We start from the raw sequence: 288,358 nt of genomic DNA, 5'->3' as shown, positions 1-288,358 counted from the left end.
TGTGTGTGTGTGTGTGTGTGTGTGTCCCAGTACTGGGCCTTGAACTCAAGGCCTTGAACTCTTACTTGGCTTGTCTGCTCAAGGCTGGTGTTCTACCACTTGAGCCACACCCACACCTCTAGCTTTTTGCTGGCTAGTTGGAGAGAAGAGTGTCAAGAATTTATGCTTTCCATTGACTTCAAACTTGAAACGTCAGATCTCAGTTTTCTGAGTAGCTAGTTTTACAAGCTCACCAGCTCCCAGCATCTTTAAAGTTTTGTATCCAGAAATGTTACTACCTGTATCTCTAGGTGTCAAGTTAAGAAGGAGAACGAATAAAAATGCCACCAGCCATTCTGCAAAGGAAATATCTGACACTGGATGGAAATTATCAAAAAACTTCTCACATTTACTACCAAAGAACAAAGTAAGTGTAAAATCTACGTTTACATGGGCTAACTTTATCCCAGATACTCTGCCAGAACTTAGCTTTAGGTCATCTTTAGAGATGCAAGGAAGTGGACTCTAGAACCTACGTCTTAGCAGATGTGTGGATTTGGCAGATTCCTTAAGTTCTCTGGGCCTTAGTCCTCCCTCCTCCACATCCTTAAATGAGCAGCACAGTGTTGTCTGCCTCCTAAGCTGGACATATGGGTGTTAAAAGATTTGAACAGTACTTATCCCAGAATAAACCCTAAATAAATATTAGCCATGATTAATTTTGCAGTACTGGAAAACATCCCCGAGTTAACTGGCCGTTTTTATTTTCTGTTGGCCCAAATAAGGAGGTTCACATTCATTTCTGTCCTGTTTACTTCCATGGTAGTGTGGGTTCCAGAATGATGATAAAGGGAGTTGTTGTCTTATTTCTGGCCATGACTTTGGCATTTCTCTGAGCCTTTACACGTTCTTTAACTCATTTAGTTCTTGTAACAACCTTATGAGGTAGGGAATATTATTTTTTTCCTTTTTTATAGATGAAAAACTTAAGTAGAAACAGATCGACTCATCCAAATTAAGTAGGGAGCCAAGATTCAGAGAGCAAGCAATCTTAGAGCTCTTCCAGATAGCCCTTACCCAAACCCTTTCCTAGTAACAGTCCCGTCCTGACACTTTCTTAGGAAATGGTATTGCTCATAGTCATTTGGATTAATAAATGAACTACTGATGTCCGTGTTGGAATTGCTCATAGTCATTTGGATTAATAAATGAACTACTGATGTCAGTGTTGGAAAGGAGAAGCATTTAAAACTGTTTTCCAAAAGACCTCCAGGACTTAAGGGGAAAAGTCCTTTTTCTTACTTTAATGTAGAAATTAGGTGGCTGGGGGTAAACAAAAAATTCTGAATAAAGTTTTGTTTTATTTTGGCTCCCTACTTCATTTGGGTGAGTCACTTAATCTGTTTATGCTTAAGTTTGTCATCATCTGTAAAAAATAAAATAGGAAGGAAGAAAGGGAGGAAGGAAGGAAGGAAGACAGGAAGGAAGGAAGAAGGAAAGGAAGGAAGGAAGGAAGGAAGGAAGGCAGGAAGGAAGGAAGGAAGGGAAGGAAAAGTTAATATTCCCTACCTGACAGCATTGTTACAAGAACTAAGAGTTAAAGTATGTGTAAATACTCAGAGAAGTGCCAAGGACATAGCCAATAATAAGAATACTACTCCCTTTATCACCACTCTGGAAACCACACTACCATGGAAGGAAACAGGACAGGGAGTAGGCAAGGACAGTATAGATTCAAACTAATACATGCAAAATAATATGCTACAAACATAATCTATAACTTCTAAAGAGCTGAAAAAGAATTTACTTTGGGTAGGGTTACTCAAAAGGAATAGATAGAACTTGTGTGTGTGTGTGTGTGTGTGTGTGTGTGTGTGTGTGTCTGTCTGTCTGTCTGCCTGTCTGTCTGTGGCAGGGCTTGAACACAGGGCCTGGGTGCTATTCTAGAGCTTTATTGCCCCAAGACTAGTACTCTACCACAGCTCCACTTCTGGATTTTTTGGTGGTTAATTGAAGACTTTCTTGCCCAGACTGGTTTTGAGATGTGATCCTCAAATCTCAGTCTTCTGAGTAGCTTGGATAATAAACATAAGGCACTGGAATCAGGCAAACTTAGCTGTTTGTTTTTCTTTTAATTTGAAAATGATGTCAAGCTTAAGAAAAGTTACATAAGTGGAAAGAGGAAACCACATAGGTCTCTTGCCCAGCTCCATTAATCTTTTATTCTATATGTCACCATTCCTTTTCTCTCTTCCTGTACAGATATGATCAGTACATGATCTTTTCTGAGTCATTAGTGATACACATTCTGTCATAAACATACACATGCCCATAAGAACATATTTTCTAAGAACAAAATCATTCTCTTAAATAACCACATTACATTATCAACTTCAAAAAATCTTATTACATTGTTTGTTTGCCAGTACAAGGGCCTGAACTCAGGGCTTAAATGCTGTCCCTTAGCTTTTTTTCCCATATATTTTTTATTGTAATTAATAGAAGGGTTACATTACATTCGCCAGATGGAAGGTGCATTACTTCACATACATTGATACCCTTTCTCATGTCTTGGTCCCCATGTCCCTTAGCTTTTTCACTTAAGGCTGTCACCTCCCACTTGAGCCACAGCTCTAATTCTGGATTTTTGGTGGTGATTTGAAAATAAGGGTCTCACAGACTTTCCTATCCAGGCTGGTTTCAAAGCGTAATCCTCAGATTTCAGCCTCCTGAGTACCTAGGAATAAAGTCATGAGCCAATGGCTTCAAGTACATTGGAACTTTATTCTGATCCACCACCAATGTAGCAGTTGGATCAATTGTCAATTGGTAATAATAATAATATCACCTGTCAGCATTTTCCATTCTATACAAGATCTAGAGAGAGATCATATATTCCATTCAGTTGAGAAATACAGCTCAATTTCCCAATATATCAAAATAGTTTGATGGAAATTTTTTATCTACATTTATGTGAGTTAGTATCTGATGTTTGCCTCTAACTTCCTATATATTGAAAACTAGTATTTATTTGATGTGCATATTATATTGCTGTGCTGTGCTGTGAAATTATCCTTTCATTTTGCAGGCCACTTAACTTGGATTTGAATCATGGTCCACCTTAACAGAGCCTCTGGGAGGAAATAAAAAAGAGCATCTTAAAACTGCAGCCCTTGGCAGCATGCTTTACTCTACAGTTAGCTTTTGATGCAACTTATATTGGATGTTGTTTTTCATGTTGAGCTTTCTTCTCTTAGAAGCATATGACATAAATATATTTTGTCAAAGAGGAAAAAAATGTATCTTGTGCTGTTTTATTGTGACTGGAAAACTTAGAGAACTCAGAGAGCATCTAATATGTCAGAGCAGGCATCCAGCTTTATATACGTTATACAAGTGTTTAGCATTGAATATTGAGCAGTGGTGGGAGAGGAGGCAGTGTTCCAGAGTTTTCATCCAAAATTAGAATAATCTATTATCAATTTTCTTGATTATTTTCTTAAATGGAAACCATGTAAAATTATTTCAATAAAGCATTAAAAGAAAAATGGGTGCAAGCTTTCTCTCAGTAGAACATAATGGCTAGTAGGAAAAGAAAATGTCCTATTGTTTTGATACCTGTCCCAAATGCTAATTAGGCATGTTAATGTTTGTAGTAACAGTGATCAAATGGACTTTAGTTCAGTATCTTTCTTCAAGTTTGGGCATGCCAAACTGTTTTCCCTTCTGCAGAGCAGTTACTGTGGCTGGGGAGACCACAAAGGCCATTTCCACACTGGGCATGATCTCAGTGGCTCCTGAGATTTGCCAAGAGACTTGGAGCATCAGGACAGAGGTAGAGACCTGTACTCTGCCACGACTCTAGCCTATGACTACACCAGCTCTGCTAGTTAGAAGGGGATAGTTTTTCTTGGTGCCTTTTGCTATCCCTCTTCTTCCCATCCACACACTTGTTGTAAGTATTGCCAGAGCATTTCACCAACAGTATTGTGAATATATTGCTAGCTATAGTCAGATATTTTTTAGAATCCCTCCATGAGACTGAAACACAAGGATGTTTGATTTCATCTTCCCACATATGTGAAGCATGGAAAGATAAAAGACAAGATGAATGAATCTTGGATCATTTTCCACCAGTGCATTGCTGAGAGGGCTCCAGATCTATAGGGGACTGCAATGGAAAAAGCTTTTCAAGTAGTCACTGGACTTGGTGAAATAGTAGTACCTTATTTTTGTAACACTGGTTATAAAAACAAAAGGCAATTCTAGACGAAAGAAAGCCATGCGAGGAAAGTGAAAGGATTCTGGGCATTATCCTATTTTGTAAGTGCCTCCAACTCTTGGATGATCTATCTATCTATCTCTCTGTTTGTTGATTTATTTATGGTATTACTTAAGGCCTTGCACTTGCTGGACTGGCATGGCTGGAGCTATGCCTCCAGCTCAAATGTTTATTTTTTCAAATGAAAAGTGTTAAATAAACACTTGGAAATATATCTATTTCCAAAAAAAGTGCATTTACCATGATCTCAAGTTCATATATGTAAAAAATAATTTTAAATTTTAATTTTACTACTTTATCATATGCAGTTTTAATCTATCTTTGTAATAGAAAACCAAGGAAATAGAAAAAAGCAAAAAGTAACGAATGCACATTAATGAATGCACATAAATTAATCCAGTAATACCCACCATTGACATTTTAGTGCACATAGTTCTCATTTTTCTATCCTGAACATGAACAGTTTTTTTTAAAAATAGAACCCTATTGTATTGATAAAGAAATGCAAGTGCCATTCGATCTGAAGATACCTTCTGGAACTCATGACCCTCCTGCGCTCCTGCAGATGGAATCACCAAGCTCCATCTCAGCAGTTTCTATAGGCAAACATTGCAAAATGCTGGCCATGTAATAGTAGTTCTAGAGAGCTGCATAGGACGAGAAGGGCGCCCTTTGTCTCCAAGGTCATAATGCCTCTGCTGACATTAATACCTTTCACTGGAGCGAGTGAGGACAAGTCGAAAATGCCAGGCAGAATGAGAGCCCCCAGCCCCATGATCCCAAGTGAAAAAAAGAGAGAACACAGAAATCCCCTTACGCATGACCCCCACGTCCCTTTTGTGTGGTTCTTGCCAGCACAGCAGCCATCCTGCTATATATACCAGCTGCCACTCCTGTCCCCATCACACTGGACGCTGACCACTCGCAGTCCACAGCTATGGGAAAGGTGAGCCAACCCAGGTGCCATTCGTGTTTGTTGAGTGTTTGGTCCATGGTGGGGTTCTGTGCCTTTGAGCTGACCGTCTACTGTCACCTCGTTCTGTACTGCAGATCACCTTCTACGAGGACCGGGGCTTCCAGGGCCGCTGCTACGAGTGCACCAGCGACCACTCCAATCTGCAGCCCTACTTGAGCCGCTGCAACTCCATCCGCGTGGACAGCGGCTGCTGGATGCTCTATGAGCGCCCCGACTACCAGGGCCGCCAGTACTTCCTGCGGCGGGGCGACTACCCCGACTACCAGCAGTGGATGGGCCTCAGCGACTCCATCCGCTCCTGCCGCTCAATCCCTTACGTGAGTCTTGCTTCCCCTTCACTAAAGTACCCGGGGCCATCAGACACAGTGGGTTCCTATTGTGGTGAGGTGTGGGGCAGCTGGACAGAGATGGTGGTCAAATCCTTTACAATAGCTCGAGAACTATGTTGTAGATGTTGACTAATATATGTGACGAACGATCACATATATTATTTTTAAATGCTGACCGCCCTCACCATAACATGATAACTCTATGAGGTAATAACATGTTGACCATTCTATAATGTACATGATACCTACTCAGAGACACTGTGCGGCGCACAATCAAGATACAGAGGTTCGAAAAAGAAAGTAAACAAGGTAGCATCTAGGAAATCACTAATTGCTACCCAAAATTCACCCTCCTTGACAAAAAGAAGTAAAAATTAATAATAAAAATTGAGTTAAATAACTTTTTAAAAATAATAACCACAATGTGGAAGAACAATAAGGCATTCTGCCCATGTTGGTGATTTTCTTCCCTAGACTTTCCTGTCTTTTAACACAGAACGGCATGCTATATCTCTTGTACGGTTGTGTTTTTCCAAGGAGTGATTACTAGCTAGTTTTTTATAAGCAGTAGAGAAAGAGAAATAGGATTTCATGGACATGGCCTGCACAAAGAGCTTTTCAGTCCTCTGAAGCATGTGTTTATGCAGTCTGGTGACACCAAGCCATGTGCTTTGTCAAGGAGATTCACGAACTGAAATCAGATGTAGACAAGGAAAATTTGCAGATGCACAGAGATATAAATAAAAATAGAACATTTATTGGGTGCAAGAGACGAAAATGGTTCAAATGGCTTGGCAAAATGTTATTTGAAAGGCAGGATAGACTCAGAGCTAATATGAACCATTGTAGATCAAAACCCAGCAGATACATGGTGTCATAATGGAGAAGGACTTAAAATTTCTGCAGACTTATTACTCGGGGTTATAACAGCCAGTTACTTTCAAAGGAAATGCCTTTATTCCCTGCATTTCAACGTTCATTTCTTCTGCAAGGTCTCTAGTTCACTGGTCAGGTCAGCTTTATTTTAATTCTTTTTCTAATCTGTTCAAACAACAAGGTAAGCAGTGAGATTAGGGAAGACACATGCTTTACAGGAGGGACTGAAGACTGTGTTTCATGAAGACACAGGATGATCATGTCATTTTTGCTGACATTAATCTCCTATACCATCACTTTTCTTCTTCTTGCCCCAACAGACCAGCTCTCACAGGATAAGGCTATATGAGAGAGATGACTACCGAGGCCTTGTGTCTGAGCTCACAGAGGACTGCTCCTGCATTCATGATCACTTCTGTCTCAATGAGATCTACTCCCTCCACGTGCTGGAGGGCTGCTGGATCCTTTATGAGATGCCCAACTACCGAGGCCGCCAGTACCTGCTCAGACCTGGAGACTACAGACGCTACTATGACTGGGGCGCCATGGATGCCAAAGTCGGCTCTCTGAGACGAGTGGTCGACGTGTACTAGGCTGTGATTCTCGTGTTGCGATCCAAATCCAGATGCAATAAACATACAACCTGTGTGCCTGGCACCAAGTGGCTCTGGTTTATGTTTAAGTACTGACTGATTTCCCAGCAACTTATCTGATCCTGAAATTATTATTACTGTTCATCACGAAACAGTATTTACAAAGGCCTATCGCCTAAAAGAGAGAAGAAAAATGAACTAAACGAACCACTACTGGACTTCAAGGGAAAAATATAAAAATACCAAAGACAGAGGAATGCAAAGGATGACATGAGAGCAGCTGATGTATCAAATAGATTGATTTGAGAAATGATACAAGAAGAGCAGAATTTTCCAAAATAGAAATGACCTGTTTAATTTAGACCACCCTCACTTGGAAAAGAGCTAAGAGTTAAATAGCCTAATCTTTTAGCCCATTTTTCCTGGGACTCTCCCATTTTAATAGCCAAAATAAATAATAATAATAACTATAATTTGCATCTCTGAAAGCCCTCAGCAGCAGAGAAGATAGGAATATTGGTTATCCAACTTTCTAGCCAAGCTCTGAGCAAATCAGTTCATTTTTTTTCCTTTGTACTGGTCCTAGGGTTTAAACTCAGGGCCTAGGTGCTATCCCTGGAGCTTTGTTGCTCAAGGCTAGCACTCTACCATTTGAATCACAGCTCTACTTCCAGCTTTTTAATGGAAATAAAAGTTTCACCAACTTTCATGTTCAGACTGGCTTTGCAAAGCTATCGCAGATCTCAGCCTCCAGAGTAGACAGGATTCTTGGCATGAATGACTGATGCCAGCACAAATCAGTTTAAATCAGCACAAATCCGTTTAAATTACATTACTGAAAATGATGAATGATAATAAATTCCTGCTTTTCTAAATTCCAGGGAAATAATGATGGAAGAGATGGGAAGAGATCACATTCTGTTGCCTTTAAATCAGTATATGAATGTAAATATAAAAAATTAATATACCTCAGTGTTCCTTTTTTTTTTTGCCTGTTCCTGTGCTTGAACTCAGGGCCTGGGCACTGAGACTGGGCACTGGACACTGGTCCCAGCTTTTTCAAAGCTACTGCTCTACCACTAGTGCCATACCACCATTTCCTGCTTTTTCTATGTACATGGTACTGAAAAATTAAACCCAGGACTTCATGCATGCTATGCAAGCACTCTACCAGTAGGCCATACTTCCAGCCCCTGTTGCCTGAAATTTGTCATCATAATATATGAACATTTTAATTTTCATCTCCAGTGTGATTTTAATCAATAGTCATCAGAGGCTCAATTCCATGGAATAAGTTATTCATATTTGCTATAATATATATCTCTAGAATTTCTTTCCACTCTAGTACAGTTGACCTTCCAGAAAGCTAGTATTTTCTCTACAAAAATATGCCTATCCCCAAATGACTTTTTTTTCAGTACTAGGGATTGAATTCGAAGTCATGCCTTGCTAGGTAAGTACTCTACCGTTTAAGTATGCCCACATTTCTTTTTGCTTTAGTAAATTTTTTTGAGTAGGATCTTGATAGGTTGGTTCTAAGCAAGCCTCAGACGGAAATCTTTTTACTTGCATTTCCCACACAGCTGAGATGACAAACATCTGCCACCACAGAGAGCTTTTGATTCAGAAGGGGTCATTTGAAGACTAGCCTTGAATAATGATCCTCTTGATCTCTAACCCTTGAATACCTAATTAGGATTACAGGATAGCCGGGAAGGTAGCTCACACCTGTAATCCTATCTATTCAGGAGGCTGAGATCTGAGGATCATGGTTCAAAGTCAGCCCAGACACTAAAGACTTTGAAACTCTCATCTCCAATTAATCACTAGAAAAGGGGAAGTAGGGTTGTGGCTCCAGGGGTAGTGTGGTAGCCTTGAGCTGAAGAGCTCAAGGACAGCATCCAGGCCCAGAGTTCAAGCCCCATGACCCCCCCCCCCCCCGGCCAAAAAAAAAAAAAGATTACAAGCATAGGCCACTATGCCTGGCCCAACTGAGTGTTAGTTAGTTTGTTTGTTTTTAATAGAAAATGATAAGCTGATTCTAAATTCCATATAGGGATAAGCAAGAAATTCAGAGTAGATAGAATAATATTGATAAAGGACAAAAATATTCACGTTTATTACAGAGCAATGGTAATCAAAACAGTGAGGTGTAACATACAGAATATAGACCAGTGGACTGTAATTGAGAAGCCAGAAGTAAATGCATATATTCATGTCCATCTGAGTTTTGACAAAGGTGTGGAGAAAGAATAGTCTTTTCAACAAATAGCAATGGAATGCCTAGATGCAAAAAGCAAGGAAGCAAGAAAGGAAGGAAGGAAAGAAAAAGAGAAAGAAAATAAAAATGAAAAGAAAAACTGGACCTCTTCTTCACATCATATATAAAATATTAACTCAATATAAGGCTAGAACTAAACTTAAGAGCTCAAAAAAAATTTTTTTTGCCAGTCTTGGAGCTTGAACTCTGGGCCTGAGCACTGTCCTTGGGCTTTCCCAAGGCTAGAGCTCTATCACTTCTGCCTTTTTCTACAGAGGCATCAAACCCAGGTCTTCATGCATGCTAGGCAAGCAGTCTACCACTAGGCCAAACTTCTGTCCCCAAAAGCTCAAATTATTTTAAAACATACATATATATTTATAGCCTTTAATTGAGCAAGGATTTCTTAAACATCTTTTGCTCAAGGCTAGTGCTATACCACTTGAGCCACTCTCTGCTTTTTGTGCAATTTACTGGAGATAAATGACTCATGGACTTTGTTGTCTCTGATGACTTAGAACCACAGTCCTTATATCTCAGCCTCCTGAGTAGCTAAGATGATAGGCATGAGCCACCAGTGACCAGCCAGAGCCCAGCATATCCACCTAATTAATTAATAAATAATTACAGAGGGTACAAAAGTATGACATAGCCTTTATCTTTAAGCTTATGACTTTCTTAGAGAGAGGAGAAACCCTATGAGAAAGATAGTGCTGAGTATGAGAGCTTGAAGTGATAGAGCTCAGAGAGAAGGGAGAGCCTTTACTGGACTGGTTCTGTGAGGAGATAGCCAGGGTCTCAGTGGGAGATGGTATTCTTCAGGGGAAAGGGGCAGATGGGGTGTTCCAGTCTTAGAGAATGGCTCACTTCCATAGATGGAGATCACCACAACCATCCTGAAGTAAGGGAAGGAAAAAAAATCTCCTTATTTAGCCCCTCTGTGCTACCAAAATATAAAACATACATACTCACTTTTCAGAATGAATTTGCTCTACTTGTACTGTTTCCCCATTTAACCATATGAGTGCAGCAAAACAGTAAGAAAGAAGACATTTCTCTTGATTTGTCCTTAATATATTGATTTTCATTCACCATGCTATTTCAGTCTGAACAATTTATTAGGAAGAATACCTAGCTCTATTGTAGTGAAAAATAAGTACACACACACACACACACACACACACACACACACACACACACACACAAGCATACACCTTTCTAAGTTACACCTTTATTGTATTACAGCAAAACTTGCTTTTGCACCTCCACTTGGCCACCTGCAATGAGATGGCTGCTGAGGAAGGGCTTTTCATGAACTCTTATTGACATGTCTAGGGCAAGATCTTGCTGGATACCACATGCTCCCTTGAAATTAGCCCCTGTGAATGTAGCAAAGACCACTTCAATCTGCAGCCCTACTCAGCTACAGAAACTTGACATTGGCTTCCTTCTCAAGCCAGGGGTACAGATCCTGAGCGCACCATTCACTTGACTATCCTTCTCCTGATAGAGGCTCTGGGCTGAGGCAGGTATACCAACCACCAGCAACTCCATCCACTCCAGCTGCACAGGTCTCTCTTTGGAACCTTGTTGAAGGTCATACACATATACATAGTCATCATTTGACGGTGCTGTTGAAATGATCAAACAGAAATGATCAATTATTGTTAAAGTGTTCTAAGCCAGGCTCCAGTCACTCATACCTATAAATGTAGCTGCTCAAGAGACTGAAATCTGAGGAACATGGTCTGAAGTCAGCCCAAGAAAGGAAAGTCCTTGAGACTTTTATCTCCAATTATCTCCAATTAACAACCCAAAAAAAGCCAGAGGTGGAAGTGGGTGGGGCTTAAGTGGTAGAGCTCTAGCCTTGAGCATAAAGGCTCCAGAATGGTGAGCAGACCCTGAGGTCAAGCCCCAAGTCTGGCATAAAAAGAAATCATTAAGGGGCAGGGAGTGTGGCCTAGTGGTAGAGTGCTTGCATAACACACACAAAGTCCTGAGTTCAATTCCTTGGTACCACACACACAGTAAAAGCTAGAAATGGCCTTGTGGCTCAAGTGTCAGAGCACTAGCCTTGAGCAAAAGATGTCCAAGGACACTGCCCAGGACCTGAGTTCAAGTCCCCAGAGTGGCAAAAGAAAAAAAAAGAATTAAAATGTACCAATAGTGTATATGATACTATCCATTGACCACATTTTGTTTCCAAACCACAAGAAAATGTGGAGACATCTAGACAGTAAGGCTCAGAAACATAAACCTATTACCAACTGGTGCCATTTTAAAGTTTATTAAAATATTGACAAAGACTCTCTTTGATCAAAGCTTGAGTCAGCCACCCCTAAGTTCCCTGCCTGGTGATGTCTAGCCTTAGGCTTCCCTTTCTGTCTTGTAGAATCCAGTTTCAGCAAGAACTCTCATAAGGCAGTGTAGGGTTTGACTATGCTGATGACCCTAGCCTGAGATTAGCAAGACTTCCAGCAAACCAGGTTAGCCAGAAACCCCATACCCCTCCTGCTTCCTCTTAGTGATTTTCTATCCACTGACTCTCTGGTCCATGCTCTTCAGCTCAAGATCTCCACTTGTACATATGACTGTATTTTCCAAAACATTAACAGTGAATGGAAAGAATAGAATTGCTTTAAAAATAATTGTACCCATGGGGCCACTGGGAAAATGCCACTTCATATTTGTGAAAGAATAAGAGTAAAAAAAGGCAAACAACCTCCCAGTACCATTTTTAAAAATTGTCCTCTTAGTTAAAAGTCTTTAGAATTGACTCCAAAACGCCAGGGACTCCTGTGTCATACTCTGAGACCCACACTGCCACCTGGAGCATGAAAAAAAGTGGGTAGTGTGTACTGGAAGATTCTACACCATTCCTTAACAACCCTCAGATCAATCCCCCTCATCCAGAGAGCAAGCATTTTGATGCTGAAGGGGAAGGGAAGGAGAGGGGAGATAGATCCTAGGTCATTTGAAGGCAGGCAGGCAGGCAGGCAGGCAGGCAGGCAGGCAGGCAGGATTGTATGACCAGCCACCAGCAGAAGAATGAATTTAGCCAGCCCCTCACCCAAAATAAGAAAATAGAGACAGCCCATACTTGTGCTTTTTTTTCAGGTGCCCAATGAAGTAATGATTCGATTCAAATACCCCACATAACAATGCTAATTGTGGAATCTTGAATTTGATCTAAACGCCATGTTTTTAAAAGCACTTCCACACATTACTTCTTTTGCTACATTTTCCCTGTGATTCTTTAATACGCAAATTCAGATTTGAAAAACATTCCTTTAAAAAACACACACAAAGAAGAGGAATACATGGCAAAATTTGATTACTTTGGGAAAAATCCATTAAGCAGAGTAAGCTATAAAATAAATGCATAGGGATTGAGTTTCGCTCATCCTTTTGCTCCACTAAAAGAGTGGAGACCTTCCCCCCTCAATTCCACCCCCACACACTTTGGTGGCAACAACAGCTTTAGTGAATCAGAGCTACACGAACCTACCAGAAAGAATGAGAGGAAACCAACCATTCAGCCAACCGCAGTGACCAGAGGGAGGGAGAGGAGAGGGCGGGCGGTGCAGTTCCCCTCACTCTCTGGAATGGGCCCTTTTGTGTGATTTCCTGTGGAGGCAGCAGTCGGGGCTGCTATATATATACAGCGATGCCCCCCTGTGTCACACAGCTCAGAGAACACCTCCTGCTTCCTCTCTCCAAAATGGGAAAGGTAAATCCGGGGTACCAGATGCCCCCCTTCTGCTCTGTCGGCGCATCCTCAGCAGGGAAATCTCTCTCATGCTTTCTGTCTTCCCATTGCAGATCACCTTCTACGAGGACCGGGGCTTCCAGGGCCGCTGCTACGAGTGCACCAGCGACCACTCCAACCTGCAGCCCTACTTGAGCCGCTGCAACTCCATCCGCGTGGACAGCGGCTGCTGGATGCTCTATGAGCGCCCCGACTACCAGGGCCGCCAGTACTTCCTGCGGCGGGGCGACTACCCCGACTACCAGCAGTGGATGGGCCTCAGCGACTCCATCCGCTCCTGCCGCCTCATTCCGCAAGTCAGTGTGACTCTGAGTTTATGTGATCTGTCTCTGCCAATTAACTTGGTCTAAAAAGTTATCTGAACCCAAAGAAAGAAGAGGCGAGACCTGGCTCAAGCAGTTTAGAAGGAGGATGCCTGCGGGGATGGAAGTCATTCCTCACCATCTCTAATGTTGTGTTCACATTTTAAATAGAGTAGGGATGAAAAGATCAGGGACAGGCTAAGAAGAGGTAGAATATAAAAGATTTGAGTATACTTTTTTAAAGATGTAATTTCTGTTCCTTGCAAGTTATATCAAGTGAAAAAGCAAATGTATCACATTTGGGTAAATAGCGTCTAGGCCTGCTTATTGACTGCAGACACTGGAGCTTTCTTACCCTTCCTCCTCTACTTGATTATTCTGCCCTGTATTCTGGTTTCTATTCCAATGTAAGCGTCAGGACAGATTAGTTCAGCTTAGAGGTATCAAGTACAAGGCCAGATCCCAAACTGAAGTTTGGGATTCAGTATTTGGGGGAGGGGAGGGGAGGGAATCTGTAATTTCCAGGAGAGTGGGTTGGAGGAGAGGGGCATGGAATAGAGTGCCATCAAAACTGAGTCTATTGAAGGTGATTTTTGCTATAGAGGGAGATGTAGCAGTTGAGAGCAAGAGACACAGAAGAAGCTGAGAGTCAGAAGGGTTCCACTTTGAACTAAAATGGAGGTTTTCAAAACTGATAAGGAAACCATACCATCCTATTTGTTGCAAGAGTTTACTAATCTCAAATTTCATAGCATACATGAAAGCAAATATAGCTCCTTACAGAAAATAGCTTAATGTGGATAACTTTTTAATCAGAGTAATATATCACAATGATTCTCCCCTATACAAAGACTCTATCACTTTTCTACTTTGAGTGATAGGCTCTCAAGCCATGAGCACTTGAAATGATGTGATAATCTTCCTTTTAGGTAAATTTTAATTCCCAGGGAATTCCCAGAAGCTAATGGATAGAGGCTGAAGAGTTACTGGGTTCTGCTCCTAGCTTTGCCTATAATTATTATAGTTGGGCTAGTAAGAAAGACTCATGAGCCTGCACAAATTTGGACTCAAGAGATTTCCCAGTAAGTGTGGCCATGGAGGTACAGGGGCTAGAATTGTAGTTTCTCTCCATTTATGTTCATGTGTTTTTCCTCATTTGTCTGCCACCCTAGCACTCAGGCACTTACAGAATGAGGATCTACGAGAGAGATGAGTTCAGAGGACAAATGTTGGAGATCACAGAAGACTGTATCTCTCTCCAGGACCGCTTCAGCTTCAATGAAATCCACTCCCTCAATGTGCTGGAGGGCAGCTGGATTCTGTACGAGATGCCTAGCTACAGGGGAAGGCAATACCTACTGAGGCCCGGGGAGTATAGGAGATACCTTGACTGGGGGGCTACGAATGCCAAAGTGGGTTCTTTTAGAAGAGCCATGGATTTTTACTAAAATACTTACATTCCCTTTTCTTCCTTAGAGTCCAATAAAATCCATAGCTTGTGTTTCTGGCACTATGAGAGTCTTGCTTTTCTTTCAATCTGTTAAGCATTTATAAGCAATGATGACATTAAGCCAAACATAATAACATGTTTTCAAGGTGGAAAATAACTTATTAGAAGATGAATAAGGTAGAAAATATTATTTCCAGCACTGTGTGTGCATGTGTGAGTGAATGTGAATGCATCAGTTTAATAGCAATATACTATAATATACTATAATACTAAATGAAAAATAAGGATTCTAAATTTTCTGGAGAAACATATGGGATTATATATTTTGCTTCTTTTATTATTCAAAAGATATTAAGGTTATTAATGAAATATATGGTACAGTAAATTAAAAATAATTGTATGAAATAGATTATATAGCCAAAAAAATTAAATTCAGTATGTGGAAGAAATATCCCCACTACCATGTTTAATGCAGTTTTTACAACAGCCATAAGATCGAATCAATTTAAGTGCTCCTCAGTGGATGACTAAATTCTCTCCCACCCCTCCACCCCTGCTCCCTAGATGACTACATTTTAAAAGTGGTATTTAATATGCAATGGATTACTATTCAGCTATACCAAAGAGAGGTCTTGTCATTTAAAGCACTATGGTGAACATGCAGACTTTTACACTAAGTGATAGGTGAGACACAGAAAGTCAATTGCTGTATGTCACCCATGTGGGATCTGAAAAACAATATGAGCTCAGAAAAGTAGAAAGTAAAATAGTGATTAGCAGCTGCTGTCTTTATTGAAAGACTCAGGTACTGTTGGACAAAGGCTGCACAAGTTTACCTCGATAAGCCTAAAAACATTAAGCACTGTACAAGATGACAAGTGTATCTTGTATATCTGAATAATGCAAATAGGATGATTATAAAGTGTTCTAAGCACAAAAATAATTATGTGGAAAAATTTATGCCTTAATTAGTCATTCCACCATGCGTATATACTTTAAAACATCATGATGTACATGGTAAGCACGTACTACTTAACTTGTCAATGGAATCAACTAAGAACAGTAAGAAAAGAAAATAGGACAGCAAAAGAGAAAAGTGGACAAGGAAGTTGAGTCACAAGAAAAACCAAAAGCAGGACAGATAAAATGGAACCAAGAAGAAAGTTCAAACCCAAGCTGAATGCCAGAAGCTGATACATAGCTGTAAATAGACCTGGCTGTGATCCAGCAACCAAGTCAGAGAAGGAAACAAGACCAGTCCAAGGGTTTAGAAGACAACAATGAAACTGATGGCTTCAAGTCAGAATTCATTGGAAGCATCCCATCCTTTGAGAGTCAAGTAAATCTCCCATCTCACACAGATAGGAGTTTTGTGTATCCAATTCTTCCAACCTAATGAATGTCCTATGTTTTTCCTATAACTCTCTACATTGTCCTCTTCCCTCCTTACCCTCCTCACCCTCCTCACCCTTCTTACTCATCCCTCCATAGTGCTAACCCCAGACACCACACTGGCTCTGACAGTGACAGAATCCTTTTCCTGTAAACTTCTCGCCCTCTCTCCTGTACAGCATTGATGCACAGAGGCTCTGGGAACACAAGTGTGAGTTTATATCCCAACAGTACATTGCTATCTAATTGGATGTGAGCTGGCCTCTGGGGCTGGAGGTATAGCTTTGCTGTATGTAGAGCCCTTAGCTAAGATGCAGAAAGCCTGAGTTCAGTGTCCAGTGCTACAAAATAACAACACAAAAATCTATCTTAGATAGTCCTACTTTAGATGGTCTATAGGTACCATTCTCATGCTGGATGACCTGTCTTCTCTCTTTGATTTTCTCCCCTTTTCTTGGTGCCTCCCTCCTCTCTCTTTAAAGCAAATGTTACAATTTTGGGAGTAGAATGGAAGAGAGATGCCTACAGGAGCCAACTATTTCCCATTTGGAGGGACCAACAGTTTGATATTGTCCCAGGGGCAGCTCTCCAACTCTAAATATCCTAAACACTGCTGTTTCCTGCCATCAAGGTTTGTAAAACTAAGCCCTGATTTTTTTCCTCTTCTTCCCTTTAAATCTATAAAAATCCCAAAGACCCTGGAATGAAAGCTATAAGTACCAAGAACTGTCATTATTATACCCCCCAAAGAGTTTTCATTGTGAACTCTTTCTCCATTTTTCTTACCCTGCCCATCATAGAGTTAGGTTCTGATTAAGTGCATTATCTTGTACTCTCCCATCCACACCATTGGAGTTCAACTTTTCTCCTTTGTGAGTTAATCAAAGCACAAATGACAGTCATAACCACTTGCTATGTGTGTGTGTGTATACATATATATATGTATATATATATATATACCATTAGATCATTACTATCAGAGGAATACTATCAGCAGCTATGCCCTTGGCCAATCTCTTTCTTCAGGTCATTTTGGCCTACATGGTCACTACTCAAATAGACACTTTTCACTTAACCCAGCACAGATATAATACAAATACTACATTAATTGCTAAGAAGCAGAAATTCAGATGATAAAATCAATTTATAAAGCCTCAGATACTAACAATGAGATTGGCCACTGCTGTTGGAAAACTAATTTGTTCTTTCAGAACTCATAAAAATTAGATAATTAAAACTGCTAAGATGGGGGAGTTTGGCCTAGTGGTAGAGTGCTTGCCTAGCATGCACGAAGACCCGGGTTCGATTCCTTGGTACCACATACTTAGAAAAAGGCAGAAGTGGTGCTGAGGCTCAAGTGGTAGAGCTCTAGCCTTGAGAAAAATCCACGGCCAGTGCTCAGGCCCTGAGCTTAAGCCCAGGACTGGCAAAAAAACAAACAAACAAAAAACTGCTAAGATGTTAAGACTGAAAACAATATAACATTACTGCTTTCTCCCCTTTCCTTTACTTCTCCCCACCATTATAAAAGCCCATGAATTCAAGCAAGGACAGGGTAATATCATCTTATATACTGAAAGTCAAAAATGTGAGCTTTGATGTAAATGTTTTTGCCCATGTAAGCTAAGCACAGGAAACAGCCCCACAGATCACTATCACAGTGTCCTTCAGACTAGAGAATGGCATTCACTCATTCCCCAAGCATCTATTGAGTCATCTTTATATGTCAATCTATTTGTTCCATTACCGGAAACACAAAAATAAAGATGGAATAGCTCCTACCCTCATGGTGCTCCCCATCTCTATTTTTTAAGAATTTATTAACATTGATTTGTACATCATATTTTAGATGACAAGTTTAACATACAAATGTTCAAGGCGGGAATCTCTATTTACAATCACTGGGACTTAGTATTTAGAACTTAATCACAATTAGGCTAAGGGTTTGTATGTCATAGGAACATATTAATTTATGAAATAAAACATTATGTCTATAGAGTCATAGGTTTTATGTCTATATAGTTATGTTTATATTTCCATTACCATGTCCATAGCATTGGGTATGCAAATATTGAGTACTCTTGTACTCTTTGGATCTAATAGCCACATATTAAGGATACCATGCTTTCCATCTCTATTTTAAGGACTGATCATTGGATGAGTGACAGCTGCCATTATCAAAAATGAGAGAATGGACTAGACACCAGTGATGCAAACATGTAATCTCAACATTTGGGAAACTAAGATGGAAAAAAATCACTAGTTGTAGGGATTAGTCTGAGTTACATAGATTCTGCATCAGAGACAGACAGGCAGGCAGACAGGCAGACCAACTGGCAGAAAGATGACCCACAGAAATGTATTTTCAAAGTTTATTTCAAAAACTATTTAGTGCTGGTTATAAATACAGATGCCAAGAGTCTCTTCTCTACCTAAAGACATAGATGGTGAGAGGCACAGTAATTTTTATGCATACTAGAGTTTGAGTCACCACTAAGTGAGTTCTAATGTCTGTGCATGCCTAAGTTGCTTTTTAAAGCACAAAATGGCAACATAAAGGATAGACTATTCAGGATCTTTGAGAAGACCAAATAAGCTCTCAATTGGTAGAGCAGTAGCCAAGGGGTAAAGTGGCTGCAGGTGCTGAATTCCAGTCCCAACCTCAGACCTAGGATAAAAAAAAAAAGATCAAATGCTTTTGAGAGAAATGAGCAAGCTAAAAGTCATCCTCGATAATTTCACTACATTGCTAGTATCTGTCACCAGTACCACCAGAGCATGTGAACTAGGTATGTGCTGACCACATTACATATATAATCCTAGTAACTCATGCTAGTGTTTTTTAGTTTGAGACATCCAGGAACATGCCTCCCTTTAAACTAGCTAAGTTCATGACTTACTGCAACTAGAAAGAACTCCCCAGCATGAAGAACATGGTGTTTTACTGTTAGATGGTGTTAAAAACAACTTAGTGGTGGGTTGCCTAAAAAGCACCAAAGCCTGAGTTCAAATTCCAGTTCTTATGAAAATAAAGAGCCCATTGCAGAATTTTCACTTTGATTCTGTGGTTTGGGGAAGAATCTTAAAAAGTAGAGGTTTCAAAGCCAGGCACAGTGGCTCAAGCCTGTAATCCTAGCTAGTCAGGAAGCTGAGGTCTGAGGATGGAAGTTCAAAGCCAGTCCATACACTAAAGTCTGTGAGACTCTTTTTCTCCAATTAATCACTAGAAAATGGGGAGTGGATCTGTGGCTCAAAGGGGAGGGAAGTAGCCTTGAGCTGAAGAGCTCAGGGACAACACCCAGGCCCACGGGTATCTCTTCCTTCCTCTCTCTCCCCTTCCTCCCTCTCTCCCTTCTTGCTTCTCTTCTTTCCTCCTTTGCATCCTTTTCTCCTTCTTTCTCTCCTCCCTTCTTCTCTTTCTCCTTTCCTTGCTTGCTATTTTTCTTCCTCCCCCCCTTCCTTGAATTACTCCACATGGTAACTCAGGTTGACTGTAATGCTAGCTAGTTCTCCAGAAGCTGAGATCTGAGGACTGTGGTCCAAAGTCAGACCAGTCAGACAAATCTGTGAGGCTCTGATTTCTAATTAGCAAACAAAAAAAAGAGAGAAAAATGGAGGTGTGGCTCAAGTGGTAAGCACCGGCCTTGAGCAAAAAAGCTAAGACACAGCGCTTATATATTATATAACACATTAGGATATAAAGAAAGATTTGTGATTTCCCAGCTTATGCAGCCATTCCATGGGCCTGAGTTTAGGCAGTTTAAGCATAATCTTCTTGTCTAGGAAGCTTTAAGGCCTCCTCTGCTCTTGGAAAGAGGAAAACAATCCAGAAAACAGTGCACTTGACAGATGTGTTTCTGACTGAGAAGAAGCTGATTTGTGTGAGGCTGATTTACATACAGTTCACCTACCAAAGAGGGAGTGACTGGTGAGTCACTCTTTTCAACATGGTGGGGGACAGAGTCAAAAGTAGCCAAAATCAGAATATAGATGTGTGTCCTCTGGGGGACTGTCCAAACCTGCAAAGAAAAGAAAGATGAACAGTTAGGAGTAGATTGAGTCTCTGTCATCCAGGGTGCAGTTAGTCAGTGCTTGTGGAGTAACTCTGTCTGACCTAACCTTCTAGAATTCCAGAGGCACTTCATCAAAGGCATCCATGCCAGCTATCCCCTCTCCCCAACCCCCCCCCCCACACCCCAGACAGAATTCACACAGTGTAATGGAATCCTAACGTAGAGACATGGATTCCAGGTCAAAAGTTCAGACTGATGTGCTGATAAATTTAGAAAACACCGAGAATCCCAATAGAACAACAGAGAGAGGCCCGTAGAGGAAGGGGCAGGGTTGGAATAGACCAGAGACCGACTGTGCGAATCGACAATCGCTGCCACTGAATGCGGCGTGGAAAAGCGATCCATAAAACAAATCCCCTCACTCGCCCCCGCGGGCCCCTTTTGTGTGGTTCTTGCCGATGCAGCAGCCGTCCTGGTATATAGGCCCCGGGGGGTCGCCTGCCCGCTCCACCGCTGGGATCCGCTCCGTTTGAGTCCCTCAGCCATGGGGAAGGTGAGCAGACAGCAAGCCAGGCGGGGAAGAAGGCTTTCTGCAAGCCCTCCTGGGAGCAGATGCTTTCCTGGGCAATTGTGCTTCCTTTGCAGATCACCTTTTACGAGGACCGGGGCTTCCAGGGCCGCTGCTACGAGTGCACCAGCGACCACTCCAACCTGCAGCCCTACTTGAGCCGCTGCAACTCCATCCGCGTGGACAGCGGCTGCTGGATGCTCTATGAGCGCCCCGACTACCAGGGCCGCCAGTACTTCCTGCGGCGGGGCGACTACCCCGACTACCAGCAGTGGATGGGCCTCAGCGACTCCATCCGCTCCTGCCGCCTCCTGCCCCACGTGAGTTCTGAGTTCTGCTTGCCCCCGGCTGGTGCATCCTCCCTGCGCTCTGGGTTAGGGATGAGGGCTGCACGGGAAGATTCCCCCTTGAAAAGCCCCTCCCAGTTGAAAGGACTGCCTGAGCCCAGCTAAAGACATACCCGAAAACAATAGACATGATCAGGACAAACCAAAAAAAAACCTGGGGTCAGGAGTGTGGCCTAGAGGGAGAGTGCATGCGTGCTCGCCTAGCATGCACCAAGTTCTGGGTTGGATTCTTGGGGTATCACAGACACAGAAAAAGCTGGAAGTGATGCTGTGGCTCAAGTGGTAGAGCACTAGTCTTGAGAAAACACAAGGACAGTGCCCAGGCCCTGAGTTCAAGCCCCAGGACTGGCAACAAACAAGCAAACAACAACAAAAGAAAAACTTGTGCCAGTGGCTCATGCCTGTAATCCTAGTAACTCAAGAGGCTGAGATGGAGGTTAGTGGTTCAAAGCCAGCCGAAGGGAGGAAGGAGACTGAGAATTCTGTTGTCCAATGAGCCACCAAAAAGTCAGAGCTGTGCTTCAAGTGGTAGAGCACCAGACTTGAGTGAAAAAGCAACAGGACAAAATCCAGGCTCTGAGTTCAAGAGTACTGACAAACAAACAGAAACAATATATATGTATATATAAACATACATATGGAAGAATCCACTTATAAGTGTCAGTTTTACTTTTTATTTTTGTCACCATTAGGCCAATCAAAAGTTGATGATACCCAATATAATGTAAATTTATACTGTAACATAAAACAAAGCCTGAAAATGAGAAACTGGTCAGTATTTCCAACAAATTAGTTTTCATCTAAAGAAATTACTAATGAATGAGTTAGGTTTCTCTGTGGGCAAGGAGACACCAAAACAATTGTTATAAATTATTATTATTATTTTTTTTTGCCGGTCCTGGGCTTGGGCTCAGGGCCTGAGCACTATCCTTGGACTTTCTCAAGGCTAGCACTCTACCATTTGAGCCCCAGCACCACTTCTGGCTTTTTTCTATGTATGCGGTACAGAGGAATCGAACCTGGGTATTTCTGCATGCTAGGCAAACACTCTACCACTAGGCCAAACTCCCGGCCCCATGTTATAAATTAAAGGTATTATTTAACCTTGGAAAACATAATTCTCCTAAATTTAGAAAATCAGATGAATTCTCATCACAGATGGTTATGGAAATCAACTTTACATTACATGATTTTGTTTTAAATCCAACTTTTCCAAAGCCAGGTTACTCACACCTGTAATTTCAACCACTCCAGAGGTTGAGGTAGGAGGGTAAGGAATTTGAAGGCAGCCTGGTCTACATGATCAGATCCTTCAGAATAAAGTAAACCCCTTGTTTTTTAAAATATATTTTATTGTAATTAATAGAAGGTTTATATTATATTTGCCAGGTAGAAGGTGCATTACTTAACAAACATTGATACCCCTTCTCATGTTTTTGTCCTCATTTCCCTTCTCCCACCCCAAAATAAAGTAAACTCCTTCTAGTGATCAATTTATATATATGTACAAATTTACATCCATCTAGAGACATAAAATAAAAATGAATAGAAAGACATTATACACAATATAATATATAATAAGATAGGTTATATACTATGGGTATATTATTCTACAATAAAATAGTCTAATATTATTAACATAAATATGCAATATATGTTATTATTGATCATGTGTATTTTATTTCTACTAAATAATTTTCTTATTAAAAAAAAAACCACAAGACTACCAGTAAAAAAATAATAATTTTTACCATCACCTCCCCAACAAAAAAGAATGTAAGTTTAAATGAGCGCAGGAAATTAAGAATCCAGACATCTGAGTTTTTGAGGGACTGAAACGCTAGTCTGAATCTCCTGGATAAGAAATGGAAAGTGCGCGTGCCTGTGCGTGTTAAGTGCTAGAAGAGTGATCCACGCGCGCCGCACTCAGCAATCTCAGGGACTCTGGGACTTTGGCATCAATGACCTTCTGCTCCAGCCTGTCCTCGTGGTTTGATTGGGTGAGTTGTGACAGGGGCTCATGCGCTTTGTCCCTTCTTTCTTTCTGGGGCCTGAGCAGACGGGGTCCCACAGGATACGCCTGTACGAGAGAGAAGACCACAAGGGCCTCATGATGGAGCTGAACGAGGACTGCTCCTGCATCCCGGACCGCTTCCACCTCAGTGAGGTGCGCTCGCTCCACGTGCTGGAGGGCCACTGGGTCCTCTACGAGATGCCCAACTACCGGGGCCGCCAGTACCTGCTGAGGCCGGGGGAGTATCGGCGCTGCCACGACTGGGGCGCCATGGACGCCAAGGCAGGCTCCTTGAGGAGGGTGATGGATTTATACTAAAATAGGTTAACACTACCTTTTTTTCATTTTGGAACCTAATAAAGTATTTAGTCTGTATTGTTGGCAAACCCTGACTTCTGTTTATCTTTCATGGTGGGCAAATCAATCGGTTTATAAATATACCCCCTTAGGAAGGGGGAAAAACAAGATGATTGGGAGGGGTTAGAGGAAGGGAAATGGGAACAAAAACATGAGAAGGGGTATCAAAGTGTAAGAAGTAATGCACCTGCCACCTGGCGAATATAACTATAAGCCCTTATACAATACAATTAAAAAATAAAGAAAAAAACTTTATTTAAAAAATAAAATAAAGGCCGGGAGTTTGGCCTAGTGGTTAAAGTACTTGCCTAGCATGCATGAAGACCCGGGTTCGATTCCTCGCTACCACATACATAGAAAAAAGCCAGAAGTGGTGCTGAGGCTCAATGGTAGAGCTCTAGCCTTGAGAAAGTCCAAAGTCCAAGGACAGTGCTCAGGCCCAGGACTGGCAAAAAAAAAAAAAAAAAAAAAAAAAAGACTTTCAAAATCTGATGTTTCATTCAATTAAATAGCACTCAAGTTTTCACAGTTAGTTAGAGGCAAGTAGAAGACCTCAGCCCAAGCCTTTCTAACATCCAGATTGTCATTCCTAATAAAGGGACATCATTCTTTAAATCAGGTGGTTCTCAACATATAATATTTCCTAGACCAATTTTCTTAAAATCTGATCTAGGGGCCGGGAGTTTGGCCTAGTGGTTAAAGTGCTTGCCTAGCATGCATGAAGACCCGGGTTCGATTCCTCAGTACCACATATAGAAAAAAAGCCGGAAGTGGTGCTGAGGCTCAAGTGGTAGAGCTCTAGCCTTGAGAAAGTCCAAGGACAGTGCTCAGGCCCTGAGCTCAAGCCCCAGACTGGCAAAAAAAAAAAATCTGATCTAGCTTAATATTTTGTCCATTTTTGTTTAACCAAGAAAATACATTTAGAACAAAAACTTGCTGAGGGCTTGTAGTTCATTCTTGTAAATCCTAGTTAGTCGGGGGTTGATACCTAAATATCACAGTTTAAAGCTAGCCAGGGCAAGAAAGTTTATGAAACTCTTCTCCCATTAATCACCAGAAAGCTATAAGTAGACCTGCGGCTCAAGTGGTAGAGCATGCACACACACACACACACACACACACACACACACACACACACACACACTCAACACAATCTATTCTTATATCATTTTATGGAAGAAAAGAATATTTTCACACACACATGCCCCCCAAAATCCCAGGGAGTTCTTTTTTTTTTTTTTTTTTGCCAGTCGTGGGGCTTGAACTCAGGGCCTGAGCACTGTCCTTGGACTTTTCTCAAGGTTAGAGCTCTACCCTTGAGCCACAGCACCACTTTCAGTTTTTTTTCTAGGTATGTGGTGCCTAGGAATCAAAACTGGGTCTTTGTGAATGCTAGGCAAGCACTCTACCACTAGATCAACTCCTGGCTCCCCAGAGTTCTTAATGAAGCATGCTTCAGCTAAGAAAGAATCCTGGGGCCAGGCATGGTGGCTCATGCCTATAATTCTAGCTACTCAGGAGGCTGCTTCTGGGGATCAATGTAAAACAAAACAAAACAACAAAACAACCTTTCTCCAAATAACTAGAAAAGAACTTGAGCTGTGGTTCAAGTGATGAGTGGAGTCTTGAGTGTAGAAGCTAAGAGACTGTGCCTTGGCTCTAAGTTCAAGGCCCAGTACTGCAAAAAAAGAGAAGAAGAAAAAAAAGGAAGAAGGGGGGAGGAAGGAGAGAGAAAAGGGAAGAGAAAGGGAGAGACAGAGAGAGTGGGAGAGAGAGAAAGAGAGAGAGAGAGAGAGTTCTGCATGCCACCATAACAACTTCAGGGCCTCGTTCATGTTTGCCAAGCCCACTACACATGCCTCGGGCCTTGAATGTTACACACATTGTCTCTTCTGGAGCTTTCTGTACAGCATGCACATCAAGCCACATTTGACCCAAGCTATTATCAGTGGGGCTCTATAAGAAATCTAGGGTGTTTTCCTTGCTTTTTCAGACCCAGGCTGAAATAACACCTTTTCTCCTTGTAGTCAATGTGGGGGAAAAAGATCCCAACAAATCCCTATGTTCGTGTCTCCAGATAGGGCCTTCATTTCAGATACAAGCTTATATCAACAGAGGTAGTGGTCTGAACAGATGCCCCACTATCTTCTCAATGTTTTGTTTATTTGTTTGAGACAAGGTTTAAACTGACCTCAAACTATGTAGCCAAGTTAGTTTCAAACTTGCCTTTCTCCTGTCTCAGCTTCCCAAGTACTGGTTTAAAGGCATGAATCGCTACATACCTCTTTCTTTCCTAGGCCCTACCGTACATGTTCTCTAAATTCCAGTTCTTTCTCACATTTTACTATTTTCATCCACCCATCCACTCATTCCACAAAATGCTAGTCCTAGAGACAACTCTGAGAAAAATAACTTTTTAATCTTATTTTATTTATTTATTTACAGCCATTCTGGTGAAGTCAGAGGAGTGCTCTCACCAGGAAGTCTACTATATGAGCCCCCCCCAGGCTATCAAATTTATTTTTTATCTGAAATTCTTAATTAAAATGATGATGATGGGCTGGCTGTGGCTCACCCCTGTAATCCTAGCTACTCAGGAGGCTGAGATCTGAGGATCAAGGTTCAAAGCCAGCCTGGGCACAAAAGGACCTGAGACTCTTATCTCCAATTAACCTCTAGAAAAGGGAAGTGGGGCTTGGCTCAAGGGTAGGGCAGTAGCCTTGAGAAGAGCTCAGGGACAGCTTCCAGGCCCAGAGTTCAAGCCCCATGACCCACAAAAAAAAAAAAAAGATGATGATGGAATATATATGTGTGTATATACACACACAAAACTAGAGTACATATTATACACTTTATACGTTTATATATTTATTATGTCATATTATTATATGTTATATATCATATATTATATTTCTATATATTATATGTAATACTTTTGTGGGTTTTAGCCTACTTACATGGCTGAAACCTGTAATCTCTAGCTACTAGGAGGTGGTGATCTGGGGATTATGATTCCTGCTCAGCTCAGGCATATAAATTCACAATGGTCCATCTCAACCAATGGCCAGATGCCATGGAAGCCTGGCATCTCCAGGGATAAGGCAAAGTGCAGTAGGAGATTCCTAGCCCAGGCCATATGTGGTATAAAGAAAGATCATACCTTAAAAATAATCAACACAGGGGTGGGAGTTTGGCCTAGTGGTAGAGTGCTTGCTTAACATGCAGAAAGACCCGGGTTCGATTCCTCAGTACCATATACATAGAAAAAAGCCAGAAGTGGTGCTCAGGCTCAAGTAGTAGAGCTCTAGCCTTGAGAAAGTCCAAAGACAGTGCTCAGGTCCTGAGCTCAAGCCCAGGACTGGCAAAAAATAAAAATAAAAATAAAAAATAACCAACACAAAAAGAGGTTGGGAAGAAAAAGGGAGGAGGGTTGGAGGTATGGCTCACTTGGTAAAGCACTGCCTAGCAAGCCCATAGACTTAAGTTCAAGTCCCTATGCTCCAAAAAGAAAAAGAAAGAAATGTTTATTTTGGCAATACTCAGGTTTGGGTTTATCACTTCAGTGATGATTTTTATGTCTTATAATCTGGCTGCTTATTTTCCATTACTTAAACAGAAGTAGCTTTGCCATCCATGTCTATACACAGTCAGAAAATCAGAAGCCAGAAAATAAGAAGTAAAATAATCACCATGTACCTAGTTGGTGTTTCACTTAGAAAGATTTCTGTCAGAACAAAGTCTTTCTATGGGGCCACATAACATTGTGAGGAATTCTTTGAATGTGACAGGATGGACACTGGGTCCTCTTCCGCTCCAGTGCTCTTTCCAGTCCATGGAACTGCTGTCCAGGCCAATAAAAACATTCTAAAGTCTTCCTAGACTCAGAGCCTATAGACATTTATTCCTTCCACCATCTACCCCATTCCTGCCATAGCTCTCCTTTGTATTCTACAATTCATTTCCTCTGAGTGAAAGGACTTGTTTATTCTTGATGACCAGAGAACAAAGGCCCTGCCAGAAGTGTTTCTTAGGAATTTGTGTTTATGCTACAATAAACAAAGCACGAATGTAATGTTGAAGTTTTAAATAGTTTCATTTCCTTATTTGCTCATTTCAAGTTCAGACATTTCCCTTTAACTCTTCTAAGATTAAGCATCTTGACATGATTTTTGAATCCCAGAAGTACAACTAGCTAAGAGAGGTTGTTTCCTTCTCCACTTTCAGGGAAGACTAGAATGAAATCAGAACCGATACTGAAGACCTTCACCGACTATGTGTCTTCCTAATATGAAAAGTTAGACGTTCTGCAAGTTCGCTTGGCAGTAGGGGGTGGGACATATCCTACTTTCTTATATTCTGTAATCCTGACCTCCCCCAAAGGACTCACCTGAAGTTTCCAACATTCAGTTAAGCCCATTCCCTTCCTGTAACAATCCGTGTTAAGATTGTGACTCACGGGAATGACAGTAAGGTCTTACACACACACACACACACACACACACACACACACACACGCCACCATTTAGAACTATTTTGTTTTCCCCAACAATACAAATGGAAAGAATGGAGTGTTCCATGAAATGGCTGAAGCTCTACTTCTATTATTAAATAGACAATGTCCCAAACTACTTTTTTTTCTCCTCCCCAAACAATCTCAAAAGCAGCAGCCAGTGATAGCAACACGACCCTTCCAGAAAGAATGGGACCAAAACCCACAATGAGTCTAGTGGACTAGGACAGCAAAGGGGGGCAGCTGGGGGTGGGGGAGGACACGATCGCGCCCGGCTCCCCGCGGGCCCCTTTTGTGCTGTTCCTGCCAACGCAGCAGCCCTCCTGTATATAGACAGCGGCCGGCCGCGCCGCCCCAACCTTCCCACCGCTTCCACCAGCCATGGGCAAGGTGAGTCCAGGGGCGCCCCGCCAGGGAGGGGACCCTGCCGCCCCACCCCGACCCCGGGCCCCGGGCGGTCCCCGCCCCAGGCCTCTGAGCCCAGGCTTCACCTGGCCCTGCCTTGCAGATCACCTTCTACGAGGACCGGGGCTTCCAGGGCCGCTGCTACGAGTGCACCAGCGACCACTCCAACCTGCAGCCCTACTTGAGCCGCTGCAACTCCATCCGCGTGGACAGCGGCTGCTGGATGCTCTATGAGCGCCCCGACTACCAGGGCCGCCAGTACTTCCTGCGGCGGGGCGACTACCCCGACTACCAGCAGTGGATGGGCCTCAGCGACTCCATCCGCTCCTGCCGCCTCCTGCCCCACGTGAGTCTAGATCTCGGGTCACCACCCATCGAGGCCCACAGGGCCCTGTTAGCAGAGGTGTCAATAAGGTTAAATAGTTAGTTCATTTAGGGATGACCTTCGGAATTTCTGAACAGAACAATAATAATAATTAATAATAATAATAATCCAGGAGAGCTGGAATGGATTCCTTCTATTCGTTTTGTGCATTTTGTTCCCTCTACCTAAAGGAGAGCATTACCCAGATTCCAATTTCTCAACAAATATTCATGGCTAGGAAAGTGTGGACAACCTTGAGGTCTTGATAAGACTCAAATTCTGTCTTGGAATCACTTGGAATGGGATTACAGAACACCCACGAATGCCTGGGGGAAGACCCCTGAGGCTCCCCTTGACGTGACAACCAGGGAGCATTCAAGATCTCATGTGTGCAATCCCCTGGCCCAGGTTTGCATATTTTGGGTTTCCTCCAGTCATATAAGAATACAAGTACTTTCCCTTAAGTAGAGCCTCATAGATATGTGACATGTGTCCTGTGTATTTCATATGCATCTTTGAACGCTAGAGTTTAGTTTATGCCAAAAAAATAAATTAGTCCTTAGATCTGGTGACTTCTTTTTTACTTTTCTTCATTATAAGTTATTGACTGAGCATTCATCATCTGAGACTTGAGGTTTCATATCTTATATCCAAATGTGTAAAACATTTTATTGTGTTTTGAGGTATTTATTTTGAGAGAAAAGCATTTTCTCAAAATGGCAAAAATAATTCATCGTGAGCTGTAGAAATTCTCTCAGCGGTACAAAGTACTGAGCTTAGGAAGTTCTCCGTCATGGACAATGCCTGAATATATCAATATATTTTATATAATGTATATCAAGATGTGACATTTTCTTCCCTGATCATTTTCTCATACTCTATGCTTGGAAAGGTGCTGAAAATCAAGAATGAGGAGTTTGTATGTACCCAACTCTAAGTAATTTCTTCACGGTTTATTTGAAAATGAACTGAACAAGCCCCTCCCACAGCAGAGGCATGCTCTGTTGGGATCGTTTCATTTCATGGTTACTTTTCACCCCTTTCTGTTTCTGTTCATGGACATACCAGGCTGGATCTCACAGAATCAGGATCTACGAGAGGGAGGACTACAGAGGCCAGATGATGGAGTTCACTGAGGACTGCCCTTCTCTCCAAGACCGCTTCCACTGCAGTGACATCCACTCCCTCAATGTACTGGAGGGCTGCTGGGTCCTCTATGAGATGCCCAACTACCGAGGCCGCCAGTACCTGCTGAGGCCTGGGGAATACAGACACTACCACGACTGGGGCGCCATGAATGCCAGAGCCGGCTCTTTGAGGAGAGTCATAGATTTCTATTAAACTATGTTGTCCTGCATCGTTTCTCAGTCTGGAAGCTAATAAAATACTTTCTGTGTGTTCCTGGCACTGATTTACTTATGTGTATTTTTTCCTTTGTTTCACCTGTTGTTATTTCATTAGATAGACAGCCCAGGCTGGCCTTGAGTTCTCGATCTTCCTGCCTTACCCTCCCAAGTGCCAACATCACAGGTGCCCATCACCAAGAAAATTTTCCCAAGAAGTACCCTTTGTGTTCAGTGAACTTGACCACTTACAAGGCACTTCCCTAATATATCATCTTATTTGGCTTTCAAGCTATTAATTGTTTCAAACTAGAGTGATACAAATCTTTCTCTGAACAAAGACCTGAAAGCTGAAGTTTAAATAGTGTGATCCAATTTTGAAATCAGAGATTCTAAACCAGAAAGATCTTCCCCGTTTTCCCCCCCACCCCCTCCCATATTTTTTTTTCTTTAACTGGATTATCCTTCCTCACTCTCTACCTGTGTTAGCTATTTCTCTTCTATTCCTCCAAAGACAGGTCAGAATTTACCCTAATCCCACACCCAAAACTCAATCTGAGGTGATTATGCTGCTTTAGACTAAAAGTAGCAAGCAAGTCCATGTTACATGGACAGGCAATACAGAAACCAATGACTTCCAGTGATGGGAAGCCTGGGGCTAGCACAGGATCAAAGCATGGTCAATTCAGCAGGTTGACCACATCATGAAGGCCCCAGGTCTTCTCTGTCTCCACTCCCCCACACTTAGCATTTGTATCATCCTGAAGTCAGTAACCCTGGCAACCATAAAATAGCTATGGGCTACATCTGAGGCTACTTCCAAAAAAATGCTGAGTGATAGAAAACACAAAGAACTATCTTTGCCTAGAATAAGTCGTGCCCAGATTACAAATTCCCAGCACTAAGCACCTTAAATATTAGTCCTTAAGTATAAGCTTTGTCAACAAAAGGAAACCAGAGTGAAGTAAATAAAAGGAGATAAAGGGTAGATATCAATGGAAAGAAAGGTATCATCAGGAAAAATATTTCAAAATGCTAATTATATTAATTAATATAAAGTAAAACAACCATTAGAAATTTTATTCTTGGCATGTTTTAATTCTCTTAACATTTTCTGGCGTTCATCTTTTTTTTGGGGGGCGATGGTTCCAATTGTTGGCTAACTTATATACTTCACTAGTACTGTCTGATAATAAGAACAACAGAAGAGGAAATCTGATCACATGTTTCATCTACTACCAGGAATGTAGAAATAAATTCTAGGTCGGGAGTTTGGTCTAGTGGTAGAGTGCTTGCCTAGCATGCACGAAGACCCGGGTTTGATTCCTTGGTACCAAGTGGTAGAGTTCTAGTCTTGAGAAAAATCCAAGGACAGTCCTCAAGCCCTGAGCTTAAGCCCAGGACTGGCAAAAAAAAAAAAAAAAGAAAGAAAGAAAGAAAGAAAGAAAGAAAGAAAGAAAGAAAGAAAGAAATTCTATGGGGCCGGGAGTTTGTCCTAGTGGTTAAAGTGCTTGCCTCGCATGCATGAAGACCTGGGTTCAATTCCTCGGTACCACATACATAGAAAAGAGCCAGAAGTGGTGCTGAGGCTCAAGTGGTAGAGCTCTAACCTTGAAAAAGTCCAAGGACAGTGCTCACGCCCTGAGCTCAAGCCCAGGACTGGCAAAAAAAAAAAAAAGAAATTCTAAACATGGAAGTATATTTTTAAACTCTTGGAGAGCATGGATTGGGGTAACTGCATAGAATCTCATCAAACAAATATTTTATATTTACTTAATTATGTTTTATTTTGGATATTTTATTGTATCTAATATCATAAAAAAACATTCTGCAAGGCCCCTGAGGCTCATACCTATAAACCTACTAATCAAGAAGCAGAGATCAGAGGATCAAAGTCACAGAGACTTTATTTCCAATTAACCAGCAAATTAAAAAAAATGTAAACAAGATGATTGGGAGGGGGTATCAATGTGTGAGAAGTAATGTACCTATCTGGTGGTTATAACTGTAAACCCTCTATACATTACAATAAAAATAGGTATAAAAAAGAATAAATATGATACATAAAAAAATGTTCTTAAGTAGTTGCTCACTGGTGATGAGAAACAAAGGCTGAGTGAGTGCACTGAGGCCTTGAGTTCAAGTCCTGGTACTGCCACACACACACACACACACACACACCAATTCTAATATACTACTATGCATAATCTTTATATGTACCTTTATTTATTGATATTTTTTTGCCAGTCCTGGGCACTGTCCCTGAGCTTCTTTTGCTCAAGGCTAGCAATCCACCACTTTAGCCACGGTACCACTTCCAGCCTAGTGTGTGTGTGTGTGTGTGTGTGTGTGTGTGTGTAATATTTGGCAGTTCAGCAGAGTGCTTGCCTGGTAAGTGCTCTACCACTTGAACCAACTCTCCAGCCCTATAGTTAGTTTAGTAGGCAGAGGCTCAGGCTTTTGCCTGGGCCAGCCTTGGACTTTAGTCCTCCTACATAAGTGAGATTATGGGCACACATCAACAGACTCAGCAAAAGTTATAATTCAAGGACAATGTGCATTCGAACTTATTAAACTTCTGTGGCTCCAACAGAATTTGTTCAGGAAAAGATGATTTTTTTTTAAGGATAAAACATAGGAAGGTGAGCGCCGTACTAAAGAATGTGATAGGGTGCTCAAGTTTGTATCCTTATATCCAGAAGAAGAGGAACTAGGTCTCAAAGTCAAGAGGAAGGAAGTTTTGTTCCTTTTCATTATTTCTGGACATCCTTTCAGTTGCCACCAGGAGAAAGGTACTGTAGCTCTCTCCTCTGGAGGGTAGGGTACAGGATTGCGTGCTGAGAATATTTCCCCCTCAACTGTCAGCATGGTTCCCAGGTGGAGAAACCTGGAGCTGCTGGAAGTCTGGGGACAGGAAGAGAGACTGCAGTTTCTAAAGCAGAAGCTAGGGTTTTTGTCCCAGGTATAATAGGCAGAATAGGCAGAACTTCTGTAAAATGAAAACCTTTGAAATGTGTTAATATTTACGAGTTATTTTACATTGGTCAGCAGGTAGAATCAACTAAGCCAAGGCCATTCTTAGCAAAATGATTAATGGAATAGAAAACATTACTGATATAATTATGGCTATAGGTCCTCCAGTGAATCCTGGAAGGTGTTTCTTTGCCAGTGGGGCCGAGGCCCAGTGTCGAGATCCAGAAAAGCCCTAGCGCCTGGATGGAGGACACGTGTGTGATCTGGGCTTCCTGGGGTGTCTGTCACTCACCTTCCTCAGTTATTCCATCCTCTGTTTATGGACATACACAGAGCACGGAGAAGTTTTCTTAGGAAAAAAAAAATTCTCATCCCCATAGAGAAGACAAACTCGGGTCCTATTTCCTTTGCAGAAAATATCCCCTGAACTAACCAGCTCCAGCTGCAGTCGGCCCCGCCCGCACAGTCCAGGCCTCCGGCAGCCCCAGGCCCAGGACGGGGAGAGCCGGCGACGCCGCCGTCCAGCCCAGCCCGCAGACGCGGTCGCCGGGAGAGGCCTCCCTGCAGACCTTCGGGAGGAAGGGGAGAGGCGCTGCGGCCCGCAGAGGGGAATCGCGGGGACGGGCGGAGGTTCGCGGGGACGCGCGGGCTGGCTGGGGCTGGAGGGAGGCTTCGCCCGCTGCCCGCTGCCCGCGCCCTGCAGCCCCGCGTCCGTTTCCTCCTGGGGCGCGGGGGGCGGAGCAGAGCCGCAGCCCTCGAGGCGCTCTCCCCGCCGCCCGGGACGCCCCTCGGGGCCTCCGTGGGGAAGGCAGGGCGTCCTCCTGACCCCCGGGGCGCCACTGCTCCCGAGACGCCCGCCCGCGCCAGGAATCCGCCTGGTGAGCGCGACGTCCGGGCAGAGCTTCAGCGTCCCGGCCGAGCCTCGGACGCCCGAGAGGCCCTGAAAGACGAGCGAGGGGAGCGCCCGGACACGGTCTCCACATCCGCCGGGCGCGGGCAGCGGCGGCGCGCACGGCTGCGTGGACGGCGCCGGGCGCCCTGCCTTCCCCGGGGCGCAGCCCGGCTGAGGTCCGGGCACGGCCGCGCTCCGTGGCCCGGCTGTCCGCGGCCGCCGCCCCAGGCCAGGACCCGCAGGACGAGCGGGAGGCCTGCCGAGGCCGGACGGCGGAGACCACCGAGGACTGCTGCGCGCTCCACGGCCGCTTCCACCGCGGGGACTTCCACTCCTTCCACGGGCTCTACGAGATGCCCACTGACCCTGAGCGTTTGTGCTCAAGGTTAGAGCTCTGTCCCTTGAGCCACGTCTCCACGTCCAGCTTTTTGGGTATTGCAGTGGAGTTAAGAGTCTCAGAATTTCCTGCCCAGCCTGGCTTTGTGCCGCAATCCTCAGATCTTAGCCTATGGAGTAGCTACGATTACAAGCATGAGCCGCAGTACCCAACATATATCACGAATCCCTCTGTCTCTGTACTCTACTTCTCACATCTTTATTGATTATGGCGCCTCCATTTTTTCCCTTTCTTTCTTTCTTTCTTTCTTTCTTCCTTCCTTCATTCTTCTTCCTTCCTTCCTTCCTTTCTTTCTTCCTTTCTTTTCTTTTCTTTTTTTTTTGTGGATCATGGGACTTGAACTCTGGGCCTGGGCTCTGTCCCTGAGCTCTTCAACTCAAGGCTACCGCCCCACCTTTTGAGCCACAGCCCCACTTCCTGGGCTGGCTTTGAACCGTGATCCTCAGATCTCAGCCTCCTGAGTATCTACGATTACAGGCATGAGCCACCACACCTGGCATTTTTTTTTCTTAAAAAAAAAAAATAAAATAGTGCTCAGGACCTGAGTGCAAGCCCTAGGACCGGCAAAGCAAAACAACAACAACAACACCTAAATTTCAGCTCCTTAAAGGACCTTTTTTTTTTTTTTCGTTTTTCTAGTAAGATGGAACTTGGAATTTATCTATAAAAGAGTGCCACCTGGTGGTTGCCAGAGAAAGGCAATGTAATTCAAAAGCCTTTCCCCAAATCACAAATGGAAGAGATTATTTAGCACCTTTTAGATATTCATTGTTCAGGAGGCAAATTTATCATTTAGCTAGGGTGCTTATTAAGTAAATGCAAGTCTTATTTAAAAATACATGTTTAAGGGCTTTGTGACATCTCATTAGCATTTCATGAGAGACATGATGCTTGTGGGGTTCGCCAGAATAGGTGGGACTATTTCAAATGGGAAACCCATCATTTGTTCCAGCCACCAATATCCAGTAGGTCCATATAGTCCTTATGAAAATGAATTCATGAGTGACATAGATCCCACATCCTGCTCCAAGCATTTCCTCTCTCCTTCAAGCACAACTCTTATTTACTTAAGAGTTTTATACCTTTTGCTTTTTTCTTATCATTGCATGTGAATACTTAATGTAGAACTCTTGATTCATTTTCTTAAAGACAAAAAGGCACTTGTTCCAACTTTGTTGACTGACATCCTGTTTCTCTCTCCCTCCCTCCTTCTCTCTCTCTCTCTACATATATATATATATATATATATGCATACACATACATACTGGCATCCTCCTTCCACTTGTCTTAAAACACTTCAGATCAGACTAAGTGCATCCAGAGAAAATGGCACCTTCAGTGTTCTCTTACTGTCCTCCTGAAAGTCACAACCTTGACACTTTAAGACTCCTACGTTGCCTATCTTTGGGCTGCTTTGAGTAGCTTCTCTTTCTGCTTGAACCAGCCCCTTTCTACAGGTACTGGTCTGAACATGGGAATGAAGAATTGTTGATAGAAACTCAAGAGATCCACTGGTCTAAGGCCATCGGAGGGCATTTTGTAACTGTGTTATTTTCTGCCAGTGCTGAGAGTGTGAGTGTGAGAGAGAACTAGAAACAGAATAGCCATGCTTTCCTTCCTGCAAGTGTTGAGGAAAACTTAATGAGCATCCTGACATTTGCCTGATCACCAACATGTGGGACACTCCACAATAATTTATTCTACAAGTAATTTAATTAACATGGTGGAAAGCAAAGTAGGCTATCAACACCCAGGACACTAAGAAACTGACTGGAGACAGCTCGCAATGAGATAGTAGATTATGATATTTCAAAAGAGATAGAGAATCAACCACCTGGTGAGGGCTCAATAAAGCCTTCATTAAATCAAGGTTACCTGATAGGTGCGATGAATAGAAATGGGAAGGAAAGATGGAAATTTTTATTATTGAGGAAAACTGTAGAAGTAGAAAGTAGAAAATGGTTATATGTAATCTGTTCATTTAAGCCCTGTTTTCAGAATAGTAGCAATGCTCTGCCAGCCATCTAAGTCAGAAATTGAATTTTAAGGTATTAACTTTTAGACATCAAAAGAGTATTTCTTTTAAGTGTTAATACAGAAACATGTTCCATAATGTGAATCAGCAATTCAAAAAGAATAACATTTTCATTTAAAAATTTTTAAAAAGAATTGTTGATAGAACTCACAAGTCTAACTCATGTTCTCCTACCTTTTGGGCTTTGTTTCACATTCCAGAAAATCCATTATACCGGTACAAATGTTAAGAGACCCTGAAAGTAGCCCCAGGTCCCAAAATCCTTCATGGATCCACAAATCAAGCAGACTACTGCTTTTGGACTTACCCTCTTCTTGCTCATTCTCTCTGGCCACTAGGCCAGTCTTGGGTTTTCAGCCTTCCAAACAGTGAACTAAATAAGCCTCTTTTCTTTGTATTGGCCAAGTCTTAGACACTTTCTAAGTGACAGAAAATGGACTAAGGGGGGGGGGGCCAGGATTTGTCCTAGCAGTAGAATGCTTGCCTAGCATGCATGAAGAGCTGGGTTCGATTCGTCAGTACCACATACATAGAAAAAATTAAGTGGTGGGGACCGGGAGTTTGGCCTAGTGGTAGAGTGCTTGTCTAGCATGCACAAAGGCCTGGGTTCCATTCCTTGGTACCTCATACATAGAAAAAAGCCAAAAGTGGTGCTGAGGCTCAAGTGGTAGAGCTCTAGCCTTGAGAAAGTCCAAGGACAGTGCTCAGGCCCTGAGCTCAAGCCCAAGACTGGCAAAACAAAACAAAACAAAACAAAACAAAAAAAACCTAAGTGGTGATGTGGCTCAAGTGGTAGAGCCTTAGCTTTGAGAAAGCCCAAGGACAAGGCTCAGGACCGGAATTCAAGCACCAGAACAGATGCACCTCCCTGCCCCCCTGCCACCCCTCACAAATAGACTGACACCTACTCTATATTTTTGACAATGAACTATTATTATTATTATTATTATTATTATTATTTTTGCTCATTCCGGGTCTTGAACTCTGGGCCTGGGTACTGTTCTTGGGCTCCTTTTTCCTCAAGGCTAGCACTCTACCACTTGAGCCACAGTGCCACTTCTGACTTTTTCTGTGATTAACTGGCAGTAAGAATCTCACAGTTTCTTGCTCTGTCTGACTTATATCTGCCATCCTCAGATTACAGCATCCTAAGTAAGCAGGATTACAGATGTGATCCACTGGCATCTGGTGAATTATTATTAATTGTATTATAAAAATTAGGCAGGCAGTTTGGCCTAGTGGTAGAGTGCTTGCCTAGCATGCATGAAGACCTGGGTTCAATTCCTTGGTACCACACATAGAAAAAGCCAAAGTGGTGTTCTGGCTCAAGTGGTAGAGCTCCAGCCTTGAGGAAAGCCCAAGGACAGTGCTCAGGCCCTGAGTTCAAGCCCCAGGACTTGCAAATATTAAAAAATAAATAAATAAAACAAATATAGTAAAACTTTATAGCTTTGTCATCAAACCGAATTGCTTAACACTAAATGGCTGGAGAGCAAGATCATCATGATAGTTAAGTCTTCCTACACACCAAGTTTTGTTCAAAATTCTTAGAAAATGGATATCACGGGGCTGGGAGTTTGGCCTAATGGTAGAGTGCTTGCCTAGCATGCACAAAGACCCGGGTTCAATTCCTCAGTACCACGTACATAGAAAAAAAGCCGGAAGTGGTGCTGAGGCTCAAGTGGTAGAGTGCTACCCTTGAGAAAGTCCAAGGACAGTGCTCAGGCCCTGAGCCCATGCCCAGGACTGGCAAAAAAAAAATGGATATCATGTAGATATAGCCATCACCAGCTAAGAGAGACAGGCACTCCCAAAATTAGTATATAACCAAAACAAGAAAAAACAAATGTGCCATGAGAGTTTAAAAGTGGAAGCAATGGAAGAGAGACAAGATTGCAATTTAAGAACCAAAAATTAAAGGCATAACCTAACCAGCCACATGCCATCTTGAGGTCCTGAGACTGAACTGAGACCTCAAGTGGGTGACATAAGTGCACATCAAGATTCAGGCAAAGACCATTCGCCAATCAGCATAGAACATGTGGATATTTTCTCACAACCAGTTCAGCAAACAGGTAGTGCTCAAGCTATGCCTTGAAAATGTCCTATAAGGACGGGGATGAGAGAATATTTCAGGCAGAGGAAGTGCTGAGCTAAGGGCAATGCAGAGAAGAAATGTCCTGTCTAGTTTCCCCTCCTGCCTTATATAAAGACATGAAGAACATAGTCCTTGTTAACTGTTTTGGCCAGGCGTATCTAAAGAAGCACCATCACTGTCTCTCCCCAGTCTATTGCCTGCTCTAGCAGGTGATCCCTACAGGGTGCATGCTTTGGAAAAAAAAATACCCAGACAGCATTTATGCCACATTTCCTCTTCTAGCTTTTTGCTGCTTAGTTGGAGACAAGCGTCTCATGGAATTTTCTGCCTGAGCTGGCTTTAAATTGTGATCCTCAGAGCTCAGCTTCCTGAGTAGCTAGGATGACAAGGTGTGAGCCACTGGCACCTGGCTGAGGATATACTTTTGTTCTCACAGAGTGAAGGCAGTGGTTGGCACTGATCAGAACCAAAGAAGAGGACATTCAGGGCTACAATGACAGGGTAAAGGTTTGGCTAACATCCACTGAACCTGTATTTTCCACTTACTGTCTGACCTTGAGCATGTGTGATAAGTTATATTTCCATTTCCTGTCTGTTGAATAGAGATACTGTTTTTATCATAGAACTGCCATGACTAATAGAATTAACACCTATAAGGTGCCTAACTGTGGCTAGCACTGGGCGATATGACAGCTATTTTTATATTACCTCTGCTCTTGCCATTCTTGAGAATATCCAGTGATTGCCTTCTAAGGAAATACTTTGTACCATGATCATTTCTATCATGGCCTTTATAATCAAGTCCTAAGTTATTTTCTGAGTGTGATAAATGAGATACATCCATATTTGCAACTTTTTCTCATATTGCTGCAGCAGTTAAACATTCAAGAAGAGAGGGATGCGTTTGTTGAGGCTATTTCAGTAGAGAGCCTAGTTACACTGATGTGGCAGTGTAAAAAAGATGATACAGAAGCCTGGAGCTAAAAAAGAAAATTCTGTTGCTCCTGAAGGGTAAGGGGAAAGCAGTTGTTGGAATCAAGAAAGCTTAGACATCTTGGCACATGTTGATAAGACCTGTAGTCTTCAGAAAGATATAGTCAGCTGGTGGTACTCATCATGAGAGAGATAGGTGCATGAATAAATACCTGGGGCTCATTCTCTCACCCTCAGATCTAATAATGGCCTTCCCCTTTGGCTCCATTCAACCAATGGGGTCACTGTGCAGCAGAGGCCCTAAAGCATCAGGCTGTGTATTGTTCTGCCAGAGCTAGGAAGGAATGATATCCCCACTCCATTCTCTGCTTGCTGCTCCAGCCCCTCTCTGCCTGCCACACAAGGATTCTTCAGCCACCCATCAGCTTGGTGTTTCATAGATGAGCATTTCCATTGGACATCTTTACACACAGGAAGTGAACATACTCTCTTCCCTATTTTAGAAACAAGTAAGTAGCTAGCAGCTAGTGATGCTATGCAAGCTTAAAAATAAGCATTGAGTTCTTGAATTTCTCCATTGAAATCGGCTCTGAAGTCTTTTGGAGTAAATAAAGTACTTGATCTATAAATCAACAAATACTTATTTAAAATCTATGGCTTATACTGTACACATGTTAAGAATTAAGGACACAAGGGCTGGGAGTTTGGCCCAGTGGTAGAGTGCTTGCCTAGCATGCACAAAGACCCAGGTTCAATTCCTCAGTACCATATACATGGTGCTGTGGCTCAAGTGGTAGAATGCTAGCCTTGAGGAAAAAGCCCAAGGACAGTGCTCAGGCCCTGAGTTTAAGGCCCAGGACTGGCAAAAAAAAAAAAAGAATTAACGACACAGAAGTGTAAGACGTTATCAAATTACCTATTTATTCACTCAATAAATGTTTCTTGAGGGTCTTCTAGATGCCCAGCACTGTGCAATGATCACATTCTAGCAAGTAAGAAAATATAACATTTTGCAGAATAATTGCAATACATATTAATTGTATTTTAATAGCATCATAAATATACAGGATTACAGAAGCAAAAGAACATGCTCAGACAAAAAAGGTGTCTCGTGTCAGCACAGTGGCTCACGCCTGTAATCCTAGCTACTCAGGAGGCTGAGATCTGAGGATCAAGGTTCAAAGCCAGCCTGGACACAAAAGGACTTGAGATTCTTATCTCCAATTACCCTCTAGAAAACGGGAAGTGGGGCTTGGCTCAAGCCTTGAGCTGAAGAGCTCAGGGACTAGGCCCAGGCTCAGGGGTAGGGCAGTAGCCTTGAGCTGAAGAGCTCAGGGACGGCACCCAGGCCAAGTTCAAACCCCATGTCCCCCCCAAACACACACAAAAGGTGTCTAGTGTGTGTAATTCCAGCATTCAGGAGGTAGAGGCAGGAGATTTGTGAGTTGGAGAGCAGCTTGGGCTACATAGTGAGACCCTGTCTTAAAGGCAAAGCCAAGTGCACTGCCAGTGACTTACAGCTATAATCCTAGCTATTCAGGAGGCTAAGATCTGAGAACTACCCAGGGAAGAAAAGTCTGAGACTCGTATACTCATTTAGACACCAAAAAGCCAGAAATGAAGCTATGGCTCAAGTGGTAGAGTGATAGCCTTGAACACTAAAGCTGAGGGATAGTGCCCAGGCTGAGTTCAAGCCCCAGGACTGGAAAAGAAAAAAAAGAAAGAAAGAAAGAGAGAGAGAGAGAGAGAGAGAGAGAGAGAGAGAGAGAGAGAGAGAGAGAGAGAGAGAGAGAGAGAGAGAGGAGGGAAGGAAGGAAAGTGAGGCAAAGCAAATAAAACAAGTTAGCAAAGAAAGTAATTGAGAGAATGACAGATTTTTGAACAAATGTCATACAGAGGTGGTATTTCTGAAGACCAAAGCCTTTGTACATAATCTTTCAGAAAACATGAAAAAACCAAGTCCTTTCAGAACAACTTCAGTACCAATGCTTGGCATTAGTCCTCAAAAACTTTTGCCAGGCTCTGGTGACTTATGCCTGACATCAGCTACTTGGCTACTATGAGACTTTATCTGCAGTTAATCAGCAGAAGGCTGGCAGTGGACATGTGGCCCAAGTGATAGATCACCAAACATGAGTGAAAAAAGCTAAGGGAGAGCATCCTGGTCCTGAATTCAAGCAACAGCACTAGCACACACACACACACACACACACACACACACACACACACACACCTCAAATATACTTGCATAGTAGTGTAGTGATTCAATATTAATCATTAATCTAGTAAATATTTACTAAGCATTTACTATAAGCTAATAACTAAATAGAACTGAAGTTTGCCACGAGGCTGATTGGGATACTGTTGTGGTTTTTTTTTTCCTGTCATTAAGAACAGGTGCCTAGTATCCTTATCTTCAAAAAGGAAAGATCATGGAGAAGACTGAACAAACAGGCTAAAGGCCTCCCCCCCCACCATTGATTGCCATTAGATCATGCCCCTTCTTTTTGCCATTTTTACTTCACAGTTAGTCAAGTCTAGCTTTATTTCAAAAGGTAAAACATTAACAGATGAAGCACACACATGTGTTCAATTCCATTTTTATAAAATGTAAACACAGACAAAAGGAATCTCTGCTATTCAAGTTAAAACGTAGGCTACACTTGAGTAGGATAACAATCAGAAAGAGTAATGGTCGTGGTTCTGAATTTCTGGAATGTTCTATTCTTGATCTGTGTACTGGTTACATGGATTTGTTGTTGCTGTTATCATTTTGCTAGTCCTGAGGCTTGAACTTAGGACTCAGGGCCTGGGCACTTTTTGCTCAAGGCTAGTGCTCTGCCACTTGAGCCACAGCACCACTTTTGGCTTTTTCTGTGTATGTGGTACCAATGAATCATGCTAGAGAAGCACTCTACCACTAGGTCACATTCCAAGTCCCACACAGAGGTTTTACAGATTTTAAAAATCATTGCACTGTAGACATGTTGCAATGTATTTTTCTGTACATATGCTGTACTTCAGTAAAAGGACTTTAAAATTAAGTAGCATAAATTGCATTAAGAAAATCAGATGCCTTTGGTTTGTGGTTTCCCTTTCTTGATGTCATTAGCTCAAATGAACAAATACCCAAAACTTTGATATCCAGCTCTTCACTCAATGACTAGTATGTATTGAAGAATCATTTCAGGCAAACTGAAGGCAAAGGAGTCCCTGTCTCCCACAGAGTATTACATCGTGTGTGGGGGGGGGGGGGATTTCAATCAAATAGCCACAAAAATATGTGAAATGCAGGAAGCCCAAAGACTGGATGGAAGAGGATTCCTAAAAAAATCAGAACTTTAAAAAACTAGTCCACCAGGGGGCGATCAGAGACAGATATTTGTGGTGATTCTTAATCTGGTCAAGAGACTGCACGCGAAGTTTGTTTAGCCAAGCTTCCTTTCTAGTGTTGGAGAATATGTTCCTTGTGTGTCTGACATACCATAGCATCTGTTTCTCATTCAGGCAGTTATGATAAATGTAATTTTACACATTGTCCATAGACAAACAGAAGTGAGAACAGTCATTTGTCACATCTTATTTGTTGCATCCTTAGCTTATCCCTACTGCCCCCTCCTTCCTCACAGGTTTCTGGCTCATGTACTCAATTTCCATGAACTCAACAAACAGTAGTTGCTATTTTCCTTGCCCTGAAGCATTCTGCTTGTCAGTCAAGTTCTCTGGAGAAAGACTTTCTAGACCACTTGTTCTTGTCTGCCCTTCCAAGGTGTAAAACAGCCTGATCTTTATCTGAGCACAAGGCAGGCTAGTGTCCAGTCTCCTTCCAGCCTCTACAGCAGCTGGATGTGGCTATAGTTCTGGCCAAAGGGATGGATATAAGTGGAAACAGTCAGACTTCTTCAAAACTTCCTCCAATGGACACAGACAGTTCCTGTTTCTATTACTGTATCCTAATATCTGCAAGGCAGAGGTGACAACAAAAATGTCTAGAAGAACTCAGAGGCAAAGATGGCAGTGAAGACAAGAAGGATGGATCCGACACTGGAAGGCACACTGGGTGGCAGCAGAATGGGTGTGGAGTATTAGCCTCTATATATCACTGATTCAGGAAAGACCGACTTCTTTTTTATTCAGCCACTGTTAGTCATGGCCACCAAACCCCAATATTAAATAAATATGTAATACCTAAGCTCAGACACGTCATCCTATTTTTTTTCAATGACATTTCATTCCCTGGAATACCTCAATCCGTTGTAGTCATGCTCCCACAAAAGCAGGGTTCTCATCTGTCTGATTCATGTACTTGTTACAGTGCAGCATTCTGTGGCAGGAATGCCTTCTCAAAATTTCCCCACAAATACATTTTTCTGAATCCTTAGGGGACAAAAATCAATTCGCTTCCAAGGGAAAGTACAATTCTTTCTGTAGGAAATAAAGTATAACAATCTTCCTGAATATGGCTTTGCAAATTTCCAGCAGGAATGTGACATTGCCAGACTATGTAGCAAAAGCATTTTACTCAAACACACAAGGTGAAACATCAAACCAACAACAACAACAAAACCTAACAGCAGAAGTAAATTCAATGCCGATTCTGGCTCTCAGAGGTTTGAAAGCAACTCTTCTAATTCAGGTAGTAGAGCTGAATTTTTGTATGAGCTGTTTTTCTGGCAATTATTAGAATAAGAAAAATATAAGAAACTGGTTAATTTGCTCTCCAATGAGAAATTTTCCTTGGCAAAGAAAGAAATAAAGCCTCATATTATTATTTATAACTGTAAAGTACTCTGAAATGTACACACAAAAGATGCCTCCACCATCAATGTAACGTTCTCAACTATACTAAAAATCACTTAATGGGGCCAGAAGTTTGGCCTAGTGGTAGAGTGCCTGCCTAGCGTGAACAAAGACCCGGGTTTGATTCCTCGGTACCACAAACATAGAAAAAAGCCAGAAGTGGGTCTGTGGCTCAAGTGGTAGAGCTCTAGCCTTGAGAAAGCCCAAGGACAGTGCTCAGGGCCTGAGTTCAAGCCAGGACTGGCAAAAAAAAAAAATCACTTAATGAATCAAGGACACTAATGGGATGAGAAATATGATGAAATTGTAAGAAAGATGTCAGATGACTAAAGCCTATTTCATAAACTGTTGAAGCACTAGTTATGATGCAAATTTTGAAATCACCAGCTTTTAGAAGCAGGCTTTTAAAAGAAATTACAATCAAACCACTCAATGCAGAACAATGGACTATCACTAAATATTTCTGCTATGTTTGTTGATATGAGGTAGACAATTCTTTTACTTTTTTTCATTCTCCAAGAATGTGTAATAATCAATACTCCAAGGAAGACTAATGCTTAGAGAATGAGTTACAGAGTAAAGACCTCGAGGTGTCTTTTAGACATCGCAGGCAAAATACTTGATCACTTTCCAGAAATTGTTTCATGTCTCACTATAAGATGTGTTTTGTTTCTATTCGTTTCTCATTTCCACCTAGCACTGTTACCAGAAAAATCTTTAAGCTAGATGTATAAGCTATTATAGTAATCAATCACTTCTCAAATAATAGCCTTCTATTAAAAAAAAGATTCCATCAATATTACTGTTGAGATGAAAAGCTGTTAGGATCTAATTGATTTCCATCAAATAGGGGGGAAATGTTGGAAGTTACACTAAGTTATTTACTGTGCTTCGCGTGTAAGAGTAGAAATGAACTTAAGCTGTGGGCCAGTGGGTCAGGAGTGCAGCGCTCTGGTGATGGGCACATGCCACAAATATGAGCAGGTGTTGCCTCTGAATAGGAATCTTGACAATACCCTGTGCCAGGAGTTCACATCATATCTCATGCTGTGGCTTTCTCAGACCCACTTTATCCCAGAGGTCCTCATCATTTCTTAGATGCCAGTGATCATTTGTTTATAGAAACTGTGAAAAGTCTTTACAACTAAACATGTACCTTAATGAGACTTTCGATGAGTTAAGAGCTATGAAGTGCTTTGAGGTATTCAGGTAAGAAGTGCTCAGAAGCAATCGATTCTTTCCTGGCAAAATGACAATCTCCGACACTTCCTGAATGATGCGGGATCTCAGCCATCCCAACCCCCATGGCCAGTGAGAGCAGAGAGAGCAGGGCAACATACGCCTAGCGCCGAGCTATTTTTGAACCAGGAACTACTTTGCATTTTTAGTGGGAAAAGAACATTAAGATCAAGCTAAGCATGACTAAATTACACTTTAGATATCAAATGGATAGATTGCAATAAAGAAGACTTCTTCTATAAAAATGAATATAATTATTATACAGACAATGTAAAAATACAGAAAATAAAATTTTAAAGTATATTAAAAGAAAATACCATGATACTCTGGGACTATAGTTGTTAATATTTATATGTGTGTATACATAGCTAGGCATATATTCTGTATATAGATAGAAATATTGTTTAGAAATATTGACATTTCTTGAAAGTAGCACTGTGGCTCAAGTGGTAGAGTGCCAGCCTTAGGCTAAAGAGCTCAGGGACAATGCCCATGACAGACTTAAAAAATAAAACAGAAATATTGACATTTCTAAGTATATTCTTTAAAAGAACATGATCTTTTTTATTAAAGAATTCATTAACATTTATTTTTACATCATATTTCAAATGACATGTTTAACAAACAGGTGTTCAAGAAAGGAATCTCTATATACAATCAGTGGCACTTAGTTTTTAGAACTTAATCAAAATTAGGCTAAGGGTTTGTATATCATAGATACATATTAATTTATGAAATAAAACATAATGTCTATAGAGTCATAAGTTTTTATGTCTACATAGTTATGTTTATATTTCCATTACCATGTCCATAGCTTTGGGTATGCAAATATTGAGTCCTCGCTCTTGTACTTTTTGGATCTAATAGCCACATATTAAGGATACCATGCATGCGCCTTTTGTTCCTTTGGTCTTGACTTGTCTCAGTCAACATGATTTGCTCATGATTCATCCACTTCCCTGCGAATGCCATTATTTTATCTTGTCTGTTGGCTATGTAGAATTCCATTGTGTATATATATATATATATATATATATATATATATATATATATATATACCACATTTTCTGTATTCATTCATCTGGATTGTTTCCATCGCCTGGCTATTGTGAATAGTGCAGAGATAAACACAGCTGAGCAGGTATCCTTATCATATCCTAGGTCATGATGTTCAGGGTAGATGCCCAGAAGTGGTATGGCTGGATCGTAGGGAAGATCAATTTTCAGTTCTTTAAGAAACCTCCACACTGCTTTCCAGAGAAGCTGAACTAGTTTACAATCCCACCAGCAGTGTAATAGGAAAAGAACATGATCTTTTGAGATTGAAAGACAAGGACAGGCACGGTGGCTTACGCCTATAATCCTAGCTACTCAGGAGGCTGAGATCTGAGGATCAAGGTTCAAAGTCAGCCCAGGCACTAAAGTCCATGAGACTCTTATCTCCAATTAATCACCAAAAAACCAGAAGTGGCACTGTGGCTAAAGAGGTAGAGCCGTATCCTTGAGCTGAAGAGCTCAGAGACAACGCCCAGGCCCAGAGTTCAAGTCCCACAATGGAAAAACAAAAAGACAAGATATGCAAACACTTTAAAGTTTTGATAAAATGTTGCCTACATCAACATAATAATCACCTAATGTTTTATAACATACCTTGTGGGTTATTACTTTAATTATGAATAATAGCTATTGCTACTAATATAATAACTATTATTGAAATGTTAATCATACAGGAAAGAATACCTTGCTGGGAGGGCATACATCCCAACACCTAGTTACAATGAAATATGACACAATAAACTACTCTGAGCCTCAGTTTCCTCTGTTTTACAATAAATATCTTGAAACCAGATGAAGTCTTGAGATTTCTTGCAATTTTAAAATCCTTATTTCAGCATAAGGGAGGCTGATTGTCATGTGTCTGCTGAGATGCAAATTTTTTCTTACTTTCAAATATTTTATGCCCCATACACCAATTTTCAAGTGAAGAGGGGGAGGAAAAACCCAGATAACATTTGGAAGAAAACTCAAAGGCTTTGAAGATGGGGGCCTATTTACAGAAAGCAATTTGCTCCTCTGCATTATCTTAGCATGCGACTCTTCTCCACTCCTGAAGCCTCCTCATCGCCAGGCTGGGCAAAGTGGGGGTGGAGGCAGCTTATTACCATGGAGATAGATGGGAGCAAATGGTCACATCATCAAAAGCAAACTAGAAATGTACAAAGCTTTTGTGATGCTGATCCTTTTTCTTTTTCTTTTTCTTTTTTTAAGTAAGAAGAAGAAGAAGGAAAAAAGGCACAAATAAAAGGACAGATCTCTCTCATTAAATCCAACACTAATTTAGTAATCAGCGAAATAAAGGTACCCTTGAAAGCCTGCTGCCTGAAAATACCGTGCAACAAAGGCCCACAGAAGGTTGCTGGATGCCAGGCGCAATTTCCAGGTGCTCTGAGTGCACTTGGACTCCCGGTACTCTGAGCTTTTCTTTACAGATTGGCCGTCTTCGTGGCAGATTCAAACTATCCAAATATTTAGAAGGAGAAAAATGGCAGGAAAACAACCCTTGATTGTACGATTCAGCCAAGGGAACTTCAAAATTAAGAGCTAGGAAAAGGCTAAGTATGCATGTTAATCTATTTCTATCATGTTCGATAATGTGGAAATAGTTTTGACAGGTAGATAAGAATAAATCATAGGAAGAGTTCAAATTTATACACAAAAGCTTCTATCAAAGTAAAGTTGGCAGCAACTGGATTGTTTGCATACATTTATGTCTCCCACCTACCTGTATATTTAGACTTTCTGTTTTGCCCACCCATGACTAAATCTACTAGCTGAAAGTACTGAAAACAGAAAGGAAGGAGAGATTTGCACCCAGTCCTTCATCCATATATAACCAAACAGAATTCATTTAAGAATGATTATATAAAAGTTAGAGAAGTTGGCAAGGACTCTTTCTTAAACTTGCATTTACCACTTAGAAATAGAATAGAATGGAATAGAATAGAAATAGAATTGGCATGCTTTCTGAATGTAATAGAGACTGAAATAATGTTTTAACAGGGTTTATGCTATTTAGAGGATAAATGTAATTTAAATTGTGTGTGTGTATATGTGTATCTCCATTTCTTGGGCTTGAACTCAGGGCCTGAGAAATGTCCCTGAGATTTCGCAAGGCTACCACTCTATCACTTGAGCCATAGCACCACTTCTGGCTTTTTCTACATATGTGATACTGAGAAATGATACCAGCAATGACATTCTTTCTTTCTTTCATGATTTCTTTCTTTAGCCAGTCCTGGGCTTGAGCTCAGGGCCCGAGCACTGCCCTTGGACTTTCTCAAGGCCAGAGCTCTACCACTTGAGCCTCAGCACCGGCTTTTTTCTATGTATGTGGTACTGAGGAATCGAACCTGGGTCTTCGTGCATGCTAGGCAAGCACTCTACCGCTAGGCCAAATTACCAGGCCTGCATTCTTCCTTCTTAATAGAAATAACTGAATATTGTTTAGCCATAAAAAAAGGGAGGAGGAAGGGGTAAATTAGGTATTTTGGTAGTTTGACATTACATAGTCATAGATGTAGAGATACAGTTATGATACAGTTATGTAAATATAGAAGGACATATTTAGATATAGTTATAAACATACATATAGCTATATGTATGACAATATATGTCAATATAGATATACGTACAGGGAGATAGATGTAAATATAATTATAGGTACAGATATAGAAAGTTAAAACTATTAGTTGGGTGCAGTGGCGCCTGTAATCCTAGCTACTCAGGAGGCTGAGGTTTGAGGATTACACAGTTCAGAGCCAGCGCCGGCACTAAAGAACCTGAGACTCTTATCTCCGATTATTCACTAGAAAAGAGGAAATGGGGCTGTGGCTCAAGGGGTAAAGCAGTAGCCTTGAGCTGAAGAGCTCAGGGACAGCACCGAGGCCCCCAGTTCAAACCCCATGATCCATTAAAAAAAAAAAAAAAAAAAAAAGAAAGTTAAAGCTATTTCCAGGCCGGGAGTTTGGCCTAGTGGTAGAGTGCTTGCCTAGCATGCAGGAAGACCCAGGTCTGATTCCTCCTTACCATATACATAGCAAAAAACCAGAAACCAGAAGTGGTGCTATGGCTCTAGCCTAGAGAAAGCCCAAGGACAGTGCTCAGGCTCTGAGTTCAAGCACCGGGACTGGGGGGGAAAAAAAAAACTATTTCCAATTAAATAATTCAAGAGGGGCCAGGAGTTTGGCAAAAATCCATCTCCACAAGCATGCTAGACAGCGTAGGAACATTAATCCTCTTTTGTATAGACAGTATTCTGCCCCATTCTCTTTCCTGCTGGGTCTTGAGAAGACAGAAGGTATAATTAAAACCTCCTACTAGCTGGTAGCTCATGCCTGTAATCCCAGCTACTCCAGGAGAAAAAGATCTGGGAGTCAGCGTTCAAAACTAGCAGAGGCAGTAAAGTCCATGAGACTCTTATCTCCAATTAACCACTAGACAACTGGGAGTGGTGCTGTGGCTCAAAATAGTAGATCACTAGCCTTGAGCAAAAGAACTCAGAGATAGCACCCTGGCAGTGTCAAAAACCCTTCTACTATGTGCTTATGTACTGTGCAAATGTCCACCTATGGATGGAATAAGAATGTGCTTCCAATTGTCTACTCAAAACGACAACAACATTCCTTAATTCCACATGGAAGGAGCCCTGTTCTTCTTCATTAATATGGGGTAAGTGGGATAAAAGTTGTCCTTAGGACTGGGAGTTTGGTATAGTGGCAGAGTGCTTGCCTAGCATGCATGAAGACCGGGTTCGATTCCTCGGTACCACATATATAGAAAAAAGCCAGAAGTGGTGCTGAGGCTCAAGTGGTAGAGTTCTATCCTTGAGAAAGCCCAAGAACAGTGCTCAGTGCCCTGAGCTCAAGCCCTAGGACTGGCAAAAAAAAGTAATTATTGTTTTTTGAGCTTATGGTTTTTATAATGCTTACAGTCTTGTAGAAAGCATACAGAAGCATCATATAGAAGCATCTTGAGAAGGTAAACATTTAATTACTATAAAGTGCTGCAAATAAATGTATAAACTAGAAGTTATTAACCCTAGAGAAGGCAGTCAGAGAAGACTCTCCTGAAGGTCTCACTACTGGACTGAGAGTTACTACCAGGGTGCAGAACATTCTACACAGAAAGATTTGCAAGGGTCTTGTGGCAGAAAGGATTATAATAAGTTTATGGTTCTAAAAAAAGAAGGCTCCAGTAATTACATCAAACAGTCAAGGGGAGCATGTACAAGATGCTGCAAGAGAGGAAGAAAGGAGCATATGATTTGTGAGTCTTATGGCTGGTATTGGGAAATCACAGCCATGTGAGGTGGCTCACGTCTGTAATCCTAGCTACTCAAGAGACTGAAATCGAAGGATCAAGGTTCAAAGCCAGCTCAGGCATTAAAGTCCATGAGACTCTTATGTCCAATTAGTCACAAGAAAACAAGAAATGGGACTGTGGCTTAGAGGTATGGTGGTAGCCTTCAGCTGAAGAGCTCAGGAACAGCGCCCAGGCCCAGAGTTCAAGCCCCATGACCCACAAAAAAAAATAAATTAAAAAAAGAAAGAAAAGAAATCAAGGAAACAGGAAGCCTCTGGAACGCTTACTTGGTTTCTATTTTGAAAGACTTGTAGGAGAATGGATGGGGAGGACTGATTATGTCTCTAGGAGATGGTTAGAGGACTAGTGTGGAGAAGAGGAGATGGAAACTTGTTCCCTTGTTTTCCAAGGGAAATGAAGAGATGTCGAAGTTTGAATGGAGTAGGTCATGTCAAATTTGAAGTGTAAGTGCTTGGTTAACTTTCCGGATTGCTTGGTTTTGTCTTTGTGGTGCTAGCATAGAATGCAGGGCTTTAAACCTTGCTTGACAAGTGCTATATCTCTACCATCAGATCTGTCCCAATCTGATCATAAAAAAATAATAATTTCAAGGTGAACTCCAGGAAATGAAGACAAGCGATTTTGTTTCTTTTGTTGCTGTTTGTGTTTTCTTTTTGTCTTTTTTGTTCATTTATCTGTCTTTGGGAGGGTAAAGGGTGGGGCACAGAAATGGAGGGACAAAGGGCTGACAAATACAATAGTGATATTCACTAGACTCTATGTTGAAAGTGATCTATAAGCCAGGCATGGTGGCTCACACCTGTAATCCTAGCTACTCAGGAGGCTGAGATCTGAGTATTGCAGTTCAAAGCCAGCCTGGGCACTAGAGAATGGGAGACTCTTTTAGCCAATTAAGCACTAGAAAAATGGGAAGTGAAGCTGTGGCTCAAGAGGTAGGGCAGTAGCCTTGAGCTGAAGAGCTCAGGGACAACACCCAGGCCCAGAGTTCAAGCCCCATAACCAACAAAAAGAAAGGGAAGGAAGGAAGGAAGGAAATGACCTATATAACTTGTGGGTCAGGATGGGAGGGAAAACTGGGAGAGAGTGAGGGAAGAGGAGACATTGTTTAAAAGGAAATGTACTCATTACCTGACTTATATAACTGCAATCCCTCTGTATGTCACCTTTATTATAACCATAAAAAGTTTTAAAAATATACATTCTAGCTTTAAGGTAGTCCTTCTTCCTTCCTTCTTCCTTCCTTCCTTCCTTCCTTCCTTCCTTCCTTCCTTCCTTCCTTCCTTCGTTCCTATCTTTCTTTCTCCTTCCTTTTTTTGAAGCAGTATATCCTATGCAGCTCAAACTAATTTTCTGCTTTTGCTGTGGTAACAGGTGTACCCCTCCAGACAACTTTGCATGTTTTTTTTTTCGTTTCTTCAAATCTTTTGCATTTCATTTTTTAAACTTTTTTATTTTAAATTTTGTTATCCAGGCAATGTACAGAGAGGATACAGTTACATGAGTCAGGTATTGAATATCTTTCCTGTTGAACAGTGTCAACTCTTCCCTCGTTCTCTCTCCATTTTTCCCCTCCTGATCCTCCTTTCCCCAAGTTATATAGTTCATTTCCAATGTAATGTCTTGTGGGTTTCAAACTTTGCATTTTAAAAGGAATAGCTAGTGTAGGGCTCTAGTGGCTTGCACTTGTACTCCTGGCTACTTGGGAGACTGAGATCTGAGGATTCTGGTTCAAAGTCAGTCCTGGTAAAAAAAAAAAAGTCACAAGTCACTAACCTACAGTGACCAGCAAAAAGCTAATAGGAAAGCTGTGGCTCAAGTAGTAAAACCTAGCCCTGAGCAAAAAGAAAAAAAAAGTTTAGGAAAAGCTCTCAGGCCCTAAATTCAAATCCTAGGCATGGGGGAGGGGAGAGAATAACTGGACTGGTCATTTTTTTATAGAGAAGTGTAGGCATGTAGTAGTAGAATGAGCAAGTTGAAGAAAGTCTCCAAGAATGCCATTCTCTCTGTCACCACTGAGTGCTGCTGTCTCCAATGACAAATTCCTAAGAAACCAAAGGGCTTGGACCTGAAGAGGAACTTGGGGGCTGCAGCCCTGGGATAAAAGAAAGTGAGTGAGACAAAGATGTTTCCTAATTTTGAAAAAAAAAAAAAAAGAGTCCCTAAGCAGCAGGGGTCCTTACTAAGTTTTCATAAAGGTCATTTCACAGTATGGTAACTTCTGGCTTTCCCCTGCAGTGTCTGTAGAGACAGTGCTTCAACAAAGGGGATGAGAAGGGGCTGTTTTAGAGCCATTAGCGTTCTCCCTCCTCCATAGTCCCAAGTCCCATTAGCGGACCTTATTAAACCAACTCAGACAAAAAGCAAAGATGCCCTAGTTAATGGAGAGTCTCCCATAATTACTCTGCTCTGCTGCTTCTTTTAGGGTCTGAATGGTCTTTAAATAATGTTTCTCTTGCTGTGGTCATAGACAATGACCTAGCAGTCTGCTTTAAGCGGTGCCAATCCCATTAGCTGAAGAATAGCAAAGCTCTGTGTGGGTCTTGGTGTGCCAAGGAGGGAGGGTGGGCAGAAAGGAGGGAGAGAGCAATGGACAGACAGACACAGACACACAGAGAGAAGCTGAGTTTATGCGGGTGACAAAACCCAATCTCCTTTGCACACCCATACATCATGGGAATTCAACACACCGCTGTATCTGTCAGACTATCCAGTGATAACCTGTCCTCACCTTCAAATTCACTACACATTTCTCTATAGAATGTAGTGGTGGTGTGGTGTGATGTGTGTATGTGTGTACTAGAACTCGAACTCAGAGTCTAAGTGCTGTCCCTTTGTTTTTTCACTCAAGGTTGGTGCTCTCCCACTTGATTCCTAGGTCTATTTCTGGCCTTTTGCTGGTTAATTGGAAATAAGAGCCTCATCGACTTTCCTGTCCAGGCAGACTGCAAACTGCAACATCAGCTCTCAGTTAGTGAGTCAGCTAAGATTACAGGCATGAATCACCAGCAATTGGTGAGGTTAGGTTTTTATACACACATTATTAACACCCTATCTATTGGGGAAAACGATCTTTTATTGGGAAGGGGGGGTTATGGTGCTTGAACTTGGCCTGAGCGCTGTTCCTGAGCTCTTCAGCTCAAGGCTCCCACCCTACCCCTGGGCCTGGACGTTGTCCCTGAGCTCTTCAGCTCAAGGCTACTGCCCTACCCTTGAGCCAATTTCCATTTCTCATTTTCCAGAAATTAGTTGGAGATATAAGCCTCAGGTCTTTTTGTGCCTGGCTGGCTTTGAACCTTGATCCTCAGATCTCAGCCTTCTGAGTAGCTAGGATTACAGGCATGAGCCACCATGCCCAGCTGGGAAAACCATCTTTATTCTCATAATAATTCAATAAAATGCTTGTAATAAAAAAAATCATGCAAGAGGAAATGAGCTGAGTGTTTGGGCATTAGATCATTTAGTGTCCATGATTCCAAGCCTGGTGAAACGAATAATATAAAAGCTTACATGGACCTGCTGGTGGTAGTGGGAGAAGACTTTTAGATTACCTAACAAGGGAAACAGAGATTAGGCTGTTTAAGCTAGGACTGGACCTTGGATTACATTTTGAAAAAATAAAACAGAAAAAAAACCTTTAAAAAAAAAACCTTGAACATGATATTGGAAATATAAACACAACTACATAGACATAAAAATTTATGACTCTAGTCATAATGTTTTATTGCATAGATTAATATGTATGTATCTGTGATATGCAAACCCTCAGCCTAATTTTAATTATGTTCTAAAATCTAAGTGCCAGTGATTGTATATAGAGATTCCCTTCTTGTTTGTTAAATGTCATTTGAAATATGATATAAAAATCAAGGTTAGAGGCCCGGAGTTTGGCCTAGTGGTTAAAGTGCTTGCCTAGCATGCGTGAAGACCCAGGTTCAATTCCTCGGTACCACATGTAGAAAAAAGCCGGAAGTGGTGCTGAGGCTCAAGTGGTAGAGCTCTAGCCTTGAGAAAGTCCAAGGACAGTGCTCAAGCCCTGAGCTCAAGCCCAGGACTGGCAAAAAAAAAAAAAATCAAGGTTAATAAATTCTTTAATTAAAAAAACCTTGAAAATCACATAAAATCAAATGCTGGAATAGAAGCCTTCAACAATACAAATATAAAATTCTTATTAGATCTTTCTTATCATGGGTCATCTTCATGCTTAGCAGGATAACTAACAAGAAGTATAATCAGCAAGGCATTGTTGACTCACACCTGTAGTCCTAGCTACTCATGAAGCAAGATTTGGGAATCACAGTTTGAAGACAATCAGGTAGATGAATCTCATCTCAAATTAACCAGGAAAAACATGAAATGGAAAGCATGACTTAAGTAGTAAAATATCAGTCGTGAGCACAAATTTCAAAAGAGAGCTCAAAGCTCTAAGTTCAAGCCTCACACTGGCTGAAAAAAAAGTATAATCATTATGATTTCTAATTCTACACATTTGTCAGTTAGGATAATAATTCACATTCCTGATTCCTAATCCAGTGCTTTTTTTTTTTTTCTAAAACAGCACAGCCTCTTTTCTAACATATGTACCTTACCACAGTTTTATGTATAGTAAAGACAGGAGTATTTCATTAAAATAGTTGATCCTAGCTGGGTTCTGGTGGCTCATGCCTGTAATCCTAGCTATTCAGGTAGCTAGGCAGGAAAATCTGTGACACTCTTATCTCCACTTAACTACCCAAAAACTGAAAGCAGTGCTGTGGCCCAAGTGGTAAAGTGCTAATCTTGAGCAAATAAACTGAGGGATAGCACCCACACCCTGAGTTCAAGCCCCATGACTGACATCCCCTCCCCCCCAAAAAGACAAAACAAAACAAAAAGGAGTTGATCCTCTATACAACCTCTGCGTACTCTCCTTAGACCCAAGCATCTGAGCTGTGTTTAATGCTTCAGGTATGAAGCATTCTGGCTTCACCTCCTGAAATTTCTTCCTTCTAGGCTAATTATCCAGGGACTCAGGATTATCCTCTCCATCCGATCTGAGGGCTACACAGGCCTTCAGGGATTGTCCTCCTGGGGACCAAACAGCTGTCATCTTTTCCTGCTGTGGTCTGAATACTTCCCCTCAAAACCCAGATGTTGGAAACTTAATACCAGCATTCATTTGTTATGCTGTTTAAAAGTGGAGCCTATAGGAGGTAATTTGGATGAGGTGAAGTTACATAAGGAGCTCTATGAGGAGAGTCATTAATGACTTTGTAAGAGGAGGAAGAGAGACCCAAGTTAGTATGGTGGCCCTATCTTACATGTGAAACATTCCACACAGCTTGAAGGCCCCTCACACTTCCTAGTGTTGTCCTATGGACTCCTAGACTGCAGAACTAAATACCCTCAATACCTTCTGTTCTTTATAAATTACTTCATCTTAGGTATTTTGTTATAACAGTGTAAGATGGATTAAGGCAGCCCTCTTAGGCCTGAGCAGAGACGATACAGCTGGAAAGCAGTAGATGACTTTAGGACCTGGTAACTAAGATATTCATACTATATGTTGTTCCCTAGACTACAGAGCAGGGCTTAGACTGGTAACCTGAAGGCACCTCTCTGTTTCCCTACTTTGAGGTGCCTGGCATTGAGGATCCATTCTGATGAAACAAATCTTTACTCTTTGAAACTTTTCTGGCAATTTAATTCTAAGCACATGTCAAAGTTTTATTCTAATTAGTATCACCAGCACTGGCCAATTCAAAGGTTTATTCTTGGTAAGATATTTTGTAGGGAGAGAGAAGAGTTCTTAATTTCTAGGTAAAAGTCACTATTTTGTTATTATTTATTTTTTTGCACTCTTCTGTAGTGTATTGCCTTTTCATATTTTTTGGATTCAATAATACACCATTTCCCCCACTACTCAGGAGGCTGAGAACTGAATGTCACAGCTAGCCTGGGCAGAAAAATCCATGTGACTCTTATTTCCAGATAATTATCGAGAAACCAGAAGTTGAGGTGGTTCAAATGGTAAAGTGCCAGTCTTGAATGAGAAATCCAGGCATAAGAGCGGGGTTCTGAGTTCAAGCCCAAGTACTGGCAAAGGAAAAGGTCATTCCTGGGGCCAGGAGTTTGGCCTAGTGGTAGAGTGCTTGCCTCGCACCCAGGTTCGATTCCTCGGTAGCACATACATAGGAAAAAAAAGCTGGACGTGGTACTGAGGCTCAAGTGGTAGAGCTCTAGCCTTGAGAAAGTCCAAGGACAGTGCTCAGGCCCTGAGGTCAAGCCCAGGACTGGCAAAAAAAAAAAAAAGGAAAAGGTCATTCCTTAGTGGATGAATATTACCAAGCACTATTGTAAATTCTAAATGCAAATTAACACATTTTACAACATTTGCCACAGAAAACTATTTCTATTATGATATTGCTATCATCATCATCCCCATTTACTCCAAGTGAGACTAAGAGAAGTAATGTAGTTTCTGTGAGTCTCAATGTAATGCTATACTATTCAATCTCTGAGTTTATACCTCAGTTCTATTCATCCTTCAAATCAGGCTCAAATCCTTACTCTTTTAGAGGCTTATCAGGACAGCTAAGTCTATTTTTCTGAGTTAGTTGAGTCTCCTCACCATCATAGATATTTACTGATTCTGCTTGATAGAAATGTCTCCATAGGATCATTTCAAAGTGGCAGATAACTAGACTCTGCTTTGACAGCTGAGCTGCTTTGACAGGTGACTCCTTTCATACGGTGGACTCCGTGATACGTTTTTAGGAGCCTTCCCCAGTAAGGAGAAGTTCTGACAGTTTCTGGGAATCCTGGCAGTAGATTTCACCCAGGGTCATTCTCCTCAGAGATGAGTCAACTGCAGAAAGTTGCCTACCCAGGGCCAGGTCACCCCTCTGAGAGGCCCATATTCAATGCTGTGGTGTGGGACTGCAGAGTCTTGGCTACCTCAGGATGCTTCTACTGATTCTTAAGGTCTTGCTATGCATATCTCCAACTCTATGTTCTACGATGTCACATCTAGACTTTGAAATTAAGCGTGGTAAGGCTATTTATACCTTAGAAACAGGTGAGCACTAATCAAAAGCTCTACTTTTTTTTCCCAGAGTTAATTTATCAGTGCAACACTATTTCAGACCTGATTCAGAATTACCTCAAAGCCTCTGAGGCATCCTCTATCTCTGAGGTCACTGATGGGATTAGCTGAGGCCACTGTTGGTATTAAGGCTATAGTTTTTTTTTTTTCTCTGCCAGATTCAACTTCCCTCCTTCCTTTGCCCACATGGTGATTACAAGGACTTTCACTGTACACTAACTTCTCTTTCAAAGTCTGTTTTCCTGGAGCATGCTAACAACTCTTAATACTCTTAAAGTTTACCTAAACTTTGCAGATTACTTAGATTTATTAAAGTTTCCCCAGAAGGAAGTTGAAAAGACATCATACTAACAGGTTCTGTTCTATATCAAGATAGTTTTAACTTCCTAGGCAATTCTCTCAACCAGTAATCTCTAAATAGAGTTTCCGGTTAAAGTAACCATTATATAAGCAACTGTTGACCCATAAACCATACTTAGAAGATAATTCATTTCTCTAGAGTATGTTTATTAACTGACCATATTCAAATTTCCTAGTTGGAAATGTTTGATATGTTTGTTTTGGTAAACTCTTACTACACATTCTTGGCCTTTTGGGTTTAAGGAGTTTTGGTAGGCAGTCGTGGTCATGTCATAGCTGTTGGTGGTGGTGATAGTAGATGTTGTTGTTGGTAGTGATGGTTATTGGTGGTGGTAGATGTGGTGATGATGGTTCTTGTTGGTGAATGTGAATGCGGTGGTGAATATGAATGAGCTGGTGATCAAAGTGGTGGTAGATGCAGTGGTGGTGATAGTGGTAGCTGCTGGTGGATGTGAATGTGGTGGTGGCAGATGTGGTAGTGGTAGATGTGATGGTAGTTGTTACTGGTGGTTGTTGTGGTGGTGATAATGATAGTGAATCTGAGGGTGGCCAATTATGGTAGTGATAGTTGTTGGTGGTGATGGTTGTGTTGGGAGATGTGAATGAGTTGATAATCACGGTGGTGGCTGTGGTGAATCATTGAATACCTTTCATGGCTGAAAATTTGTAGAAGTCATACTTTCAGAACACTGAAAGCTAGCATCTGTGGCTCACAGCTGTGATCCTCGTTGTTTGGGAGGATAAGAACAGAAGAGTCAAGGATCCAGCACAGTACAGGGAGAAAAGTCCACCAAACTCTCCAAGGAGGGAAGTTGGGATGCTATGGCATACACCTGTGATTCCAGCAAAGAACAAAAGCTGAGAGTAGGTGGATTGCAGCTGCTCTGGTGCTCAATGAGCAAGGGGTGGTAATACAGACCCCATTTTTAAAATAACCAGTGAAAACAAGGCTAAAGGCATGCGTCAGAGGTATTATACCAGCTTAGCCTGTGTGAAATGTCCTGAGTTCAAAACCCAGTACTGAAAAAAAAGACTTAAAAATGCAGAGTTGGCAGTCATTCCATAACACACACATACACACACACGCACCCCTCCGCCCCCCCAAGTTCATTTTACTGGGAACCTGCAGCCTGACTGAAAACCTTCCCTTAAAACCATGCCCTTTCAACCGGTAACAAGGGACTTGCATCACACCTTCAGGCGGTACATGAGAAGCCATCTCCAGATTCTCATCTCACAGTCATACTTTTGGGGGAAAAAAAAAAAAAAGCTCTTTCTTTCCCCCTTTTTGTGCCGGTGCTGGGACTTGAACTCGGAGTCTGAGTGTAGTGTCTGAGCTTTTTTTGGTGTTGGTTAATTGGAGAGAAGAGTCTCAAAGGCGTTCCTGCACCCCTGGCTGAGAACTGGGGTCCTCGGATGGATCCCAGCCTTCTGAGTGGCTGGGATGACAGGCGTGCGCCACCGCTGCCAGCAAGAACTGGCCGGATAATGAGACTTTCTTCCAAATGCACACTTGGCACTTGGGCGGCTCCGTGGCCCGGCGGGCCCTGCAGGAGATTGCCGCCTTCTCAGCCCGGAACCTTGGGCGTCGGGGTCTGGCCGCCGGGGTGCCGAGGAGGAAGCATTTCAGCGCGGGACCCGGCGCAGCCGCTTGTAAACAGAGCCGGTGAGGAGTGAGGTCGGACGGCCGCGCTGTCACCGGGCGCTGTGCGGCGGGCGGCTGCTGAGGCGGCGCCCACCACCCGGCGCTGCGGGCCGGGCCGGGGAAGGACCAGCCTCCGGGTGAGCATCGGCGGGCCTCGGGGGCGGCGGGCGGCGGGGAGGAGGCCGGCTGCGCGGCTCCGGGGGCGGCGGTGATGCTGCGGTTTCCTCCGGGAGCTGTCGGCGGTTCTGGTTTTGTGGGTTCGTTTGGTGCCGGAGGCCGCCCCGCCCCGCCGTGGACCGCGGGGAGCCGGCTCGGTGCGTTGTCTGCTTGTGTCTGCGAAATACCGGGAGAGAAGGGAGCTGACCTAGGCGATGCCCCGCCCGGCACCGGGGGTCGCAGAAGGAAGGCCAATCCCAGCTCGCAGCCCGCCGGGGGCTCCCGGAGAAGACGGCCTGGCCCGCTCTTTCCGCCCGCTCGCTCTGGTCATTCTAAACGCGCAGTGAAGAACACCCCAAGACGGATGAGAAGTATGGATTGGTAAGGCTATGAAAGGATAACGACACCTAAAAACAAACAAACAAACAAACAGGATAAAGGAGATCACTCCCAACAGCTTGCATTAAAAAAAAAAAAAAACCCGAGGTATATGGTTGCATGGCCCATCAGGAATGGTCCATAGGAATAGTTGACAAAGCTGGACAGATTTTAACTTAAACCAGGTTAAAAGGAGGTTGAGTTATGCAGTTGTTAAACTTCTTTCGTTTTTTATTTTCTCTCCCTCCTTTTTTTTTTTTTTTTTTCCTTCTTGAAAGAAGTTAGAGAAAACACCTGAAGTTTTGGGTTTTTCTTTTTTTATTGTTGTTATTTGTTTGCTTTAGTTTATGTAATCGCTGGGCACCAGTGGCAGACTTCTGTAATTCTAGTTACTCAGGAAGTGAGAACTGAGGATCACAGTTCAAAGCTAGCCCTAGCAGGAAAGTCCATGAGACTTACATCTCCAGTTAAGCAGCTGAAAGGCGAGGTGTTCGAGTGGTGGAGTGCCAGCTTTGAGGGGAAAAAGCTAAGGGAGAAGAATGCCTTGGCCCTGAGTTCAAGCTCCAGTACTGGCACACAAAAATAATAATTTAGTAATTACAGTGATTTGTAATGTGTATTTATAAAGTGTTTTATTGTAATTTGCCACATATAAATTATAACTGGTGTAGTTAAAACATTAAGTTCTGTTTTATTAACTTTAAGAAAATGACTTAACAAAAAGGAGACTGTAATCTGTAGCCTTTAAACAGATCAGTAGAGGCTGGTTGCTGGTGGCTTACATTTGAATTTCTAGCTTCTCTAGGAGGTTGAGATCTGAGGTTCAGGATTCAAAACCTGGACCAGCAGGAAAGTCCATGAGACTCTTATCTCCATTTAACCACCCAAAAGCCAGGAGTGGAGCTGTAGCACAAGTTGTAGAGTTTTAGCCTTGTGAAAAAAACTGGAAAACTTAGGGACAGTACCCAACCCCAACATTGAAGCCTCAGGTCTGACTAAAAATCAAAAGTTTAGGGACTGTGCTTAGGCCCTGAATTCAAGTCTCAGGATTGATGTAAAAAGTGAGTCACTTTGGTCAGGTATCCTTTTAGTTAGACAAATATTTAGGATATGTCACACAGATAGAAGTTTAAAAAATATGTGCCAAGAAATAATATTAATACTTGATGAGTTTGTCTTTACAGTGAATATTTTTGCAATGTCATGTTTCAAGTGAGAACTTTGGTTTAAGTTCCTTCTTGGTCATTTCCTAGTTGTGTAATCTTGGACAGTTTTCTTAGTTTTGTTGTTTCTAATCTGTACAATGGGAATGATAGCTGTATTGACCTCTTAAGGGGTTTGTGAGAATTCAGTGAGGATTGAATGACTATGACTAGGGTATAGAAATTACTCTACATATTTGTTAATAAAAAACATAAAATAAAAACATACCATTGTTGAAAAGTCAAATGATCACCAAAATGTAGGGGGAGGGAATGTAGAGTTATTATTTAATCCTATAGAGATTTCAGATTTATGAGATGAGATTGGTCCTTAAGAATGTAAGTATAGGGCTGGGAGTTTGGCCTAGTGGTAGAGTGCTTGCCTAGCATGCACGAAGACCTAGATTGAATTCCTTGGTACCACATACACAGAAAAAGCTGAAAGTGGTGCTGTGGCTCCCGTGGTAGAGCACTGGCCTTGACGAAAGCCCAACGACAGTGTTCAGGCCCTGAGTTCAAGCCCCAGGACTGGCAAAAAAAAAAAAAAGCAAGAAAAAAGAAACTTAAGTGTAAAGCCAGGTATGGTGGCTCACGCCTGTAATCCTAGCTACTTAGGAGGCTGAGGTCTGAGGATCGTGGGTCAAAGCCAGCCCAGGCACTAAAGTCCATGAGACTCTTGTCTCCAATTAACCACCAGAAAACCGGAAGTAGATCTGTGGTTCAAGGGGTACGGCAATAGCTTTGAGCTGAAGTGCTCAGGGATAGCTCCCAGGCCCAGAGTTCAAGCCCACACAGCTAACTAAAAAAAAAAGAAGAAGAATGTAAGTATGCTTAACTAAAGAGAGTACACTTAGAAATGGTGAAGATGATAAATTTTGCATGCATTTTCTCCACAATTAAAATAAAAAGTTACATGTTCAGAATCCTCACTAACATGCGGTAATTCCATTCACAGTTGCCTTGTCGTTGCACCAGTAATCAGGATGTTAGATTTTCAGTAGATTTCATGCAGTTGAGATTTTTTTTTTCCTGAGGCAGGGTCTCATTGGTTGACCATCAACTTCTGTAGCCTAGGCCCTTGAATTCACATTCCTCCGCCTTCAGCTGCTGTGTGTTTGGATGACTGGAATGTACTGCCACACCTGACCTTGTAATTAAAATACAAATAAATGATAAGAAATGATTTGGGGAGTTCTGGGGCCCACAATTCTAGAAATGCTTTTCCTCTACGATTGGAAGATGTTTGGAACTGATAAATAAGGTATCACTTTCTTGATTTGGTTATATCTAATGTGGAAGACTTGAATTTAAAATGATGAGATTATGTGGGTGGATCTAATCTAATCTTGGGTCCCCATAAAAAGAGATCTTTCTCTGGCTGGGAAAAGAGATTTGAAGGATAAGAAGAGTCATATATTGTTGTTAAGTTAAACATGGAAGATACAGTTTGAAAGGAATTTAGACAGCCTTAAGGAATTCAGGAGGCCTAAAATTATAGAAGATGGCCATTGGCTTATCACTAGCCTAGAAATAGGGTATGGGTTCTGACCTTATGCTCACCATCCAAGAGACCTTGAAACAGGACTCTGTACCAGAGTTTTTAGACCAGAGTCCAGCCCAGCTTGGCCAACACCTGGATGGCAGCCTTACAAAAGACATCTGAGGTGAAAACCAAGCTGCCCATCCAGACTTTTGACCTTCATAACTGTGAGATAATAAATAGATGCTGTTTGAAATTACTCAGTTTGTCTCTTAAGATGGAGTTTTTGGGTAATGTTAAACATTTAAGGGGCGGATCATAGTGCAAGTGTTTTGTTTGTTTGTTTTTTGTTGTTTTTTTTTGTAATTGGGAAAATGCCGTCGAAGGGGGGACTGTGAATTCTTCCTTGTTCCTTTTTTTTTTCCTCCCCAGCTCATGGTGGAAGTGATTTTGTTCTCTGTGTACTGTAACCATTATATACTGTCTTGTCAGCATCTTAAATATAGTGGGACCAATCATTCATAGATTTAGACTTTCAGAACTATGAGCCAAAAGCAGTTTTTTATCTTAATAAGTTGGTTATCTGAGGTATTTTATTACAATGAAAGTAAACTATCCATAGAAAAATTGAATGGCTAATCAGTATATAAAAGTGCATTGTTTTCATAAGTCAGAGGAATGAAAATAGAAATAATAGCATGGTATTAATTTTATAGCTCCAAAATTAACATAGATTTCAAAAATTTCTAATTCTCTATGTCAGCTGATATGCAGTGGAATTGATATTCTCATATTAGGAGGGGTGTACAATTGTTAAAACTTTTCTGAAAGATGTCAGTAATGTTTTTGTTTACTCAGAAATTCTTCTAAGATAGGTTCTAAAGAATCTATCCAAATGAGAAATTTGTTAAAAGTTAATGTTTAAAGATGTTTAGTATAGCTATGTTTATAAAAGTACCAACACTAAATACCCAATAATAGGGGAACAGTTAAATTATGGTACCATTAAAAGATCCCAATATTACACAAACATTAAAAAGGATATTTGTGTGGAATGGTGTTGTTATTTTTTTGCCATGTGTAGGGGAAATGCAATGGAGTGCTATACAGATTGTATCTCATCTATGCTGTGAAAGTCCATGGAGAGAAAGAGCTGAAATGGCCAAAGTGGGGCACTGCTTTTCCTGCCATTGGAATATGATTAATTATTATTTACTTGGCCTTTTAGTCTTTCTTATTTATTTATTTGCCAGTACTTGAACTCAGAGCCTGAGTACTGTCCTTGGGCTTATTCAAGTCTAGAGCTGTACCACCTGAGCCACAGTACCACTTGCAGCTTTTTCTATATATTTGGTACTGAGGAATCGAACCTGGGTCTTCGTGCATACTAGGCAAGCATTCTACCACTAGACCAAACTCCCAGCCCTTTTAAGCCTCTTTTATGGTTCACAGATGTCATAAACATTTCAAAAGCTTTGTGGAGAACACTGGAAAACATTGTGGGGATTACTTTGAATCTAAAACATTGCAGTGAGATGATACAATTCATAAATGAATAGCAGAGAAAATAATTGAAATGGGAAACAAGTATTATTGGAAAGTTTGAAAATAAAGGTGGCTATTTTTTTTAGTAGTGTAATCCGTGCTCCCCTCTTTTTCTCCCTCTGGATGTGGGGCTTGAACTCAGGGCCTGGGTGCTATCCATGAACTCTTTTGCTCAAAGCTAGCACTATACCACTTTGAGCCACAGCACCACTTCTTGTTTTCTGTTAATTGGAGGTAAGGGTCTCAGGGACATTTCTGCTCTGGCTGGCATTGAACTGTGGATCTTTGGATTTCAACCACCTGAGTAGGTAGGATTTCAAGTGTGAGCCACCAGTGCTTGGTATTTCAGTGAGTCTTTCTAGATGAAAGGTCATTGAATGTCATTGAGAGGTGACGGAAGGCATGCGATAGAATTTTCATTAAGTCCTTGTTGTCTTTTTTTTCCTTCCTGTTCATTCCTGTCTGTCTGTCTGTCTGTCTGATTCTTTCTCACTCGCTCTCATTCATGTCATAGTCTGTCTGACTCATCTGTCTGTGTGACTGTCTGTCTGTCTCACTCTCACATGGTCTTTCCAGCCTGACCTAGAACTCATGATCCTCCTGCTTTAGCCTCTCCAGTTGCTGGAATTATAAATCATCTTGGCTGAAAAGTCCTTGTTTTCTGTTAGATTAATGGCTTTAGGCTTAAGGTTATAGACTTAGCTTATTTGTACAAATGGAAAACAAAAACCTAAAGAATATGTAGCCATTTTCCCCCAAAGGAAAAACAGAAGAGTTTTATAGATTAAGACAAGGGAAACCAAACTGGCCCTAGGCCAGTAAAATCTATATTAAAAACATTCAATGTTTAGGGCTGGGAGTGAGGCCTAGTGGTCAAGTGCTTGCCTAGCAGGCACAAAGCTGTGGATTTGATTCCTTAGTACCACATACACAGAAAAAGCTGAAAGTGGTTCTGTGGTGCAAGCAGTAGAATGCTAGCTTTGAGCAAACCCAAGGACAGTGCTCAGGCTCTGAGTTCAAGCCTCAGGATTGGCAAAAAGAAAAATTTTAAAAAGAAAAAAACCCTCTATCTGGCAAATATAATGTAACCCTTCTATTAATTATAATAAAAATATATGAAAAAGCAAAACAACAAAAAAAAGCAAAAACCCCACAAAATTCACATTTATTGGCTGGGAATGTGGCTTAGTGGTAGAGTGCCATGCATGAAGCCCTGGGTTCGATTCCTCAGTACCACATAAACAGAAAAACTGGAAATGATGCTGTGGCTCAAGTGATAGAGTGCTAGCCTGGAGCAAAGGAAGCTAGCTCAGAGATAATACCTAGGCCCTGAGTTCAAGCCCCAGGACTGGCTAAAAAAAGTTCACATTTATTGAACATTTATCAAAGACTTGACAAATTAATTCCAGTTTAACTTTTGTGTAGTCTTTTCAAAAGACTTGAACTCAAGTTATTCATTTTATGTATTTAAGAAGCAGGCAGATAGATGGATAGTACTTTACTGTTTCAGAATAGGAACCTGGATTAGTTTAAATAATTGGGGAAAGTTTTTATGATTCTCTATCTCCAGATAGTTTCTAAGAGCACTAGCTAACAGCTGCTGCTTCTTGTATTTTCTCTTTGGTTCCCCTTTCTGTTTTCATTTTGCCCTATGCTAGCATACCCTCAGAGAAGCACCTTGTCTGCTGTCTGATAATTTGTCTGACACACTCTCTCTTTCTCTCCCTATCCCCTCTCCCCTCTCTCTCCCCCTCCCTCTTCCTCCTCCATCTCTCTCTCCCCCTCTCTTCCTCTTCCCCTCTCCCTTCCTTTCTCATTAAAAGTCCTTGTCTTTTTTTTCCTTCCCTGTTCATCCCTGTCTATCGGATTGTTAACCAAATGCTGGTTTGCTCCTCAGCACTTTTATCCCCTTCAAAGTAAAGATCTGGAGGAGTATCTAGCAAGGGATTGCCTTTCTCTTTCCCTTTGCTTTTTAAGTAGATTGGATATTTGATTCATAAGGAATTCAACCATTTTCTAGGTTGTGGGTCAGACCAAAGACCTCAATAGTGAGTAGAGTGAACAAAAATGAGCACCAACAATAAAGTTAACAAATGCTCTTATTTCTGCTGCTGTGGGCCATAATAAACACTAGATCCACCTTCCTCATGACTGTAGGCAAAATGATCATTTGGTCCATGAGTATAATTAATCCCGATGATCATATGGGTTATGAGCAAAATCCTCAGATCTTAGCCTCTGGAGTAGCTAGGATTACAGGCAGAAGAAAAGTAGCACCCATCTAGAATTAGCCACTTTTGAAGCTTAGGGAAGAGATTATGAAGGCGATAAAGATGATAGTGGTAGAAGGACATGTTCCAGGCAGAGGATATAGGATAGTTAAGGAAATATGTGGAGAATTCTCATTTTTGTAAATTCGTTCTGTCTGGAAACAGAGTAGGGTAGTGTGGTTAGGCCAGAGAGGGAGATTTAAGAGGTAATCCCAGGAAGTTAGGTGACCATGAGCTCTTCCTAGGTAGTAGTGAGGAATGTATGGTTTATCAGGAATGCAGCAGGGTTTTAGTTTTAGAACAAATATCCATGTGGGCTGCAGTTTGATAAATGGATCAGAGGAGGATCAGACTGATGAAAATGGTGATGACCTTTCCATGTGAAGTTTGGGCTAGGGTATGATCAGACTTCTTCTAGGAGGAGAATGAATGAATGATGGCAAGTAGATTCTGAAGATACAAAGGAGGAGTTTCCACAGAAACTTAGAAGGGAAGGGAGGAAAAATATATGTATCTTAGCTGTAGCAGAGCTTGGGAGGCAAAAATAGATTTTATATATGTTTTCTTCTTTGAAAAGAGCTATTCTTTTTAAGTCATGCAAGGCTTGCACTGATTTCACTGTTCCAAAACTACGACCTCCGGATGGTCCTTGAACAATGTAGAAAGGAAACTTTGAGTAAATTAAAACCTTATCTCAGAGCTTCCTAAACTGACTGTTGCCCTCACTTTTTCTACCAGTTTGTTGGTTTAACATAAGAGATCAAAGAGCATGTGTTAGGTACTAAACAAGATATCCATTGGTATCCTACACCCCACTGTAGAATAATAGAGCACCTCATTATGTTATTTGACTTGCACTCCAAAAATACCTTTGAAAGTGAGGCAGGTTGCTATTTTGCCTTAGTGCAGATAGAGTAGCTGAAATTTAGGTTCAAGTGACTTACCTACATTCACACTTCTTTCACACTTCTGGTAAAGGTACATAGATCATTAAGACACAGATCTTCTAATTCCAGATCTTGTGGTCTGATAGTAATGGTCTTTCCCTGAAAAGTTATGTGTGCTATCTGTATTTTCATTGTAGTGTGGTAGTGTGAATGCTGGTCATATCTTAGGTTAACTTTGGTTATTTTGTTTGAATTTCTTATATTAATATGTATTCCCTTCTCCAATAAGGCAGGGTAGAAGGAGGTTTGTTTGATATGCCTTGATGGTTAAAATACCTTTGAATTATCTATTTGTTTGATTTGCCTTGATAGTGAAAGTATGTTTGAATTAGCTATGGTAACGTTCAACTTGAAAATATTTCTTGTAATTCTTTCAACAGAAGCATTTACACGTTCCTTTAAGCAAACCTTTTTTTTTTTTTTACAGTGTTTCTGTTTACTTGCTAAATGAAAAATGATGCATTAGGGAAGCATTAGTAAAATGCCTGTGCAATCAGAATAATGTAAACATTTGCACAAGCATTTGTTGGGCCTAAATGAAGTTCCAGTTATTGTACTTTCGCAAGCATGCCAAGTAATGTGTCCAGGGTCACAGAGAAAATTGAGGTCAGCTATTTAGTTCAAGCAAAACGTTTTACTTTATTTGTCCAGGTACTTTTTAATTCCTGTTCCCTTAGAGAACTTGCAGTGACAGAGAATGATTATAGAGGGTTAGAGGTGTGTGTGTGTGTGTGTGTGTGTGTGTGTGTGTGTGTGACTATTTCCATGTGTGTAAATACAGTGTTTATCAATTGATTCTCTAGATCTGTTGTATGACAAATTTGGAGCACCATATGTAGAAAGTGTTAGAATATGATCTAAGGATAATCAATTTGTTTTGAATTGACATATGGGATTGTATGTGCCTTAAGGTCTCCCCTCATTGGTCATGTTGCATTAGACAAGTTACTTACTTCTTACATTTCTTTACAACTTTTTTGGTCCATACAGTGATATTGTTAATAATAAAGGACTCTGTAATAGAGTTGTTGGTGGGGGAATTTAAAAGAATTTAATATGATGTCTGCCTTTTAGCAACTACTAAATAAATATTACCGACTCTTTATTCTTGTTTTGGCTTAGGAGTTATAAGATCAATCATAATTTTGTTTTTAACTGTATTACATACTTCATTCTACCTTTCTCCTGAGTCCATTAATATTTTATTTATTTATTTTTTGCCAGTGTTGGAGGAACTCAGGGCCTGAGCACTGTCCTTGGACACTTTTTGCTCAAGGCTAGCACTCTGCCACTTGCATCACAGCGCAATTTCTGGGCTTTTTCTGTGTATGTGGTTCCAGGGAATTGAACTCAGGGTTTTGTGCGTGTTAGGCCAGCACACTACCACTAGGCCATGCTCTCAGCCATTAATACTGAAGGAGGACTCTATGCTTAGTATCATGCTAATGTCAGAGCAAATCAAAGAACTGCAAATCAAACAGAACCCTAGATTTCTTTTTTTTTTTTTTTGTCAGTTGTGGGACTTGAACTCTGGGCCTGAGTGTTGTCCCTGAGTTCTTCAGTTCAAGGCTCCACCCTACCTCTTGAGCCACAATGCCACTTCCAGAATCCCAGATTTCAAGTCAAAATGCTCACATATTGCAGAATTGATTTGTACAAATTTATTTCACTTTAATGATAATGGTTTGTAATAAAGGAAATTTGAGCCCAGATTTGGGGGCTGAAAATGTATGGCCTGCTGTTCTTAAAAAGTTTTTAACCTTTTTGCTGGTATGTATGATGGGCAGAGTCCGTTGCGGGTCCCCCCCCCCACCTTCTTATAGTTAAATTACAAACACTGGTTCTTATCCGCTTTATCTTCCATTTATCTTTGAGGTCAGAGACAATGTTTTGTCTGTTTTTGCCTGTCTTTCTGGCTTCCTGACTAAATCAGCTAGAGGCTGATAAATAACCAAAGTCATTGCCACAGATTAAGTCAGAAAGGGAGAGGAGTTATGACTGCAGCTATTGCAAGTGATAGGTCTGTTGTGATTTTAATAAAAGTTTGGCTTTGCAAATTCTTTAAGCCAGAGGTGAGTCACCATATGGTACCCTGATTGGTGGTCCAGTACTTTTGATTTATGAATAAAAGAAAGAAAGAAAAACAACCCAAAAACTTGTAGGTGCCCATTGGAACTGGAACTCTTCTATAATCTGATGGTTGTTTTTAGTATTTGAAATTCTAAGTAGTCTCCCTTCTGCTAATCAGTTGCAATGATATTGGGAGTAACAATGACTAGGAAGTGTATTATTCATTTCTTGTGACACCCTGGCCACCCAGCAAAGACCTATAATAATGGAGTTTGTGTGCATCAGGTCTTGAGCACCTTGTAAAGGTTTTTGCCTCCTTGCTTTACATGCATTGATTCATACAGAGCTCACCATTGTTGGAACTTTATAGCTGTGGTAGGTTGATAGCTTCAGTCCAAACTCAGCATCGGTGTGATTGTTTTATGTTTATAATGTTTGTTTTCTTTGTGCATATATATCATTGTCATTTAATTGTGTTACTTAGTACCCTTGATTGTCTTTTTTTTTTTTTTTTTGTGGGTCATGGGGGCTTCAACTCTGGGCCTGAGTGCTGTCCCTACCCCTGGAGCTACAGCCCTACTTCCTCTTTTCTAGTGATTAATTGGAGAAAAGAGTCTCTCATACTTTAGAGCTCCAGCTGGCTTTGAACCACGATTCTCAGATCTCAGCCTTCTGAGTAGCTAGGATTATTGGTGTGGTAGCTTGATTGTCTCTTGATTAGTAATAAATCCAATAAATCCTTATTTGTGGTCCCACACCACTTTTTATATGCCTATCATAAGGCATTTCTTTTTGTGTTTATTTGTTTTGTTTTTAATACCTGTTTTTGTGTCTGTTTCCCATCAGTTATTAAGCTCTTTAAAGCAGGACCTATGTTTTGTGACCCTACCATTTAAAGCAGTGTTTGCATATTGTAAATACTTTGTAAATATTTGTTGAGTACAAATCATTGTGTGTAGTTAGGAATCACAGCTGTCTTCTAATAGGAATAGTAATTGTGTTGATTTTTGCAAAGAACTTATCTACATTTGTGCTTCTGCACTCTTTTGAGCAGATGGGAACACAGATTGGCAGGATTGCTATTTTACAGAGAAGGAAGGCCTAGAGGTTCTCAGTTAGCCTGGCTTTCTGAATGTCATTCATCTGAGAAGCAGTGCTGGGAATGAACCCTTTCCTGATGGGCCAGATTTGCATTCTTCCCGTTGCCACTTCCTGTTGTCTTAACTATACAACTCCACTCAATCTGAGTGGCTCATGGCTTGGATTCATGACTTGCTTAGTTTTTGTTTATTGTCTTTCTAATGTCAGGGTGCCTATGAGATTTAAGGTGATTTAAACGGTAATTGAACTTGGGTGGCCCATAGGAATCAGTAACTAGGCAGGGATTTCAGGAACTTCTTTTACTTCCCCATGGGACCTTCAGCTGACAGTGGCTGAGTCATTTTGGTCTCTCTTTCATCATATTTAAAATATTTCAGTTTATTTACTCACATCTTTCTTTTGAGATTACTATATTTATTAAATATTCCATCAAACACTTTGCAAATCATACTGTAAACCATGCATGTGAAAAATGAATGTTATCAGTAAAGCCAAGTGATTTTTTTCTTTTTTTTTTTCTTTGCCAGTCCTGGGGCTTGGCCTCAGGGCCTGGGAACTGTCCTTGTACACTTTTTGCTCAAGGCTAGTGCTCTGTCACTTGAGCCACCGTGCCACTTCTGGCTTGTTCTGTGTATGTGGTACCAAGGAATTGAACCCAGGGCTTCATGCATGCTAGGTGAGTAGTCTACTACTAGGCCACGCTCCCGGCCCCAAGCCAAGTGATTTTCTTACTGGTGAACTCAGTTTGAGAAGTTACATGAGAAAAGTGAAGGAAACAACACCTGCATTGGTTTTGGAAATATAGCACCCTTTTTTTTTTCTGGTTCAGATTGTTAAATGAATTAATGATGTCTTTCAGTCTGAAGCCACTTTCCTGACTCCTTTGAGGTACCTTACATGTCCGCATATTAGTGGTGGTCCTGTTGTTATGTTTCTTGTTGCCATCTTTCACTAGTCAGCCCACGCCAGCTAATGTGCCTGTGGATCGGCTATACATATACCTAGCTGGCGATTCCCTGTTTGTTTGTTTGTTTGTTTTTTTGCCAGTCCTGGGCTTAAGCTCAGGGCCTGGGCACTGTCCTTGGACTTTCTCAAGACTAGAGCTCTACCACTTGAGCCTCTGCACCACTTCTGGCCTTTTTTCTATGTATGTGGTACCGAGGAATCAAATCCAGGTCTTTGTGCATGCTAGGCAAGCACTCTATCACTAGGCCAAACTCCTGACCCCTGTTTGTGTGTGTGTGTGTGTGTGTGTGTGTGTGTGTGTGTGTGTGTGTGTGTCCGTGTCCGTGTGTCTTCGTGTCTTCATGCTGGGCCTTGAACTCAGTGCCTGGCTGTTTTCCCTGAGCTTCTCTACCACTTGAGCCATAGCTCCATTTCTGGCTTCTTAGTGGTTAATTGGATGTAAGAGTCTCACAGACTTCCCTGGCTGATCTGGCTTTGAAGCATGACCCTCAGATCTCAGCCTCCTAAGTAGTGAGGATTACAGGTTTGAGACACCACTGCCCTGTCTTTTGTTATTTTAGTCAGCATTTTCTGTTATGGAGGCAGAGAGAGATGGGAAATGATCAAGTTCGCATTTTTAAAGACTTGTAATAATTTAAATTTGTGTCCTTTGGTCTTGTTTCTAAGGAAAGGACATTATTGGAACTCTGGTGGTTTTATGAAAATGGGCTTTCCATCCAGAAGCATTGATTTGCCAATTCAATGTTTTGTGTTTGATATAGGTGGTAGGTAATAACATTGTGACCTTCTATAGCCATCGGAGATTTGACATGCCATACTTATATTTAGCTTCATTTCTGGGAAAACATCTGAGAACATCAAATGTCTCAAGGATATTTCAGGTGGAAAATAATAAATACAGAGCTATGTTGAAAAATGCTTTAGACTGAGGTATTTCGAAGGGAACATCTTATTACTTGGTTTAGAAAGAGTCATAAATCCAAGAGTTAGGGACCAGCCAAGTTGCTGATACTGCATAGGGGCACGAAATAATTTCTAAGTCCTGTGTAAGTGTGTGTGTGTGTGTGTGTGTGTGTGTGTGTGTGTGTGTGTGTGTGTGTGTGTGTGTGTGTGTTGCCAGTCCTGGGCTTGAGCTCAGGGCCTGAGCACTGTCCTTGGACTTTCTCAAGGCTAGAGCTCTGCCACTTGAGCCTCAGCACCACTTCTGGCTTTTTTCTATGTATGTGGTACCGAGGAATCGAACCCGGGTCTTCATGCATGCGAGGCAAGCACTTTAACCACTAGGCCAAACTCCCGGCCCCATGTGTGTGTGTTTTTTAACTGTTTTTGTTTTTATAAAAGGTCTGAGTGTGCCCAAACTAAGCATGTATAGAGTTTTTAATCTGCCTCAATAAAATTCTTTGATTTCACTTCTATATTTCATTCTAAAAGCTATATAAATGTGAAAGTACAGAAAAATAAGAATTCTATGACCTTTAAAATATTGTATTATCATTAACTACTTGTACAAAGAGGTTTTATTTTATGAGTACAATGACATTACCAAAATAGAAGTCTATTTATATCTTTTGCCTTTATTTGCCTAATATATAATTTATATTATATTTAAAGACATACTGTGTATCTTAAGTACACAATGTATAGTAAATAAACTATCTGAGTTAGAAAAAAAAAAAGGTCTGACACTAAATGTATGGACCTCCAGGATAAAGAAACAAAAGCCATATAATGAGTGATTGTTGTCCTTGATGTACTATGTTATCTCTCATCTCTTTTACTGTCCCTTCATTATCTCATATTGTTACAATATTTCACCTGTTACCTGATATATTTTATATGTGCTTAATTGGTTGTTTGAAATAAGAGAGGGAAGGGGGGAAATCAAGTTGTGTGGGGGGAGGGGGAGGGAAATGGGGAACAGGACATGAGAAAGGGTATCAATATTTGTGAAGTAATGTACCATCTGTCTGATGAATATAATATAACCCTTCTATTAATTACAATAAAAATATATGAAAAAAAGGTCTGAGTGTGATGTATGCTTCTTGACATTTGCCATGTTTCAATACATGTTTTCTTTACTAAGAAAAACTTAGAAGCTTGAATCAACATGTTTTAGTAAGTATGGCACATTTTACTGAACTAAGGTTATTATAGAATTCAAGAAGTGACATAAATCAATATTCATTGTATTTATATATTTACTTTGTTGAATGATAACTCTTATACAAATACAAATAAAAAATAAAATTAAAAGAATTCACATATAGGGCTGGGAGTTTAGCCTAATGATAGAGTGTTTGCCGACCATGCATGAAGACCTAGGTTCAATTCCTCAGTACCACATGCATAGAAAAAAGACAGTAAGTCTAAGGACAGTGCTCAGGCTCTGAGCTGAAGCCCAGGACTGGCTAACTAACTAAATAAATAAATAAAATAAAAATATAACACTAGGAAACTAGAATGATATATATACATGAAGATGCCTATGCTTTGAAAATATGTTCTTTATTCAGTTCTTTACAGGTATTTACTGAGTACCATTGTGTTTTAATCACAGTTTCAGGCCCATTGAGACTTATGAAAATAGACTAGGGCAAAATGAATACTTTAAAGTAGCTGAAAGTCCAGGGTAGGTATGCGACCTCAAGTTCCTTGATACTGCTAAGTGTCAGTTCCCTCGTTGGTAACATGAAAATAGTGCACCCATCCCATACCTGAAGCCCCTTGAGCTCTTGCCACTGGTTCACTGGGGCTACTTTCATGATCTAGCACTTGTGGCATGCTATTCACATTGACTACGTTCACATACTTTACTCTGCCCTCCTGACAAAGCATGGCAAGCACATAGCTTCACTGAAGTCATAGTGATGAGGACCAGATTCTTTGCTGATTAAAAAACTTTAAATTTTAAAGCAGATAGATCAGGTTTATTTGAAAGTGAAATACGCAGAGAAAGAAACTGGGAAATGGCGTCCTTGTAAAATGAGGGGGTGGGTGCTATCTATGGGTCCCTTACCTCCTCCCTCTTAGGGTGTGCTCCTGGTCTGTTTGGCTGAGGAGTAGACATGCATGTGTGGGTCCCGTGATTGGTTCTCCAGCCTTAGAGTGTGAGCATGGAAGTTTCCTTGTGATTGGATCCCCTGTCTTCAAGAATGAATTTGGAAGGGTCTTTGTGTTAGCAGGGGAAACACCCACTTTGCCCTGGCCATGAAGGGACCCAGATTCCACAGGGCAGATGAGTACTTGCTGCATGATCATCCTCTGGCCTCCCTTCTCCCTTCTCCTCCCCTCAACTCCTTTCTCTGCCTCCCATGTTACAGCTCATCCCTGCCTCCATCTTCAATCTCCAACTACCTTTTTTCCCCCCTAGTCCTCGACTTGGGCTCAGGGCCTGAGTACTGTCCTTGGATTTTCTCAAAGATAGAGCCACAGCACCACTTCTTTCTATGTATGTGGTACCGAGGAATTGAACCTGGGTCTTTGTGCATGGTAGGCAAGCACTCTACCACTAGGCCAAACTACCTTTTTTTTTTTTTTGTCAGTCATGGGACTTGAACTCTGGTCCTGGGTGCTATCCCTGTGCTCTTCAGCTCAAGGTTATCATCCTACCCCTTGAGCCACAGTGCCACTTCCAGTTTTCTGCTGGTTAATTGGAGATAAGAGTCTCATGGACTTTAGTGCCCGGACTGGCTTTGAACTGGGATCCTTAGATCTCAGCCTCTTGAGTAGCTAGGGTTACAGGCATGAGCCACCATGCCGGCTTCCTCTCCAACTGCCTTGATGGGAGGCCTAACTTCTACTCGTGGTCACATGCCCTTCCTGTGGATTCAGTGAGGTAACTCAGAAAATTGTCAGCCAGCCACAGCCTTAATCAGAGTAAAGACATGTGGGAACCAGAAGTCCTGACAACCCTTGGTTCCCATTTTTGAAAATAGATTGACAGACACAAGTTATCTTAGTTGTCTTTGGCATTGCATTTTTCTTTCCTTTCTGGCTGATTCTAGAATTATGTGGTCCCACCTTCTTCCAGCACTCATTAAATTCTGGCTACAAGTAAGTCAGCACTTTTGTCATCCTGCTTAGTACAGGCATCTATCTCTGTGGGCCAGCCTAGTATGATTACTCATATCTGTGTGGGAGGGCTGCTGTAGGCAGCCTGCTAATTAGCCTTGCATAATGGGCACAGAAACAGCTGATTTCCATGTTAGAAAATAGCACTACACCGATTCTTCATCCTGTTATATCTTAATACAGGCATGGGATTCTTTGGATTATCACTATTATTACTACATTGACAAATGGGTCTCTCAATTTCTTTCCTTTTGTCTTTCTTTCTTTTTTCTTGTGGGTCTTGAGTCTTGAACTCTGGGCCTGGGCACTTTCCCCGAGCTCTTCAGCTCAAGGCTACTGCCTTACCCCTTGAGCCACAGCCCCACTTCCCATTTTCTAGTGATTAATTGGGAGATAAGAGTCTCATGGTCTTTAGTTCCTGGGCTGGCTTTTAACCTTGATCCTCAGATCTCAGCCTCTTGAGTAGCTAGGATTACAGGTGTGAGCCACTGCTCCTGGCTAGGATCTCAATTTCTTTACCTATACTGAAGAGACATACCTCGTCTTACGGAAAGGATAGCTATATAAATATAAGATATAGTATCTGTAGGTCACTGAGTGTGGTTGAGAAGTAGTGTATTATAAGTTCTTGGTTGCTGACTTTGCCTTTGTTGGGTGTCCAGTCTTTCTAGGGAGGGATCAGGAACACATGGCTGAGTGGGTGAGGTCCAGTGGAGTGCTCCATAATTACATAGCAATTTACATTTTTCAAGGCATGTCGGTACAGCTACCTCGAATGATCCACATACAAAGCAATTTGGTATTAGCAAATTGTTGCCTACAGGTAGCTGAGTAAGGCATCCAGAAGTTAAATGATTTGCTAGAGGCCACCCAACAAGTATGTGGTGGAGCCAGCTTTAGAATGCACATCTAATTAGCTCCTGATTTCCAGCTTTATGCTGAGGTACCGCACTGCACCCACACACTGAGGTTTGCTTTGTTAGAGGAAAGAACATTTTGTATCTTGACCTGTGAGCATTTGTTATTATTTCTTATTATAGTATATTGTTAGTTAATTCAAAGCCAAGTAAGGCCAGATAGTACAAGGTACTCAGTTACTGAGACTAAACTATCCGAGGGCAGTAGGGCCCAGGGAAAAGATGAATTCCAAAAAGAGTAAGTTTGGAAGATGGAACCCAGAAGCATGAAAGCAGATTTTTATAGGTGGTCAAGTAAGGCATAGTGACTGTTGTCAGGTAGTTTAGAGCCTAGAATGTGATCTCAAGATGGGCTGATTGTTTTTATACAGTGTGTTAAATATTGCCTGAGCAATTAAGAAAGGTCCTACAGCTTGGACAAGCTTGGAGGAGCAGAAAAATGTCCTAGTAGTGGAGAGAGGTGGGAAGGTCACAAAGGACAATGAATGTCACACGAGGAAGAACAAAACCTTTGTTCAACTTGAGTATGTTTATTGCCTCTGGTGTGTATTATCGGATACCTTAGTGAGCGCAAATTCCTGGACTCATAGAGCTTCTACTTTAGCATGAAGAGAAAAACAATACAGATTTGAAGAGGAAATTAAGTGGTATGTTCAAAGGTAGTAAAATGCTTAAGTAACCTCAAGCCATTCGATCCCTGTTTAACATGTAAGTAATATGTGCTGATAGTATTCACCAGGATATAACAATGAGAATGGAATTTCTCTCAAATAGTCTTAATTCCCAAAGCATAGCTTGCATTAGGGCCATCTATAAAATATCTGACCTGTGTTCCTTATAGTCATCAAACTGTCACAGACAAGAAGAGGCTAGACAGACATGACAACTAAATGTGGTATCCTGGATAGAATCCTGGAGCAGAAGGAAGGACATTAGGAAATTGTGAGAAAATCTCAGTAAAGGATGTCTTTAGTTAATAATATATCAGTATTGGTTCATTTATTATTTCTAATGCCATGTTAATAACGTAGGGAGTTATATAAAGGTAAATGGGTATGGGATTTATCCTGAAGATTTAAAACTGTCCTAGAATGAAAAGTTTATTTGAAAAGAGAAGCAGAGTAAGAGATCAAGAGTTCAAGGCAAAGATATATGCTGTAATTTTACATAATGTATCCAGGCTAAGCTTTACTAGAAGGTGACAGGAATGATCATTATTTTAAGAGAGAGTTGGAGTCTAGTGAACAGATCAGAGATTTGCTAGGGCAGTCTTTTCACAACTACTCTCAAAGGCTTCTCTTTGTGAGTAAGAGCTGTTGCCCTTATTTCCTCTTATCAAGTGTGCCATCCTGCTCCATGGAAGTTCTGATACAAAGGGGGAATGATGTATATCCTTGACAATAGGACTTCTACAGAGATGTTACTGTCTCTCAGTGCATGGTAGCAATGGAAGGGCTGTAAATTATGAGCAGACTTGTGTACAATAGGATACAATGAGCATGTATCAATGTTGTCCTGTTTATATTCTTTCAGGAAATCAAGGATTGGTATGGCGTTGCTGTGACAAGCTCTACCTGTTGTCTTCATGGGGATCTCCCCATGTCTCTGTTAGCTAGCAGATGTTTTCAGTGACCAGGAAAACAGCCATCACTCTTGGCCTATTCTGTGCAGTGGAGTGAAGTCTAGGAGTTTCCATAGCTCTATCGTGGAAACAGCAATTTTTGTTGGGTGAAAGTTCATGAAGCCCTTTTCTGGCCCATCTAAGGCTTGCACCTCTTGGAACCTGTGACATGGAAGCTCTGGAAGTCGATGATATCAGCCCAGCCTTGGAGGTTACTGAGGATTTCTTTAGTACTTTTGATAGTAAGTTAGAAAAGGTTGTGCAGCAAGCGGAGATTTGTGGAATTCAGGAAGTCCCTGAACTGGTGGGACACGAGGTATTCAACAACCTAACAGATAATGGTGCTGTGAGAAATGCTGCCTCCCTGGGCAAGCCGAACATGATTTGGGACCACTGCAAAAGCAATCTCTTAGAAACCAAAGCTCAGAATGTCTTCCCTGCCAAAGAACCGTTTATGGTCCAGAGAGGGACAGTCCCAGATAATCTTACCTGGATGGAACAAAAGGAGGCATCAACTTTTAACTTTTTCAATATCTGTCAGCGCCGGAGGGATAGACCTCGTTCTGTGAATGACTTATTGGATGAGACCTCTACTTTCAAGCCGGGACATGCTCGGTCCAGGTCAGATATTACCCAGGTGAACTGGCGCTTGGTTCTCAGCACCATGCCTCTACAGCAGCAGCAGCAGCAACAGCAGCAACAGCAGCAGCAGCAGCAGCAGCAGCAGCAGCAACAGCAGCAGCAGCCATCTCTTCAAGGTTCTCATTTTACCAGGCCATCTTTTCTGTTGCCCTCACCAAGTAAGGTAGAAGATGCTCAAGGAAATACAGGTATGCTTTTGTACGTTATGACTACCAGATAATTGTTGTCTGACACCTACCTTAGGATGATGTTACTTTCCAGTATCCCCATCTGGATAGAACGGTATGATATTTATAAATACTGTATTTTGAAGTATTTCATAATATTTTACTTTGGCAATTTACCTTGCCTCAAGTCATCCATTTTAGTATCCTCTTAAAAGATTTTTAATGAAAAGACAACTGGTTAATTCTTCCTTTCCAATCATGTATCTTAGGAAGTTCTCGTATTTACTGTAGTATTTTTCCTCTGAAAATATTTATTGCTTATCCATATCAGTAGATGTTTAGTGGATCACAGTAAAGGTTGGCTGAGGGATATAAAGACACACTCATTCCCCCATATCTTCTCATTTAGTATGGGGATCACACACTAATGAAGATTCAGTAACGTGAGAGGGTAGGTGGTTAATTGAAATGTTTTACTATGCATACTATGTGGTGGTGATTATGAGAGGAAAGAGAAGATACTGGGCAGGACTGGTTAGGAAGAGCTTTTAAGAGCTAGCCCTAAAGAATATTAACATTTAGAAGAGCTCAGGGAAGAAGACAGTCAGAATTATGGTATAAACAAAGGAGAGGAGAAGAGGCTGAGAGTGTAGCTCAGAGCTAGAGAGCTTGCCTATTATGTACAGGGTCCTGAGTTCAGTCTCTAGCACTACAAAAAAAAAATGCTAGTGGAAGGGCAGTGAGTAGATGGGAATGCAGAGGAGAATAAGCATTACTTGTGAGTAGCAAAGAATCTCATGTCAAAAGATCAGAGGAGATCATTAGTGACCTCAATGTAGGACCTGAATGTCATCTTTCTTTGCATTTTTTACATATATAATGCACATGGGTGTTTAACACTAATGTCACATATGGATTTCTCTTTTGTGACATGTGACATCATCTCTCATTTGCCTAGAGTTTGTATTATTGATTAATTTTCATCATCCTATTCAATGCTAAATTAAGATGTCTTCTTCTCAGTTAACTCGTATTTTTTATTTTTGTACTTTCATGCTCCGTTTAGACCTACTTACATCTCTACAATTGCTTGGTTGCCCATGAATATATTTAACTTTTTTTTTGTCATTCGTGGGGCTTGAACTCATGGCCTAGGTGCTGTCCTTAAGCTTTTTTGCTCAAGACTGGTGCTCTCCCATTTTGAGCCACAGCTCCACTCCCAATTTTCTGGTGGTTAGAGATAAGAGTCTCTCAGCTTAGCTTTGAACTGTGATCCTTAGATCTCAGCCTCTTGAGTAACTAGGATTACAGGTGTGAGCCACTAGTGCCTGGCATGTATTAACATTTTAATAAACTAGTTTATAAGCATAAGATGAGGCAAGAATATAGTTTATTATGTATATTAAGGAAATGCAACGTTTCTACCAATGAGGTGCCATAGTTTATACACAGTGTAAATTTTATCCATTTAGAATTCTTTTTGACAATTTCTTGTTTTTTTTCTCTAGATGCTCAGTAGTCTTCCAAGAATAGGCCTTGAACATATAGTCAAAGATGATGAATATACTAAAGCAAGGATGTGGTGACCGAATAGATATTATGGGGTAGATGAAATGCTGTGAACCCTTTACCTGGATTAGTGGTATCTTTATTCTTAAAATTCACATAGAATTTTGTCACCAACCCACCTTAACTATTTTAATTCCTTGGCACAGCCCAACTGAAGAGGATGTCATACTTCCAATTTTACGTTTTCTACCTTGTTGAGATTATAATTTCAAGAACTGGGCCTTCTCAGTATTCTAAGTCCTGAACTTCTGTCTTCAGTGTTTAACAAACTATGATTATGATTTTTTTTGCCAGTTATGGAGCTTGAACTCAGGGCCTGGATACTGTTCTTGACCTTTCTCTAGGCTAGTGTTCTATTACTTGAGCCACAGCACCACTTCTAGCATTTTCTGTGTGTGGTACTGAGGAATCAAATCCAGGGCTTCGTGCATGCTAGGCAAGCACTCTATCACTAAGCCACATTCCTGGCCCTGATTATTCATCTTTAACTTTGTTTTAAAAAAGGTTGAATGTTTATGTTGAAATGTTAGCAATAAATGGAATTTTTGAAAATTAACCCATAACAATGGCATCTGCAAGTTGGATATAATATATCCTTGCTACTCTTTGATCATCCATAAGTTATACTTTCTAGCAGGAATTAGTGAAAGAAAGATTATTTTTTTTAATTATTATTATTTTTTTGCCAGTCTTAGGCTTGGGCTCAGGGCCTGAGCACTGTCCTTGGACTTTCTCAAGGCTAGAGCTCTACCACGTGCGCCTCAGCACCACTTCCAGCTTTTTTCTGTGTATGTGGTACCGAGGAATCGAACCCGGGTCTTCATGCATGCTAGGCAAGCACTCTACCACTAGGCCAAACTCCCAGCCCCAGAAAGATTAATTTTCTAACACCCTTTTTTTCTGGAAAACACTAGTGAGAAAACACACACGCATTTTCAATATTAGTCATCCAAACTAAAGAAAGTCTCATTGTTTCTTCAGAGAAATACCAGAAGCAGGAGAGGGTAGTTTAGTATCTTGGCCAGAAGTAAGAATGAGGATCTGGCAGATTAGCAGCCCATCCAGAGCTTCAGATTCACATATTCAACTGCTTAATGAATGTCTCTGTTGGAATGTTCCTCTGATATCTCAAATTCACTGTCCCCAAATGATCTCTAATCTTCTCATCTTTCCTGCTCACTGTTCTAAGGATTAACAAGACCCAACATGCCTTTAACAAGACAACTTACTTTATTTCTTCAGAAAAAATAAAATTTAGTTGAAAGTTTCTTTTGAGGAGGTCAACTTGGATTTGTGTCTAACCCTGTCATTCTTTTACTTATGGGCTTTATTTCTATGTATAATCATATGTTGTCCAGTTGATATTGATTGTCATTTTTTGTCCTAGCTCCTTTTCGCTGCCCACTGTGAATGAAGACATACTGGAGGCTCCTGCCTTTGCCTGACACTTCTTCTGTCCTGCATCACCTCCTCCCATAGCAACAATTCTCCCATAGCAACCACTCCAAAGGTCCTCTTCATTAGATAGTATATCTGCATCTATTGCTTCAACTGGCATGGCAGAACCAGCTCTTTTTTCTTTTCTCATAAAATGTGGGCTAATAGTAGTACCTTAAGTTCTCTTGTGAGCAGTGTATGTGTGTATTTCCCCACCCACCTATAAATGTGGTAGACAGGAAGGTAAGGCTATATGAATAGAATATTCAACTAAGGCTAAAATGTCTTATCCTAGCTCTATTCCTACTTTCTAGATTTGCAAAAAACACCTATTGTCTGTTACCTTTAATTTATAAACCAGCTGAGGTTCACTAAATGTGTTTGCCATCTCCAAAACGTTGCCACCTCAAAAGCCATCATTTAGTATGTGTGTGAACTGCCCTTGACTCATGGTTGGTTGGGAGCTAATTAGTGTAGTCAGATTGATAATGAAAGGTCATAACCAAAACATTGTATAGTTGAAATTATTTCACATTGAAAGATTTCTGTCTTCCTTGTAACTCTACTTCTGGATGTACTACAGTAGTAATTTTTAAGTAAAAAAAAATTAAAGCAAATCTTTTCTGTTTGCTATAGAAACTCAACAAATGACCTGAGTGTCACTTTTTCTTCCCCAACTGTGTAGAACTGCTTGACAAGGACAATGGTCAGCTGGGCTTTTGTTTCCTTGAGTTTTGCTCTGGTGACCTGATACCATTCCTATGTGTGCATTTTCTTGTTCTAACTACTTTAGGAGAAGGTCTCAAGCAGAGATTTTCTTTAAGGCTAGAAAAAAAAATGGCAATATAGTTTCTTTATCCTAGGATTTATTACTCTGTTTTGGTTCCTCCCCCGCATCTTTCACAACAACCATATCAGGAACTTACAAAGACTGCTTTTTCAATTATGATGTTTCTCAAAAGCCCTGGAGCCAGTAGAGGTGAGGGTATTTCTATAAACTTAGAATAAGTGAGATCACCAGGACACAATCTCTTCTTGAATTTATGATTCAGCCTTCAGCAAGATTAGTCACTACAAAGATATTGCTAAAATAGGTCACAACAAGTTGATTTTATATGCTCATATAGGTTCCGTTGTTCGCATTATTAAATGTGGACCTATGGCAGCTATTTGGAAATCTAATGTGCTTCATTGCCTACCTGCCTTCTGTTCCCCTTAAGGAAACCAGAATGTCTGGTTTTGTCTGTGTGTGTGTGTATGGTTGTTCTCTTAATGTATTTTATCTTGGTTTAGGCTAGTAAAACTATGGCTGTGAATTTTGAAAACTGCTGGATTTATCTTCTGAAAACACAAACCTTTTTGTATTACTTTGCTCTTATAAATGAACCATGATTACAGTAGATTTTTAAGTTTATAAAGCCTTCAGGTAGCTTTCCAGCCTTAGTGCCCATACTTTCTTCTATCCCTATCTTTTTGCCAATTTTGATTATGCCATGAGATCTAAAGGTTCTGGCCTTTGCTCATGCCTCTTCTGCTTTCAGTTTCTGTAAATGCCCTTCAATCTTTTTTTTTTTTTTTTGCCAGTCCTGGGCTTGAGCTCAGGGCCTGAGCACTGTCCTTGGACTTTCTCAAGGCTAGAGCTCTACCACTTGAGCCTCAGCACCACTTCCGGCTTTTTTCTATATATGTGGTACTGAGGAATCGAACCCGGGTCTTCATGCATGCTAGGCAAGCACTTTAACCACTAGGCCAAACTCCCGGCCCCATGCCCTTCAATCTTTAAAAAACCAATTCAAATGTCACATCTCTCAGCGACCATACCAGTTTGTTTCCTCAATATTTTACTTTATGTATCTCAAACATATTTTTTAAAATTTAATTTTATTGGCAGGGTGATGTCCAAGGGGTTGCAGTTACATTAGTTTCTTCCTTCTTTCCCCCTTTCTTTTTTTATTAAAGAATTTATTAACATTGATTTTTACATCATATTTCAAATGACATATTTAACAAACTCAAGAAGGGAATCACTGGCACTTAGACTTTAGAACATAATTAAAATTAGGCTGAGGGTTTGTATGTCATAGATACATATTAATCTATGTAATAAAACATTATGTCTATAGAGTCATAGATTTTTATGTCTATGTAGTTGTGTTTATATTTCCAGTACCATGTCCATAGCATTGGGTACCCAAATATCGAGTCCTCACTCTTGTACTGTTTGGATCTAATAGCCACATATTAAGGATACCATGTACCTTTTGTTCCTTTGGTCTTGACTTGTTTCATTTAACATGATTCACTCTAGATTCATCCACTCCAAACACATTTATTTTTAATGCCAGTCCTAGGGATTAAACTCAGGGCCTGATCACTGTCCCTGAGCTTTTTTTCTTCTTTCTCAGTGCTAGCACTTTTTTCCTCACTGCTAGCTAATTCCAGGTAGTCAATAGCTGTAGATAAAAGTTTACCTCTTTCTGAGGGCTGGGAGTTTGGCCTAGTGGTAGAGTGCTTGTCTAGCATGCACGAAGACCTGGGTTCAATTCCTCGGTACCACATACCTTAAAAAAAAGCCAGAAATGGTGCTGAGGCTCAAATGGTAGAGCTCTAGCCTTGAGAAAGTCCAAGGACAGTGCTTAGGTCCCGAGCTCAAGCCCAAAAATGGCGCAAAAAAAAAAAAGTTTACCTCTTTCTGCTTCAGACAATGCAAGTGATTATGACTCTAGGCCAGAGTATTGAGCTAAAAGTGGGGTTAAGTGTAAGCAATGAAGACTAAGAGTTCCCTAGAATTGTAGTGGTTAGTGTCTAAAATTCTAGAGATTGTAACTTAATCTAGTCTTCAGACGAGTTGGTTGCCAGGGAGCTGGACTTAAGGAGCTTTTTGTCACTGAGGAAGTCTTAACTACATTTTCCCATGTTCTAGGCTCTAGTGTAGTATTGGCAACATTTGGGCCACAGCCAGGAGGTAAGGCTGAACCAAATAGTTCGGGAAACTAGAGTTGGACTCTAGAAGTCAGGAGATGTAGCAGTTGAGTATAGGTAATTGGTATTGGCTTTAAGTGAAGAAAAGCCAATTTAAAGGGTGGTCTTGGTTCTGCCAAAAAAACATTATGGTTTCCCATTTAATTTTGAACGAATCCGTTTATCTCTATGTAAAAACCTCTTACTGGAGTCCTCACCACAACTAAATCATAATAAGCACCCCAGGGTTTCCATTACCTTTGTGTCTTAAAGCGATGTAGACCTTACTGTGTAGCTTTCTGGAGCTTGTGAAGAGTTTTGGCCTGAAGAGGAGAGACCCAGAGGGCTATGGCAGACCCAGAAAGTTCAGCCTGGTAACAGTGTATAAAATGGTCAAGAGGGAGGAGGACTAGACTTCGATGAAGGATGTGGTCCTGAGAATGGATAGAGGCAATAATGACTAAAGAGGACCTTTGGTGGGCAGCAGTACAGAAATGAGTCAGGTACCTGATGGAAAATTCCCTTTTCCCTCTTCGTCAGTAGCAATTATTGGCCTCATACTGCACTGGGAATGTAAGGATGACATAGACAGGGAATATAGGGCAACCTGAGTGAATGAGTGACATCTTCATGCTAGCCAGATTGGAAAACAGTGGGTAAATGGAGACCTTGAGGTCTATTTTTTAAATGAGGAACTTCTGTCTCCTAGTTTTATGGTGAATTTCATAGGAATGATGATTTATTTTGGCCATGTTTTCCCTCTTCCCCTTTTTTGGCTGGGCAAATGGTAAGACCTTACTAGTGTTCCTATATGAATTACTTACATTAGTTAGCATTGAGATGATATTCTCTCCCCCCCCCTTTTCTTTTTTTTTTTTTTTTTTTTGGTCAGTCATGGGGCTTGAACTCTGGGCCTGGGTGCTGTCCCTAAGCTCTTCAGCTCAAGGCTAGCAATCTACCACTTAAGCCACAGCACTAGCTTTCTGGTTAACTGGAGATAAGAGTCTCACAGATTTTTAGGGCTGGCTTTGAACTAAGATTCTAGATCTCAGCCTCCTGAGTAGCTGGGATTACACACATGAGCCACTAGTGCCCAGCTATTGTCACTTTTTTATTTTCTTTTTTTGGGCAGCAGCTGCAATGCAACAAAGATGATATTATTCATTTGTGAAGCTGAGCACATTGAAAGAATGTCCATGGTCTAATTGCGATGGCCTGGGGAAACAACACTTTTTGAATTGTGGAAATTTAATAAAAGTTAAGATTTAAAGAGCTTCTGAAGATTCGTTAGTAGCAAAAATAAACTTCAAATGAATAGAAAGTCACAGTTGCTAGACTAGAGAGAGAAAATAGTTTTTCAACCCCCTGTAACCAACAGTAGTCTTTCTCATACAAGATACTAAGAAGTTATGATCTAAACTACTTCCCTGCTAGGAGGAATAGGTACCCTATGAATGATTTTCTGATCATCTTTGCTGTCTTCTTGGCTCTTACTTTCAAAGTAATCCCCGGGGCTTGGAGTTTGGCCTAGTAGTAGAGCGCTTGCCTTGAATGCACAAAGACCTGGGTTCGATTCTTCAGTATCACATACATAAGAAAAGCCCGGAGTGGTGCTGTGGTTCAAGTGGTAGATCCCTAGTCTTGAGAAAAGTCCAAGGACAGTGCTCAGGCCCTGAGTTCAAGCCCCAGGACTGGCAAAAAAAAAAAAAAATCCACTACAGCCTCTATGATGAACATGTCTTGGTTTCTGTCTCAGTTGAATATACATTGTTCCAGATGGGGGAAGAGAGATAAGAAATAAGAAATGCTGCGTATCCAGTTGAGAGCCATGTCGGAGCACAGTGTCTTCTTGACTGTTGCTTTGGAGAGTCCCTAGCAGAATTCTCTTGCTCTCCACTCTGGCTTATATAGTTAGAAAGAAGGAAGTTTTTGGTCAGCTTTGCTGCTGATTTGCGGATGGATTAACATTGAACTTCTAATTCATGGTACCAGCTGTAACAAGCTCTTAGGGAAGTAAAAAGGAAATAACAAAAACAAGAGAGGTGGTTTTAATTTTGCTCAGATTTGTAGCTGAGCAGCTGGCTCACAGAGAGGGGACAGGAACAGAGGGACCCATGGTGGTGAGTCTCATTGTGAAGAAGGCTGAACTCTCATCAGTGCCTGGTGAAAATGAGAGGGGTGAAGCAGGAACAGTGTCTCTAACAGCACTGCCTTCCTTTCTGCATTGTCAGAAGAGACACACATAACCTGAGAATGGGGGTCCATTATCTCCTTCTACAAAGGGATTAGTGTGTGTTGCAAGAAATTAATGGCTTTTGAGTTGCCACAGAAATACTTATGAATTCAGGGCCAGCGATGTATATAAGCAGGTGAAATAGGCCTTTCTCTGCCTCATTTCTCTCCTTTTGTCTTTTGGTTTGCTGTTTTCAAATGGAGAATATTACTCATACCCTCTACTAGCGTGATCTGTGTTCTTAAGGGAATGATTCAATTAGTTTATGACCAACTGCAATGTGTGTCAGCAAAGAGATTGAGAAACATCCCAGATACTAAAATCTCTACCAGCCAGGGTTCTTATTTGTGCTGGCATGAGATGTTATTTTCATGTCCAGTAGAAGTCTCAGGAAGTTGCACATGGTGATGCACTTGCCTGAAATCCAAGCACTCAGGAGGCACAGACAGGAGGACTAAAAGTTTCAGCCAGGGTTAGGTTATTTAGTGAGAGACTGACTCTCTGTCTGTCTGTTTGTCTATCTATTTCTCCCCCCTCCCCCTCCCCCCTCCCTCCCTCCCTCCTCTCTCTCTGCCTCTCTCCCCATCTCCCCCTCTCCCCTTCTCCCCTCTGACATGAGGCTACATAAACTTGTGAAACCAAGAGGAAGAAAAAGAATTTTACCTGCTCTGTTCAGGGTGATCTGCTAAAAACTTTATTTCTAATTTAACAAATACTTACTAAATACCTACTCTGTTACTAGGCATTGTACTTACATGTGATGTAAACATGATAAGAGCTTACCTATGCAGTAGAGAAGAGAGAACTTTAAAAAGCAGCTTTGAATTTCATTTTACTTATTTGGACATTTAAATGAAGCATGATCATGTAGCCTGTGATAGAGGTACAATGTCCTGAGGATACATGATCCCGACCCAGGTGACATGTACAGTAAGATGGGGAGGAGCAGGGGAGTCTTGATTCTCTTTCTGCAGGGAGCTTGGCTGAGGCAGTAGGAAGGAGCATTGTAAGTTAAGGGAAGGATGTGAGCACATTCAGGCTTTGAGAGAAAGCTGCCATCTGAGATCTCCCAAGTGAGCTAGTGAGGGCGAGCCTAGAGATGGTTACTAGACAGAAGGCCTATGAACTGGCAATCCTGACGTTCAGGAGCACATTTCATGCTTTATCCCCCCCTGCCCTTTCTGGCTTTACCAACCTGAGGAATGGTACAAAAATCATTCAGAGAGTTATACAATTATGTCATGTGACAGCGGGAGCATTCTCTTTCATGTTTTGATACTGTGCAGAATTTCCCTGGAAAGCAAGAAGTCCTAGCAGTGTGACAGGACCCTAGATCCACAGGGCAAAAGTAGTCACAGTTATTCTAGCATTTTGGTTTCTATTCAGAGCTCTGTGTGTCATATAGTCATTGCACACTCTGTGCTTACTCTCACACTCGTTCACTACTGCAGTTTACTTTTTTTTGGATGAGAACTTTTCTTCCAGTTATATCTTGCCAATTAGGCATCATCCTGGGATTTTACTTGTTTGTTTAGTTTACCAGAAAGATGTCAGTCACTGATCTCTTTGGTTTCATGCATCTATCCTCTCCTAACAAATTAATATCTTGCCTCTTTTTTTTTTCTTTCTAGAACATAAGCAGACATTCCCAAACATTCTGAAGAAGGGTTATCTGGAGATCAGGAAGGACCATGACAGTTTCTGGCAAAGCTGTTATGCAGAACTCTCGCCATACCACTTACACTTTTACAACCTCCACAGTAGCGGAAATCGAAACCTGTATGCTACATTCCAGCTCTCACACTTCCAGAACATATCTCTGTTGGGCAATCTGGAGGCCACAGTGGTGGATACTGTTCTGTATGACAACACGCAGCTACAGATAAAGGCAGCATCACCGTGGGAGGCTTTGGACTGGGGGCAGAAGCTTTGGGAAATTGTGCATGCCACTGTGCCTGGTTATATGGGACGACAGGATGAACTGGCAAATTCACCAGCCCTTGGTCATCATGTTGATTGTACACAGAACCATTGTTTACTGAAGAAATCCAGTGAGTTGTTCCCCTCCTCCCCTGTCTTGGACAGCCCCAAACAGTACCAAAATATCCTCAGATCAGGGACACTCTATAGATTAACTCTCCAGAACAACTGGAAAGCATTTACATTTGTACTGAGTAAGGCCTATCTCATGGCTTTTCATCCTGGCAAATTAGATGAAGACCCACTGTTAAGCTACAATGTGGATGTGTGCCTGGCTGTCCAGATAGACAACCTGGATGGCTGTGACTCTTGCTTTCAAGTCATTTTCCCCCAAGATGTCCTCCGCCTTCGAGCTGAGACCCGGCAGAGGGCTCAAGAATGGATGGAAGCTCTGAAGACAGCTGCTAACGCAGCTAGGAGTTCAGAGCAAAACCTGCAAGTCACACTGAGGAACAAACCCAAGGATCCAATGGGTGGGCACGAGCTCAGGAAGAACAAGCGTCAGTCTGTGACCACCAGCTTCCTAAGCATCCTAACGACTTTGTCTTTGGAACGTGGACTTACTGCGCAGAGTTTCAAATGTGCAGGTATGGAGCATATGTTCAGCCTGAAGAGCAATCCTGAATCTCCTCATGGTAGCTCAGTATTAAAACACTCTCAGTGAGGAAGTCATAGACTAACACTCTTGTTAGCTAGCCCTCTGTCTCAGGCCCTTAGCCCCTTCCACTTCATGTCCTGGAGCACTTGAACTCCACCCTGCCTCTCCTGAGGCTCCCACCAGTTCTCTCTCTGCCCAGACCTAGCTCCGCACACAGAGTACCTCCTGCCTCTTTCCTTGATGCTATAGGGATGCCCCTGAATAGAGCAAGTGCCATTTTGCTCCCTCTCCTGTGAGGGAGATGGCCTTGTCAGCCCCTTTGATAAACCTCCTTCTCCTGTACATGACTGTATCCTCATGGTCTTCTGGGATGGGTTCATTCATCTCTTTTTAAAAAGCATATTGTTCATAAAAAACATTTTTCTTCAAAGAAGTTTGCTATATTAAAAAAGAAATCTCAAGACAGGCTCTGGTGGCTCATGCATGTAATCCTAGCTACTCAGGAGGCTGAAATATGAGGACCGTGGTTCAAAACCAGCCCAGGCAGGGAACTACTATGAGATTCTTAACTCCAGTTAACCACCAGGAAATTCCAAGTGGAGCTGTGGCTCAAAATGGTAAAGTGCTAGCCTTGAGCAAAAAAAGCTCAGGGACAGTGCTAGGCCTTGAGTTCAAGCCTCATGGGCAACAGAAAAAAAAAATCTTGTTGATCCTCATACCATGTTGGCAAAGAAGCATTTCTTCTGCCTTTAAAAGTCACTGTGAGTATAGATGTCACAGCTTAGGAGTTAGCACAAAGCTAACTCACCTTAGGCAAAGCAAATGTCCATAGTCAGAACTGTCATTGATCATGACCTTGTCAGATCCTGTTAAGGCAGACTCCAGAAAGTCTGTCTTGACAGAAGATGTGGAGTTAGCTAAAAGTGGAGCAAATGACTATTCAGCAGAGACTCCTGAGTCACAAGATTCTGTGCATGCCTCATCCAGGAGAAGCCCAGGGCTTCTGGTACTGCTGCATAAATGTGAAACATAAGGTGGAGCTCAAGGTTAATACTGTCACAGGAGACCTCATTACAGCTTCTCTCCTATACCTCCATTCTTCCTATCTAGAAAGGAAAAAACTAATCAAAATTGCTTTCACTAAATGCCACAATTTGTAGCAATAAATACATTATCACAATCTGAAGTCTGATTGACAAGATTTTAATTCATGTAGATTATATTTATGTATGTTAATTAAATCTGAACCCAAAAAACCCACCAATTAGTTTATTTTGGTACCTGGGACTTAAACTGAGGGACTTGATTCTTGCTTAGCTGTTTTGTTCATGTTGTTGCTATACCAGTCATACTTCCTCTTTTGGCTTTTGCTGGTTAATTGGAAGTAAGAGTCTGTCAGATATGTTTGTCTTGGCTAGCGTGAAACTGCATTTCTCATATATCAGCGTCTTAAGAGGCTAGGATTATAGGCATGAGCCACCAGTTCTTGGCTTCAAGTTTTAAATTTTGTTCTGCCTTCTGCATTGAAAAACAACAACAAAAAAAACCAGATGTGAAGCCAAAATGAAAACGCATGGTGTAAGTCTAAGTTTGTTGTGACTGTAAGTCCTTTCTGTTGAAAACTACGTACTGAGAGGTGAGAGTGATTAAGTGGGTCATCTTTGGTTTGTCCAGCGGGCCCCAGAGACTATGGGGTAGAAATTTGAAGGAGAGATTGGGGAGATGAGAAACAGTGAGCCACTTTTAAAAAGCCAATACTGGGTTATGATTGTGTCTGATAAACCAAAATTCAACAGTAACTTACTAAGTACTTACTGTTGTGGGCAATCTGTACTTACGATATACTTGTGGCAGAAGATTGCTGATTGGCTCAACAGATGGATTGTGTCATTGGAAAAAGGCAGAATAGCTCATCTTAGTCCTCAAGCCCTGAGTTATTTTAATTAAGAAACATCACAGAAAATGAGTGAAAAGATCTTGGCACTACACAGCATTGTCACCTAATTCGCCTTAGTCTCAGAAGTTTGTTGAAGAATGTGTGTGCTGCACTGCATTGAAGTGATATATCTTAGCACTTGAAGGGAAGAGAAATGTTAGGTGTATTAGAGCAAGCCCCTAGCATCCAGCAGTTGATGAAATGAACATAGGAAAAAGTCAGAGCCAAGAAGAGACAGAGGAAAACTAAGTAAAAAAGAAGAGGAAAAGATTAGATAATGGGCAGGAATAATGTTCTGGCAGCTGCTTTTGGTTTCACTACTGAGGCTCAGGGAAGTTTCTAATTTCAGTGGAGAGAATGTAATTAGTATAGTGTGACATATTCCAAACAGAACCAAATCAATATCATGTGAATATTCTCTCTTCCATTCACAGAGTTCTGTATTCACTTGCTACATGTCACTCACTGGCTTGCTTTTCATAAATGACATTCTGGTTTTGTCTCAGGTAGAAATACTTTTTCTCCTGTAGGGGGCAGAGTCTCAAAAGAAAAAGGCAAAGAACTTGTTAAAGCAAACCTTTGAATGTTTTTTAAATTACTCGAGAGGCTGTTCATTATATCAGAAATTATTATAGCAGATGGAAGTTAAAAATTGACCTAGGCTTCTCACAAACACTGTTAATTTAAGCCAGCTTCCTGCCTTTTGTACCTATATTGTCTTAACTTGGTATCCCTATAAAACACATATTCAGTGAGGAAACTGGTTGCAAAGCCTGTTTACCTCCCAAAATGTCAAAACCAAAAACCAAAAGCCCTAGGACATTGCTTCTAGTAAAGTTTGGATTTAGATATTATTTTAAGGGAAGAAATTCATAGTATTTCATGGATGTAATATGTCTCTTTAGACTAAAGCTTTTATGTCTGCTTAGTCTCTCCCCCTTAAACTATTTTAGATGAATAAATGTTAAAAGTAGAAGAGTAGTTCTTTATTATGATGTCACTCAGTTGCTATTCAGAGGAGCCACAATGTTGGCTTTTAAATCTATGAAATAGTACAGTTGGCTTTCTTTCACTAAATTCTTTGTGTAAGTGAGGAGTTGTCTATATCTTTTAAAATTTTAAGAACTCCTACAGGGAAAATGGCCCATGTCTGTTTAAAAGTGGCTGAGATTATGGTTTTGAAAATATATGCCGATACATACCTGCATATAATTTGATATGTGCTTGGGCCTTTTTTGGTAGTTACGTTTGGATATGTGTGATTGCTCTATAGCTTTCTCTCTGAGGCTGCTGTGCTTAGGTAGCCCCTGCTACCATGGTCTTTGCTTCCGCAACTTAACTGTGGTTCTACCTGCCTTCCTGGAGCTTTTAAATTTTCTTAGTCCTACATCCTGAAGTTTGAAAATCAAGTTCTGTTTTTCGTTCAGAAATTTGGATATTTCTAGAGTCATGAGTTAGCATTTTGGGACATTAGATGTGGCCTCTATCTCCATGACACTTGGAGCTGTAGGAAGACAAGTTGCTTATCAAGTAATCACATTAGTGACTGTCAGATGGCAGCTGTGACAGAGCTGCAAAGGTGAGGCTCATATCTCAGATTAGAGAACTGTGAGAGATGCTGCCAGGTAGAGCTGTATGAAATTGTGACCTTCAATTATTTTGAAAACAAGGCCAACCCACTGTGGTGGTGGTGCATGCCCAAGAGATTAGAGACAGGAGGATCATGAGCCAAGTCCAGCCTTGGCTAATGAGACTGTCTCAGAACAAAACAACATAAGCATGGGTGCGGTGGCTCATGCCTGTGATCCTAGCTACTCAGGAGGCTGTGATCTGAGGATCAAGGTTCAAAGCCAGCCTGGGCACAAAAGGACCTGAGACTTTTATCTCCAATTAACCTTTACAAAACGGGAAGTGGGGCTTGGCTCAAGGGTAGGTTGGTAGCCTTGAGCTGAAGAGCTCAGGGACAATGCTCAGGCCCAGGGATAGGGCAGTAGCCTTGAGCTGTTGAGCTGGGACAGCTCCCAGGCCGAGTGCAAGCCCCATGACCCACACAGAAAAAAGAACAAAACAACACAGAACACACACACAAAACTACCTAAAACTAAAACTGAAACTTAAATAAAAAAAAAAAAACCCGAAGCAGCTGATAAAGTGGAACTTAATATTTGATCTGAAGTCACAAAAGGTGAGGAGCACCTGCTGGAAATGGCATTGAAAACCTACTAACTGGGGTGCTGTGAACAGTACAGGTTTTGAGGGACACTTCTGCAGTACTTTAGTGAAAGGACTGGTTAGAATTCAGAATTACATTTGGGAATAGAGAATCCGTGATGTTAAAATATTAATGCTTAAAACAAATGATTATGCAGATTACTAAAATATTTATGAATTTAGTATGTACCTTAAGTAGTTCTGAATTAGGTTATTCGAAATGCTGCAAAATTAGCTTTTCAGGCAGCAACCCTGTTTTCTTTAGGAATTTGACATGTGTACCTACCTGTATTTAACAGATACATGGTTTTCTTGGCACTAGAACACACACACACACACACACACACACACACACACACACACAGTTTTTCTTGTAATTTCTCAGCAATCAAGAAACCTGGCTTTTGAGTACATTATAATAAAAAGGCCTGGGCTTTGTCTAGGTGTGAGGAGATGCAAAGCCACCTTTGAAAGCATCCCTTGTGTGCTTGTGTTATAATCAGGACATGAATTTGAAAACATCCCTTGTGTGCTTGTGTTATAATCAGGACATGAAATTGTCTGGCCTACTGTGGTGCCATGTGCTTGAGTATAAACTGAGATAAGTGGAAGGGAAGAAACCAAGAGCCTCAGAGATCCCTTATATGATCTTCACATGGTCAGTTCCGATGGTTTTACTCTTTGGCTGCTGTTTAACCTCTTGGGACTGCTGTTGGTAATTACTTTTTTCTAGCACTAAGAACTTTGGCTTTCTTTTTGCTTCCCCTTCAGCATTGGGGGAGGGGTAAGTCCAAGGGGAGGTGTGTGTGTCGGGGGAGTTTTGCTGTGAATTCTTCAGCCATTTAGTGCAAATTCCTGTAATTACCAGCATTGTGTCTTTTCTGAATGGCACATAATACAGCAGAAGCCATTCCTAATTGAGACCTTACAGGAGGTACAAATCCCCTCTTTGTTCAGCCTGACAAATTAGTGCCAGAAAGTGGCAGGGTCTGAGTGGGAATCAAAGGCAAGAAACACAAAGATGGAACTTAAGGCTACAGTAATAACCCTCTCTTGTCCTGAAGGGAAAAAGTAATGACCAATGAAAAATAAAGTTTTTTTTTTGTTATAAATTCCCTTGACATGACAGCACCTCAGGGCTGTTCTATTTATTTAGCAAAAGTGATTAAATAGTAATACAACAGGGCGGCCCATTGTTTTCCTGAGGGCCCCACCTCACAGACCCCTGCTGCCTGGGCTAATTGATTGACAATGAACCTCTGATAAAGGATGGAGAATGCAGGGGGGGGGGGGGAAGGCCTGGGATGGAGAATGGGGGGGTGTACCTCCTGTGTTTGTGTGTGTTGTATGTGCAAGTGTGTGTGCAAGTGTGTGTGTAATTTTTCTTTGCCCCATCCTACCCTGTCTTTCTCCCTTTTTTCTCCCCTGCCTTATTTTCTTTGGCTTCTCCGCATCCCTTGACACTCACAAACAGGTAGGGGGGTAGGCTTTGATAATTTATCCTTAGAACCCACTTCCTAAACCTTCCCCTTTCTCAATGCAAGGTAGAACAACAGTGTGAAAAAGAAGAAAGGGGGAAAGGGCTGATTACTAGCATTTTAAGGACAGAGAAGTAGCTTTTAGTTTTCATGTGTGGGAATGGTTGTCTAAAGCTAGTTTTTGCACAAGATTTTCTCTTAGCTTCCTTGCTGCACTTAAAAAAAATATCCAAACACCAACAGCAGTTGTATGTTGGAAGAGGGGCAGCTGTGGAGCAACAGACTAACCCTGAAAGTGTTTACTTTCCTCTTTGTTCCTGAGAAGCAAGAATTGATTATTTGAGGATCAAATCTGGCAGCAAGTGGTATAACTTGGTACCCCATGGATGCTGTAAGTTGTGGGAAGATGACCAGAGGCCTCTAGGCAGATAATTAATAGCCCTTGGTTATATATGCTCATCTCGTTAAGCTGAAGATAAATCCCTAATTTAACTCTGTTACAGCTGCAAAAACAAATCATTTCAAGCCCCTAGGAAAGCAAAATATATTAAACAAATAGTATCGACCTTGTTAATAACACTTGGCATTTCATGTGATAAATGAGGGCATATTTCTGGCAAAGGTCGTTTTACGACATAGGGGATATCGTTACCCTAGCAATACAAGCATCCCTGATAGAAAGTATGGGGTGGTTAATTATTCATTAAATAGCTGCCAGTCTGGAGGTAAGCAATATTTTTTTTTCAGGAATTTATTTATTTTTATTGTAATTAACAGTTATTCTTGCCAGATAGAAGGTGTATTACTTCTCACATTGTTACCCCTTCTCATGTTTTTGTCCCTATTTCCCTCTCCCCACCCCTCCCCTCATCTTGTTTTCCCCCTTTTCCCTTTCCCATTTCAAATAAACATATACAATATGGTAAGCAATATTTTTATGTTGGGTCAACTAGTTACTTATTGACCTTCATGCAGTGTAGCAATTGTGGAAAAACAGAAATTGAATTTGGGAGCTGTTTAAGTGTGTGATGCTACTTAAAGGAAGATCTGTTGTTTACTTAATGCCAAGATGGGCAGCTGTGTTATTAGGCTTCTAGAAAAATATAAAAAGTTCTAGGGTAGCCAAGGTTTGTTTTCATTCCTATGTGAAAAAAAGTAGAAGGCTCTTTTGTATAATGAGTGTCAGGTCTTCCAAGGAAGTTAAGGGAGAAACAAACTTGTGCAAGAGCTAAAAAATCCTAAATTTTAGTTCCCCAACCTTGATTGTGACCACTTGAACAAGTTCCCGATAGTAAAAATCTCTTGAGTTGTTATAAGCATTGCCATTTCAACAGCCTCACCCCTACTCTGGGTATGGCACACGAGCTCTGCCAGGAACCTTGGACTATGCAATAGGGATGAGGTACAGACTTGTAGAGTCACTTCCAAAAGTAGTGGGTAGGAGAATGGAACTGGGTAACCAGCTTATGTTAAGGAATTCCTGTTATAGAGAATTTGTAAGTTAAATAACCCATTTACAATATTGTCCTTATATTTCTTACAGAAGTATACTCAGAAAAAAACTTCTTTGGCTTTTATTACTATTGATCAGAAACAAAACTTAAATTCTTGTTATGTGCTCATTATATGGTAGATGCTATGGAAGACATAAGAGAGTAGTAACTGTGGTTTGGACCCTAGAACTTTAGAGTCTTGTGTTTGTGTAAAGGTAAATGAGAGCTATTGTGTTGGGTCTATGTTATGTAGCACAGAAGAGTTTAAAAGAACATTTGGCCAAATCCCCAGGGAACAGTTTATAGTTTGGGTTATAGTTTGGGTTTATAGTTATGTTGTTCAGTAAATGATTGGCAGTTTTATCCAAGGATTATTGGTTAATAGTTCTCTTTTAGCCTGAGAGATTATCAATAATAATGCAAAGCAACATAGTTTCAATATAGTTTAGTAATTGAGTCCTTTCCAGATCTTCTGCTTACTAGCTGTGTGACTCTGGACCATTTTGGATGTGACAAAATAATCACACCTGCCTTACTAGTTTATAGTGCAAAAAAAAAAATGGAGTTTAATAGCTTAGAACAGTTCCTGACACATAGTATTTGCTATGTAATAGGATTAGCCACCATTAATATTTGCCCATCTACAGCAATTAAGGGGAGTGTCAAAATTACTCAAAACTACATTGAAAAAATATATAGATTGATAGGGTTGAAATACTGTAATATAAGCCAGAGGAGTGGATCAAAACAAGATGAGATTTAGAATGATAAACAGTCCTGTATTCATATTCAGAAAATTAACTTCAAAGATGGAAGCCTAAGGAAACTTGGCTTGGTAGTGATGCCTGTGGGCACACAGATGAACTAACTGGAAAACCAATGTTTGTGCTGCGGTGACCCCATCAAAAGCATTCAGAAAACAGATCCAAAAAGAAGAGATAATATCCTACTGTGCTCTGCCTGGCCAGACCACATCTAGAAATTCAGTTATGGTTGCCCCCTTTCAAGAATAAACATCCACATCTGTTGATGTGTGATAAGGTAGTGAAGGACTAAAAGCCATAGCATGCAAATGTAACTTAGGCCAGGAAGGGTGTAAGTGTTGTTTCGAGAGAGAAGAAAAAAAAAAAGGTGTACTCTAAATAATTCCTTTGGACCAAGGTAGACATATTCATAGTGGATTGGCTTTCCCATGGTCACAGATGAAAAGGACTGATAAGGGCAAGAGGTGTGGCTATTGAAACTGGAAAACCTGGAATTTTCCCCCAGACAGTGTTTAACTTGTCTGATACAATTTCTTGTCTGCATGATAGGGAGATGTATTTAACCCTTCTGCCCAGGCTCATTGAAGTCCTACTAAGTGCTGCTCACTGTGCTTGATTGAGAACAGATAATCCTATTACAAGTCTTCACAGAACACAAAGAGCTAGAAGCTAGACATTAACAAGACTATAACACACAATTGAATTTGAAGGTCCTTGGCTGGATTTCCAGCCCTTCCGATTTTGTCTGGCATTTTTAGAGGGAATAGCCTTGCTCTTAAGGTCTCTGTTATCTCTCCTTCCCTGACTCTTTGGCCATCTATAGAAGATTAGAGAAAAATGAGATAATTGTCCTTGGCTTAAATTTCATCTAATAAGAAACACCATTTTTCTTTGGGAAAGAGAACTTAAAACTAGTATAAATATCAATTGAGTAAGAAGATAGGAGTTGAGAATTCTTTTCCTGACTCTGATGTCTGTCACTGTATGAATTACTTTACTTTTTATCCTGTTTTCAGTCAAAAGTTTCTAGGTCCTGGAAATAATTTTAAATAAAAATAAATGTAGGAAAGGAAAATGACTATATACTGCAATAGTAAGTCTGTGGAAGAAGAAGAATGTTATATAATTTGTATTTAAACTATTTCACATCCTAAAATTCAAAGAGATTTGATCACTTTATATAAGTAGGCCATTTGATTTTATAGGATATAAATTTGCCTTTTTGATTTATTCCTGGATTCTCATCATAGAAGTCACATGTTCCTCTTTGATATGTTTCAGAAGAATAAAATCATTTTGAATTTCAGAAGATATGGGTCTTTGATAGACCTTCCTCTACTTCATAGGCCATAGCTGTGCTCTCTCTCTCTCTCTCTCTCTCTTTTTTTTAAGTCGTTCATTTCTCTGGGTCTTTGTTGCTATACTTTGGTCTGGAAAGTTCTCCTTTTGTAGCTTCTTTTTTGGTTAACATTGTTCTCATCACATGTTCATTTCTGGCTCAACTTCTAAAGAAAATATTAATGTACTGTTGGACTCCACATGGAGTTAAAAGTTTCTATTTACTGACCTTTCATTGGAAGAAAAATTAGTCCGGGTGTGGTTTTAGGATGGGGGTGTGAGGTGGGTCAAGGTCCTCCGTAACTTCTAGCTAAGTTCCTTGAAAACTAAGCTTTTCATGGACCCTACGAAAAAGAACGATGTTAGAGGCTTTCTAGACTCCATTGTTCTTAAACCTGAGGCTGAATATATTTAAGTGAAAACTTTACTATTTGAAAATACATCCCAAGATAAGGAAATTAGCAGTTTAGAAGTTAATTCCTTTCATGAATATTTTCAGTTAGTTATTCATTCAGTAAATAAGGCCACATGCAGTCCTAGAAATTGAGGCAGGATGGTAACTTAAAAGTTAATTTTATAGTAGGAAATGACTGCATGCTTATACGTTTTTATATTTTGAAATATGTTAATACTAAAATGTTTTAACTAAATCACACTAATAAAAAGAAACACAAAACTCTTTTTTTTTCTCCAAATTAAAAATGGAACAGCCCTGCAAAGCAATGATCCTTGAACTCAGAGATAGCAATCAATGTGTGAATACGCTCGTTAGGCTCTAGATACAGTCTGTATTGTATTTGTTGAACAGACTTCTGGGTATGAGAAATCCTTTACACCTTTAGAGACATTTGTCTAATATTTTCTTGACTACCTCCACTCGAATACTCTAGGTAGAATGGAACATTTTCCATGACCCCACCCTCTTCTATCCTGTTGACCTATGCTTTTGTATATCACTATTTGCCGTACCAGTGTGCCAGTGTGCCTACCCTCAGATATTGGCGGATGGTTTAGGTACTGCTTATATCACACTCATGAGTGTGCTATGAAAAGTGATGGTTGGACTCTTCCCATAACTCATTGAAGCCAGAATCTGGGATTCTCGTAACCAGGTTTACAATTAATTTGAGTGTATACCATGTTTGAAGATATACTGGCATAACCTACAGATTCTTCTTAATAGATGAATCAAGTCATACTTTACGTCCTTTTAACCATTTCTTCAAACATTTCACCATTCCCTTTAAACATTTAGCCAATGTTTAATATATGTGTTAAACATTTTAACCATTGAGGTTAAAATGTTTTCACATGTTCTTTACATTTTAGAAATTTCCGTGATATTCTGTCAGGGTTCTACCTACTGAAATAAGAAAGCAAGGGGGCAGTTGGTGTCTTTTATGTACATTCTTGCTTGTTTAAAACATCCTAAAGTTGTGCTGTAGTTTTAGCTTATATCTGATAAACATACTTGGAGTTTGAGGCAGGCTTTCCCCCTCATCTTTTGCAACCAGTTAAAGTCATCTTTCCTCTAGATAATCACATAGCCTACTAACCCACCTTCCTTCTTTTCATTCTAACCTTTCCCAAGATCACACTATAGTGAGTGGGATCTTGTTATAATCCAGATTGACCCCAGTAAATTCTCTTTTTACAAGCTTCCATGGCATCTCACTTCTGGGGCCAGCACCTTTACAAAACCCTGTTTATCTGTTAGGTTTCAACTCTTGTCCTTTTGCTACTTCCCTCCCGCTATCCCCATACACACTAAGTTCCAGTCACACTGGTTTCTTCAGTCTGTGCCTAAAGTGCATCTCCTGCTTACCTCCCCCACCTCAGAGTATCCTGTATGTCTGTCCTTGGAGTACTGATGTTTCCATCCCTACCCCAACCTCCTTCAGGTCACTACTTAGATTCTTTCTCAAGATTAGCTTCTTCAACTCCTTAAGTCAGGACCTATTAAATTCCTTCTCCATCCCTTCCTCCAGTGCTGGTTGTAAGTGCAATTGTGTGTCATTTGTGTAATTATTTACTAAACATAGGCGTCTTCTGTCTGACTGCCACTGCTACATGATATGGTCTGTATTTTTGTCTTCTTAGCGCAACACCTTGAACTTAGGAGGTATGTAGTGAACAATTCTGATTTTCTTTCATCTTGAATGCTCCCTCTCCATTCCCTTATTGTTTTTTGTTTTCAACCTTTTTTTTTGTTGGAAACAGCTGGAGATAAAAGTAATATAACCTCTACTTAATTGTCGAGATTATTTAAAATTAGTTGTTGTTGGGTCCCCAAACTGTTAATTTTATGATCTTTCAGGTTCCTAGGAATTTTTTAATGATTTTATCAACATTGATTTTTACATCATATTTCAAATGTCATGTTTAACAAACAAGTATTCAAGAAGGGAATCTCTACCAGGGATATTTTTGTTTGTTTGTTTTACTTTTGACTACATAACTTTTAGAGCTTTAATGATGCTAATGTGAGGACTAAGTATGCAACATTTCCAGATTTACTTGGCCATAATACCACTTCTCTCAAGGGACTTCAGAGTGCTTGCTCTAGGAACTGCATTGCCAAAGTTTGACATAATGGTATATATTCTATCTCAACCCCACTGATTGTCTGCAGCAAAGTTCTGCCCTATGTTAGCAGAGCCCTGATAGTGAAAGGTTCAGCCTTTCACAAGACTGCTCCCACTTCAGATTCTAGCTGCAGATTTACAGTTATTAGTCCACCTACACTCTGGCTACAAATTCAAGACTTCCAACAACCCCCTTGTGTTTGATAATTTGCTATAACAATTCACAGAACTCAGGAAAGCATTGTGCTTATCAAGTCCTATTGTAAAGAATCCAAATCAGGACAACCAAATAAGGGACCTGAATGACAAGACATAAGAGGGCCCCAAATGCAGTTTCTGTTTGTTCTCCTAGAGTCAGAGTACATCACCTTCTCATCACATGGACGAGTTCATCACAAGAAAGCTCCTCTGAGTTTCAGTGTCCAGAATTTTTATTGGAATTCTATTAGATAGCATAATCTATTGACTCACTGGCCGTGTAATCAAGCTTCCCTTTTCCTCCTAAACATCAGGTTGGTTCAGAAATCTCAGCTCTCTGATCCATTATGTTCTATCTGGTCAACACTTCATCCTGGAGCAGTTTGAGTGGCCCACTGAAGGTCATCATTAGCATAAATGCTGGTATGATCTAAAGGCTTATGAATAACAAGGACACTTGTGCCCTCTGAGGAAACCCATGTGGTTTAGAAGTTGCTTACCTTGGAAGCAATGCTTAGCCCAATTATTATACACAGGACAACAAATGGATCATTTCTTTGTGTGTGTGGCGGGGGAGGGGGGGAATCATGGGGCTTGAACTCAGCCTGGGCACTGTCCCTGAGTTCTTCAGCTCAAGGCTACCAACCTACCCTTGAGCCAAGCCCCACTTCCCGTTTTCTAGAGGTTAATTGGAGATAAGAGTCTCAGGTCCTTTTATGCCTGGGCCGGCTTTGAACCTTGATCCTCAGATCTCAGCCTCCTGAGTAGCTAGGGTTACAGGTGTGAGCCACCACACCCAGATCAAATGGATCATTTCTATAGCAAAAATGGCACCTGGCTAAAAGGTAGATGGATGTGGCTACCTTTTAAAAACTGAGGAGGGTTCAACTCATTCTCCTGTTCTCTCATTTTAGTCAGTTTCCTGGTTGCAGATCCTAACAATGACTAACCTGGGAAGGGAGATTTGTGGGGTCTTCCTGGGTGCTCTGGGACCAAGCAGTTTTAGAAGCAGAGGAGAAACAGGCCAGCTCCATGCTGCCCATCCTACTGAGACTTTCCTATGGCCTCAGCCCAGAGAAGAGGATACTGTCCAGTGACTTTGTAATGCCTACTCTAATCCAGATCCTACCCTCAAATCTTGCTTTAAAATAGAGGATGTTTTCTTGCTATTGAATATAACAATATCTAGTGCACCTAATTATTTCTTACTTTCACTAAAACAAAATCATCTAATCATCACTTTTAGAAGGAACAAGCATTTCAAAACCTAAGATGTGGGCTTGATGTGGACCTTTTTTTTCTCAAGAAGACTGAATGTCATGTTTTAGATAGGTATATATCAAAAGGTTGTATCTTTTTTTTTTTTTTGCCAGTCCTGGGCTTGAGCTCAGGGCCTGAGCACTGTCCTTGGACTTTCTCAAGGCTAGAGCTCTACCACTTGAGCCTCAGCACCACTTCCAGCTTTTTTCTATGTATGTGGTACCGAGGAATCGAACCCGGGTCTTCATGCATGCTAGACAAGCACTTTAACCACTAGGCCAAACTCCCGGCCCCAGTTGTATCTTTTTTTAATATAAGGTAAATAAATCACCTAATCAGAGCTACTCAGGAAGCAGTGATCAAGTGGATTGTAATTTGAGCTAGCCCAGGCAATAAAAGTTGATAAGACAAGTAACAGGTAACATGCACTTGTCATCCCAGCTATGAGGGAAGCCATAAGTAAGAAGGCTGTAGTTTGAGGCTCTTCCCTGGCAAAAAAATCTAAGATCATACCTGAAAAATAACCAGCACCAAAAAGGGTTGGGGCATGGCTCTAGTAATACCTGCCTATCAAGCATAAGATCCTAAATATTAGTGCTGTTAAAAAAAAAAAGAAATAAAAAGTAGATAAGTTATGAAGCTAAACCAAAAGGCCTTGCTGAAAATTACTACCCTTTCAAATTATGAGGGTTAGGCCTTCTATTTGAAGGAACGGTTTAAGAGTCTTTGTCCCTTTCTGTATCTTCACCAATAAATATGTTCTTCCTAAAACACACATGATGGGGTAGCCAGGAGACATCCAGACTGCATGGGATAAGTCATAAATTAGAAGCTTTAGAGCTGCTCTTGTGTTTGAAGCCCTGCTACTGATTTATTATACAGCCTCAAGCCAGCCTCTCTAGTCTTATGGGTCATCATCTTCATCACTGTATCTTGAAGGAAGATGACACTGTCTTGGCAATGTACAATTCAAATGTTATAAAACATTGACTGAACCCAAGGTATTTTTTTTTTTTTGTCAGTCCTGGGGCTTCAAATCAGAGCCTAAGCACTGTCCTTGGGCATTCTTCAAGGCTAGCACTCTACCACTTGAGGCATAGCACCACTTCTAGCTTTTTCTGTGTATGTGGTGCTGAGGAATCTAACCCCAGTCTTTGTGCATGCTAAGCAAGCACTCTACCACTAGGCTATGCTCTTGGCCCCAGGCAGATGTATCTTATATCTTAATTCAGCAATGTTGTACATCATTGCTCTCTTTACCCAGAAAGTTTGGGGAGGGTTCCCCAAGTGATCATTTAGATAAAAGATGGTCTTTTGTGGCCTGACACCTTTGGGAAAATCATGTGTCTAATCCACTGTTAGGATGAGACGTTTTAACTTAATGCCTGAAGATATAACTTGAACCTGACTGTCCCACTTGATCAGTTCTTAATAATCTTTACCAGCTACCAGGCATGTTTGAACACCTTTCTCTGTCTTCTTCACTGCCATTATTGATGGCTGGCTGATTGAGTCATGGTCCTTAAGTAGTATTACAGGGGTTAAAAAATTATTGATTCTTTTTTCTCTGAGGGAAGTGGAAGGCAGAGATCAAAAGACCATATATTGTGCCTAAAGATCACATTTTTTATTATATAATTGACCTCTCAATTAATCACCTAACAATAGCTAGATTGTCAAAAGTAATTTCTTGTCAGTACAGCAGACTATTCTTCCTGAGGCCAAGCTGAGCATGCCTGGAGTCCTTCTAAAATCAGCAGTCACATACCTCATTTCTCTAGCTATGAGGAAGGTTAGTGATGGGGAGAGATCTGGGGATTATTACTCTAGGAAAATGCCTTCAAACAGCAATGTGAAGACTATGGAGAATAGTAGTTCCTCCTCATGTACTTTTTGTGTGTGTCTGACCTACGATGTGAAAATAATATGATGTAAGCAGCCTGTGTTCAAATACCAAATATTTAGTTAAAAGATTAGCCTCAAATATGGTCACAACATGTGAAAGGATATCAATGTATGTGAATTAATGCACCTTCTATCTGGCAAAAATCATGTAACCCTTTTACTAATTACAATAAAAAATAATAAAAAAAATATGGTCACAAGCAGATATTTTTAGAGATTGGGGGAAAAAACCCAACTTAGAAGGCATAAAACAAAAGGGTAAAGGAAGACAGTAATCCAGGGTAGTCTCCAGATCTTATAGGACATAAAGTATTTGGTCTGGGATAAAAATGAAGAAATTCAAGTGTAGATGTACAGGAAGCTGATGAAAGTAATCTTTTTCACTTTGAGACTGTTCCTAGTACTGCTTGGACTCACTCTCACGACTTTAATTTTATCAAATTGTTGTCATTACTAAAATAGCTCAAGTAGACATTACTCTAAGAGATGCTGCCAGGATTTTTTCAAAGGTTTTAGCAAAGAAGAGGAAAGATTGTGTTTTAAAGATACTGTACAGTTCAAAGAGATGAGATACTGGTAAAATACAAGGAAAGAGGAGAGGTGTTAGGAATGGGGAGTGCTAGGAAAGAGAAGTCAGAGGGGACCCTGGTGAGACACTGTGGTGATCTAGAGACTGGCTGGAATGTAAGAAAAGACTTCTACATCCAACCTGGAAGAAAACTCAAATCCCAGAAACAGTGATGAGGGACGGGTTGTCTTCCAGGTAAACCAAAAAGAGGATCACAATTTCTAAGCCAATGGGAGATTGTTGGCTTTTCCAGGCAATCATAATAGAGATGTAACTGAGGCATCGTAGAGGGGAGTCAAGTGATGGTTTTCTGTAATGTTACATACCTGAGCAAATCAGGGTAGGAAGGATGTAATTGTAGCATCCACTGGATTGTCTATAAGATAGCAGTATGTGGACTAAGGCTGGGGTCTAGGATAAGATAAGCGAGGCACTTCCTTCAGATACAAAAGAGGGAGAGGGAGAGGGAGAGAGAGAGAGGGAGAGAGAGAGACAGACAGAGAGACAGAGAGACAGAGAGACTCAAATCCTGTTCCTTAGGCTTGAACTGAGGGCCTGGGCATTATTCCTGAGCTTTGATGCTCAAATATTCTTAAAAATCAAGTTTAAGGAAGTGGAGCTATGGTGCAGTGGTTAGAGTGCTAGGCTGAGTTCAATACCCCAGTTCTGGCACCAAAAGAAAAAAAAGAAAAAGAAAAAGGTTAAAAAGAAAAATCCCTTAAGGGCTGGGAGTTTGGCCTAGTGGTAGAGTGCTTGCCTAGCATGCATGAAGACCCAGGTTCAATTTCCTAGCACCACATACATTGCAAAAGCAAGTGGTAGAGTTCCAGCCTTGAGAAAGTTCAAGGACAGTGCTCAGGCCCTGAGCTGTAGCCCAGGACTGCCCCCCCCCAAAAAAAAAAATCCCTTAAATTTAATGTCAAACCAATTGTGCTGATCAAAATGTAAAAGTTTTAATTGAAGCAGCATTAGTGTTACTGATTTTTCCTTTTGTCTTAGCTTCCAACATCGCTCAGTACTAATTTCAGAGGAACATTCTCAAAAGACAGTTTCCTTAGTAAGAACCCCAATAAGATCCCCAAAGCTTTCAGTTGCAAGTTGCCAGTAGCACATCTTAGTATTTACCTTTTTGCAAGGAGCGTGAGGTTGGCCTCTGCTCTCTGTCTGGGATGTAGGGAAACATAGAAGGAGACCTGGTATCCCCATACTTAAGATAGAACAGATAGAAGGAGCATTATTCCCATTGCTAGCAGCTTTTATGTCGGAAGCAATCAGCAAAGCCGAGCTCTTTTGTTTCTGCACTTGTTTTTCATGGAAGAGTTCTTGGTGGGCAAGTGATTTCACCAAAAGGATTAATTTGTGAAGAAAAGAGCTCTAAGCTTGGAGCCGGTGCTGCCAGCAGGTTGTCTGGAAGATAGCAAGCAGTGCAGTGTGGACGGGGCCTGTCTTTCATGGCACTTCTTTAAACTAACGGAGCAGCATGAATCATTTTATTCTGCTAAGAAAGTAGAGCTGGTGAAAAGGTTTTTCTTCCCCCTCATCATGCGACAGCCATACGGCAGAGGAGAGTGATTAATAGGGTCAGTATGTGGATCTGGTTTTACCTGTCACAGGGGCTTTCAGCAATGGTTTTTGACATTTGGAACCAGATAACTTGGTTGTGGATGTTTAGCAGTTTCCCTGGCCTCTCTGTCCACTAGATGCTAATAGCGTCCTTTATCCTCCCTCAGCATTTCCATTATACCCTGGTTAAATATCAGTGGGATATCAAAAACAAAACTACTTACTTCTACTTCTTTCTTCACTCAGCTTTACCTCACTTCTTTGTAAAATACTAAATACATGGTAATGATTTCATAATGTGTGATCTTTTAGATGTAAGACTGCAGTATATTCATGCTAGATTGAAGTAAAAATAGTTCGTAATAGAAACAGGACCTGAACCAGCCATCATCCCGTATCAGATATATCAGAGGCTTTTAGTTACAACAGCTATATCTGAGTTAATAAATGGTAATTAATAGTCTCAATCAGCTGAGATTTAAGGTATTAGTTGACTTGGTAGTTCACATTTTTTCTACTTTTTCCTCCCCTTAAATCATAAGCAAACAGCATTTATCCCTGTTTGCTTTTCCCTTGGGTTCAAGGAGCTCACGTGATGCATTCATCACCATGGGCACACAGTGCCATGGCACCTTTGACTTTACCTTTCCTATGCTCTCACATTAGGCACTTGCAAGTAGTTTACATGTGGACCCAGCGCTGTCCCCCTTACTGTCCCACAGCCTGCTGCGTAATCAACTCAGATTGGTGCAATAACTTACCAACTGGCTCTCTCCCCGCCCAGTTTTTTTTCTTACAATTACCAAGCTGAGATTGCCACTGTTTTTCTGCCTTACTCTAACCATTAGTGATTTGGGGTTTTAGTTTTGCTTTATTACTGCAAGGTTTCTTCTCACCACTCCTCTGCTTACAGTAGGCCTCAGACAATTATAATGTTTTTGATTTTTTTTTCTCTAAACATACTCTCATTTTTCTGCTTTAAGCCTTTCTTGACCTTTGTTTTTTCTTTTTTTTTCTTTTTTTTTGGTCTGTTGTGGGGCTGGGCACTGTCCCTGAGTTCTTCAGCTCAGGGCTGGTGCTCTACCACTTTAGCTGCACTGCCACTTCTGGTTTTTTGGTGGGTAACTGGACATGAGTCTCACAGACTTTCCTGCTGCAGTCCTCAGATCTCAACTTCCTGAGTAGCTAGGTTTACAGATGTGAGCCACAAGCACCTGGCTGTTAACTTTTGGTTTTTCTAAAATTTTGTTTTCTTTAAGGTCCAACTCAATCGTTCCTATGTCTGCACAGCCTCCCTCTAGCTCCATGATTGGTGTGCTTGCTTCCTTCTTTGCCCATCTTCTATTGTCTTCTGCTTGCTTTCAACCACACGTATTTGTACTCTTGCCTCTCTCACTAAGTATATTCAGAGGGAATGCCAGACTTAGTAGATTCTAGCCTAAGTTTACCAATTAACTGAATTATGTTGTTTGTGTAAATTATTTAAAATTTTAGTCCTTTTCATCTTCCCATCCATAAAGAGATGATTTAAAAAATACAATGCTAGGCATGTAGCAATATTTACCTATTAACTGTTGGTAATTTCAGTTTTGAAGTGGTTTACTACTATCTTGAAAGTCTTTGGGAAAAGAACTAGTCACGGCTGTTAAAAAAACAAAGATGGCAAATATACTACATTTAGATTTATTTAAATATACTATATTTAGATTGATTTAAATATATTAGAAGCTGTATTTAAAACATTTCATTATTGAGTGCATAAACTGTTATTGTAGTATCTTATTAAGAAAACTTAAAAGTGGGACTGGAAGTTTGGCCTAGTGGTAGAGTGCTTGCTTAGCATGCACGAAGACCCGGGTTCAATTCCTCGACACCAACATACATAGAAAAGCCAGAAGTGATGCTGTGGATCAAATGGTAGAGTGCTAGGCTTGAGGGAAGCCTAAAGACAGTGAGTGCTCAGGCACTTGAGGAAAGCCCCAGAATTACCAAAAAAAAAAAAAAAAGGAAAAGAAAACTTAAAAGCAACTGAACAACTCAAATCATATCTTTGTCCATGAAAACCTGTCACAGATCATTGCATTTACAAGTTGGGTACAAATTTAATAGATGGGAAAGCAGAATCTCAAGAGTGGTGCACATATTTACTTACTCGCCTTAGCAAAAATCAAGATTTATTGCCTTTCAAGATAAATTTTGGCTAAATATTGACTTTAGGTTCTCAATCATGGTTTACCTGCAAGACCAATAAATCTTGACACTTCTCAACACGAGTTGGAATCTACTTGGTATTTATTAATTTATCTCACACAATTTATAATCCTAATGGTAACATTCCACAAGATTAGACAAACATTGTAGAATTTAGCAAGTGTGTATTTTTGATCAGCAGTAATTTCCTAACATGTGATATTCACTTCAGCTCTTCCTTAACTATTGTGCCTTTAACACTATTCAAATAATCTAGACTCCACATGTCAAAACTAATTTAGCTGGTTAGCTAGTCACTGAAGAACGAAATCCCTACCTAGGGCCCAGAGTTTGGCCTAGTGGTAGAGTGCTTGCCTAGCATACACGAAGACCTGGGTTCAATTCCTCAGTACCACATACTTAGAAAAAGCCGGAAGTGGTGCTGAGGCTCAAGTGGTAGAGCTCTAGCCTTGAGAAAAATCCAAGGACAGTGCCCAGGCCTTGAGCTTAAGCCCAGGACTGGCAAAAAACCAAACCAAACAACAACAACAACAAAAAAAACCCTACCTAACAGCATGCATGATTAAGCCAATTAGTATTCAGACTGAATTTTTCCAACCAGAATCTGCCTGGGTTGCTTTAATCCTGCTAGTAACATCAAGCAACACATGAGTTTGCTCCAGAGATGGCATATGTCTCTCCAGTTAAAATGGGTATTGAACTCTCACTGCATCTGGGCACTGAGCTAATCCTTCACAAGCATAAATTTTGCCACATTGCTGTGCTTAAAAGATATGTCCATTTTGTCCCAGAGAAATTATTTACTTCTGTGGCATTCTTAAGGGCCTAGTTGTGCTAGCAGCAGTTGTAGTCCATTCTACAAGTGCCAGCTCAAGTTAATCCAAATGTGTGTCTGCACAGTAGGAACAGTTTTCCTCTGTGTATGATTTATGCCTTTGATTGTATGTCAGCCCTCAGACTGTGTAGCCAAGCTTTATGAGTTAAAGTTTCAGCCAGCAGGGAGTGACAACTTCCCATATGTAATCTCTCACTGCTATAAAAATTTGTAGGTGAACATAAAATGAGGCCTATCCAACACAGATTCTTTTCTGATGAACGCAAGTGAATTTCCGTATAGCTTTGAAAGTAGCCAGGGAGTACATCTCAAGATTGGATTTGAGCATGCATGTTCTCTCCCATCCAGGATGTTTTCATCTCCTGGGCAGAGAACTAGCTAACAAGTGACATCATATCTTAAGGAGAAAATAAGTTTTAATTGTTGAAATACAAAGTTGGCTCCATGTAATTTCAACAAAAAATCACTCAACACGTGCCATACTTTTCATCTTAGCAGTTACAAGTGTACACAGTTGATTGTTTTGGATTTCTCCCCCGGTTTTGTTTTGTCTGTTGTGGGGCCTGAACTCAGGGTCCAGGTGCTGTTTCTGAGCCAGCTTTTTGTTTAAGGCTAGCACTCTACCGCTTTGATCCACAGAGCCACTTCTAGTTTTCTAGTGGAATTGAGGTAGAATCTTTTGGACTTTACTGCTGGGACTAGTTTCAAACTATAGTTAAATGAATCCCCCAGCCTCATTTCCATCTTGTTCACTGAGATCACACATGAATAAGGAGTCAGCTGAGTACCTTCCAGCTGTGGAGCTGCACATCTGGGCCCCAGTTAATTTCCCTCCTCTTCCTTTAATGAACATCAAAGTTGCATTGAAAAAATTGCTTGTGGGTCCAGAGATGATTCAAGTGGTAGAGTATCTGCTTAGTAAGGACAAGGCCCTGAGTTCAAACCCCATCACACACACATACACACACACACACACACACACACACACACACACACACACACACACACACAAATTGCTTATGCTTTCTGTAAGGTAATCCTTTGTTAAAACACTGCCTAGTTGTTTACTAATTCCAGGCTGGATAGACAACTTTCAATTTAAATCAAATGTAATGCTTCATTTTAGAAAGTATATATTCAAAGTATATATTTGCTACATTTAATGAGACAATGGGATAAGAAACAATAAGCTAGGGAAGATAAATTATTTGACTTCCCTCCTAGTCTTGCCATTCTTTTTTTTCCCCTTCCTTCCTTCCTTCCTTCCTTCCTTCCTTCCTTCCTTCCTTCCTTCCTTCCTTCCTTCTCTTTCTATCCTTTCCTCCTTTCCCTTCCTTTTCTTTCTTTTCCCTTTTACCCATTCTTTTTCCTAACCTGCTTCTCCCCCCACCTCTCTCTTTTGTGGGGCATGTGGCTTGAACTTGGCCTGGGCGCTGTCCCTGAGCTCTTCAGCTCAAGGCTGTTACCCTATCCCTTGAGCCACAGAGCCGCTTCCAGTTTCCTAGTGGTTAATTGGAGATAAGAGTCTCATGGTCTTTAGTGCATTGGCTGGGTTCGAACCCTGATCCTCAGATCTCAGCCTCTTGAGTAGGTAGGATTACAGGTGTGAGCCACCACAACCAACATAAATTCTTATTTTTAAAGTTGGGAATAGTGTCGTAGCTGATGACATTTAAAAAGTAGTATATACCTGCTGTCCTGGGTGTGAGAGTCTCACCTGGGCCCAGCCTCAGTCCTTGTCACCTCACCTCCTTCTGATGTTCGTGGACTGATACCACTGGTCAGGGGAGGTAACTGGAGTTGGTGGCCAAGAAGTGGAGAGATGGTTGGTTTCCATTCAGGATCTCAGCCTCAATAACTACACACTGCAGCCAAATTAGCTAACTAGGTGCACTTGTCGGAAGAAAGATGGTACTTGTGTGGAGAATTATGCCATAGTTTCTGCTTCAATCCCAACAACAGATTCTTTTGGGTGTCTTACTGAAAGACCATTTGGGAAATGAACTGTACATGCAGCAATAAGATTTCAGTTAAATGGTGACATTTGTTCCCAGAAGTGTATCAGAGGAGAAGCTAAACTCTTCAGAGCATGTGTTCATTAAAGATTTGAAGTGGGGTGAGAAGCAATAAAAAAAATAAATAAAAAGGGCCAGTGGGTTCTCTTGTGAGATAGTTTTTTGTTCTTATGAATTGAATACACTGAAAAGTTTCAAAAAGAGACTGGGAAGAATGTATTTGCTTTGATCTAACATGTGGAGTGTTTCTTTCTGCTAATGCCCTTTAACTTAGAAACATTGTTGAAAAAATCTGTTTGAAAGTGCATAAAAATATATGTAAATAAGCCCTAATTAGTTATTTCAGTTAATTATTTTTTGTCTACTGTGTAGCTCTATTTTTCTCCACATAATGTCCTGCCTAAAAGTCCAGTTTTGGCACCCTTCAAAAACTGTACTTTTTAACAGTCACTATTAAGAACACACATTTTTCTCCCTACTGAGAGCGTAAATGATAAAGTAAAATCTGAGACTTTGTATCTTAAAGGAGAATGTGTCTGACATTTTTAGACCATGATTTGTTAGTTTAATAGTAAAGGAAATGTTGCAATTAATTATAAGAGCAGATACTACTTCTTAAATGAATCTGCATCAGACCACTAGCATCTAATCTTCTTTCCCAACCATCTTGTGCTCTTTCAAAAACAAATACATTGGATTTCAGGGTTGAACATTTTAAGTATTTCTAAGCTGAATAGAATACTTTCCAGTAGAGGTAAAAACACTCTGGGAAAATACTGGTAAGACAATCTCAGGTTATGTTTACACAGCCAGTTTTTAGAAACTGACTAAAAACTTGACATTTTTGTTCAAAGCCTAGAAAGTAAACTATGTATTTAATCAAGAATTTTGCTTTCACTGCACAGTCTGCAGTCATTTATGCTTTGGTTGACCTGAGTTAGTCTTTTAGAGCTTGGAGAAACCTTATCCATCAGAGTCTTCAGTGGAGCCTGGCAAGTGATGCTCATTAGAAGTGTGAATTTTTAGCTGGGTGCTTTGAGTTCAGGCCCCATGACTGACCATAAAAAGAAAAAGAAAGAGAAATGTGAATTCCTATTCTCTATCCTTACTCAGTCAAGTCAAAATTATCTTGGGAAGGATTCACTTTTTTTTGGTTGGTTGTGGGGCTTGAACTCTGGGCCTGGGCACTGTCCCTGAGTTCTTCAGCTCAAGACTACCACCCTACCCCTGGAGCTACAGAGCTACTTCTGGTTTTCTAGTGGTTAATTGGAGATAAGAGTCTCAGGGAGGGCTGGGAGTTTGGCCTAGTGGTAGAGTGCTTGCCTAGCATGCACGAAGACCCGGGTTCAATTCCTCACTACCACATAGAAAAAAGCCAGAAGTGGTGCTGAGGCTCAAGTGGTAGAACTCTAACCTTGAGAAAGTCCAAGGACAGTGCTCAGGCCCTGAGCTCAAACCCAGGACTGGCAAAAGAAAAAAAAAGAGTCTCGGGGACTTTAGTGCCTGGGTTGGCTTTGAACCTGAATCATCAGATCTCAGCCTCTTGAGTAGCTAGGATTATAGGTGTGAACCACCATATCTGGCTAGGATTCACATTTTACACAGTTATTTTCAAAATATTCTGATGCTCAATTATTTTGGAAATGCACCAGTTTAAGCTAACCCTTTTATCTTGGCTTATGCATATAATGTGCCCTGGGCAAGAGCAGGTCTACGTTTCCTGACTGTAGGACTCAGGTTTTTGGTCCATTGCTTGTTCAAAGCAGCTCTTAGAGTACATACTGCATATAGATTATTCAAAGCTACTTCTGGATGATTTCAGCACTGAGGGTTGGACAGCATGTTTTCCATACAGTATGATGATTAAGTTACCTAGCCTCTAGAGGTAGTTTTTGTGCTACCATGTTTGTCTAAACTAAAATCTGAATGAATTTCAGCCACCTTCTCTTATCCTTTCTCTCTTTTATGCGCTCAGAGACCTATACAAACTTGTGAAAGTCCATGAGCTCCTGTGGTTGAATCCCTAGCTTTGGGCTGGTGTACGCAACCAACATAAACATATTTAGGCTATGTTATTTCTTAAGATGTATACACATACATTTTGATATTGACTTAGTTTCAGAAAATTTTATAGACATTGAAGTTATAGACTGATAAGCTAAGTAGTACTTAGAAATGTATATATTAAATATACAGCAGGTCCCTACTGATGTTTACTTCCAAACTTGAAACAGACAAAGCTAAAATAACCAATTTTATTTAGGGGGAGGGTTATGTTGAGAATTTTAACCATAATGATGATCCTGAAGTTTTGCAAGATTCAAGCCATTAGAAAGGATTGAATTCTGCACAGTAGCATTTTTATGTTTGTTTCACTCAATTTGACTACTCATTTTGGGGAACAGCAGTATTCTAGTGTCTAGGAAATGTCAGCTTCCACAGAGTGTCGTCTCCAGTTCATGCTTGAATACATGCTGAAGGTTTTGACAGTGATAGTGATAAAAGTAGACTGCCTCAAGAGATAGATGATCAGGGGCTGGGAATGTGGCGTGGTGGTAGAGTACTGAAGCTCTGAGTTTGATTCCTTGGTACCACATACACAGAATAAGGTAGAAGTGGTGCTGTGTCTCAAGTGGTACAGTGCTAGTCTTGAGCAAAAGTAGCTCAAGGACAGTGCCATGCCCTGAGTGCAAGTCCCAGGACTGGCAAAAAAAAAAAAAAAAAAGACAGGTGATTAGGTTAAAAAAAATTAGCTATGGGAAATTGAAATGTCTGTATGTCTGTATTTATACACCAAATAATAGTTTATTATCCTTTTGACTGTGGCTAGCCTTGAACAAAAAGTGCTCAAGCCCTGAGTTCAAGCCCCAGGACTGTCAAATATATATTTCTCAAAAGTTTATAGTGTGTCCGACTAGCAAAGCCCAGAAAGTACACCACCATTCACCTAATGACTGTCAGAACAAGTAGGCATAGGATGCATCCTCCCATTCCTGCATTCACAGCCCTGAGCCTGTGATGGTCTGTCTTTGTTTTGTTCCTCCTTCTTTCACACATTTTTTTTTTCTCATTCCTCAGCCAGCCTTGAAAACCAATATGTTATGTTTTTGTTGCTACTCAGTGGTAAAGAAATCCACATGAGGATCAAGTCTTTGAAAACACTATGCCAACATATTGGGTTATTGCTTTTCAGTGCCTTTTATATTTAAAAACACATAATCTAATTTTCTTTATGAATAAGGCACTATGAAACTGCTTAACCAAGTTCATTTGTGATGGAATTCTGTTGAGTTTTGTGGTATTTTCATTCATGGAGTACATGCGAATCAGTATTTTCTTAGATTAATAGTTCAATAAATGTGTTTGGACCCTGTGTAATGATAGTGGGACACAACACTGATCATTATGTCATCAGCATTGTTGTTATTGTTGAAAGAACAATTCAGTTTCATGCCTACATCATGAGTAGTATCAGACCATTTGATTGACTTAGTTCTGGAATCCAACTGTGAAAAACGTTGCATGGAAGGATTTCTAGAATGAAAGGTATGGATCACAAAGGTCAGAATAAGGATGATGTTTATTTTTATACCAGTTCTGGGATTTGAACTCAGAGCCAAAGTTCAGTCCTTGAGCTTCTTTTTCTCAAGGCTAGCACTCTACCACTTGAGCCATAGTTCTACCTGTCATTTTTGGTAGGTTATTGGGGATAAGAGTCTCAGACAGCCCAGGCTAGGTTTATACTATGATCCTCATATCTCAGTCTCCAGAATAGCTAGGATTAAAGGCATGAACTATTGGTGCCTGATTTTAGTTTGTGTGTGTGTGTGTGTTTGTATATATATATATATATATATTTTAAACTTATTATAAAAGTGAAATGCAGGAGAGTTGCAGTTATATAAGTCAGATAAAGAGTATATTTCTTTTTGGACAATGTCATCTCTTCCCTCTCTCCCAGTTTTTTCCTCCCATGCCCACCCACAAGTTATATAGCTCATTTTCAACATAGTGTCTACTAAAGTATCACTACTGCATTTGTTCATCCTTTGTCTCCCTGTTTCTCTGTCTTCCCTTACGCTCCTGAAGTCAGATAAATAAGACAAAAAGAAAAGAAAAACAGCAACAAAGAAAAAACTGTATTTACATTTTCTGGATGTGTATATATTCTTGATCACCTCTTCTGGAGCTGTTAGAATTTTGTTTTTTTGAATGTTTGTGACAAAATTTCCATATGCATCTATAGAAAGTAGTATCTCCTATCTAAAGGAAAACAATGGTTTCTTTGTGGTAGGGCCAGGTTCATTGCCAGGTTCCTTGACTATGCCAGGAAAGAGCTAACAGAATCATGCACTGCCTAGGACATGAAAAGGGCATTAACAATCATTTGCAGCTACAAGCAACAAGTGTTCTTAAGTAATGGACAAGATTTGCTGAAGTGCAGAGCAGAGAAATAATGTGCTCTAAAATGTAGAGGCTGGGGGTGGGATGCTCATTGTTCATCTGGGGAGAGATGTGGCTAGTTCTCTAACATAAAGAGGTTATAGTCACACTACAAGGTATTAGGAGGGAAAAGCTGGAGGGTTGAATGGGGCCAGTCCAAAGCCAAATTTCTTACAATGATTTTTGTAAGCAAAGGAAAACTACATACCAGATTTTAGGACCATTCAAGCATTGAAGTTAGGACCAAATCCCAAACCCACCTTTTATTGATTTATTTCACATAACATACTCATATTTAACTTTTTTAAGATAATCTCATTTTGTATCCCAGGCTGGGCTTGAGCACATCATATCCTTCTGTCACATCCTCTGGGATTACACCGTAATGCTGCATCATAATGTCCAGCCTTTTTTTTTTTTCCCCCCCAGTCCTGGGGCTTGAGCTCAAAGTCTAGGCACTGTACTTGGGCTTTCTCCAGTCTAGTGTTCTACCACTTCAGCCACAGCACCACTCCCAGCTTTTTCTGTGTATGTGATAGCGAGAAATTGAACCCAGGGCTTCATGCATGCTAGGCAAGCACTCTACAACTAGGCCATGCTCCCGGCCTTTCTTTTTTTTTTTTTGTCATCAGTAAAATAGAGTAAATAATACCTTTTTCAAAGAGGTATTAGGTGAACTAGACAAAGAACCTATACAAAAATTCCTAGCAGGGCCGGGAGTTTGGCCTAGTGGTAGAGTGCCTGCCTAGCATGCACGAAGACCCAGGTTCAATTCCTCGGTACCACATACATAGAAAAAGCCAGAAGTGGTGCGGTGGCTCAGGGTAGAACACTAGCCTTGAGGAATGTCTAAGGACAGTGCTCAGGCCCTGAAGTCAAGCCCAGCACTGGCAAAAAAACAAAAAACAAAAAAACTCCCAGCAAAATGTCTAGTGCAATACTTCCTAAGAAGAGAAGAAAAAGAAAAAAACAAAGGAAAGAAAAAGAAAGAAATGAAAGAAGGAAGGAAGGTAGGTAGGTTTGTAGAACAGTGTGTCTCTGGTAACTATATGTAGAAGGGATAGAATCAGAAGAGATCAGAAATGGGATCAAATAGGTGTGACAGTTAACATTAATTCCCCAGGAGGTAAAAGGTGGAGACTGTCAAGGCTAGAAAGTAGGGAACATGTCTGTACATCTGTTCTCTGCAGATTCTTTCATGTAACTTGAGGGTTGCACAGCCTTGTTCTGTGGTGCTCAGAGTACAGTAGCAATCACAGATTCTTTCTTCTTTATTGAACAGGATGCCAGCGTTCCATCGGTCTTTCCAATGGAAAAGCCAAGGTGTGCAATTACAGTGGGTGGTACTATTGCAGCAGCTGCCACGTGGATGACAGCTTTCTCATCCCAGCACGCATAGTCCACAACTGGGATACTTCAAAATATAAGGTGGGTGCCAACACTGTTCATCAATAACAACAATTTAGATGCTCATAAGTTATCAGGTAGATTTTAGTGACAATGATGAAGCAGTCTGAAGCAAATTTGATTAGGTAGTCTTAGAAAAGCTACCAGATTTTTTCTGGTTCTTTTTATATAGCTAACAATTTAAAGGCTTCTTAACTATGACTCTTATTGATTTCCTAATTTCAAACGGTATGTATAGCAGTTGTTAGTTCTAGTCCTTGGTAATTAACAGTCCGGGCTAAGGTAGAATTCTGATAGAGAGGTCTATGGGAGGATGAAAATGGGAAAATAATAAACAAGCAGGACCATGATCTTTGCAGAAGGCTTATGTGATCCAAGTTATTTGCTCCGTTGTGTGTCACTCCTTTTTGTGTGAAGGTCAGTCTTCTGTACACTAGGCCCCCTAGAACTTAAAGCACAGGAGAAACCTGGAGGGCCTCTAAGTGGCAGCCCAGAGAAGAAACAGTGCATCCTCCAGCCTTTATGTGGCCTGGTGTTAATTGAAGAAGGGGACAAGTGAGAAATACAGGAATATGCTAATACTTCTGCAAAACAACTGCCAACACCCACAAAGGATATACAAGTACAGATAGCAGGTTTGTTTACTCTAAATGCAAGTCAACAGAGGAGAAGAATAAGACCCAAGGTAGACTAGGGCACCCTAACAGAAAAGGGTAGAGAGATTAGAAGGAGCAGCAAAGGCCAAGAAGGGGTGAGCAGTGAGGTAGAAGGATTCCAGGCTGTCGACAAGCCTTGTGAAGAAAGTGTTGCCAGACGAATTGTGACAGATGCTGATAGGTCAAATAAGATGAGCATTGAGAATTGACGATTGGCTTTAGTAATGTGGAGGTAATTAGTGACCTTAATGAGAGCAGTTTGAATGGAGTGGTGAGAGCAAAGGTCTGATTGGAGTGGGTTCAACGTAGAATAGGAAGAGAGAAATAAAAGACAAGGATAGGCCACTCTTGAGAAGTTTTGCTCTAAAGAGGAGAGAGGTGGTAACTCAAATAGAAGTGGGGTCAACTTAGTTTGATTTTTTTTTAAGTGGGGGGGAAAAGCAACAGTAGCATGTGTTTTATGCTGGGATTACCCAGGAGAAAAAGGAGAAATGCTAGGATGATGTAGCTGAACAGTGAAGATGGAGTCATAGATATAATAGGAGGATTTGGCCACTGCTTGGAGCAGGAAGTGAGAGCAGTCTCTAGATGTCGCTATACTAGGCATGCGGATATGTTGTTGGCAGAGTGTGGGAATCCTCTGTTCACATCAGCACTTTGATCACATTCTTTTACATCAGCACCTACGATCTCTTTTCTTTCTTTTATTCTTTTTAATCAGTCACGGGGCTTGAACTCAGTGCCTGGACACTGTTCCTGAGCTTTTTTAGTGCCCTACCACTTTGAGCCACAGTACCACTTCTGGTTTTCTAGTGGCTAATTGGCCTTAAGAGTCTCATGGACTTTCCTGCCTAGGCTGACTTCAAACTGCAATCCTCAGATCTCAGTCTCCTGAATAGCTACCATTACAGGCATGAGCATGATACCATCTTCCAGCTAGCACCTGGGATCTTGAAGTTATTAAATACCCAGTTACTCTTTATTTCCCAGAAAAAATGAAATGATTAGGAAAAACAGGATAATTTCTTCAATCTCCCTACAAACTTCTGTATATCCACACCCATCCTCATTGTTTTCCTTCCAGCCACAGAAGGGACATTGCTCCTATTGTAGAAGGCGTCTTTCTTTGCCTCTGTTCATGGTCCCTACTCTTCTCTTTTCCATTATGGTTTTGCCAAATCTACTTGAACCATGGCAATTGTGTCTACTAGATACATGTAGAACATGATATTTAGCCCAGTGGACCATCCATACTCCTCTTGAATTCTTCTATTTTGGCTTTGTTCTCCCCCTTTTAACTTCTTTCTCAAGCACTTACTTGGATTCTTGATTCTTTGCAGGGCTTCTTAGAATTTCTTCTTTGAGTTCATTTTCCCACTTTATCCTGTACTAGGTCGTTTCCCTTCCTCTGTGGCTTTAACTACTTGTATTTATAAGCTGATAATCTTTTCTTTTCCAACCAACTCTTGTTGGAAATCCAAGTATATGATTTTAGTTATCCTATTGATTATCTCCACTTTAGTTTCAATCTTGAAGACTTCAAATATGTGATGGATAGCTATATCATACAGCCTTTTCATTCTTGCATAGACAAGGTAGGTACTCTAGGTTTAAGATTCATAGTCCCTTGTCTTGCCCACAAGCCAGATAACATAATTCTATCACCCAATGAGTGGACATTCTTCAACTTTTGCCAAGACATTGTGACATCTGCTTGAGAAGCCCTCCCATGCAAATGCTTTGTATAAAAAAAACAGGTACTCTATGACTCTTTTTTGTTGTTGTTGTTGTTGTTGTTTGTGTGTGTGTGTGGGGGGGGGGTCAGTGCAGCTTGAACTCTGGGCTTGGGTGGTGTCCCTGAGCTCTACCTTTGAGCCACAGCTCCACTTCCCATTTTCTAGAGATTAATTGGAGATAAGAGTCTCACAGCTTTGTATTTCCCAGGCTAGCTTTGAATCTTGATCCTCAGATCTCAGCCTCCTGAGTAGCTAGGATTATAGGCGTGAGCCACTGCGCCTGGTTCTGTGACTGTTTTTTATGCCCTCTTGCTGATAGATGTTTGATACTTAGTTTCAGAGTGGTAGTATTATCTAGGAGCAAGCAGGTAGGGAAGAGAGTTGGAGTCAAATGAAAGTTGAAAATTGTGAGGGGTCAATTGGCTTTTGTCCCTTCCCTTCACTCCCTTGCACCTCTTCTCTCCCTCCTTTCCTCTCTTCCCTTCCTTTTTCGATCCTTTCTCCTTTCCTTCCTTTCTTTCCAGTTCTCCCTCCCTTCATCCCTACCTCCCTTCCTTCTTTACTTGTTTCCTGTTTCCCTCCTTTTCCCCCCTCCCTTCTTCCTTCCCTCTCTTTTCTTTCTTCCTTTCTGTTTTTTTTTTTTTTTTTTGCCAGACCTGGGCTTGAGCTCAGGGCCTGAGCACTGTCCTTGGACTTTCTCAAGGCTAGAGCTCTACCACTTGAGCCTCAGCACCACTTCCGGCTGTTTTCTACGTATGTGGTACTGAGGAATCGAACCCAGGTCTTTGTGATTTTAGGCAAGCACCCTACCACTAGGCCAAACTCCTGGCCACAAAACTTGATCTATCTACCTACCTACCTACCTTCCTTCCTTCCTTCCTTCCTTCCTTCCTTCCTTCTCCTAGGACTTGAACTCAGGGCCTGAGCACTGTTCTTGGGTTTTTTCAAAGCTAGAGCTCTACCATTTGAGCTACAGTAACACTTCTAGCTTTTTCTATATATGTGGTACTGAGGAATCGAACCCGGATCCTCATTCATGCTGGGCAAGCACTCTACCACAAGGCCCAAATCCCAGCCCTTCCTTTCTGTTTATTGACACAAAGTTTTGCTATGTAGCTCAGACTAGCCTTAAATTCATAGTCCTCCTGCCCCAGCCTCTAGATTCCTGAGATTACAGGTATATATCCCCACACCCAGCTGGTAGGTTTTCTTCTATGTCATTGGGTACTACAGGCTCCTGTTCTACCCAGTTATCATTCACAACGTTTCTGTCTTGAAGATCTTTGCTGTCTTCAGAGTCTATACCTTGGGTGCACGGTTCAGTTGGTAGAGTTTGCCTAGCAAATATGAGACCTTGGGTTCAGTTTTAAATAATGGGAGATGCCTCATCCCAGTCCTCTTTGGACCGGAACTTGCCTCCTAACTGCCAGGAGAAAATTGCATTTGTGAGATATGAACATGAGTATCTCAAAATCCATCTATATTGTACCTGTCCTTACTGCTTTTCCTTCCTAACATGTCCTGCTTAGCAATTATCCTGCCACCTAAAATCCAGAAGTTTTCATTTATCTATGGAACCCCTGCTGATTCTTTCAGTGCTAATTGGTCCAGGGCCTGAACTCTGGTGATAGCTTCTCCTTTGCTCTGCATCCCCCATATTTGCTGCAGTACTGACTCTGGGCCACCAGGGCTACCATGGGCCATGTGGTAGGCATGGGTTTTAACAGTTATTTTTCTCAGGAGTGAATAATTCAGCAGGAGTTTGGAGTTAAATGGACATTTGTCTAAAATATATGTTAGCCTCTTAATAGGTGATGGATTAATTGTGGGAATTGCTCCAACTTCCTCTGGGTCTCAGTTTCCTAATCTGTAAAGTTAGCTTAGACTGTTTAAGTTCAAGTCTTGGCTTTTGTCACTTATTGTCTGTGCGACCTGGAGAAATTATTTAATCTGTTTATTTTATTTTCCTGTAAAATGAGGCTAGTAATACATCCTAAGATTATAGCTAGCTAAAGGGCTAAAGCATGCAAAACATTTGAAACAGAGCCCTCCACACAGTGCATACGGGCTAAGGGTTTGTTCTTTTAGTAATGTGTACATTTATCTGATAAGAGTTGTGTGGGTTGGGATAGTAGAAGCACTTAGCAAATGACTTCGATAAGCACTGAACATCACCACAGGTGTATAATAGCTGGTTGCTTATTTGTTTTCTCTGTGAAGGTGAGCTTCTTGAGCACAGGGACTGTGTCTTAGCAGTTTGTGGCACATATTAGGTAAGCAGAAATGTATGAGTGAATCAAAATATAAAAGCCTTGGCTTTCTCAGACTCATCTAAAGCCTCCCCTCATCCCATGCCCATTGCCTACCTGGTATGTGTCCCTGTAGTCACTACTGCTACTTCATGTCCTGGACTCCTCCCTCTGCCACACCTGCCCCGCCTAACCAAAACCAGCTGCTTGCTTTCATTACTGGAGCTCACTGGCCACCACACCCCTTCTCCCTCTGCCCCAGCTCCCAGCCTCAGCATAGCCACGCGGAAGGAGTTACTAGTCTCCTACAGCCACTTCTTGCCCTTGACTTTCATCTCTTCCAGATGTAATCTTTGGATGGTGTCTTACCATTTTCTGGTCTTATTTTCTTCCCTTTATCATGCAGATGATGATAATGTAACTACCTTTTAAGCTTGCTGTTATCCTAAATAAATGAATACTGAAAGCAGTTAGCATCGTGTTGGGCACACAAAAGGTGCTCCGCTAGGGCAGCGTAATCCTTCTGCTTGTCTATTAGACTTTTTGTGATTCTAGTTCCTGCATCCATATTAGCACCCACTACTCCCTTCATTAAATCCATCCTTGCTCTTCCCATCCTGCTGCCTGTTTCACACCTTTTGGCTTCCTCTTGCTCTCAGCTGCACCAGCAAATCTTGAAACATAGCTTAAACCTCATTTTCCTCTTGTAATTCTTCTCTGACCTCTACCAGACAGCTCTCCTCTTCATCTTGTACTTCGAATTCTGAGTAGGAAGTGTAAATGAATCTGCTGTACATGTATTAAATGGAGTTGTCCTTAGAAGGGAAGTAGGCTGGTTGAATTTGCTTTAGGTTAGTATGCTTGGAGTAAGCATGAAAATAGAGAACAAGTGAATGCAGTGGTCTCGACCTTGTGATCTGTGGAAAAGAAGGCTAGTAGTACCTGCCAGCAGAATACACATTGGTTAGTGGAGCAAAGGCAGAAAAGTGGCACTGATTGAGGAGATGAAAAAGGCAGATACAACTTCTAAAGGCAGAAACATGGAGGAGGAGATCCAGGTCTGTTTTCAGTGAGTTCTAAAGGTCACAAAAAACCATCATTATAACAATATTGACACTTGTGATCCTCCGTAAAAATAGGCTGTGCTGTTGTAGTGGTCACTCAAGTAACTAGATTCTATTTTGAGAGAATAGGTGTAGCTAATCAGACTATTTATTAGGTACATGCACTTCATGCTGTGCATGAGAAAAAAAATCTCCTGGTCAGACCACTCCTTCCCACGTTCTCAGTGGACCAGAGAAGATTTTAATGCAAGAACATAGCTGGCTGATTTTATCTGGATTGCCTTTCACTGGTACTAAGTAACTTATTTCATTTATCTAGTGTCTGTCTGTCTTTACTCAGACATCAGGATTTAACTTAATGCTCTTAATTGTAAGGATCAATTTGGACCTATCAGTTTCTAAAACCAGACATTGTTCAGTTGGATATGCCTGCTGTCCTTAATAGCAAGTATGTGACTGGCTCAACTATCCATTTAAAAGAATGAAAAAATGGCTTCACAGAGCAGAGTGAAATTCGTCATAAGCATTTCCTTGTCTGCCCTCTGGAGTATTAATAACCCTAATCATTTTTAAGGCAGGATATCATTTTCTGGTGTATATTCTCCAGATTAAATTGAGTTCCAAGATTAAGAAGCACCCTTCTTCAAATTGTGTAGCCATTTTCTAATGCAAGTCTCTTTGAAGGTAACTTTCTCTTCCTGCTACTCAGAAACATCAAGCCATAACAAAGAGGTAGTAAGGAACTCAAACAGCTTGACTCTTCTTTAAGTCCCCATGGTTGTGCTTTTCAAAATGTTTCTGTGTCCTAACTTGAATATTCACATTCCATCTATTTAGGGGTTTTCCGTGTTACATAAACCATTTCCTATCTCTACATCTTGAGAGACACTCAAGGCAAGCTCTGTTGCCCTTACAGAGCTGCAGAAAAGCTCGCGGATAGAGAAGGCACTTATCAGACTCATTTGAAAAGTTTGAGAACAAATTGTAATTAAATTTGATTCCTCCTCCATTAGCTCCAGTGCTTGTTTTAATAGGACCAAGAAGTGCTGTGTTTAAGACTGGTTTTATGAAGACTTTATAATTTAATCAACAGAACTCCGAATAAAGAATGAAAGGGCATGCCAAAAGAAATACATGATTTTACTGTGGCAGAATTATGGTTGGTATTTTTACTTCTCTCCTGATTTTTATTCTCCAAGTTTTCAGTCATAGGCTTCTGTATCCTTTGTGATTTTATAAAATTTAATTTTCATAAATCTCTTTAAGAAAATATGTATCTAGAAATGAGCCATTTTCCTCAGTTATAAATAGGAATAATTGTCTTGTGATAGATAACATCAGAGTTTAATGTGGTAAGAGAAGCTGGTTTCCCCTAAATCACTGGCATTGCTTATGTGTACACTGCTACCCTTTTATTCTCATTTCTTTTTGAATTATAATATTCTTTTTCTTTTTTTTTTCCCAGTCCCTGGGAGCTTGAACTCAGGGCCTGGGCATTGTCCCTGGGCTGCTTTTCCTCAAAATAGGCACTCTAGGAGCCGGGAGTTTGGCCTACTGGTTGAGTGCTTGCCTAGCATGCACGAAGACCCAGGTTCGATTCCTCAGTACCGCATACATAGAAAAAAGCCAGAAGTGGTGCTGAGGCTCAAGTGGTAGAACTCTAGCCTTCAGAAAGTCCAAGGACAGTGCTTAGGCCCTGAGCTCAAGCCCAGGACTGGCAAAAAAAAAAAAAAAAATAGGCACTCTACCATTTGAGCCATAGCACCACTTCCAGTTTTTTTCTGTGTATATGATACTGAGGAATCTAACCCAGAGCTTTATGCATGCTAGGCAAGCATTCTACCACTAAGTGGCCACATTCCAGCCCTACACTATAATATTCTTTTTTTTTTATTGTATTTAATAAAAGGGTTACATGATATTTGCCAGATAGAAGGTGCATTAATTCACATACATTGATACCCTTTCATACACTATAATATTCTTTTACAAATTACGAGTTTGGAAAGTGTCGAAGGGAATGCATACATAGATAATTTATCCTCTTTCCCATTCACCTTCCCATAGGCAACCAAATCACTTTCTCATGTATTCTTCTAGAGATGTCAAATATACATGGTTAGTCTTTCATATAAAAAAAGAGCAATAGTTGACTGGATAATGGCTCTCACGCCTATAATTTTAGCTACTCAGGAGGCTGAGATCTGAAGATTGCAGTTTGAAGCCAAATCAGGCAAGAAAGTACATGAGACTGTAATCTCCAATAAACTACTGAGAAAAGGCCTCAAATGGAGTTATGGTTCAAGTGGTAGAGTGTTAGCTTTGAGTGAAAAAGCTCAGGGACAATGCCCAGGCCCTAAGTTTAAGCCCATGGGGAAAAAAAAATCAAACAGGAGACTTCAGGAAAATATATTGCTTAATTGCATTACAAGTTAGTGTTCATTTGCAGCCTATTGGCTTTCTGTTTGGGAAGAAGGATGGAGAAGGAGACCATCTTTTTTACAGAGTAATGTGCTGATAGATTATAGTAATTTAAAAAGAAAAGAGGTCTTGAGTTCTGGCTCTAGTTTTGCCCATGACCATAAGTAAATTACTTGATTTCTTTGCACTTAGAGCTGAGTATGGTGGGCACATGTTTATAATCTCAACATTTGAGCAGTAGAGGCAAGAAGATTATACATTTGAGGACAGTTTAAGACTATATAGCAAGATTGTTAAATGATTTTTCTTCTCCAATAAATTTATACAGTGGGTTCATTCAGTGTTTCTCAAAGTGGCTTTCCTGAAGCAGTCACCTTTGTGTACCTTTTCATGGGCTGGGGAAGGCCATGGCCAGGATAGCTTTGAAGCTGGGGGAAGGACCTCTCCAGGAATCTCTGTGAGAGAGGGGAACGAAGGTAGCCAAGGATGCCCGTCTTCATTCCCCCACAGAACTCTAAACAGCTGCCCTGTTTGTAGTCAAATTGATTTGGGAAGTACCCGAGTCAAGCAGGCTTTGTTTAGTCCAATGCTTTAATCTGCCCAGTAGTATACATTGAATCACTAAAGGAAGTATGGCATCTCAGAACAACTTCTTTGTAGAACTGGGAGTCCTTGGAATACATACTGGGAACTGTTAGAGCTACATTATCTCCAGTTTTGTTCTGAGATTATTTTTATGTGTCTTTTTCTGAAAATTTTTCCTCATTGAATAAAAAGTATGCACTCACACCACATCACCTCTAAATTGCTGTCTATGGCTGCCCAGGGACTAAAGAGTCAGGGGAGCATACAAGTACATGTTCTAGAATCTCTCTCAAAATTGCACACATCTGAATGCTGGCTGGGAACTTTGCTTTTAAATGTAACTTTATAAAAACACAGTGGGGCATCAGTGATCACATAGCTACTCTGGAGGCTGCAATCTGAGGATCACCATTCAAAGCCAGCTTGAGCAGGCAAACCAGAAGTAGAGCTTTTATGCAAGTGGCAAAGCACCAACTTTGAGCAAAAATGGTAAGGGATAGCATCCAGGCCCTCAGTTCAAGCCCCAATATCAGCATAAGACAAAAGGAAAAAAAAAAAGAAAGAAAACACATTATACTCAAATTTGCAATGTCCACGCTTGATATTCAGATCATATATTTGTTCATAAACATACATGCATACATAACAGGTTTAACTATTATTAACTTGGAGTTAATTGAAATTTGTGTTGTGTTCTCCAATTCCTTATAAATGAGAGGTGGCTGGGTAACTATTTCCTCCTAGAGTCTTTTCTTCTTGCCTCTTTTTTTTTTTGTTTTTTGGTCAGTCATGGGACTTGAACACTGGGCCTCGGTGTTGTCCCTGAGCTTTTCAGCTCAAGGCTACCGTCCTATCACTTGAGCCACAGCGCCACTTCCAGGTTTCTGTGGTTAATTGGAGATAAGAGTGCAAGGACTTGTGCCCAGGCTTGCTTTGAACCACGATCCTCAGATTTCAGCCTCCTAAGTAGTTAAGATTACAGGCGTGAGCCAGAGCAGGCCATTTGAATCATACGGACTACAGACGGGGCTGTGAAGATGGAATCAGTTAACAACCAGTCACACAAACAGAAGCACAGCATCTGAAAAGAGAGCCAGTCCACATCATTCTTTTTTAAATGGGTTCCTGTACCCAACTCGTGAGCTGAGTTGTTCTTCACATCAGAAACAGCATTCAGGCATTTCATATTTTTCATAATTTGATTGGCAAGAAGTAGGACACTCTTAGCTCTTAGCTGGAACTTATTTCATATTCACATGTAGTTCATGTAGTATTTATACGAACAAGAAAGAGTCGCATATATTTTATCACCAAATAATATTATCGGCTTCCCCTTCCCTGAGTAACTGGAAAGAAGTCTTAAGTGGCATTTTAATAAACGTTAAGAGTTTCCTTTATGCCAGGATGGAGACTAAAGGATCAGTGCTATTTAAAAAAAAAAAAAATATATATATATATAAATGGTCTATTTTGAAAAAGGAGTATGCCAAATTTTGAATTCTTTCAAAAATTCCTCCACAGGTCTTAGTGGCTGGTTAATTCTAACAAATGAGAGCATGTGTTCAGCCTTATGTCCAAAAATGGCTGGACATGGCAAGGATTTGTTCACGTGGCCAGGCACCAGCAAGGATGAGCGTCTCAAGGGCGCAGCCCCAGCCCTTGCGCACTGCTAGTTAACTTGTGGGAGGAGTGCCTTTGTCTTATTGAAACCAGCACTGTTTTTGTTTTCTGTCATTTCAGTTTATGAATACTGCTGTCAGTAGCTGCTTTCCATTTGTCTCCTAGCTTTTACTGTCTCTGTAAAAGATTTCCTTTTGCTTTGGGGCTTAAGTACCACCTGAAGAGAAGAAGCCTTTTAAGGCCTGGGAGACTGGCCAGTGCCCTTTGTCCTGTTCACCTACTAAAAGGTAGCATTGTTAACCTAATTCAGTAGGACCCTGTGTCAGTGTAAACACTGCTCTGTAGACCCAGAAAGACTAATTGAATTGTACAATACATCATTTTTTAGCAACAGGTTTTTTTTTTTTTTTTTTTGGTGGTTCACGGAGCTTGAACCTCTGCCTGGGTGCTGTTCCTAAGCTCTTCAGCTCAAGGCTATTGCCCTACCCCTGGGCCTTGGGCGTTGTCCCTGAGCTCTTCAGCTCAAGGCTACCACCCTACTCTTGAGCCAAGCCCCACTTCTCATTTTCTAGAGGTTATTTGGAGATAAGAGTCTCAGGTCCTTTTGTGCCCGGGTGGCTTTGAACCTTGATCTTCAGATCTCAGCCTCCTCAGTAGCTAGGATTACAGGCGTGAGCCACCACACCCAGCCTTTTAGCTACAGTTTTAAGTGAATTGCACTTTATTTCCCAGAACACCTTCCTTTTTTCTCATTGGAGGTAATTTAAATACAACAAATATTTAGAATATTTAAACATGATAAATGAAATATTTAACTCAATTCCTTCTTTGCACACCGAACTATGAGGTACCTGGGAATAGGGCCACACCTATTTTATCCTCTACTGGAGTTCTAATGCCTTGTACCGTATATGGCATGCCTTATGCCTCACCCTTTTGGATAACTCCTTACTAATAACAATTTAAAATTTTTTAATAATGCCTTTTTTTACATTCCTATAAGAAATATAAACTGTGATATGAGCTATATGAGCTAAGATGATAATTATGAACTTTACATGTGTGTATAACAAATGAGTGTAATCAGCGTGCAATAGCCATGTATTTAACACCATCATGAATGCATGGACAATTTTTTTGGTTGTAGCTACCTGTGTACCCTCCTCTCTCTAACGTGCTCACAGGGAATTTCTGCCTATCTCTCCAGACCCATATCCATTATCCCCGCATTTGCCAGGTTGGTCCTCTGTAGGAAAGCCAGATTTTCCTTCCTTTAAGCTACCAGTGTGCCTCATCTGTAGCTGTGTAGCAGATGACAGGTTGATGGAGTGTTGTTTAAAAAAAACCTTAATACTAAACTGGTACAGTGAGCCCTTGAGGGCAGGGGCTCTATTTTATTTTTCTTCTTTCCTAAGTACTTAACCGAAAATGTGAAACATAGTGGATTTTCAATTTTCTTTCTAATGGGCCAAGTTGCTTGCTTGTTTCAGTGCTCAGTGGCAGACTTGCCTTAGTCCTAAAGAGGTGTTATAAAAGCTTTTTTTTTTTTTTTTTTTAGATATTTTCTTTCTGTTAGTGGAAACTGAGCTATCTCTTTATGTATCAGTAGCCAGTTTTCATCTCAGGATCAGTGAATTGGCATGTGGAGATTCTAAACAATTAGCATGTGTCATGGAGTAGGTAAGCTACTTCTTCCACTGTCCCTAATGCATTGTATTTCTGATGGACTGTGTATTTCTACTGATGACATCACATTTTAACATGTACTTTCAGAACCTTGCCAAAAGTGAACATACAGTTGAGTCAAAATAGGTTCAAAGGTGAAGTAATAAGAGCAACTCCTTTTTGGGCACCAAAGTAGTTTCTTGAGCCTGCTTTCTACTCAGTCAAATTATTCTGTATGTAGTGTCCTATGTTTCTTCCTCTTTTTCTGTCTCTTGTTATGAATATTTTTTATTTCATTTAATTTTGTCACATATAATATGGTTTAGCTAGTTTTTTTATTTTATTGTCAGGGTAATGTAAAGAGGGGTTACAGTTACATTCATCAAGTGGTGAGTGCCTTACTTCTCAAACATTGATACCCCTTCTCACGTTTTTATTCCCCTTTTCTTTTATTATTCTTCTTTCTTTTTTTATGGTTGGGATAATGTATAGCGGGGATACAGTTATGGTCTTCAGGTAGTAGGTGCATTACTTCTCAATATTGATACCCCTTCTTATGTTTTTGTCCCTGTTTCCCTCACCCAACCCCCCTCCCAGTTTAGCTTTTTTTTTTTTTTTTGCCAGTCCTGGGCTTGACTCAGGGTCTGAGCACTGTCCTTGGACTTTCTCAAGGCTAGAGCTCTACTACTTGAGCCTCAGCACCACTTCCAGCTTTTTTCTATATATGTGGTACCAAGGAATCGAACCCGGGTCTTCATGCATGCTAGGCAAGCACTTTAACCACTACGCCAAACTCCTGGCCCCCGGTTTAGCTATTTTTAAAGGTGTTGTAGACTAAACTTGCCTGTATACACACACACACACACACACACACACACACACACACACACACACGTAACTTGTGAATCTGTTTTAATTAACATTGAGGATCTCAGTGAATGCCTATTTTTTTTTCTAACTTTTTATTTTGAAATATAGACTCACAGGGAATTGCATATGCTTGAAGAAAGGTCCTCTGTGCCTTCCATCAGTTTCCTCCTTGGTTACATCTTATGTAACTAAGTAAAAGAAAAAAAAATTTTTGTCCTGGGGACTTGAACTCTGCACCTGGGCTCTGTTCCTGAGCTCTTCAACGCAAGACTTAACGCTCTGCCACTTGAGCTATTGCACCACTTCTGTTTTTCTGGTGGTTAATTGGAGATAAGAGTCTCTTAGACTTTCATGCCCAGGCTGGTTTTGAATCATGATCCTCAGATCTCAGCCTCCTGAGTAGCGAGGATTACAAGTGTGAGACACTGGCATTTGGTAATAAGATATTTTTTAAAAACCCATGAAATTGACATTAGTGTTATGGATCAGTAGAAGTTGATGACATTCTGTCACATGTGTAGGTTCATATAGTCACTACCACAATCCAGATACATAATGAGTGAATTCCAAGTTTTCCCAGTTGAGCTTCTGGAAAAGAGAAAGAAAAGCCAGTATTTATATTTAGTTCAACTATGGCTTTCTCATTTAGCTGTGTTCAGAAAATAATGTGACTTTGTTATTAAGCTGTGGTTCCTAGTTTGAAGAGGTATAGAAAGCTGGATGGTTTGCCAGAAATGATTGCCAAGGCCTGTTTTGCAGGTGTCCAAGCAGGCCAAAGAGTTTCTGGAGTACGTGTATGAGGAGCCACTAATCGACATCCAGCAGGAGAACCCCATGCTGTACCTCCACGCCGAGCCTTTGGCAGCAGTGGTGCGGCTCCGGCAGCGGCTGAAATCACTTCGAGCCTATTTGTTTAGCTGTCGGGCAGCAGTGGCAGAGGATCTGCGCCGCAGGTAAGAAAGACTTACACATGTCTTATTTTTCCTTCCTGCACTGGGAAGGTGGTTAGGTGATCTTTATGTCAGGCACTCCATAACTCTGGAGATCTTCCTCGACCTCCACCATTGCTTCCCTCTGGACTCATCTTTTAACTTTATCCTCCAGAAACCTCAGTTTGATTGAGCCAAGCAAAATGAAAATAATCACTCAGTACAACTTAAGGCTTTCAACCCAGGGATGAAGTGCAGAGGATACTAAAGCCGTCCTTTTGCAACATGTTAATTTGAAATCATAATCACATGGATGTCTTTGTTGTCCGCTTAGTTGTGCTTTCTGCTTTCTTGCTTCATTTCTCATTTAGTACCAGTACAAAGAGTGTTTGAAATACTTCTTAGGCCTTCCTGCCCTCTCAGAAACAAGGAGCCAACTTGGTTAATGCTCTGGAATGAAAATGTACTGGCCACAATTCTGCCCTCACCTTACAGTGGCTGCAGCCTACTCTTCCACAGCCCCGTCAGCTCCAAGTTCATAGAAAACACAAGTCTAAACCAGGTTCAGATCCATAAAATAAACCTGAAGTTCAACTGTACTCTCATAAAATTCCTTCTTTTACGGTTAGATTTTATGAGCATTTAAATTCTCACCCTTGGCATATACAAACTAGCTTCTACTTGAAATAATTGTTGATTGTGTGCATAAGTCCCTAAAAATACCTTTTGATTTTCTTTAATCCGTTTTAATAGTAAATAACAGCAGCATGCATTAGTCATGTTAAATGTTTTTTTGGAAGTAAGCCTACCTGCATAGGAACCTTTTGGAAAGCATTAAAATGATAGAGTTTGCAATTTGAGATCTAATTAGATCCAAAGAAACTGACATAACCCCAGGCATCTGAAGACAGCATTTTATAAAGAACTAAATGTAGATAGTGAAGGAAATATAATATCTAGACAAGGTCTCATAAAATAATAATGAAAAGGCAGCTGCCACAGAGCAAAATACTTCTCAGTGGTAGTCATTCCATTATCTATTTGTTTTTCAGAAAGTAACCGGGATTTATTCTTATAAAGTCTAGGCAGATTTGAATTGTAAAAGATCCAGGCTTACTGCTTTTTTCATTTTTAAAGCAAGAGAATTATTATTTCTCTAATTTGCCAACTAAACTAGGTATAAGATTTTTAGTTGAGAGTATGTTTGTACTGTGTTTTTTTTTTTTCAATACATCTTGGCTTTGCTCAGAGCTTGTTTTTCTTGTGCCTATACTTGAAATCTATACATTGAAATCATATCAGATACCTTTCTGGTGTAATGTTTTGCTTTGGTTAAAATATGCTAAATCAGGGTACACATTTAGAAATTAAATACAAGGTACTCTTCTTGTATGAGTAAGAATCCCTGCTCTATCCCAAAAGTCTGGTGGTTTACCACCCTATATTATGCCTTATGGCCAGACCACCAGGAAAGAAATAGAAGTTTCAGAAAAAAAAAAAAGACACTCTCAAAGCTATGAGAACAGATGATCATTTTTTCCTAAACGATCATTTTCTTAGACTTGTTCATAACTATTATATAAACTAATACTAGCACAAGGTATTGGATGTATAGTTGGCGAGAGGTCAAGAGAGAAGAGAGAGAAAAATGTTTAGATTCACTGGAAAAATGGCTAGTAGTATACTTGCCTGACTTAAGTAAGAAGACATCTTCAATTTCTTCTTGTTCTGACTTCCCTATTTGTCACCCTCTAAAATAAGCAAATGAAAGAAGTGGCACAAGTGTTAGAGGGCTAACCTTGAGCTGAGAGCTCTAAGTTCAAGCTCCACAACCGACAAAAACAAAGCAAAATGAAACAAGAGAAAAGGATCAAATTGGTCAAAAAGATGTGATAACTCTTAAGTCATCTCCCAGGAATATTTCAGTACCCTTCTAAGTAATCTCATCTGTCACTAGTTTTACCTTCTCTGATCCAACCTGTACATTAAACAAATGATTGAAGTACAAAAATGGAATTCAAAGTCTGCCTAAATGTAGCCCAGGATTTTATCACACTCTTTCAAAACTCTATGCATCCAGCAAAAACTATTGTTCATCTCTTACTAGTGTGCATTCTGTTGCGACAGTTAATGGGTTTAGGTAGCCAAGGCATTTAAAATACTGCTTGAACATGGTTAGCACTCAATAAACACTACTGCTCATTAATACTGCTTTCTTTCTCATCCTAAACTGTTCTTCGAGCTGACTTCAAAATTCTTTGATAGTACCTGACAGAAGGTTCCAGCTGGGCATGGTGGCACATAACTTGAATCGTTTGTACTTAGGAAGTGAAGGCAGGAAGATCATGACTTGGAGGTTAGACTAGACTATACAACAAGATTCTGTCTCAAAATAAATGCCATTTAAATATTGCAATATCTAATAAATAATAATCTTTAAAGTAATTTCCCACTACTCCCTAAAGTCTTCTCCACTGGCAGTAGTTCTGTTCTGCTACTGTGGCAGAAGAGTGAGCAAGGGAGTTGGTAGAAGGTAGCTGGCCCAAGGACGCTTTGCCTAGGTATATAATGTATAGTTATGTAACTATTTTAGGAAATAGATGGAGCAGTTTCCCAACATATAAACAATGAGAGATTAGTTTCTGTAGAACCTTAAAGGAGGTGTTTGTGCATTTGCTTTCTTTGAATTTTTGTGTCTTAGGTTTCTTATACTTAGAGGCTGTTCAAATATACTGGGGACTAGGAATTATGGCACATGCCTGTAATCCTGGTACTTGAGAGGCTCAAGTTTTGAGTTCAAAGATAGCCTAGGCTACAGAGTAAGATCTATTTCAACCCTCCTGCCACCCTCATCCACCCCACACAAAAAGTTTGGAATTACTTTATTTTCCAACCTAGTAGTAATAAATTGTAGTTCTCAATAAGCCTATTTAGTGGAACAATCAAAAGGTTTTTCTGAGGTGATACTACATCCTGCAGCAGTCTTGTTACTATCAACTCTGTCTTCTTCTGTGTGAATTGAAAGGGTGGCACACACAAAGGCCACTTCACACCTATTACTTTTCTATATGGAATGGGATCTTTAAAAGCAAAAAGAGCCAAAATACCTTTAGAGATGAGAAGCTATCTAGTCAGTACATGAGATTCCTTTCTTTCCCATGAGTATGTAGTATCTGAAGTGGGAGAAGTCATCCATGCCTTCTCTTACTTATTCCTTATAGAGACCGAGAGGAGTTGATGGCCTTGGTGGGCGGGAAGGGAGAAAAAAAAAAAAGAAAGGCAAGTTCTTATCTAGTCGTAAAAGGCATTCTCTCCCTGCCTGGTTTTTGCCTCAGTGTAAAAGTAGCCATTAATCTCCAGCAAGTAGGCCCAACATGCTGAAGCTCTGTCAGCACCATATAAACAGAATAAAGCAAACTGTTAATATTGCTGTCTCAAGAAAACTAAAAACAGACTGATTAATTGTATTGGCGCTCAACCACCAGGGAGCCAACTTTGGTCGTCACCTTATTAGGGAAGTCACAGGTTGCTTTTAGGCCTTTCATTATTATGACTGTCGAGTTTTCATTCTCACTGTTTTTGTTATTATTGTTAAATGGATACCTTGTTCTTGAACCCATACTGCAAAACCTTGACTGGCAGGGGTGATTAGTTTAGAAAAAGTCAGTGTCCTCCGTGAAGCCGAAATGTTTACAGTGCGGACAGCTCCCTGTTCCTGAGGACTCCCAGATGGCGACCCTGTGGAATTAGTTCAAGGCCTAGTTAACTTTTCATGAGGAGAATTATTTACCATATCTCCATGTGAAGGTGCATGGAGAACTCAGGAAAATCTTGGCATGCTTGGCACTGTCAAGACACATCCGGATCAGCAGCTGGGAGGGAGTAAAAAGAGTTGCTCCATGCTCAGTGTAAATTAGAGGTCTTGTAGTCACCTCAAGGCCAAATCTGGCCAGTGGACATGTTTGTTTGGCCTAATGGGGATGGCCCCTATCAAGCTTAGAGATGATGAAATCATTGCTAACATTTAAACAACCGTGAGCTTTTTATACACACACAAAATGAAGCCTTCTGGTTTTCTCTGGAGAAACTGGAAAGTCATATTACTGGGGACTTCCCTCATTCTTCTGGAGCCATCATCAGCTTTAAGTAAGGAGACTGTCCACTTTGTCATAGCCTCTACTCACCACTCACCTCATATCTCCCAAACTTAACATCACTTGGCATGTAATGCACTGCTGCTCTGGGTTTTAACCCTAGGCCATTTATTTATCTGAGGTGGTGCCAGAGCCAATAAGCCTTTGATATTTTAATCCTGGATACATGTAATTCAATAAGAATAGTATGTCAAGGCACTAGAGTCATAGTTTTTATTTCAGAGGGGAGGACTATCCCAAAGGATGACAAAAGTCATAGATTTGCTTCTCTGAAAAGAACAAACATGAAGAAGCTTACAGAACTAGATGAAATGATAGCAAGCCAACTTTGAAGTCCTTAGAAGATGGGTTGCCTGGACTAGGCTATTTCAACATGCACTGCCCGCATTTGAGAGATCAGGGCAACACCCTGCCATTCATGATTCCTGGTCACTACATAGCAAGTCCAAAGAAAAGAGTAAAATGGGTAGAAGTGGAGGTGGTTTATTGCAGGCACTACAACAGACCTTCCCAGACTCAGAGCTCTGTCTCCCAACTGCCTTCAGAACCATTCGTTCCCGCTGCAAATAGGAATAACGTTCCTACCTCACAGGGAAAGTAAACATAGTGTGTACACACTCACTTAACGTTAGTTGCCATAGTTTTTATTGTAAGTTTTAAAAATCAAGAGGAGCCAAGAAGTGAATAGGTAGGAAGAAGCAAAAAGCAGGCAGAAAGATGCATCAAAGAACCTGGGACCTACAGCTTTGCCTAGACTGTCTGTGTAGAATATGTAGCGTTCTACAGATGTGGGACTCTGGTCCGGTGGTGATAAAGGCCCTCCTTAAAATCCTTAGAAAAGTCTCCATTTCTCCTTTTCCCTCTCTACTTATCTGACCTCTTGCAGTCTGATGGGATTACACTTTTCACTGATACGCTATGACTTCCTTAGGCCATTATTTCCTCTACTTCTTTTTTTCCTAGGCATCTGTTTCTTTTGCCCTTTGCATTTTGGCCTCTCTGGGACTCCTCCTTCTCTGCACGTTTGCTGCCTCTATATCTCTCTCTCAACTGTCTTACTCCCAAGTGACTGACATTCCTACATTCCAACATTCCAACATTCACTGCCATTCTGCATGCTCCTCCAGCCCTGGTAGGCGCCAGTGTGGCCACTCCATGCATGTCAGAAGCCATCCCTTCCTCGGGACCCTTGATTGCCATCTACAAGGAGAGTCATGGTCCCTTTGTGAGTCTTCAGTGACTAGAAAGAGATCAACACACACTTGTTACCGCTAGCTGCCTACTGCACACATTCACTGCAGTTCAAATTAAAGTCAAAAGACATTCACAGTTAATCTCAGTTAATCATCACATCATTGTCTTCATTTTTCAGTTTGAACCTTGACATTGTCCAGTAGCTTTGGTTAAAGGATTACTAAGAACAATTCACATCTTCTCTTACACTTCACTCCTACTGTCCTCACCCTAGGCTGTATTCTTAGTACTTTCTCTCTATGATTTCCTACCTGAGAAGGTAGGATTACCTCCCATGACTCCTCTCTTCAGCCCATCTGCAAACCATACTAACACAAATGGGTCTTAGAGGATAGTGGTCATTTTAGCTACTTGCAAGCATAGATGGTGTCTAGTCTCAAACCTGACTGACTCATATGCTTAACTTTGCCATTACATGGTCCCAGTGAATAGATCTCCAGCCACAATCTCCCCACAGTACTGCGGGACATAGCCATCCCAACCCAGCTGACACTCATCATTTTGACACCACTTCTCCACTGGTCCTCAATGCCTGGTCCCTTCCTGGTCTCTTTCAGCAATGGTAATCAGAACCACACGTCTGATAGCTGCTCAAGATGTTTGCATCTCCTCATGTGTATGTCCTTTCTTGCTGCATAGATTGGGAGTGTCTTGTCTTTCCCTTCCCTTCCCTCTACTCCCCACCCCTCCCCTCTTCTCCCCTCCCCTCCCCCCTCTCTATTTTTTTTTTTTTTTTGCCAGTCCTGAGCCTTGAACTCAGGGGCTGGGCATTGTCCTTGGGCTTTCTCAAGGCTAGAGCTCTATCACTTGAGCCACAACACCACTTTTGGCTTTTTCTATGTATGTGGTACTGAGGAATCGAACCCCGGGTCTTCGGGCATGCTAGGCAAGCACTCTACCACTAGGTCAAACTCCCAGGCCCTCTCATGATCATTTCTTATAAGAACATAGTAATATTTAAAAAAAAATAGACTACCTCAGAAATTAAACAGCCTTTTTTTTCCTCCCTCTTTCAGTTCTGGAGTTTGAACTTAGAGTTTCTCACTTGCTAGGCAGCCGCCTTACCATTTGAGTCATATCGCTAGTCCTTTTTAATCAGGTTATCTTTTGAGCTATAGTCTCAGTTTTTGCCATCACTAGCTTAGACTGTTATCCTCCTATTTACACTTCTCACAGTAGCCAAGATGACACGTCTGTACCCTTCTTGCCAGCTTTTTTTTTTGGTGTTTCATGAACACTGACCTGGAACCATAATCTCTACAACCCTAGGATTACACGTTTGAGGCACTGGTGCCCAGCCAAAACAGCCTGCCTTTCCTTTCCCTTTCCCTTTCCCTTTCCCTTTCCCTTTCCCTTTCCCTTTCCCCTTCCCCTTAGCCTGCCTGCCTGCCTGCCTGCCTGCCTGCCTGCCTGCCTGCCTGCCTTCCTTCCTTCCTTCCTTTCTTCCTTCCTTCCTTCCTTCCTTCCTTCCTTCCTTCCTCCCCCCTCTACCTCTCTCTCCCTCTCTCCCTCTCTCTCTCTCTTTCTTTCCTTCCTCCCTCCCCTTCTTCTCTCTCTTCTTTTCTTTTCTTTCATTTGAGCCACAGATATACTTCTGACTTTTTGCTAGTTAATTGGAGATAACAGTTTCATGAACTTTCCTGCCTAGGCTGGCTTCAAAATTGATCTTCAGATCTCATTCTGATAAATTGCTAGGATTATAGGCATGAGATACTAGCACCTGGCCAAAGCAGCTTTTTCCTTTTTTCCCCCTGTTTTCTAGAGTCCCAGGTCCTTTTATGCCAGGCTGGCTTTTAACCTTGATCCTCAGATCTCAGCTTCCTGAGTAGCTAGGATTATAGGCGTGAGCCACTGCGTGGCTCCAAAGCAGCTTTTTAAAACCAAGTAGTTTAACTGGGCATTAGTGGCTCACACCTGTAATCCTAGCTACTCAGGAGGCTGAGACCAAAGGATTATAATTCAAAACTATCCCAGAAATAAAAGTTATGAGACTCATCTCCAATTATTCCCCCCTCCAAAAAAAAGGGAATAGTCTAAAAATCATTTTTTTTCTTCATCTTACCTTGGACTACTAAAAATATTATCTATCCTGATAACTGCTGCTTGGTGCTGTTCAGAAGCTCCAACTAAAGCGCTGTTTTTCTCTACTGAATAATGAAACATCCAGTCCAAGGAAACATATGTGGCTGCCTAATGTTTCTTATTAACTGACATTGAAAGTGTGAGTTGGGGACTTGGTATGGTGGGTACATCCTAAGTTCTATATGACATAAATGAAAGCTAGTTTTTCTTCAATACTAGTTGAAGACAATAAGCACTGTGGAATATGTTTCCCTTTGTTGCTTAGAGCAGACTCAGATTCATTCCTTCTTCTCAAAACCACTCATCACCACTTGCACTGCCACCACTGGGGTCTAAGCTGTCCTCATTTCTAATGGTTGCAGTAACCCTCTCTCTGCTCTACCCTTGGCCCCCTTCAGTCTGTTCTTAAGATTGTAGCTACTATTGATGTGTAAATAAAACTATGTTACTTTGGGAAAAGCCAAGGTCTCCCATTCCTCCCTTGCTGTATATCCATATTCCCTGTCATCCTCTCTGTATGAAAGTTGTGTTTTGTTCCTCCCAGTAGATGTAAGATATATAAGTCATGGCTTTTTATCCTCAGTACCTAACATAGTACCTGATATAGAGTGAAGTTGATGACTAAAGTAAATGAATGAAATACTGTTACCAAGATTCTGCCCACTAAAAAAGGTACTGCTTATCAGAGAAAATAAAAATAAAGCTATTTATTATCCTACAACTTTGGCACATATCCTTCCAAACCTTTTACTCTGCAAATGATTAAAACAGTTCCATTCTGTACACAGTGGTTTTGTGTGTGTGTGTGTGTGTGTGTGTGTGTGTGTGTGTGTGCTCGCATGTGTGCATGTGCGCCTGCTCGCATTCACATGTGTCTGTGCCAGTCATATGGCTTGATCTCAAGGCCTCACACACTTGCTTACCATTTTTGCTCAAGGCTGGCACTTTATCACTTGAGTCATACATCCACTTCTGGCTTTCAGCTGGTTAACTGGAGATAAGCATCTCTTATTTTGTGTCTCCAGGCTGGCTTTGAACCAGGATTTTCAGATCTTAGCCTCCTAAGGAGCTAAATATAAAGATATGAACCTCCAGTACCCAGCCCTTTACATTTTTAACTAGTCATTTTGTTTAGTATGGTTGGATATCTTTTTATGTCAATAAATATTTGTCTAAAGCATCATAAATCACTGAGTGAAAAATGGTATTTTGATGTATGAGCACATCCACAGATCAGTGTTCTTAGCAATGAGGAGTTTTACTCAGTGTACTCATCAAATAATAGACATCTGATGACATACATATTCACTCATAGCAGAATCATTATTCCAAATGGAAGCACACACTGTCTGCAACAGACAGTGATACTTAATACGGTATATATTAATAAACTTTGTGGTAGGAACTATAGTAAGCTCTGTATTAATTTTGCTAAACTATGTACATGCATGTATCTACTGAAAAAAATTTCAAAAAGCTAAGAAGTGATTTTGTCTTATTCTGAGGCTAAATGAAATATGAATGTAAATGATTAAAAAAATCATTTTCTGAGACAAAAAAAACCCACCTCATTGTAGGGAAAAGGACTGTATTCTCCCTACTATTAAAAAATGCCATAAGAATTTGAGCAAGGATATGTGACAGCTGTGATATAATCTGTCGCTTTTATAATCAGACTCAGAATAATCACAGCCAAAATTACTTTCTAAGCATTGCTACTCCAGGCTTGAGATTGTTGCTAAGAAACTTAAGAACAGTTTCTGAATGGGTAGTAAAAGAGACCCTTATTTCCTATAACTATCTGCCAAGATATAATATCTGATGCAATCTTACCACTTTTTGGACCAATGAGATTAGCAAAATGAGGTATCTAGAGAAATGATTGAAGCTTATTTCTTCCACGTGGGTTGCTATCGAAATATCTGCCTTTGATTTAAAATTGTTTTTCCATTAGCTGAGAACATTGCTGGACATATGAGTCCTATCCACATCCAGCCTAATGTAACTATTTCAGGAAGAGTTTGCAGCTCAGATCACGGACACCAAATTGCATCTCTCTGGGGATGCTTCCTAGTGCTTTTTGCTGATTTCAGTATGGGTGGGTGTGCCCTCAAAGAAAGGATGCCAAGGCTCGCACAACTCCATACAAATTACCCACCCTGGAACACATACTCCTGAAGAACAGTAGTACTGTGTGAATAAATGGCCTCCCTATGCAAATTAATGCTTTTTGTACCTCAAGCCATATTCTTCTTTAAGATCCTTATCATTTAGAATAAAATTCTGTAAGTTTGCATTTGTTGGTATGTTATCATTTTGATTGTATGTACATGAGAGAGTTGTCTTTTCTTCAAAGCCTGTATAAACTATTTCCATTGCAAACCTTTTTTTTCTTTTTCCATTTTAATCTTTTGAGTCTATAAGTGTCCATTGTGCATCTTTAGGAACAGAGCTTTGGGAGGATGGTGAAATGTATTATTAAGCACATGAAAATCTTGCAGACTTTGCTTCCTTGAGAGCCTGACCCAGTCTCTTTTCTTTCCTGAGCATAAAGGTTTGGTGGGAACTGAGATAAAGTCTTCAGAAATTCGTCAAGTTACACAAGTCTTAATTTATTTGACTTAATGTCATGGAACAAAATGGAATGAGGCTTCCCTTGCTTTTTTGTTAAGACTGCTGCCTTTGATTTCACAGGCAATTATCTCTGAATGTTTAACCCTGAGCGCCAGCTAATATAAGATCTCTGCATCATACATGACCTTTTTCCTTTTTCAGTTTTCCTCTTTTCTCACCTTTCTCATTAGAGCAATCTATGTTACCTGCCTAGTGTGTCAGGCAATCTTAAAGAGGATAAAATAGAAAACATTAGCCATGGATGCAATCGTGCCAGTGGATTTTTCAGGAGTTTTTAGCAGGATTTTTGTTGTCGTTTTCTGTGGCAAAAGGGAATGTGAAAATACTACCTGCCAGTGATGTCATTTCCTTTGATGGATAAGACAAGTGTAGAGTTGACTCTCCTTATCTCTTTTGTCCTGGACTGACCAGATGAACTTGCCCTGGCATGAGCAAGACTGCACATGTGGTTGGCCTGCTGTAGCTGCACTGCCAGCCCTGATGATTAATAGCATTGTGGCGCTGCGAGGTCACTCTTGCTGCACTGAAAGCCTTCGTGTGGCAGCTTCATCAGAAAACAGGAGACAGTGACCTTTTACCACTAGGATTCTGTTTACCAATGGACTGCTAGGTCAGATAACCCTCAGTTTGTTTGCAGTTTGGAAGTCCTGCTGTGGTAAAGTTTGAGGGTTACATTAGAGAAATTAATAATTATCTTTCGTATGATATTTTCTTTCTCTCTGTTTTTTAAGTTGGTTCAGCCTCTTTGTGCTCTACCACCTGAGCCACAGAGCCACTTCCAGCTTTTCCTGAGTAGTTTGCTGGCGCTAAGTGTCTCATGAACTTTCCTGCCCAGGCTGGTTTTAAACTACAATCCTCAGATTTCAGCCTACTGAGCAGCTAGGATTACAGGCATGAGCCACCAGCACCCAGCTTATATAACATTTTCATAAAGGCATGAAGCTTTTCATTAAGAAAATTGTGTGTGTCTGCAAGCACGTGTATTTGATAGAGCTTCCAGCTGGGTTCTCATTCCATTTCCTGTAGGGTTTCTAGACCGGGCTCTAGACCATTTTTCTGTGTCTTTAACTCCTGTTTCTGAACTAGCTCCTTTAGCATATAAATATGTCCAAGTCTCTTCCATCTTAAAAGGAAAAAAAAGGAACCTGCATCCTTCTTTAACCATGGCCAAATTTCTGCTCTTTCCTTCCAAGTTAACTTAAGAGAGTAATCCACAGTCCTCACCCCTCTACAGTCTGGCTTCCCTTTTCCCCTGAAACACTCCATCTGAAGTTACCGATGAATTCTTGTTTATCAAATCCTACAGACATTTGCTGTTATTATTTGACCTCCCTACTGCCTTTACTATCATCGACCCACCTCCTTCCTCTGAAATTCTCTCTTTCCTTGGCCTCCCTAGTGCAGCCTCTTTTGCTTGCATTTTTCCCAAGTTCAGTCTTTTCTTTGGTGTCCTTTCCTGGGCCTTTTGGGTAAGTGACATGTATCTCCTGCCTGGCTCAGTGCCTGGACTCAGAGGACTCCACTTGCACATTCCCCAAATGATACCAGAACTCTCCCCAACATCTCAGTGACCTTTTTCCCCAACAAAACTACTCCTCATTCTTAGGTCAGAAACTGGAACTGCAGTTCACCTATTTGACCTAGAGAGAAAATGAAATAACCCAGGCCCTTCACTTTCTGCTCACAGAACTCGTTCACATAGTAAGGCCATCTCCCCAACCTCAGGACAACCCCTTTAGTTCTGTTCAGGCCCTCTTCATTACTCACCTAGTTCTCTAAACTAAAAGGAAAAATCAAACTCTTCCTGTCTCCTTCTGTTGTTGTTAATGTCATGAGACTACAGAGTCATTCTCCTGCTTGAGCCACTTCTGCCTTATTCTTCATGTTTTGGAAGGCAGACTTGGTTCAGCACTCAAGACCCCCTTTGGCTGAACCTGATGTTCTAAGCTCCTACTCCATGATATGACCCCCAAGAGTCCCCCCCAAACACCGTACTCTCTCTGGCCTCAGACCTCCTACCTCAGTTGCTCCCTGCAAAGGAGCGCCATCCATCCTCTTTTTTTCCCTTGCTGAGTTGTCAGTTTCTAGAGGCCATTCCTAAAGTATCCTCACTCTGCACATATGTTTGTACATTAAAAAAAAACCACCTTATTTTCCAGCATACTACCTGACCTGTCATGTGTTATAAACCCAGGATCTACTTATTGCAATGAAATGTGTGCTGATTTTAAATTCTTATTTTAGGCTCTTAACTATAGTGACAAGTTACAGAAGATTATATTCACTCATGAGAAATGAGATGACCACAAGCATTTTTTTGAAAAAGAATGTAAATGATTACCCATTCTTTATTGAATGCATTAAAGTTAATGCTGATGTCTTAAAGGAATATCTAACTTTGCTTCCCACATGTGAATGGCTCCTCCAGCAAAAGACCTGCAGTGAGTTAGGCACTGTTGGCTCAGACCTGTGATCCTAGCTACTCTAGAGGCTGATCTGAGGGTTGTAGTTCTAAGCCAGCCCGGGCAGAAAAGTTCCTGTGAGACTTTTATCTTCAATTAACCACTCAAAAACACGGAAGTGGCACTATGGCTCACGTGGTAGATTGTGTGCTTTGAGAATAGAGAGGCTTAGAGACTGTCTAGGACCTGAGTTCTAGATCCACAATTGACAAAAAAAAAAAAAAAAAAAAAGAGCAGGCTAGGAGTTTGGCTTACTGGTAGAGTGCTTGCTGAATATCTCCTATGGCAGACTAACCACCAAGGAAGGGCAGGGCAAATAAGGACAGAAAAAGCCAGAAGTGGTGCTGTGGCTCAAGTGGTAGAGCTCTAGCCTTGAGGAGTCCAAGGATAGTACTCAGGCCCTGAGGTCAAGCCTCAGGATTGGCACAAAAAAAAAAGACCTGTAGTGACTTTGTCTCGGAAGGGCCTATTTATCAGATCTGCTCCATGCAAGCTCAGTACTACCTGAGCAGGCCTTGGATTATCTAGGTTTCTACAATTCCAAGGAATCCCTGCTTGTAAGACTTAAGCCACCGCAGAAAAAGCCCTGGGCATTACCCAGATGAAATCTTGCCACATCCTGAGCTTGGCTTTTATGTCCTTATTTGCCCTGCCCTTCCTTGGTGGTTAGTCTGCCATAGGAGATATTCAGGAAATATGCTGCCAATTCAGTCCACCTTTAGGGAAAGAGGAACTAGAGACCATGAGCTCTTATCTGGCCTTGCCAGGGAAATCTTAACCTCCTCTAAGCAGAAGAGCATAGTTCTACCTGGAAATACCTGCAGAAAAAATCACTTTATTCTTTTTTTTTTTTTTTGCCAGTCCTGGGCTTGAGCTCAGGGCCTGAGCACTGTCCTTGGACTTTCTCAAGGCTAGAGCTCTACCACTTGAGCCTCAGCACCACTTCCGGCTTTTTCTGTATATGTGGTACCAAGGAATCGAACCCGGGTCTTCGTGCATGCTAGGCAAGCACTTTAACCACTAGGCCAAACTCCCGGCCCTCACTTTATTCTTTTATGTACATTAAAAAGCATTGGTATAAGATATACATTTTAACACCTCCCAGGTGTCTCTCTCAGGAAATTTATTCTCCTATTTGACATCAGTATTTTTTATGCCACAGCTTCCTCCCAAGAGAAGAGTTGCTGATTGGCGTTATCGCTCTTAAAAGTCTATATTTTTAATGGCCACCACTAAATCTTCTGGATCTAACATTTTCTCCAGACACAATAAGCTCAAGTCCTTTATCTTTTCTGCATATATTGCATTTTCCAGTGCTTTGTGTCTGTCATGACTAGCTTCATGCAAATAAGAGTATTTTAGACACCAAGAGTGATAAAGGAAACAATAGGTAAAGTACTTTGGAAAGGGCTTAAAATCTTGTCTAAAGGGAGAGGGAAAATAAACATGTGAAATACATTGACACACTTAGCAGCATAGCTAAATAAATACATAGCTAATTTTAGCTGAACAAATAGTGTTGAAGGAGTATGTGAGATGACTGTAGCCAAAGTTGTTGTTTTGAGAATAATGAACTATGCTTGCAAGTCAGAAAGACACAGTAAGAAGAGACTGGAAATTCTCGTTGCTGCTTATTACTTGTGTTCACTGAAGTACTCATCTCTAGTAACTCACACATACTTTTAGGTATACATGTAGTCAGTTTGGTCGGATGACTAAGTACTCTACTTATCCAGTGGGATGCTCTGGCAAGAGGTTGCCAGCAGGATTTGGTTTGTAAATTTCTAAATAATTCTTGTGTCCTGTCTATTTCGAATCATAGACATTTTAGTATTTTAGAACAGAGAGAAATATGTAAATAGTAAAACATGGCTAGTTCATTTATCCCTGTTAAAGATTATTTTAGTCACCTTCATTCTGAATTTTTCTCCAGATGGCCTGTTTTCCTGCAAATCACAGAAGAGGTAGGAGCTAATGGTGAAATCACTTTCCAGTCCATTTACTTGATTTACTGTGCGGCTGTTTCACAGCTCTACAGCCACATTGCTCTCATTTTACTTGATTTAAGGAAGTTCGTTATTAAGCAAGTACCTTTCAAAAAAATTATTCCTTCCTTTCCACCACTCCTAAGTATCATCTTCTCCCACATCAGAGTATTGTGCCGTGTACCCTAACCCCAGAACACACTGAAAAACAATGTTCTAGTTTTCCTCTTATAAACACATGTGCTTGAGTCTTAGGGGGACTTGAGAGTCACCTCACAAATACATAGTATAAATATATTCATCCACAATAATGAAACAATGATCTGTATACACAGTATCATATACTGGATTGAATCCTGTAACAGGAAAAGAAAACAACTGGTGAAATCTGAGTAAAGTCTGCTAGTTTACATAGTAGTCCATTGCTAAATCTTGATCAGTGTGCCTGGTTATGTAAGATGTAAGCATCAGAGTATAATAAGGATATGAGTACTTTATACATACAGACGCATTTGAGACTGGAAGTCCATGGAAATGCACTAGTTATTTTCAGAGCTTACTTTTTCAAACATGAGAAAAATTGTAGAGCATCAAAGTGTACTTTTAGATAGATATAGTTGGATAAACAAGGTAAATATAGTCTACTTCATCCATGCCCTGTCGGCTTCTTCAGTTTTCTTTCTCTTTGGTGCGGTTCTTTACACATCTACCACTCCAGCTACATTTTTGTGCTAGTGTCTAAAGTGCCGTTAGCTCATTTTTACCTTCTGGTCTCAAATAGAAAACAAAAAAAGGGGAGAAACAAAGAGGTAGTAGGAGGGAGGGAGGAGAGAAGAGAGGAAAACACACACACACACACACACACACACACACACACACACACACACACACACACACACACACACACACACACACACACCAGTCACTGACTATATTGCTACTGACCTAGACAAGACCTTCATGCTATAGCCACATTAGATGATTAACTCAAACTTACGTCCCTCCATGTCTAATCACAAGAATTTAGAAAGAGCACAGACTTTTGCATTTAGAAGGCCCTGGCCTTGAATCCCAGCTTTTTGTCCCTGGCACCTTAGTTTTTGCCTCTCAGTGTGTGTCCTCTTATGTAAAAGGGAGTTTATACTTAATGTGCAAGACTGTTATGAGAACTAAATGGAGTGATATATGTCCAATGCCATGTTCAAACTGGGCACTTCTTATTGTCACTACAGCTTAGCACTATATGGTGACATGAGGAATAGGTCTCTTGATCAATCATTTGTGTGTGTGCGTGCACGTGTGTGGTGTTTATTGAAAGTATAGATTGATCATATCTTTTGATCCCTTTAAGGATCATGGTCTATATTCCACAACATGGAGATTTACTGCTGGGAAGTCAAAGCCACATGGAAGAATTGCACATTTTCCCCGTATCCCAACTAGCGGCACTACATACAGTTGGGCTATAATTCCTGAAGGTGCATCCTTGCACTATAAGAATTGAAGAGAGCCCAATCTCATGCCCTTGTCACTTAGTCTGTTCCCATTCCTGTGGATGAAGCCCTGTTTTTCAACAGAATTCTTCAGTGCTCCAAATTAGAGTATATGTAATCTGGTTTTGTGTGTGTTAAAGTCTTTGTCTAATTCAATACCCTTTTCTCAGTGGTCTGGTCATAATGTCTGTAACATAGTATGTGCTTAATCATTATTGGATAGATGAACGATGAAGAAATTACTCTCTAGGATTTGACAACTAACTATCCCTTAATTGAAAAACTGAATAACAAATCTCTCCACTAGTTAGACATTAGGCCAGGAAGTTCTAAACCTTGGTTATCCCAATCATTCATAAAGTTTTTTTTTGTTTTTTTTTTGCCTCACACTGACTTTTGGACTCTACCCATGCATTATTGCTGTCATTTTCTAAATGTTTCCCAAGCAATTATAAGACAGCCAGTCTTGAAATCTACATTTCAGAATTATGTTCCCTGTGCCTAAGTTTTATATTTCCACATTGGTATTATAATTATTAGTTTGTTTGTGTGTTTTTCCCTCACTTGACTTCTTGCTCTTTTGAACTCAGATACTGGGACTATCTTATTGATGATTGCCTTCCTAATATGAGACACAGTGCAGTTATAAATGTTAATTAAATAAATTGGTAGTTTCTTTTAAGATAGTTACATAGTACCACATATGTAAAATGTGGTACCATGACGTACCATGCTAACACCATGAGGTTTGTTTGGGGTTTGACTATTATGTGTGGGTTTTCTTACCATCCACCCTCTGTCTACTACTTTCTCATAGTGATTTTTTTCCTGTCCATTCACTGTCATCCAGATGCTGTAAGCTGACAGCAACCAAAGATACAGGACTTCATCAGGGATTCGAAACAGAATATTTCATCCCATTATTTCCATCTGCTCCTGGGCTCTAGAAATTCCCATCATTATGCATTTAGGAGGATAGATCATTATTATGACATTCAATACCAGTGGCCCCATAATGAAATCCAAACATACAAAGACAAATATACAGGTTGCCACTGCAGTGCTTCTCAGTTTCAAAATCCATTAACTTAGGTATTCAGTATTCCAACTAGAAAGATGTTTAGAGAGATCAAATTCAGTCACCCTTCTTATAGTGTCGAAGCTGAAGCCAGATGGGTTTGGGACTTGCCCAAGTTCATACAGCTTGTTAAGGACACAGCTACTATAAGAAACCAGATACTCTGGTCCTCAGTCTTGGACCACTATATAGTAATTAATATACACAAATATCCCTATATATATATACATGTATATCATATGTACATTTATTAGATTATGTTAGAAGTGAAACATCAATTTCTGAACTCCATTTTGGTATTTGTGTTAGAAAAATAGCAAGCAAAAGATAGTATTACAAGTTTCTAACAGGGTTTGGAAGTAGGAGTCATGGTAGAAAAGTGGGAGGGCTGAGGAAAGGAATTCTTGAATGAGACTTTGCAGAAAATGTGTCTTATAACATCCTACTTCTCTTGTGTGTCTGCCCTTGCTTTCAGAATTTTCCCCAGAGAATACCTCCTTCAGCAGATCCACCTGTACTCCCTGGCTGACCTGCAGCAGGTAGGTGGTAAGGAGCCATGCCACTTGTGTTTTCTTCCCGGGGATGTCTCTGGTCATGGTCTTGGTACCCAATCCTATCACCATATTGGTAAGTTTTCATCACACAATCTTGATACTTCAGCTAATTGATTCATTATTCTCTGATGGGAAAATTAAGTACTATTGCCGCTTCCTTCAAAAAGTTAAGCACAGAGCTACATGGCCCAGTGATTATACTCCTAAGCATAAGCCCTAGAGAATTAAAAATATGTATCCATATGAAAACTTGTATATGAAAGCAGGGCCAACCTGGACAGCATAGTAAGACCATAGTAAGACCAAAACCAAATAATAAGCAAAACAGTATCAATAATGCAAATGATGTGTGGATAAATGAAAGGTTGTTTTTAGCCATACAATAGAACTTGAGCCAGCCATAAAAGCAATAAAGTATTGATACATGCCTAATGTAGAAACCTTAAAATCATCATGCTGAGTGAAAGAGGACAGATAGAAAAATGTGCGTATATGAAGACTCTACTTAAATAAAATGTCCAGAATAGGTAAATTCACCGAGGCAGAAAGTATCTTAGCGGTTGCTAGGATCTGTGGAAAGTGTAGGGATTAGGAGTGACCAATTGTGAATGGAAAGGAATTCCATAAAAGTGGAATGGGCTGGGCTGGGAGTTTGGCCTAGTGGTAGAGTGCTTGCCTAGTGGTAGAGTGCTTGCCTAGCAGGCACGAAGACCCGGGTTCGATTCCTTGGTACCACATACTTAGAAAAAGCCAGAAGTGGTGCTGAGGCTCAAGTGGTAGAGCTCTAGCCTTGAGAAAAATCCAAGGACAGTGCTCAGGCCCTGAGCTTAAGCCCAGGACTGGCAAAAAAAAAAGGGGGTGGGATGGGGAAGGGGCACTCATAAAAGTTTTCTGAAATTATGATGTGATGATTGTTGTACAACTTTGTGACTATACTACAATTCAATGGATTGTCTGTCTGTTTGTTTGTTTGTTTATTTATTTTTATTTAGTCAGTAGGTCATGGGGTTTGAACCAAGGGCCCAGGCTGTGTCCTTGAGCTTCTTCACTCAAGGCTAGCACTCTACCACTTTGAGCTACAGCACCACTTCCATTTTTCTGGTAGTTCATTGGAGATAAGAGTCTCACAGGGACTTTATGCCCAGGTCAGCTTCCAATACCCAGTCTTCAGAATTTAGCCTCCTCAGTAACTAAAATTACAAGCACCAGCCACCCAGCTGATTGTTTACTTTATTTGAAAAGGTGACTTTTGGGTCTTATGGTAACACATGTTTATAATCTCAGCTAAATGGGAGATGGAAGCATGAAAATTAAAATTCAAAGTCGATCTAGACAAAAAAAAAATTAGGAAGATTCTACCTCAAAACTCAAGTTGGGCATAGTGGTACATGTTTGTAATCTAAGCTAACAGGAGACAGATCTTGATCCTGGCAAAATGCAATACCCTTTCTGAAAAATAAAGCAAAATGGGCCAGAGGTATGGCTCATATGGTAGAGTTCTTGCTTAGCAAGTGCAAAGCTGAGTTCAAACCCCAATACTGCCCCCCCCCAAAGAAAGAAATGAATGAATAAAAATAAAAGGGTGAATTTTATGATATGTGAATTGTATTTCAATTTTTTAAGTGATAAGAAAAAAAAAGATGAGAAAGGCAGTAGTGAATACATTAAGCCATCTAAACAAGCCTAACACTTAGTAAAACGTAACATAGCATCTAAGAGTCAAAAATCATCTTTTTATGCTTTTATTAGTACTTGCACTTTTAATGATTGACCAATTTAGTCCCTGGAGGAAACCAAACTTTTGTGTGTTCTGTCCTAAGTTCTGGTATGTGGAGCTTTGGTTAATCATTTAAATCAACAACTCCCTCCCTCAGAAGCTGCTGGACACTAAAGCATTACTTTCTTTTCTAAATAGGCCATGCTTCTTTCAAGAGCCAATTACAGAAATAATTGTGACAACTTTCCAAGATCTCAAATGGCTGGGATTTAGTCCTCTTGTCTTCTTCCCCGGTTGTTTTAGCCAAAAGAAATGAGGTCAACTTTAAAACTGTGTCCATTGTCTTTCTGTCATTTTTTCAGACTTTAAAATACTTCTCAAAGCTTCTTGTGTATATCTTTTTAAAAAAATATTTAAAATTAAGACTTTTGTGTTTTTCCCTCTGGAGATAGGAAAGTTATTTTAATTAGAGAAGTTTGACAGAAAATGAGGGCTCTAATTTCCACCTGTATGTCAAGTTTAAAACTATTTGCACAGATCACTTCCCATTAGCTCCTTCAGCCCTGCCACCCATTCCTGCACAGAAAAGCAGAGAGCTGCTGGCTAGGGTGCAAGGGGCTGCATTTTAATTACTGAATGTCATTCAGCAAGAAAGAAATGAGTTAAAACGTCTACTGTACATTTGTCTGTTTTCTAGCTGTCTGTCTGATCATAGTAATGCAGGGCCCAGCTCATTGCTTCAGAGGTCTGCTTAAAGATAGCAAGCATTTTGTAAATATAGTCTGAAATAGATGGATGGACTCTAAAGTGAATTCTCTGAGTAGTGCTAATATCAGATGAAGAGAAAAAATCAGAGTAATCCCATATTCGTTTTAGGGTATCAAAGTAGTACATCCAATTGGAATAATAAAGCCTGCTTTTTAAAGCTTTCCCTGCTGTCTTTTTTCCTTTCTTTCTTTCTCCTTGTAACAATCTAACCATACATGCCACGCAGCTTTCTTGAGTTAGTGGCCGTGGGGCTCTTGGTAGGCTAGGCCATTAGTCCCCAGCCCCCTATAAGCAGCTTAATCAGTTTTCAGCCTGGGTAGTAAAGTGATAGAGGCAATCAACAGCTTATCAAATCCATTGTGGGCTGGGTGGCTAGAGCTCAATCCATCCATTTACTTAGCCCTTACTTAGCCCCTCACTCTAACCTGGTTCTTTGTGCCTGGCTTTCAGAGCCCCAAAGTTATCATATTTAGAGGAAGTTTAATTCAATTACTGTTTCTGCCTGAGGTGGGTTAAATTGGATTTCGTTTTTGATCTGACTGTGTCTCGGTTATCAGCACTGAAGAACATCCTCTCCCCGCCCCCCCAGCCCATCTGCCTTTGCTTTCCATGTAAATATGAGCATGTTTTCCAGATCAGCTGGACACAGGGAGAAAGAAAAAAAAATACTGTTGTGAAAGAGTACATCAAGGTCATAGGAACTTTTCCTAACTAGCCAGCTTAGCCACCAGCCCTACATCATCTTACTCTTTCTCTGGCTGCTTTAGTTTTCTAGTAAATTACTTTCCCCTGTGAGATTCCCCTTCTCATTCCTAAAGGCTTCTGTTAAAGCATACTATTCTGTCTTATAACTATAGAAGAGGAATTTTGGTGTCCATATTTTGCAGATGAAAGGAAGAGAAATTAAACCAGGTGACTGAAGTGTTACAGAATCTGAGCTACAGTAGCATGGTATTCTTCCTATATGCACAGATGCCTTTCTACAGATTTTTCTTACAGGAGTTTAATTTTTCCAGGATCTTTAATTTAAAACACAAAGTGCAGGCATCTTTCTTTCCAAAAAGAGAAACACCGTGAAGAGATTTGTAATCAACACATATAGTATACAAAGCACTGATAATATTAAAAGATGCTGAAAAGATTCTAATACCAGATAATTTTAAAATGCAACTTCTAGCCAGGCTCTAGTGGCTCACACCTGTAATCCTAGCTATTCGTGAGGCTGAGATCTGAGGATCACGGTTCAGAGCTAGCCCAGGCAAGAAAATTGGTGAGACTCCTATCTCCAATTAACCATCAGAAAACTAGAAGTGGTCCTGTGGCTCAAAGTGGAAGAGCTCAGGCTTCAAGTTAAGACCTATAGTCCATGAGGTGTGGGGTGGGGGTGGGGGTAGAGATATCTTTTCTCTGGGTTTGTGTTTATAAATAATAAGCCCTAAAGCTTTAGCAGATATACCCAGCCAACCAGTTGAAGATTTGAAGATTTCATGCTACCTTGATGCATCTTTTGTTACCTTCTAAATAATCCCCCCCCCCCTTTTTTTTTTGCCAGTCCTGGGCTTGGGCTCAGGGCCTGAGCACTGTCCTTGGACTTTCTCAAGGCTTAGCACTCTACCACTTGAGCCTCAGCACCACTTCCAGCTTTTTTCAATGTATGTGGTACCGAGGAATCCAACCCAGGTCTTCGTGCATGCTAGGCAAGCACTCTACCACTAGGCCAAACTCCCGGCCCCAGACAATCCCCCTTCTTATTTTTACTTACTGCTTCTTTACATGCATTTTCTCTTTGTGCACTTGGACAGGAGAAAACAAATAGCAAAGACTTTCTGTTTGCTGTAGGAGGTACAATCTCCCCAGCACACTGTCACCAGTTACTGGTTGATGAAAGCAAGTTATTGACAAAGGTTGTACTGATACTAAGTGCTCAGTTCTCTATTTTACCTGAGATTAAGTTGTTCTCTTAAGTATTACTGGCATGCACATTGAAAAGGTAGTGGTTGACCAGCACATATTCATAACATGACTAATCAGCTGTTGGCATTTAGTGGTTAGGTAAGATAGAGCCAGGGGCACCTCTGGCCTAGAGCCAGAGCAAAGGAAAGGTCTCTCTAAAGGACAGAGCCACTCTAAACTCCAGGCGTTCAGAGGTACACCAGCTTGTTTCACTCACTTCCTAAGTTTGAGATTCTAGATAAATTTCTGTTCAGTAAAAAAGATTTTGTCCCAAAACAATCCCACATATTCAGCTCATGTACTTTGAATGCAAATCAACAGAATTTACTGTTAATTTTTTTCCCCAAAAGAACATTTATAGACAGTAAGTTTCAGGAGGTGTAAAATGCATGGTAGTTTGTTTTTGTTTTTGTTTTTGTTTTACTGTTTTTTAACTGACAAAGCAGATTCTTATAACAGATAAGAAGGCACTTACTGAGCAAATATAAACAGATGGGCGTGTATTCGTGCATATTTTTAATGCAAAAACTTCTTTTCTATGTTTGAGAAGAAGAGGGAGAACAGAATCTGCGTGTTGTTATTTTCATCCGATCCAGCATGAAAATCCATGGGAAGGCTTTACAATAGCATTGCAATTAAACGATACATGAATGAGATTGCAGGAATAGTCTGTCCCCAAAGCCTGGGCTTCCCCCTTCTCCTGGTGAGACATGACAGAGATCCCTTCCTTCTGCCCGCTTGACTTCTTTTTTAATTAAAGAATTTATTAACATTGATTTTTACATCATATTTTAAATGACATGTTTAACAAACAAGTATTCAAGAAGGGAATCTATATACAATCACTGGCATGTAGATTTTAGAACATAATTAAAATTAGACTGAGGGTTTGTATGTCAGAGATACATATTAATCTATGTAATAAAACATTAAGTCTATAGAGTCATAAATTTTTATGTCTATGTAGTTGTGTTTATACTGATAAAGAAAAAAAAAGAAATAAAAGTTTCCAAATTTTACTAGTAGCCCACACTAGTAGGTATAAGTTACTGTTTGAAAGGTCTTAGGTGTTCTTATAGAGAAAATCAGAAGCCTGGTTTACTATGTCATTCCTTGTACTATGCAAATTGATAGAATTCTTCTGCTTGTTAAAAGAAAAGGTTAGATTGGGATTCTAAATTTTGACTAACTGTGTTTTTGTTACAAAACCTAAAATATTTGCCAAAGACGAACTCTTCTGATGATACTTGTAAATCAGGTATTGTTTTTATTTGTACATGAGCTATTGCTCGGGCCCATGGGAGATGATTGGTTAGAGTAGCCCCTTCCACTGCCTACTATCTCACCTCTCTCTTGGGAGCTGTTTGCCCACTACTTAACTTCCCTGGGCCCTAAAATATCCAAACTAGCCTCTATTTTAGGTTAAGGCCCAAGAGAAATTGATGATTACTTTGGCACAAATTCATTTGTCTTATTAATAAGCTGAAAATATGGCATGATATTTTAACAGAGATATTTCGGCAGATTGATTTCAATGAAAAGAAACAATAGAAAAGTCTGGAATCTGAAGTTGGAAAGTGGGAAGGTTGCCAAAGGGTAGACCCACAGGACTAGAGATTGAAGAAAAGAGAGTAGAAGACAAATAAACTACGCCCTTCAGAGTTGGCTGCCTTGGTCCCAAAGCCAGGAGCTGGCGTAACTCACACATCAGGTAACTGTCCAGTCAATCACGAGGTAGATGGATGATGCATCCAGGTGTACATGCATCCACATACTATTCTGAACTCACTAGTGCTCTCCCTAAAAGATGAAAAAACAGACATTAGCCCCTTAACAAAATTACAAATGCCTGCCTGTTGATAGAACAAACTGAAAAATCTTTTAAATATCAGAGTCATGGTAAATTGTTTATGTTCTGAACTTCTGTTGTTGATACAGTGCCTCTCTATGTAGCTCAGCCTGGATTTGAATTAATAATTCTCCTGCTTTATCCACATGAGTGCTGGGATTACAGATACGCACTACCATGCCTGACTAATGTAAAATTTTCAATACTCATTAAATATTCTTGAACAGCTAACTTTTCACTGAAGGTTTTACTAGTCCCTCTAAACATGGGGATTAGGAATTGTGTGACATAAATGTTTGTCAGAACTGATTCTTGCAAAAATTAAAATGTGGTTCCTAGTGTGTTGTAGCTAGTGAGTAAGATCACGAAACGGCAATATCCAAAGCCTTTCAAGGCCATCCTTGAAGTCTTCTACAAGGATGCTATGTGAATTATTTGCCTGGCCTGTCCAGCACACAGACAGAGAATCAGAGAATGTCATTCTCTGTGGGTACTCTTCACAGAGTCAGCAGACAAAGGCCAGGCCTAAGTGGGCACCCAGCACAGCTGCCCTTTCACCAAAGCACTAACAGGTGATGACCTTTATTCACACACTGGTTGACATCTTTGAATCCATAGCCCACAGGAGCACAGCGCCTCAGTGCCCACAACCAAGTCACCAGTCCCCAAGCCTCAGGAGCCTAAGGAACTTGTATTCATAGCCTCTCAGCAGCCTATTCCTCGGCTTTGTCCACCCAGGCGTTAGCAGCCTGGATGACTAATTAGGAGCATTCGGATTTAACAAGCAGAAAAACAAAGCATGACAGTTCGCCTGTGTTGTTCCCTGCCCCAGGCCTATGTCTGCTGAAGCCAGTGCTGCCTTCAGAAACCCTGTACACACTCAAGAGTGAGGCAGGAATGAGCCTCCATTAAAACATCACTAAGTCTCTGTTAGCTGCTTTAGCCAGGGTTGTTCCAACCAATTAATGAGCTTGGAAATAAGACCATACATTATTTGGGGAACTAATTGTGCCTTTTAAGTAAGCGAGTTCCCGGGGCGGGGGGGGGGTGGGGAGGGGGGAGACGGGGGAATGGAATATGCATGTTTCCTTGAAGGCCTTTCTTGGGTGGAGGAAAGGGAAAGAATGTTATTCTTTGAAGGATCAACTGGTTGGCAGCTGAGCAGATGGAAGGCAGTGCTTCTGACCAGAGCAGGTGTCCCCTGAGTAGATGCTGAGCAGCTCCTGCTCACACTCAGATTCCCAGGCTGTTTCCCATGTGTGGGGACTGGGAGGAGTAGAGGACCAAGTGCTACCAGGTGCCAGGACAAGGCCAGACCAGAAATCGTCAGGAACATTTTCATACCTGTTTTGTTGTTTGTTTGTTGGATGTTTAAGTGATGAAACCTGCATTCAAGAGGAGAATTAGGCTTTCAAATGAAAGCCGTTCAAAGAATATATGAGCATACTTGAAAGCTCCCTCGTCTTGCTATCATCGCATCTCATATCTGCATATGGCTTTATTTTTTATTCTCAAACAGCTTTGTACAGTAAATAGTCCTGTTATTGAAGAATACCTCTGTGAGAGACAAAAATACTAAGACTGAGAAAAATTAGCTACCTTGACAGAACTGCACAGCTTCTGCTGGGTTACTGAGTCCAGACTGAGGGTAATGCTTTCTGACCCCTAGGCAAAAGTTCTTTCATCTCTACCGTGTGCGTGTGTGTGTGTGTGTGTGTGTGTGTGTGTGTATTTAAAAAAAAAAAAAACAGGCAACCTCTTGGCTAATCTCATATTTGTCATGTTTTGGACACAAAAATAGAAAGGGAACCAGAAAAACAATATTTTCAAGAAACACAGGAAAAGGGAAATAGGAGGAAACCAGGAACATTTCTCATAGCACTTTCTCTCCATAGCCTGGGAGGCATCAAGAAATATGTGTGAGACACCCAGGAGATGGCTAGGGGTTCCAACAAAATATTTTGGTGTTTTCCTCTCTCTTTTTACTGTCCTCAGTAAACTTCTTTCTGCTATCACAGTCATCATGAGAGAAACCCCCAGGGATCCTTTTAGCCCTTCCTATTCAATTTAATTTAACCAATATATGTTGCATGCCTCCTATGAACCAGATCCTACACTGGGAAGAAGGAGGAAGCAGGGGTAAGTCAGTTTCTTTCCTGGATGAGGACTCAGAGTCAAATGAAAGAGCTTTTTCAAATTTTGTTTTAGTCAATGGTGTTGGATACAGGATGACTGGGAAACACACCTAACCCACTATGGCAGGCTGTATTTTGCAATGATGTCTGACTAGTATCTCCCATTCTATTTACCTTTCCTGCACTGTGGTTTTGATATCTCCCACCAAGAGGTAGAGCCTTATTCCTTTCATTGTGGTTAGGTGGGCATGAGACCTTAGCAGTATTGCTGTGTAAATAGTCATCGAAGCCCAGATAAGCCATAACTGTCATCCATCATTTGCCACCAGAAACATGAGTGAAGATACCTCCAAGTGACTCCAGCTCCTAGGCTTCAAGTCTTTTTTAGCCAGAGATACATATGAGACTCTAGGTAGTTTGGAACAGTAACATGTCCTGTCTGAACTGACCTGTGGAATCTGTAAGCATAATGAGATGATTGTTTTGTACCACTAGATTTGGGGTAATTTGTTTTGTAGCAATAGTAATTATAACACCCAGTAATTTGGCTGTGATTTTAAGTTAAGATGTGGAACCTATTAGATATGAACCAGGCAGACAATACAAGGAAGACACTTTAGGGTTTGGTAGTATCAAAGCCCTCAATGACTTTCCACACTGATTTTGTCATTTCTAAAGAACAATCTGTCTACGTATTTCAAAATTTATTGTCTCAACAAAACATTCATGGAATGATATCACTGCACTTCCCTCTGCTGAAAGATTTCACCACAGGCCTAGAGCTACAAAGAATAGTGGTTTTCAACTTTTTATCCCACTCGTGCACCTGAAACACAAGCCCAACTCTACATCATCAAATGCCTGGCTGGGTGTGTTCTCCATATTTATTTAATCATTCAGCAAATATTTATTAAGCGTACACATGGTGCCAGGAACCATGCTAGTCCTGAAATTGTGTATATTCCCCCTTCTCAGCAAAGAATCCATAAAGCTTACTAACACAACCAACTCTTTCACTCCACTGTGGACCAAGAACTTCTGCTTAGAGGCTTCTCATGGTTCTGTTCAACTCAGTGATATCCAGTGGGATTGAGCCCGGGGAGCCTCTTGCCAGCCACCCATCACGTTTGCAGTTGTTGTTTGTGGGCTGGAGGGATAGCAAGAAGGCCTTATCTAGTCAGATGTTGAGGGCTGAGGAAGTCTCTGACACTTTCCATTGTTCATTTACTTGACAATAGGAGCCAGTGTGGAGCCAGGACATGTGGTAGTCCTACAGAACAGCATTAACAAGCGTGTCTGAGCTGATAGCATGTCTGCCTGTGGCAGTGGACTACAGTCCTATCTACACTTGGAACTGGCAGCTTTCTTAACAATTGAACCCCTGTCTTTCAAAAGCTGACAGAGACAGCTTTTCCCACTGCTATTCAGTTTTTATCTTAATTTCCTGTTCAATCCTAGTGACCCATTAACACATTTGCTGTGACATTAAGCCAGCTTAGGGATCAGTTGTGACAGTGGGAAGATGTTTGTCACATGACAAACAAAAAATAGTAACACTCATCACTCAAAAGCTGTCAACGTGTTTGTAAGCCTGGGCTTTTCTAGCAGGTTTCTGATCATTCAGAAATTCACTTTCTTCCTGAGAGTCATTCACTTATTCATTCACAGAGGAAGAAAGTGACAAACAGCTCTTTTGTAGCAAAGGGAAGGAGTGCTAGGAGAGTGCTACCTCACAGCGAATTCTCCACCAATTCTGTGCTACTGCACAGCAGCTTAGCCAACACATCCTACATTTAATTTTTTATTTATTGTTATTATAAAGGTGATGCACAGAGGGATTGCAGTTACATAAGTCAGGTGATGAGTACATTTCTTTTTGTCAAGTTCACGCCTTCCCTTCCAGTTTTTCCCTTCCCAACCCACCCACGATACATGGAAAATAGATAGATAGATAGATAGATAGATAGATAGATAGATAGATAGATAGATAGATATGCATATAGATTCTGCAGAGACCAGGCAAAGTAACCTGAGTGCCAGAAGCAGGCCTGAGGTGGTGATTCAGGTTGAGACAGAAAACCCCAGAGCACCCCCGCCTCCAAGAAGGCGACATTACTCAATGGCCCCAGAGTCCTATGCTTTGCCCATTTCCCCCAAGAGAAACCGGAAATCCGTATTTTTCATGTGAAATTTCTCAATATTTAAACACTCTGCAGGCCAAACAAAACACAGCCACTGGTTTTGACCTCTGCTTTATAATAGAGAATGCCTGCTTTTGTTCCGTCAAACTAATGAATGCTCAATTACGAGAAGGAATTTGGAGGTTAGGGTTAGATTGTGTTCATCAATAGGCTTGCAGACCCCATCCCAAACTCTTGAGATACTAATTGACAGACTTGCCCAAGCTGACAGCTGGGCCCTGGAAGTGGACACACACAAGGAAGCAGACCAGCCATTCCAGGTCACTTTGCAAGGTCAGGGCAACAGCACAAACATTAGAAAGGCTGAAGACAAAGGTCAGGTGGCAGCAAAGCAGTCTACAGTTCTTTAGGCCATTGGTTAATAAATCATATTCGAAAGATACCAGCAGCTCCCTCTCCTGGCATTGCTCTGTGAGGTGGAAAATTAAATAGAAACCAAACTTAAGATGGCTGTCAGGAGCTTTTAGGAGACCAGCACACCAGTATGAGGCCAATACGTGTTGAAGTTTCTACATAGAGCAAAGGTCTCTTAAGAGGCTGAGAATACATCATACTGGGTACCATGGAGGGGCTGGCCACTGCAGTGTCTGCATACTAGAACTTTAGGGTGCTCTCCCACATTCAAGTGTCAGCTCAGTCCAAGCTCCCTGGGTCACCCTTGGGCAAGTCATTTCTGATGTTTCGAGCACTGTATCTCTGTCCCAGAAGGATGCTTCATGTCAGTCCAGGTAAAGCACTTGCAGCTTTCCACATGTTCAGGAAATGGTATAGGAGATGGCATTTCACTATTGGCACAATTGCTAGCAGTTGTTGGGAGGGGGCAGCCTTTCTTCTATGGCTTTCTGTAGGTTTCTTGAGCATCGCCAAGGTATGTATGTATCTGACTGTAGGCACTGGATCCCCAGGAGACTACAAGGCAGTTCTTACTAGACCATAGGAATCTAAAGAGCTGCAGCTTCACCGATGGAGAGACAAACAGAAAGACTTGCGTGCCTCCACGGTGGCTCTGAATCACACCTCCCTCATGGACCCCAGGTAATTAGACCTGGAGACTCTCCTATGTAGGGGAGATGAGCTGTCCTCAGCTCTCCACCATCTTCTCTCTTACAGAGAGCATCCTGAGTTCACAGGAAAGGTGAATTTGGGGGAACATCTTCCACACCTGTTGGTCTGAAGAATATTCACAGAGACAGTGTGGCACATTGCCCTATCTTGACAGAGGCACAGGATAACTCATGCCTCAGTTCATTTAACTAAATGTCATCTTTCTGTAAGTTTGGTAGAATCACTGAGCACCCATATTTTTTGTGCTCTAAGGAAAACCACGGAGTCCATACCGCTTTTGCAGCTACAGAAGAGGCTTACCAGCCTGAGATGTGGGCAGAAACAAAAAGAAGCCCTGTTCTCCACACCTGCAGTTATAGTTTTCCCAGCTTGTAAAGTGCACTGAGAATTTGAAGAACATTCTTCCCTGGCAGTGGGGAGCCGCCCTGCTGGGAGAGTAATTGGCTTTCTAGCGTCCCTTAACACTGAGGTGGAAAGGAGCAGGACCCAAGGGCCTTTGCTCTTAGAATTAACTGGAGCTGAATTGTGCTTAAATTCTAAGCATTTCCCTGAATGCAAGTGTTCCATTAAGTCTTAGTAAGAAGTGGAAGCACAGCTTATCTTGAAAAATACCCCATCTCTATCACTCTCTCATCACTCTGTAAAAGCTTGGCTTGTTTCTTTCCAGTGGTTAATTTTTAATTGTCTTTTGCCTTGTTTTGTTTTCCTGGGACTTGAACTCAGGGCCTAGGAACTGTCTCTGGGCTTCTTAGTGCTCAAGGCTAGCCATAGCTCTACTTCCAACTTTCTTGGCAGGGCTAGTTTTAAACCTCAATCCTTAGATCTCAGCCTCTGGAACAGCAAGGGTTATAGACATGAGCCACCAATGCCTGGCTTTAATTTAGTTTTAAATTTAATTCTGGTGGGGATTCGTTTGAACCCTGTTCACCCTTGTTAAAGGTATATGGCATCGTTACCTGACATCACACATCCCATTTGGACCACTTTCCCCATCTCCCCCAACCCCCACTCAGCTTTAGCATTATATAATGTCTGCTCTAGGTAAAGGGCCACATGCATCTATTTGGTTGGAACTTACCTGTTATTTTTTTCAGATCCTGACTTCTTTCATTTATGGTGACAAGGTTGACTCTTCAGACTCTCTTCTAGCTTTAGAGCACACTTTTATGATCCTTAAGAAGCAATGTAATTGTGGAAGCTAAGTCTCCACTTTCTGGGGCTTCCCAGCCAGTTTGAACAAAACACCCTGGTGTAACAAGGAGCCCTGGATGAGCCAGATCTGAATGCAAACACTTCACCTTCAGAATATTGTGGGATTTTGCTCGTTCTGGGGCTTGAACTCAGGACTGTCTTCAGATTTTTTGCTCAAGGCTAACACTTTTACCACTTGAGCCACAGCTCAATTTAGGGCTTTTTTTGTGTGGAGCAGGGGAGGACAGGGGGAGTTGACTAGAGATAAGGGTCTCCCAGACTTTTCTGCTTGATTTGGCTTCCAACTGCCAGCCTCCTGTGTTTCAACATTTTGCATACTCGTAGCAGTTTTAAGCAAGTATGGTTTGAGGAATTGCTTACATGTATAGTCTTGTATCACTTGATTCTAGATTAAGTTCTGAAAAATGCATTGTTGGGCAGTTAGGTTGTTCTGTGAAAACTTTGAGTGTCTGTAGACAAATCTGGATGTAGCTTATTGATGCCATCAGAAGATGCAATAACCATGGGATGTGTGAATCAGTTGCTTTGCTGCCTTTCAGCAAACCTCTCTTCTAGGTAACAGGAGTACACTCTAATGAAAGAAAGTATTGTATAAAAATATGTAAATCAGCAACATGTCAATATCAACTATTATGTACTAGAGGTACTAGAGGATACATAATATCCCAAATAGTTTCATGTAACAATGAAGATATATTCTGATTAATGTGCACAAACTAAGACTGCCAGAACAGCACTAGGGGATGTAATCTTATGGGGTCACTATTTTATATAGTCTGTTATTGTATTGTCACTATACATCACCTAACTATACTGACTTTACATATTTGTCAAAGGTAAATTGTCTCACATTCTACCCAGAGGCCATTAAAATAATGTCTAGGAAACAAAAGTTGGGCACTAACAGTCCACAGAATGATACATTATCTAGTGGGTTTCCCACTGAATCAGGTAGCAGTATTCAGGCTAGTGGAATTTGCCTTTGGGTTGACGGAAGAGAGAGCCCATTGCAGCTCCACATAGTGCAGTGTCTTATGCTCTAAGGGACACTAAGGGAATGTGATGCTGAAAGGGAAGGCTTAGAGCTAGAGAACAAGGGCACTCAAGGATAGAGACTGAAAGGATTCTTGGCTGGAGGAGAGGTCAAGAATAAAGAGAAAGTAGGCAAGGCAACCACAGGTAGTAAAACTATTAATTTGCGTTTCTCCTTTGGTACCTGCTGGAGATGGGCTGATCTTTTGGCGGACAAGAACTAGGCAAACCAAGATTCTCAGTCTATACCCTCCAACCTTGAGTTAATACAGTGTCACACTTTTCCTAGCTCTTAGCCAAGATGGGAGGAGAACAGACAGTCCCAAAGCCCCTGACCCAGAATGGCAATGACGGTTTATCCCTTTCTATGTCACACGATATCTCTGGTGCTTAAAATCTTTGTAAAATAAGAAGGTTGTACTAAATAGATTAATAATAACTGTTCTTTATTATATTCCCATGAAATGTTACTGTTATTACAAAATGCCAACTTTAGGCCAGACCCTCTTTGTTCTAAATCTGCATGGATTATCTCAGTTCATCCAACAACGACCTGAAATAAGTATTCTTACTGGCCGGGAGTTTGGCCTAGTGGCTAAAGTGCTTGCCTATCATGCACGAAGACCGGGTTCGATTCCTTGGTACCACATACATAGAAAAAAGCCAGAAGTGGTGCTGAGGCTCAAGTGGTAGAACTCTAGCCTTGAGAAAGTCCAACGACAGTAATCAAGCCCTGAGCTCAAGCCCAGGACTGGCAAAAAAAAAAAAAAAGTATTCTTACTGTCCACATTTCACCAATGAAATTAACTTGGTCGAAATGATCCTGCTACAGTGAGAGAACTAGGATTCAAACCCAAGCTGGCCTGCTTCAGCCCATCCCCTATTTTTGTTTTGAACTTTATGTGAAATGTTTCAGACTTTTCTAAACATAAAAGAACAAAGGCTGAGGGCCGGGCGTTTAGCCTAGTGGTTGAGTGCTTGCCTAGCATGCATGAAGACCCGGGTTCGATTCCTCGGTACCACATACATAGAAAAAAAGCCAGAAGTGGTGCTGAGACTCAAGTGGTAGAGCTCTAACCTTGAGAAAAAGAACCCAAGGACAGTGCTCAGGCCTTGAGTCCAAGCCCAGGACTGGCAATAAATAAATAAACAAAGCTTCCTCAATTCTATCTATGTATCTATCGATCGATCGATTTATCTATCTCTAAAAAAAAAGAACAAGGCTGAATGTGTGGCTCAAGTGGTAAGGACCTAACTTCAAAATATACCATCAAAACAATAATAAAAATAATAATAAATTCTGAACCATTCCATGAGACTCTTTCCTTCCAGCAATAGCATTCTCTTTTCATAGTGGGAAGATATTACCAAGATATCCCTAGCAGTAAATCTTCCATGTCTTGGTGGGTGGAAGGAAGGAATGAGTCAGAGGAAAAAGGGAAAGAAGCCAGGCACAGTGGCTGACCCCTGTAATCCTAGCTACTTAGGAGTCTGAGATCTGAGGCTCCCAGGCACTAAAGACCATGACACTTACCTCCAGTTAATGACTAGAAAATGGGAAGTGGGGTTGTGGCCTTGAGCTGAAGAGCTCAGGGACAATGCCTAGGCCTGGGGGTAGAAAAGTAGCCTTGAGCTTAAAAAAGCTCAGGGACAGTGCCCAGGCCGAGTTCAAGCCCCAGGACCCACAAAAAGGAGGGGGGGGGAGTAGGCAAATGCACCTATCACTAGTGCAAACCTCACTCACAGCAAACAACTCAGTGCCCAGAGAGATTTGATATACATATTGTGATCTTTTTGGTCTAGCCTTACTTCCTGGCCAGCTTCTCCAAATAGTTCATAGCCCCTAAAATTACTTACAGGTAAATCGAACCAGTGTTACAGCCATCAAAATATTTCCATCGTGTGCATGCCAAAGGCCTACAGTCATATAAATCAGCAAGATTCTAGAATGGGGCAGCTGAATAATCTACAGCATGCCTGCATCATAATCTGAAGGGAAAGCGAGTTTATTTACATAGGGATTTTTGATGCTATGTATTTGCTTTTTGTTTTATTTTTCAAAGTATGGGGATTAGCACATTGTGTGTTCATGGTACTTGTATCAATGTCCTCCCTGCTCCACCCCTAGGTGCATTCGTAACTGTGGCTAACTTTAATTCCCATCCCTTCCTAGGGCTGGGAGTACTTGGTGATTGAAAATGGTAGTTTGAGACTTTAGAGCCCAGTGTCTCTTCACAATTGTCATCAGCCTAAAGATTTCCTTCTGGAGGGACAGAGAGCAAAAATCTCAGATACAGCTGACATTTTAGGTGTGTGTATAATTTACCAAATTGGTGACCACTCAACTCTTAGTCAGTGGTCACGAAAGGAATCAGCTACCCTCCTCTGCTACCCAAAACCCGAAGAAGGAAGGGTGTTACTTGGCTTTGGCCCAGATGCTTGCTGGCACTCTGAGCCAAACAGCAGCCACTATGGTGTATTTCGGCCACAAAAGCTTCAAGCTAGCAAAAAGGGCCAAAATACTTGTGGCATAAGTTGGCCCAGGACATTAAGCAAATCTGAGATTAATATGACACAGAGATAACCATTTCCCCCCCACCGACCCCCAACTGACTGTTGCTTTCCATGTCTCCCAGGGACTAAAGATTCAGCCAGGAGTCAGCCCCCTTGGGTTTTCTGGTGCTTTCAAAGTGAAACATATAATGGTCTTTGGCGGCTTTCACATTTGCCTGGGCAAGACAGAGGAAGGAAGAAAAGGCAAAGGGATGGCTGGGGAAAGCTGAAAATGGATCTTGAGGTTTGAATTCCTCCGATGAGTTTGCTTAAGCCACATTGCCTGAGCTTAGAATAGAGAGGCAGGCAGTCTGTCTCCTTGGGATAAGGAAGGATTTGGACCTCAGTAACTATGAGGACTTGGCCTCTACTGTGTTTTCTGGTTTGTTTTGTTAGCAGGAGCAAGTTATTCTAGTTTCTTGCTTCTGGGTTTTTCTTCTACACACTTTGCTTAAGTTATAAGTCTCCACCCCACTGATGGCAGTGTGTGGATGGAACTGGATAATGAAGGGGTGGAGAGTGCAGTTGATTCAGCTGCCTACGATGAGAGAGGCAAAGAAACTGCAGACTTCAGAATCTGTTCAGGGCAGGGAGGAAGAGGAGACCACAGGGCTGATGTCACCTCAGGCTAGGAGAAAAGGTGAAGTCTTCCTGAACATGGCCAGCCTTGCAAGTTGAGAGAACCACCTTATTGTTGGAACTACAATTCTGTTAGTCAGGAAATCATAGAGAAGTGATAGTACTTTGAAAAGTCACCACTGCAGTGTAGCCAACCAAAAACAATTATGGATGGTCAACTTTATGTTATCTGTGTTTACTAGAATAAGAAAAAAGAAACTCCATCCCGTACACACATACACACACACACACACACACACACCTGTGAATACCTCAGGAAAGTACTGGCAGACTCTATTTTATAACCTTCTGTGTTTCTTATGTGCTTGGTATTATGCACTATGAAGTGAGGGTTCAAGCCTGTGAAGACAAGACACATGGTCTAGGTGGGTGTTAGCTAAAAGAGCCTCTGAAAGTCATAAAGAAGAGGACACTGGCCCCTCAGTCCCCAGGATCTCGAGAAGGCCTCTGTTTCCAGACTAGGAGTCTAAGAGTCTGGGGCCACCAGGTGCCTGTGGCTCACACCTGTAATCTTAGCTACTCAGGAGGCCAAGATCTGAGGGTCACCATTCAAAACCAGCCCAGGAAAGAAAACGTCCATGAAACTCATATCTACAGTTCAATGCCAAAAAGCCAGAAGTGGATCTGTGGCTCAAGTGGTATAGTACCAGCCTTAGGTAAAAAAGCTAAGGGACAGAGTTCAGGCCCTCAGTTCAAGCTTCAGTACCAGCATACCCCTCCCCCCACAAAAGGTACAATTGGTGATTCTTTTTTTTGCCAGTCCTGGGGCTTGAACTCAGGGCCTGAGCACTGTGCTTGGGCTTTCTCATGATTAGAGCTCTACCACTTGAGTCACAGGACTACTTCCAGCTTTTTCTACATATGTGGTACCTAGGAATTGAACCCAGCTCTTCATGCATACTAGGCAAGCACTCTAGCACTAGGCCAAACTCCTGGACCCACAAATGGTGACTCTTGCTAAGACTCTGTTATGCCTTCTCTAAATAAAATGTGTTTTTAGGTTTGCTTTCAAAATAAATGAAAAAAATTCAGTTTCAAATGAAAATCTTGATCTTACATATCCTGCTACTAAAAACAGGTTTTTGGCAAAAAGTGGTTGGAAACTATGGAGTAGGAAAAGAATGACAGGAAAAAGTAAACTCATGGGAGACCATCCATTTGAGAATTGACAACCTCTTCTCTCTAGCATTTATGCTCTTTTCTCTCTGTAGGTCTATTTGATCCTGAGTTCAAATAGTCAATTTTCAGGTGGATCTTTAAGTAGCTCTGGTGTGGGTGGTCTGCCTCAGCTTGCCCTCTGAAAGACTTAGCATTATAGCTGAGGAAATGGAATATGGAGCCAGGCAGCCTGAGATGTCCTGACTTTGGTAGCTGTTACCTGACCCTGACCCTGACCCTGACATAGAGGAATGTTTAATATATAGTGGATGCTCCAGTGGTTGTTCCTTTCTAGAGCATTAATGTGGTTCACCTGTCTGATAAACTTGTAATGAGGCTATGACTGCAGATTCTTCCTCTTACTTTCTCATTTTGACCACCTGTCAAAACTATCTGTCAATAGCAAGCATACCCTAACTGATAATCTGAAGCCATTTGAAGTGCTACAAAGGGGATTCTCCAGGTGGACAATTGATACTCGAACCTCCAGGCCCACCACTACTACCAACCTTTTCAGTTTCTCATCTGTGATGTAATAACTTGCCTCACATGACTGATAAGGAAACTAATAAGATAATTATTATTTTGAAATTATCTTAGTAAATAATTAAATGTAATAAAATGGTTTTTTTTCCCCAGCAGAAATCACTGCTGGCATTTAAAGAAATATAGTGAAAGTAGTTTGATTTGCTGTGTTGTTCAGAACCTTGTTCAAGCAGCATTATGAAGCCACGTGACTATCGATGAATAGAGGAGTGAGGAGATTAACAGAGATGTGAGGAGTGAGGGTGAGGAGATATAGGGACTATGCCGAAGGCTAGCCTGGGCTACATAGTGTAACTCCATCTCAAAAAAAAAAAAAACATCTAGGGGTGTAGTTCAGTGGTAAAGTGCTGCTGCCTAGCATGTGGAAAGCCTTAGATTTAATCTCTTTCCTTCTCTAGAGGGACAGAAAAAGAAGAGGAGGAAAAAAAAGAGGAAAAAAGACAGCATATAACTAGCCTGTCACAGAATCACAAGTTGAGGGTGGTGATATTGCTTAGAACATTATACTCTTAAATAATGATCATTTCTGTTAGTATATTTTAGTAGTATATGTGTGTACAAATATATGTGTAAATATATATTACACACAGTCATGTATTCAGGAAAATGATAATTCCAAACTTTGAAAATTTCTGTTAACTCTTGTCTTATTTCTGCTTATTCTCACTTGATGGTACCTACCTATATCTTAGGACCCCTGTAGTTTATGCTTATTCTAATATTACTTCATGATAAGACATTTGAGTACTGTGACCAGTTTGCAAGTGCTCATATAGAGATGCATAAAAAAGAAAAGAAGGAAAGTAGGAACCTGGAGATAGGAAAGGACACCACAGGGAAAGGCGGCAGCTTGGCTCAGGAACAAGTTTGGAACCCAGGAAAAAAGAGAACTGGCCTGCCTCAAGACGTGTTATTTTTCCTGTGGCTTCTTGTTCCTTTCCACCCCCACTTCTTCCAGTCGGAGCTTTGAGTACAGTTGAATTTTGACCACAGAACTTAGCTAGACCTCCTAAGGGACTTTCTTTTTCCCATCTTTCCATAAATTATAGGTTTGCACTTGAGCTGAACAGATGATTCCCATTATCTTTTGGGTTGGGTTCGGGTTGTATTCAGGGGAAAGGGGTTTGCAAACCTCCTGACCACTCTTAAACGTATGTCCTTCTTCAGGGAGGTGGAGCATTTGTTAACATAGGAGTCTGGCCCTGTCTACCACTGAATTGGACCCTCCTCCTATATGGGATGGTTTTAACCTAGGTTCTTTGACCAGTGTTGACTGCAGTCATTTTCTTTGGCCTTTATATAGGAAATCAGAGCTCCACAATAGCAGGACCCCATGGCATGGCTCACTTCATATTCCCAGTGCTTAGAACAGTTCTCACAACCCTACAAGCTCCTCAAGAATAAGTATGTGTTGATTCATCTCTGTATTTTGATAGCAAAGTGACATTTTTAGGATGCTTTGTACTTTCATACATACCTATTTAGATTGCTATAAAGTAATTTTTTTTTCCTGTCCTAGGGCTTGAACTCAGCGCGTGGGCACTGTCCTTGAGCTTTCTCAAGGCTAGTTGCTCTACCACTTGAGCCACAATACCACTTCTGGCTTTTGCTGTGTATGTAGTACCAAGGAATCGGACCCAGGTTTTCGTGCATGCTAGGCAAGCATATTACCACTAAACCATATTACCACTAAACCACCCTCCTGGCCCTTGTAAGGTAATTGGACAGACCGGAAAGCATTAATTTATCTCAGAACATAGAAGGTATAGAACTTACTAAAAGCTAGAACCACTAATAGTTGTTAAGTTATGGACTTCAAAGTTACCCAGAATTTTTTGCTCAGATTGCCCAGACTAGGTGTAAGCATAATAATCGATGGAGTGTGAGCATTATATCTGAACTTAATCTGCTCCATTGAGTTTCCTAAACTGCTCAAGCTAAGCTGAGAAGCCTGCTTTGAGAAGAAGAAAAGACACAAGGGAAAGGGCCGTGGGGAATTGGGGGAAGGTAATGTATTTCAGGACTGCAACATTTATTGTTTATAGATGTAGAACAAAGAATTTTTGTGTGTGGTGGGGGGGAGGTCATAGGGCTTGAACTTGACCTGGGCGCTATCCCTGAGCTCTTCAGTTCAAGGCTTACCACCCTACCCCTGGGCCTGGGCATTGTCCCTGAGCTCTTCAGCTCAAGGCTACCACCCTACCCTTCAGGCAAGCTGTATTTCCCATTTTCTAGAGGTTAATTGGAGATAAGACTCTCAGGTTCTTTTGTGCCTGGGCTGGCCTTGAACCTTGATCCATATATTTCAGCCTCCTGAGTAGCTAAGACTATAGACATGAGCCACCACGCCTAGCAGAACAAAGAAATTTTTAAGAAAACCTACCCAAGATAGTAGAAGAACAAGAGGTAGGACCAGCATTCACAGTGGAAAAAGACTTCCTGTTTCATGCAGTGCCACAGAAAGTGGGTCACAGTGAGTGAGATAATGACTAAGAAGAAAGCTTAACAGTGAAGATGTCTGTGAGAAACAAAATCCAGGCTACAAATGGTGAATCGTGACAGCAAAAGGAAGAGTTGAGGTGAAGTATTCATCTTATGAGAGGCTGGAGGAAGAAATAGCTAAAAGTGAACACAGAGAAAGGGGAGTTGATAAAGACATTGCCAGAAAATGTGGTAGAAATGGAAGAAAGTGACTGAGGAAGATGGGTAATTTTATCATTTCTATCCTTCTGAATGAGACCATCAAGGTAGGCCCACCAGAAGGCCTACTAAAATGCTACAATTCTTGATATGAACTATTTTGTAGCTTAATAAGCCAAATATGTACTTGCCCTCTATCTCTTGACCTAACCTTGACCAAGTCTTACTAAATTAATACCCTCTCTTTCTACTTGACTGCTCTGGTGGCTCTGTTGTTCTCTCTGTACTAAATATAGTTCCAGGGACAAAAGGGATAAAATACATGAAAGGCAACAGCTTAGGATATGTTAATATATGTCTTTCTTGTTCAAGACCAACTAATCCATCTTAGGAGCCCCCTAGAACTACTCCTTTTTGATGTTTGCATTTTATTCAATGATTTATTGATGACTACTCCCTTACTGCATTTCATAATATGAATTAAAGTATAACATGTGTAGCCACTCTGAGGATTAAGTCCCATGTTAACTCTGTTGTTTACTCCAAATAGATGAGACATTGATTTCATAAATAAAAAACTAATATACTTGGACAGCCTTGTTTAGCTAAGTAATGACTTATAGTTAAGATCCTGAAAGCTTTTCTCTGTATGACATTTGTTTCAAATGCATGCAAAAATACATCATTCAGACTTGTTCTTAGCCAGGTAAATGAGGCATGGAAGGAAAATGAGAATAATTGTCCTTAGATACTGTACAATAAGTTTTTTATTTTCATGTAGCTTAGCAAAATGATTATCATTCTTATTCTTTGGCTAATATTCCTTCCAGAAATGTGTTGTACTGCTATATACCTGGTTATAGTTTTAACATTTACCTATATCAGTATTATCCTGTGGTGCTTCCCAAAGTGTGAAATAATAAAAATAACATTTTTGATACATTAAGCTGTGCTGATTCTTGTTGTGAGAGCTTTGTACACATCAATCATTCAGCCAACCTATAAAGAGAGTGCCATTGTTATCCCTCTTTCTTAGATGAAAACCTAAATATCTAGGTTATTACCTGGGACATGCAATGGTCGGAATTTGAACTCAGGAAGGATATTTTGAATAATATTCATAATTACTAAGCAAAAATACCTCTTATTCTATGCAGGGTCAACCTAGACATCATTCATTGGTACAGATAAAGATGCTAGGTAGTACATGGGCATGGTTTAAAATACATAGTTTCATAATGAAAAAAATTACTCCTTTCAGTTTTCTCTTTTTTAGATTAAATTAAAATAAATTGTTTTGTTCTCATACTGGTATGACTTGATCCTTTACCACCTGCTCATCTCCCTTTTCAAAAGCAATAAATCAGAAGTGCTGCCTGGAAACAGAGTTTTGATAGGTTTTAATCTGTATTTTGTGTCTCTCTTTCTTCCTTTTTTCTTACCACAAAGATTCTCAACTTCCCTGAGTGGGTTTGGGAATAGTTTAAAATATTTCTGAAATTACTCCATTTCTACTGTTTTGATTTTAAACTCCCTTCTCTTTTCTGAAGTGATGGTGTTAGAAGATGACAGATTTGTTTTGGTCTTAGAATTTTTTGTGATGAAATTAAAAATTAGGAACTTACGAAAAAAACTGTTGATTCAGAAAACACAAAAATTGAATACCTTGCTTTGGTACCTTACAGTAAAATCTTCCCAGTGAGTATCTCTGCTTATCACCCTGTGCTTATACTGTAATTTCTCCTGGTGCATGACCCTGCTCTCTCACCTGTACTTACAGTGTAATTCTTCCCAGTGAGTACCCTTGCTCCCTCACCTGTACTTACAGTGTAATTCCTCCCAGTGAGTACCCCTGCTCCCTCACCTGTACTTACAGTGTAATTCCTCCCAGTTTCCTGGCAGTCTTGAGTATTTCAGGAAGGTGATATGGACTCAAGACAAGCTTTCTTTCTGAAGTGCATTTGAGCACTTTCTTCAGGGAAATTATTAAAGAGCTCCTGTTTGTAAAATGCTCTTAAGTCTATTCCCTAGTAAGCTTATGGATTTTCTATCAGGATAACAACCCTCATTACTAACAAAATAACTTCAAATGGTATTTTGAAATATCTGAAATAGCTAATTATGGCAATCAATCCACTGGAGTAGTTAAACAGTATACCCAGTATCTAGAGGAAGTTGGTTCTAAGCCTTGCCCTCACACACACAAATTTAAAATAACTGGATACTCAGATTCCTTTTTTTTTTTTTTTTTGAGGTTGGATTTGAAATAGGTTTGTACAATCAGACAGGCACTTTTTTTATTAAAGAATTTATTAGCATTGATTTTTACATCATATTTCAAATGACGTATTTAACAAACAAGTATTCAAGATCAAATTCCTTTTACAAAATGCCATAGTATTTGCATAAAACCTACATGGCTTTCTGATTTAAGTCATCCCTACTTTTCTTACAATTCCTATTATAATGTGAACAGTTGCACTATATTCTTTTTTTTTCCCCTGGTCAGTTGTGGGGCTTGAGCTCTGGGCCTGAGCACTGTCCCTGAGCTCTTCAGCTCAAGACTAGCACTCTACCACTTGAGCCACAGCGCCACTTCCGGTTTTCTGGTGGTTAATTGGAGGTCAGAGTCTCACTGACTTTCCTGCTGGGGCTGGCTTTCACCCTCAATCCTCAAATCTCAGCCTCCTGAGTAGCTAGGATTACAGGTGTGAGCCACTGGCACCTGGCTGCACTGTATTCGTTAGATAATAAGAAAAACCTCTGTCATATTCGGTACAGACAAAATATTTTTTAAGTTTCAATTGATTGACTCCATGGATGGGTTCCTACAGATATGAAGGGCTGACTGCACTTGTTTAGCTTTACCTTCAATTCACTTTCAAAATGAGAAGTTCAGAAGTTCTTAAATAGTCATTGTTTTGTTGTTTTGATTCTGTTTTCTGTTGAACTTTAACGGCTATAGTTTCTGGAGGACTTAAGAGGAAGTCCTGGGATTTTTACATCTTTACTTTCACATTTTTTTTCTATTGATAAACATTATTTTAGATGGGATTTTATAGCTGGTTTTGAAAGAACCCATTGGAGGTTGTTAATAATTTACAAAACAGAGGGCAGGAGGCCTAAAATGTTCCTGTTCAGGAAGTTAGAGTTGAAAGGGTTAATAGCAGAGCTGAAGCCCAAACAAGAAACAAAGTTTTAAAACTCTGAAAAGGGCTGTGGTTAAGTGGTAGTAGAGTGTTTGCCCAGCAAGTATAAGACCCCTGGTTCAATCTGCAGAACAAAAAAGGAGAAGGACAAGGAAGAAGAAAGGAGAAGAGGAGAAAGAGGAGGTCAGTGAGGAAGAGGACAAGGAGGAGGAGGAGGTGGAGGAGGAGAAGGCAGCATTCATTATTGGGAATAGAATGGAGGGGATACATTTTTTCTGAGTACAATGTACGAATCTATGGCATTATCACAGTGATACTCCTGGACCCACCTCATACTATAAGCATATGCCAACTTTAAGCATCAATTAAGGGCTGAGAGTGTAGCCTAGTGATAGAGTGTTTGCCTCGTATGCATGAAGCCCTGGGTTCTGGTAGAGTGCTTGCCTCATGTGCACGAAGCCCTGGGTTCGATTCCTTGGTACCATATACATAGAAAAAGCCAGAAATAGCACTGTGGCTCAAGTGGCAGAGTGCTAGCCTTCAAAAAGTGTCCAAGGGCAGTGCTCAGGCTTTGAGTTCAAGCCTTAGGACTGGCAAAAAATAAATTAATTAATTAAAACAAAAGCAACAAAACAAAAACTCTGGCAAGTTTTAAGACAGCATGTTAGGGATATGCAATTGTCTGAATTAGCCAAGGAAGATTTTTCAAGTTTAAGACTAGTGTTACCATCCAAATACAAAGCAATAGGATTCTTACTCTAAGGAAAAAAGTGTGAACTAGTTGAGAGGCATTCCCAAACCCCTGGATCACACAGTCAACTTTTGAGAATTATTGGGGTAGAGCTTTTATTTTACTAATTCTAAGGTAAGCTGAATGGTCATGGTCAGTATGAGATTTCTCTTGTGCATTAACAGAAATACAGTTTCTTATGCTTTTTTTCCATCTAAGGACCTCAGTGTCAATAGCACATGGTGATGACTTGTTTCTAGTCTGGCTCTAAACTCCATATTCACCTGGATGGAGTCTTTAATGCTGTAGGCCAGGGAGACCTGGAATAGGAATATCAGGCAAATGCCATATACTTTTGATGGGAGCTGACATGACCTAAGAGTACCTGCAGGAGGCAAGGTAAGACTGAACTATATGTGATTACCTAGCCAGGCTAGTAATTTGGCATATTGCATATTGTTATTGTGTGTGTGTGTGTGTGTGTGTGTATGTGTGTGTGTGTGTGTGTGTGTGTGTGTGTGTGTGTTCTGGAACTTGAACTCAAGGCCTGGACTGTCTCTGTGTTTTTTTGCTCAAGGCTAGAATCTCTACCACGTGAGCTACTGCTCAACGTCTGGTAATTTTGTTGGTTAATCATGGAGCTAAGTTTCTCACAAACTTTCCTGCCCCGGCTAGCTTCAGTCTTCAAATTCCAACATTCTGGACAGCTAGGATTGCAGGCATGGGCCGCCAATACTCAGCTGCATTGTTGCTTTCTAAACATATTTTAATAACTATTGAAACTTGTTTGGACTAGGCTTTTGGTGTGTGTATGGCGGGGGGTGGGGGGGAGGGGTGTGTGTCCTGGGGCTTGAACTCTGCACCTGGGTGCTGGGTGCTGTCCCTGAGCTCTTTAGCTCAAGGCTACAACCCTACCTCTTGAGCCACAACCCCACTTCCCATTTTCTAGTGATTAATTGGAAATAAGAGTATCACGTTCTTCAGTGCCCAAGCTGGCTTTGAACCTTGATCCTCAGATCTCAACCTCCTGAGTAGCTAGGATTACAGGCATGAGCCACTGTGCCCATCTTGGACAACAGTTCTTAATAACCTTCTCAATAACTCTGAACTGAGTAGTATAGTCATTTAGTCTCTGAGTTAGAACATCATTCAGAAATGTTATTCAAAACAAAAAACAAAAAAACTTGTATTTTGAAAGTTATTTTTTTCTGGTTAGGAGTTTGTCCTAGTGGTAGAGCGCTTGCCTAGCATGCACAAAGACCCAGGTTTGATTCCTCAGTACCAAATACATAGAAAAAAAAGCCAGAAGTGGTGTTGTGGCTCAAGTGGTAGAGCTCTAGCCTTGAGAAAGTCCAAGGACAGTGCTCTGGCCCAGAGCTCAAGCCCAGGACTGGCAAAAAGAAATATATATATATATATATATATATATATATATGGTTTTTTTTTTCTGACTTTCATGAGAGCAAAATCCCTGTGACTTTTCTGTACCCGATCTTGTCATCTGAGACTAGAGATAGTTTTACTCTTTTTCTTTCCAGTCTGGAATTTGTTGTGTTTTTTTTTTTTTCTTTCCTAATTTCTCTGGCTGGAACTTCTAGTATAGTTTTAGCTATGTGGTGAGAGCAAGCACCCTGGTCTGGTTCCTTATCTCAGGAGGAAAACATTTGGTCTTACCATTAAGTATGATATTGACTAGGTTTCTTGTACATATTTTCTATCGGGTTGAAGAAGATCATTTCTGCTCATAATTTGGTAAGTATTCTTATCACAGAACAGTGTTAGCTTTTGTCAATTTTTTTCTTTTCTATATCAATTGACATGATTACATAGTTTTTGTTCTTTATTTTATTTAAAGGCCTATTGCATTATTCAAATTTTCAGATGTTAAACTAACCTTGTATTCCTGGGATAAATCTCAGTTGATGTTAGTATATTTCTTTTTTATACTCTGTTGGACTCAATTTGCTAGTGTTTTGTTGAGGATATTTTCTCAACTTTTCTATAGTTCTGAATTTCCCTCATTTTTGTTTTTGTGATTTTATCACACTACTCCGTTTCAACTTTATGTAGTTAAATCAGTTACTTTTATCCATCTTAGTAATTAGTAGTTGCCTGTCAGCTGCCTCATTTCAGGACTGCTTCCTTGGATTATAACTGCTATGTACATCTTACACATGCTCCCCACCAAAGTGTTCAGCACTCATTAAAAGACTTTTCTACTCATCCTCAAATGAAACTACTTCACATATACCAGTAATTTATTGAGCATGTTTGGAAACCTGAGCTGACTGAGACCTTCCTTCTGATTACTCTAATGATCAATTAATACTTTATAATTTTTTATGTTGACACTGGCTAGAGATCCTTTAATCCAGTTCTACTGGTAGGGGCCAGTGAAGACCCTTACCCTGGGACTCTGATGCTGATGATTAGTTCCATGTAGTAGACTAGATCTAAGGTCACAGGATAGAGCTCTCTGGAATTCTTTCATTTCCCATGTTTAGCCATGGTTTCAGAAAGCATGATCATAAAACAAAACTGGTATCTCATCTTCTTTGAGAAAGTAGAGAGAGAGAGTGTGTGCACACACCAGTGCTGATGGTTCACACTTATAATCCTAGTTACATAAGAGGTTGAGATCTGAGGATCAGGTTCAAAGTGTGTCTAGGCAGGAAAGTCCCTAAGACTCTTACCACCAACTAAAGACCAGAAAAACTGAAGTGAAGCTGTGGCTTAAAGTGATAGAGCCCTAGCCTTAAGCAAAAAAGCTCAGGAACAGTGCCTAGGCTTTGAGTTCTAGCTCTACAACAAAAACAAAAACAAAACAAGAAGAGGAGAGATAACACAGCCAGCATATGGCACCAATCAATTCCTTACTCACTGATGGTGAAGTCACAGATATGTGGCCTCCCATGTTTAGAATGGGAGTGCAGTGTGACTGCATTCGCTGGGCTCATGTGGCAGGTACCAAGACATGGACTTAGGTTTGGCTTTTACTCTGAATGATCAATATCATCAGTGGAAAATGATTTATGTTATTTGGTTGAAACTATTGGATTAGCTGACTCCCATTGTGATAACCCAGGCTTTTTATAACTCTTTCAGAGAGAAAGAAATCAAGAGAGAGCAACTCTAACCATGGTCTAAGAGCCAGACTTCTATTACTAAGCAATAAAAGGAAAAATTCAGGCAGCCCTTGCATAAGTGGGAATTTGAGGTTTCTAAAGCTACCCATTCCCCAAAATGACTGAAATATGTTATTGGCAGTTGGCACTGTTTCCTATGTTTTGCTCTCCTTAAATTTCTTTTTTAAGGGATTTGATTTTAAAGGCACAACCACTGAAAAATGCAATTTAATCACAGAACTGTGAAAGACCAAGTTAACCCCAGATTGCCCTGTCTTGTTTTGCTAAAACAAGACTTGGAGCCAGCTCTGTTCTCAGAGCATGTTAGCAAATCTGAGCATAGGCAAGAGGGAAGCAGAGAGGAGGCAAAGGAAAGAAAATGAGCTGGGCGCTGGTGGCTAACACTTGTAATCCTAGCTACTCAGAAGCCTGAGATCTGAGGATTTTGGTTCAAACCCAGCCTGAGCATGAAAGTCCATGAGACTCTTATATCCAATTAACCACCAGAAAACTGGAAGTGGCCCTGTGGCTCAAAGTAGTAGAACACTAGCCTTGAGCCAAAGAGCTTAAGGACACTGCCTAGGTCCAGAGTTCAAGCCCCACGACCCCAGACTGGTTCTGCCATGCACCAAGGTCCCTTGCTAGGCCAAGTGGCCCTATAATTTACACTGGAAAGAATAGAAGAAAGGGGGGGGGCAAGAGTTTGGCCTAGCGGTAGAGTGCTTGCCTAGCATGCACGACGACCCAGGTTCGATTCCTCGGTGCCACATACATGGAAAAAAAAGCTGGAAGTGGTGGTGAGGCTCAAACGGGTAGAGCTCTAGCCTTGAGAAAGTCCAAGGACAGTGCTCAGGCCTTGAGCTCAAGCCCAGGACTGGCAAAAAAAAAAAAAAAAAAAAAAAAAGAATAGAAGAAAGGGAAGAGTAACTGCAGAAAAATAATTCAGAGCCAGAAGACTCCTTGGTTGATACTACCCCCATACTACAGGGTGTCAAAGAATAGAACAGAAATTCAAATCATCTTTGCCTCAGTTTACTTTATTAAAAGTTGTGACCAGGTGCCAGTGATTCATATCTGTAATCCTAGCTACTTAGAAGGATGAGATCTGAAGGTCATGGTTCAAAGCCAGCCTGGGCAGGAAGTCTGTGAGACTCCTTCAACTTACCACCAAAAAGCCAGAAGTTGAGCTGTGGCTCAAGTAGGTACAGTGCTTGCCTAAGCAGAGTAGCTCAGGTTCAGCACCCAGGCCTTCAGTTCAAGCCCCAAGATCTACTTAAAAACATCATATGTTATGCTCAGTTGGAGAACAGTCTTTCTTCAGTTAATGTATTAAGGCTGCCTTATATGTGATTTCTCTCCATTTTTGTTGTTTGCCCTTGAGTTTTATGTATATTCAGACCTATTTTCCCCTTGGGTACAGTCTTCTGTGGCTCTAAAGCCTACAGATTCCCTCCCCCATACTCAGAGAAATCATCACTTGTATTTTCCTAGGTCTTTTAGGGCAGGGGATGTAGCTCAGTGGTAGACTTCCTGCCTAGTCTGAATGAGACTCTGGGGGTTTGGCATTGGGAAAGAAAAGTATATTTTTTGTACATTTAGTAAATCAATAAATTCCTAGAATCTATTTTACTTTTTTATATAAAAAGTGAGGATGTAACTTGACTTTTTATCAAAATGGTTGTCATTTCAGACATGTTTTTCAATAATCTATTTTTCCATGCTAACTTTGATGAATCATAGTTATATTTATTATAATCAAATTAAATGTGTTTCTGAGCAATCACCAAATTTCTCAATAACAATTTCAGTGCCAGTATCAATTATTTAAATATTATAGTTTGATATTTAGTAATATAAATGTATCCTTATACTGGTTTTGTTTGGGGGGGGGTGTTTGTTTTTTTGGCCAGTCCTGGGGCTTGAACTCAGAGTCTGAGCACTGTCCTTGGGCTTTCTCAAGGCTAGAGCTCTACTGTTTGAGCCACAGCACCATTTCTAGCTTTTTCAATGTATGTGGTATCAAGGAATCAAACCCTTTACCACTAGGCCAAACTCATGGCCCTGCGTCCTTAATACTCTTAAGAAATCATCTTACTTATTCATAACCTTCTAATCTTCTAAGTCAACTTTACAGTCACTATATCAACCCAAATTTACTTTTTCCTGTTTTGACCAATAAGGGTTTGAACTCGGAACCTCATACTAGCTTAGTTGGTGTTCTATCTCTTCAACCACATGCCCAGTTTAGCTGTTTTGGAGATAGTGTCTCACAGACTATCCTACCCAAGCTGCCTTCAAATCACTATCCTCTAGATTTCAACCTCCTGAATAGCTAGAATTATAGCTATATATATATAGAGAGAGAGACATGAGCCCCAGTGCCAATCTACTTTTAAAATTATTTTAACACGATGACACATACACTGAGTTGAACTTTTTTGCTTCTTGTTAAGTAAGAATGTTTAATGTAGGATTTTAAAGAAACACAAATATAGTTTTAATTTTGTAAGACTAATAAATTACAGAATTAACTTATTTTATAATCTTAAATTGAATGGTTCAACTAAGTACTGCCAAAGTTGTCCAAAAGCATTTAGAGAGACAGCCACTTTCTGTCACATTGAGACTCACAGATTACACATTAATATCCTCTTATGATCTGCAGATAAAACTGAACTTGTACCCAGTGTTAAAGTGTTTGAATTTTTGAATTCTACATAATTAACAAGAACATAAACTATTCCTGTGATTACTGTTTTCCTGTATCAATTAAAAAATGGATGGTTATGGCCTTTCTGGCTGCCCACAAAATTTACCCTCTGTTGTCCTCAGTCTTAGAGAGCTGACTGGCTCATCACCCAGAAATTGTACATGTCCTCAGAGTTTGTGAATCACACATTCCCTAGAAGTCCTAAAATGCTTGTGGTGCTTAATTGGCAGCAACTTCATTAAATCTAACTTAGTCTGCTCAAAGGCTTACCCTTTTGTTTGGACAAGGTTGCAATTTAAATGTTGGAATCTAGAGCCTGCGGTAGAAATGTTTCTAATTCCTCCGTCTTGACTTTTTGAATGCAAAAGTTGGATGTATTTGCCAAGGTCTAACATAGAAATGGGATAAAAGCCATTTCTCCTTATGAGCAATCCGTTCAGAATTATGAATAGCTTAAGAGGAAAAAGGGGCAAACTGGGAACCAAAGTTACACATGCCTTAATGAGGTGAGGTGCCATTTGAAGATATAACTTGAGGAAACTGGTAGAATGGAAGTTGCCATTTACTTTTCTGTATAACTAGCTTAATAATGTTCATTTTGAAGAGTTGCAATAAGAATTGGAAATAGAGAAAACACCAAGAACGCATATGATAAATAGTAGTTACTGTGATCCTAACTTAGGGTATGAGCAGGCAAGAAGAGAACAGCAAGTGGACGTATAGACTGTGCTTGCATGTAGGGCATGTTAGAGTGGAAACTTCATCTTGGAGGGGCAAAGGAAACCTCATCAATGCCAGCTCCAGTAAGGCACTATACAGCGCAGTTATTAGGACTTGAGCCCTGGTAGTCCAGCTCCATTCTCTACACTGCCAAACAGAATGACTAGACATGTGATGCAGAAACACTGACCTTTTAGAATGTTTGTAATAGTAATAATAGTTACTATTTACTTCATCCACGCACTGTGTCTGCCAACGTCCTGAGTGTTTTATATGTGTTATCTTGAAGGGGATAACTAGTGAAAAGCTTAGGACAGACAGCTAAGCTTAGAAAAGCTTAGGCCGTCACTGCTATAGGGATGAAGTGACTATTGCTGATGTCATTATTATCATTTGGTCAAGACTGTATTTTAATAACTCTTTGGTAATAGGGAAGGGGTTAGAGCAATTGGCACTGGAGTTTGAGAGAATAGCAGGAAATTTTCACATCCATGTTTTAGGTGGGGTTGTAGCACAGTGACAGCATGCTTGCCTAGCATTTGCAAGTCCCTACATTCAGTTACTACTACTGCATGAGTATGTTTTAAAAATCACTTGAATGAAAGATTTGTGCATTTGGGCTGGGAGTTAAGCTTGTCTAACATATGTAAAGCCCTAACTTCAGTCCACATAAAAGAAAGAGAAAAGAGAAGAGGGGGGAGGGAGGGAAAGATTTGTGCACTTTATCTTATTATTAAACATATATATACATATGCACACTATGCATAACTACCTAAATTAAATCCATAGTCTTGCAAAAGAAGAGGAAGGAGGGAGGGAGGGAAGGAAAATATTTGTATACTTTACCTTATTATTAGGATTCATATATATGAATATATGTACATATACACACTGTCTATAACTACCTAAATTCAATTCATAATCTTGCAAAAAAAACAGAAAGGAGAGAAGGAGGGAAGGAAAATATTTGTTCACTTTACCTTATTAGAATTCGTATGAATATATGTATATATGTATGAATAATGTATATATGAATATATGTGTATGTGTATTATCCATATGCGTGTTTATATTTCTATAGATGTATATATACTCTGGATTGGGGAACTTGAACTCAAAACTCTTGCCTGCTTGTTTTGCTCAAGCCTGGCTACTGCTGGAGCCAAACAGTCATTCTAAGCTTTTTGCTAGTTAATTGGAAATAAGAGTCATAATCATTACCCGTTACTGGCTTCCTCTTTTGGGACATTTTCCATTAAGATTTAGCAGAGCTATGCTATAGACTCATGCCTATAATCCTCGCTACTCAGGAGGCTGAGCCAGTGGCTCACGTCTATAATACTAGCTACTCTAGAAGCTGAGATCTGAGATTGTGGCGCAAAGCCAGCTAGGGTGAGACTCTTTTCTTCAATAAAGTACTCAGAAAAAGCCAGAATAGGTGCTGTGGTTCAAGTGGCAGAGCAAAAAGAGGCTCAGGAAAGCACCTCGACCCTGAGGGCAAGCCCCAGGACTGGCCAAAAAAGAAAAAAAAGGGGGGAGAATAAGTCTGTACAAGTTCATCTTAATTACTGTGCTCATTTACTCTGTAGCTCTCTGTGGTCAGGGTATCTTCTCAGCAGTCCCCAGGGATTTTTCTTAGGAAGTCTACAAGAGCAAGGGTGCTTATAAGAATGTGGAGATATTGCCAGGTGTGGGTGCGGGTGTGGTGGCCATGCCTGTAATCCTAGCTACTCAGGATCAAGGTGCAAAGCCAGCCTGGGCACAAAAGGACCTGAGACTCTTATCTCCAGTTAACCTCTAGAAAATGGGAAGTGGGGCTTGGCTCAAGGATAGGGCAGTAGCCTTGAGCTGAAGAGCTCAGGAACAGCACCCAAGCCCACGGCTAGGGTGGTAGCCTTCAGCTGAAGAGCTGAAGGAAGCCCCATGACCCACCAGAAAAAAAAAAAAAAAAAAAAAAGATTTAACAGAGTCTCTAAATATGTCCCAAATGGGCTGATACTCAAAAATGAATATCCTCTTTGAATTTTTTGTGTTTTTTTACATTTATTTTTTTTATTTTATTGTAAAGATGATTACAATTTTTAAGGGTTGCAATTACCTAAGTCAAGTAATGAGAACATTTCTTTTTGAACAGTGTCACCCACTTTCTCATTCTCTCGCAGTTTTTCACTTCCCACCCAAGTTGTATAGTTCATTTCCCACAGTGTCTTGTAAATATCACTGCTGAACTGATGCACCCTTTATCCCACTGTTGCTGTGCTTCCTCATCCCTCTCCACATCTCGTAGACGTATACACAACACAAAGAGCACAGAACTTAAATACAGTGCCCAAAGGGAATTAACCAAAGAAAAAAGGAAAGAGGAAAAAAAAAACATGAACATTACAGTGAAAAACCTCTTGTTTCCATTTCTTGGAGTTTGTTTCAATAAGCATCATTTTGTATGGTAATATGCACATTGTTATTGAGCTCCTGTGATCCTCTCCTAAGAATATCCTTCTTTGTTTACACTGTGTGAATATTTAGAGTACTGTTTAATTACTCGTATACAAGAGTAATTATTTGTCTTTTACTATCAATTGGTTTTACTTACAGATTTATGGGCACATTCTCATTATTACAAATGAGGGAAGCCATGTAGCCTGTGTTTTTTCCAAATCTTCATTTCCTACAAATGGGGCAAAGTCATTTTTTCTGATGGAAGCATAGAATTCCATTGTACATATATACATTTTCTTTTTCTTTTTTGGGGGGGAAGGGAGCAGTCCTGGGCTTTGAACTCGGGGCCTGGACAATGTCCTTGGGCTTTCTCAAGGCTAGCTTTCTCAAAGCTCTACCACTTGAGCTTTTCCTGGATATACAGTACCAAGGAATCTAACCCAGGACTTCCTGCATATTGGACCAACACTCTACCGCTAGGCCACACTCCCAGCCCTGCCACATCTTCTTGATCCATTCATCCACTGAGGAACATCTCCATTGATTCCATATCTTGGCCATGGTGAACAGTGTTGCAATGAAAATGGCTAGTGGCTTTAGTGTAGCCTGATTTGTAGTCATTTGGATACCTGCCCAAGAGTGGGATTGCTCTATGTTATAGGGAAGCTCTATGTTTAGTGTTTTGTTTAGTCTTATTTTTGAGGGTTCTCCTGTTGTAAAACTGGTTTTCATTTCTTCAGGGCAAGTCAGTAAGCACATTGGCTTTTTCTTGGATCGACATCAAACTAAGTAATAAAACATATTGATTGGGTAATTTCAATCCACAAGATCCTGTGTAATCTGAAAGTATTGTAACCTCTAAATAGATGAGTATTAATTTAAAAATTCTGTACCAATACAGTTTCATTTTATAGCTGTTCATTACAAAACCACTTTCTGAAACTTAATACCACTTACCAGGTAAGTGAATGGAATTGTGTGTCTGAGTCAGTGAAAGCTCATCTAGTAGGTCGTCTCAGATAGGTGAAGAAGGAAGAGATTTGGCCACTCCATGCTGGATCTTAGCTGGAAGACAATTTTTAAACATTTCAGCAAATTCTTAGAAAACAAGACATGCATCCTGACTGATTGCTTACTTACTTATTCCTACTCTAGTAATTAAAGAGATAAGATTTAATGCTAGAATTAAGTGATAATTATGTAAACAAAAATTTAAGTCACCCTGGTATTAGACAGGTCTGTTGGCAGTGAAAATAAGTCTAATTGAATGGGCAACCTGAAAAACTCCTATTCTGAGCTGAGCATGTGGGCACATCTTCTTGGACATAAGCAAGCTTCAAGTCTAATATAGTCACAAGTTCAGCAGTAGAGGAAATTGTCAAAAGAAACATGTTATTAGAAACAAATGAAAACAGGCAGTATCAGATAAAAAATGAAGAATGTTTTCTATGTTTTTATGTTTATGTCTACATATGCAAACTGTTTCTATATTTGTATAGCCATGATTTCTTGAATCATCATTATGTTTTCTTAAAGTTGGAACACTTATAAAAGTGCCAAATAAGATCTATTATTTTTAAAGTAAAGAATACAAAACTCTGTGTGTGTGTGTGTGTGTGTGTGTGTGCATGCGTGCGCGCGTGTGCGTGTGAGCACACATTACTACTGCTGATGCTCTACTACTTGAGCCAGTGTTTTGCTAGTTAATTGAAGAAAAGCGTCTTACAGACTTTTCTGCCTGGGCTGGCTTTGTATGACAGTCCTCAGATCTCTACTTAGGAAAGTAGCTAGGATTACAGGCATGAGCCACCAGTAATCAGCCAGAAATATATTGTTAATGTCTGTCTTCTCTCTTACATCCCAGTCTTCAGGGGTAGCTTTTGCTAAGTATTTCCAGTCTGTCTTTATAGACGGTTACTCATTTATAAATATCAAAAACATTTTAATGGGGCCAAAGTATACTACTCTGCTGTAGCCTGCCTTTTCTACCTAACAGTATTCTGTAGACACTTGGCAGATTATAGACATTAGTGTACATAAAAGTTTATCTCATTCTTTTAATTGGCTGTATGGTGAATTAGGTAAGTTAAATTAGGTCATTTAAACCTAAGTTATTCTGCCAATGTTTTTAGTTTTTGTTTTGCTTTGTTGTTAGGCCCTAGACTATTGTGAACACCCTCTACCTTTCCTTGTGCACCTACGTGTATGTGCACTACCTTTCCTTGTGCACCTACGTGTATATGGTAGAAATTCACTAAACATAGACAAGTAGGTCAAAGAGTGTTCCTACTCTTAAGTTCCATGGAGAATTCCTTTTGAAAAAATGGAACCCATTTTACTTCTATGGATTGTCTGGAGAGAGTCTGTTTTCCTGCACCTTTGTTAATTTTCTGTTTCAGTTCACATTCTAGCTAGTTTGATGTATAAAAAATAACTTTGCACCATAATTCTAATTAGAACTGTTTTCCAAAGGAAGGGAGCATTTTTTTATATTATCATTTTTTGTTTTGTGAATTACTTGTTTAACCTTTATGTTAATTATATTGTTGGATCTTATTAATTTGAAAGATCTCTTTATATAGAAGGGAAATTGTTTCACATAAATAGGAAATTTTCTCCACTTTTTCATGTCTTTTTTTTTTTTTACCAGTCCTGGATTGAACTCAGGGCCTGAGCATTGTCCTTAAGTTTTCTCAAGGCTAGAGTTCTACCACTTGAGCCACAGCACAACTTCTGACTTTTTCTGTGTATGTGGTACTGAGGAGTTGAACCCAGGTCTTCCGTGCATGCTAGGCAAGCACTCTACCACTTAGGCCAAACTCCTGGCCCCTTCATTTGTCATTTTATAAGAGATATTTTGTATTGTACTGTTTTTTACTTTATATATTCAGACCTGTCATTGAGATTATATTTATGTAAATTTCTTCCCATATTCAATACTTTTTTAAAAAGTGCCACAGTGCCACTTCCAGTTTTCTAGTGGTTAATTGGAGTTGAGTCTCAGATTTTAGTGCCCCGGCTAGCTTTGAACCACAGTCCTCAGATCTCAGCATCCTGAGTAGCTAGGATTTACAGATATGAGCCACCACACCAGGCTAGAAATTACATTTTTTTTTTTTTTGCCAGTTCTGAGGCTTGAACTTAGGCCCTAAGCACTGTCCTTGGGATTTCTTCAAGGCTAGTGCTCTACCACTTGAGCTCTATCACTTGAGCCTCAGCACCACTTCTGGCTTTTTTCTATGTATGTAGTACCGAGGAATCAAACCTGGGTCTTCATGCATGCTAGGCAAGCACTCTACCACTAGGCCAAACTCTTGGACCACGAGTTACATTTTTGAGATGAGTTAAGGATTGAGCTTTATTTTTGCCCAATAGCTACCATTGTTCACTGATTAACTTAACCAGCCTCCACTTTATAATGTGCTAAACCGTCACGTATTTAATCTGTATCCTCATGTAAGGGTGTGTACACCTGCCCAGTCACATAGATGCCACCCACACACCAGTACACCAGTCACTGCTGGAGCAAAACAGGATGTGTAGAGTCATAATGATGGCTGTGCTCTGAGTGGTGTTTTCTACTTGTTGATACCTTGAGGCAAAGAATAAATATAAGCAGCTATCTTAGACAGTGGTGTGCAAGCTAACGAAGAGCACCCATTTCACTTTATGCACGGTTTCTTTTTGTTCACCAGTGCCCCAGCAGTGTTTTAGATCACAGCCACCTAACCAGGAACTTACTCGAGCTTCTCACTTAATCTCAAGCATTGCTAGTCCATAAAAGCTGTTAAGTTATAATAATGTTGAGTGCTTTATATGGTACTCTTCATCTGTGCAATGCTATCTAAACATTGACTAATGAAATGCATTGGTGAAAGGAAGGATTTGTCTCCACAAAAACGGAGCTCTGGTTGCACATCTGTGAGGAGATGATTCCCACAAGGCCTTTCACTTCCCTCTTTGAATGGCACGCAGCAAGCAGGAATATAAAAGCTGGTGACATTATTTCACTTCTGTTGGAAATTTCCTAGGGTATCTTCTAATTAGTCTGGTTAAACTCACCTTTTATCTATCTCCCCAGATATTTCTTTTCTACATTCCTGGAGCTATTCAACAAGCTTCTTTTGATGTTTTCCCTGATGGCTAATCACAAAATCATAGGATCTTCCAATTGAAAAGATATTATTGATCATTTGATTTGAGTATCTTAGCACAACCAGTATAATTTGTAGACAAGAAACAGAGGCATGGAGAAGTTTCTTGACCTAAAAAAAAAGTTATACAGTATATTGAAGACATCTCCAGGAAAAGACACTGAAATTTTTTTTAATATATTTTTTATTGTAATTAATAGAAGGGTTACATGATAAATAGTGCATTAATTCCCATACATTGATACCCTTTCACATGTCTTGGTCCCCATTTCCCTTCCCCCCTCCCCCACCCGTCATCTTGTTTTCCCCCATTCCCTATCCCCGTTCTCAGATAACCAAATACAAATATATCCAATATATCAGGTAACAAAGTGAGATAGAAGACACCGAGATTTTTAGCTCCCAGTTCAGGTCTCATCCTGCTGCATCCTTCTTTCTCTCTGAGCATGGGGGTACCCTTTCTGTTTCTTTAACCATTTTTTCCCTCTCACTTCCGTTTTCTGCTCCCATCCTTTCTCTCTTTCTTCCCTTTACTTTTGATCTATATATCTCTCTTGACTCAAGGTTCATTCCCTTATATAATCCAGTAATAATGTTTTTGTTTTTCTACTGTTTCTCCTATTAAAAGAGATCTGCTAGGATGTGTCATATGGGCTTTCCCTTAAGTCCTTTCTGAAAAGCCATATTGTGCCACTTTTCTCCATCCCATGTACCTGAGCACACGGTTGCTTTGCTTTGCTTTGGTAACAACTGCATTTACTTCTCCCTTTAATGCAATTACTTCTCTAATCCTGGTAGACAGACTAGAGTTTAAGTTAGTAACAAATTAATTTTGTTCCAAAATTTTATTTTACCCTCTGATTTTCCAGTAGTTCAACAAAAATACACAAACTCCATATTCAAAAAACTACATAAGGTGTCACTATTTAGGATAATTTTTTTTGTGTTATCTTTCCACAAACCAAAGGCAGATCCATTTCAGAACAAAACTGTGCGTGTAAAACTGGCTCTCCTAGATTTCACATCCTGCTTCCAAGCAGAGACAGAGATGATTTTAGATAAGCTGTTTTACATGGTGGGTCAGAGGTTCATGATGACCCCAGAACTACACATGCCCTACGCCTGCCCGGGGCCAAATTCTGAGCCCACATACCTTCAGGCTCCGCCCTCGTCCTGAAGACTGCCTAAAAAGGGAGTCTGTCCCTGGCGGCAGGATTTGGAAGGCTCTTCTCTACTCTCTGGTCCTTAGGTTTTTTCATATATTAATGAAAAACTGAGTTATAAATAGGAGTGATTAGGGCTTTTCCTTATTATTATTCATAACTATAATCTGTAACTAAATCTAAAATTAATTATAGAGAATGAAATCAGAAGCAAAAATTTTACTGATCCTCCTGGAGAATTTTCTGGAGCTGTTTTAATTTGAAACACCTTAACCTGTTTCCCCATGTAGAATGTATTTTCCCCATTGTATTAGACTGTGTGGCCTATTTGAGGCTTGCAGTATTGAAGTACATTATTGTCTTTATTCTTTGCAAATTCTTCTTGAAGATTCCATGTAGGTGTGGCTTGACTCAAGCACTTTGTCTGAAATAGGTGCTGCCTTGTGTTTTTTCTTTCTTAAACAAAATTGAAACCACATGAGCTGTTATCAAATTCTGTAATGACTATCATTTTTTTACTGTTATTGTAAAAGTGATGTACAGGTGTCCAGATTTCCTGAATAGGAAATTTGCTTTCTTCAGTTATCATTGCCATTTTAGCCATTAAAGGAAATTGGAACTGAAATTCCTTTATCTTTATTCCCTGTCACTCAAATTTGCAGCAGGAAGCAAAATGTAACATGATAATTATTCTGACCACTCCCAAAGGTATCCAGGGACATTAAACCACATTTCATTATCACATGGTTTCCAAAGTCCTGGTAGAAATTGCCACCTTTGGGAGAGGATCAGATAAGAGCTAATTGGTGACATGATAATCTTCTCTCAGCTAGGCATGTGATTAGCCAAAATGTAAAGTGTTGGTTTGTCCCATAATGGATAAGGGAAGGGAGGGAACAGCTAATTAGAGGAGAGATTTTGTGTTTATATACCAGCATCCCAACTCTAATCCACAGTGAGAAGTTTCAAGAACAAGGAAGGTGGAGGAGTGGGGATGGAATTTTAACCACCTTTCTGAAATAGGAATGTCCCTTGTACTTTTGATATTTCTATTTATAAAGATTTATAAGTAAACTTCACACTAAATAAGTATCCACAGGGTATTTTCACTATGTGTTAAATTTTAACTTTTACATATAGCCTGTTTTTTTCTTTTGTTGTTGTTATTGTTGATGGTTTTTAGAGATAAGAGTATCTCCAGGTATCCAGGTTGGCCAGGAACTTGCCCTCCTCCTGCCTTTGTCCTCCTGAGTGTTGGGATTACAGGCATAACCTGCTGCCATAGACTCCTCCTTCCTAGCTTCCTATGGAATTACCTGTCCTAGATCATTAGCTTGTGTTCTCACCATGTATTAATACTGACAAATGGCACACAGAGACAAATACAATCTTTCATGATAGTCTACCAAACAAATGCAAACTGAATTACATTGAAAATTATTTTACAGTATGTGACAGATTTCTCATTTTTGTTTTTAACAGTACTAGGGTTTGAGCTCAGGCCTTCACACTTACTACAGAGCCACCTAGAGCCAAACCTCCAATCTTTTTTTTTTTGCTATTTTTTTGTGTTGTTGTTGTTTTCCAGTCCTGGAGCTTGAACTCAGAGCCTGGGAACTTTTCTTGGACACTTTTTGCTCAAGGCTAGTGCTCTTCCATTTGAGCCACAGCATCACTTCTGGCTTTTTCTGTGTATGTAATACCGAGCAATTGAACCCAAGGTTTCATGCATGCTAGGCAAGCATCCTACCACTAGGCTACTCTCCTAAGCTCCATGCTCTGGTTATTTTTAAAAGTCTCACTTTTTGTCTGAGCCTATCCTCCTATTTACACTTATTGTAGCTAAGATCACAGCATATACTACAATACCCAACTTTTTTCATTGAGATGGAGGTCTTAGGAACTTTTTTCTCAGGCTAACCAGGAACCCCAATTCTTCCGACTATCTCAACTTCCCACGTATAGCTAGGATGGCAAGCGTTCTTTACCACACCCAGCTATTGATTGAGTTGGGGAATCTCATGAACTTTTTGTCCAGACTGGCCTCAAATAGCAACCCTCTCCGTTACTGCCTCCTGAGTGATTTCAAGTATGCACCACTGACTTAAATGATGGCTTAGATGCTTTCATTTCAGTAGAGAAACTTATTTCTGCTTAGTGGCAGGTGGCTTTGTTCAACATGAATTGAGTCTTTTGGTTAGACTTTGTGAGAAGGAGCCTTTGGCACCAGCAACCCTCTTTACCACAGTATTCCCAATCGTTCAGAATCTTGATGTTACACAGTGGCTGAGGTATGTTTGTTTGGAAAGAATGGTCATTAAACAAATCAGAGAAAAGGACCTAACCAGTGAATAAAGAACTTTGATGAAAGAAACCTTTTCTTTTTTTTTTTTGGACCAAGTTGCTAGTGTTCTTTTTCCTTCTCCTGGAGATTTTGAACTTCATGCTAGTGCCAAGGGAAAGAAGGTAAATCAACAGAAAATGCTCATGGGTGCCCTTTTCCCAGTCCCACAGATCTCTACGGGCTGTAGGCCTTGAACATGACACTGCAATTTCCTGGTGCCACACATGAGTAATAAGCAGCTGTTTCTGAAATTGTGGTTTGGAGAAGGCAGCACAAGGTTATTTTTTAACTTAATTGTAATTTTTGATTGGTCTGCAAGAAAGTAAATCAAATAAAATCTGTTATCTTAGTCTGCAAGAAAGCCATAGTCCTCAAATTCCAATGCTGACCATCTTGACCAGAATAGAAGAGGAAGAAGAATGTGTGTATCCTGAGCTGGAAGTTCAACCAGGAGCTCTTGTGGGCTGCCTTCACACTGGATAGGAAAGCATATTTGGTATATTTCTCAGCTGGTTAGATCATAGAAAGTTGCCTCTGACAGTTCCTTGTATGTACTTGAAATATTGAAAAAATAAGGGAGTTGGAGGTTGTTTTTGTATTATGTTTTATTTTTCTTTTGCTGGTACTGGATCTTGAACTCAGGCCCGAGTGCTATCCTTCAGCTTCATCCCTCAAGGCTAGTATACTACCACATAAGCCACAGATCCACTTCCAGCTTTTTTTATACTTAATTGGAGAGACAAGTCTAGTGGACTTTCCTGCCCTGGTCGGCTTTAAACCTCCTGAGTAGCTAAGATTATAAATGTGAGCCACCAGTGCCAAAACTGAAAATGAGTTTTTAAAAGAGAAAACTCTTGGCCTATACTATAAGTGCTGGGCCACTGACTCACATCCCCAACCTCGAGATCAAAGTTTTGAAGACGATAATATTGTGATGCTACACATTTTGTGCAGTAAGATGACGATTTTACATGTACAGCAATACCCAGTCAGTATATTTCTAGAATGGTCACATGTACACCCACTCCAGACTAATACCTTTTGTCATACACAAGAAATCAGGTCTGATGCAAAATAGAAACAAACTCTCACTGCAATTTGTACATCTGCTTTTTCTCAAGGAGATAGAGCAGTCTGATACAAAGAGAAGGTGGGTGAGATTGATTGCAAGGGCCAGAGAGCTGAGAAAAGAGCTGCATATGTTTTCTGCTAATTACATTACTGTGATTCTGTGCACGTAGACAGGCACTCAAGGGAAATAAATGGAGACATAACTAAACCTTCTCTTGGAGATCTGTTTCACCATCCCTTGCGACAGACCCAGCTGATCACCTGGTTATTAAAACCACCAGCCCACTTTAATGTGAAAGATGCTGGGGTCCTTCTGACTTCTTTTGGGTTTCAGTGAGGAACCTGTGACTAATTTACTTACAGATAGGAATAAGAAAGACAGTTAAAATGTTGCTAAGATATCTAAATGTTGCTAAGATATCTAAGATCTTAGGTGCATGACTCAAATGGAGTTTGAAATGTGCTAAGTATCTCCCCACAGCAGTTTGAGCCTTGGACAAAGTAAGTATGCTTATCCAAGCTCTGTCCTTTTCATAACAATATTGGAGGAAACAGGTCCATGTACTTGACCTTCTACTGACCTTGTCCAAATAGGACAGTCAGGAAGGTCTTTAAAAAAATTTGACATACAAATTTCCTATCTATCTAAAGGGCCGGGAGTTTGGCCTACTAGTGGTAAAGTGCTTGCAAAGACTCAGGTTCGAGTCCTTGGTACCACTTACATAGAAAAAAAAAGCCGCAAGTGGTGCTGTGACTCAAATGGTAGAGCTCTGGCCTTGAGAAAACCCAAGGACAGTGCTCAGTCAGGCCCCGAGTTCAAGCCCCAAGACTGGCAAAAGAAAAAGAAAAAAAATTCCTATCTATCTTATTCTTATTATAAATCTCAAGTGTTTTAAAAGAGATATGAATCTAAAAATGTTACTGAAATTTTCTATTTAGATTAAGATACATCAATAAAAAAACTGTGATTTAAGGCCGGTGTGGTTGGCTCATACCTGTAATCCTAGATACTCAGGAGGCTGAGATCTGAAGATCAACGTTCAAAGCCAGACTGGGCACAAAAGGACCTGAGACTCTTATCTCCAATTAACCTCTAGAAAACAGTAAGTAGGGCTTGGCTCAAGGGTAGAGTGGTGGTAGCCTTGAGCTGAAGAGCTCAGGGGCAGTGTCCAGGCCGAGTTCAAGCCCCATGACCCACCCCCTTCACTTGGTATTCTATATTCAGTCTGTTACCTCTCCTCAGCTTCCTAAGTTAGTGAGGATTTTTCTCTTGAGGAAACTGAGGCCTCAAAGGTTAAATTACTAACCAATGTTTCACAACTGAAAGGTGAGTGAGCTGGAACTGTGCTCACATCAGCCTTGCTTTCCTCACACTGTTCTGTTGCTTAGCAGTACCCAAGACAACTAAGTGTTACTGAGTATTGAGAACTCTGTAATGTCAGCCTCTTTGGGAGACTCTACTGAACTGCACTTGCTGAGAAGCAAAAACAATACCATGGTTATATATTTTCTTTTCTTTTTTTTCTTTTAACAAGCTTTGGCCCATTTTATTAAGGAAGTCCTTTAGTGGTTTACTTTTGTCCTAGTCAGACCTGCTCAGAGATGTTAGATTACCCTAAATCAATTCCAGCCTGGCACACAGTTAATAGAACTTTGCCCATTCTGGATCAGGAGTGGACTAGTGTCACTCCAGCAGGCACTCAAGAATTGACACAGAAGGGTTTGAATATCTGACCTTCCTCAGGGCGTTGTACTATGTTTTCTTTCTTTCTCCCTCTCCCGCTGTGTTCTCGCTTTCTTTCTTTTACAAGATCTCACTGTGTAGCCCCAACTCAACTCACCATTCTCCTACCTCAGCCCCCTGAGTACTGTGATTACAGGCATGTGCCACCGCACCTGTTTAAACACTGTGTACTTTCCATGAGTTCCCATTGACATTCTCCAGGCCCATCAGCATGCTGGCAGCTCCTCTCTGTTCTCACTCTCAGCTGGAACCTAAAGGTAGTGGCTCCTTGAGCTTTGGCCTCTTTTGATGGTACATCTTCCTAGTGATTGTGGAGCTGAGATTTAACTGGGAGTGGGAACGAAGCGTGAGTCTTTTGGGGTGGTGGAGAGGAGATGATAGGAGTTAAGGCACTTGATGTATTTTTGAGCAGTGATTTAAAATAGACATATCTGATTTTTAAAAAGAACTTGAGACAGCATACCTGTAGCTCACTTTTCATAGTGACAGAACCTTTGAGTCACAGACTAGAAGAGCAACACTGTTCTCAGTGCTGTGTTCAAGGCCAGGAGTTAAATCTGCTAAGGAAATTTTTTCTTTCCCCTGGAAATTTATAACCATAAAGTTTTCCTCCCTATAGTATTAAAGGAATGTTTATATCTGAAATAAATGTACGAATATTACCTCACTTTTCTGGAAGAAAATATTCTGGTCACTTCAACCTCTTGGAACATGGCTACAAACATACACTGACAAATGAGAAGAGCAAGTGAGCAGTTATAAAGAACATAGGGAGTCCCTGAACCACTGAGCCTCTACCAGCCTCTTCCATGTGATCTTCATACTCCTCTCTGTCACACAGCAGGATGATTGACAGGTTTTGTGACATCAAAATGGTGCCAAGGAAAAGACAGGAAAGCATACTTAGTTACTAAGCAAGGACACAGGTGCCTGACGGGAAGGGAATATTTCAAACAAGTATGAGAGTTACTCTTGGCTCTCAAGCAATTTGGATTCTCTCAGTTTGCCTCACATAAAATATCTGTGTTTGTAGTAAAGAATGGTCAAACATTATCAATCTGTGTGTATGCTCAGTAAACAGTTGTTCACTACACAATAAGTAAAGCAGTCACCTATTAAACAATAGTGAAGAGTAAAAAACAGTGTTAAGTTGTATATTTTATGATGCGAACGTAATTATCTAGGGAGAAGCACATTTGGCCTGTAGCAACTCAAATAACTAAAGATGGCTGTCCAGAGCAAATCTGAGCCTCAAAGCCCATGTGAAATGTAATCAGTTGTTAAGAAATAAAGTAAAACTCTGCATAGAGGAAATGGCCAAAATAAAGGGCTGGAGAAAGAATTAGCAAATTGTATACATAGAAATTTGCTCACAAGCAAGAGGTATAACTTTAGAAGGAAAGGAACCAATTTTATTGCTTTGAGGAAAAAAAAAAAAACCCAAATCATCTAAAGATGATTAGCATTGATGAGAATTCAGTACTATGGTACCATGTAATATGTACACAAATGTCAGTATATTGTAATATTCCAGTGATAGCTATTTAAAATATTTATTTAAAAACTTAAGGTTTGGGCTGGGAGTTTGGCCTAGTGGTAGAGTGCTTGCCTAGCATGCACAAAGACTCAGGTTCAATTCCTTGGTACCACATACATAGAAAAAAGCTGGAAGTGGTGCTCAAGTGGTAGAGCCTTGAGAAAGTGCAAGGACAGTGCTCAGGCCCTGAGCTCAAGCCCAGGACTGGCAAAAAAAAAAAGAAAGAAAAAAAAAACTTAAGCTTCGCTGGGCACCAATGACTCAGACCTGTAAATCTAGTTTATTCAGGAGATTGAGATTTAAGGATCACAGTTCAAAGCCAACCTAGGCAGGAAAATCTATGAAAATCAGGAAAATTTATCTTATCTCCATTTAGCAACCAAAAAAGCCAGAAGTGGAGCTCAAGTGATATAATTTTGTTGTTGTTGTTGTTGTTGTTGTTGGCCAGTCCTGGGCTTGAGCTCAGGGCCTGAGCACTGTCCTTGGACTTTCTCAAGGCTAGAGCTCTACCACTTGAGCCTCAGCACCACTTCCGGCTTTTTTCTATGCATGTGGTACTGAGGAATTGAACCTGGATCTTGGTGCATGCTAGGCAAGCCCTCTACCATTAGGCTAAACTCCCGGCCCTCTTTTTTTTTTTTTTTTTTTTAAGAGTGCTAGTCTTTTAACAAAGTCCAGGCCCTGAGTTTAAAACCTGGCACATAGGTATACACACACACACACACACACACACACACACACACACACACACACTTTAACCTTGAAATGGCCTAAGCAATAAATGGAACAGGCTTATAGAAGGGAAAATCAAATTTACTAAGCAATAATAAATGAATATTTAATTTTAAAAATAGAGATATATATTGTTATTTGATAGGCAAACTAAATATAATAAAAATAATGATCCCCAAATTAATTTTCAAAAAGTTTATGAAAGTCCCTAAATAGAAATAACAACATTGCTGGCAATATAAAGTTGGTAAAATGAGCTTTCAAAATTCCACAATGAAATTGTCCAGGTAGAGAAAAAACTTTATGAACAAGATGCTCAATCCCCTTTTAGTGCTAGATGAAAATTGTTGTGGGACCTAAAGGTCATTCCTCAACTCTTCTCAGCCTCTTCATTCACCTAGTTTCCAGGATGTTCTAAACTCTGGAGTCCCTTTTTGTATGAGTCACTGACTTGGCCTCTTCAGAGAAGAATAAAGTGAGGAAATCTAAATTCAATGGAAGGATTGTTACCGCAATTTAGAAATAACCCTGTGACACACTGGGCAGTGTTTACTGGTGGTTGGGATAGGATTTGGCAGTGGTTATTTCTTAGAGAGTGTGTATCCTATATTGGTATTGGGAGTATGTTTTGCTGCATTTTTTAGAGGTCATGGTACCTCAGAGAACAGAATGACAGTCAACCTACCTATAGCTTTCTAAAGGTTATAGAGGAGAAAGTCAATTGAAGAATAGTGGAGTATGCACTTGCCTGACTTAAAAAAAAATGCCAAAACAATTTGTACATAATTTTTAAAGGAAAAAATGCACTCTTAAAAAATAGTAAACTTGATTTTTCTGTTCACTTTCTGCATTTTGGACAAGATAATGTGCATAATGATTTTAAAATACATTTTACTGTATATTGTATATATCATAATGAAACCTCATCTTATAAATGTATGCTCATTCAAAAATTTAAAAATTAAGTTTTTAAAAAAGAAAACAACAAATGTCCACAAGAATGTGGGGCAGAAGGAATTATTGTTGAAAATGTAAGTTAATGCAAATGCTATGGAAATCTGTATGGCAGAAAAGGAAAAAAAAAAAAAACCTAACATGAAAAACTAGAAATAGGGAGCTGGGATCTAATTGCTCACACCTGTAATCCTAGCTGCTCAGGAGGCTGAGATCTGAGAATCACCATGCAAAGCGAGCCCAGGCAGGAAAGTCCATGAGACTCTTAGCTCCACTTAACCACCAGAAAACCAGAAGTGGTGCTGTGTCTCAAAGTGGTAGAATACAAGCTAGCCATGAGCAAAAGAGCTCAGGAACAGTGCCCAGGCCCTGGATTTAGGCCCCATGACAAAAAAAACAAAACAAAACTAGAAAGAGATCTACTATATGATCCTGCCATACTATTATGCCTGGCATGTATCCAAAAGAATGCAAGTCAACTTACAGTCATGATATCTGAACACCCATGTTTATAGTACAGTATTACTCACAATAGCCAAAATACGGAATCAACCTAGGTGCCCATCAGCCAGTGAATGAATTTTAAGATGTGCTTTATACACACAATGAAATATCCAGATGTAACGAAGAATAAAATTATGTTTGGGCAGGAAAATGGATAGAGCTAGAGATCATAATATAAAAGGAAATAAAGCCAGGGCCATGAGTTTGGCTTAGTGGTAGAGTGCTTGCCTAGCATGCACAAAGACCCAGGTTCAATTCCTTGGGACCACATACATAGAGAAAAAGCCAGAAATGGTGCTGTAGCTCAAGTGGTAGAGCTCTAGCTTTGAGAGAAAAAATCCAAGGACATTGCTCAGGCCCTGAGCCCAAGCCCAGGACTGGCAAAAAAACAAAAACAAAACCTCTTGTTTGGGGCCAGGAGTTTGGCCTAGTGGTAGAGTGCTTGCCTAGCATGCATGAAGACCTGGGTTCGATTCCTCAGTACCCCACATACATAGCAAAAAGCCGGAAGTGGTGCTGAGGCTCAAGTGATAGAGCTCTAGCCTTGAGAAAGTCCAAGGACAGTGCTCAGGCCCTGAGCTCAAGCCCAGGACTGGCAAAAAGAAAAAAAAAAAAAAAAAAGGAAATAAAGCCTGACTTAAAGACAAACATCATCACTTTTTTTTTTGGTCGGTCATAGGGCCTGGGCATTGTCCCTGAGCTCTTCATCTCTCAAGTCTTCTGCCCTACCCCTTGAGCCACAGCACCACCACTTCTGGTTTTCTGGTGGTTAATTGGAGATAAGAGTCTCACGGACTTTCATGCCTGAACTGGCTTTGAACCCTGATCCTCAGATCTCAGCCTCCTGAGTAGGTAGGATTACAGGTGTGAGCTACTGTGCCCAACATATCTTCTTTCTTATACATGGAATATGGACCTTAAAAATGAGTGATGGGAATATAAATTTCTATTTAGGAGTGGGTACCAGCTGGAAGCAGGAGGGCAAAGGGTATAGGTGAAGTATATTATACACTATATGACTATGAAAATAAAACAAACCTACTGGAATTGTTTTAAGAAAGGTGAGTGTGAATAAGGAGGAATGAGAAGGTAAATATGACCAGGGTACATTGTGTATCACAGTGAAACTCCTTTGTACAACTAAAATGTAAATGAAAAACTTATAGACAATATACACTTGTCTTAAACTACTGTCTACTTTTCACTCCACAATGAAGCACTGCTATAATTGTTCTAAAGCATCATGATCTTGCTCCATTGTTTAAAAATCACTGCAGTTTCTATCCCTAATAAAGAGCATTGAAAAAATAAATAAATAAAATAAAGAGCATAGTTACTTTCCTTGCAATCCCACATTTTTCTTATATCAAAGGCAGCACTGTATACTTACATATTAATGAGAGAGAAGTAAAGGCAGCCTTTATCTTAGTGGCATGTGAAGTATTAAAGTCTTTGGAGCCCAAAAGTACTAGTTAAGTGCAGGAGGCTATGACTGACCATGAGTTCCAAACCAGTCTGTATGTGCAGACCAGCACGTAAAGTCCCTGGGTGGAAGGTAAATGCAAGACACCCAGGTATGATGAGGACAGTGTCATGTGGCCAGTGTGCTTCTTATCAGGAGCATGTAACCCCTACTCAGGGTCAGGGCCAGGGTCATTGTTTTAGAACTTAAACTTGTTCTGCTAGATTGTCTGTTCTTTTTCAAAAGAAGCCAAAAATCTGATTTTTTAATGTGAAATCTCCTAATTTGGTTTCTTTTTAGAAACACTAAGAAATGGTTAAAACTTAGAGACTGAAAGGGGAGCTCAAACTGCTAAATTTCATCTTCTTTGATTATTATACTTAACCAGAATTTTTTAAATAAACCAAAAGAATCACATTATTCACAATTGCTGTATGTTCTTGGTTCAGGGGATGGACAATCATTCCATTGAATCATTAGAGAAATATTATCAATTTACCACATAAACGTCTATGCTACTTCCCCTATACATTTTCAGTCTGCTTTATGAACCTTGATACGCTACTCAGGCTTACGTCATGCCATAACTGTCGAGTTGGTCTCTTTTTTTGTGTGGTTGGGGGTTTTGTTTGTTTCTTGCCAATCCTGGGGCTCTGGACCTGGGTGCTATTCTTGATCTCCTTTTGCTCAAGACTAGGCACTCTCCCACGTGAGCCACAGCTCCACTTCTGGCTTTTTCTATTATTAATTAAAGACACAAGTCACAAGTCACAAACCTGCCTGCCTCAGCTGGCTTCAAACCACAATCCTCAGATCTCAGCCTCCTGAGTAATTAGGACTATAAGCATGAGCCACTGGCACCCAGCTAGGTGATCTTTTTGAGTACTGTCCACTAGTTGTCCTCACTCCCAGTGCCATCTACAAAGAGAAGGATGCAAAAGAAATTTCAGTGGCATCTTCCTTTTCCAGCCGCCAGTGGTTAAACCAGAGTTCTTTTAGAGCACAAACACTGTCTTTTCTTCCTTGGAGTTGCTGAGAAATTATAATTAGAGGTTTTCCTGTTGTGTAAAGGGAAGGAATTCCTTTCTTTTCCCACGTTTGCAGTACTTCTGTTCTCAGTGAGTGTGCTTGTCTGTCCCATTTCTCTTTCTCCAGGTGATAGAAGGAAAGCTGGCTCCATTCTTGGGCAAGGTCATTAAATTTGCCACCGCACACGTGTACAGCTGCAGTCTCTGTAGCCAGAAGGGATTCATCTGTGAAATCTGTAACAATGGAGAGATCCTTTATCCTTTTGAGGACATATCAACAAGCAGGTACAGAATATCTTTTCTTATAAAAGAACACCTGGGTTTTATTTGGCCATATTTGGCCAACTTTTTAGTCAAGTACTATGTCTTCATCTCTTACCCTAGATCAGGTTTTCCTTGTTCTGAGACATGCTCACCCTTTGGTTTTCTACATTTATTTCCAATCCTTATTCTGCTGTCTTTGTCCAGAATGAGACCAAAAAAAAAAAAAATCATTGCCTAACTCTGCCTTAGTAGGTAAGAGGGCATCCAGAGTCTGTTAAAGAATGAAGACTGAGGAGGAAGAACCCTGCCTGGATTTTCAAAGCCCAATGACAGGTAGTGCCTTCTCAGAGAAAGCCAACACTGATCAACTACAAGGAAGACAGATAGAGTCCCCGGTAGACAGCTGCCTGCTCACTACAGGCTCTTGTCCGCAGGGTTGCTGCACTAAGGTCATGAAAGGTTTAGGACCCAAAGGAGAGAAATGCTGGAGTTTATGAGTGATTATTTTTCTAGCCAAAGTTAATATTTGGGTATCAACATATTTGTTGATGGGTGACTTTTTCTCCACTAATATGCCATCCAGGTTTTTACCATTGCTTTTCTTAAATCATAAAATAATACATACCACTTTTCCTTTCATCCCCAAAGTGCACGCAGCGTGTGTGTGTGTGTGTGTGTGTGTGTGTGTGTGTACGTGTGTACTCTTTGGCCATGAACACCATGGCTCTTTTCCACCCCACAGGGCTTAGTTATACTGTGGTTCAGAATGGAAGGTGAGGCTCATGGCCAGGGAAAGTTGAAACGTGATGAGCAGAACTGAGATGGTAACACTTGACTCAGCCCTTTTGGCCTCTTCTTAAACCCAAAGGCTATTTGTAAACATTTAGCTCCACATAAATACATGCATACACAGGCGCACACACACTCTAGCTCCAATTTTCTGAACACAAGTACTTAGCTCATAGCCTATATATTAAATACCTTTTTAAAAAAATGTGAACCACACAAACATTTCCATGTAAATGTTGACAGCAGCAATACTTTTAATAATACCCACAAACTAGAAACAACCAAAATGCCTTTTAACTCTTTAATGGGTAAAATGTAACATATTCAAACAATGAAATATCATTTAGCCTAAAAAAGATACAATATTGATACATGCCACAGTATGGAATAACCCTGAAAATAATATGACTGTTAATTGAAAGAAGCCAGATACAAAAGACTTAATTTTCTTCATACAAAATGTCCAAAAGAGATGAATTGTAGAGAAAAGGGGATGAATGGTTGCCTGGGGCTGAGGAAGAGAAAAAGCGGGGAACTGCTAATGGGTACAGGGTTTTCTTTGATGACAAAATGTTCTAGAATTAAGTTGTGGTGATGGTTGCATAGTCTGGTGACTATACTAAAAATCAGGAAACTGTTCTTTAAAGGGAGAATTATGTGAGTTATATTGTAATAAAAAATTAAATTTTTAAAATGTTTCCAACTGATTTTTGAGGCCACAAAACAAATCTTGGGAAACTTGACTGAAAGTGTACCAAGTGTGTTGTCTAACACAGAAGATTAAAGATCTATAGTTAAAATATATATATATACAGAAAACCCTAAAATAAGTGGAAATATATAGCAAAATATATAGCAAAAGTAGTACTGAGAGTAACATTTATAGCTACTATATCCATTAAAAAAAAACAAAAACTCAGTAACCTAAAATTCTACCTTAAGAAACTGGATAACACTGAGCATAGCGGTGCACACCTGTAATCCTAGCTATGCAGGAGGCGGAAACAGAGGATGGTAGTCTGAGCCCAACCCAGGCAGAAGCACAAGACCTTATCTGGAAGAAAAATTAAATTAGACTAAAAACAAAAGATCTGGGGGCATGACTCAAATGGTAGAACACAAAGCCTCACTAGTATGGAAGAAAATAATTTTTTAAAAACGAAATAAAGAAGATAGTATGGAAGAAAATAAACTTTTAAAAATGAAATAAAGAAGACCCTACTAAAACAAAAGCGCAATGCCTGTGTGCCTCTGATCATTGGAAAGAATGTTTATGGAAATGAACTGGAGGAAATATAACCAAGAGGTTTTTTCTCTATTGTTCTTTTTTTCCTTTTCTTTTTGTCTTGTTTGTTTATTCATCTGCCTTTGGGAGGGCAAGGAAGTGGGGAAACGGAAATTGATGGGCAAAGGGTGAGCAAATACACCGGTGGTACTCACTAGACCCTATGATGAAAAGGACCTGCATGGTTTGTGGGTGGGAATGGGAGGGGAAAATTGGAAGGGTAGAAGGGAAGGGGTGACATTGTCCAAAAAAGAAATGGACTCCTGACCTGACTCATGTAACTGTAACCCCTTTGTGTGTCACTTTAATAATAACAATAAAAATTAAAATTAAAAAGGAAAGTTAAGAAAAACATCTTGATCTAAAACAAAAGGCAGAAGATCAAAAGAATACAGGTATCAAGGAGATAGAACACAGAAAAATAAATTTTTTTAAAGAAATCAATATTTTAGCCAGCGTTAGTGGTTCACACCTGTAATCCTAGCTACTCAGGAAGCTGAGATCTGAGGATTGTGGATGCCAGCCTGGGCATGAAATCTATGAGACTCTTATCTCCATTAAACCACAAGCAAATCGGAAGTGGCGTCATGGCTCAAGTAGTAGAACACTAGCCTTAAACTGAAGAGCTCAGGGATAGGGCCCAGGCCCAAAGTTCAAGCCCTATGACTGACGACCCCCTCCCAAAAAAAATTAACATGTTTTTAGTTAAGTTAACCAAGAAAAGAAAAACATAAACTATCAAAATCAGAAAGGGAAAGGTACAGAAATTGAAAGAATTACAAAAGCTATTTAAAATCTTTATGCCAACAAATCACACAACTTAGAAGAAGAAATGAACAAATTCCCAGAAAGAAAAATTACCAAAACTGACTCAAGAAGAAGTAGAAATTTGAACAGACCTACAGCAGGTAAGGAAAAAAAGAAAGAAAGAGAAGGAAAGAAGGAAACTTGAGCTACTATTTTAAAGACTCCCACAAAGAGACCAGTTATGAATTTTGTTGACTATTTAAAGAAATAGTAATCTTTTACAAAAAAATAAAAGAAAAAAATCAAGTCTCCAAAGAGGTTTTAACATCTTTTGCATGTATGAACAGAATCAAAATACATATTCAAGACTAGTAATACCTTAGGGAGAAATAGACACATCCACTATGATTATTCAAGACCTCTGCATCCCAGTATCCATAACTGACAGGGACAGCAGTTGAATTAGCCACAAATGGCTAGTTCCCATGAATGGTGCCATCAGCTGCATGAATCTAACATCTGTAGAACTGTTTTATCAGACACATCAGAGCACACATTCCATCCAAACTCATGTGGATCATTTACTAAGAGATATCACATTCTAGTCCATAAAACATACCTGAGCAAGTTCAAAAGAATAGAAACCATGCAAAGGATGCTCTCAGAGCATAATGAAGTTAAATGCCTGGAAAACCCCCAAGTGTATGGAGATTAAACAAATAGTTTTTTTTTTTCTTTTTGCCTGTTCTGGGGCTTGAACTCAGGGCCTGAGCACTGTCCTTGGGCTTTCCTCAAGGCTGGCACCAAGGAATCGAACCCAGAGCATCATGTATGCTAGGCAAACACTCTACCACTAGGCCAAAAATACTTTTTAAGAACATAAATTGACAACTTAGGACCATATAAAAATATATGTATGATATTTATAGACACCTCGTTCATAATTGCCAAAACTGGAAGCAGCCAAGATATCCTTCATTAGGTGCATGAGCAAATAAACTATTGTATGTATCCATATAATGAAATATTGTCCTACAGTAGAAGAAATAAGTTATCAGATTACAAAAAAAAAAATTATATGAAAGACCTAAACTCATAAGTGAAGAAAGCATTTGGCAAGCCCAGATCCAGAGTTTAAGCCCCATGACCCACAAAGAAAAAGTCAGTAACTAGCCTGGAGTTTGGCCTAGTGGTTGAGAGAGTGCTTACCTAGCATGCACAATGCTCTGGGTTCAATTCCTTGGTACCACATACATAGAAAAATCCAGAAGTGGTGCTGCCCCTCAGGTGGTAAAGCTCTATCCCTGAGAAAGCCCAAGGACAGTGCTCAGGCCCTGAGTTCAAGCCCCATGACTGGCAAAAAAAAAAAAAAGTCAATAACTGTCCTGTATAATCTGTACAGGATCTATATAACAATATGATGAGATGCACATCACATGAACCATAGAATTGTACAACACAGAGTGAACCTCAGTTTAAACTGTGGACTTTGGTTAATAATATTGTATTAGTATTGGTCTGTTGATTATGACAGCTATATTACGTGAATGTCCAACCGTTCTAAAAATCTTCTTTTATTGTTTTTTTGTTTTGTTTTGTTTTGTCTGTCATGGGACTTGAACTCTGGGCCTGGGTGCTGTCTCTGTGCTCTTCAGCTCAAGGCTACCACCCTGCTCTTGGGAGCCACAGCCCCACTTCCCATTTTTTTAGTGATTAATTGGAGATAAGAGTCTCATGGTCATTAGTGCTCAGGGTTGCTTTGAACCTTGATCCTCAGATCTCATCTTCCTTGGTAGCTAGGATTACAGGCATGAGTCACCGTGCCCAGCTATAAAAATTAAAGACTTAAATTTTTTAATGTTTAATATTTATAATTAGTTGATCCTAAGATAGTTTTTAAGTGAACTTTATCAGAACAATTTTAGATTTACAGGAAAATTGCAAAGTTAGTATAAAGAATTCTCATATCTAACACACTAGGCTTCCCTATTATTAACATCATATATTGTAAAATTAACAAACCAATATTGATTCATTATTAAAGCCCATAGTTTTATTTTCTGTTTTTAGATTTCCATAGTTTTTTTTTCCTGACACCCTTTTTATGTTCCAGGATACTGTAACATGTAGTAGCCACAAGACTTTACTTGTGTTTGATATCCCGGTACTTTTGCAGAGTCCTAGCAACCCCTCTTTCAGTAGATGCTTGAAGATTGAAATGGATTTATAGGTCTGGAGGGGAAGAGGACAGAGATGAAGGGCCTTATTAATCACTTCATATCAAAACTACACACTGACAACATGACATATGACTTCGTGTTTTTCTGGGCTCTTCTACCTTGACGTTCCCCTTCTTCCTCTTCATACACACTCTTAAATACAGTCACTATGTGCAGCCCACAGTTAAAAAGTATGGAGCTAATGTTCCTCTTTTTTGGGAGCATGGCTTGCCCCAAATGATTTGAGAAGTTTATCTTCTCCTTCCCATTTATTCATTAGTTGTTTACTTTGAACAGTGTAGACACATACGTTATACCCTATTTTATTGTTCAAACTTTGGCCAATCCAGATCTAAGTGGGTCATTCTAGCTTTGGTCATTCAAGTTCTCAGTTAGCTCTTGTGTCCTCAGCCATTGTGGGATTGCTCTTGGAAGTTTTATTTGTTTGGGTAGGGGAAGGTGTTGGTTTGTAGTTAGTTGAGCGGTTTCTTTCTTTCTGGCATTTCTCCAGGCTCATTCTCTGTATTCCTTCTCTATATGTTCAAGGCACAGCCATCTGTCTAACAAGCCCTGGTTTCCTTTACTGTGTGGAATGACACTACAAACTAAGATCTGAGTTTCACGAACATTTCTAAAAACTTGTCTTTGACTAGGACAGAGGTGTTTCTGCCTCTACATCAGAATCAACTTGGGTTTTGTTGTTTTTGTTTTGTGTTTCAGTCTTGAGTCTTAAATTCAGGACCTGGGCATTGTCCCTTAGCTTTTCCACTCAAAGCCAAGCTCCACTTCCAACTTTTTGGTGCTTAATTGGAGTTTAGAGTCTCACAGACCTTCCTGCCTGTGCTATGCAATCCTCAGATCTGTCTTCTGATTAGCTAATAGTGTAGGCCTGAGCCACTGGGACCCAGCTGGTATGTTTAAATTCCAGATTCCATGTGTTCAAAAAACTTAACATGATTATAACTAAGAAAAAACATCACTCTTTAAAAGATAGCTGTGGCACAGTTAAAGGAACTGGGTTCTCACTAACATGAACACATTACATCTCTTTAGGTCTGAGGGCAGGAGGAGCGAGTAGCTATGTAGACAGAATCTTCCCTTCATCACATGCACTTCTGCAAGCTTGCCAAAATGTGTAAGCCAGAAGCAGCCTCAGTCAGCTTCTCTGAAATCCTAGGTGGAAAGTACTTTTAAGGAACCCGTGAACTTCCTCTTGGTGTCCAGTTTTCAGTTAAATGCTGGGAGCGGTGAATACAAAGCTATAGGGAGACAGCAAAAGGAAACATTAACAAGAAAGTAACGTTAAACTTTAGTTAGAAACACTAAGCTGTTGGTTTAAAGCATGTCCATTAAGATATGTCAAATAAACGTGATAAAAATAAATTTGAATAGTGGGATAAATTCTAACCACTATATAACCAAAATTTTTATGAATGAAGTAATAAAAATATATGAGATTTGTCTCAATAATCTAATGACGGTGTAGAGGAATGGAAGTAGATGAAAGAGATCATTATAAATTGATAGTTGTGGAAGCTAGATATAGGTGCACAGGGATTTATTGACTATGCTATCTGACAGAAGACAGAAGTAGGCCTGGAGCTCCAAGAATGTCTCCAGCATGTGTCTGAGTTTTGAGCAGTGTAGGTTAGGGAGAGAAAGTTCCAAAGCTATTAGGGAGCATTGAGTGCTGGGCTCTAAAGCCGTGGTCTAGGTACTTCATGTTGACTCTCACTCATAATGCTTATTGGATTATGACCCTATACCTAGCACTAGTCAACTTAGCCTTCCTTTTCCTTGTTAAGTTAATCATTATGCAGGAGGAAGCTTCATGAGTATGTAATACTAATGTCAGTTTTTAGGGCCACATTTCTGACGCATACAGAAGTTGTGCTGGGATTGCAGGGGAATGAGGCTGCAATTATCATTAGCACCAGCAATGTGCATATCTCATCATTTAATTCTTCTGCCAGTCTTCTAAGCAAACCGTGTTGCCTCTATTTTAATAGTTTAAGAATGAAGAAGTCTGGTTCAGAGAAGGCAGTTAAATTGCCCCAGGAGATAAGACCTGGGCCAAATACAATGTCCGATGCCTCCAAAATTCATGCTTCCTTCCTTATACATCACTTCCTCTATTATATGTCATCTTCAAATCATTTTGTAGTCTGCCCCTAAAATTAATTTGAAAACATCTGTCTCTGCAGAAGAAGCCTCCCTCTCTGTTTCAAGGATTTTCAGTTTTAAAGAATGCTCCCTTTATTTGCTCCCTAGAAGCTTTTGCACTTGAGACAGAGGTTAGAGACAGAGGTTAGACTGCGGTGGGAAAGACATGCCTTCTTTTGATAAGTGGGTGGGAGACTCTTGTGACAGGGACCTCAGCCAAGCCCCTACTTCATGCATATCCCTCCAGGCAAAGAGGCTGGCTGAGAAAACTGGGTCCCTAAGTTTAACCCCACTGTGTTGCACTGTAGCAAGATCCCCCTCCATTCAGAAGACTGTGCCATGAGAAATTCTTTCTTCTCAAACACAAATTAAACACCTGCATCTCTTTTAACCTAAATAAGAAAGCCTTAACGTCCAAATTGCAAAGTTTTAAATACAATGGGAAGATCTTGATTTGCAAGGCTGCTTTGCCTAAGCCTAATCCAGCATTTACCCCCTACAGGCCTACAAGGAAAGCACAGCTTTAGGAAAGATCAACATTCTGTGGAAACAATGGCAAAATCCCACATCCTAAACAAGTAGAAATGACAGCCCTTGGCCCTCCCGGAAACAGAAAGAAGAGCTCTAACTTTTGATAATTGTAAATCAGAAGATTAGGCAAATGGTGATCTAAGACTTAATGGAAAACAATGACTATACAAGCAAAGAAATCACATAAATCCATAGTGGTTACGACTCAGATTGTTCCTTAAATCCTTAAATTGTCTCCTTGGCAATTTTCTTTCTGACAGTTGTACACACTACTAATCTTCCCCTAATGCTGCTAAGGGGACCACCCTGCTTTCAACACTTCTATGGAAATGTCATTTTTGAATATTAAAATATCTTATACATAACACTTCATCTTAAATACCATTCAACCCTAGCTACTCAGGAGGCTGAGATTGAAGGTTTACAGTTTGAAGCCAGCTGAAGCAGGAAAGTTTGTAAGCTACCAAAAAGGCTGCCAGTGGAGTTGTGGCTCAAGTAGTAGAGCACTAGCCTTGAGCAAAAAAAGCTCCAGGACAGCACCCACGCCCTGAGTTCAAGCCCCAGTACTGGCACCAAAAAAAGAAAGAAAGAAAAAAAAAAAAGAACAACAACACTCAAACCCAGTGTCAGTCTCAGTACTGGCAAGGCTTGAGACTAAGAGAGGAAGATCAAGAGTTTGAGGCCAGCTTGGGCCCTATACAAGATAACTATCTCAAACAAAAAAACATGAGTCTTCAGCCAGTCATAATAAATGAGTTCTCCTTTCTGACCTGATCCACTTGGCATTGTTGAGATATATAGATATAGCAGAATGGAAAAGATTAAGATTTTTTTTTGACCCCTTACCTTTACAAGGGGGTTGAGCTGCATCAGACGTGAATATTCACTAAGAAGAATCTACTTAACACTCAGCTTGGTGGCCTCATGTAAGTTTGCATTCCATAAATGCTTATTGTTTGGTTCACCCAAGTGTATGTATGTTGACAAAGAACATACAATGAAAGTACACTGACAAAGCTTTTTAAATAACCTAATTACTTAAGGGAATTTAAAATACTCCCAAAGATAGAAGAGCATAGTCCAAGTGTGAAGTAACACTACAGCTGTGTAGATGAGGTTGAAGCAACGAATCTGCTTTTAAGGTCTTTTTCTGGCGAGATCTTCAGCCTCCTCCAGTTGGCAGCATTCTCTTGGCAGTGAGGTGTTCTTCCTGTGTGGCACTGGACATTGTCAGCACAGAGGTTGCTCTTCTAAAAGGGTTCATTGTTTTTTTTTTTAAACACCAGGCTTCAGAAATGCAGATCAAGCAGTCTGCCAGTTTCACTTTGTTTATAGGTAACTGATCTTGTTCTGTCTAAGAAATAAAGATAGTTTCTAGGACCTTGAACTCACTAATGTCAAACTCTTAGCTGATAATATACTCATAGGACAAATCTCGTCTTCACACATTCCAAGAACTTTTCCCACATCCATCTTGAGAAAAGTCCATAGCAGGAGCTGGGAATGTGACTTACTGGTAGAGTGCCTGCCTGCTATGCAAAAGAAGCTCAGGGACAGTGCCCAAGTTCAAGCCCCAGGATTAGCAAAAAAAGAAAAGCTCATGGTGAGTTTGTAATAGAGATAGATCATCCTCTTCTTCACAATTTAAATCTATTTTGTCAGGTAGCCTTCCAGGAAAAGACCTCACAGAACTTAGTGTCAGCCCCATTACTTACATCTATCCCACCAAACTCCAGCAGTATCCAGTTTGTCCTAAAGAACATGAAGAGTTCTTCCAACACATTGACCATCTGAATTTTCTCTGTCATATAACATTCCATTGCAGTCCTTGCCACCAAGGTTCTGAAGACCTAAACTTGTTGGGACACAGACATTGTTCTTGATTTGACCTTTCTTTACGCTCCATGAACACATGAAGCTTCAAATACCTAATTGTCAGACCTTCTGAAAGTTGGTTTAGAAAGAAGAAACCTGCACTGTTTTAGAACGTGTTGAAGATGCTGAGATGTTGATTTTTCTCAGCACAACTTGGAAGAGTCTGTAGAGTTGTTACGTTTTGCCGTTTCCCTTGGATTTGTCTATGTCAGCATAGTATGTGGCTGAGTCCCTCAGGAGCTGCTTGTGCACAGGGTTGTGCTTCAAGGTGTCATTGACTTCTGTGCCTTTACCCGTAACCTGACAAAACTCCTCCATTTTTCCAAGGAGCCAGTTCTAATTTATCCTCTTTGAAAGAGAGTTTTAGGTTAAGTGTTTAGGCAGAATTTAGGGGGAGAGGGTATAGGTGAAAGAAAACTTGAGAGAGAAAAGACCTCCCCTCAAGCTAGGCTTTCACTGTGGCACTTCCTATTTGTTCAGCCTTCGTTTCTGTGAGTCCTTGCACAAACAGACTGAATACCTGGATTATGCCCTCATCTGGACTCCAGTGCACGAACATTACATACCCTTTTCTCACTAATCAGCCTGACACATTCCTTTGTTGGTAAATGGTTCCAAAGCAAACACTGTTAGTGCACCTAATTAGCAGGTTTGTGGGCTGTGGTTGGCAGTCCTGTTACATCCTGTTCAACAATACAGAACAGCAGCCTTGGCTAGGTCAGTCTTAAGGGAGGAACTTTCCCCAATGTATATACTATTGTAATGATATTTCCTTTCTGTGGCTTTCCTTGGGAAGCAGCCACTCTGTGAGTATTGTAATGAGGTGTGGGATCTCAAAAACAAAAGGAAATCTGGCATCCTCTTCATAGGTGTCTTTTCTGGGCAGCCACTTGATTCCATCTGCTCACTATTTTGTTCTGTCTCTGGGATTGAAGAGGAGTATTTTGAGGCATTTATTTCCTTCTTTCATTCATTTGTTTGTTCCAATACTGGGACTTGAACTCGGGGCCTGGGAGCTTCCCCTTAGCTTTACATTGAGTCACAGCCCTGTTTCTGATTTCTGGCTGCTTAATTGGAGCCAAAGAATCACTCTTCTGGACTTTGCTGCTCAGGCCAGCTTTGAACCTCGATCCTCAGATCTCATACTCCTAAGTAGCTAGGATTGCAGGCATGTGCCACCCCTGCTCAAAAGTGCAGGAAGAAACAAAACTCTGTGCACACCAGAAGCAGGAGAGGATGTACCAGTTCTACTCACCGTGGTCACTCTTCACTGAGTTTTCCTTGAAAAAAACTTGCTGGCCAAGTGCAAAGTCTTTTGGGTTTTTAAAGTTTGATCAAAGAGTAACGTGGTAAATAATGTTTCTCCATGTCCTGATGGCTCCTACAACTTACGGGTCAAGTGTTTCGGAATGTCAGATGACACCATGAAACCTGCAGGGCTGACCTGACCCTTTATTCCATTAAGTCACTTGATAAATACAGTGCCCTTAACAAACACAGTCTAGCTGGTAAGTTCACCATTGTGTTATGAGGTCATTTGGTCACTTGGATAGATGGCTGCTGTCTCCTCCTGGACAACCTTATAGTTAGGTTTACATTGTGCAGTCTTGTCTTAAGCATTCCAGAGGACTTCACTTTTTATTGTTTAGAGAAGGAAATGTTCATCTTTAAGTGTTAGTTCAACTCTCCAACTACAAAAGTAGTACATGTTCATTATAGAAAACTTTAATTTTTATATTTCTGTACAGAGAAGTATAACAAAAGGAACCTTTCAATATCTTTTTTTTTTAGACTAAATCGCATTATTTAGCTTGGGTGTCCTCAAATTCATGATCCTCTTGCCTCAGTCTCCCCACTGCGGGGATTACAAGTATATCCACCATGCCCAAGTAATATATTCTTTTTCTACACATGGTCATACATATATGCAACTGGGATATAATTCTATATCTTGTCTGTTGTCACAGTGTATCTGATTCAGACAGTAATCACATTTAACTTATAAATATTTACTGATATATACTTTAGGAAGAAAAAAATACCATTGGTTCTAAAACAGTTATAGTCTGTTTACTAAGTAGAAACAGGAGTAGTGGATGGAAAGATCACTGGAGATGGGATAGAGAAAAGCAAGTGTCATTCTGAACTCTGCCACTAACTTCTGTGTGACTTCTGACAGTCCACCCTCATCCAGACCTAGTGCCAGGCCTATGGCTCTCCAGGCTTCTAGTGACCAAAGGTCACTTGATGTTTTCAGTGCAGTTGACCAGTTATACTACTTTTTGCCTAAAGGGATTATAGTACAAATTCAAATAGTGATCCAGTCCACTATTTTCGAAGGATACCAACTTCATGAAGAAATTGACTTTTCTGTCTTGCTCATGGCTCCATCTAGGATCTTCCATTGTAACAGCTCAATAAATAATTCAAGAATGCATGAAGAATTTTGCAAATCTGTACTTATTAGCATATATTTCAACTGCCTTTTAAACTGATTTTAGAGAAATTGTTATCTAAGTAGATGTCACCAAGGTGTATGACTTATTGGGTGATGGCTGACATTCTGTCTTATTAGGGACAGATGTGATTTGCTAGACCAGAGATGATTTTAATGTCCAGAGAGAAATGATGTTAAAAGTTTCAGCTTGGAATCAGGAGTTTGGCCTAGTGGTAGAGTGCTTGCCTAGCATACACAAAGACCTGAGTTTGATTCCTCAGTACCAAATACATAGAAAAATCTGGAAGTGATGCTTGACCCAAGTGGTAGGGTTGTAGTCTTGAGAAAAACCCAAGGCCGGTGCTCAGGCCCTGAGCTATAGCCCAGGACTGGCAAAAAAAAAAAAATCAGCTTTGCTAAACTATTCAGCAAATTTAATTTTCCAAATATCTTTTAGGCCATTCTTTTCTACTGTATACTTTCTTTCTTCTTCCCCATGGCACTGTAAATAAGTAACCTGTTGGCTTTCAGACTGAACAGAATATGTTCTGAAATGAACTTTTTTTTTTTTTTTTTTTTTTTGCCAGTCCTGGGCTTGGGCTCAGGGCCTGAGCACTGTCCTTGGACTTTCTCAAGGCTAGAGCTCTACCACTTGAGACTCAGCACCACTTCTGGCTTTTTTCTATGTATGTGGTACTGAGGAATCGAACCAGGGTCTTCGTGCATGCTAGGTAAACGCACTCAACCACTAAGGCAAACTCCTGGCCCCTGAAATAAACTTTTTTGTGCTTTAGAATTACTGACGTTACAACAATATCTTGGTTTTGTCAAACAGGATATGTTTTTGAGGGTTTTTTTTCATACAACTAATTGTGAGAGTTCAGATGGTAATAGGTCCTGATAATTGCCTTTAATAATTCTTTATTTTAATGTCAACATCTAATACCTGTTGTCATCACATTATTAAACACTCAGAGTTCTAAATACTAAAGTACTCAAAAAAATGCTACATCAAGCAACATCCACACACAAAAATCCCTACAACTACCATGTATGATCAACTGTTCAATTTCTGATGCTCTTCAAATGTTTAAAATGGGATAAAGTTGAAGCATTTCAATGCTTACACTCAAACTGCTGTTTGCCCAATACCAGAGGGAAGAACTTTTAGAAAGCTGGAAACTTAGCATTCACCTCCCCATAACTACTATCCTCATGAGGCCTGAGTCCTACTCAACACATCAGTGGTACTGGTGGCTAAGTCGAGTGTAGGGAGCTTTTGGCCTTACCCTATTCCTGGAACCTTAGCCCTGAAATTTAGGAAAGCCACAAACTATCATGGAGTAAAAGGCTCTACGACCCTTACCTAGTCTCACTTCTCTGGTTGGTGATGGTAGTTGTTTCCAAAGTTAATGTGCAGAATTTTATAGCCTTTTGATGAAAGATAGCATTCAAAAGAAGTAATGGAAGCAGGGCATCAGTGGCACATGCCTATAATCCTTGCTGCTCAGGAGGTTTAGAGGATCATCAGTCCTCTCTGAGCCAAGTCTGAAGGACTCCATCTCCAAATTACCAGCATAAAGCAGAGCCAAAGGCTGGCTCAAGTGGTAGAATTCCAGCAGGGCAAGCAAGCTGATTGAGCAAGTTCAAGGCCCTGAATTCAAACTCCTGCACAGCTAAAATTAAAAAAGGAAGGAATATGAAGGTGGCTCTTTTATACAATGAATAACATACTAGACATGCTTATTTATTTCAAAGGCTAAAGCCACTACTGTGAACAGCTTTAACTTCAATTGAAACATCCAGTGTGGCCAGGTTAAAGGATGAAGCATTGTAAACCCCATTTCTCTAGGAAGTCCTCTCTTCTTCTCCACCCCCACCCCGAAATTTAGAATCCTTGGTGATAGAGTAAAAGGAAATTTAAGACCTTTGGCAAGAGGAGCTTGTATCCATGATTGGAAAGAAATCTTCAATACCTAGGATGGAAACAAGTTTTCTTTGATAGCAGGGAGGAAGAAACATGGGGAAGGGGAACAAGCCCCAGGACCTAAAAGAAACAGCAGCTTTGGGTTTTGGGTCAGGAATTTGATGGGAATGTGAAAGTTTCCAGAAACAAAAATAACTTGCCCCTTCCTAGCTCTGTGGAACAGGGGCCTAGTTGGGGAGGGAGGGAGAGAGAGAGGATTTACTTAAGCCCCTTTCTCCTAGCCTCAGCACATTGGAAGGTTCCTCACTTCAGTTTTCCTCCCAGTGGACTCTGCAGATCTTGCTTAGAACACCAGCCAGAGACCATGAAAGAAAGCAAGCTGAGTTATTGGTTAGTGCCACCATGGCCCTAAAAATTTCCTTGCTGAGGTCCCCAGGCCTGAAACAAATCAACTATCAGTAAGTTACCAAATGTTGTCTTGCTAAAAGAATTGTTAAATTGTTAACAGGAGAATATGGAGATTAAAGTAATTACAAAGTAATTGTTGTTTGTTAGTGGAGGAGGGCACACCATCTTGCGGCTTGAACTCAGAACTTTGGTGTTGTCCCTCAGCTTTTTGTTTTTGGTTTTTTGTTTTTGCTCAAAGCTAGCACTCCATCACTTGAGCTACAGCTCTACATCCAGCTTTTTGCTGGTTAACTAGAGATGAGAGCACCATGAGCTTTCTTAGCCCATGCTAGACTCAGGCCTCAGTCTTCAGATCTCAGCCTCCTGAATAGCTAGGATTATAGGCATGAGCCACCAGGGCCCTGTTTACTTGTTTTTTTTATTTCTCTCTTTAAATTTATATCAGTAACCAATAATACTCCTAAGAAATAATCATGATACTTTAAAAGTTAGATTGTCTTATCTTCTAGATTTTTTTTCATTTTCTAACACAACTTTATTATAATTTTTTTTATTGTGACTCCATTGTCTTAGCACTTAGAGGAACTCTGATATGTTAAATAAGTGAATCTCATCTAGTCATGGATAAATTATTATATATATTCTAAACTATTATTTCTTTTGAAAGGTTTATCTTAAAAACATGACTATTGCATTATCCCACCAATAAAAAAAAATGACTGTTGAATTTTTCAGTTTTACATTTTAAAAAGAAGACTGGTGAATCATATATAAATGTAAATGTAAACTAAGTTTATTAATATTCTCATATTCAACTGCCATCATCTTAGATTTAGCAAGTCATTTCTAAATGGCTCTTAGAGTCATAGGCCTCTTGAACCACTTTAGGAAGTTTAATAAAACCATTGCCCTCAATGTAGTCCTCGGTGACAATAATTACACTATGTTCTAGCTTTTCCATCAACAGCAGGAAGTTTAAATCTTCCAATAAACAAATTTTCCTGAAGTAATCCCAAGAAAAACATTTGTTTCTTGAGAATTATAGTAACTGCAAGATGAAACTTACATGCTTAGCAGAATCTGGAACACCAATTTTTCCCTATCCTCTAAGTTCTCTGCAATCAGAAAAGCTATTCCAATTTAAATTCATATTAGAATATAGCAGAAGTTCAACTACCATCCAGAGACTAGCAAAAAGCACTTACTAATTAAGCTTTTGCGTCAGTGATAGTAACTTAATATCCACCATGGGGTAGCGAAATTAACAAATGAATTAATTAGTGCCTGTTTACTTTCTATTTGGAATCCAGATTTTAAGTAATGCTTTTGTCAAAGGTATTAGCTGAGCTTGGTTTACAAACTCAAAGTCCAGGACCTATGAAAGCCAGATGCTTTGTGGGATGCAAGCTGAGGAAACTACTCCTTAATTAACTCGGGCTTAAAGGACAGATAAAAAGATCATGGCAGATCATGACATACCACTTCCCAAATATGGGATTTAGCAGGTCTTTAGATATGTGTTAAGGACTATGGAATAGAAAGAGGACCTGATTCCAGACCTCAAGACTGGAATCAAGTCCAAAGTTGTTCACTCATTTACTCAATCTAGAACCAGATAAGCTGCCACTTAGTATTTTGTATAGATTGTGCTAGTTTACTGACAGACTTAAAAGCTTACTGACAGACTTAATAATACCTACCTCAGACAGCTATTGTTACAAGGATTTGAAAAGATGCTTTGTATAAAAACAGAGCCAGAGCAAAATAGATACTGCCTAGTTTAAATGTCTAATTTTTATAGTACTATATTTGCATTGACCATTCAAGGCTACTGCAGTTGCTTTGCAAACCATCACATGGCTCCTAAATTTACCAAATATTTAGCCAACAATATGGATCTTTTCCAGTCTAATCAAACCTATGGGTGCACCTTTAGTCTCCCCATCTCCTAATGCTCAGCCAAAACAAAGGGAAGGGGAGGTGCTGATAATAAATATGAGCAGTCCCTAAGGTGATAGACCATTTCCCTTCTTCGAAGTTCCTCAATATATCATCCAAGATTTCCAACTCCATTGTTTTCTTCCTCCCACCTTATCTGCTCCTGGCTGGGTCCTCACACTGCAAACAAAGCAAAGGAGTCTTTGAAGGCTAGACTTCTGGACCTTAGCTGTAGATGGTCTGCAGGCAGCTGCTACACAAGTTGGACCCTCTTTCCAGCTGTCAGTTTCTTGCTGAAATTGTGTTAACCTTTCATTATTACAATCTTCCTCCTCTCCCCAAAGAATGTCTCTACTAGATCTCATTTGTTTAACTTATACGTCATTCATCTTTACCTTAAAAGGTTCACTACTTTCACTGAAGAAAACTTTATATAGATGTAAATAAGTATATACATAGTATGTATGCACACTGGCCAATTACCTATTTAAGGAAATGACAGATTGTTTACTTATGTCCATTTACTTACAAGTGCATTAAGCCAACACCAACCCAAAGCATAAAATAACCAAACTGATAACTGCCTCCTTTAGCTAAGAGATTTAGCTAATTATCTTGGTTTCTTGGAAAAACCAGTAATAGCTAGTGGCCTTATGGGGTGCCTTACATAGTAGCCATCCACAAAACCACACTCGCATGCCTGATAACTTACACTTACTTCTGCACCCCACCCTATTCCTGTGGGTTCAGCAGAGTGGAAATCAGCCAAAGATCTGCCCTGCTCTGCAGGCCTATCCTTTTGCTTGTCAGAGATCCAACCAAAGTGAGGTGGAATATCTCAGCCTGAGCCAAGAGTAAAAGCTCAGCAGGACGAGAACCCAACATGCACACAGCCCAGAAGCCTTTCGATGACCTCCCTCAGAACTAGGTCCTTGAGCCGGTTCCTGTGACCTCTATGGAAGGGCATACAGAAAGCCATTGAGCCTGTCTCTAATTGGTCTCACATCATCAGCATTCCAGAACAGGAAACTGTCTGCAACCAGGAATTCTTGCTCCTTTGCCATGGTATTTGAGAGGCAGACTTATCCCCCTGCACGTATGTGTCGGTTCTAACTTCACAGCAGATTCCTTTTCTTGGCTTCAGTGACCAACAATAAGAACTTCAGTCTGTTGTATTTCTTAGTAATAGACTCTTAAGCATTCTAGATAGTGAACTTCTTTTTCACATGCTGTGAACCAATATGCTAATTTTTACATCCAAGCCTGTCCATCAAATGTATCGTCTCATTCCATGATGTTCTTAATTCTTAACTCTGATACAAAATGAGTTTTATGTTGGCCTGAAATGGTGGAGGTACTCCTCTGGCCATATCTCAAGAGAGGAGATCAGTTTGTGGTCTATCCTGATAGTTAACAGAGTTGGACCTAGAGTACTGCTGTACTGTCTGCTGCTGGAGTTCCGATGGCTCGAAAGCGGACTATGCTAATTCATAGCTTGCTCCACAGAGCATGGATCAAGAAATTTTGATGAAAGCTACCACCTAGAGTAAGCTTTTTCTCTCAAGCCCAAATCTGAAAGTGGGAAGACCCCCCACCCTTGCTTACTTCTGTAGAGGATTAGGCTTAATTATTGTGGCTGACGTGGGCCAAAGACTGGCTCCTCTGTCCAATAGAGCTCTCTGCTCTGCATTTGAATTCAGCCTCCTGAATGTCTTCTGGACTGTTTTCCATTGCAGACACTACTGAAACCCGAAGGCCTCACCATTGCACAGAGCAGGGTACTTTATGAAGCAAATACAGAAGTGTTTGCTTTGATTGGCTACTTGGGTGGGTCATGAAGTTGCAGGAGATGCCATAGAGAAACTGCCCAGAGTCTCAGCAAATAACTGAGAGCTGGCCTTGGAGGAGGCATGGGGTAGAATTATATAGTCACAGTAAGCACACCTGTAATCCTAGCTACTTGGGAAGCTGAGATCTGAAGATTATACTTCAAAGCCAGCCCCAGCAGGAAAATCCTTAAGACTCTTTATCGCCATTTAACCACCAGAAAACCAGAAATGGAGTTGTGGCTTAAGGTGCTAGCCTTGAGCAAATAATCTCAGGCTCTGGATTTAAGACCCACAACCAACAACAGTAACAACAACAACAAAAAAAAAAAAAAGACAAGAAAAGGTTGGTAGAAAATTCAGTAGATACTGAGCAATACACAAAACTCTGTTGTGAGTATTGATTTCCTTTTTGTGTGTGTGTCTGTCTGTGTCTGTGGGTGGGTCATGGGGCTTGAACATGGCCTGGGCACTGTCCCTGAGCTCTTCAGCTCAAGGGTACTGCCCTACTCCTGGGCCTGGGCATTGTCGCTGAGCTCTTCAGCTCAAGGCTACCACCCTACCCTTGAGCCAAGCCCCACTTCCTGTTTTTCTAGAGGTTAATTGGAGATAAGAGTCTCCTCCAGTCCTTTTGTGCCTGGGCTGGCATTGAACCTTGATCCTCAGATCTCAGCCTCCGAGTAGCTAGGATTATAAGCGTGAGCCACTGCCCCCAGCTTGATTTCCTTTTTTTGAGATATAATCTCACAGTGTAGCCTAGGCCAGCCTCAAATTCATAATCATCTTACCTCAGCTTCACAAAATGCTGGGATTATAGGTATATGCAACTACTTCTCACCCTTGACTCTTTTTCTGGGGTGCATGGGGCCAGTGCTGGTGATCAAGCCCAGAACTTGGTTACAGCAAAGCAACTACTCTACCATTGAGTTTCTTTTTTTTTTTTATTGTAATTAGTAAAGGGTTACATGATATTTGCCAGGTAGAAGGTGCATTAATTCACATACGTTGATACCCTTTCACATGTCTTGGTACCCATTACCCTCCCCCCCACACCCTCCACCCGTCTTTTTCTATGTATGTGGTACTGAGGAGTCGAACCTGGGTCTTTCTGCATGCTAGGCAAGTACTCTACCAAACTCCTTCCTCCTACTTTGAGTTCTTAAATGATGTTCTAAATCAATTCCAAGAGACACTAGAAAATTAATACTAGTGAGTTTCAGCTGTTATAGATAATCATATTATTATTTTTGTAAGTTATATGAATAAGTGTACTCCATTGGATACATTGGTTGATAAATAAGATCAGTAGCTGACATATTGAAAGGCAGGAGGAGAGGTGCTGTTTAATTCTTGGACACACCCTCTTTGATGCCTTTCCTGGATAGATTAGTCTAGAGGTCTTCAGTGGGGATGATTTTGCCCTCCCAGTGACATTTGACAGGGATCATTACAATTGAGGGAGTGGGAAGGAGTCTCCAGCACCTCCAGTGTAGACCCCAGGGACCTTTTAAACATCTTATGTGTACAGGGTGATCCCTTATATCAAAGAAGACCCCATCTAGCAGGTCAGGATTGCTGAGGGCAATCCCTGGGTTAAAGGAGGCATGTGTATGTGCAAGAAGGTGGGGAAATCCATCGGTTGCCTTGGGTCAATATCAGATGTGTCTGCAATTGCATCCTCTGTGACCCTGGACCCAGAGAACATCCACCTCTGCTTTCTGTGGCACACAGCCACGGCCAGAGAGCTGTGGGATTGACCTCAGGGACTGGAGGACTCACGTGTAGATGCTGACTCACTTGACCTCGCTTGGTGAAACCTGAGCTGTTTCTCTTACATTACCTGTTGGAGTTTTCAGTCAGCAATAAATTTGCCAGATAGGGAAGATGAGTTTCTGAGGTTGTGTGTGTTAAAGCACATTTTTAAATATAATCAATTATAGTTAAGAAACTCAGCAAACACTTGGAAGCCAATGTTTTTCCAAGTAAAAAAAAAAAATCTCAGGCCAGAGCATAGCCTAGTGGTAGAGTGCTCGCCTCCTATGCACGAAGCCCTGGGTTTGACTCCTCAATACCACAGACACAGAAAAAGCCAAAAGTGGTGCTGTGGCTCAAGTAACAAGAGCGCTAGGCCCAACTGGCCAAAAAAAAAAAATCTTAACGAAATTCTGCTTGCTAATGTCCTGTTCTCAGAGAGGGATAGGCCAGGCCGTATGTTAGAGATAAGAATCCGCCAGGGACTTTCCTGCCTGGTCTGGCTTCCCACCAAGATCCTCAAACCTCAGCCTCCTGAGTAGCTAGGATTACAGGCAAGGGCCACCAGCACCCTGCTACTTTTTTTTTTTTAATGTAAATGCCATACCTATTATTACAGAGCTCTATTAATTTTAAGTAAGAGAACAGTTCTTTCTACTCTTTCCTGCCTTTATTCCTTTCCTTTAAGGAAAAAAAAACAGCATTAGGGGATAGATTGATCAGAGATTGTCTACCTTTGGTAAGGCCAAATACACAAATTCATAATCATCTTACCTCAGCTTCACAAAATGCTGGGATTATAGGTATATGCAACTACTTCTCGCCCTTGACTCTTTTTCTGGGGTGCATGGGGCCAGTGCTGGTGATCAAGCCCAGAACTTGGTTACAGCAAAGCAACTACTCAACCATTGAGTTTCATCCCAACCCCTTGAAGTCTTGTCTTTTTTTTTTTTTTTTTGCCAGTCCTGGGCTTGATCCATGTATCCCCATTCTACTGTTGAAGAGATGCCTGCTGGGTTGCAAATAGTTAGAAAATGAGATTTGGTTCTATTTTGAAGTCATTAATTTTTTTTTTTAATCTCATGACTTTTTTTTCAGTTACTGACCTTTGGCTACTAAAAGCAGGTGCATTGGGCCCTTCCTTCACTCCCTGAGTGTTTGTTGCCCCAAGAATATCCGATAAGACTCAATCTCTTCCCTGTCTGAGACTTGGTATCAGCAAAGATAAGGGAGTGGCAGGGCCGGAACCCTGAGTGTTTTCTCTTTATCAATCACTGCCCTGGGGCAACATCCTGGGCTGCCTAACTCCTTGACCAACCCTGCAGGGCCAAGGGAGCAGAAAGGAGGAAATTTATTTGATAGAGTTATCATTAGTGTCACTTAAGTGATAGGAGGTTATACAGGTATGACCAGGTCAGGACAAAGCCAAAGCCACTGGGGACAGAAGATACTGGCCCAGACAAGCTGCACTGAGACCCCTGTCTGACCTTCCTCTCCATTGGCAGCATGACGAGGAAGGGAAGGGAAGGAGTAGAGGCGACCCTGCTATACTCAGCATAGTCCCCAGTGTGGTGGAGGTGGGTATGGAGAGACATGGGAGCGGCCATGTCACCAGTAAGTGCTCCTGTCACCTAGTGGGAAGGTCACAGGAGCAGCCTGCTATACACAAGGAAAACACAGCCCCAAGAAGGCAGTCACCTACCCTGGGCTGCTCAGCCCACACAGGGAAGTTTGTGACTGGGCTCCACTATCTAACTAGAAGCCCTTTCTTCCTGTATGAAGGTGTGTGCTTGCTCAGGTGGCCAGCAGTGTGCCTGACACTTGGTGAGGGTTGCCGGGAGCCCCAAGTTCCAGTCACCACCTTATATTCAACTCCATGTCCCTGGAGACATGGAAGCTAGTGAATGAGACCCTGGGGAGTGGGGGGGGGGTGGATATGCCCAAGGATCACAGCTTTTCCTGGGCTAGGACCCCTGCCAAGTGGTTCACTGGTGATGTCACTTGACCTCATGCCTCACAGCACCCTGAACAGTGGCTGCTGATATTAGCCCATTCAGCAGACACAGAGGTGACATCGCCAGCCAAGAGCGTTGTTTAGTCTCCACACCCACAGCCACAGACTAGGCGGCTTATAAAGCTGCATATTTCATTGCAAGGGCACTGGAAGGATTGGTTCTGGTGAGCCACTTTCTGTCAGTGTCCTCATGGACTCATGGATGCTGGGATATGGGACATGGGACAGAACTGAGGGCATACTCCCTGTGCCCTACTTCTCAGCACACTAAACCTCCTGCTCATTACACCATCCTCATTACACACACCTATCTCCACACACTGTGGGTTCCACATTTGAACTCCAGGGTGACATAGTTGAACCAGTAACAGGAAGTTAGCTGGGAAGCCATCTGAAGTTACTTTACTACTGACCTCACCACCACCGTGTTTCTGTTTCTGTGGCCCTTGAGCTGAGCTGGGGGGGAGGGGGACAGCAGAGCCCCTGCCTGCAGGCTCTCAGAGGGACCCTCTTCCTTGTGTCTCCTAACAAGTCATGGCTACCTCTCCAAGGACTTGAGGGTGAGTAAAAGAGCCTCCTTTGGTCAAACCTTCAGAATACTGATGCCAGGGAAAACCTGACAGGAGGTTAGGGAATGTGCCCCAAGACACCCTCAACCTAAAACTGGCTGGAAGTACGATGGGAAGAGTCCAAAGTGTCTGAGGCCAGGCTCTAGAGATAGCCCTCTTAGGAAGCTAATCTAGGACCTGTAGCTCAGACCTGTAATCCTAGCTACTCGGGAGGCTGATATGTGAGAATTGGGGTTCAAAGCCAGCCTGGGCAGTAAAGTCCATGAGATTCTTATCTTGAATTAACCACCAGAAAAGCAGAAGTGGCGCTGTGGCTCAGAGTGGAAGAGTACTAGCCTTGCATGTTAAAGCTCAGAGACAGCACCCAGGCCCTGAGTCCAAATTCTGTAACTGACCAAAAAAAAAAAAAAAGCCAATCCAAGTCTTAACCATCCCTGGATGTTGTTGGGGTTGAACAAGGAAGCATTAGCAATATTCTGGGCTCCTAGGACCAAGTAAAAGTCCCCTGTCACTCACGTGACAGATGCATCCCCATCCACATCAGCAGGCCACCCACTGCAGCAGCTGTGGTTGAGCTTATTAGTCATTATTTTAAAAATCTTTGCAGTGAAAACAAGCTAGACTCCTGTGTAGACTCCCACCAGGCTAGACAAGAAAGTAGTCATCCACCTGGAATGTCTCCTCTATAAATTACAATACTTGCCCTGTCGTTGGGGCTAGTGTTTTCTTCCTCCATCTCTCCTGCTTGCTTGTTCCCATTTAGGTTCTAACAGTAGGCACTTAAAGCGGGGAGGGTTTCCTAATTTTTGAAAGCTCACAAAGAGTAATAGGCTCCCGGGATGTCATTTGGAGAATGAAAATGTGTCATTGTACCTTCTCAAACTGTCACATCAAGGCAGTCAGTTAACAGAGAGCTGCAGAGCTGGTGTTAAGTGGATGGGAAGCTGTGTTCACAGACGTGGCGCTGGGCTCACTGCCTGTGTACGTGGGGCCAGCAGTCAGGGAAGCCATTCACCCTGCTTTCCATCGCTTCACTGTGGAATCACTGCCATTTCTCTCTGTGTGGAGAGGAAATGCACGCAGAGCCTCCACCAGGGTCCTTAAAATCACTCCCCTCACTCAGCAACCTTATGCCTTTCTCCAGGCTGCCTCCAAAGAGTAGGGGGTCCTTCAAATGTTGAGATTTTGGGAAGGAGAGACAGCCCGTTTCTGAGCGGTTGCTCTTTGCTCAGGCAGGGATGTCCAGAATAAGAGCCAATGCCTCAAGGCCCCAGGACTGCCCTTGAGGTGCCCTGCTCCTCTCTGCTTCATCCCATCACTGGTTACCTTTTGCAGGTGTGAAAGCTGTGGAGCCGTCTTCCATTCCGAGTGCAAAGAGAAGTCTGTGCCCTGCCCACGGTGTGTGCGCCGGGAGCTGCAGAAGAAACAGAAGTCCTTCTGGCGGAGGCTGAATGTGGATGAGAGCCTGGAGGAGGCATGCACCATGTTTGAGTTGTCCTACCAGAACACCTGACTCCATGGCTGCTCCTTTCCCCTCCCGAGACCACCAGCCAAGAGGCTTCTCAGTGGCTGCTTGCACCCTGTTAAGGAGAATGTCTCCTTTCCAGCTAGATGTAGATAGATACATTTATTTATTTATATATTCGTATCTATACAGCCTATATGTGTGTTCCATGTGAATAGCTGCCTGACAGGTCCATAGAACTGCGGTGGCCAAGAGCCTGCTGATAACTGATTTACACTTGGATGTGAATTTCAGCTGCCTGATCCCGGCAAAATGTGGTTTACACACATGACTTTCATGACTTTCCAGTTCTGGACACCACTCTACCCTCCCCGCCTCCCTCCCTCCCCTCCTTTTCTCCTTTCTCTCCCTGTCCCTGCCCCTCTTCCTCTCCTGTTTTCTCTCTCCTCTCTCTCTCTCTCTCTCTCTCTCTCTCTCTCTCTCTCTCTCTCTCTCTCTCTCTCTCTCTCTCTCTCTCTCTCTCTCTCTCTCTCTCTCCTCCCCCCCTTAGGGACCATTTTATTACACAAGATACAGGTGGAAGCATTTGCACCAAACAACAGAGCTATGGGCTATTTCTGTGTTCTTTTAGCTTTCACAAAGGCTGAGGGAACTGAGGCAGGCATCGTTTTAGGAAATCTGTGGAACACAGAAATGTTCCCAGATCCTTTCAGGACCCCTTGTTCCTGCAGAGTTGGGGATCACTGAAGCTGAGCTGTTTGGCAGGAAGCCAGGAGCACAAGCTCCCACTGACAGAAAGCATATACCCCTAACTTAGGAGGAGAGCTTGTCTGGTTTTCAGATTAATCCCAGAAAGTGTTTTCCTGAGAAGAGACCTCTGCCGCCAGTCACCGTGTGGTATTGGTGTGTGCCCAACGGTGTGGCTCTGCTGTATCTGCCTGGCAGTGTGGCTCTTGAGGAACGGTTTTCCAAATGCGTAATTTATGTGTGATATTTATGGGGTTTTCCTCAGAGGAAATGTCCTAGGATGTTATTCAAGACAGTGTGTAGGAGAGTAGATACTGTATGTGGCACACAGGTTGGAGAGACAATCTTTCCTCTCCTTTCCTAGATCTGTGTAGACCTTCTGACCTAGTCACTGCAAATGTTTTATTTCCCATTCTTCTTTACTGTGCTCTCATTTTGACCTTTAATTTGCTTTCACTTTTTTGTTTGTTGGTTTCATGTTGTTTTTTGAGACAGAGTCTTGCATGGTCGCCCAAGCTGCCTCCAACTCATGATCCTCTCGACTCAGCTTCCCACATTTCGGGATTACAGATGTGTATGACACATGGCTTCTCATGTTTTTTATTATTTAAAATATTGAGGCAACATTTAAAAATTTCCAACTTTATTTAAAGAAAATATAAAACTTAAAAATATGATGAGCTAAGTAGAACTGCACATATACTGCAAAAATAAGTAATATAGAAATAAGAAATACGTGAATTGCTTTGCTATTTGGCAGTGTACTTCCTCCTCCCCGCCTGGCCTTCCCCTTCACGCAGTCCCCTTGTGAGAGCTGAGAGGTCAGGGAGGGATGCTCTGGAAACCTCATGGCTCCCAGTCCTTCCAGCTTAGCTCTCTCCAGAACAGGAAGACATGCTTATGACAAAGCTCTTCTTGACAGACTTCATGAGAAGATGCACAGAGCCCTGTGATCTCCCAGTTCCATAACTGCTGGCATCCAGGGAATTATCAGGGTACACTCAGGCCCACATTTTGCCCTCTCCAGAGGCCTCCTCATGATATTTCTGTCTATTTAGTGACATTTCAATTTGACTTTAGTATGGTTAGATATAAATATTTCACCTCAACCCACGCCATTTCCTTTGGCCCCAGTCTGTACATTTCAGCTTAATAGTTTAGCACTACACATCCATTTGTGTCCTGGTTGTACAGTAGCTCTCACCGAGGCATGAAACGTGTTAGTAGGCCAGGACCTCTTCATGAGATGCTTTACTGTGCCTTTTACTCAGAAAGCAGATTCACATCCCCTTCTATCTTATACATACATACACATACACACACACACACACACACACACACACACAGCAAGATGGAAAGTCTCAAACTCTTGGCTAATGGGAAAACGAATTTGATCATCTCCTTTCTCCTCTCTGTCGTGAGATACAGTATTTGTAGTTTGCCAGCTTCAGTGTAGACAGTTGAACATGATCTCTCACAAGAGAATTATAGACCTGCTTATTATAAAACAGATGTGCTCCCATGGCAAAGTGCCTTCTCCCTCCGTCCCCAGCTGCCTGTCACTGTAGCTTACTTTTTCCTTTGCTATAATTAATGTATCTGTGATTCCAACTGTCAGCAAGTCATTCTTAGCACACTAATTTGAAGACCTGAGTGCAAAACCATGTCTGCTACCATGTCTGCTCCTTCCATACTGTTGCTTTTTCAACTCCTGGGCACCTGGAGCTAGACCTACTGAGAGTCAAGGTGAAATTCTTGGGTCCCTGATGTAGAAAAGCCTTTCTGTTCCCCACTGCCTGTTTAGAGGACCCTGTTGACTAATAGTAGTTGCTGGAGCTTCTGAGAACTTTCCATTAACATTGCTTTCTGCTTATTTTCAAAAGGGAAAAAAAATAAATGTGCTATCACCATCACTACCCAGAACGAACTGTGTCCCCGTCGCTTTTGTTTTCTCTCCTTTTATACAACCCTGACAGGCGAGCCCAAGCCAGCCAGGGGCCTGCAGCATTCTCTGCCACCACCACCAAAATCTGGTGGAGCTAGCCTAAGAGTTGGGTTTGCTATGAAAATACAAAACTTTTTCAGCCCAGAAAGCCGTCGAGCATATGAACACCCTTATTGTTTCCAAGACCACCAAATTACTTGGGGCAATGGTAGGTAATTGTTCTATTGCTTCAAAACTTAAAGTAAAAGCAAGTCTGTAGGTCCCCACCTCCTTAAAGCCAAGCTAATACCTTCTTAGCTTTGGGCTCCATTTTTCATCCAATAGTAAATACATTGCACGTAGAAAGCACGATAGAATAAAGCCAATTAGTCCTAAAGCTGGCCTCTGAATCCAAGGAACCACTTTCTACCAAAAGGGGTATCCTTGAGGAAAGCCCTCTGCCATTGCCAGAAACTCCAGTGAGACCATCCAGCCCAAGTGAGATGCTGGCATGGTAAAAAGCTAAGTCCAAAAATAGACTTTAGCTTGCACTGCAGCAGGAAGGCCAACAAAGAACTTATGGGACAGTCACTTAGAATTTGGGCCGTTTATTCCAGGACTGCAGTTTCCAAAGTTGAAAGTGTACTTTATGTGAAAAAGCCCATCAATGCTCCTTGGGTCCCTTCTTCCACTCCCCTGTCTGTAGAGTTGCCAGCTGTGGTGAACTGAGGGCCTCGTCACTTCTTGTTCTCTTCTTGAAGTGGGCCTGTGCCATGCTTTTCTCAGATTCACACTTAGTGAAAGTGTTTATATCACTCTACCTGATGAATGCAATCTTTGCTTAGTTGGGGCACACCTGGCATAGGGCCTATTCCTGGCCTCTGTTTGTGCCAGATGCAAATACACACCAAATGTGGATACCTGATAGCTTGTTCTCATGCCTACTTAAAAGTTTGGCTCCCAAACCTGCACATTAGTTTCTACTCACTGGTCAAAAAAAGACCATACACAAATTCGAGGGGACGCTAATGTGATCCTACACACGTTGACCACTTCCTGCAGAGACAGGCATTATTCAAGGAAGAGATATACCCTGCTCCTCCATAGCAGGATGCCACCACAGCTGCCGCTCACATATGTGCAGAATGCACCTTCCCCATCCACCCTCTGCACTGTGTAGAAATCACTAGATCACGAAATAAATCTTCAGTGCTTCATGTGACCTCATGCAGCCAGGCACTACCAGAGACATTTTGACTTTCTTTCCTAACTTCTTATCATAAGTACACACGTATGCACTTTCTCCCCCATTTTAATTTTTTCTTTCTCCTCCCTCCTTTTTTTCATATTCTGAAATAAACACACCTCCTTGGCATGACTGGAACCCTAGAAAATCTGTTTTCCCTTCCTTGGTGCAATATGGTGTATGTTAGGAGATTTGAACAAGTCTCATGAGCCAAATTAGTAAAAGCAGAGAGTAAACTCTCTCCATTTCATCTCGTCAGGCGCTGAGCTCTTCTGCTCAAGGCTACTGCCCTACTCCTTGAGCCACAGCGCCACTTCTGGTTTTCTGGTGGTTCATTGGAGACTTTAGTGCCCAGGCTGGCTTTGAACCTTGATCCTCAGATCTCAGCCTCCTGAATAGCTAGGATGACAGGCATGAGCCACTGCGCCTGGCTTCCCAGCAGCCTTCTTATCACCTGTGTATTCTCATTTTGTTGAATTCAAAAGTCTCTGCCTCTAGGGCCTTTCTCTGCTGTGTTTTAATAGATGTGTGACTGAAATAAGACCCAAGTCACTGTTAAATTCTAGATAAAAGTCAGAAAGTGGTAGAATGCCCTCTTCCAAACCAGGCCCCCTTGTCAGAAATTTTACTGAGGATGGGTGTCAAATGTTCACAGGAAGTGATTTTCCCCACAAAGTGATGGAAGATGTGAGGAAAAGCGACAGATTCTGCTCCAGTTTTGTGTCTTCTTGTGGAGAGACAACTGGCTGCTCATCTCATTGCAAAGTTCTTGTGTGAAACCAGTGGTTGCCCAGGTTAGGAGACTGAGACACCTGTAACAGCTCTCCCGCCTGCAGGGCTATGGCTCCCTCTGTGTGCTGGCATTCCCATAAATGTTTTTCTTCTCTGTAGATGTGCCTTAGAGTACCACCCAGTGCTTCTAGCCTACTCCCCCATGGGTACGTCAAGTCTGTTAAAGACAGACACCTCTACTTCTTTGCTGCTAGCTGCTTTTCACAGCGGTGCACTGGAGCCTACCAACTCCAGGCTGCCCACCAGATCTTCCACCTTGGCTTAACCTGGTGCCTTAACTTCCTTAGTAAAGGAGTTCACGTCAGAGTCATTAGAGTGTTGCAGACATTGGCTTCTTAGTACCCTTGCGTACTTTTACCAGAAAATATGAAAGACACAATCATTCAATGCGTTAACCTTGCTTTATGTTGTTCTCTGTCACTCCTTTTGTTTATTTGCTGGCTTGCTTTCAAGAGCCAAACTCAGGGGAATGTCATGATGTCACCAAGGCCACTGGGGTGGGATGGGGGGAATAAAAACAGCTACCCACATTGAATATGTATTGAATATTGACAATGAACTTAGCCTTTTTTCGGGTTCAGATATGACACAAACACAAGCATTTTCTTTCTATTCCTTTCTATTACCCCTTGTTTTCCCACTTGGGAAGTGGGAAGACTCTTGGATAAACATGGATGAAAATGTCCCTTTGTGTGTTGTGAGTAGTCCACTCAGCATGCACATTGGCCTCTGCTGCTAACGGCCTGTTTTCTGGTTCTTGTCACTCCCTAGACTTTTACTGAGAGCTAGCCTACCAGAGAAGAGTCAAGGAAAAAAAATCTTGTCACCGGGAATGGTCACAACAAATGCCAAGCATAAACGTGGTGATGTGAAGAAAAGTTTTCCAGTTTGTTCTAAAGTCTCATGATCTGATCTATGTTTGTTTGTTTTTCTTCTGTTTTTATTTTCTTAGAATGACTGAAGGCTTGGATTTGGGCACTCACATTCCTCTGTCTTAAGTTATTTGTAATAGCGAATGTGTTGACATATGCCTTTCTCCTATTGTGTTATGCATTTTATGGCATTTTGTTTAGCATAACTTATCCATATTTTTGTGTACTTGGCTTTTAAAAGTGTTAGTCACTGTAATCATATAAAATTGAAATTATGTTCTTGACATCTGTCACATAATTCAATAGCACCCATTCCTGATGTATAAAGTTATCTCTCAATAAACAATGGAGATAGCACCTGCTCTTCCTGAAAATACTATTTAAAGGTGAGAGTGAAAGCCCAAATTGAGCAAATTTTAAGTCGGAGTTAAGATGTAGGTTTGTGGAAAGTAAGCTACTTACTAATCTTTCAGATTTCTCTCAATATCAGTGTCACAGAAGGAGCAGGACACTTGAGGCTCACACCTGTCATCCTATTACACTCAAGAGGTTGAGATCTGAGGATCACAAACTGAAACAAGTCCAGGCAAGAAACTACATAAGACTCTTCAATTAACCACAGGGAAAAAAAAAAAGCTGGAAGTAGTGCTGTGACCCAAGTAGCTAGCCTTGACTGAAAAAGCTAAGGGATAGCATTCAGGCCCTGAATTCAAGCCCCAGAAGAGGTGCTGTGGCTTAGAGTGATAGAGCACTAGCCTTGAGCAAAAGAGCTTAAGGACAGCACCTAGGCCCTGTGTTTAAGCCCACGACTAACCAAACAAATATACGAAAACTCAGAAAAAGATACCCGCGTTGTATCGTGATCTTATTTGGTGCATCAAGGCTTCACTCTATTCTGTTCAGAAACAAAATTACTGAAGCATATGGGCTGCCTATTCTGCTAAAGCTCTGCCCGGGCCTTGTCCCTCTTCACCTCCCCTCCTCTGCACTCTCCAAATTAGGCAGTGCCAGCAGTGAGCACTAGGCAGAGGCACTGGGCATTCCTGAAGACCAGCTTTGGGAAGGAGGAAGGAGAACAGAGTGAGAAATCTGTGTTCCTGACAGCCAAGAAGTGACTGGAAACAGTGCAGCTCCCTTGTACCTGGATGGGTGCGTGGCCCTCCACAATTGCAACCACTCCCCCCTTGGAGCCTTTCGGGAGCACCATTTAAATTCACCTTTGCAAAGAAGGACATTGAAAAGAGATTAGAAGAGGTACTTCTGGCAAACATTTACCAAGGGTGAACCCTGAGCCTTATTCCCTAAGACACACCCCGACCTCGACCACACACACCCTGCCTCTTCTGCCCCACCTGAAGGAAACCAGCCCACATTCACTCCTTCCCAGGAGCAACTGGACTTCATCCTCACAGGAGACCTGCCCTACAGTTAATGTTTCACTGTGACACCCTGGACATACCATTTAGGCAGAGCCCAACTGCAGCAGATTCACAGGATAGCTTAGCTTTCCCCTGGTCATAGTAATAAGAGTGGCAGGAAGTGTGGGCGCCATCCAAGAGAAGATCCATAGAGCCGTAGAGATGTCACATGGTGGACCAGCACCATGTTCATCTCTTCCCATCTTCAAAAGATGGCCATTTGATTCTCCAATAATTGTTTTCTTGTTTCAGCTTTTGATGATGACTGAAGAACATGGCTTCAATCAGAGATTTCCACATTAGAAACACAAACATAACAGCAGAACATCAGGTATTGTCATAGATAACTGGATCAAAATCTTTCTGAACGGAGCCTCAGTATTATCTTTTCTCAAGCTGCCTTGGCAGGGGTTGGGGACATATCTTAGTAGTAAAGCACTTGGCTAGCAAATGCAGGGCTTGGGTCTCAAGTGCATACCACACACACACACACACACACACACACACACACACACACACACACACACTTCAAATGTATCCTAAAGGTTAAGGACAAGTAGCTTGCCAGGAACAATGGCTCACGCCTGTAATTCCAGCAGCTCTAAAGGAGAACAGTAAGATAACAGTTCCGAAACAGCTCCAGGTAAATTAGACAAAACCTTTTTTTTTTTCTTTTTTTTTGCCAGTCCCTAGTTCAGGGCCTGAGACACAGCACCACTTCTGGCTTTTGCTATGTATGTGAAAGCGAGGAATCAAACCCAGGGCTTCATAGATGCTAGGCAGGCACTCTACCACTAGGCCAAACTCCTAGCCCCGGAGACACCATCTGAACCAATAAACCAGACCTCACGAGGCACACACCTGTGATCACTGCTACAGGAGAGCTGTGAGTAGGAGGGTCGCAGCTAAAGACCAGCTGAAGCAAAGGCCTAGACATGCTGCTCAAATGACACAACACGCGCCTGAGAATCAAGGCTGACTTCAAGCCACAATACCACCAAAGAAAACAAAACCAAACAATAAAAATATACTGTCTTTGCAATACATGATAAATATTAACCCACAGATACATATGGGCCACAGTGAGGCGATGGCAGTGCCTGCAGATGGTCTGACGGGTGTATGTAGGCTCCCCTCTTCCTGGCACACACACAGACACACACACACACACGCACACACACACAGAGCTGGTACTTTGGAACTTGCTGCCCACAGACTGCAATCATTTTCATAAAACCTTACCTTTACCCTCCCTTTATCCCCTTGCAGGGTGTGGCCAGCATCTGTGTATCTGGTCTATACCATCTCCAGAGGGATGGTGACCAGGAATACCATAGCTGCCAGTTGCTGTGCTGGTTTCTTCTGCTGTGGTTGATCCGCACACACCTGTGCGCAGACACGGCGACTCAATGATTGGGCGTATCATCACTCGGGAGGAGGATGTTTAAAATGGAAACTTGGGGAGGGTGCTTTTTTGCCCAGAAAAGGTCAAAAAATTCCATCCATGTCTAGAATCTTTTGAATTCCAAAAGAAGCAGCAGGTTTTAAAACAAAACAGTTCTTCTGAATCCAGGCACTGGTTGCAACTGGTGAGTTTTTTTTAAATTTATTATTATTATTTTACCTAAACTGCCAGTTACAGGTGAAAGGAAACAGAAAAACAAGAGCTCTGTCTCTCCCCTTTATGAAATCAGCTACTTAACTTGAATGAGTTAGCTCTCACTTGGCAGAGCACTTCCACAAAGAGCTCAGAGCCTCTTGGCAAAGATGCAACAGCTTGAGGGTACATCACTGGAAGAAGCAGGCATCAGGGGCCATGAACTTGGGACTAGCAGTGCCTTCTCTGGAACCTCTCCAGCACAGGGCACACTGGTGGTTGGGAGAGCAAATGTTTTAAATTTACTTTTATTCTTGTATGAGATTCTGATTAAGGCAAAGCATTCTTCCTCCAGACTAGCAAAAGTAGGTGATACATACTAGCCAAGAAACACCAAGCCAAACACACCCAACAGGAAAACAGAGTTCCTTCTCCCCCATTTGCATCTCTTCCCTCATAACCTAGAAATGTTCAGCCAGAAAAACAAATGGCCCCCACAGCAGAGCAGATAGAAATTCAAATTTGTGTACACTGACATCTAGTTTACCTGGACACAGGAAAGTACATTACTCCTCCATTTTTATTGCGTATTCCTCCTTAAGAGCTATTGGTTTTAAACAAATCAGCGTGAGTTCATGAGTTCATACAATATTTCAGAACCTGCCACACAACCCTAAACAGCTGCCCTGCTGCTCTGAGGAAAATTCCTCCAGCCTTTGTCCAGACTCTTCCAATACGGTCTGTTGTCCTGAGGCTGAAGAGCTGCTATTAGCACAGTAATTTTTCCAAATGAACATTGAGCTAAATTAGCTCAAATGTATAAAGGAACATCTCTCACTGTGTTATGGAAAATTGCCTCCCAAATTACAAGACTATACAAAGCACATATTAATTCTGAGCCCAAGGACATCGAAATTGCCTTAGATTCATGCTGCATTATGGTGAGACACTCTTAATGTCAGGCTCCAAGGAGATCACAAGTGCATGCTGTTATGAAAATAAACCTGAATTTTTCTCCATTAGGATCGCACACACCAAAGACCAGATAGTGGTATTTTTCTCTTAAGATTCAAGCATTTTTTGCAGAAAAAATAAATAAATTCTAATTGCACAGGCACAGAGTGAGTTTGAATTCTAAACTAGCTTGACCTCTTTAAATGGCTTCCTCACTGCTACCGATAAGTGAGGCCAGCTAGAAAGTTGCTGATGGCAGCCACAGCTAAGGCCCAAAAGAGATGCCTGGCATCTATAGATCTATAGATCGCACCAAAACAGCTCCCACTCAAGCACATCCAAGTCCATGACAAGGTAAAGGGGAAAACAGAGGTCAGGTACCCTCTAAAGATGATGCAATGGATGCATATATGTCAGCAGATAGCCCGACAGAAGAAGGGCTCTGGAAAAGTAGTCCTACCAAAAGCAGCCCTAAACTACTCCCCGGGACATCCAAACAGTCCGGTCACATGCTCTCAGCTGATCAAAGAACACTTAAAGATCCTCATTTTTATGTTTGTTTTTCTCAAATGTGGAACTTTAAAAAAAATTATTGTAGGGGTAATGTATAGAGGGGTTCCAGTTACATTTGCCAGGTAGTAGGTGCATTACTTCTCATACATTGATACCCCTTCTCATGTTTTTGTCCCCATTTCCCTGCCCTCACTCCCTCCCAATCATCTTGTTTTCTCCCCTTCCCTTTCCTATTTCAAATAAACAAATAAATGTATAGAGTATACCAGGTAACAAAGTGAGATGCAATAACAATATAAGAAGGACAACAAAAGAGAAGAGAAATAACATAGTATATTAAGAACAACAATCACACAAGATAAAGCTCTTGTTTCCGTATCCTAGAGATCCTTTCAGTGTTTTAAAAGGAGTGTATGCCAGTACTATGGCTTGAACTCATAGCTTCACACATTTAGCTTGCTTGTTCACAACGAATGTGCTACTTGAGCCATGTTCCTAGTCCAGCATTTTGCTGGTTTTTGGAGATAACTTTGCTGATTATTGGAGATAATATGAATTTTCTACCTGGGCTGGCTTTGAACTAGGATCCTCTAATCTCAGCCTCCTGAGGAGCGAGGATCCCTGGCATGATTTAACACCCAGCTGCACACTTGGTAGTTTGTATGCCAGGCTAGTGCTGTACCACTGTTCCTCAACCCTGCCACACACTTCTCTTTGGAGGAAATATTATGCCACAAATTCCAGATATCATCATGTTCTATCCCCACATGCCCCTGGATATCCTAAGATCTTTTTAGGATTATAATGCCATGGTACACTTAGGAAAATGCATGGCAATACTTCTGTATCACCTCAGTTCCAAATCATATTTATTTAATGGGTTCAAGAATATGTTTTGGAGTAATCAGTATTTTTAAGAGATGAAAATAAGAAAATGATGTATCCCACCTGAAGACCATAAAGGGCTGCAGTACCTCCCTAGCATTCTTCTAAAAGGAAGAGACTCTCCTTTCCTTGTCCTTGCAGTTTCCCTTTCCAAGTAGTCCTGGTGGCCTGTGAATCAAAGCTCCCTCCCCTCCTTTCAGGACAGAAGCAGTGCCTCTACTGAGTCATTGAGAATTTGAATCCTGGGACACCAGCTCTATCCATGGGATGGAGCTCCTGGAAGAGGTCATCCAGTAGTTCCTGCTCCCCGGAAACTGTCCTGAGTTCTGGAAAGCTTGACTTTTATTTTAATTCCTTACAAGCAGGAAATAAGTGGATTTTGGCTTTAACCATAGCAAGCTTCTGAACCCAACCGCTTTCCTGTACTTCCGCCTGCGTCTGCATTCGCAGGTGTATCCAGGCTTGTGCAGAACCCTCCCAGGGCTCCTCCATTTCTGCTCAGAGTGGAAAGAAAGCTTTCTCTTCTGGAGAACTGAGGCTTCTTCAGCTATTACCTCACCTACATGACGACAGTGACTTACTAAGGGTGCTAGGTAACTTGACTCCCTGCAAGCAAAGGCCAGAAATACAAGGGGACCTCACAGAGTTGCATAGAAAAGGAACACCAGGTACAAAGGCTTCTTCTGCCTGTTCCCTGACACAGAGCAGAGCTTCAAGCATGAGGTCTTGAACCAACACCCTAGTCCTCGTGACAGATTCCTGCACTCCTGCCCTGTTCCCAGCATTTCCCCCATAAGACCTGCAAGAGCTTTTTATTTTCTTCCTCTATTGGCTGAGGATTTCGATTTAAAGTACTGGACATTTATGAAATGAAAAGCCCAAGCATCTAAAAGCCCAAGCATCTGTCACACAGACAGAAGGATTCTCCAAGATCCTCCAAATAAAAGAATCTGTCCAGATAGTTTCTAGAAGATGTCATTGTTTGCAGGGTGGTTAAGTGCATAGCGGTCAGTTTTATTTTTCCCTGCATTAGATATAAATGACTATTTGATTAAGGTTGCTATTTAAAACAATCAAGAGCCTAAGATTATCTGTCATTATGGTTAAAACTTTAAACTTTAATTTTCTTTTTATAAAATCATGGTCTCAGGTCACAAAAAGACAGAGATAATGAGAGGAGTGGATGGAATTCCTTCACATTCCTGGGATCTGTGCACTCCATGGCTCTTAAACTGTGGTGCCTGGACCAGCAGCATAGATGAGATGTCAGATAGAAATGTGTTGAAATGCACATACTCAGGTCTCATCTAGACCTCTGGCACTCTGAGAGGAGAGCTCGGGGATCTGTTTTCAAATACTCCATCCACACCCAGGGTTGTGACACTGGCTGAATTGGCTCCTCTATGATGGCCAACCTTGACTGGCTAGAGAAGAACATAACAGATTAGTAAAGCACACTTTTGGGTGGTGTCCACTGAGGTGTAACCAGAGAAGATTTGCTAAGCGGGGGAAGGGGAGGCTGTCACTGAATGTAGGTGGGCACTAATAGGCTGAGGTCTACAGAACAGAAGGGGAAGGAGGAGGAAACCTGTTTGTGCAGGCATTCCCTCTCTCCTTCCCTCCCGCCATCCACCTCTTTCTTCCCACCTGGCTGCCCTGAGGTAAGCAGCTCTGCTCCAATATAATGAGGAGGAGGAGGAGGAGGACGACGAGGACAGCAACAACGATGATGACGACGACGAGCTAATTTACCACATACCTGAAATGATGGCTACAAGCAACCATGGACTGAGACTGCTAAAACCAGGAGCCAAAATAAATCTTCCTTTCAAATTGTTATTTGTAGGTATTGTGTCATGGAATAGTCTGTCCCAGGACCCTGTACCAGTGTTCTGGGTAATGTTCTGAGCCCGGGAACACCTCCCAGGAGGGCACATTTGGGGTTGTCCTGGGAAGTTGAGTCATTACATGTAAAAGAAAGGTGAAGGCTAGAACCAGGTGGTTCCCAACCATAAGAACTCCTAAAACTCCCCAGGCTGCCATTTGCCTTTGCCTCCTTTCCAGGTCCTGTTTAGGACAGTGTTAAATGTCTCCATAGCTTTCCACATTCTACTGTGTGTCCTGACTGCATACTGTCCCTGTGCTGAATGACAAAACTCTTCCTCTTCCCTTGCCCTTCAGAAATGTAGATAAATTGGGGACCTCAAAATTGGGTGTGGTGGCTCACACTTGTTTTCCTAGCTACTCAGGAGGCTGAGATCTGAGGATCGAGGTTCAAAGCCAACCTGGACACTAAAGTCTATGAGACTCTTACCTCCTCTTAACTCCCAGAAAATGGGGAGTGGTGTTGTGGCTCAAGGGGTAGGACCGTAGCCTTAAGCTCAAGAGCGCAGGAACAATGCCCAGGCCTAGAGTTCAAGTTCCACAACTGAAAAAAAAATTGAGGACCACATCTTAACACCTCTCCCCCAGGGCTCTCAGACTTCTTTCTTCCAGCCTCACCTTCTCTTCCATCAGTGAGTAGCAACCAGAAGCCTTGGGCATGTTAGCGGCTCCTCTGTTTCCCTCCATCCAGAGTTGTTGCAGAGGGCTAATGTTCACACCACGTGTTGGCCTCCCCACCAGGGCCCAGAGCTGGCTGCAGCAAAAAACTTTCTGGACATAGATTTTATAAAACATTCTTTTCTCCTTCTTTTTGCTTACTGATTTAGAAAGCCTTGCACAGAGGTCTGGGCCCCCTCTGTGTATCTTTTCCTCTCTCTACCAGGAACCTGGGCCTCCCGTCCTCCTCCTCCTCCTCCTTCTCTCTTTTTATTTCCATGGCTCCCTGATTGGAAAAGAGGGGGGCCCCCTTTCTTCCTCCTCAACTCCACAATTGTCACCACCAATTAGTGCATTGTTTGGGCACACAATGGCGTTACTGTAGCCAGTGGAACCGCAGGGCTTTGTGCTTCTCCACCCGGCCATGGGGGCAGTCAAGTTTCATTTAGAGACTTAAAACACACAACTCCAGAAGAAAAATGCTACCAGACAAAAAAAGAAAAAAGCCAGGGAGAGGGATGGGGAGGAGAGAAGGAGCACAAAAATACAAGCAGAAAAAGGAAAGTGGAGATGGAAATGAAGGAAAATAAAGTCAATGGCAAATAATGTTGAAAGAAAAAAGAAAAAAATATCTGCTATTCAGGAGTTAAGCCTAGCTTGTGTAAAGACTACATACTAGCATCCCCGCTCTGAACACAAAAAGGACTTGAGCCTAACAGTAATTAGTGGTGTGATTGTGCTTAGAAATACTGTGTCTTTAGAGGATTTTTTTCCCTAACTTCTCCCCCCCCCCCCGCCGACCCCCATCTTCACCAATAAAGAGGATGAGGGGAAAAGGTAGGGGCTGAAGAAGGAAAAGGGGACCTGCCAGCCACCTCCCCCAGCAGTCTGGGATGGGGACAACTGGGCCTTTCTCCTTGACAGGTAAATTGGATTTTATTGTCTAAAGCTTGTAACTAATTATAGAGGAGTTTTTTTTTCTGTAAGAAGGTGACATATTCATGCGTTTTAGAGTCAGTGTGTTATGTGTTTCAAACACCTTTCAAGCAGCCTGCTCCTTTCTGCAGCTCAGAATATGGCCCTAGAGGTCCAGACTTCCCATCCAGAGGCGATAGAGGCTGGGATTTTTTGGGTGGGGGGAGTCGGGGGAGGTAAACCCATGGTATCTCCTTTGCATGTAAACCCATGGCATCTGCATATGGTTCAGACATCCACGTGGCACCTGGAGCTGTGGTACCACCACCCTCCTAGAATTTTTCCTCTGTCTTCCTCCTCCCCATTAATACAACTATCAGATGTGTTCCCTGTGCCTCACTGCGCACAGTACAAAGGATGTTCAATGGAACAAATATTCTAAAGTTGTCTGGGCTGGTGGACACCCACTTTATCCTTCTTCTCACTCTCAACCTGCCCCCCTACCAACCCTCCACTTTCTGGAAAATACGGAGCCTCCTCACCAAGACAGATTTATCAAACAGGAGTGAATCATGTGTTTCCTTAAAAAAAAAAAAAAAAAATCAGAGACCAGTGCCAGCGGCTCACTTGTATAATCTTAGCTCCTCAGAAGGATGAGATCCGAGGACTGCAGTTTGAAGCTATCCCAAGCAGTAAAGTTCATGGGCCCCTTGTCTCCAATTAACCAGCAAAAAGCCATAAGTGGTGTCATGGCTCAAGTGGTAGAGTGTTATCCTTGAGCAAAAAGGCTTAGGGGAAATGCCCAGGCGCTGAGTTCAAGCCCCAGGGACAGTACAAAATGAAAGGAAGAAAGGAAGGAAACAAGAAAAAAAAAAACGAAAGAAAGGAAGGGAAAGAAGAAAGGAAGGAAGGGAAAGAAGAAAGGAAGGAAGGAAGGAAGGAAGAAAGGAAGGAAGGAAGGAAGGAAGGGAAGGAAGGAAGGAAGGAAGGAAGGAAGGAAGGAAGGAAGGAAGGAAGGAAGGAGAATAAGAGAAACATGCAGCCAGTTTAAAGTCACACCTACTTCCATTCATTTACCCCAGTCTTTCTCCTGGGATGAGACAGTAAACAGATCCTCAAAAAATACCAGCATCTTGGTATTGTGATACCTCCCTATCAGGAGCTCATTTATCTTCTGCATAAATTATTCTATGGCAAAGAACAATCTAAGACAGCTTGCAAAAATGATGGACACTCACTCTCCCTTCACATTCCTCGTATACCAACCTGCCTAGAGTTCTCCAAAGTTTTTGGTAGCTCCATTTTGAACATTCCTTTACCCACTTGTCTATTTGCAAAGTTCTAATCACCCTTTAAAACTTTGCTTAAAGAATGAACCCTGATTCCCTGCTCCAACTAATGTATTGCCCTTGGCCAGTGTACACTCTGGCTTAATATAGCTCATTGTTTGGTTGGTTGGTTTGGTTTTGCCAGTCTGGGGCTTGAACTCAGGGCCTGAGCACTGTCCTTGAGCTTTCTCAAGGACTGTGAGCCACAGCACCACTTCCGTTTTTTTTTTTCTGTGTATTTCGTACCAAGGAATGGAACCCAAAGCATTGTGCGTGATAGGCAAGCACTCTACCACTAGGCCAAACTCTCGGCCCAGCTCATGCTTTCTTATTTCCTGCCTTCATTTCTCACTCCTGGTCTGCAAAGGGGATGAACTTGTCATGCACAGTCCTGTACCAGGGTATCTAAGGCATGTAGTGACATAGAACCAGGTAGGACGCGAGAGAAATAAATGTTTATTGAGAAACACATTGTCTTTCACTCCAGTAATCACATCTGTGTTTTATATGCAGATTTGTTAAGACTCAGCTCCACGTGTCACCCTCAAGGTCACAGCACAGCTCACCACTGTCTGAGACCAGTTGGGAAGCCTCTATTAAGAAGTTTGCCTCAGGAACGTTGTTCAATAGAACATTCTAGAATGATAGCAATATCTCGCTGCTGCTCTCTCCAGCATGGTAGCTTAGTGATGAGTGCTGTTAAGCTCCAGGAATGTAGCTCCCACAACCCAGGCACTGGAATGTTTACTTTGATTGCATTTTAATTACAATCCTGTGTCACCTAATGATGGAGACATAGCGTGAGAAAAACAGTGAAGCAATTTCAACACTGCATGAAATCATGGCGTGTGCTCATACAAACTAAGGCAGCTATGATGTCACTAGGTAATGCAATCTCACCCAACCACCCTCCAACATGCAGACCAGTGACCGAAACATCACTCTGGGATACACACTTTTACCTGTAAAATAACCTCCTGTGGTGGTTTCCAGCCTCAAAAACAAACTGTGGATCTTTTCTCCTCAGCTTCTACTGCTGCTGATAGATTAGCAATCAGTTCTAGCTACTGCACGTTGCTATATCTCCAGGTCTGATCGTCCTCACTTGTGAAACCCAAAGTACAGCACCAATAAGTGACACAAATTCAACGAGTGTACACTGAGTTCATGGTAAAGCTTCACTCTGTGCTTGTTCAAGCAGACATGGGACTGAAAATCACTTGTTCTCCTTGGCTGGGCCGAGGAAACATCCAGGTAAGGGCTCGTGTCAAATGGTTTCCTACAGGGTGACCTTCTTCATATTATAGGGAAGAGCAGCCAAAGGATAGGAGCTTTCCCAGGCCCAGGAATTGGCCCCTGGGCCTGGCTGGGTCGCGGTGTGAATTCCAGCTGCCCCAGAAAAATGCAAGTTAGGCAGATTGCCCCACCCCCACACTTTACTGGGAGGCCACTTAAGCTGTTTGCTCAAATCAGGACCCTTCTTTAGAGGTAGATCAGGTTTCTCGGCAAGGTGATAATTGTTTCTAATGGTCTGCAAACACATTCTCAACAGCTAACCCCTCCAGCCTCTAGGGACACTTGGCAAGTAGGTCTGGGGACTAGGCAAACTCAAGCCATCAGAAGCTCCAAAGTTTGAGAGATACTCAAAGAATGGGAAGTATTTAGTGCCAGCCAATGGATTATTACTCCTGCCCAGGCTGAGCACAAAATACTTACTTTCCCAAAGAGCAGGTGTCTCCCTCCTGGTGGTCTCAGATTCCTGAAAGGTCTTGGAGTTTAAACCAGGGCCTAAAGAATTTTCAAGCACAGTTGTTCACAAAGTAAATTTTAAGTGGCAGATTGAGCAATATTAGATCTTTTGTGCCTGTCAGGTTCTGAATTCTTGGGCCATATGCTTCACAGTATGAAATTAAGTGACTTAATTTCTCTGTGCCTCAATTTCCTAATCTATACAGTGCAAGGAACAGTGGTGTCTGCACTGTGGGGCACGTTACAGTGAATACATAGAAAGAAAGCACTTAGCAAGTTATGTGGGGCATTAACAAGTACACAATAAGTAGCAGCTACTATTATTTTAATACTCTTTTAATGCATGCAGGTACTGCTGTAGTTAATAGTACATAAGCATTACTCTTAATAGTAGCTTTTTCTTTCCATGTATTTTCTCATGTTATTTCTTTTATTGTTATGTGTTGGGGAGCAGTACTGGGGAATGAATTCAGGACTTTGAGTTCTTGTTCAGCATTTTTTTGCGTAAGGCTGACATTCTACCATTTCAACCACACCTCCACTTCCAGTTATTTTGTTTGTTTGTTTGTGTTTCTGGCTAAGTGGAGATGAAAGTCTTATGAGTGTTTCTGTCCAGGCTGGCTTTGAACCATGACCCTCAGTAGCTAGGGTTACAGGCATGAGCCACCAGTACCTGCCTCTTGCTTGATAGAAATCACACACAGCATAACGAAGTCCAGAATTTCAGAAGGGGGATCCCCATTCTGAGAAATTATCAGCTGGGGCTACACATGCCTCAGGAAGGCTCAGTGGAGGAAAAATAATGAGTGTTTGACAGAGCTAATGCAGAAAACAGCAGGAGATTAAACAGTATGTAAACAGAATGGACAGGAAAAGATGGGGCAGGCAAATTTGGTTCCCTTAAATAGAGACCATTAGGAAAAACACTCTGCAACATAGCATTCTCTTTTTCAACTTTAAAAAAAAATGTATTATTTATTTATTTATTTAGATTTTTTTTAGACGTTTACTGAATTGTTTTTTATATATTTTTATTGTAATTAATAGAAGGGTTACATTATATACACCAGATAGAATTCACCCACATTGATACCCTTTCTCATGTCTTGGGGGTCTCCCCCGACCCCCACCCCTCATCTTGTTTTTCTCCCTTCCCTATCTGACTTCAAATAACCAAATATGCATATATACAATATATCACATAACCAGGTGAAATACTGTAACAGTATGAGATAACTAAGGGAGAGCAAAAGAGAGGAGAGATAACATAGTACATTAAGGACAACAATCGCTCATTATATGGCTTTTCTTTCTATATCCTGGGGGTCCTTTCATTTAGCTTCATCCTATATGGCCTTATGTATCTAGGTTTTGTTCTATTATAAATCTCTGCTAGGAGAGCCCAAGGTTTCTACTGATTATGACAAATGAGGGAAACCATTGAGCCTATGTTCGTTTGAGTCTGGCTTACTTCACTTAATAGCATTTTTTCTAAGTCTTTCCATTTCCTTACAAATGGGGCAATGTTGTTCTTTCTGCCAGCAGCATAGAATTCCATTGTGTATAAATACCACATCTTGTTGATCCACTCATCAACTGAGGAGCATCTGGATTGGTTCCATATCTTTGCTATGGTAAATAGTGCTGCAATGAACATTGTTGTGCTAGAAGATTTAGTATGTCCTTGTTTCTGGACAATTGGGTAAATGCCAAGTAGTGGAATTGCTGGGTCATAGGGGAGCTCTATGTTTAGTCTTTTGAGGAACTGCCATACTGCTTTTCATAGTGGTTGAACGAATTTGCACTCCCACCAACAGTGTGGTAGTGATCCCTCCTGGCCACATCCCCTCCAGCATCTGTTGTTATTAGATTTTTTTGATCCTGGCCATTCTAACTGGAGTGAGGTGGAATCTTAGAGTTGTTTTGATTTGCATTTCTTTTATGACCAGAGATGTCGAACATTTCTTCATGTGTCTATAGGCCATTCTTATTTCTTCTTCAGAGAAGACTCTCTTTAAGTCTTTGGCTCATCTTTTAATGGGACGGTTGTTTCTTTGGAGATTAGTTTTGGAGTGATTCATTTTTTTTAGTTGTTGATATATTTTAGATATGAGGCCTTTGTCTGTTTTATGGTTGGTGAAGATCTTCTCCCACTCTGTAGGCTTCCTAATTAGTTTACTAGCTATGTCCTTTGCCATACAGAAGCCCTGAAGTTTAATGCAGTCCCACTTATCCAGACTTTCTCTGATTTGTTGTGTTTCTTGGTCCTTATTAAGAAAGTTTCAACCTATGCCAAGGAGACCTAGTGTACCTCCTATTCCTTCTTGTAAAGTTTTCAGAGTATATTTAGATTTTTTTTTTTACCAGTCCTGGGGCTTGAACTCAGGGCCTGGGCACTATCCTTGGACACTTTTTGCTCAAGGCTAGTGCTCTGCCACTTGAGCCACAGCACCACTTCTGGCTTTTTCTGAGTATGTGGTATGGAGGAATTGAACCCAGGGCTTTGTGCATGCTAGGCAAGTACTCTACCACTAGGTTACACCCCCGGCATGCGTTCTCTCTTTTTTCAAAAACCATTATGATATTCACAAAATCTCAATACTCTAAAATCAGTATTTGTTAAGAGACTAGGAAATCATTAAAGCTTAGAAAGCACGGAGACTTACATCAGCTGTTTTAAGTCTTCAGTGCTGTATGTTGTCACAGAGAAGGTGACATACCAGGAAGTTCTATGTGGAAGGATGTGTACAAATAGCTGGAAAGCATCTCCAGCATGAGAACTGGATAGATGTTAACTCAGAAACAGGAAACTTGGGGGGCTGGGAGTTTGGCCTAGTGGTTAAAGTGCTTGCCTAGCATGCACGAAGACCCGGGTTCGATTCCTCGGTACCACATATACAGAAAAAAACCGGAAGTGGTGCTGAGGCTCAAGTGGTAGAGCTCTAGCCTTGAGAAAGTCCAAGGACAGTGCTCAGGCCCTGAGCTCAAGCCCAGGACTGGCAAAAAAAAAAAAAAAAAAAAAAAGAAACAGGAAACTTGGATATGAACAGCAACAATAAATTTTGTTGACTTCTTCATAGGCCTTACAATAGCTAAGCACTACTTTTAATCTTTTCTTTTACATTTAGGTATAACTTACATTCCTGAAGTGTACCAATCTTAAGTGGAAATTCTTATGTAAATAATTCTAAAAAACTGCATATACTGGTGTAGCCCAACTACCATCTCTCAAGATATGGAGCATTTTCAAAATATAAAACTGCAAGCCAAGCACCAGTGACTCATGCCTGTAATCCTAGCTACTCAGGAGGCTGACAACTGAAGAGCATGGTCTGAAGCTAGCCCTGGGGCTCTGCAACAAACTTCGCCCTCTTCCCCCCGGCCCCCCCCCCCCCCACCCCTACCCAGAAGTGGAGTGGTAGAGCTGTGGTTCAAGAGGTAGAATGTGGGCCAGGAGTTTGGCCTAGTGGTTAAAGTGCTTGCCTAGCGTGCATGAAGGCCCGGGGTCGATTCCTCAGTACCACATTCATAGAAAAAAGCCGGAAGTGGTGCTGAGGCTCAAGTGGTAGAGCTCTAACCTTGAGAAAGTCCAAGGACAGTGCTCAGGCCCTGAGCTCAAGCCCAGGACTGGCAAAAAAAAAAAAAAAAAAAAAAAAGAGGTAGAATGCTAGCCTTGTGCAAAAAAAGGGCCCAGGCCCTAAATTCAAGCCCCAGACGTGTGTGTGTGTGTGTGTGTGTGTGTCCGTCCAAATAATTCCCTCTTCACCTTCCTAATTAATCCTCCCTCTTTCTGTTTCTTTTCTGTTCTCCTGCCCTTGCAAACACCGGTGTGATTTCCAGTTTTGTCCATTCCAGAACTTACACCAACAGATTCACATGTACATACTCTCCTCTCTGGCTTCTTTCACTCTGCATCATATCTTGAAATTCTACTGGATCACATGCATAAGTAATTTATTCCTTTTATTGAGTGACTGTGTTTGTTAGTTACTTGTGCATAGCTGTGACCAAAATATGTGACAAAGACAATTTACAATTTACAATTATTTGTTTTAGTCCACAGCTTCTGTTCAGAGTCTCTGGCTCTGTTGACCCTAGGTCCATGGTGAGACAGACCATCATGGCAACCAGGGCATGGGCAGAAAGATGTCCACCATCAGGGCATGGGCAGAAAGAGGTCTACCGCATGGTAGACAGGAAGCAGAGAAAGAGGTTGGAAGGGGCTGGGGACACAGCAACCTTCCCTAGTGACCAGCTGCCTTTGACTACATCCCACTTCTTTTCTTGTTGTTTTTTTTCCTTCTTTCTTTTTTTTTTTGGAGGGGCCAGTCCTGGGTCTTTAACTCAGGGCCTGGACACTGTCTCTGAGCCTTTCTGTACTCAAGGTTTGCACTCTACCACTTTAGCCACAGGGCCACTTCTGGCTTTTTCTATTTATGTGGTCCTGAAGAATTGAACCTAGTGCTTCATGCATGCTAGGCAAGTACTCTACCACTAAGCTACAATCCCAGCCATAGGTCCCACTTCTAAAAGTTTTTAGAACCTTCCAAAATAGTTCTTTCAGCTTGGAAAGAGACATTTCGTATGCAAACCATAACTTTAATAATCTATTACATTGACCTAATAGTTTGTATTTTTTTGTGTGTGAGTCATGGAACTTGAACTCAGCTCAAGGCTACCACCCTACCTCTGAGCCACAGCCCCACTTCCCATTTTCTAGTGATTAATTGGAGATAAGAGTCTCACATTCTTTAGTGCCCAGTCTGGCTTTGAACATCAATCCTCAGATCTCAGCCTCCTGAGAAGCTAGGATTACAGGAGTGAGCCACCGCGCCTGGCAATAGTTTGTATTTTTATTTTGATGTACACCAGACTGTTTCCAGTTTTTTGGCTATTATAAATAAAGACCAAAAAAATAAAGTCCAAGGATGCATGCTGGGGGTGTAACCTAGTGGTAGAGTGCTTGCCTAGCATGCATGAAGCCCTGGGTTCGATTCCTCCATACCACATATACAGAAAAGGCCAAAAGTGGTGCTGTGGCTCAAGTAGCAGAGCACTAGCTTTGAGCAAAACGTTTCCAAGGACAGTGCCCAGGCCCTGAGTCAAGCCCCAGGACTGGCAAAAAAAAAAAAAGTCCAAATCTTTTTTGAGGTCATATATTTTCTCTCTCTGAGGTAACTATTTAAGAGTACAATTGTGAATTAATGTAGACTGTTCTATTTGTTCTGTTACTCAGGATCTCATAATCTGCTGCTGCTAGAATGAAATGAAACAAACAAACAAAAAAACACCCACAGGGGAAAAATAAAAACAGAGGCAAAAAAAAGCCAACATTTACAAAGAAAAGATTCCTAGACCACTGTACAGGAGGTCTCAACTTAGCTCAGACTCTCAAAATCAGCTTTGTCTTGTGCAAGTTGGTTGTTCAAGCCCCCAGTTTCCTACCCTGTACAAGAAAAACTGATGCCAAAGAGATGGGAAGGAATGAAAATTGTCTAGTAGATGCTCCAAGAATGAAATGGCTCCATCATTGGACTTCTTGCTCTAAACTTAAGGTGAGGAAATACTGTGCTGAGGAGCAGTGAGTACATGACAAGATCCATGAGGGTTTCATACAAGATCCCTGAGGGTTAGTATCATGGGCATGGCTAGGAAAGAATGAACAAAATCACTATTCCGCATCCAGAAAGTTGACTGCTTCATTTCCAGCTCCTGATATCAAAGTAAATTCCCTGTGGTTTGCACCTGTTCTTTCCTTCATAATCCACAGGACAGGAAATCCCAGTCCAGATTTCACAAGTAGGCATCCTCTAAGCATCCAGGAGGGAAGATGAACTGGGATTCAAGTAGAGTCAAAATATGCTATGTGAATGGGCAGAGGAGGGCACCTAACAGTGCTTATAAAGGAAGGCTTGGGATGGGACTTCAGCCCTGGATCTCAGCTGGGAGCAGCCATTGTGTGAGATCCCCTCATAAGACAGTGAGCCACCATCTATGTTGCTCCATAAGTCCTCCTGTCCTGAGAACAGCTAGAGTGCCAGGCATTCACTTTGTGTCTCTACAAGTGCCCCGTACACAGTATAGGGTCCACTGAACACAGAAGGAAGGAAGGAAGGAACTGTTCTTGTGACTTGCAGCTGGGAGAAAAGAGGCAGAGGCCACATTTTTAGGCCAGTGCAGGAAGCCTACATTGCCCAGATGACCTAATGCTAGAGTCATTATTTCCAGTGTTAGATTTCCCTGTTTCCAATTCTAATGTGAGACTCATCATTCTAAGAACTCTTCCAATAGGTCCTTTCCCTTTGTATCTAGGCAGAACCATTTTTCCCCTGTGTCTCTGCCTCTGGTAAGATTTTTTTTTAAAACATTTTCAGGATAGCAAATACCTGGCTCAAAGCAAAATTTCAAAGAAGGGGAGAAAAAGAGGAGCTGTGTGAGTATAATGATTTGTACAAATTTGTCACCACCAGGTCAGAGGAGTATCTGTGACTCTGGTTACAGTAATTTTGCTTGGATCTATTAGCTCTTATTTTGTCAAAATGACTTACTACTGTTTTGATTCTTTGCTCACAAAAGCATGTCTTTGGGGGACTGAAGGGGGCAGAGAAGGGTTGGCAGCCTGAGAAGTGTAGCTGCAGGAGGAAGCAGGGACTCTGGAGGTAAGGCCTGCACAGAGCTGGGTAGAGCTCCATCATGAATGCCGTAAAGTGCCCCTAGGGCAGCAACAAAGAGCAATGCAGCTTTACTTGCTTTCATTTCATTTCAAAAAATAAAAATGAAGCCAGGTTCTGGTGGCTCATGCCTGTAATCCTAGTTACTCAAGAGGCTGCAATCTCAGGATGGTGGCTCAAAGCAAGCTCAGGTAGGAAAGTCCTTGAGACTCTTATCCCCAATAAATTATTCAGAAAAAGCCAGAAGTAGCACTATGTCTCAAGCTGTAGAGCACTAGTCTTGAGCGGAGAAAGAACAGAGCCCAGGCTGAGTTCAAGACCTAAGACTGGCAAAAAATAAGAATGAAGCAGGTGATGAGGTTCCCACCCAGCAAACTAAGATCTGAGAATCATAGTTGGAAGCCAGTCCAGGCAGAATAGTCTGTGACACTCTTACTCCCAACTAATCAATAAAACACCAGAAGTGGCGGTGTGGCTCAAGTGACAGAGTACTAGCCTTGAGAGAAGAAAAACAAAAACCAAAAACAAAATGAGCAAGGCTCCTAGTTCAAACTCCAGTACTGGCACATAGACAAAGGACTTGCAGGATCTCGATGAGCAACTACTTTTTGGTCTCTTCCAGTTTTCTCCCTCACAGTCCTTATTTCCAGTTTCCCAAACAAATGGAATAACATGTGTGCGTGTGCGCGCGCGCACACACACACACCCCACACAGAGTCATTTCTTATCAGGATCCAGGTATTTACATCTCTGCATATCCCATCCCTGAACAGGTCAAATGGTCTCTTGGCAGGCAATAGAGCTCTAGTTGGATGGAGTGTGGATACTAAGTGATGCATGTGCAGGGTGAAATTCTGACCTCATGAACTAGTGAGTATAGGTAAATGCTTAATCTCACTTGCTCTGTGTATAAATCGGGACCACAGCTTCCCTGGAGGATTCTGTGTACACTAAATTAAGGATTATATATTTAGTATAAAGCTGAAATGTGATAGATACTTCCAATAAATATTTGGTATTAAAAAGGTATACAGTAGTCGGGCGCAGTGGCTCATGCCTGTAATCCTAGCGACTCAGAAGACCGAGATCTGAGAATCAAGGTTCAAAGCCAGCCCGGGCACAAAAGGACCTGAGAGTCTCATCTCCAGTTAACCTCTAGAAACCGGCAAGTGGGCTTGCTCAAGGGTAAGGCAGTAGCCTTGAGCTGAAGAGCTCAGGGACAGTGGCCAGGCCGAGTTCAAGCCCCATGACCCACCAAAAAAAAAAAAAGTATACAGTGATACAGTGATCAGTGATTGCTTGAGTAAACTGTGAAATGAATTTAAGGGAGTATTCGATATAGACAGAAGAAAGAATCCACGGACTAGGCGTGTGTATGTGTATCTGTTTTGTTCACCCGGCATAATGACTGGTATACAGTTCGTGTTTGATTATTGCTACATTTCCATAATGAATTATTCCATACGGAAGGCATCACATGGCAAACTAAAAAGTCCTGTCATGGCTCTATTTTACTGAAGTCATACTTAGTAAGTGCAGGCCTTATTGCATCCTTGAGAAGATGAAGAGGGCAGACTGACTTCCCAGGAAGCTGTCGGACAGCAGGTGTTAGGTGTGAGTGGTGGAGTAGGTGGACTGAGGCTTGGCAGGACCAGCATCGTGGTGTGGCCTGAGCAGAAGGACAGAGGAGGACCTCAAGATAAGTCAGGCTTTTGTAGTCAGGCCATGTGCCTGGCACGGGGGAAGCGCCCTGGGAATCAACCTGGTCATGGTAGCTGGGGACAAGGTGCCTGAGCTGGAAGGAAGCCCCCTCTCATCCCAGAAAAGCAGTGGCCAGCGGAGACCAACCTGGGCTGGATTCCCATCCTTCTGAGGGTCTGCAGAGACAGGCTTCCTCAGTGCCCTCTGTGGCATGGCAGAATACTCCCCTATCCCTTTCCCTGCCTGCAACTGGGAGACTAAGGCTCCCCCTTTGAAGATAGAGAACATTTTCCCCATGAAACACAGAGGACTGTTACCTGAGACCCAAGGCCTAGAAGCTTTTTGCAAGGAATAGAGTTGAGATGTTCTAGGAATTGCTTAAGTGAATATTAAATAATCAACCTTCATTACCTAATTTCAGGTGTGTTTTTTCTATTTTTTATTTTTTGTCAGTCCTGGGGCTTGGACTCAGGGCCTGAGTACTGTCCTTGGGCTTTCTCAAGGGTTAGTGCTCTACCACTTGAGCCACAACACCACTTCCAGCTTTTTCTATGTATGTGATAGCAAGGAATCAAACCCACGTCTTTGTGCATGTTAGGCAAGCAGTCTACCAACAGGTCAAACTCCCAGGCCCCTAATTTCAGCTTTAATTGCCATCTTTTTGACATGTCATTAAAGGTTCCCATTGTGTTCTATTTTACTTATCTATTTCTGTTCCCTAACACCCCTCTTGTTGGGAGATTTTTATCCATTTATTCATTTAACAACTATGGATGGAGTGTCAACATAGTAGAGATACAAGACAGAATCCCAGCTCTCTAGCTTGGTAATAGTTATTAAAAAGTTAAATGTGGCTGGGCCTAGTGGTAAAGTGCTTGCCTAGCATGCATGAAGACCTGGGCTCAATTCCTTGATACCACATACATAGAAAAAGCCAGAAGTGGTGCTGTGGCTCAAGTGGTAGAGCTCCAGCTCTAGCTTTGAGAAAGCCCTGAGTTTGAGCCCCAGGACTGGCAAAGAAAAAAAATGTGGCTGGGCACTGGTGGCTATTCAGGAGGCTGAGCTATGAGGATCATAGTTCAAAGCTAGTCTGGGCCAAAAAGTTCCTGTGAGACTCTTAACCCCAGTTATCCCTTCAAAAACTGCAAGTGGCGGCCGGGAGTTTGGCCTAGTGGTTAAAGTGCTTGCCTAGCATGCACGAGGACCCGGGTTCGATTCCTCGGTATCACATACATAGAAAAAAAAAAAAGCCAGAAGTGGTGCTAAGGCTCAAGTGGAAGAGCTCTAGCCTTGAGAAAGTCCAAGGACAATGCTCAGGCCCTGAGTTCAAGCCCAGGACTGGCAAAAAAAAAAAAAAAAAAAAAAAAAAAAAAAAATATATATATATATATATATATATATATATATATATAATGGGGCCGGGAGTTTGGCCTAGTGGTTAAAGTGCTTGCCTAGCATGCACGAAGACCCGGGTTCGATTCCTTGGTACCACATACATAGACAAAAAAAGCCGGAAATGGTGCTGAGGCTCAAGTGGTAGAGTGCTAGCCTTGAGAAAGTCCAAGGACAGCACTCAGGCCCTGAGCTCAAGCCCAGGACTGGCAAAAAAAAAAAAAAAAAAAAAAAACTGCAAGTGGCATTGGGGCTCAAGTGGTGGAGCAATAGACTTGAGCATAAAGAGGTTCAGGGATAGCACTGAGGACCCAAGTTCAAGTCCCACAGCTAACAACAAACAACAAAAAGTTGTTTCAACTTATAAGAATTTATTCTGAAAATATACTTGCACAGGCACCAAAATTTATATGTAAAAGGACAATTACTGCACTATCTTAACATAAAAGTCCCAAAAGAGGAATCATTCAGATGTGCATTCACAAGAAATTGATGAAACCAAAATTAAATTGTTTATAATCTAACCGATAAAGCTCTACAACTATTTCCCAAAAGTGTTGGTCTTCATGGAATAATAGTTGTTCAGAAAAAATATTCAGTTAAAATGTATATCATAGAAAGAAAAAGGGAACAGCTGATGCTAAGCAACTTGAAAAAAGTACATATCACCTGATTAAGAAGAAATTTTTTTTGCTAGTTGTGGGGCTTGAACTCAGGGCCTGAGCACTGTACTTGGGCTTTTTCTCAAGGCTAGCACTCTGCCACTTAAGCCACAGCACCACTTCCAGCTTTTTCTATGTATGTTGCACCTAGGGATTGAATTCTTACTACTAGGCCAAACTCCCAGCCTCAAGAAGAAGTAATTTTATCAATAATGTTCAAAGAGTTGAACTTATTTCCTATGTAAAACTTGTATTCTTTGTATTTTATATTATTCATATGCTTTGTAAATCAGAATGATGATCCTTATCAATGTGAATATAAAAATAACTATATATGTAATTATCTAATCTCAATAAAGGGAAAATGTATATCACACTTTTTTTGGTGTTATATTGATGCTTGAATTCAGGGCCTTCTATTCTTACTTGACTTTTTACTTAAGGCTGGCTACTCTACCACTTGAGACAGCTCATCTTCCAGATTTTTTTTTTTTTGCCAGTCCTGGGGCTTCAACTCAGGGCCTGAGCACTGTCCTTGGGCTTTCTCAAGGCTAGAGCTCTACCACTAGAGGCACAGCACCACTCACAGCTTTTTCCTATGTATGTGGTACTCAGGAATCAAACCTGGGTCTTCGTGCATGCTAGGCAAGCACTCTACCACTAGGCCAAACTCCCGGCCCCTCATCTTCCAGCTTTTTGATGATTAACTGCAGACAAGAACTTTACAAACTTTTTTCCCCCCTAGGATGGCTTTGAACTATGATACTCAGGTCTCATACTCTGGAGTGACTAGGATTACAGATTTCCAATACCACTACTCAGTATTATATGATTTCCATTTCAAATATACACAAAATATATCATTATACATAATCAAAGACATTCTAAATTCTCTAAGATGTTGAATGTTTAAAATGTGGTGAGTGTGACAGATTTTGAAGACAGTACAAATATAGGAATGTAAAATATTTCAACCATTTGTTTAAATTACATGTTGAAATGATATTATTTTGGATCTAGGGTTAAATCAAGTATATTGAAATTGATCTCAATTTTAAACTCTCTTTTCAGTGAACAATAAGAAAATGTAAGAAGTTAAATTATATATGTGGCTCCCAAATGTTTCTGTTAGATGGTGTTGTTCTAAAGGCAGAGCCCCCAGGGGCAAATCAGGCAGAAGCTTGCTTTTTTTTTTCTTCATACTTAATGGGTTTTTATTTTTTCCTTTGCCTACCAGGAAGCTCAGAGGCCAATATGCTAATCTTGCATTTCTACAGACGTATTTTTGGAAGCCAGCCTGCACATCCATTTAGATGTCATCTGTGGCTGCTGACAAAATATTCTCGGCTTTGACCAAACTTGAGTCATCCATCTCCTCTGAGTTCTGTGTTCCATTGGGCTGACCTTGGGGTTCCCTCTCTGGCCTTCTAGAATCCTGTTTGGGCAGGAACCCTGCCAAGTCCTTCATAGTGAGAATCCCCCACTGTAACATCCTGAATATTGGGTCACCCTGGCCTACCTGCAGCCATCTAACAAAAGACCCTCTTACTCCCAGTGTTACTTTAGGAATTTCCCACCCACAGACACCACCCACTATTCTGCTTCTTAATTCTAAATCCCCGTGTCTCTTTGCAGGTAAACTTGGACCCAGACTCTCTCTCTCCCACTGCAAGACTATTCCCATGGGGGTTCCCCCACCCCACTAAAGCCTGTCTTCCATCTTTAACAAGGATGGTGGACTCTTATTCTTTACCACTATTTTCTTGCTATAAGGTCAAAGTCAAGTGAGTGATTGTAACAGGTGTTGTACAGCCATGAAGCCAAAAATCCAATTTAGCTCTTTCAAGGGAAAGGGACTTAGTGTTGTCCCAACCACTATTCCAGAAAAATCTACAGAAGAAGCTATCCATCTCTATCTATCTGTCTGTCTGTCTGTCTGTCTGTCTGTCTGTCTGTCTGTCTGTCTATCTATCTACCTATCTTCATCATCACCATCATCATTACCTTTACAGGTTAAAATTAAGGCCAAATAACAATGACCCTCTCCCTCACCCCCAAGGAAACAGTATTCATGTCATCATGGAAGGAAAACAATTAAGAGACTTGAAATTTAAGAGAACTGGGGCCAGGAGTGTGGCCTAGAGGTAGTGTGCTTGCCTAGTATGCAGAAGCCGTGATTTCCATTTCTCGGTACCACTTACACAGAAAAAGCTGGAAATGGTGCTGTGGCTCAAGTGGTAGAGCTCTAGCCTTGAGAAAGAAGTCCAAGGACAGCGCTCAGGCCCTGAGTTCAAACCACATGACTGGCAAAAAAAAAAAAAAAAAAAGTTTAAGAAAAGATTGTGCCAGTCATGGGGCTTGACCTCTGGGCCCGGGCACTGTCCCTCAGCTCTTCAGCTCAAGGCTAATGCCCTACCACTCTACAGTACCACTTCTGGATTTCTGGTGGTTAATTGAACATAAGAGTATCATGGACTTTTGTGCCTGGGCTAGCTTTGAACTCTTATCCTCAGATTTCAGCTTCCTGAGTAGCTAAGGTCACAGGAGTGAGCCACTGGTGCCCGGCCCACAAATATTTTAAAATATTTTGGATCCACATTTGGTTAAATTTGAGGATGCAGAACCTGCAAATATAGACCGTCAACTGTGATGCTTTTTAGTTAATTTAATTACTTGAACATTGTCTTACTTAATCCCAACACCCTCATTTTACAGTTGAGGAAATTGAAGCTTGTGGACATTAACTAAATTGCTCAACTAAGCAAGTCCAAACTCCAAAGGTACACTGGTGACACTGGACAGCTAACGTGGAGAGTGAGTTCACTGGCCAAGGAATACTTCCTGTCGCTTACCGTGTCTGTCAGTTATTTTTTATTATTCAGTTTTTAAATGATTAGTATAAGGTTGATGCACAGAGAGGTTACAGTTCCACAAGTCTGATAATGAGTACATTTCTTTTTGGACATCATCCCTTCCCTCTCCTTTCTCATTCCTGCTCACAAGTTGTATAGTTTACTTTCAATATAGTGTTTAGTATCACTGACTCTGTATTTTCCTATGTTGTATCTCTTTTCATTTTCCCAGAGGCTCAAGAAAGGCAACGTAGAAGCTGATCTTCTCTGGGATGTGCTAAATGCTTTCTACAGTTCATTGCATTGTGAGCATAACCTGCCTGCAAACTCCTGCAAAAGCAGAAAGCTACTTCTTCCTCCTGCCCCCAGTCCCAGAGGACAGCCTTCCGGGCTTCAGAGCTAAACTGTCAGTCTGTGTAAATCATGCCTTTTGCAGAAGCAGTGCACATATCATGAGAATACTTTGAGGCTTGCTTTTCTGGTTTCACAATACATGGCAACATTTATAATCTACTTGTTTTTTGTTTCAGTTTTTGTTTTAAAAAACAGCTATATGTTAGTAATTCTGTTTCAGTGAAAGTGTCAATTCTGAATGAATACTAGGAAAATAACTTAGATATACTTTTCTTGGGTCTCAGTGGCTCACACCAGTCACTAATCGTAACTGCTCAAGAAGCTGAGGTCTGAGGATTATGATTCAAAGCCAGCCCAGGCAGAATGTCTGTGAGATGCTTGTCTCCAATCAACCACCAGAAAGCCAGAAGTGAGCTGTGGCTCAGATGGCAGAGTGCCAACCACGAGTGAAAAAGCTAAGGAACAGAACCCGGGCTCCAAGTTCAAGGTCCAGTAGCACGTGCATACACACACACACACACACACACACACACACACACACACACACACACACACACACACGGTTAAATTTAAAAAGATATACTTCTAGGACTGGGAGTTTAGCCTAGTGGTAGAGTGTTTGCCTAGCTTGTACAAAGACCCAGGTTCAATTCCTCGGTACCACATACACAGAAAAAAGGCAGCAGTTCATGCGCCAGGACTGGCAAAACAAACAAATAAAAAGATATACTTCTACCCATTAATCTGTGCCTTCATTAAGTAGATTTCTATTCAGAATGAGTCATTGGCATACTGTGGTCTGAGTATATCTCCGAGGCCCTGGCACTCATCTGCTTTTTTTGTGTGAATGGAAATGTGTGTGTGTGTAGAGGGGGAGGGAATCTCTCTCTCTCTCTCTCTCACACACACACACACACACACACACACACACACACACACACACACCTGTGACCACTGAGCAACATTCCCAGCCAGGCTCATCACGTCTCCATCTGTAACAGTGTTGGGACAAAGTGCAAATGAACGTGAAATCTCTTACCATCTTGCACAAGCAACAGCAATATTCACCTATAAAACTGAAGATCATGATCGTCACAGTAATTATGACTTGCCAGGGGACGTAAGTGCCTGTTGTGGAATGTCGAAGTCCATTCCAGGCAGGGTAGACTGAGAAATAACAGCTTAGTGTCTGCCTCTCTTTTTCTACTTTTGCAGTCCCGACCTAGCTTGGACCTTATCACCTCATCCCTGGATTTCTGTCATGATCCAGAACAGCCAGATTACACCTCCCAACATGGTGTGGCCATATGATACATTGTGTCTGGCTCCAACACCTAAGATTCAAGGCCCTCTCATAGTTCCTCATCTTCCACCCTCTGATTGGCTATGCTCCTCTCCAAGTCTCCAGGGCTCCCAGTCGCAGGCAGTCCCTGGATCCCACTGCTGTCTTGTTTTAATTCTTTCCTACAATAAGTGACATTTTCATGAAGAGCCCTGACCCTCTCAAGCCCACATTTCTCCTTCATCCTCAGAAAAGATGATTTCTACCTCCATTCCATGATCACGTAGTAGTGTCTATTGTTATTTCTCTTTTGTAAATGTTTGCCTGTGGGTGGTTCTGGGGTGTGAATTCAGAATCTCCTGCTTCTGCACAGGCTCTCTATCACTACAGCCATGCCTCCAGCCCTTTTTGCTCTAGATTAGTTTTGAAATACTGTCTCCTCTTTCTTCCCAAACCAGCATGGACCGTGGTCCTCTTATTTATGCTTCTCACTGTAGCTGGGGTGATGTGTCACCATCCCTAGATTTTTCTGTTCAGATGAGATCTTGTGAACGTGTTTTTTGCTTAGGCTCGCATGAAGTTGTGATTCTTCGAATCTCAGTAGCTGAGATTACATGCATGCTCCACCATACTGAGGCCAGTCATTTTGTGTACCTTTGAACCTCAGTATTTGAAAGCCTATGGTTCCAGAGAGACTGCTTTGGAGGAAAAACCATAAGAAACTTAGGCTGCTGAATTTAATGTTGTACTGCAAATGTTAGATTTATTTTTCCCATAATGCTGACAACTTCTGCCACAGATATGTGGCCTTTTACTTTATTACTTCAGTGGAGCATATTTACTTTTATCTTGCTTTCTTGGTACCATTTGCTTTCTGGAGGCATATTTTCACAAAATTAAGGGCAGAAAAACCCTGCACAGACCACACAATGATTTATATACAACAAATGACAAAGGGTACTAACCAACTCCTCTATCACAACTGAATTGGATGATGCAAATTGGATATTTTTAAATTGCTTTCAGAGATGGGGGATGAGAAATAAAGGAGAGTCATGGAGGGAAGGACTCTGACCAAGGCCCATTTTGGTTTTGCATACATGAGCATGTTAACATGAAATCCCTTGGACAACTAATTGATGCTAATAAAATACAAAGCAGTGTCTAATCTGCATTCAGGAATGGACTACTTAGTTTTGATGGCACTTGATTAGGTCAACTCTGCATCCACCTATGGTGAGCTTGCAGCATTAAAGATCACTTGGAATGCATTAGTTAGAAGAAGGGCCTTCTCTCCTCTCTTTTGGTATCTCCTATGAAACATTCCTGAGTACCTTTCATCTGATATCAGTGGGAGCTGACCTAGGTGAATGAAGGAGGAAGCCAGGCCTTGGTGACCTTTCCTTTCTAGACTCTTAGGTACTTCATCTGTCCTTCTGCATGAATATTCACCTCCCACCGTCATGTGACAAGCAATCATGGATATATCCTATGAGTATTTAAAGAGCTTCGACCTTCCTCCTTCACTTTCTCCCTCTGTCCCTCCATCCCTTTCTGCCTCCCTATGCAGAATGAATCAGAATGTATTTCATTGGTCCCTATGGCAGCCAGTCTTTTTACGTGATAGCCAATCTTTTACTAGGAAAAACAAAAACAAGAACAGCAACAAAATGCAGCTAATCTGACTAGCTGTGTTTACTTGTGAATATTTATACAGGGTAAGTTTTTTAGGTAAAATGGTTAGAACAAAGTTATATTCATTTATACTTTCAAAATATCTTTTCAGGGCACCCTCCTTGAGGAGGGAGAACAGTTTATGCTCTCACTTTGCAAAGTATCAGAGAGAAATTACTCTGTTTTATATTCTCAATATGTTCTGTTGAGCAGAAAAAAATATACTTGATTTAATCATTTCCTTATTTTTGTATATTTAGGCTTTGTGCTCTGTGTGGTGGGGCATGGTGACATATATCTATAATCCTCATGCTTGGAAGGTTCTGGCAGGAGGATTTTGTGTTCAAGTCCAGCTAGGCTATGTAACAAGTTCCAGATCAGCCTGATCTCCATAGGAGATTGTCTCAAAACAAAATTCCCAAATACAAACAAACATAGGTCACATAGCCTCACTATGGAACAAGAACCCCAAATCAGGCTCCTTAACTCTACTGTGTGTGCATCTTCACAATGTGTAAAAACAACACTGTTAATACAGTGTTGAATTGGTGTACTTCTGTAGAAACAAAAGAGATCTTAGTGTCAAGCCTAATTATTTTCCTTCTCTCTTATAATCTGTATGACTTGGGATATGTTACTTTATCTCCCGGAGCTAATGTTTCAAAAACCCAATCTAATGTAATCTATTTTAACACGCATGACAGTATATGGAAAATCCATCTAGCCTCTGTTGGTAGCCAGCTCCAGGACAAGGGGCACAGCTTTATTGTTCACAGTTTCATCTCTAGCCCCCAGAGTAGATCCTAGAATATACAATAAGTGAACGAATGTTAACTTACTCACTTGCTCATGGTATACATGTCTTTGTCCAAGGTTATATAATAAACAACCAAGAAGAGTTATAAGTAATGAGGAAGCTTGGACAGGTGCCTGTCTACTAGTTTGGCCTCTTGCCTCTCCTGACCACACTCTTGTTAATCACCCAGTGTTGCTTATTCCAAGTAAGGGGCTGTAAGCAATCTTTGGGATCTGTGGAACACCTTCACATCAGGAAAATGGGCTCATTTCCTGATTTTGAGATCCAACCTGCCTGTCACCTGGTTGGGAGGCTTGGCTGTGGTTTGTGATGTAAAGGAAGGCCACCTCTAACCCTGGGATTGGCCCCATCGCCTTCTCAGACAGCACCTACCTCCCCCTGCCCTGCCCACCTCTATGCTGATAGGCTCCTGCATCCTATACCTACCCATTGTATTTTCCCAATAAACGAGTCTTCTGCTGTGATGGATGTCCCTGGCGCATCTATGTCTTCCCTCTGGTGAGAGAGGGCTGGGTGAAGGCGGCCAGTTGGCCCTAACCTTTCTCTGTCTCGTCTTAGTCAGGGCCTGTTCTCTCTGCCCCTCTTGCGGATCAGGAGGCAAGAAGGACTAAAAACCCGGACAGGGACCATCGTTCTCTGTTTCTGTTCATGTGTTCCAGACTTTCAGATCAGCATCTTTGATCTCTGGAGAAAGTAAACATTATTTGATATCTGTTTTCCAAGTCTTCCTTTCAGGTTCCATTGAACTTCTTTTAAAATCACACAATTCACAATTTGATAGACCTGTCCCACTTACTTGATTATGATATTTAATGACATTGTAATATCTGTAACATATTTGCTCAAATAAAATACCCTCTGAGCTCTCTCCTGTTTTCCCCATTCCTTCCTCAACCCTATATAAATATACATATATACATATACATATAAATCTAAGACTCATATTTATTTTCTGGCATCCTCTCACATTTTGGAGCTACATGCCAGCTCTGTAGCTTCAGAATCACATCCAGAAAGTTCAATAAAGTTGATGGTGGGGTTGGATTTGAAGTCAGGTCTTCAGTCCCAGACCAGAGCCTATTCAATTCACTCTTCAAGTCATTGCAGCTGCACATCTGGGAAGTGCTTTTGTTTCAAGCAGTTCTTATAATCCTCACAATAGTCTCAGAGGACATGAAATCATCACAATTTGCTAGGCAGTCTCAAGTCAGGCTGCAAATCCCCATCACTTCCTCCTGTAACTCCTACATCTGCAGTTCACGTGAAGGCTGGCTCTGCAGACTTGTTGGTCTTGACTGGCTTTGCTTCATGCATCTCTGGCTCAGCTCGGTTGTAGGCTGGGCTAAGCTGGGACAACTTCCTTGGGAAGTCCACAGAACTCTGATCACAACTCCCTACTCGCAAAACCAATGTACTGGCCTAGACAAAGATAGACATAAGATTCCAACCACACAAGTATTTGCTTGTATTACATCTACTAAAGTCCTATTGGTCTTTTCAAAATCAAATGGGTCAAACATATCAGAAATAGACTCTTCTCTCGGTGGGAAAAACAGTAAAGCCACATGGTACATAGAAGCCACATAGAAGAATGGAGACACCAAAGCAAAGCCCCCACAGTCTTCAGATAGTAGGTCCTTTTGGATTCATGCACACACACACGCGCACACACACACACACACACACACACCACCACCACCAACACCACCACCAGCAGCAGCAGCAGCAGCAGCAGCAGAAGCAGCAGCAGCAGTAGGATTAGGAATGGAAGGCATTTCTCTGGCTGGTGACTTCAACACAAAGGCTTTACTTTGGTCTGCCTCAGAAGGTAAATAGAGAAGGAGCTTGACAAGCCAGCACCTGTCTCTGGCTCCCTAACCAGCCGCCCCCACCCTAACAGCTTCTTAGAATGTGATTCACTGCTCTGGTGAGAGAAAAGTAATTGAGGGTGTAATTTATACTGGGGAAAAATGGCTCTAAAAAAAAAGACAGCAACAGCTCAGAGGGAGTTCCAAACAAAATAACTGAACAATGATGATGAGGGGATGTGGGTAGCTGAAAAGTCAATGCAGACCCAGGGTGGTAAAAGAGCTAAGCTAGAAGAAAAATGGTTTTTTGTTTGTTTGTTTGTTTGTTTAAACAATTCTAAGCTGAAGAATATCGTTCCATATAGAGCTTTTGCCAAGCATGTGTGCCAGGTACTAGATTCAATACCAAACATTGCATGATGATGATGGTGGTGGTGGTGATGGTGATGACGATGATGAATATATTTTAAAAGACACATGTAAAATATTTTTTAAAGGAGAAATGTAAAGAAGCTACAGTTTTACAGTTTCTGAGATCCTATTTGTTTTCTAGAAGATTGAAGACAGAAGCCTTATACAAGCACCACCAAGTTTTCAATGAGAATGCAAATATTTCTTTCTCTCCCTCTGACACTTTCATTTGCCAGAATAAATATGCTGGAAGATGGATCGTCTCTGACATGAAATCCAAACAAACTAAAACTCAGAGAAACATGAGAGAACCAAGTTCCAATGCAGATATCTTTATGATCATTAGTTAAGCATCTAACATAGATTTTGAGCTCCAAAACAGTGAGTGACATGAGAATGTGCTAGGAAATGTGAAATACTAATACCAGCCACAAAAGTGGTTAGCTATAAATGCATACTAGCCAAGGCCACACATCTGGGTATCAGGGTAAGAGGAAATACATCAGAGTCCATAGTTACTCAGGGCTGGTGGTACCTAACTTATCTCCATGACTCTTTGGACTTGCTCTAATTTCTTCTTATTGAGTTTCTCCCAATTGTCTTTTATTTCCACCAATTTCCCCCATCTATCTAATAAGCAGGTGAAACTACATGATAACCCCCAGACCAACTCACACAGATGATTCTGCAATTTTTCTGGACTTATTATCCCAGCTCATTACCCTGTATATTGAAAGAATGAAATCACGGTGGCATTTATCTTTGTCCAAATGTTTAACAGCCAAGGTAAGTTGGCACCAACATTTAACATAAAACCACAATTGAGTTACAACAAATAGAATCTCTACCAGTTAAATGTTGCCAGTTACTATGTGCCCTTTGGCGAGTTACTTCATCCCTTCATGCCTATGTTTCCTCATCTGTAAAATGGGGAAAATAAGAAAACCTATTATTATTGGGTGTCAGGAGGATTGAATGAGATAATTCAGGAGGGTTTTACAGAAAGGCTTGGTATAGAAAAACTCTCCATCTGTGTTTTAGTTATTATCTGTAACACCAGTGTGTCAACCCTCTGGATGGCAAGCTTCCTTTCTCTAAGGAAGGGATGAGATAAAAGTGTATAAATGAATGATCTTATTTAAAACAACAACCCTTTTTCATCCTGCTGGCTTGCTGATGTAAAGTCAGATTTGTGGGCACAACAGGAGAGGCAGAAGCCTGGCTGGAGGCGTGAATATAGCTTGGTGTGCTCTTACTCATTTTATTTTGGTTTACTTGTATTTGGTTTAGTTCATCTTACTTCCTTGCTTTCAACCAGGAAGACAATGATTCTCAGTCTTGGGCTCACATGAGAATTGAGAAGCTTTAAAAAAAAAATCCCAGTGCCATGGGTGCATGCTAACTTGGATAAAGCTCATGAACATTATGCTAAGTGAAAGCAGGCAGTCACAAAGACATAACACCTAATGTGATCCAATTGGTATGAGCTATCCAGAGTGAGTCTATATACAGAGACAAGAATGAATGGAACTGCAGATGAGTGGAACAGTAGATTAATGGAATTGTAGATTAATGGATTGGTAGATTCTTTGGAACTAAGAGAGCAGATATACTTGCTGTTATTCCCAAGATTGCTTGCTCTAAAAGTTCTCTTATGCTGGTGCTGGCAGCTCAAGCCTGTATTCCTAGCTGCTCAGGAGACTTCCAATGACTTCTGGCCAGCCTGGGCCAGAAGGCCATGAGATTCTTATCACCAGTTAACCAGCAAAAAACCAGAAGTGTGGCTCAAGTGGGAGCTCAAGCCTTGAATGAAAAAGATAAATAAGAAACAGTGCCCAGGGGCCCGAGTTTGGCCTAGTGGTTAAAGTGCTTGCCTAGCATGCATGAAGACCCGGGTTTGATTCCTCGGTACCACATACATAGAAAAGAGCCTGAAGTGGTGCTGAGGCTCAAGTGGTAGAGCCCTAGCCTTGAGAAAGTCCAAGGACAGTGCTCAGGCCCTGAGCTCAAGCCCAGGACTGGCAAAAAAAAAAAAAAAGAAACAGTGCCCAGACATTGAGTTAATCCTGGTACAAGCACGCACACATAGACACAACAAAACTCAAAGTAGATTGTTAATGGTTATGGTATAAAATTGCAAATGTACTCTAAGCTATTAATATGCCATGGTGTTGTCTTAGTAAAACTACAAAAATTCCTATGTTTATAATTTCCATGCTGTAAGAAGTCAGGATAGTGTGTGCATGCATGCATGTGTGTGTATTTGTGTGCACATCGTGGGGTAACTAAAGCAAACACAATTCTGGGATGTTGTTTCTTGAGCTGCCTGGTAATTACAGAGAAACTTTGGGTTCGGAAGACTTCATTGAGATGCATACTTGGGGTGTGTGCCCGTTTCTACATGTATAATATACTTCCATAAAAAGTTACACACAAATCCTTATGTTGAAGTGGCACTGATGAACAATTAAATCAAAATCTTTAGGGGTGGGACCTGGCATTAACCTTTTGGTGAAACTCCCCAAGTAATTGCAATGTACAACCAAGCTTGAGAGCTGCAGAAACCCTTCTTTCCCTGTCATGGCAGGCTCAGGTCTCATGACTAGCCTCCGGGCTGACCAGACAAAGCCCTGTAACAGTTAGGAGTTGATGGTACCTGCCTGGGATTTGTTTAGGCACGCCCAAAGTACAAATGTCATTGGGCAACATAGTGGGGTTAGAGCTCTGGACAAACATAGAAATCTGGGCTCACGATCTATTACTGGCACCACTACTCACTTGGTTAAAAGACTCAGCTAATCATGGAGGAAACATCACAAAATTACTATGAATCCATCGTTACTTTGAGATGGAGCCCAGTGCTCCTTCCAAAGTCAGGGCTTCATGAATGAGTGACCTATTGAGATACAATACCCCCAACTTAAAAGGGCCTACAAGAAGTCATTCTGCCTTCCTGGGGCTACTAGGCAATGTTTTTACATTTTTATTAGTTGTACCTACTGCCTCTGGTAGTGGGTAGTAGAAGCATGGCTTCTAATTTCTGTGGGAAATGACTTTCTATTCCTAGAACTTTCTTTTTGTGGCTGCCCTTTTGTGTGGCACCTGAAAAGTCTCTATGGGAAGGCTTAAATAAACCAGCTCAGTTTTGCATCCCTTAAGAGAAGGACCATACATTCTCCAATCTGCTTTTTCTGCTGACCTCCACCAAGAGACAAAAAAAAAAGTCCTTCCTTTCTTACTTCTGTGGTTTGGATAGGGTTTGCTCCTCAGATATTTCTTCATGGCCTGAAAGTTTGTTCCCACTCTGCTGGAATCTTTAATAAGAGGCTGAGCTGTTGTGGGGGGGCGGGTGCTGAATGCATTTCTCATGGGAGCTCATTCTCCCTACTAGAGACAGCTAGTTCCAAGCAAGCCTGGCACATTTGTGGAGTGCTCTTTTTTTCACACCAATGCACCCACCACAAGACCTGCTAGTGTCTCTTCTGCACTCACTCCTACCACTGTCATGCTACTGGGCATTTGGCCTCTACCACACAAGCAGACATTGTCAACGGAATCTTGCTCTTCCAGACCCAGCAGCTACATAAACCTCTCTTCTTTATGTGGAACCCAGCCTCAAGTACTTCTGTAGCATGAAAAGAATGGGCTAATGCACATGCTTCTTAAATCTCTATCTTAATTCCTACCAGTATATCTAAGTTTCCTTCAAACTTTCCATTCTATAGCAACATACCTGGGTTTATGACTGGTTGGTGTTTATGCATTGGGCCTATAACAAGCTGGTGGTGGGCATTCTTGGTGGAACAAAATCACCCCCCTCATGGCCAAGAAGCAAGAGAAAAGGGGAACGGGTCAGGATCTCATACTCCTCTTCAAAAGTACCCTCAGTGAGCAGTAGATAGCTCAGTAAGCCCCATCTCATACAGGTTCTATCATCTCCCAGTAGTGTGACCCTGGGGACCAAACCTTTAACACTCCCACCTTTGGGGGACATTCTCTGCACTTCTTTTCCTTTAGGAAATGGTAAAGAATCCTTGTCCAATATCCTTCCTCTCCTGCACAGCAGTATGTCCTTTCTTCTTTGGTCCCTTAGCACCAGTGGTGAGCAGGAAAGCATTCGAATTACTTCAGATGCAAGTGGTCAGTTCCTGTGCATTGCCCTCTGGAACAATATTCTCTTTCCCTTCCTGAGTTGACCTTGCAGCAAAAGCTGTTATCCTCACCTGCTGATTTTTGTCACATTGTACAAAGTTGTCCCAGCACACACTTCCAGCAATGTACCTGTGACATCTAAGCAAGCTCACAGAAACAAGAGAAAAGGGAAGTAGAGTTGCAGCCAGGGAAGCTGGAACTCAGGCTGCCAACTGCCCCTTCATAGATAAAGGGAATCCATTTGTCAGTTGACTCCTACTTGAGAATTTGTTTTTGGAGAAGTCAGCTAACAGTCACATTGCTTACATATAGACTGTTTCCCAGGTGTTTGTGAGGCACATATTTATAAATAACTCGTAGACAGAATTTACAGACTGTTAGAGGCCATGGGATACCAGAGTACGCTGGCTCAATCTCTCCCTTTTCTAGATGATGAAAATGAAGCCCAGCTGGGCACCAGTGGTTCATGCTTGTAATCCTAGATACTTAGGAGACTGAGATCTGCAAATCACTCAAAACCAGACCAGGCAGAGAAGTCTGTGACATTCATTCCTACCTCCATTAACTAGCAAAAAAGCCACATGTAGGGCTGTGGTTCAAGTGGTAGAGTGCCAGTCTTGAACCAAAAAAAACAAGGAACAGTGCCCAGGTCCTGAGTTCAAGCCCTAGTACTGGTGTGAGTGCACCCACGGCTACCCATCCCCAAACACAGAGACCCAGACAGGTTGAAGTTTGTGCCTAAGCACACACAGATTGGCTCACAGACTGAGACTTGAACCCACTTAGCTCCTTGTCCCCAGTTGCCTCCTCACTCTCTTGCACCTCATTTCCCAGACTTACAAGAAAATACCATTGCCTCTTGCAGAATTTAGGAACTATAGTTTTTAAAGCATAGGACTAAAGTTATGACTAATTAGAACTGAATGAGCCACCAGCTAAATTCCACTGCTCTGTGGCCTTGATGTGCCCAAGGCCTTTTGGGTGATCAACTAACTCAAAAGCAAATTCTTATCTCCACTCAGTTCTGTGTCTAGGTCTCCACGAAATGGCAGTGGCTTTACTTGGGGAAGAACAAGAGGACAAGATGAGATTAAAAAAAAAAAAAAGACGGGTGTTGAAAATGGATGAAAGGAGGGCCTTTCATTTTTCCCCCACGGCACACAATTGACCCAGGAACTCACGGCAGCAGGATATGAAGATCAACGGTGAAGATTTGTGTTTTAAAAGATTAGACATTTCCACATGCATATCATCAACAGGGAGATTGAATAGGATGAAAGTGGGATGGATGAAAGTTCCCAAGCTTCAGTGCAGAAGTTGATCACCAACTGAGTGAGGTAAAAAGGAAAAAAAGAAAAAGAAAAAGAAAAAAGAGAACTCTGTGACCATCTAAGGCTTCATAGGATGGCACATTTGGTGTGTGCCAATTACTGCGACTGTCATGAAATGTTCCAAGCTTGAGGTGTCAAACAACAACTCTTCTTTCCTCTCGTCCACCCCATGGGACAGGGATTTGGAGAGGGCACACAAGGGCACTGGTTTCTGAGCCCTAGTGTCCAGGCCTCAGTCCTCAGTGTTGGGAGGACTTACCCAGTGTGGGGGGGGGGTGACTCCAGGTGGGGACTGAAGGGATTGGAAACTCCTTTACCCATGGTACCTGGCCTGGATGACCAGAAAGTTCACTCAGCTGGGACTCTCAGCTGGCTTCCAAGAAGGAACTTCACAACAAAACAGTGTTCCAGGCCAGGCATAGTGGTGCATGTCTTGCTTCTAGCTACTCTGTGGACAGAGGTAGAAGGATCACAGTTCAGCCCTCCCCTGGCAAGAGTCTGAGACCCTATGTGAAGGAGAAACTATAGCACCACATGCTAAGGGCTCACACCTAATCTTAGCTTCTCAGGAGGCTGAGATCTGAGAGTCAAAGTGTGAAGTCAGCCTGGCAGACAAATTTGTGAAACTCTTCAATTAAGCAGCAAAAAGATGGAAGTCATAGCTCAAATGGTAGTGTACCAGCGCTAAGGTAAAAAGCTGAATGAAAATAAAAGGCCCTAGGGTCAAGCCCTAGTTCTAGCATATATACACTGGACAGAAAGAAGGAAGGGAGGGAGGGAGGGAGGAAGGAAGGAAGGAAGGAAGGAAGGAAGGAAGGAAGGAAGGAAGGAAGGAGGGAGGAAGGAAAAAGAAAGAAAGAGAGAGGGGGAGGGAGGGAGGGAGGAAGGGGGGGAGGGAGGGAGGGAAAGGGAAGGAAGGAAGGAAGGAAGAAAGAAAAAAAGAAGGAAAGAAAGAAAGGAGAGCTGGAAGAATGTCTCAGGTGGCAGATTGCTTGGCTAGTAAGCATGAGGCCATGAGCTTAAAGTAGTGGGGATATCTGTGACTCACGCCTGTAATCCTAGCCACTGGAAGCTGAGATCTGAGGATCACTGTTCAAAGCCAGCTGATGCAGAAAAGTCAATGAGAGGCTCTTATCTCCAGTAAACTACTCAAAAAAAACAAATAAATAAAGACAGAAGGGACGCTGTGGCTCCAGTGGTAGAGTGCTAGCTTTGAACAAAAGAAGCTCAGGGACAGCGCCTGAGGAGGAGGTGGAAAAGGAGGAAGAGGAGGAGGAGGGGACGGTGGAGGGTGGTGGATGGAGGTAGGAATTGGTAGAGGCAGCATCAGTGGCTACTGTGATCCAAAAGAATCAGGTCAAAGCCCCAAGGCCATCTGTGACCTTCTCATGGAGTTCTACTGCATTGCTTCCAGCACATTCTGCTGCTCAAAATGATCACAAACTCATTAGGATTCAAGAGAAAAGGATCTGGGGACTCTGGCCCTCCCTCCTCTTTGGGGTAATTTCAGACGAGAACACCTGAACTAGTGGGGAAATGGTTCTACTGAAAAATCAGTCAAGCTAGTCACACTGTCCCCTTTTAAATCCTGCTGTATGATCCTCTCATACGTAATTATAGTTAAAATTTGCATCTAATTTTTTCCCATTAGACTGAAATCTCTATACAGCTGACTAATTCTTTGCTCCACCCCCTGTGCCTAAAACCAACATACCAATAAAAAGCAGCCAGTAAATGTTGGTGGAAAAAGTAGATGAATAAAAATTCTGTTACTAGAGGAAGGGCTATGGAAAGTACAGGCAGTAACATATAACTCAGCTTGACAGAAGTGACATTTAAATGAGTCTTGAATGATTTTAAAGAATGAATAACAGTTTTGCTGCTTAAAAAAAATAAAAAAAAAAAACAAAAGAAAGGGAGAAAAAAAAGGAGAATAAATTTCTGTCCTTAAATTTCCTCCAGAGACTTTTATTAGCTAAGTGTAAGTAGGCACATTCCCATCTCTAATGTACCAGAGGGGTATAGTAGTTAAGAGGCTTTTGGTTGCAAGTGTCAGAAATTAGTAAAGTTTTTTAGCTTGAAAGTGAAACTATCGATTGTAACATATGACAAGAAGTCTGGAGACAGTCAGCCCTGCAGTCATTCTTCCTCAGTGTGCCAGCTTAGCTCTCATGTGGCTACAGAACAGTTTCCATTGGAGCAAGTATCTCAAGGAAATAAAACTGGGAGGATTATTTCCTGTTTCCCATTAGCCTCTTGATAGATTTGCTTCATATTGATCCTCTTCCTCCTTGGTCAGGATTGTGTGTCATACTCATGCATAACATCAACACTGCCAAGAAGAGAAGCACGTGATCAATTGGACCAGACATGTGCTACTTATGGAACATTAGACTAGAGCTCCAGCCTTCCCTGAAGAACACGGCAGTGCAGAGATCAGAAGATATCTAAAAATCCACTTGTATTCTTTCAGGAAGGAGAAATAAAAGGAGACTCTTGAGTAGTAATCAGTGACATTTGTGACAGCAAGCCTGAAGTTGTTTAGGGCTTTCTCTTGGTTTGTGTACTTGCCCCTCCCAAATTCAGGTTTAATTGTTTAAGAGGTGAAACTTTGAAGAGGTGCTTAGGCTACATGAGCTGAGTTTGTGCTATTTATCTTCTATTTTACATCTATCTTTCTATCATTGATCTATCTATCTAGTCTTTCTGCCTCTGTAATGAGCTAAAGGAGCAAAATCTCCTCGTCAGGCGATAACCTGACATTGACCTCTCAGCCTTGGTAACAAATGTCTTTATAATTTACTCAGTTTGTGACTTAGGGTATAGCTCAGTGGCAGAGCATTTGCCTAATATGTATAAGTCCCTAGGCTTGGTCCCCATACCTCAAAAAAAATTGGATTCTTAGTAGTACATGTTTTTCTTATTGAAATGCCTAGAGTGGCTTCTATTTGTTTATTGCAACATAAAACTAAGGTAGGCCTTGGTTGCTTTTTGGATAAATAGTACCAAACCCTTTTGTTTACTTTTTGGGAATAGTACCAAACCTTTTTGTTTACTTTTTGGGGCCTATGCTCATCTTTGTCCTCTGCTTTATGAGTCAGTTCAATAAATCACACATAGTATTAGTAAAGGAATGCTATGTGTAGGATGTACACATGAATATAATTAACAAAAAGACTTTGATTAGATATGAGTGCTTTTTTCAGGCAAAAGCTCTTTTCTAACACTTTTGTTACTGCGATTGCCTAGTAACTTTGAGGTGTTTGTCATTCCAGCCATGCTTTCTCTTGGTTCTACTCCCCCTGATAGGCAAGTTTCTTTGTCTAGGAAGTCTTTGTTTTGCAGTATACACTAAAAAGTGACTCTCTTGACCTCGACCTCCGTTCTATCTTTCTTTTGGCAATCTAATTGAATTGATTGGACCTCAAAATTATACTTTCCAGACTCTCTTGCAGCTAGGATGTGCAGCTGTCTATGCTCTGTCAACTAGGTGCTCTCACAACAGACTTGGCAAAGCAGAAGCCATCCTTATTATGCTGCGGCTGTTTCTGATGCGGTTGTGGTTGTTGTTCCTGCAGCAACAGCTGCTGCTGCTGCCAAGCCAGGCTATAAAAGAAATGTTAAAGATAGTGCGGGACTTGGTGTCTCTCCTGGATGTCAGGCCATCAGCTCTGTTGGTATGGAAGGCAGTTGTGGCAGCAGTATCATTACCATGATTTCTATATCATGTTGACTGTAGTAGACCCTTGAACTACCCAAGATTTCTGCCTTGTAACAGTGTAAAGATCCTGCTTGATTCTTATTTTAAACCTTTCTCTCTTTGAAATATTAAATCTTCTCTTTCCTACACTAACCCTCAATGGATCATCCAAACCCAGCCTCTCAGGACAGCCTGGATCTTCCCTGGGCCACCAGGTTGAATTAAAAGCACTTCTCTGAGCTTCCATGATTCCCTGCTCTGCCACCTATGTCTTCCTCTGCTGGGCCTCTGGCACCAATGGGTGGTTCATACCAGATGCAGAGCCCATCGTTTTATTTTGAAGTACTACTGATAGAACCCAGGGCCTCATGGCCAAGACTATATTTAATAAACTGAAGTTTTCCTCTATCAAGAACCAAAAAGATCTGCTTGGGGTTGATGAGTGCATGCCTGTAATCTCAAGCACTTGGGAGGCAAAAATAGATTGTTGCTGGCCAAGGCAGAAGTGAGAGAACTTATGTGAAAAACAAGCTAAGAGTAAGGACAAGGGGCATGACTCAAGTGGTAAAGTACTTACCTAACAAGGATGAGGCTCTGAGTAGAAGCCCCAGTTTTCCTAACTCTCTCTCTCTAACTCTCTCTCTCTCCAAACTACAATAACAGCCACCACCACAAAACCCTTCAGAAGGTTCTAAAATGTACTTTACAGAGCCTTCCTTTGCATGACTAGTCTGGAAAAGTTAAAAAAAAAAAAAGGTTTGTTCTGGGTTTATAGTGGATTCTACATGAATGCAGAGCCTTCAGATTTCCCATATTTTCATCTCTATATACAAGAGAACTGAACATGCTAACAAATCTCCAGAACAGAATGGCAACAAATGAAAGAAGTTGATTATCTCAACCCTTATCTGGAGAGGCCGGGAGCTTAGCCTAGTAGTAGAGTGCTTGCCCAGCATGCATGAAGACCCAGGTTGGATTCCTTAGTACCATATATACAGAAACAGCCAGTGCTGTGGCTCAAGTGATAGAGCTCTACTCTTGAGAAAGCCCAAGGTTCAGTGCTCAGGTTCAAGCCCCAGAACTGGCAAAAAAAAAATTATCCTGTGATGTTTCTCAGAATCCAGTACTTGAATGATTGCTGGTAGGCCTACAGCAAAGCCCACAATTAATATAGGCTTTGCAGTCAGACAAATCTAAATTATTCAGCTTGCCTGAATCAGAGCTTCTTCATCTATAAAATGACATCGATAGAATGTGCACCCTATTTGACTATATATCCAAAATGTTCAGCACAGTCAGGCATATAGAAGGGCTCCATACATGTCCAGGGCTGATATGGTGGCAACCTCACTGTTATTATATGTCACTTGAATTCTGTTGCTTTTCAGAATTTTCCCTTCAGCCTAAACAGACTCAGATGCAATTAGCCTGGAATGCACTTCCCCATGCCTTCTCTTGAGGTGTTCCATTTTAATCCTTTTTAGGAGAATATCCATTGACGTTCAAGTTTGGGGCTGTACTGAATGGCACCCAACTGTCTTTTCAGTAGTTCTCGGCCCTAGATGAAAATTAAAATCATCTGCAGAGTTGAAAACAAAACAGTAACAAAACAAATAAGCAAACAAAAGAAACCTTGAAACAATATCTAGGCCCCTCAACCGTAAATCCCAATTTAATAGGCCCAACACTGTCTTGTTCTTAAAGCTCCTTGGGGAGCAAAAGAAAGCTGCTTTTACTTTGTTATAATCTCTTACCATCGTGTGAGAGGGAAGAGGACTGAAGATTATCATGGAATTATTCCACTTATAATGTAAAAAAAAAGAAGACATTCTCATTATCAACCTGGAAAAGCGGCTCATGGTGTTAATCCTCTGGCTTGTGTCTTATTTTGTCAATGAAGGGTCAGATGTGATGGAACGAATGCACAGGGATGCTGTAGGCTATGTGAGAAGCTGGGGTTCAGGCCGGCTCATGGGGCTATACTTAGTGTCTGCACATGTGTGGCTGCTGATGTCAGGTGTGTGTGCCTGAGAAGTAAAAAATTCACCTGAGCCAGTGAAATGATCCATGCTTTGGTATTCAATTTAGACCTGTCTGTGTGACAAAGATAGCTGGTGAGAGCTAGGAGGGTGCTGAGAAATAAAGCACCTGGGGGGGGGGGATGGGCGGGGGAAGATAGTTCTTCATTTCTATGCATTGGCAAAGTAATATACAAAAGAAAACTGGGGACATAGACCAAACTCTACCAGAAAGTACTAAAACCAGTTGAGCTCTGGGCAGATCCCTTAGGTGCTAGACATGGTTCAAATGCTTTACTATAGAAAGTCACTTACTTCTTGCACATGTTCTATGAGGTAGACAATGACTTCTAATTCCTTTTTACAGACAAGAAGGAGTTGTTGGATGATTTGCCTGAAGGTGCACAGCTAAAAAGGCAAAGTTGAAATCTGTCTCCTCTATTTTACATAGTATAGTTAACCTCAGCAATATAGCTCATATGGTATACTACACTGAAAGACTCAATGCCAGTTATAAAGTTGAAGAAAGTTAACCTCTGCTGTTAATAACTCACATGTGTATTTCTTAAATGTTTGTTGAAGGTGTCTCTGTTTCAGGTACCATTCCAAGCTCAAATATCAATATATTAAATAACGTACAGAGGTTGCTTCTTCATCCATTTCTATAGCATTAAGGGCAATGCATGGATAAACAATATAAAGCTAGTAAGAATAAAATTGTTGAAGATGGAGGTATGGCTCAAGTGGTAGAGCACAAGCCTAGTGAGCAAGCTGAGAGAGTGCAGGGGCCTGAGATCAAAACCCAGGGATGAGAAAGAGGGGGGGGGGGAGAGAAATACTGTAACTACTCCCTATTGACATAATCCAAAACCAGTACTTTGAAATGAATTGAATGTTAGACACTTTTCAAATGGAATACTTTTAGCATTATCTTCCAGACTTTCAATAACTAAACATACCAGAACAATAGTATAAATTTAATTTTATGAGTTTGATCCTGTAGAAATAGATCCCTTAGCATTATTGTCTTCAAGGAAGAAATTTCATGTTTTTTGACTAGCTGGCTGACTGGATCGGTGTAAGGATAGGTGAGTGAATTAACCAAGGAGGATATTTGATGATATTTTAAGAGCTTAAAAGTTCTATCTGTGGTATTGCTCAGTGTTAAGAGCGTTTGCCTAGGATGTACAAGACTCTGGGTTCAATCCCTAGCACCATCACACACACGAAACAGGTACAGCTTTTTTAAATGTAGTGTTTTCTACTTTGCTAAATAATGAATTAACACTCTGAATACATTTTGACTTTGAGATTTCAACTACTCCAGTCAGAATGGCCATCGTCAAGAAAACAAACAACAACAAATGCTGGTGAGGATGCACTGTTGGTGGGAATGTAAACGAATACGATCACTAAAAATAGAAGTACCATATGATCCAGAGATACCATCTTGGGCATATATCCAAAGGAATGTAGTCAGGATATAACAGAGGTACTTGTATGCTCATGTTCACTGAGCACTAGTCACAATAGTAACGCTATAAAACCAGCCCAGAGATTGAAAAAAAATGGATTGAAAAAAAAAGGATAACCAATGGACTATTATTCAGGTAAAAATAGGAGGGTTGGTTTTTTTTTTTTTTGCAAGTAAATGGATCATGTTAAGCAAAATATACCAGAATTAAAAGAACAAAGGCCAAATGTTTTCTCATGTGGAAGCTAGACCTAAAAGATAAGCATATGCATAAATACATATAGGTTCATAAATACATACACAGAGAGGATACATTTGTAATCATGATGGACAGCAATGGGAAGAGGGATAGGAGAAGAGACAGAAACATATTGGATGTGTTTATCATGGTAGTATCAGGAAACTCATTGAAAACCTCAATAGTAGGAGACTGAAGAAAGGGAAAGAGATAATAATGGGGGGGAGGAAATCTGACTAATATAATAGCTGTGTGAAATACTACAGTGAAACTTCTTTGAACAATCAGCATAGAAGTAACATAAAAAAGGAATGACAAGAGTGTATCACAGATCCTAGCAGGGATACCGGTTGGGAGGAGGAGAGAGGGAAAATGGAGAGAGTTCAAAGAGAGCTAATATCGTTGAATTGTTGTATACACATATATGAAAATAGAACAGTGAGGGGCCAGGAGTGTGGCCTAGTGGTGGAGTGCTTGTCTAGCATGCACAAAACCCTGGGTATGATTCCTCAAAACATATACATGCACAGAAAAAACCCGAACTGGTGCTGTGGCTCAAGTGCACTAGTCTTGAGAAAGCTCAAGGACAGTGCCCAGGCCCTGAGTTCAAGCCCCAGGATTGGCTAAATAAAAAAAAATAGATCAGTGAAAGCTATTGAGAATGATTTAAGGAGAAAAAGGGAGGATGAGAGAAAAGGGGGTGATGAATCTGAACAAGGTACATTATAAACAAATACGTTTCAAAATGATACTCTTATTTACAACTAACAGATGCTAACTTTGAAAAAGAAAAATGTCAATTTTTACCCTTCCCATTGACTGAATAACCTCAAGCATGCTATTTTGGTGCCAGCATCTTTATCTGGTGCAAGGAATAAATGAGGTAATGTTAATGAATGTTTAGCACTTTGCCTAACATATATTACTTAAACTACATTTATTATTGATTGATTGATTCATATTTTGGTGCTACTGAGGTATTTGTGCTTGTTTGGATGGCACTCTACCACTTGAACTTCCAATTAAAACCGACTTTTTTTTTTTGTAGGTTGTGGGGCTTGTACTCTGGGCCTGGGTGCTGTCCCTGACCTCTTCAGCTCAAGGCTACTGCCCTACCCACAGTACCACTTCTGGTTTTCTGGTGGTTAATTGTAGATAAGAGTCATATGGCCTTTCATGCCAGGGCTGGCTTTGAACCAGGATCCTCAGATCTCAGCCTCCTGAGTAGCTAAGATTACAGGCATGAGCCACCAGTGCCCAGCACAACCACCTTTAAATTGAAGTAATATGTGGAAAAATCAGGAATGAAAGTAACATTTTTAAAAAGGTCTCTTGACTATATATATATATATTTTTTCTTTTTTCTAGTCTTGGGGTTTGGACTCAGGGTCTTTGTGCATGCTAGGCAAACACTCTACCACAAGGGTACACTCCCAGCCCCTCTTTTGACAATATTTTGCTCTTTCTTTTCCTTGCCTTTCTTTCCTTCTTTCTTCCTTTCTGTCTCTCTCTCTGTCTCTGTCTCTCTCTCTCTGTCTCTCTTTCTCTCTCTGTCTCTCTGTCTCTCTCTTTCTCTCCTCTCTCTCTTTGACACAGTCCCACTAGGTAGAGCAGGTTGGCTTCAAACTTGAGGTCTTCCTGCCTCCCTTTCTCAATATGGGATTGCAAGCATGGGCTTGCTGACTACATTTTCTTCTGTTGTTAGTGTCATTATTAGAGATCTCCAGGCAAAAGTAAACATTTTGCTATTGGTTAAGAAGAGATGAGATCTACAGCCATTAGATAACAGAGTTAGAGTCAGAACTAAGTCAAAGAACGTAAGTATTCTGGCTAAATTCCAGTGTGAATGGTTAACATACTCCAAGTTCAAATAATTTTTATTATTAGCCAACACTTGTCCATCCCCAATTCCACCGTTGCACAAGGGCACAGAAGGAGACAGTCCTTGCTGGCATGTTCACAGGCTGTGCATACTTTCCATGGAGAGTTCCCTTTCTTTGGGATGGCAGAGCTATCGTTTTCTCAACTCTCACTGCTTTTAAGCCCTGGGTGAGATTTGCAGACATAAAAGTGCCAAGTAATTCCTCCAAAGAAAAGAGATACAATATGAACACCAATAGAATTCCGGAAGATGAAAGATGCAATGCACATTTCCCCATATTTATTCATAGTTGTGGAGCGGTTGGTGAGGAGGCTGCGCTTCTCACAGAGGAGGGAGATGGCTCTTCTGCCATTTAGTCTCCCAGCCCTTACAAACGGGACAGAAAGGATGGACAATAACTCGCAGCCTATCTGCGCCTCGGAGAGCAGTCCTGAGCCCTTCAAGTGTCCCCCAGCGAGCAAACGGGGCGGCGGAGAGGGAGACCATTGAAACTCCCTTCCTAAGCCTGTGAATGAATTTCAAGTATGCCAAACACCTCACGCTCGCACCCTAATTAGAACAAGTCGGACGTGTAAAAAGTTGCAGCCTTGTCACCCCTCTGGAGAGCGCCCAGCGCGTCCCTGCGGCGGGGGCGCCCTCGGGGAAGGTCTTCCCCGGACCCCCACCCCGAGAGCAGGCGCGGGGAGCGGGGGCCGGCACCCTGCCCGGGACTGGGCCGGGGGGGGGGGGCCCGAGCCCCGAGTTGCCATTCTCCCCAGGCGGGCGGCTTTGTCACCCTAGATCTCGACTGGTCAGCCTTGACACCTTCCCAAATCAGAGGAGTTTCTGGTCACAACAGGAAGATGTCACTAGGAGCGAAGCTGGGAGGCGGCGGGGGTGTGGGGGGGAGGAAGGATTATGAACGCCACCGCCCAGCTACCTGGGCTCCGGGCACACACAGGTTTGCTATCGAGTGCCCTACTGCGCGCCGGGCGCTCGGAATGGGGCGGGGCTCGAGCTGACCGGATCCTCGCTCTCACTGCCTGGGTCACCGTGCCCAGCCTCGGTGTCTTCACCAGAAAGGAGCTCCTGCCTCCCAGAACTGCAGAGATTCCGACTCCTGTATTAAGATGCAAAAGATTAACGCTCAGTACGTGCTGGCTTTTCCTTCGCCCCATCCAAGAGAGCGCAGGCTAGAGGGAGGTGTCACAGCCAACGATCATTCTTGGAGCAGTTCTTCCAAACAACCGCCGGACTCTGCCGGCAAGCCGAGCTGCAGAGAGGAGGCCTTGGTGGACACTGCGGAAGCCGAGCTCCAGAAGCTAGCACAGCAACCGCGCAGGGAGTCCGCACGGTGCGGCGGGAGCCGCAGAGCACTCCGGAGGGACTTCTGGCGCGGGTTTCCCGCCCGGGTTCTCAGGGCGGCGGTGATTAGCATTCGCCCCGCCCCTACCGTGTCCAGCCCCACTATTGGCCAGTGCTCTAGCGTTGCCCGCCCTGGGCGGGGCTCCAGGGCGCGGAGGGACGGCGGGGCGGGGGGGATCTGGGGGGAGTCCGCGGGGCAGTGGGCGGGGACCCGCGGAGAGCTCGGTGGGGCGGCCCGCAACAGGAGCCCGGGCCCGAGGGGGCGGGCCAGAGGCGGGGCCTCCCGGCGGGCATTAGAAGCAGGTGACCCGGGCGCGGCGGGAGAGGGCAGTCAGCCTGCGGCCGAGACTCCGCCGCCGCCGCCGCCCGCAGTTCTGTGCCCCACGGAGGTGGGCGAAGAGGGTGCGCGAGCGCGGGGGGGAGGAGCCGAGCCCGGAGCGTCCCGAGAGCGCCGCCACCGTCCCCCGGAGTCCGCTGGAGCGCGGAGCCCCCTGCAGGGGAACGGGCGAGCAGCGGGCGGGACGCGGCGGCGGGCGCTCACCATGCAGTCCCAGCCGGGCCAGCGCCGGCGGCTCGCGGTGCTCTGAGGCAGCGGGATCCCCGGGCCGCCGCGCCTCGCCTTTCTCCCGCCCAGGTGCTGCCAAGGCGCGCTCGCTCTTCGTCCTCCTCCCGGACCCGGGTGGGACGCCCGGCCTTGCCTCTGCCCCGCTCCTCCCGGATCATGCGGGGCGAACCGGAGGAAGAGAAGGCGAGTGACCGGCCTACGCCGATCGCATTCCGGGGGCGCCCTGGTCTCTGAGACGCCCCCCACCTGCTGCCATGTGTCGCCGCCACCCGTACCCAGCCTTTTGCTAAACTTTCCCGGCGCCAGCTCGACTCGGAGTGGCGTTGGGGAGCCGAGTGCTCGGAGGACGTGGGATCCAGGTTGGCTGCAGACATCTGTCCCCCAGCGGGAGCCGCCGAGGTGAGAGCCCGGGCCCTCCCGGTCTCCCCGCCCGCCTCCTCGGCCCCCTGCCCGGGGCGGGGCGCCGGGTCCCGAGACTCAGCCCCGAGGGCCCGTCCTGGAAAGGAGCGTGCGGGGAGCCACAAGTCCGGTTCCCGGAGGGAGAGGGGCGGGGAGGAGGGGTGTTAACTTGGAGACGGGGAACTCCGGGCGGGGGCCCGGCTTTTGACTCCTCTCTGCCAGGGCTGGCTGAGCTTTTTCTTCCCCGTTTTGTCTTTTTTTTAAAGAGTCCCTTCCCTGGGATCGGAGCCCTCACCGCCCCTCCCCAGTCTCTTCCCCGGAGGACCGGAGCGGAGGCAGCGCCTTCCCGAAAGCAGTTTAGCTTGGGACGGATTTCTCTTAAGAGAAAAAGAAACCAACAGGTTGCCACCCCGGCGTCGACACCCGAGTCTGCGGAGGGGGCAGCCCCGGCCCCGGCCCCGGATTCCTCGGCCTGTGTCGGCCCCTCGCGGGCCGCGGGAGACGAGGGGAGGGAGGGGGCGATGGCTCGGCCCGACCCGTCCGCGCCGCCTTCGCTGCTGCTGCTGCTCCTGGCACAGCTGGCGGGTCGGGCGGCGGCCGCCTCCAAGGCCCCAGTGTGCCAGGAAATCACGGTGCCCATGTGCCGGGGCATTGGCTACAACCTGACGCACATGCCCAACCAGTTCAACCACGACACGCAGGACGAAGCAGGCCTGGAAGTGCACCAGTTCTGGCCGCTGGTAGAGATCCACTGCTCGCCGGACCTGCGCTTCTTCCTGTGCTCCATGTACACGCCCATCTGCCTGCCGGACTACCACAAGCCGCTGCCACCCTGCCGCTCGGTGTGCGAGCGCGCCAAGGCCGGCTGCTCGCCGCTCATGCGCCAGTACGGCTTTGCCTGGCCCGAGCGCATGAGCTGCGACCGCCTCCCAGTGCTGGGCCGCGACGCCGAGGTCCTGTGCATGGATTACAACCGCAGCGAGGCCACCACGGCGCCCCCCAGGTCCTTCCCGGCCAAACCCACCCTCCCCGGCGCCCCGGGGGCTGCGTCTTCCGGGGCCGAGTGTGCCAGCGGAGGCCCGTCGGTGTGCACGTGCCGGGAGCCCTTCGTGCCCATCCTCAAGGAGTCGCACCCGCTGTACAACAAGGTGAGGACGGGCCAGGTGACCAACTGCGCGGTGCCCTGCTACCAGCCGTCCTTCAGCGCGGATGAGCGCACGTTCGCCACCTTCTGGATCGGCCTGTGGTCGGTCCTGTGCTTCCTCTCCACCGCCACCACGGTGGCCACCTTCCTCATCGACATGGAGCGCTTCCGCTACCCGGAGCGCCCCATCATCTTCCTATCAGCCTGCTACCTGTGCGTGTCCCTGGGATTCCTCGTGCGCCTGGTCGTGGGCCACGCCAGCGTCGCCTGCAGCCGGGAGCACAGCCACATCCACTACGAGACCACGGGCCCGGCGCTGTGCACCGTCGTCTTCCTGCTGGTCTACTTCTTCGGCATGGCCAGCTCCATCTGGTGGGTCATCCTGTCGCTCACCTGGTTCCTGGCGGCCGGCATGAAGTGGGGCAACGAGGCGATCGCCGGCTACGCTCAGTACTTCCACCTGGCTGCCTGGCTCATCCCCAGCGTCAAGTCCATCACGGCGCTGGCCCTGAGCTCCGTGGACGGGGACCCCGTGGCCGGCATCTGCTACGTGGGTAACCAGAACCTGAACTCGCTGCGTGGCTTCGTGCTGGGCCCACTGGTGCTCTACCTGCTGGTGGGCACGCTCTTCCTCCTGGCGGGCTTCGTGTCGCTCTTCCGCATCCGCAGCGTCATCAAGCAGGGTGGCACTAAGACGGACAAGCTGGAGAAGCTCATGATCCGCATCGGCATCTTCACCCTGCTCTACACCGTGCCCGCCAGCATCGTGGTGGCCTGTTACCTGTACGAGCAGCACTACCGCGAGAGCTGGGAGGCCGCCCTCACCTGCGCCTGCCCGGGCTCCGACGCGGGCCAGCCGCGCGCCAAACCCGAGTACTGGGTGCTCATGCTCAAGTACTTCATGTGCCTGGTGGTGGGCATCACGTCGGGCGTCTGGATCTGGTCCGGCAAGACGGTGGAGTCCTGGCGGCGCTTCACCAGCCGCTGCTGCTGCCGCCCGCGGCGGGGCCACAAGAGCGGGGGCGCCATGGCCTCCGGGGACTACGCGGAGGCCAGCGCAGCGCTCACCGGCAGGACCGGGCCGCCGGGCCCCGCCGCCGCCTATCACAAGCAGGTGTCCCTGTCGCACGTCTAGGAGAGGAGGAGGAGGAGGGGGAGGAGGCCCTGCCCCCCTCCCCACCTGGGAGTGGAGGGAGGGGGGGTTGTTTTGTTGGGTGGCTCTGCGAAGGTCACTTCCGTTTACCTTCTCGGTGCTGAGGCCCCCTCCTGGGGCGACTTGGAGAGGAGAGGGGAAGGGTCGCTTTCCAGGGTGGACCTGTCCCAGATCTTCTCCAAGGGGCTCAGCTCAGTCGGGGTGTATTCTAGTCTGCGTTCCTTGCTGCCTTCTTTAGAGGAACCCTGGTTTTAATTTATATGTATTTTAATTTTTAAAAAAAACTCTGTTGCATTTTTGGCAACAAAAAGTTACCTTTGCTTTGGGGGGCGTGACAATCCTCAGTTGGCATTGTAGTGAGGTTACACTTGGTTCAGGTGTCTTTGAACTGTGTGGTCTAAATTGGGAAAGTATGTTTCCTATACATGTGTCTTTTAAAAAAAAAATAATGTGAACAGAGTTGGGCTGCTGTGAGAAGGTGTGGAGTGTGTTTTTCAGGTTTGTTGTGTTTTTTTTTCTTCTCCTTACTCCTGCTTAAAACCGTCCAGTTTGCTTTAGGACAGCTGTCTGTTCTGGGTACCCTCTTTCCCTCCCGGTGGGTAAGGCCTCTGGGTTGCGTGAGCCAGGATTCTAGTCCACTGTATTTTAATCATTTGCATTCCTAAGGGAGCTTGAATAGAGGAGGCTTCTAGGGTGTGGGGCATAAAGATTTCTCATAGTGAGAAACTAAGTGATGACAATTGCTTGATCTGAATTATTGAGATTGTGCCAGAGAGAGGTGGAAGGCGCTTAATAAGTTCCAGTGATCCCTTATTATTATTACTATTATTTTAAAAAGAACTTGTGCTATAATTTTGGTGAAAGTAAACCCAGACTTCTTTTGGAAGAATTTAGAGTACCTCACCAAAGGGGACTCCCATTTCAAGGACTGAAATGTGGAAGCTTCCAGCCATTAAAGAAAATTTCCACCACTTCTCTTATCTGCCCCCACACCCCAACTCCTTTATCATGTTAAACAGTCCTTTTGCTTTTCTTATTCCTCCTCTCCTGGAGAGTTGTGATTAGAAACCACACCCACCCTCCAATGAAGTGCTGGAACTGGGGGAGGGCGCCTGGCTACCTGAGACCAAACAGTGGCCCGGAGGAGAGAAAACAAGTGCCCCTCACTCTGGGCTAATTTTTAGCTTGGTCCAAGCAGCACTACAGTTCTCTTGGCCAAACCAGACCGGTAACATGCTCTGGAAACTCTCAACTATGGATCAGTGTAACACTATCCTAAGAGAAAAGCCCCTTTTTCTTGCCCCTCCCCCCACAAGCCCACACTGGGCACACACACACACACACACACACACTGACACACAGGTCTGTTTGCTTTCCTACTCTGTTTAAGCATTCATTCATGGAGAGTGTGAGGCCATTACTGGGGAGGGGGTGGCCATCCGTTGGCCAGCAAACATAAGGTACCTGGACTGAGGACAAGATAAAGAAAGTTAAAATAGCCAACACAATGAACATTATGTGAGAAAGCTTCCTTAGGAAAAGAACTGGAATCTAAGCGTTTCTGCTTCATTTGTATCAAAGTTGGAAAAGTAAAATGTAACTCTAGATCAGTGTTATGTCATGTGTATTGAGTAGACAAATGCATAATTTCCATGGAGACTTTGAATATTAGCTGGTGGAGAAACACCTAGAACTATATAGTTTTGAAAGTTACTCGATGGCTGCCCTCACGTACTTAACTGAACCCAAATTAAAATGTCAGTGGCTTTGACAAAACCTAGCACATGTAGCTAAAGCACTTTCTTATTCTTTTATTCATTCAAGCATCTTACAGGGACCCCAGTTTGAGCACCAGTTTCTCTTATTTTTTTTCAAATGAAGTCCTTTGCTGATCACATTGACCTCTTCCTTCATTTACTGTCTTCCCAGAATCTCTGGTGTCAATCATTTTGCCTAAATTGGGTTCTCTCCTCTTGTTCTTCCTGGAGGAATCCAGACATGTTGCGCAGCACAGCTGAAGCATATAAGATAAAGGGGATAAAAGTGCTTTCATTCTTTTGAATTATTTTCTTGTTCATTTTAACAACATGCCACACTGAGGTAAGAGTGATTCACTTTAAGTGCAGCAGTTATGGCAAAGATGCTAAGTCAAAGGGAGGCAATGGAGGAAATGTTTGGCACCTCTTATTTTGTTTCTGTTCTCACCCCTGCTCCTCCTCCCCCTCATTCCCTATAAGAGCTGAAGATCAAGGCCACCTGTTTCCCTTACGCCACCCTGCCTTCCCAAGGGAGAGACACTGCCTCTCTTCATAGCCACCTCCTATTTTTACTCCATCCTTGTGAAAATCATAAAGGCTCATGAAGTAGTTAGCCTTTTTTTTTTTCCTCTCAAAGTTGGGGTGAGGATGTAGTACCCAATTTTATCTCAAGATACATAATTTTCTGGCCTGTCTCCTTCCCCACCCCCACCGTTGACTTTGATCAGCATCTCACTTCCTAGGTTAGGGAATTAGGATTTAGACAGAAGACTGTTTTAAAGAAACCAATGTGAATCGGCCGGATTGTAGGAAGCTTTTAAAATTCATCTTTTTCCCTCCTCACATTTTGAAGTTGTCTGAATTGGCTGGAAACTATTTTTTTTTTTTTGGTGCCTTATTGGTTTATTCTCGCAAACCTTTGTCATATTTTCCAAGACTTGCCAGTGACCAGGCCCTTATGTGTATATGTTGTGTGTCATTGTGCACATGTACAAGCTTAAATAATATGTGCCGACCGCACTGTTGGAAAGTTGGTATTCATGAGGCTGTTCCCTCTGGGCCAGGGCGACACTAATCTTGACATCAATCTTGACATCGGCTGCCAGGAGAAAACCCATGGATCGCACATGGAAACTTAATAACAGCATGCGTGACCTGCGCTCTCCAGTACAGAATGGGAACCCTAGAGCTAGGAAGTGCAGTTGTATATTTTAATGAACTGCTACCCTAGCTGAAGAAAGCTGCTTTCACTTTTGTGCTCTACAGAAAGACCCAGGGGGGTTAGGCAGGACAAAGCTTTGAATAAGTGCTTTCTAACACCACATGTGGCAAACAGGACGGAGCACATCACAAATCTAGGCAGGTGTGAGGTACAGTGGCTAAGAATTGCCCACTCCTTCTGCATGCATGCCCTCTCTTGTCTCCAGTGTCCAATCAAGTATTCCTAGGGAAGAAATATGCCTGAGTTGGGGAAAGGGGAAAAAAATCCTACCAAGGCATGAAAGAAGGATGAAAGGCCTACTAATCTGACTCAAAACTCTGAAGCTTCTAGTAGCTTGATGATAATTTCAGCCAGGATAATGTCTGTCTGTGGTACATTCTTTTAGGACATTATCACATCATGTTGTTACAAACTGTATATATAATATGTATGTTTTGTGGGTGTGTATATACTTAATATATATATATATATATTATATGAGAGATTTAGTGACTTTTGATACGGGTTTGGTGCAGGTGAGTTAATACTGAGCCAAATGAGGCACATACCGAGTCAGCAGATGAGCCCAGGGCATTTAGTATTTTTTCTGATTTCCATACATGTATAGTGCCTATTCTGTTCACATAGTCACTGTCATGCCAAATCTAGAACTCACAAGTCAGAGCCAGCAATATTTCCTTTGTAGACAATCAGCTTGAATCTGTAGATGATTACTGGCAAGTGATTATTATAATTCTGATATCATAACACTAACAAAAAGAAGCCCAGAGCATCTTGAGATCTTGTTTTGTTCCTGGAAGTCAGTAGAACAGCAATTGTATGTGGTTATGTTAGTCTCCACTTAACTTGCTGACCTTATTTCAAAAAAAAAAATATTTGTATGTATTCTATTTGTGGGAAAGTAACATACTTGTTTGAGATTTTTATCAGATAAGAAGATTAGTTATTTATGAAAAACAAAGAAATGTCTATTTTTGTTTCTTTGTTCCCAATTAATGTAGATATCTTTTTAAAAATGCATTAAAGCAATGATGAAGAAAATAAAAAGATGGTGTTCAAGTCTCTTTCTCAGTATTTATGGAGAAGCACACTGCTATTGGGTTATGTGAAATAGAACGTGGTAATGAGGTTCCTCAAAGTTACAATGAGCAACATTGAGCAAAACCAAGCAAATTCAGTCACCCAAAACAGAAATAATGAAAATACGTTTTACTTGAATATATTTCCTAGGTTTCTCCTGTGGTTTCAGGGTTTCATTATTCTCATGAAGAAATGAAGTGAGCTCGGTAGAAGAGTGACGTGGCCTGGTCATGTTGTATTTTATAAACTGCCCATGTACACATTGTACCTGTTTGAGTGGCAGTGGTGTATGTTCTGAGTGTCTGGTTGGGAAAACATGAACTCTTAAAACTGTTTATCATATAGCAGTCAGATCCATAACTAGGTACTAAATGCAACTCTGGGAGTCCAGAAGAAAAAACACAGCTGAATGGCTCCCAGACTACTAGTGCAATTACCTTCTTTCAGTGGCAAAATGAGGATTAGCCTCCAAGGTTTCAGGTTAATGCCTGGTGTATGTCAGTGTTCCAGCAATGCTCTGAGACACTGTGGGAAAGTAGGTGGAAAACATGAATAATGAGTTTTAATTGAGGCCGGCAGAGAGAGCACAAGTTCTCCTAGAGGTAACAGCATGAGCGTGTAGTTCAATGTCTGCCTGAGAGCTATGGACTTTACTAGGCAAGCGTGTTCAGGAGGCTGGGAGTGGTAGGCAGAACAGGATCTTGACTGAAGATCAGCCCAGCTTTATGTGCACAAGACTAGTTAGCACAGCTCTCTCTTGCTTTTTCCTGGCTCATTTTCATCCAGTGGAATAAGGAAAGGGCTGTCACAAGCTATAGCAGAGCAACCTTTGATGGTTGGAGAAGGGTGGACCCAGGATAGTCTTGTTGGCAGTAATGCTTATAAAGTTTTAGTGAGTTACACAGCACTTCAGTTTGTTGTGATGGAAAGTTGGTTGAGGCAGAATGGTTATGAAAGCAGACTGAAGAGAGATTGAAATCCCAGCTCTACTGTGCATGAGCTCTTGTCCCAGGCACATAACCTCCTTGAAGTTGATCTTTTTCATCTGTGACGAGGTGATAATAGTACATCTTTACCAGGCTCAAGCAAGCACAGGAAGGATGCAACAGCTGTGCGGGCATGGAATGAATGGACTTTTAAAGGGAGTGGAAAGCTTTTAAACTTGAGTCTGCCTAAGATCACCTGGAGTTCTGTGAGAAATGTGCATTCCCACAGTCTCAGATTTAGTAACCTCAAGCCCAAGATATACAGGGGCTTTCCTTAAGACTAGTGCTCTGCCACTTGAGCCACAGCACCACTTCTGGCTTTTCTATGTATGTGGTATGGAGGAATTGAACCCGGGTTTTTGTGCATACTAGGTAAGCACTCTACCACTAAGGCCAAAGTCCAGGCCCCTGACAAATGTAATTTTTAAATAAAAATTACTTGCTAACATTTAAGAAAACTGCAAAGGTAATTCAGTTCTTGTGTGTCCCTTACCTATTTCCCCTAAAGCTAACATCTCATAAAGTCAGCATATAACAGGGCCTCTGAAGTTAGTGTTGGGACATTACTATTAACGTAGGCCATCAGATTTTCCACTAACATTTTGAACTATTTGGGAATACAGTCTAGAGTACCATTGCATTAGAGAGAGTATTGTTTCAGGTACTTTCAAGCTTTTAAGAAGCAGGTGGTGGGCTGGAGGTGTGACTGAGTTGGTAGAGCACTAGCCAATGAGTAAACACATAAGGTAAATAGTTTGAGTCCCAGACTAAACCTTAAAAAGAAAGAAAAAAAAAAGGAACCAGGTGGCAATTTAAAGGCGGAAGGGAACAAATTTCTGGTATAAAGGAGATAGATGTAGGTTGATTTTCTTATGTTTTAAGACAGGAGTTTGGCTTAGTGGTAAGAGTGCTCACCTAGCATGCACAAAGACCCAAATTAAATTCCTCAATACCATATACATAGAAAAAGCTGGAAGTGGTGGTGCAATGGCTCAAATGGTAAAGCACTAACTTTGAGAAAACCCAACAACAGTGCTCAGGGCCCTGAGTTCAAGCCCTAGGACTGGCAAAAAAAGAGAGAGAGAGAGAAAAAAAAAGGGCTGGGAATGTGGCTTAGTGGTAAATTACTTGCCTAGTACACATGAAGTCTTGGGTTTGATTCCTTAGAACCACTGAATAGAAAAAGCAGGAAGTGGCGCTGTGGCTCAGGTGGTAGAGTACTAGCCTTGTTGAGCAAAAGAAGTTCAGGAACAGTGCTCAGGCCCTAAGTTCAACCCCAGGACTGGCAGATAAAATAGACACTTCCATTAGATAAGAGGGTTATCTAAAAACAACTAAACAACTCAGCATTAAAAGCCAGATAGAATACTAGCTTTTGGAAGGTAAGGATGTTGCTCAGTTCTCTGCCCAATATGGGCAAATGAGGGAAGTGCCAAATGCAGTGAGCTGCTTTAGAGAATACTGATGGGTTCCAACAGGTGCAAAGGCAATTCCATGGGACCAGCCAGCCTGTGAACCATAGAAAACCTGCATTTCCTTGAACTTTAGAAGTGAATCAAGTAAACCAAGCTTTGCCATGCTGGACA

General features: G+C 41.5%; 7 protein-coding genes across 11 annotated transcripts in view; all 7 read left to right on the top strand.

The window, feature by feature from the left end:
* The window catches only part of C21H2orf80 (chromosome 21 C2orf80 homolog), a 17,485-nt gene extending 13,991 nt beyond the window's left edge, over positions 1 to 3,494 (top strand). The window contains exons 8-9 of the mRNA XM_090354371.1: positions 291 to 406; positions 3,068 to 3,494. Coding sequence (XP_090210497.1) covers positions 291 to 406; positions 3,068 to 3,076 — 125 coding nt within the window. The 3' untranslated portion in view covers positions 3,077 to 3,494. The remainder of the gene's footprint in view (positions 1 to 290; positions 407 to 3,067) is intronic.
* A 1,689-nt stretch (positions 3,495 to 5,183) lies between these two features.
* LOC150048702 (gamma-crystallin A) lies at positions 5,184 to 7,061 on the top strand. 2 transcript variants are annotated; one of them, XM_090354370.1, is made up of 4 exons: positions 5,199 to 5,207; positions 5,312 to 5,554; positions 6,199 to 6,201; positions 6,763 to 7,061. In XM_090354370.1, the coding sequence occupies exons 1-4, from the start codon at positions 5,199 to 5,201 to the stop codon at positions 7,033 to 7,035; spliced, it is 528 nt and encodes a 175-aa protein (XP_090210496.1). In that variant the 3' UTR covers positions 7,036 to 7,061. The 2 variants fall into 2 exon arrangements, with proteins under 2 accessions (XP_090210495.1, XP_090210496.1); XM_090354369.1 differs by lacking the exon at positions 6,199 to 6,201 and having other exon boundaries at positions 5,184 to 5,207.
* A 5,955-nt stretch (positions 7,062 to 13,016) lies between these two features.
* Positions 13,017 to 14,814, top strand: LOC150048701 (gamma-crystallin B). 2 transcript variants are annotated; one of them, XM_090354367.1, is made up of 3 exons: positions 13,017 to 13,025; positions 13,118 to 13,360; positions 14,539 to 14,814. In XM_090354367.1, exons 1-3 carry the CDS (start codon positions 13,017 to 13,019, stop codon positions 14,812 to 14,814), a joined length of 528 nt encoding a protein of 175 aa, XP_090210493.1. The 2 variants fall into 2 exon arrangements, with proteins under 2 accessions (XP_090210493.1, XP_090210494.1); XM_090354368.1 differs by having other exon boundaries at positions 13,118 to 13,364; positions 14,546 to 14,814.
* A 5,835-nt stretch (positions 14,815 to 20,649) lies between these two features.
* On the top strand, positions 20,650 to 23,468 carry LOC150048700 (gamma-crystallin C). Of its 2 annotated transcripts, none has more exons than XM_090354366.1 (3): positions 20,650 to 20,774; positions 20,867 to 21,109; positions 23,196 to 23,468. In XM_090354366.1, exons 1-3 carry the CDS (start codon positions 20,766 to 20,768, stop codon positions 23,466 to 23,468), a joined length of 525 nt encoding a protein of 174 aa, XP_090210492.1. In that variant the 5' UTR covers positions 20,650 to 20,765. The 2 variants fall into 2 exon arrangements, with proteins under 2 accessions (XP_090210492.1, XP_090210491.1); XM_090354365.1 differs by having other exon boundaries at positions 20,766 to 20,774; positions 23,193 to 23,468.
* Positions 23,469 to 28,398: 4,930 nt separating this feature from the next.
* On the top strand, positions 28,399 to 30,129 carry LOC150048699 (gamma-crystallin D). The gene is made up of 3 exons (XM_090354364.1): positions 28,399 to 28,407; positions 28,526 to 28,768; positions 29,855 to 30,129. Exons 1-3 carry the CDS (start codon positions 28,399 to 28,401, stop codon positions 30,125 to 30,127), a joined length of 525 nt encoding a protein of 174 aa, XP_090210490.1. The 3' UTR covers positions 30,128 to 30,129.
* Positions 30,130 to 59,993: 29,864 nt separating this feature from the next.
* Positions 59,994 to 225,418, top strand: Plekhm3 (pleckstrin homology domain containing M3). Of its 2 annotated transcripts, XM_090354699.1 has the most exons (8): positions 59,994 to 60,101; positions 78,604 to 79,521; positions 89,332 to 90,267; positions 118,364 to 118,509; positions 132,114 to 132,307; positions 149,901 to 149,964; positions 201,141 to 201,298; positions 225,093 to 225,418. In XM_090354699.1, the coding sequence occupies exons 2-8, from the start codon at positions 78,861 to 78,863 to the stop codon at positions 225,268 to 225,270; spliced, it is 2,337 nt and encodes a 778-aa protein (XP_090210825.1). In that variant the 5' UTR covers positions 59,994 to 60,101; positions 78,604 to 78,860; the 3' UTR covers positions 225,271 to 225,418. The 2 variants fall into 2 exon arrangements, with proteins under 2 accessions (XP_090210825.1, XP_090210826.1); XM_090354700.1 differs by lacking the exons at positions 201,141 to 201,298; positions 225,093 to 225,418 and adding an exon at positions 151,895 to 152,050.
* Positions 225,419 to 279,858: 54,440 nt separating this feature from the next.
* On the top strand, positions 279,859 to 285,000 carry Fzd5 (frizzled class receptor 5). The gene has a single exon (XM_090354698.1). It carries the CDS (start codon positions 279,952 to 279,954, stop codon positions 281,707 to 281,709), a length of 1,758 nt encoding a protein of 585 aa, XP_090210824.1. The 5' UTR covers positions 279,859 to 279,951; the 3' UTR covers positions 281,710 to 285,000.
* The last annotated feature ends 3,358 nt before the right edge of the window (positions 285,001 to 288,358 follow it).

Source organism: Megascapheus bottae, chromosome 21 (assembly GCF_031878675.1).
Source record: "Megascapheus bottae isolate mThoBot1 chromosome 21, mThoBot2.hap1, whole genome shotgun sequence".
NCBI lineage: Eukaryota > Metazoa > Chordata > Mammalia > Rodentia > Geomyidae > Megascapheus > Megascapheus bottae.
This window is presented reverse-complemented; position numbering and strand designations above follow the sequence as displayed.

What these genes read in the sequence shown, in the direction of transcription:
- LOC150048701 (XM_090354367.1), top strand. An exon ending in CCTGCCGCCTCATTCCGCAA is followed by an intron (nt 13,361 to 14,538) that starts GTCAGTGTGACT and finishes CTGCCACCCTAG; the next exon opens with CACTCAGGCACTTACAGAAT.
- LOC150048700 (XM_090354365.1), top strand. An exon ending in CCTGCCGCCTCCTGCCCCAC is followed by an intron (nt 21,110 to 23,192) that starts GTGAGTTCTGAG and finishes CTGGGGCCTGAG; the next exon opens with CAGACGGGGTCCCACAGGAT.
- LOC150048699 (XM_090354364.1), top strand. An exon ending in CCTGCCGCCTCCTGCCCCAC is followed by an intron (nt 28,769 to 29,854) that starts GTGAGTCTAGAT and finishes TGGACATACCAG; the next exon opens with GCTGGATCTCACAGAATCAG.
- Plekhm3 (XM_090354699.1), top strand. Translation starts at nt 78,861, where the DNA reads ATGGAAGCTCTGGAAGTCGATGATATCAGCCCAGCCTTGGAGGTTACT. An exon ending in AGATGCTCAAGGAAATACAG is followed by an intron (nt 79,522 to 89,331) that starts GTATGCTTTTGT and finishes TTTTCTTTCTAG; the next exon opens with AACATAAGCAGACATTCCCA. An exon ending in CCCTGGCTGACCTGCAGCAG is followed by an intron (nt 149,965 to 201,140) that starts GTAGGTGGTAAG and finishes CTCTTTCTCCAG; the next exon opens with GTGATAGAAGGAAAGCTGGC.
- Fzd5 (XM_090354698.1), top strand. Translation starts at nt 279,952, where the DNA reads ATGGCTCGGCCCGACCCGTCCGCGCCGCCTTCGCTGCTGCTGCTGCTC.